This window comes from Pelobates fuscus, chromosome 1, assembly GCF_036172605.1.
Source record: "Pelobates fuscus isolate aPelFus1 chromosome 1, aPelFus1.pri, whole genome shotgun sequence".
NCBI lineage: Eukaryota > Metazoa > Chordata > Amphibia > Anura > Pelobatidae > Pelobates > Pelobates fuscus.
In genome coordinates this window covers 100,064,305-100,352,662 of record NC_086317.1, presented here as the reverse complement: position 1 = coordinate 100,352,662, position 288,358 = coordinate 100,064,305, and the positions used below count along the sequence as shown (strand labels likewise).

The 288,358-nt window shown below is 42.5% G+C and overlaps 1 protein-coding gene across 3 annotated transcripts; it reads left to right on the top strand.

Annotated features, from left to right (window-relative positions):
- The first annotated feature begins 121,603 nt into the window (after positions 1-121,603).
- Positions 121,604-254,190, top strand: BCOR (BCL6 corepressor). 3 transcript variants are annotated; one of them, XM_063450108.1, is made up of 15 exons: positions 121,604-122,028; positions 227,189-227,319; positions 228,428-228,503; positions 229,988-232,762; positions 234,240-234,293; positions 235,187-235,361; positions 237,522-237,791; positions 239,067-239,363; positions 239,594-239,916; positions 241,500-241,721; positions 244,745-244,911; positions 245,628-245,773; positions 248,713-248,790; positions 250,094-250,244; positions 252,984-254,190. In XM_063450108.1, exons 2-15 carry the CDS (start codon positions 227,234-227,236, stop codon positions 253,270-253,272), a joined length of 5,109 nt encoding a protein of 1,702 aa, XP_063306178.1. In that variant the 5' UTR covers positions 121,604-122,028; positions 227,189-227,233; the 3' UTR covers positions 253,273-254,190. The 3 variants fall into 3 exon arrangements, with proteins under 3 accessions (XP_063306178.1, XP_063306177.1, XP_063306179.1); XM_063450107.1 differs by lacking the exon at positions 121,604-122,028 and adding an exon at positions 207,341-207,652; XM_063450109.1 differs by lacking the exons at positions 121,604-122,028; positions 234,240-234,293 and adding an exon at positions 207,341-207,652.
- Positions 254,191-288,358: the final 34,168 nt, after the last annotated feature.

Below are 288,358 nucleotides of genomic sequence, written 5' to 3'. Positions count from 1 at the left end.
CACTGATCAACCCAACATTAAAAACACTAACAGATGAAGTGGATAATATTAATTACCTTGTTACAAAGGAATCTGTAAAGGGGTGGGATTCATAGGGCAGCAAGTGAACAGTCAGTTCTTGAATTTCTTGTGTTGGAAGCAGTAAAAACGGGCATGCGAAAAGATCTGAGTAACTTTGACAAGGGCCAAATAGTGATGGATAGACGACTGAGTCGGAGCATCTCCAAAAAAGAAAACTAGAGCGGTTAGGAAGAAATGAAGAACAGATCCTGAGAGAGGGAGAGAAAAGAGAGCGATTGAGGAAAGTGCCTCTTTAAAAGATCTGCTGCTCATACCTGGGTGTCAAATACCCAAGGATAGAGAACTTGTGGAGTACATGCCTTGATGCATCAGAGATGTTTTGGCAGCATGAGGGGGACTTACATGATATTGGGCAGGTGGTTTTAAAGTTGTGGCTAATCAATGTACATGCTGCCTTGTTAGTTAGGCAGTAAGGGGTCAAGTTTTGAGCAGAAATGGTGTCACATGCCTGATATAGCTTCTGAGGAACCTGCCCTTGCTATTGACTGCACATCTTAAGAGGATAAGTAAGTGGTGCAAAATCAGGGTATAAATAGAGGTGCTTTCACCATTGACCACTGGAAGAGTAGGGAAGCTTGCAGAGGAGTCCTATAATCATGGACTGCTCACCTGTGGATTGCAGCTGAAGAAGCGTGGTTTAGAACGTGATTGGAGATGGCTCCTCATTTGCCTGCATTGGATTCGCCTTGCACTGTAGTGGAGACGTGTGAGCTCAGTGCAGTTAAAGAGCAATATCCCGTGCCAATTATGGCAGAGCTATATTTTAGCATAGTCTAATTAATTTAGATAATGTAAATGGCGATTTAAGGGTTGTCGCTGTTGTCACAAAGAACAGTGTTGTGTTGAGCCAGAAAAAGGGTATATGCTGGGTAATCAATGAAACACAATGTAAATGGCCTTACACTTCAACGAGTGCTGGCTACATTGACCGCATTTGGCTTTTTCACCAAATTGAGTCCATTCAAACAAAATCAGGTGTTTAGTGAATAACCCTGTAAATGTTTTATCCTATAACTGGAACAAAATAATTGTAAAAATATATATCATTATGTAATATGTTTGCTACTCTGTTGTGAGGGACCAACCCACAAACATCTCAATATAAGTGGCCTGGGGAGCAAATGTTTCCCTTGCAACATGTCCATACACAGTGAGGGTAGGTATCCTCTCTTAGGGTAGGATAGGTATGTACGTAAGTGTCAGCAAAATGGGTGATTTAAGACCCATTCATTATTTAAAGGGTCACTAGGGTCACCAGAAAAACTACAGCTTAATGTAGTTGTTCTGGTAATTATAATCATTGTATGCAGGCATTTTCATGCAAACACTTCCTTTTCAGATAAAAGGCAGTGTTTACATTGCCCCTAGGGACACCTCCAACTGTCCACTCCTCAGATGGCCTCTGGAGGTGCTTCCTGGGGCAGTGCTGCACAGAAGGCAGCAATGCTGTTCAGCGTCTCCACGCTCTCCATTTTCCTCATAGAGATGCATTGATTCACTGCATCTCTATGAGGAGGTGCTGATTGACCAACACGGCATTTGGATCCACCCCTTTGCCCTTGGGAAAGCATTGCATTGGCTAAAAATCGGCAATTCTAATGATGTCACCAAGGGGGTGGGGCCAGCGCGCAGCACTAGAAATAAGGTGAGTTTTACTAACTTTTAAGGGGCCTAAAGGGGGGCAAGCAACCTAAATGGTCGGTTTAACACTATAGGGTCAGGAATACATGTTTGTGTTCCTGACCCTACAGTGTTCCTTTAAGGAAGTACACAGACAAGGAGACAGGAACAATGGTTGAAATGGCTTCTTTTTAGTGTCTATGTTCCAAGCTATAATGGTGTTGGTTAATGTAGTTTTAAGGAAAGAAATAGAGGTAGATTCGGTGGTCCATTTCCATATAAATCTTTTCATCATTTCTGTTCATCTCCTCTTGATTTAGTTAAAAAAAAATGGTTCCTTCGTTTAGACTAATCCATAATTTGTTGCTCCCTTGTAAAAAAAAAATCATTAAATTATGAATTTGACAAACATGGCTGCTCTGTTTCATATGTTTTTTTTCAAAGATGCTTTACAGTATGTTTGTTTCAATGGTAAGGGGGCATTATTATCAGAAGTCCAATTTTGAGGGACATTTTGGCTTCTTTTTGTGCATCTTGATGGGTTTAACTTGTTGGTTTCTATTTTCAGAGAAGTTATTATTTTAATAAATCTTTACCCATCGGTTGCTCACTTTCCTGTTATCATTTCTTGAGTGGTTAGTGAAGCAAGAGTCTGGTTTTAATCATCTTATTAAGATTGTTTTCTTTTCTGTTTGTTATCCTTGGTTATGGGTTTAAATACAATAGGTTAGTAATGATGTATTGTTGGCTAGCTAAATGGGGAGGAATTCCTCTTGTTAAGGACATTATTGGGATCCCTTGCACTGAACTGCAATTTTTTGGAATAACTATTGACAGAGTTACTATGGAGTGTCATCTGCCAAATAATAAGATACATAAAACTAGGCTGTTGTCAGCTAGAGATCTGAGTGCTGAAAGTCTTACAGAGAAACAATTCCAGTCCATGCTAGGTTTGTATTGCAAGTAGAGTAATGCCTACGGGATATTTTTTCTAGATGAATCGCTTTGACTTGTGGTTCCAAAAAGCACCTAATTTTCATGTTAAGGTCTTAGGAAATATATTTTTTTTTTTTTTGGGGGGGGGGGGGGGGAGGGGAGAGGGGGGGAGTTGGGACTTTTTCTTGGAAGGTTATAATGAACTTTCATGAAACTATTTGTTGTTTGAGTTTAATGATTGCGTGTCGTTCTTTACGGATGTGGCTGGTTCCACAGGTGTTGGTGTATATTGGCAAGGTAAGTGGGGAGCAGAGAAGTGGCCTTCACTATAGTCATAGAGGGAGTTGACATGGAATTGAACTCTTTTAGAGTTCTTTGTGATAGTTGTAGCTATTTTGATTTGGGGTTCTCATTTGTCTGCTAGGGTAATATCTTTTTCTGCAATGTTTGTTAGTATTTAATTAAAGGATACTAAATGTTATCTTGTAATTATGCTGTTCAGGGTGCTATTTCTACTTTGCTTAAAATTTATTATTTGGATTATTAATTGCAGATGCTATGTCCTGGTTGCAGTTCAACAAGTTTCGCTCTCTGGCGCTAAAGGCTGACGAAGAAGATGTGACGTTTTCGTTTTACCTTCAGGAATTCATTTGGGAAGATGCAGTCAGTTTCGTGAAGAGGCTTTAGCTCTGGCTACATGGTTGAGCTTTGCTACAAACTCTTACAATGAATGGTTTGTTGATATGAACGCACAGCTGGTGAGTCCTTTTGACTGCAACCTGGAGGCAGCAATTTGTTTCATTTTGAGTCTCATGCAGAAATGTGTCACGAAGACAGCTCTTTCAAAAAGGCTTGCTGGGAACACTTACTTTCTTGAACTTGCTCATAAGCCGTTAATTGTAAAGGACTTTGTAGTGCAGCAACTTTTGAGGTGTTATCAAAAAAAGGTTAGAGTTCCAGATAGTAGGAGACTGATAACATGATTTGCAATGTAGGATGTGCTGCCTTTTAGATAACGTTTGCTATTCGGATTTCAAAATAGTTTTGTTTAAAGCGGCTTTTTGTTTGGCTTTTATCTCTGAGCAACTTTAAAAGTTTAGGGCTACAGGTTAGGGATGTGATTTTCAAATGTAATGATGTTGATTTGTTTTCTTGAGACAATCCAAGACTATGGTACCTGGTCAGTGGTGGAACTAATGTAGGGAAGGCTCTGGTGCAAGAAAGTGGCCAGAAAAACTACAGCTTAATGTAGTTGTTCTGGTAATTATAATCATTGTATGCAGGCATTTTCATGCAAACACTGCCTTTTCAGATAAAAGGCAGTGTTTACATTACCCCTAGGGGCACCTCCAACTGTCCACTCCTCAGATGGCCACTGGAGGTTTATTCCTATCTGTAGAACAATTCCGACAATGCTATGCCAGCTGGGGATCTACCATTTGTCCATCCTTGCATGGTTGTATTTGTGAGCTGTGTTTGTGCGTTTGAATTTACGCATTTTTTGTACAGCGTATGTGTGTGCATGTAGGGGTGTACTGGTTTTTCTGTGTTGTTGCCATTGGAATGTAGTGGTGTACTTGTGTTTGCGTTTGAATGTAGGGGTATGATTGTATGTAGTGTTGGCTTTAAATGTAGGTGTGGTTTGTGTGTAGTGTTGGTGTTTGAATGAAGGGTGTTTGTATTTAATTTTAGTGTTTCTATTACAGGGGTTTGTTTGTATGTAATGTCTGCATTTGAGTGTAGGAATGTGTTTGCATGTAGCGTTGGCATTTAAATGTGGGGAACATTTGTGTGTAGTATTGGTGTTTGAAGGAATAGGTATGTTTGTAAATCATTTTGGAATTTGCAGGGGTATGTTTGTATGTAATGTTTCCTGTTTGATCGCAGGGGTGTGTTTTGTTTGCATGTTATCTTGGTGTTTGATTGCTGGGATGTGTGCATATACACATATACACTGTGTCAGTGCTTCCATTTTGGCTACTTTTGCCTGAAATTTGAAATTCATTTTGAATTCACTATGAATTCTCACTTTAGGGAATAAACATGTCTGTCTTCTATGGAGCCCAAGAGGAGATATTAAAAATATATATTTTTAGATTGAGCGCATGCTGTACTGTCTTGTGCACTGTTTAGTAGATCGTGCCCATGAGATAGTTAATCCATGCGCACTGTTTAAGCATTTCATGCACACAATATAGTTACTAAGGCATAACATCTACAAAATCTTGCGCTCTATATAACTATGCTGGGCAGCAGAGTCAGCGCATCCGTAAGCACCTATCTCACTCCCTGCTGCAGTGACCTGCTCCAGTGCATGGCTCGTCTCCAGCATGGCGGAGGCGTCCCCCCATAACGTCTTGCATTTGTTATGCTCTTCTCTCTGTCTTTTCTCTGAAATAATATTTATTAACCTGCTTGTGTCTAAACTCAGTAACACTGTAACACAGTTACAAAGGAAAAATACCATGGCACCTTACAAGATACTGTTTGCAAAAGTTTAAAGGGGATCTGTAATTTAATATGGAATGCCAAGGCCATCGATAATATTTACAGAAATGTAATCTATACAATAAGAATACATTGGCAGCAAATGTATAGACGCAAAAATATACATCATGAAAAGTTTGCAAGATATGAAATGCATGGTATTTGAGCAGATGCATGCATACCCTCTTGCCCACAACTGCTGAGAGTGGAATCTCACGTTGACACATGTTTATAACTCCCAACATTTAAAATGGACAAAGAGGGACACTTTACATTTTCTGGTGTGATTGGGGGTGTGGCCAGGGGCGAGGCTGTTTTGAGGAATTTTATTGACTTACTAATAACAAATTTATGCAAATAAAGTGTAATTGAAAATTATTTAGAACCAGAGTAATTATCTGATTTACACAGACTGATCTCTAAACACATTTATTACAGTTTCGTTTAGTTTAAGGACACATTACTGTATTAGCGCTGTGGAGCTCTGTTATACACTAAGACACATTAGGATAGAAAATAGGGACAGAATGATTTGTGTCCATAACAGAGACTGTCCCACCTAAATAGGGACACTTGGGAGGTATGCGTGGTTGATCACTGTGAGCTGCCTTAACCACTGGAAGCAAATGTGCTTTTTTTTGTTTTGTTTCTTTATGTTTGTTTTTATTATTTAACTCTTATTATTTACATTTGTTTTTATTATTTTATTATTTACCTCTGCCTGGGTGAGGTCTTTCAATATAGAGTAATGGGAATAAGCAGAGATCCCTGGGGATAATTGTGTAAACATAAATATTGCTTTCTTCCTACAATTACTATTGCTGTGTGACTTTACATTGGAGGACATCATACTACATTTGGCATTGTTAATTTGGGGCATGGGTATGTTTCTCATTGTGTAATAATATACACACAGAGACACAATACACATGTCATATATTTCCACATTTAGGGCCGCCATCAGGTGGGGACAGACCATACACATGTATGAGCAAATTCTAAATAAATTTATAGCAAATATCACTATAAATGCATACAATGCCCCGTGTCCTTAGTCCTTTGCAGGTTTTAGCAATGCTCGGTTCTTTTTCTGTTTGCGAGCTCTGGTTGTCAGACTGTTGTCGCGGGTTATCATGGCAACACTCTGATACTGTCAGGATCGGGACAGGGATCCAACACGCAGAGTACAAACAGTAGCCAGATACGTATACCGGACCTTAGAATGGCCGGACTTACGTAAGTAGTACAGTATAGAATGGTCAAAGACAAGCCGAGGTCGAGGGTAACAGAAGACAGGTAAGCGAGAGACAAGCCGAATCAAGGGTAACAGAGATAAGCAGAGTAAGGTAAACAAGCCGGGTCAAAACCAAAAGGGATAATAGAATACACAAGCACTGAGTGACTCGAACAAGCTAGAACCACGACAGGGCAATGAGCTAATGAAAGAAGCTCTGTTAAATACCCTGTTCAGAGCAGTAACCACGCCTCCAAGGCGTCCTGATTGGTCCTGCAGCCATTGACTGACAGGTTGTTCCGGGGGAGTGTCCTGATGACTACTTCCTGCCTAGATGCTGTAAAAGGCAGTCACTCCCTCGCGGCCGGCCTAGCATGACCGGATAGACCGCGGGGAAGGGAGCCATCAGACCGTCTGGATGGAGGAACAGCTAAGTCTCTACCTCTTTCGGAGGTAGAGACCACAGGTACCCTGACAGTACCCCCCCTCTCAGATATGCCCACCGGGCGGAATGAACCGGGACGAGATGGGAAGCGAGAGTGATACGCCCTGCGGAGACGGGGAGCATGAACATCCTCCTGAGGTACCCAACTCCTCTCCTCAGGACCATATCCCTTCCAATCAACCAGATATTGTACTCTCCCCCGGGAGATTCGAGAATCAATAATAGAGTTAACCTCATACTCCTCCTGACCCTCCACCTGAACGGGGCGAGGAGGGGCTATTGTGGAGGAAAATCTGTTACATATGAGTGGTTTCAGCAATGAAACGTGAAACGAGTTCGGGATGCGTAAGGTATTAGGAAGAGCTAAACGATACGCAACTGGATTGATACGGGTCAGCACCCTGTAGGGTCCAATGTAACGAGGAGCGAACTTCATGGAGGGCACTTTTAAACGGATGTTCCTCGTGCTCAGCCATACCCTATCAACTGGAACAAAGACCGGAGCCGCCCTTCTACGTTTATCAGCGTGTTTCTTGACCAACATAGAGTTGTGCACAAGGATTTGTCGAGTTTGATCCCACAACTTCCTCAAATTGGCAACATGAACATCAACCGACGGCACCCCCTGGGAAGGGGAATCCGAAGGAAGAATAGACGGATGAAAACCATAATTCATGAAGAAGGGGCTTGAATGAGTAGAATCGCAAACGAGATTGTTGTGTGCAAACTCCGCCCAAGGAATCAAACCGACCCAATCATCCTGGTGTTCAGAAACAAAGCATCGTAAATATTGTTCAATTTTCTGGTTGGTACGTTCAGCAGCTCCGTTAGACTGAGGATGATAGGCAGAAGAAAAGTTTAATTTAATACCAAGTTGAGAGCAGAAGGACCTCCAAAAGCGGGAAACAAATTGGGAGCCTCTGTCCGATACAATTTGAGAGGGTATCCCATGTAGGCGAAAAATCTCCTTAGCGAATATCTCTGCCAATTCGGGAGAAGACGGGAGTTTAGGCAGGGGAATGAAGTGTGCCATCTTAGTAAACCTGTCAACCACGGTGAGGATAACAGTCTGTCTTTTAGAGATAGGTAGATCGACAATAAAGTCCATGGCCAAACAGGACCATGGTTTTTCTGGAACCTCCAAGGGTTGCAGGAATCCACATGGAAGCGTATGGGGTTGTTTGGTTTTAGTACAAACTTCACATGCAGCGATGAACTCCTCAATATCCCTCCGTAAAGCAGGCCACCAGAAGTCCTTAGACATCAACGCGTAAGTTTTGCGAATACCAGGATGTCCTGCCATCTTGCTATTATGTAAACACTGTAAAAGTTCCAGTTGAAGAGCAGGAGGAACGAAATGACGGCCCGCAGGAGTCTGTTTAGGTGCTAGATGTTGCAACTTAATGATCTCGGCCAGTAATGGAGAATGAATCCTGAGATTCGTATTAGCAATGATATTGCATTTCGGAACTATAGAAGAAAGAACTGGTTCAGGTACAGTAGAAGGTTCATATTGGCGAGATAATGCATCGGCTTTAGAGTTTTTAGAACCAGGTCTGTAAGTCAGTACATAATTGAAGTGAGTCAGGAATAAGGACCAACGAGCTTGTCTAGAGGATAAGCGCTTAGCCTCCCCAATATAGGACAAGTTTTTGTGGTCCGTCAAAATCGTAATAGGGTGTAGGGTCCCCTCCAACAAATGTCTCCACTCCTTTAAGGCTTTAATGACTGCTAACAGTTCCCTTTCCCCAATGTCATATCTGCTCTCAGGCCCAGAAAATTTCTTAGAGAAGAAACCACAAGGGTGTAACGGTTTATCCACCCCTAACCTTTGAGACAGAACAGCCCCAACTGCTGTCTCAGAGGCATCGACCTCGAGCAAGAAAGGCAGAGTCGTATCAGGATGGACTAGAATGGGAGCCGAGGCAAAAAGTTCCTTGAGAGTCTTGAAAGCACCCAGAGCTTCCTTAGACCAGAACTTAGTACCAGCCCCATGTTTGGTCATATTGGTAATAGGCGCAATGATAGAGGAGTATCCTTTAATGAAGCGCCTATAGTAGTTGGAAAAACCAATAAACCTTTGGATAGCCTTGAGTCCTTTGGGCAAGGGCCAGTCTAAAATAGATTGAAGTTTTACAGGATCCATTTTAAAACCCTCCCCAGAAATCACGTATCCAAGAAAGTCTACCTGAGACTGATCAAAACTGCACTTCTCCAATTTGCAATATAGACCATGTTGCAGCAGCTTGTGTAATACCTTTCTGACCTGTCTATGGTGAGTCTCAATCTCCTTAGAGTGTATTAGTATGTCGTCCAGGTAAACAATAACACAATCATGCTGAAACTCCCTAAGTACCTCATTAATCAAATCTTGAAATACTGCAGGAGCATTGCATAGTCCAAATGGCATAACAGTGTATTCGTAATGGCCATACCGGGTATTGAATGCCGTCATCCACTCATGACCTTGCTGGATTCTCACCAAATTGTAAGCCCCTCTGAGATCTAACTTGGTGAAGATTTTGGAGCCCTTAAGACGATCAAATAACTCGGTAATCAGTGGGATAGGATAGGCATTTCTGACAGTTATTTTATTCAAGCCTCGGTAATCGATACAAGGTCTCAGCGTGCCATCCTTCTTCTTAATGAAAAAGAACCCAGCCCCGGCCGGAGAAGAAGACCTCCTGATGAATCCCTTTTCTAAATTCTCCCGAATATACTCCTCTAGAACCGAGTTTTCCTGAACAGACAAAGGATATACATGGCCCCTCGGAGGCATAGTGCTGGGTAGAAGCTTAATCTTACAGTCAAATGACCTGTGTGGAGGCAAAGAATCGGCATTCTTCTTGTCAAACACTGCCCTTAAGTCTAGGTAAAGGTCTGGTATTTGTCTTTCTGTGGACTGAGTAGGATTCTCCGGTATGCAGGGCCGGCCTTAGGGGTGTGCGAGCTGTGCGGCCGCACAGGGCGCCATGGACCAGGGGGCGCCCTGTGGCTGACACAGCTCGCACTGTCTCCTAGTGACAGCCTGTGAAGGAGAGCTCAGAGCTCTCCCCTAATACAGGCTGCGCTGTGTTGCGTGGCCGCGCTCCGCCCCCCTGCCTCTTAAGGCTGCCCTCACTGATAGTCTCCAGACTCCCCACTCGGATCTCAGTGAGAGAAAGGGGGCGGGGTTAAACGCCGATCGGAGGCGGAGCTACATGAGAAGCGGGGCGGAGCTACAGGCAGGCGAACCCTCTGGTAAGTTAGGGGAAGCAGGAAGGAGTTCCTGTTCCCCCATCTACCACCACACTGCTCCCTGCTCCCCCATCCACCCTAACCGTGCCCCCTGCTCCCCCCTACCCTAACTGTGCCCCCTGGTCCCCACCTACTCTAACTGTGCCCCCTGCTCCCCCCTACCCTAACTGTGCCCCCTGCTCCCCACCTACTCTAACTGTGCCCCCTGCTCCCCACCTACCCTAACTGTGCCCCCTGCCCACCACCTACCCTAACTGTGCCCCCTGCTCCCCACCTACTCTAACTGTGCCCCCTGCTCCCTCCTACCCTAACTGTGCCCCCTGCTCCCCACCTACCCTAACTGTGCCCCCTGCCCACCACCTACCCTAACTGTGCCCCCTGCTCCCCACCTACTCAAACTGTGCCCCCTGCTCCCCCCTACCCTAACTTTGCCCCCTGATCCCCACCTACTCTAACTGTGCCCCCTGCTCGCCACCTACTCTAACTGTGCCCCCTGCTCCCCCTACCCTAACAGAGCTCCCTGCTCCCCCCTACCCTAACTGTGCCCCCTGCTCCCCACCTACTCTAACTGTGCCCCCTGCTCCCCCTACCCTAACTGTGCCCCCTGCTCCCCACCTACTCTAACTGTGCCCCCTGCTCCCTCCTACCCTAACTGTGCCCCCTGCCCCCACCTACTCTAACTGTGCCCCCTGCTCCCCACCTACCCTAACTGTGCCCCCTGCCCACCACCTACCCTAACTGTGCCTCCTGCTCCCCACCTACCCTAACTGTGCCCCCTGCTTCCCCACCTACCCTAACTGTGCCCATTGCTCCCCCACCTATCCACTGTGCCCTAGCTACCATAACTGTGCCCCTTGCTCTCCCACCTACCTACTGTGCCCCTTGCTTCCCCACCTACCCACTGTGCCCCTTGCTTCCCAGCTACCACCATTGTGCCCTCTCTCCCCAGCTACCACCACTGTGCCCCCTCTACCCCAGCTACCACCGCTGTGCCCCCTCGCCCCCAGCAAGCTTATCTGTGCACTGCGCCCCAGCTACCCACTGTGCCCCCCTGCTTCCCCACCTAGCCTAACTATGCTCCTGCTCCCCCAGCTACCCACTGTGCCCCTGCTGCCCACCTAGCCTAACTGTGCCCCCATGCTCCCCCACCTACCCACTATGCCCCACCTACCCACTGTGCCCCTCACTCGCCCACCTACTCACTGTGCCCCTTGCTCCCCCACCTACCCGCTGTGCCCCTTGCTCCTCAGCTACCACCACTGTGCTCCAGCTACCACCACTGTGCCCCCACTCTCCCAGCTACCACCGCTGTGCCTTCTCACCCCCAGCTAGCTTAACTGTGCCCCTGCTCCCCCAGCTACCCACTGTGCCCCCTGCTTCCCCACCTAGCCTAACTGTGCCCCTGCTCCCCAGCTACCCACAGTGCCCCTGCTCCCCACCTAGCCTAACTGGGCCCCCTGCCCCCCACCTAGCCTATCTGTGCCCCTGCTCCCTACCTACCCACTGTGCCCCCTGCTCCGCCAGCTACCCACTGTGCCCCCTGCTTCCCCACCTAGCCTAACTGTGCCCCTGCTCCCCCCGCTCCACACAGTGCCCCTCCTCCTCACCTAGCCTAACTGTGCCCCCTGCCCCCCCACCTAGCCTATCAGTGCCCCTTGCTCCCCCAGCTACCACCACTGTGCCCCCTCTCCCCCAGCTACTACCACTGTGCCCTTTCTCCCCCAGCTACTACCACTGTGCCCCCTCTCCCCCAGCTACCCTCTGTGCCCCTGCTCCTCCACCTTCCCACTGTGCCTCCCCCCCAGTTACCCACTGTGACCCTGCTCTCCAACCTACAACTACACTACCCCTGCTCCCCCAGTTACCCACTGTGCCCCTGCTCTCCTACCTATCACTACAATACCCCTTCTCCCCCATTGTGCCCCATGTTCCCCCACCCACCACTACTTTACCTCTGCTCCCCCACCTACCAATACATTACCCTTGCTCCCACAGCTACCACCACTTTGCCACCTGGTCCCCCACCTACCACCATTGTGCCCCCTGATCCCCCACCTACCACGACTGTGCCCCCTGATCCCCTACCTACCACTACACTGCCCCTGCTCCCCCAGCTACCACTACACTACACACCTATTGACACACACAGTACATGGATAAAGGGGTATGATGGGGGGGGGGGGGCGCTGTGAAGATTTTTTGCACAGGGCGCCTTAGGGCCTAGGGCCGGCCCTGCCGGTATGTTAATATTAGCTAATGGAGAAACCTTGCACAAACACCGATCCTGGCAGCCCTGGCCCCACGAGAGTATCTCTCCTAACTCCCAATCGATAATAGGGTTATGTTTTTTCAACCATGGGTACCCCAGAACTATGGGAACGGAAGGAGACGAAATGAGCAGAAGAGATAAATTCTCCACGTGTAGGATACCCACATTTAAATTAATGGGTATGGTCTCACAAAAGATAACAGGGTCTAGTAGTGGTCTACCATCTATGGCCTCAACGGCCAAAGGTGTCTCCCTTAGCTGGGATGGAAAATTGTTCTTACTAGCAAAGGCTTGGTCGATAAAATTCTCAGCAGCACCGGAATCTATCAATGCCATAGCCCTTACTACTTCCTTCCCCCAAGTTAAGGAAACTGGTAGCAGAAGCCTGTGATCTTTATAATCAGGAGTAGAGGACAAAATAGAAACACCCAAGGCCTGTCCTCTAGAGAGACTTAGGTGCGAGCGTTTCCCGGGCGGTTAGAACAGTTCGAGAGTAAATGACCCTTGGCTCCACAATACATACACAAACCCTCTCTTCTCCTGTGCTGTCTTTCCTCCTCAGAGAGGCGGGTATACCCTATCTGCATAGGTTCAGTAAGCAAAGATATCGTGGAGTCAGGACTTGGAACAGCGGGAGCTAACCTAAAAGAAGGTCTCTGGTTCCTCTCTCGAGTGTCCTGTCTCTCTCTTAGACGTTCATCTATACGAGAGATGAACGAAATTAAATCCTCTAAATTCTCAGGGAGTTCTCTGGTAGCAACCTCATCAAGGATTACATCAGATAGGCCATTCAAAAATACATCCATATACGCCTGCTCATTCCACTTGATTTCTGCCGCCAGAGACCTGAACTCTAGTGCATAATCCACCAGTGTCTGGTTCTCCTGTCTCAGGCGCAACAGTAATCTGGCTGCATTAACCTTTCTACCTGGAGGGTCAAATGTTCTTCTAAAAGCAGCTACAAATGCGTTATAGTTATAAACTAATGGATTATCGTTCTCCCATAGTGGGTTGGCCCATCTCAGAGCTTTCTCAATGAGTAGGGTGATAATAAATCCTACTTTTGCCCTATCTGTAGGATAAGAGCGAGGTTGCAATTCAAAGTGGATACTAATTTGGTTTAAAAAACCACAACACTTCTCAGGAGCCCCACCATAGCGTACTGGGGGGGTAATGTGAGAAGAAGCATCCACTGTGGCTACCTCTAGACCTGAACCGACAGGAGAAACAGGGGTATTACCTCTCTCCTCTGGTGGGTTATTGGCACAAGCTAATAGAGCCTGTAGCGCAAGCGCCATCTGATCCATTCTGTGATCCATGGCTTCAAACCTAGGATCAGGAGCAGCCAGCTGACTGTTTGTACTTGCAGGATCCATTGGCCCTGTCGTAATGTCAGGATCGGGACAGGGATCCAACACGCAGAGTACAAACAGTAGCCAGATACGTATACCGGACCTTAGAATGGCCGGACTAACGTAAGTAGTACAGTATAGAATGGTCAAAGACAAGCCGAGGTCGAGGGTAACAGAAGACAGGTAAGCGAGAGACAAGCCGAATCAAGGGTAACAGAGATAAGCAGAGTAAGGTAAACAAGCCGGGTCAAAACCAAAAGGGATAATAGAATACACAAGCACTGAGTGACTAGAACAAGCTAGAACCACGACAGGGCAATGAGCTAATGAAAGAAGCTCTGTTAAATACCCTGTTCAGAGCAGTAACCACGCCTCCAAGGCGTCCTGATTGGTCCTGCAGCCATTGACTGACAGGTTGTTCCGGGGGAGTGTCCTGATGACTACTTCCTGCCTAGATGCTGTAAAAGGCAGTCACTCCCTCGCGGCCGGCCTAGCATGACCGGATAGACCGCGGGGAAGGGAGCCATCAGACCGTCTGGATGGAGGAACAGCTAAGTCTCTACCTCTTTCGGAGGTAGAGACCACAGGTACCCTGACAGATACTACACAATGCTGGGGCTCGCAAGAAGAACCTGCACCGGCGGAGGTGCAAGCAGGAGTCACCAAGTACCACTGGACCACCAGGGAATGTTTCTCCCTCCATATCCAGAGGTAAGAAGGAGGGGGGAATAAGCTTACATAAAGCTAAAAAAATATATTTTTTAAAATTTATAATAATAATACAGAAAAATAAACAAAATAACCCGAGGGCCAATCCAACACGTCATGCTGCTTACACCACAAGATGAGAACCGTGGGAATCATGAACAGTAGGTGAGCGGGGCCCCTCTGGACACAGCACTGCCACAGCCACCTGTATCCCGCACTCACCTAGACTGAAGGCCTTCAATGGTAATCCTCCAAAGCATCGTCCACGTAGAGGGAAGACTATCCGCCACAGGCAACAACAAACCATCACAGTCTCCTGTCACCTCCATTGTGGGAAGGACTTGGACTCTCAGAGACACCGAGTCCGTGGTACCAAGATTCCGGCCTCCATGCAGACCTGGGCTTGGAAGGTAGCCCTGCCTCACTCCCTCCGAGTTGGTACCTGTGGTGCATACTGCCTACCAATTATAAGCCTACCTGTGGCAGGCATAAGCTGAATCTTGACACTACAACCCCGATCCTGTGACCACACAGTGGTAGTATACTCACTCGCACAGTCAGTATATGTACACAATAGTGTTATCTGTTCTTTATCATTATACTTTATGTGTTAACCCTTTATTGGTTCACACCTATTGTAAAAAAAATGCCTTTCTGCATTGTCTATTATTTAGAGCTATTGTTTTGGTTAAACACTAGTTTAGACAACCTCCTTTAATAGAATCTGGTCTGTCTAGAGGAGCCTCGCCAGCCTGACAACTTTAATTAATATGTGCATTATCTAGCCTGTATTATGCAAGTCCTCTTATCTAATTTTTACTTCACTCACCCAAGACAGATACCTAGCCTGTTTTCTCTGTATTTTAAAAGTGAAGCATTGGTTAGCTTGTTAATTTTAGTTATGAAAAAAAAGTGCAATTGTCTTGTGCCATGGCAATGTATTTTGCTGTTAATCAATGGAAAACTGGTCAACGCTGTTGCGCCGTCAATAGCCTGTTTGTTCTTCTTTGCACAATAAAAATAAAGAATAGAAAAAAAATTTAAATAAATAAAATAAACAAAATAATATAAAATTGCCCCCCTTTAAACCCCCATATTAACACTATCCCACACCACAAATGCACACACACTGCATCCACTACAAACATGCACATACTCTGCATCTACTGTAGATACACACTTCCTACGTTTTACACACACACACTGCACCCTCTATACACACGCTGTATCCCTTTTACACACACAAACACACAATGCCTCCTTCATATACACACTGCATCCATTTTATACACTTCCTCCCTCCACTATACAGACACACACTACAAACACAGTGGAATCCCTATACACATACACTACATTCCCTAAACACACATATTACATTACCTATAAACACAGGCTCTAAGTGCTTGTACGATGTTGGTGGAAAGGAGGGGAGGCTGTGGGTGGACTCAGGGCAGGTCCCAAACATTGGGATAGCAGCCCTGTCCACATTCCAACTTCCCAATGTCAGAAGGTATTATTTTGTCTAATTTGCAATGTATTGGCAACATCTAATGGATTACACTATTTTGGTTGAACAAGGGCTATAGTGTTTCTTCCGGTATTGCACACAATTGTTTTCCTCCTTTAATGTCTATTAGAACAGATATTTCATTCCCATTCTGTACTTGCTTTTATCATTTTGTGTTTTTTGTATACTTTAACAGTATTTATTCAAGAGGATTTTCCAGGTTTTATCACAGTAGAACACACAGAATACTTCATATATCGCAACAAACGCTGTGTAATTTGTTGTCGATATATAAATAAATGTTAATAACAATATTGTCGTATGCAGCTATATAGTGGCTTGTGCTGCCGCCACTTATTGCGTTTGTTGTTTTAATAAAACTATATTTGTGGCTGCGGCCCGCTTTGTGTTAAATCTTCTGTTTAAGTCTTGAAATCCGTCTGCTGAGCATTTGCCTTCATTACTTAGCCGAGCTAGGCCTTCATTTTGACAAATCTTTCAATAACGGCTTTGATAAAAGCAGAAACCTCACATGTTTGGTGATCTGAAAGATACAGTGGGTTGTGAAGTAGGAATGAAAACAAGTGGGGGAAGGTGTCCTTAATATCTCGAAACACGTTTGCAGGGAGCAGAAAGTGCTCTCTGGTGCCTAATTCAATACCCATCACAGATAGAGCTGCAGGAAATTGGAGCTGACACCCATTCTGTTCTGTGTTACCGCGCAGAACACAGCTATTGTGGTTTCTGAACTCTCGTGGTAATTAAAGCTATAAATGTATTTCTCGTTTTGCATTGAATGTGCTTCTTACCTCAATAGGAGTAGGACAATTTTCTCTGCACTCATCCGAAAAGCACTGGAATCTTTTTAATCAAGATTAGCAGAAACACTATCCCAAAAAGGGCCACATATATTCATGTACAGAAAATCATCAGAGTTCACGTGAATGCATAGGTTCCAACATTTGTGTCCGGTGAATCGGATGTCAGGTGAGGTCAGCCTGGTGTGAATGCCCGATAGGCTGTGTGCAAATCAAACAGGCTGGCCCACTGATTGTGGACTGTGCAAGGAGAATGATTTCAGTGCTCTCTACAAGGTTTGGCGCACTGAGTGTAGTGCAAGCTCGTCTAATGATGTGCTCACGCTATGCTTTTTCTGGACAGTTCCCTGCTGTCCCCAAAAGTAAAAGGAAAGGGAAACAGGTAGCAAACCTAGGATGGTGATAAAGAAACATAAACTGGGGCTGTCCGATCAAAACCTGGATGATTAGGAGGCCTGTGAATAGTTGAAATCAAAGTTAATTTAAAGGAACACTATAACGTCAGAAACACAAACATGCATTCCTGACGATATAGTGTTAAACCCTTTATTCAGTCCCCGTCAGAGCAGAGCAGTGTTTAAACAAACCTTTTTTCCCACTCCGCACCAGCCTCAACGTGGCTGACCCCATCTCACTCCACCTCCCTAGGTGATGTCATCAAACTTGATGATCTCAGCCAATCCAATGTTGTCGTATAGGAAAGCATTGGGAGGCTATTGCATACCAAAACAAATCAGTGCATCTCTATGGGGAACATTGAGGGCCTCTACGCAGCACTGACACAGGAACAGGGGCAATTGTCCCCCAGGCCGCCCTAAGTAATTAGAAAAATGGCCACTGCAGGGCCAGTCCTGGGCGCCAGGAGGAGGGGGTGCCGCGCGGAGCAGGCTGATAGCCTGTCACAAGGAGCCCAGCAGGTGGCCAGCTGGCCACTTACGGTGCCCCAGTAGCAAGGCAGAGTAGGCACCTGCTTGTCCCAGATGGCAGGTGCCTACTCTGCAGCAATATACCGGCCGGGTGAGGAAGGAGGCATGCAGCAGCGAGGGAGCTCTGCTGATGATCTTCCTGCTCCCTCGCGCGCCCTCTCTGTTGATGTCGGGAGACGGAATATGACGTCATTCCGGCCCCGCATCACTAAACTGCGCGAGGGAGCAGAGAGGAGCAGGAATATCACGGAGGAAGTCACTGGACCCCGGGGAAAGGACCCAGAGCACTCCTAAAGGTAGGAGCAACAAGAAATAAAATAAATTTGTGTGTGTGTGTCTGAAAGTAAGTGTGTGTGTGTGTGTGTCTGTAAGTGTGTGTGTCAGGAAGTGTAAGTGTGTGTGTCTGGAAGTGTGTGCGTGTGTCTGGAAGTGTGCGTGTGTCTGGTAGTGTGCGTGTGTCTGGAAGTGTGTGTGTGTCTGGAAGTGTGCGTGTGTGTGTGTGTGTGTAAGTGTGTGTGTGTGTGTCTGGAAGTGTGTGTGTCAGGAAGTGTAAGTGTGTGTGTGTGTGTGTGTCTGGAAGTGTGCGTGTGTGTGTGTGTGTGTGTCTGGAAGTATGTGTGTGTGTGTCTGGAAGTGTGTGTGTGTGTCTGGAAGTGTGTGTGCGTGTGTGTGTGTGTGTCTGGAAGTGTGTGTGTGTGTAAGTGTGTGTGTGTGTGTGTGTCTGGAAGTGTGTGTGTGTGTAAGTGTGTGTGTGTGTGTGTGTGTCTGGAAGTGTGTGTGTGTGTGTGTGTGGCTGGAAGTGTGTGTGTGTCTGGAAGTGGTCGTGTGTGTGCGTGTGTGTGTGTCTGGAAGTGTGTGTGTGTCTGGAAGTGGTCGTGTGTGTGCGTGTGTGTGTGTCTGGAAGTGTGTGTGTGTGTGTGTGTGTAAGTGTGTGTGTGTGTGTGTGTGTGTAAGTGTGTGTGTGTGTGTGTGTCTGGAAGTGTGTGTGTCAGGAAGTGTAAGTGTGTGTGTGTGTCTGGAAGTGTGTGCGTGTGTCTGGAAGTGTGTGCGTGTGTCTGGAAGTGTGTGTGTGTGTGTGTGTGTGTCTGGAAGTGTGTGTGTCAGGAAGTGTAAGTATGTGTGTGTGTGTGTCTGGAAGTGTGCGTGTGTGTGTGTCTGGAAATGTGTGTGTGTGTGTCTGGAAGTGTGTGTGTGTGTGTGTGTGTCTGGAAGTGTGTGTGTGTGTCTGGAAGTGTGTGTGTGTGTGTCTGGAAGTGTGTGTGTGTGTGTGTGTGTGTCTGGAAGTGTGTGTGTCAGGAAGTGTAAGTATGTGTGTGTGTGTGTCTGGAAGTGTGCGTGTGTGTGTGTCTGGAAATGTGTGTGTGTGTGTCTGGAAGTGTGTGTGTGTGTGTGTCTGGAAGTGTGTGTGTGTGTCTGGAAGTGTGTGTGTGTCTGGAAGTGTGTGTGTATGTCTGGAAGTGTGTGTGTGTGTGTGTGTGTGTGTCTGGAAGTGTTTGTGTATGTCTGTCAGGGACGTCTTTCCGCATGGGGCCCTACCGCGCTGCCCAGCATGCCCGGCCGACCGGAGATCCTTTGATCTCCCCTGCCAGCCAATGGAGAGGTGGCCTTGTTTTCTGGCCTTGTGCCGATGAGGGAGATCTCAATTCAATCGGGGAGAGAGGAAGCTGCCTAGGACCCAGGGCTGCAGGAGAGGCCGACCTGTAAGGCAGATCGTTCCTCCCGCAAGCAGGCTGTGTGGAGCGTTGCAGCGCATTACCATTGCAATGCTCCACACAGCATTCTGCGCGCAGTAGGACAGGAGATAGCCTGCAGTCGGTGTGTGACTGCATTCGGCAGTCTGTGTGTATGTATTGAATGTATGCATTGCATTTGTTGGAGGTACTTCTAAATATAATCTTCGTTGTATCTATAATTTACATTTTTATTCCTGTAAGTTGTGTAGGCAGGGCCCCAGTGCACTGCTTTGCCCGGGGACCCATAATGTTGTTAAGATGGCACTGGTGTCTGTCAGTTTGTGTGTGTGTGTGTGTGTGTCAGCAAGTGTGTCTGTCAAGTAAGTGTCTGTCAGTGAATGTGTGTGTGTGTCTGCCTGTCAGTGTGTGTGTGTATGTGTCTGCCTGTCAGTGAGTGTTTGTCAGGGTTTGTGTGTGTATGTTATTGAGAGTGAGGGCCAGTGTGTCTGTCAGCAGGGCCAGCCTTTGAGGTATGCAAGCTGTGGGGTCATGTAGGGCGCAATAACAACAGAGGCGCCCGGCGGCCAACACAGCTCACAAGTTTTGGACACCAGCATATTTAATTTAAACGATTCCCTGGTGGTCCATTGGTGCGCACCAGCAGTAGGTGCAGTCAGATCATATCCCTTGTGGTTCCGGTGCTCAGTTAGTGAGTCAGGGCACAGGCTCAGAGATTCTCAGCCTGCGCTCTAACAACATTGAAAATCGGAGCCGCAAAGGAGTGGGTATGGCAAAGAGCTACTAATTAGCATAATATCAATATCCGTTATAAAACCAGGAAAAGGTGGCCATGGATGGTGAGCTAATTCAGGGGTGCAATGGGCCACTTGACTGGATTTGCCCCCCAGGCCTGAGGCTGCCAGCCCTCCCCTGCACAGGAAGCACCTCTAGTGGCCGTCTGAAAAACTGTCACTAGAATTGTCACCATAAAGGCAGTGTTTACATTAAAAGCTGCAGCTACATTAAGCTGTATTTGTTCTGCCGACTATTGTGCCCCTTTAAAATTTTAGGCCACACTAGCCAAACTTTAAACATGACTGACTTGGAGACGTTTTCCATTTTGGCTATTAGAGGGTACTGTTATCTAGACAAATATCAGCTGGGCCTTTACATTTCTTTTTGGGGATTTTAGAAATATAAGCAGGGTTAGTAACTAAAGTGTGAATTTGAGAAAAACAACTCCAAGTTTGCGCCGCTAATAGATCGAGGCTGCGGGGTGGACAATTCTTCATTATGTAGGGCACCCACCCGCCGCTAATGGGTGGAGGCATTGGCGGGGGCACTATAGATTCCCTCCATTATCACTAAGGGCCTTCACCCGCCGCTAATGGTTGGGGGCTGAGGGGCACACTAGGACTCCCATTTAATAGACCCCACTCACAGGCCAGAGGTGGGAGCTGGAGGGGGATACTATGTCCCCTCTTGTTAAGTATTTTAATAGGTGACCCACTGTGGCCAGGTCCCCCTTTATTGCACACAGGGAGGTCTTTCTAAACAACAGAGATCAGCTACCAGCTGATCACTGTTTAGTAGGTATGCCTCTTTTTGCAGCACAGCAAGTAGCGGCAGGAGGGGGATTTGACCTCCCTTTTTCTTACTAATAATGTGTCTTTTTTTACTTAGTATTTGTAAAGTTGGCTGAAAGACCAATTTTGGACTCACAGGTGCTGCAAACTGTTACGGCATACGTTAGCAGGTTAAAATACAGCAATTAATTTGTTTATTTTGAACGCCTTTGGTGCATTCTTTCATGTTGCATTATGGGGCTGGTACTATAGACGCTGACACAATACATTTTAAGGCCGGTATAAAGAGAACTCCAGGGCTGCTTATTACGAAGAGGAGGCATGCCTATCACATCTTTGGTGAAGTAGACTTTTTAGGAACCAAAAATATGATTTGCACATTTTCTTTTAATTTTTTATTTTTCTGAATGGACCCAGCACTGTCTGTGTGCTTCTCTCTCTTCCCTCTCCGAAGAAGCCTTTGAGATGGCCAGTCGTAGGATTCTTGGATGTGCTTTGATCTCCATGTATTTTGTGATATTTCTTGTGCTAATCTCCATAAAATGTACTACTTCAAAGGAAACGCATAATCCTGTAATGTTGTTGGAATTGTATGGTTTATGTAATAATATGGATGTGTTTTCTCAAAACAATGTCTTTCCTTATATCTTGTAAAATTACAACTAACAGAATTAGATTCTTCATATGTCATCATCTAAAACTGGAAACCACAACAGCCAACAATGGACATTCGTCGCAAACATGCAGGATCTACGACAGGCTCAAGTAGTATCTAAAGAAAAGAAGGGGAGCGGTCAAGGATAGGGGTTTAGTGTAACACCCTCGTCCCGTACCTAACCCACAAAAAAAGGTCACCTAGACTAGAAAAGTAGGGGATAACCCTAGGGAATACAATAAATAGTAGAGAACCAAAGATGTCACTGGAATAGAAAGTGACCACAAGGTTAAATTTCCAATCCACTCCAATAAGATCCTAAAGGAGAAAATAATAATAAATAACAAAAAAAAACTTTATTAGCAACCCTAAAAAGTACTAGGACAAATTAAACAGTGTAGCCTGAGAGGAGGGGGAAAAGTTGTATACGTAGAAGAAAAACGAACTCTAGAAAATAAGTGTCAAACATGCTACTCTAGAGACAACTTCCCAATTAAATGTAATTTCTTGAAATGCTAATTTGATTGCTCAATAAATCCTGATTGGTCAAATAATACTGTTGGCTACTGACATAGAATAGTACCAGCCAACTGGACTCAGAACCTATGATTTACCTGTGCACGGCAAATAAATGTGATTAATCCGAATCAATTTATCTCTAAAAAAAAAAGAGTGTTTTAGGCTGCTTGGGATTCATCCATATGACGTTTCAGTTTGGAAGAATTTCGGCAATGCACATTTTTTAGGAAAAACAATTCAGACTAGCCAAAACTACATGAAATCTGGCTATTCAGTGTACGGCAAAATATATATAATATATGTGTTAAATATATATTTATATTTTGATATATTATATATTTATTTAATATATAAATATACAGTTGTAATCAAAATTATTAAACCCCCATTGAAAATCAGGTTTATTTAATATTTGCATTGCCTGGAGAAGTCATTGTAAGTTGCATTTTCAGTTGAATTTGGGGAAGACACTAAAATAGCATTCCATGTGTTGAGTTATTTCAATTGCTTTTGTTTGATTTGTTTATTGCAAACAGCTGAAAGTCTGTAAATTTTGACAATAAACCTAATTTTCTATAGGGATTGAATAATTTTGTTTACCACGGTATAATTTTTTTATTTTTCTTTACTGCTCCTCCTTTTTTCCCTCTACTGGTCTCGTTTTACATGATCTTTAAATAAATCAACATTTAGTGGCTGTCCCCTAATGATTAATCATCTTTTTCCCCCATAAACTTTTTTTGCGCCCTGGGCGGAACTCCAAATCATGAAACAAAGAAAACTGTCCGTTTTACTTGTTTCGGGAATCATACGTATGCTGTTACCATGATCGTACAAGTGTAGTAATTATCTATAATGATTTATAGATTTAAAACAAAAATCCTCTGTGACACTTAAGGGCCAACATATGGTTACTACGTTTAGTGCCCCCTTGTTTACTAAAGAGCCGTGGCTCCAATAATTTTTTTATGGATCCCACTCCCTCTATGCCAAGCAGGGAGGGACCATATGTTTATAAAGGTATTCAAAAAATTATAAATTTGCTAGCAATTCACATCTGTAGTGTACATACCGCAGTCGCCGGTGTCGCAGCTGCGACCGGGCCCGTTACTCCGGGGAGCGCAGCCGCCCTGCGGACCCCTGCAACGGGGCCGCACGTTTAAGGGGCCCATTGGGGGGCACATGCTGTTAGGGCCACCTGATAGAGATGAATTTCCAGGGGGCCCCGGTCAGCGCTGAGGTGCTTTAACAGCGCCACCGTGCCCCCTGTGATGACATCAGAGCTGGGAGGAAGTGACTGCCCGTCACTCCTCCCAGCTATCAGAGAGAGCCCGCCCGGGAGGAAGAAGAGGGAGTCAGAGTGGGAACTCCCACCAGCCACCAGCCTGAGCCACCACTGGACCCCAGGGAAAGGAAACAGGAGGGTGACAAACATTTTGTATATGTGTGTTTGTGTTTGTATGTATGTGTTTGAGTGTCTGTCTGTGTGTGTGTGTGTGTGTGTGTATGTGTCTGTATGTATGTGTCTATGTATGTGTGTGTATGTGTCTGTCTGTGTGTATGTATGTGTCTGTGTGTATGTGTGTGTGTGTCTCTATGTATGTATGTATGTGTCTGTGTGTATGTATATGTCTCTGTGTGTATGTGTGTCTGTTTGTATGTGTCTGTGTGTGTGTCTGTCAGGAGAAGGGCCCATGGATCAGTTTCGCACCGGGACCCCATGGATTGTGTGTACGCCACTGATTGATATATTATATGTTAACACAAAGTTGTGTGTGCCATGACAGGTATATTGTTTTTTTAAAAATGCACATCTGCCATTTTGTTTTGTGGTTGGCAGGTATCTAAGTAATGTTTTTATATTAGTTAGCCTAAGAGTTATACCCTATTGTTTTGCCATGTGTTAATGTATAAACATTCTAATCTAAAACTAATTATAATCAATTTGAAAGTAAGACAATGTGATCGATACTGTGTCTGACTAGGAAAATCTGCTGCCAAAATCCTTTATGAGCCTATCCAAATGAACACGTGTTTCGTTTAGATCAGATAGGAGTATTTACCAAAGGCTGCAAGCTTTACCCAGTGGCTATTTTTTAATGGGTCAGACATTTCTTTGCTACAAAACATTTCCTGTCTTTTCAAACAGAGCTGGAACAGGAAAGTTTGTGCGGGAGCAATGCTTAATAAAGGGACACTATAGGCACTTCATCTCATATAGCTTCAACTCACATTGTGACCACTGTTCTGAAAGTCACATTTCCCTATTATCCTGCTTTAAGTTAAAAGGGATAAATGTAACGTGTTTCTGTGCCAAGGCTCAAGGGAGATTTCTGTTTGGAAGAAAGATTATTCTGGCCAAAGTATCAAAGCAACGTTTTCATTAATAAAGGGAAATCATTGTACTTTTAAAATGCTGGAGATGGCTTTATACACAATCGCTGGACCCTCCATAACTGGCATGGCGGTGTTTAAATTAAGCAATGACATCTTTGGAAAATGTAAATGAAACATGGCCATTTCAACAGCAATTGATAATAATTAGAAGGAAAGTAGAAATCAACCGGAATTGTTAGCACCTTAGGTATACAGGGTGAAGGCTCTGGGTTCAATGTTAATTAAAGCACTTAAACAAGAGAAGTCGATTTAATTTTACAAAACCAAAGGAATATATTCATATATCCTAATTTTAGTGATGAACTTTGCCTTCACAAGTTTCTACAGATATCTTAAAGGGACACTATAGTCACCAGAACAACTACAGCTTATTGAATTTGTTCTGGTTAGTAGAATCACTACCTATTTGCTGTAAACACTGTCTTTTCAGAGAAATGCAGTGTTTACATTACAGCCTAGTGATAACTTCACTGGCCACTCCTCAGATGGCTGTTAGAGATTCTTCCTGGGTCATGGCTTCCTAAAATGCATCCAAACATTCAGTGTCTCCTCCCTCTGCATGCAGACACTGAACTTTCCTCATAGAGATTCATTGATTCAATTTATCTCTATGAGGAGATGCTGATTGGCCAGGGCTGTGTTTGAACCATGCTGGATCTGCCCCTGATCTGCCTCTTTGTCAGTCTCAGCCAATCCTATGGGAAAGCACTGTGATTGGATCAGGCCACCACTTCTGATGATGTCAGCAGACTGCTTGTTTTTCTGAGGAAAACAGCATGCAGATTTACAGCTTCAAGCTTGAATACAGTAAGATTTGTACTATATTTATGGAGGCATGAGGGGACCAGGGGGGCTAGATGGTGGTTTTAACCCTATAGGGTCAGGAATACATGTTTGTGTTCCTGACCCTATAGTGATCCTTTAATAAACCATAAACCAATATGGCATTATGTTATCCATTAGTACACGCCTCACTATCTTTTACATTATATAATTTATTTTATAGGGTCTGTCCCAGTAATTTAATAATAATAATTTTATGTTCTTATAATTCTCTTCAACATCCTGGCACCCTGTCCAATGCAGGCTTGTCTCTTTTTTAAGTAGTATATCCAGGGCTGGATTTACATGTCAGGCGCCTGTAGGTCTTGAGATCTTGAGAAGCATATAGGGGTCGAAGCGTCGATCAGGACTGTGTGTATCGTTTGCCAATATACAATAAATTCTACTATGTTTATTTACTTAAATTCCCTGGAGTGCACCTTTCATTTTGGATTATATATATATATATATATATACACACACAAACACATTCTACATATATATATTTAACTATTAATTTTACATAATTATTTGATTTTATTAATCCAGAGAATTTAATTGGCAAGCCCTATATTTAACCGTGTAACTTTTCAAAACACCATAAAACCTTTACATGGTGGGGAGTATTGTTATACTCGGGAGACTTCGCTGAACACAAATATGAGTACTGTTGTGCTCGTGAGACATTACTCTACACAAATATGAGTGTTTTAGAACAGTAAAATTTATTTTTATTTGTGAAAAATGCAAAAAATAAATATAAATTAATTTTGGCCAGGGTTTGTTACTAAGTGGCTACTAAAAAAGACTGGACTTAACCCATTTTGTCTACTTTTACAAATGGTATGCCATGATGGGGTTAATTTTCATTTCTGGGCTGCCATACGGTCTCAAATTCCATGTGCAAACATGGAAAAGCCCTACATTTGACCCCTGTACGTTTCCAATAACCCATAAAACCTGTACATTGGGGGTACTGTTGTACTCGTGAGACATTTCTGAGTACAAATATGTGTATTTTATTTCAGTAAAATCCAACGGTTTAATGACATTCACAGTTAAAATGTCATGCAGAACTTGACAAATAACATTTCTTAATTTCTCATACTTTTTTCATTTTATTCATATTAAATTATGTTTTATATATAAATATTTAAAAAGAAATGAAAGCCCTGTTTCTCCTGAATAAAATTATATATAATTCAGAGTGAGTGAGCTGATTGTGGTATTGTGTAGTCGAGTTGTATTTGTGGTGTAATGTAATGCATATGTGTGCATACAGGCTATAGGGTGTGTGTGTGTGTGTGTATAGCTGATGTAGTGTTTGTAGGGGTTGTAGAGAGTGTGTGTTTAGGGAATGTAGTATGTGTTTGCTTACAAGGAATCTAGTGTGTGTATAGGGGATCCAGAGTGTGTATGTTAGGAATGTAGTGTGTGTGCACAGAAGTCTAGTGTGTGTTTGAAGGACCCAGAATGTGTATAGGAGATCTAGTGAGTGTGTGTATATAGCGGACTCTGAGTGTATATAGGGATCTAGTGTGTGTATATGTGTAGATGATGGTCCAGAGTTGGGTAAGAGATCTAGTGTGTGTCTGGAATGTAATGTATTTAGGGGTGCAGTATGTGTGTGAGGGTTGCTGTAGTATATATATATATGTTTGGAAGTATTGTGTGTGTGGTGCAGTGTGTTGGAGGGTTCTGTGTGTATGTGTGAGGGGTGCAGTGGGTGTGTGTGAGGGGTGTAATGTGTATGTTAGGGGTGCAGTATGTGTGTGAGGGGTAAAGTGTGCGTGTGATGGATGCTGTTAGTGTGAGGGGTGAAGTGTGTGTGAGGTTGCTGTGTGTGAGAGTGCTGTGTGTGAGGGTGATGTGTGTGAGAGTGCTGTGTGTGAGGGTGATGTGTGTGTGTGTATATGTTAGGAGGGATTGTGTGTTGGGGGGGTAAAAAAAACAAATCAGACATTATATCCCCCCCCTTTCTTACCTTTAACCTGGGAGGGGGGGACCGTCACTCTCACACCATCCTTGGTGGTGCTAGTGGTGAGTGAACTCTAGCCTGCGAGGCTAGAAATCACTCTCGCGAGATCAGGGGTGTTGCCCCAGATCTCGCGAGAAGAACCCGATGGAGCTGCAAGATAGAGCTCCGCCGGGTCCTCCTCTACCTCCCCAGCCGCATTTTCTTCCCCGCTGTCATGGAAAACAGCGGGGCTGGCGCTCGGACAGTGTCGGCCCTGCATGGACTGGCTGGGGAGATCCTGTGACCTCATCTGCCAGCCTCGGCCCATGGACATCGCGGCCAACCGGGCATTTGTCTCTGTATCCAGCGCTGCAAGCTTGTCCTTCAAAACAACTACAGCACCTTATACACACAATGCATCCCCCATATTTTTTTCCACTTTGGGTGTTAGTGGGGGCCTCAGTTTGGCCTCACAAAGTCTAAAGCCACCACTGCTTGGGATGTAATAATCACCGGTGCCTTGCTCAAGCTGGTTATTTGTAAAGACAGGTTATTTGATTTCTTACGAAACCCACACACATGCACACAGACTGGAGGGGTCTGCACATGGCAGTATTGCAAGGTTAGTAATTTAGGGCTACATTGAGGTTTAGAGTTAAGGTACACATTACAGCACCATGACTTATGAAATATAGGGTTAAAATCCCCAGTGCTGTAATGCACTCTTAGCAATAAAAATTTACTTTTATCCTGACTTTCTTTGTAACTCGCCTTGTAGGACCTCACTGAGCAGCTCACTGCAGTCCATGGTTATGTTTGTTCCCAAGAGATTAAATAACCAGTATCTATGGGTAACCAACTTAAGCATGACCCTGTGACATGTCAGGAGGTAGAGTATCAGATATAACCAAAGAAGCATGTGTAACATGCGAAATGTCTTCTTTCTGACCGCAAGCATTACTTTCACAGCTATAAAAAAAAAAAAAAAAAAAAATTCTTTGTGTCGTATTGTTTTTCCTACATTTGGCATGGCTGTTTTGGCTGATTAAAGAACAAAATACTGCAAAGCTCGAGAAATCCCAGTGTAATATCGTAAGCCCTTGTACTGCTCATTACTCCCTGCCTGAAAACGCTTGCGTTATTCAGACGGTACTTTCCTCTGGCTCTCATGGGTGTTATAAAGTGCACTCTGTCTGTGCAGATTCTCCGCTGTCCTTATATCTCTTCTATACTGCTTGTAAAAGATGATGGTAACTCTTACCTGGGGAGGTTTGATGATTTGAAACAGTGCCTACGGCACCATAAAAAAAGTGCGGATTCTTTGAGAGTTTTGTGTGTGTGTTTGTACATGCACGGTGGCACGTAAAGCTGTGAATAAAAGACTGACTATGCCAAGCACCTTTTACCCTTTGAGTGATAATGACATTCTGGGCGACCCCTAGAACATTTACTACATGCGCTCCATCTTAACACATCAAAAGAGAAAAGAGCTATCGTCCTCCAGCTGATTGCTATGTATAATCCCACCGTTAACCATTTATTTATTTATTTTATATACATTCATGAATATGATAATATTGTAAAGTGCTACGGAATATGCTGGCGCTATATAAATACAAGTAATAATAATAATAAAGAAGAATGAATTGTTAACTAAAGTAATAAAATAACCTTAATGTAGGTAGGGCAAATATAGAAATGCATGGTTGGAATATCATTTTGTAATAAAGATGACTTTAGACACAAAGTCGCTGGACTCTATAACTGGCATGGTGGTATTTAAATTAAACAATGACCTCTTTGGAAAATGTAGATTAAACATGACCATTTCAACAGCTATTGATAATAATTAAAAAAAAACAACCACAGGTACAATGTTGGGACAACTACATGTACAATGTTGGGACAACTACAAGTACAATGTTGTACCTGTAAATTAAATGGTATTTTAACATCTTAAGGTATTTAGAACATCCCGGGATGTTCTAGAAATATTGGTCTTTTAAGTCACATAGTTATGCATTAAATACCCTCCAGTCTTGATGACAGAAGGATTAAATTCCTGATCGAACTGGGGAGATGCAGTGTCCATCGATACCTAGAGCCCGACTCTGCCAGCAGGATACAGATTTAGCGACCTCAAGATGACCAACTGCATATGACAAGAACTCAGTGAATGTGTCCCACTGACACAGTTAGTGCTGTATGCAGGACTGGCTGCAGAGATACCCTGGTGATGTCATTTTCTGCTAATCGAAGATCCATGAGTTCTGAAAAGACACCAAACTGAATCTCAATGTATTTAGAAAATGTGAAATGTATTTATAATATAGTTTAAACCTGTTTTGTGTTTGGTAATGTACAAAAATAGGATATTTAATTCTGAAAACGTTGGATTCGCAAAATTAATGCACTCCTTGTAATGTGGGACCTGTCATACAAAAAATAAAAATCTTAGTAGATGAATTATTTCCAAAATCAAGACAATGTTATACAAATGTAAATGATAACAAAAAATATTTTTAAAATTATTTTCTAATTTTTGTACATTTGTATAATACAAAAAGCTTAAATAGATAGATAGATATATCATATCATAGAAGTCATATCTGTCCTATAAACAAAAAAAGGATATACAATATGGGTGGTTGCATGTACCAAAATTATATGTTTTGTGTTAGTTACAAAGTTAAACAATTGTCTTCAGAAGGGGTTGATCAAAAAATTAGCTAGTATTATACTTCTTAGTTAGTTTGTAAATTCCCACAGGTATAGGACCCTCAACACCCCCTGTAATTTTGTTTGTTAAATTTAGTATTTAGACATGTGCACCGGTAAGAGTACCTGTAACCAAAGGTTATAGCAAAAACTATAACAATGCTGCAATATGAAAAAGTAGCTATTTAGATCTAAATAGCTACTTTTTACACATACTCTTACCGTAGCTCTAACACTTGTATATAGGATACATTTATATCCAGTTTTAAATGACAGTGAGCAGCCAGTAAAACTAAGTAAAAATCAGTATGGGGGTCACTATGACCCCCATATTGATAAAATGGAGGTAAAGTCCTCCTGCATGCCCCTACTTGCGGCATGCTGTGAGTAAGGGCATGTCACCTAAACAGCGAGCAGCCAGTGGCAGCTCGCTGTCATTTAAAACTACTAGTGACTGGCCGGCTATTGCTGCCCAGTCACTAGTGCAATAAGAGAGGACCTGGCACAGGCGGGTGGGGATCCTAATTAATTAAAGGGGGGCCTAATGTCCCCTCTGGTCCCCACCTATGAGCGGCGGGTGGGGACCCTAACTAAAAAAATAATGGGGGGACCTAATGTCCCCCTCAGGTCCCCACAGAAGCCCCTAGTCACTCCCCCCCAAATAAAAACACCCTACCTACCCCCCTTACCATAATAATAGTAAGGGGGGGGGGGCAATAAACTAACCCTGTAAAATAAAATGTCATACTTACCGTTAGATGTTTTTCTTCTTTTCTTTTTTTTCTTCAGCCCCAAAAAAGGCCAAATAAAAATCCATAATTCGCGTCGCAACTGACGGTAAAAAAAGAACCCATCTTCACCCATGGAGGGCGCAGAATGAGCTCCGCAGGCAATTAGGCTCAGAGCGCTCTGATTGGTTGGTTTAAGCAAGTAGGGGCATGTGGGAGGATTTAACCTACCTTTTATCAATATAGGGGTCATAGCGACCCCCATACTGATTTATATTTAGTTTGAAATGACAGCAAGAAGCCACTGACTGCTCACTGTTTAGGCGATATGTCCCTATTCGCAACATGCTGCGAGTGACAGCATGCGGAAGGATTTAACCTCCCTATTATTAATATGGGGGTCATAGTGACCCCATAGGGTTTAATGCAGGGGGGGGTAGGAATAATTATTTATTACATGGAGGGAGCTGGTAGCGCTGTCGGCTCCCTCCTTGCTTTTTTTGCGCATGCGCAGTGCTGTTTTCATCCAAATGGATGAAAACAAATAATTTTTTTAGGAATTTTGTTCGAAAACGAATGGTTTGCGGACGAAATTCGGGATTGACGAAATTTCAGGATTGACGAATTACATTTTTATTTACTACGAAATCATTTGTCCAAAATGCAAATTTTACTGGTGCACATGTCTAAATACTAAATTTAAGAAACAAAAATACAGGGGGGGTTGAGGGCCCTTTACCTGTGGGAATTTACAAACTAGATAAGAAGTATAATACTAGCTAATTTGTTGATCAACTCCTTGGTTTTTTTGGTAACGCATGAGCAGTGTTATTTCTCCATGCTGTGGGGATTATTTCCCCTGCAGTACAGAGTCTATTAAACAAACTAAACAAAACAAAAAGGTAATACATTCGGAATTTGCCCTTTCGTTTAGTTTACATTTCATTTGTATGGTTTTCGTTTACGTTTTAGTAAATGAATACGAAAAAACACAAATTTTCGGACGAAGTTGTATTCGTACGAAAACAAATGCACATGTCTATTAGTATTGTCTCAGATGTTTTGTTCCAATTGTACCCATGTACAGTGCTGCTGAACGTGTTGCTACTTTATAAATAAAGTATGATCATAAAAAGATTATCTGTTTTAAATTCAAGAGGTCTAATGCATAGTGTTTTGACACGGAACCTACTTTTAATTTACAAGTAGTGATGGTGAGGGTGTAAGTGGAGATGCTTGTCTATATCCAGAGGGCCACAGTGTATGCTACTCTATAGTAAATTAACCACCCTCGTCTTAATACGGTTAGTGTTATTACCTGTACCTTATTATTTCTAGTTTGCCTGTAATAATAAACACATAATTGAAACGTTAAAAATTGTGCAGCTTTACGTCATTTACATTTTTTGTATCCCTACACAGCAATCTATACATGAAATTCCAGCCTTGGTGAAGCCAGAATAATTGCCTAACATGCTATATGCATGTAAATGGTATTCCAGGAGACCCGAGCTATCCATTCCAGACTAAGGCAGCCCAAACACTGCAACACAACAGATCCATGGATGTTATATATCAGGCTTCCCCAAACTCTGGCCCTCCAGATGTTGCTGAACTACAACTCCCATGATTCTCAGCCTATCTAGTTCATTCATAGAATTATGGGAGTTGTAGTTCAGCAACATCTGGAGGGCCGGAGTTTGGGAAGCCTGTTATATATGCTGCTGTCCTTGCAGTAATTGTGTACTATGTCTGTATGAGCTGTCTGAATAATTTGCATATTGGGTATAATGCTCTATGCTTTTTATTGTCTGTGTTCTTGTGTCTCCTCCAAACTTGTTAAGAGTGATCCCCAACAGTTCTCTAACCCTGTAAAACAAAAGTCTATGGGCTTCAGTATAACTCCAATATTGAGCAGAAAATAGAGCCTCTCATCACATGGCAATGTGATATAAATATATAATGGTGCTTTTATTCAGCCATTAAACAAGCTGAATAAAACACATTTACATGTTCTAGTAATATTACTTGAGCAGCAGACCCGTTTGTTGGGTGTGGCTGCTAGAATTTCAGCTGACATTAAAACCGGTGAAAGTTCAATAAAAATGTCGGACAAATCCAGTTGACTGGATTTAGCAGATAGAATGCCATTGAGTCCAATATTTGCAAATCCTGCTTTAATTCATCATAATCAAGAGTTTTGTGTAGAGAGAATCAGTCCACGTAACTACTAAATAGGCTGCACCTGATCAATGCTCTGTGTTGTTGTTTCTGACTAAGAATATTCAGTATTCTATTCAATTTATTAAAACTTTAGCCAGGCTTTTTTTCATTCAGTTTGTTCATACTGAGTGCTAGCAAAAACCAGAAGACCCAAGAGAGGCAGCTTGTTGATGTGTTTCCCAATCAGGGACGACACGTGTGATCACCGTGGTATATCAGTGAGTATAAAGAGAAATTATGCAAAGTTTAATGTTATTAGTGCTCTGGGTATTAGTAGTGGAGATACTATATATCTATATATTATAACGTAGCTATAGTATTAGAGATCTACTGTGAGGTTTTACTGCAGTATATAAATATACTATATATATCTATATATTATAACGAAGCAATATATATTATACCATAGTTATAGTATTAAAGATCTACTGTGAGGTTTTACTGCAGTATATAAATATACTATATATATTTATATATATCTATATATTATAACAAGCTATATATATATATGTTATAACATAGCTATATAGTATTAGAGATATACTGTGAGGTTTTACTGCAGTATATAAATATACTATATATTTATTATAACAAGCTATATATATATTATACCATAGCTATAGTATTAGAGATATACTGTGAGGTTTTACTGCAGTATATAAATATACTATATATTTATTATAACAAGCTATATATATATATATATGTTATAACATAGCTATATAGTATTAGAGATATACTGTGAGGTTTTACTGCAGTATATAAATATACTATATATATCTGATACCGGAGAAACTGACGGAAGCCAAGCACAGAGAGATGGACACAGGTTTCTTCAGGAAGGAAGAGATTCTTTATTCGATTCACCGACCGGGACTCAGAGGGACTAATGTCACCAAAAAACAGCAAAGTCTGAGTCCTGATCATACAGTGTAGGTCCCTTATATAGGCATGTAGCTCCTCCCATAACCAGTTCAACCTACACATACTCTTATCTAATCAACCGAATAGAGACTAAAATCCTGTTTGACCACATGGCTTGCCCAGCACAATGGAGGAGGGGAAATACTCGTATATCCTGTATTCCTACTTATGCTCCTTACACTACTGATTGTATCTTAGCTACGTGTAACTGACTTAACTGGTACATCAACATATGCAAATGCACATACCATGTGGCAATCTTGTCCTAGTAAATTTATTTTTACTGAGATTCCACCACATATCTATATAATTTAACAAGCTATATATATATTATAATGAGCTATAAAAATGTTATAACATATCTGTATGTATATTATATTATAGATATATGTAATAACGTTATTACATTGCTGCCTACTCAGACGGCCACTAGAGAGTCCTGTGTCAGTGCTCTGCATGGAGGCGCTGAATGTTACCCATACAGAACATGCACAATATACTCCCAATGCTTTCCTATGGGAAAGCATTGGCTTAGCTGAGATCATAAAGAGGCAGGACGAGCAACAGCAAAATCAGCACGGGGTGGGGGAAAAAAGGGAGTAAAAACAGCAATCATGTGATCAGAGGGGGTACCTAAACCCCCAGGTACCTAAACAGACACACACTCTCAGACAGACATACACATGCACACACTGACACACTCATATATAAACACACATATATACACACACACACAGGCATACACATACAGACACACACACTTACACTTTCTCTAACCTTCACAAATCTATATATTTTTTATTTTAATCCATCTAGGGAGAGCTGAGTGAACTTTCCCTGGGGTCCAGTGGGGCTGCTATTCCTGTATGTGAGGGAGCAGTGTGCCCTCGCACTGTCTGGAGGGATGCCGGGGTCAGAATTACATCATATTCCGGCTCCCGGCATCATTACACAGCGCGAGGGAGCAGAGAGGAGCTGCAGGAAGATCACTGCTGCCTCGCACGCTGCCCCTGCCTGCCACCTCCATTCTTCCATTCTCGCCTCCACGATCCCTGAGCCACCCCCATTCTTTCCAGGGCGGTCGGCTACATGCTCCCTGAGCCGGCTGCTGCCACGCTCCCGCAGGCGGGTACTTTAGGTAAAAGGCTGACAAATCCCAGGCGCCAGGACAAAATTTCTAGTCGCCATGGTGACCTGGTGACCAGGATTATTCGAGCCCTGACTTGATGGGACATAAGTTTTCCCTATTATCAGGAAATACCACACATTACCAAACCTCGAAACATTTGCAATGGAAAGGGGGGACATTTTAATTTTAATGGTGTGCATGGGGTGTGGCATGGAGCAGAGCTGTTTTGAGAAATTTTAGGTGACTTACTATAACAATTTATATAATTTAAATGTAATTTAGAACACGAACAATGTATCTTATTTACAGAGTGATTTGTAAACATTATTGCTGTTATATATAGCTGTGCTATACACTGAGACACACTAACAATATGGAGCTCCTAGCAAAGAGAAACATTAGGATAGAAAAGAGAGACAGAGGGATTTGAGCCCTAAATAGGGACACTTGGGAGGTATGCATTACTCCCAGGTCCCTCTATAAAATTTGTTTATGAACACTCAAGGTAAAATAATAAATGTATTAATAATGTGGGAGTTGTTAGGATTTTGCATAAAACTATACATTCTGACGGTAATTCCTACAGAATTCAGTTTCTTCTTTAGCTTTCATTTCCAATAGTAAACAATCTGCTGAAGGTAGTTGTAAATACTATGGTATTCACTCAGCGTACGATAATGTATGTGCTTGCAATGACTTCATCGCGTTCTGTATGACATCACAAGTGTCACTTCTACATAAGTATGTCAAGGTGAGTAATAATATTAATGAAAATTTTAGAGGATTTTATTTTTTTAGTTTACTATGAATATATTAAAATTTTCTATGAATATTTCCTATAATGCATTATCTGCTTAAGGTATTAAAAAAAGGGGGGGGGGAGGAGAGGGTCAGCTCCAGCACTGGTATTCTCTTTAATCGTAGCTCAGCAGGTTCCCTTTTCCCGAGAATGATAGATGATATATTTTCTTAGAGTATACTGTCTGATGGTCCCTTGGTGATTTAATTTATCTTCTAAATATGTTAGAAGTTTTAGTTACTGAAAGATGAGTTTGGGAAAATCTAGCTGGTGTATTGTGACTTTATTGTGAAACTCGTTCACAATGCTCCATTTAGTGAGTGTTTAGTAAATAAAATACGTCATACATGGACAGTGCAATCAAATGGACAGCCTTAAAGGAACACTCTAATTAAATATATAATTATAAAGAGGGCTGCTTTAGCTAAACATGCATACTTATAAGGGTGCTGCTGGGGCCAATTCGCACAACATACAAAATCCAGCTCAACAACTCATTCACTAAACAGCAATTTCAATTCTCACAGAATATAATGGTTTTATTATTCATTCCAGAGCCCTATTTAACCTGCAGAGAGTCCCAGGAGGAAGCATTTCCCAAGCAAGTGTATTAATCTCGTAAGAGCAGACATTGGGCTGTGAGAGTAAGACCTGCCATGAATGGGGAACATTGGCGTTGTGGTAAGCTTATGCAATGTAGGATCATATACTGTAACTAAAACCCCATTGTTTTTTGCCTAGGTGAGGTGTTTATTTTTATTTTTATTTATTTTTTATTAAATGGTACAGAAAGTAGAAATAGAATAGCATTTAAACAACACATTAAGGTAAGTACATACATCCTTCAGGCTGCTACCCCCCCTCGAAGCGTACACATCAGGGGTTATGTGGCTGGGTATTTACGTGCGTTGGTGGTTGGACTTCAGTTTGCATGACCCCTAGTTGTCTAATTCGCTAAGGTTTACTGCGCCTCCTTTGGAGGGTCTAGGGGGTATGGAGGTATTACAGTTCTATATTTCACCCACTGTGTCTCTGTCCTACATCCCAGGGCTCCCCCTGCCTTTTCCCTGTGTTTGTTTGTAGCGTGCGTCAGGTGTCCCGGTGTAGTCCGGGTCATGTGGGTAGCCCATCTTCTTTTGTATTAACTCGTCTGTTCTCTCTACCTATTGTCTGTCCCATGTCACATGCCCATAAGGGGTGTTATGAGACTGTCCAACCCGTTCGTGCCTGGTATGTTTGCCTCCAGTTTACGCACCCTGAGATAGAGTCCCCACTATGTGTCCGAGGCGTACCTTGCCCCCTGTGCTTTAGGCGCCTGAAGGAGGAGTGAGATGCCGTGCTGGTACCGTTGGTCGGATTATCACTATCAGAGTGTCAGCCATGGATTGAGTTATCGAAAAGGCAGATGTACCCTAATAGGTAGGGTCGATAGGTAAGTTCCGCTATACGTACGTGAAGGAAGAGATAGAGGGGAGAGGGAGAGGCACAGTGAAATAGAGGGAAAGGAAGGGGTTGAGGAACAGGCTGGGATGGAACGCCCGGTCCCGCGGGCCGTCCTCGCCCATCACGCCGCGAGCAAGCCCAGGTCCTCCACTCCTCCTCTTACCCGGCGGGTTGGTTTCCAGACTCGTCCTGGTTGCACAGGTAGTACGTCCACGTCCTCCAGATCTCTTCGTGTTTCTCTAGTCTTCCACTTACCGCCGCTATTTCGGCTTCCACTTGTCTGATGTCTTCCACTCTCTGGAGCCAGGCTTGGAATGTTGGTGGCTGTTTCTGTCGCCACAATGCTGGGATCAGCGATTTTGCTGCCGTTAGGAGGTGTCGGGACACCGTTTTCTTATACCTCGATATGGGTAGGTCTGTTTTGTTGAGCATCTGCCGGGTCAAAGGCAACCCCCTCCTCCGCCACCTTCTGCATTGCCTTGTGTATTTGTTCCCAGTATGGTTTTATGAGTGGGCATGCCCAAAAAATGTGAAGGAGAGTGCCCACCTCCGTCTCGCATCTGAAGCAGTGTTCAGGGGTCTCCGGTTGATATTTATGGATCTTCTGTGGTGTGTCGTACCACTGAGTAAGTATTTTGTAGTTAATTTCCTGATATTTGGCATATCGTGAGCTGAGGGCCGTGCACAAGGCCATCTTGTCCCATTCGGGTGGAGTATATGGGGTGTGTAATGCCTCTTCCCAATGCGCCTGGTACTTCATAGGAGGGGCTGCATCCGCCTGCTGCAGGAGTGTGTAGAGGACTGATATACTACGATGGAGGCCTTCCCCTTTCGAGCAAATGTCCTTGAAAGAGAGCAGAGGTCTTGTAAGCTGTAGTTGGTGGGCAACCGACTCTCGAAAGTGGTTCAGCTGGTGGTACCGGAATTGCTCTATTATAGTTGGTTTGCGGTCTTGTAAGAACTCCCGCAGGGGTATCAGAGTTTGGCCCCTACACAGCTCCGAGAGACGTATGTGTTGTCCCCTCCCCAGGAACTCCAGGGCCCTCACATCTTGTCCAACTGGAAACGCCGGGTTGCCTGTGACTGGGTACATCGGACCGGTCAGCGTTGTTAGGGAGAGCCGAAAGCGTGTCCGGTACCAAACCTTCAGAGTCGCCCCAATAAAGGGTTGTTCGCGTGTCAATTTTTTGGCCGTGTCTTCCGGCAGCCACACCTCTTCTGGGATATCTCCCTTCGAAGCATCTCTCTCCAGCGTTGTCCAGATCCTCTGTGAGTCAGTTTCATGCCAGGCTACTATTCTCGCCAAGTGTGTGGCTTTGTAATAACCGACAATGTCTGGTAGACTAAGTCCCCCTATCTCCTTTGGCCTCATCAGGTGTCCTAGTCACGTGGTCTGCGCCCCTTCCATATGAATTTTGTCAGAGCCAAATTAAGGGATCAGAAAAAGGTGTGTGGGAGGTCGATCGGGATGGTCTGGAAAAGGTATAGGATTCGAGGGAGAACATTCATCTTGATGGAATTGATGCGTCCCGTCCTCAGTTGGTACAGCTGGTGTAAGTTCTTAGGGACTGTCAGAACTGTGACATTAAGCACCTCTGACTTGTCCAGATTGAGTTGGAAATTGCTAATGTTTCTGTAAGTTTTGAATTCGGCTATAATGTTCGGGAGGGAGATTCGCGGTTGCTCTATGTAGAACAAAAGGTCGTCTGCGTAGGCCGAGACCTTATGCTCCACCCCCGCGAATCGGATTCCCTGGATCGAAGGGTTGGATCGAAGTGCACATAGAAAAGGCTCCAGCTTGAGGACAAATAGTATGGGGGAGAGTGGGCATCCCTGCCGCTTCCCATTCGTAATTCGTACTGGTGTGGAGAGGCCCCCGTTCACACGCACTCTAGCCGTTGGTTCAGAGTAAAGAGCCCGGATCCACTTGCAGAAGGGTTCCCCAAAGCCCATCTTCTGCAGTGTGCTAAACATGTATCGCCAGTCCACCCGGTCAAACGTCTTTTCTGCGTCTGTTGAGAGTATGACCCGGGGACGGCGTGAAGTGGTAGCTAAGTGCATACGGTTGAGGAGCCTAATGGAGTTGTCCTTCGCTTCCCTTCCTGGTATGAACCCACTTTGATCTGGATTTATCAGAGATGGAAGGATTGTCTTCAAACGGGTCGTTAGTATCTTGGCTAGCAGTTTGCAGTCAGAGTTGAGTAAAGAAATCGGTCGATAGCTGGTGCATTGTTCAAGATCTTTGCCTTCTATGGGTAGAATGGTGATATGAGCCATGAGCGATTCCTTTCCAAGTCTGCCATCTTGTAAGAGCGAGTTTAATGAGGCAGTCAGCGGTGGTAGGAGGACGTCTCCAAATTTCTTGTAGTATTGCAGCGGGAGGCCATCCGGGCGTCCTTCCCGTTTTGGAGGACTTAATTGCCCCCTGGAGCTCTTCTATGGTGATTTCCTGATCTAGAGTGGATGGCACGTCCCGTGAGATTGTCTTGTGCACATGGGTCGAGAGGTACGCCTCCATCTCCTCTAGCTGTCTGGCTGAGAGTGCCGTTCCGCAACTTCGGAGATATTATAAAGCTTTGTGTAGTAGGTGTGGAATAGTTCTGCCATTTCCGACGGATGTTCGGAGTGACGAGTGGGCCCTACGTGGAGTCTATGTATGTGGAACCTCTCTTGGCGTTTTTTGAGCATTTTCGCCAGAAGGCGCCCACACTTATTGGAATGTTCGTAAAAGAACCGCCTGGATTTTTGTAGCATGGAGAAGTGTTGTTGAGTGATGAGTGTCGCCAGGTCCTTCCTAAGCGCAAGGAGCTCGCGTAGGTCTAAGTCGCTAAGGGTTAGTTTGTGACGTAGTTCCACGGTCGCAATCCCGTCCAGGATGCTCCGTATTTGTTCCGCCCCGACTTTCTTCTTGTGCGCCCCTATGGAGATGAGAACCCCTCGGATCACACTCTTGTGGGCCTCCCATATAATAGTCTGGCCAGTGTCTGGATGGGTGTTTTCCTTGAACTAGTTAGTCAAGGTTTCTCGAACCGTGGTAGGTGAGGTGTTTTTAAATAAAACTATTACATTGTGTGAGACTTGAAATTGCTGTTAAGTGAATGAGCAAGTGCGATGGATCTTGTATGTTTAATATATTTTATAAATATACACACTGAACAAAATTATAAACGCCACACTTTTGTTTTTGCCCCCATTTTTCATAAGCTTAACTCAAAGATCTAAGACTTTCTCTATGTACACAAAGGCCTATTTATCTCAAATATTGTTCACAAATCTGTCTAAATCTGTGTTAGTGAGCACTTCTCGTTTGCCGATATAATCCATCCACCTCACAGGTGTGGCATATCAAGATGCTGATTAGACAGCATGATTATTGCACAGGTGCAAGACTTCCCAATGCAACTCAATGAGAAGTCTTTGCAAGGCAAATGCTCTGAGCAATTCCTGCCGCTTGAGTTTAGCTCCACTGAGCTAACCAAACCAGGAAGTAACAAGAGCTGGTGTATGTTTGAAAGCAAATTGGGTGAAACAATTTTAATTTATAAAAGTATTAATTTCTACTGAAATCTGCACTTTTTGCAAAATGAAAAAAAAGAGGACACAAATTTCACACCTAAAGCATTTCATCAAGCTTAAGTGCTTTAGAGGTATTCATTTAATACATAAGAGGATTGGGCCTCAAATTATAAGAAGGCGATGACGTTGTTATGGGGATTGAGCCAGCGCAGAGTGTTGCTTTAACACCCACATATCTATGCATTGGACTATGAAAATAATGCCTGAGTGCTCATGTAGTATTTCTGTGCCTGAAGTATCATAGAGTAAAAATGTCTCATCATGGGCATGGAAGTGCTTTACAGGTAAGTGCTTTTTAGACTTTCTCCACTGCACTACTAAACCCAGTAAGTACTTTAGTAAGTGCTCACTGGAATGAGAAGTGCAAGCTCCGTTTTAATATATCTGCACACAGGGTCTCCAAATATGTTTTTAGATTTTCAGAGTCACATAGTCTGTTTTTCATGTTCATTTTCTACTCTAAAAATGTGTTATTTTGCTTGGTATTGTTATGTTATAGTTGAAATTTCTGGTTGAAGAATGAACTCCAGACTATTTACAGCTGGGTAAATTAGGATAATCTCTTCAGTGCTGCCATTAGAACCATTTGGTTGGACATAGACTTCATGATGTATTATTGAATTTTAATGTTTTAAGACCCATCAAGATCCACACATTTGTGAAATTCAGATAAATGGAAACGAACTATAGTTGACGAAAAGCTACTTCAGAAATCAGTGGGAAAACAATGCCTATTCCAAAAAAACAATAGGATTCATGTCCTCCTTATAATAATTGCCATGCGATTTATTGGGATAGCTGACTATCGTTAGAAATGGAGCCGAAAATCTGTGTGGTAGTTTCTCTGAATGTAAAACAATACAGGGCTCGGGACAGGGACAGTGCACCCAGACCTCTTCAATGAGATAAAGTGGTCTGGGTGCCCTTAGTGTCCCTTTAAGTTGTGAGATTGCTGTACTTTGTAAGGAACAAACTCCTTGGCTACAAAGTCTGTGCGTCACTTTATTGACAGATGGGCTGGACGTGGATTTATGGACTAGACAACAGGGTCTTTCACTTAGGCCAGATAGGAAGCAGGTTAATAGCATAAAAATGACCACGCACTCAGTATTCCTTGCCACATGGAACATTTCAGCTCACACTGAGATTTTCTGGTGTGAGATTATTTGAATGCTAGTGGTTTCAGAACTTAGTTCCTTCAGATCGCATGGCAAATGTCCGCTCAGTGACTGGATGAGTCTTCAACAGGGAGTAGACAAATGACATGATCAGTATTGACATTAGCAGCATCAAACCAGATAGAAAGTAGATTAATGGCATGAAAGAAATGGACAGGACCTGCACGCCAAGAGAGGGATAGGACTCTAGCACATAGGCTAAGTATCATTTGCTTCCGCTGCACAGCTTCTCTGATCGTCCTCGAAGATTAATTACTAGTGAAGCAGAGTTTGCTTTACGCAGTATTTTGTAACCAAATAAAAGCTCATAAATAAATGCCCCTGTTAAATATGTTGGCATTCTTAGCAGTTGTTTGACCTTCTAAGATCTGGACATCATGTGTATATAGATGAGAAAAAAATAGAAAATCTTTGGAATGCCCAGAAACATTTGCCCAAAATGACACTCTGTGATATTACTCCAGAAAAGATTTCACAAAGGCCTGTTCTTATATTAACACTGGCAAAGTCATTATGTTCGCAAGCATGTGAAATGGGAAGATATACATTTGAACCAAAACTGCTGTTCTAAATCTTGAAGGAACTGGCTTCATATTGTTGTCAATTATGGGATTTTGTTACCACTCATTGATCTGAGGACGTTTCACTTTCTCGTCACATATTAGCCCTTAAAGTGAAATATTCCACTAAAAGAAGACCTAGCCACTGACTATTTTTGTCCGTGAGATGGAGATGGCTGGAGGCTATAGATCCAGACAGATTTTGCTTCCATTTTGTGGAGACACAGCCAGCGTAACATGCAGTCAAAACATAATCATGCTTGACAAAGGCTCCACTGGGAGTCGAAACGTTGCACTGTTCCACGTGTTCTAATAAAGGTGCCTGAAGACATTGGAGTGCCTGGACCCTTTTTCTAATACTGGTATTTATAATCTTCTGGGCTCATGCTGGCCCTTGGTTCAACTAAGCACTCTGTCTTTAGGGAATTGAGTGCGGTTCCTTTTCCATTTTTGCAATGCAGTCAAACGATATCATTAGACAAAGTACGGACTTTGTAATGGGATTTTTATGGTAAAATCCTCCGCATGACAAATCCTGGCAAAAGGTGTTAGTTGTGGGAATAAGGCATTATCTCTGGATATAATATCTATGAGATTCCTGTAATCTCATGGGATCCTCCATCGACATTAGTTCCAATGCACTAAAGCACTACATATTGCAGAAGGAATATTATTGCGGAAGAAATATTATATTAACATTACGGAGAGTGTCTGAAAACCTGGAAACTAATTTGGTCTAAAACCACTCTGTTCCCACAATCCATTAGAAGCTAAATAATCTGCAAACATATCTCCAGATGGTATTCAAATGATACTACAACCGGAAGCCAGTACAAGTACTTGAACCAATATCCCATAAACTTCTGCTGAACATAGGATATATTGTGCATACTTACCTCTTACACTGAATATGGGAATCCAATAATCAGCTGGGAACATTTTAATAACTGGGCAAAGATTATTGCAGTACCATCAAATGCTGGTGATTTACATGACTGCTCACCCAGACATTCCCCCAAATAGCGACAAGACGCCTGGGTACTGGATAAGGGCAACGGCCACAGCTTTATTTAAATCAAATAATGAGCCAGCATTCCTTACACCTGGTAGCTGTTGGGGTGATTGCCCAACAGACAGATAACCCATATGTTCTCCAGACTACTACAGAACCTGCGTTTCACCATCGGCCCTAGTAGGCTGCGACTCCCTAAGCCGACTCGACACTTCTATCACTTGCGCTGGCAAAAGGGAAAACCGCACGCTGTGACAAAATGAAGAACAGAAAACAACTACAAAACACCATAACAATGACCACCAAAACCAAAGGAGGGAGGATTTTCAGGAAATTCAAGAACCGAAAATGTGAGGGTTAACTTTATTTTGTATTACTTTTATTGAGTTCATGTTGCATGTATTCAATTTAGTCTGGAGTGTCTCTGTATATGTAATTACCATTCTATAAATAAAGAAAATCTCTTTCTTTCTTATATTTATTTATATGTATGGCTATTGGCTAATTATTGTTATTACTTCTACTATAGTATTAAAAAGTATTATTAAATTAATAATAATTCATTAAAAAAACAAACCAAAAAAAAAACAGTGTCAGTAGAAAGCCAAGGTAACTAAAGTCTCTCTCCCTCTCCAGTCTCCACTCCCCAATAAATTAAAAATAATTCAAAAATATAACTGGCCGTGTTCAGTGTGCGCCTGGGCGGAGTGCGCTGCCGTGCACACAGAATTCCATTTGTCCAAAATATAAATGCCGAAACAAACCTAATGGGTGAATTTTGTTCGAAAATAATTACATTATTAAAAATTTGGTTTGGACGAAACTAAATGTATTTATTTTTGGACGATTTCATTCAGATGAAACAAAAAGTTTGTGGGTGCCGAAGTCTATTCTTTGTTGCTGCTTTGATACATCAAATCCTAAGGGGCCATCTGTCTTCCTACACCTCCTGATATCAGCATTCTGCTAAGACACTTCACCTGTTTAATGCACACGCAGTCTCTGATTTTATTTATAGCATGCTAAGAGGTATTCTGCAACTGGAAGCAGTCTGACATCTTTTTTTGCAGGCCCTACAACACTCGTGGGGTTAATGAGGAATTTTCTGCCTTTTGTTTAAGCACAGCTTCTCTAATCTAATTTTAATAGCATTTCCCCAGTGAAAGCTAATTTCTAATGGAGACCGAGAGATAGAGAGAATAAGTACGAGTACCTTCTAAAACCGATCTGCATCGGGGTAAGCAAAATATGCAGCTATTGCATAAAGAAACAGCCCCTTATGGCTCAGGGGAAACAGAAAACACGATAAAACTGACACTGTCCTCTATCAGCTTCTACATTTGGCAACAATGCCATCAATCCAGTCTGATTTTCTTTCTGCAAAGAGAATAGAGCTTATGCTGATTAGACGCACCCAATAACACTGTAACATTGTACCCAGCCATACCCAGCCTGAGTATGCCAGAGGGGTGAGCAATGCCCTCATGTGCTTAACCATTTCACTGCCAAGTTAATTACAAATAAATTACCCTCCAAATCCTATTTTTCCATTCTGGAAAGTAATATGCACGTTTATTTTTTGTAAATATATTACTTTACAGACCCACCATTCGTTCTGATTGGACCTGTCATCCAGGTGATGTATGTAACGGGGCATCTCATTCCAATTTTTTGAGGCCTCATATATCTGAACTACGTGAGAGCCTGCTCACCCTCCTGGACCCATTTCCTGTCCTCTTGCGGGGGTTAAAACGGCAGCAAATGCTATTTTTTACACAAAAAACTGTTGAATCACAGCTGACTAAAGAAATTTTGTTGTGTGGGTCATTGGGCAATATTGTCTTCCATTCATACCGATTGCTAAGCTCCATCTTCTGAGACCACACACGTATGTTTAAGTAGCTATATGCATGCATATACATAATTAGACACCACTTACATAAACACATACAATTAGCCACAAATACATAAATAGCCATTTATACACATCTAATATGCCACTCATTGTAATGCTCTAATCCCTCTCACCTCTTTTATACTTTCCCTAATGTAGGGGGACCAGTAGAGATGTTGCTCTGCACAGTGAAGTATTTTCTCCTCTTCCTTAGTACATTTCCCATTAAGAGGTAGCGGTACCCAGGATGTGACCTCAAATCTTAATGTTTGGGAAGCTGACAGTAATGGATCTCACCACAAAGTCTACTTCTTAATCTGTTGGCAACAAATACCATTTTACCTGCCATTATTGAGTCCTGGGTGGAATAGATTGGACAGCAGTGTCCAATTTGGGTCACAGTGATTTTTTTTTTTCTTTTTTCATTTTGAGTTACCTTTGAAGAATTTGATGCATCTGCTCTCCTTTAGTAATCACCAAATATTATCATGAGTTTTCTGTACCAGCCCTATTGGTGGCCATCTTACCTGTTTGCATATTACGCCTACATGGTTCTATTTAAATACACCTTCACATCCAACTTGGGTTTGCTTGAACATCTCTTAACCTAGTTGGTAAGATAGGATTTGTCTTCTCATTTAATGACCTCACAATTAACACAAAATTACCTAATAATAATAAATGCATTGTGAGATTCACGTTTGCTCTATAACTTTTTTTAAAAATTCTTTATTTTATTAGTGCATGTTATTACATATAAGCTTGCGACGCCACAACAGCATTGACAAGCGCAATACAAGATCACAGGTTAATACAGTGTCATGGCAAGTTAAGAACTGCACATTTTTATGGGTTTAATAAACAGGCTGGATCACTGGGTCATGAGTATCACAAAGGCAACAAAGCATAAGAAAAAACACGAGTAACTAAGAAAAAGAGCAAAAAACATGAGGTATCAAACAGTTCTGTTCACCCAATGCCTCGGATGGGCCATGGTAGAAAGTTCATCCCCACATCAGGATCTAGGGTCTGTAGTGGGGAGAGTGCCGCTACTTCCAGGGACTGCTCACCCAATGCCTAATGTTGGTATCTGGTCTGCCCCGGGGAGCAGAAGTGTAACTGTGAGCCCCCCACCCCGAGTCCCAAGGCAGTCCGAGGTGCTTACGTTCCGTGTTATGGCTCGGTGGGCAGGCTTGATTCAATGTTGGGGCTGAGTGTGGAAATTTGTACGTGCCTGAGTATGGGACTTCCGAGGTGCCTGTAGAGGTCTCCGGGCTCCCAGCTTAGGGAGGCAGTAGCGGGTGTGAGGTGCTTTGGGTTGTGAGTGGTCAAGCTTGAGGTGGGCTTTCTTCCCCTTGCACGTCTTACCCGCAGGAGGTTTTCACGTCTTCCCTCTATTGCTGTCCCTTGGGTATGCAATGTTATGAGGCAAGCTCCGTTGCTTGTCTTTGCTTTGCGGCTTCTCCGTCCCCTGCCGGGGCTGTTGTGCCCTCTTACCCTTGCCGAGTTGGTGGTCTGGCTCAGCTGCCCGTTCCTTTTGTGGTTCAGGTAGTGCAGGGACGCTGGTTCGGCCCTGAATGCGAGCCCAGAATTCCTGGCATATACTCTCAAAACGGGCATTGAAGCGTGCCTGCCAGCACTGGCTCTCTGTTTCAGGAGGCCGGCGGTGGGAGACTGGCCGCATCCCACACTCACCGGGCTATCAGGCTTGGTAGGCCACGCTGTCAGGTGTTGCTTGTACTCAGTTGAGCCTTTATATTCAAGTGCGCTGGCGGTGCTCCCTCTCTCGGTGCCTGCTTGCTGTACGTTTAGGGCCTTGCTCTCCGTAGTGTCGGAGTGTAGTGTAGCAATAGCCTATATTTAGCTTGATTTAGGCAGGAGCCGATATGAAATGCGTCCGGCCATCTTGGCTGTCAGGCCCCGCCCCTGCTCTATTACTTTGTACAGATCGAGGAGATTGGGGGGAATAGGAGGATTGCAGGTTATAAGATAGTTAACGTAAAGCTGACAATCCATTGAGCAAATGCTTCTACCTCTATAACATGATCCTGTCATCCATGTTTTCTGCTACATTCACTACATCCACCTCTTTCTCTGTCCCAGGCTGCATACAAAAACCAAGCTTTTGCATTAAAGTAAGTAGGGAAGGTGAATGGACAAGTGAGTGCCGAGACAACAGCATTTCAGAGATTGATATTAGTGAAAGAGAGGGGTTGATAGCTGTGTGTCAAAGAGTACTATTAGTACAAAGAGTACTATTTATGCTCTGTACCCCAAAAAGCATTATCTTAAAAAAGAAAATACACGTGGTCAACCAGTAACCAATCAGCTGTTAACTTCCATGCATCATCTCTGTGTGCAAATGTCATGCTAATAGTTTTTTGGCAGTAATGCCCCTACACAACACCAATATGCCACTCCAGATGTGAGGTACATTAATAACAACCCGTGAAGCAATCATACCCCTTCATTTACTAACTTCTTATGGACAAATTTGGGCAGTATAAGATTTCATTTGGTGTTCCTGTGTAGCAGGATACCATATAAATTAAATAAACCTGCAGGACTTTAGTCCCAAATTAGGACTGTTTGACTAGACTCAGGACAATAGGGTGGTATGGCTATTTCAACCTGTCTATACAATTCTATTTTTTAGACACATCATAATAACCGGCACCAGGTATATGAGGCTCTTAATTAAGCACTAAATTTATATCACAGTGTTGCGATTACACCAGCAACTTGTGCAATGGTGCATAGTTGCGAAATTTGAGTTTATGTAAGTAATATAAGGGTTCCCAAAATGTAGATTGCTAGATGTATTAGAACCAGAACCTCCATGGTGATTTGCCATTGTAAAGGCTAGGAACATATTATGGTAGTTGTAGTTCTACAGGATCCACAAAATCTATGTTTTGGATATAATGCATTAACTTGGCCGCAAACCTACCATGGAAGTACATTTTGCTTAATTTTACATGATCGTTTCTTTACAAACATGTTGACTTCTCCTAATAATTTCCTAATTTTATTGCTGAAAATGTGTTCCTAAAATTGATCCCTTTATAACCATTCAAATATCTTCCCACTTCTGATGTCCAGCTCTCGTCTACTTTTTCCATTTTCCTGCATTTTACTTGATCTCTTGTTAAATACGGACAATCCATCTGCTTTGGCATCTTTTTTTGTTTTCAAGAAAAGAAGTTTCCAGATAATGGTTTGGCTATAACATTTGTTTTAGATACCAATTGATATACATACCATCTAGCCTTAGGGTTCTATCTCTCTTATCTAAACATAATTGGCATAACTTTTTGTCTTGTGTCAGCCAACCATATTGAGATAAAGTTCATAGAATACATATTTACGAAACTACCACCACTGTTGCAATAAACAACACATTATTTTAATAACATGGTTATAGCATTATTGTTTTATTTTCAATCTCATTTATATCTGATCTCAACTGAAGTGGTATCAGTACTGGAACTGAAACGTCCAGGTCTGTGATTGCGTTCAGGTTAGCGCAGAGAACTGTAGGGAAACATTGTAGGTGAAGAAAGTGCACACACAAAGGAAGGATTTAATTTTTTGGTGCACCCAATAAACTATAACACACAGGTGCCTAACACACAGACCTTATAGCCCAAAGCCCATAGTGACTGATGTATCCACACATAACAACCATGGATCTCTAAAATTACTTGAAAACAAACTTAAATATTTTTATAATTAGGCTATTGACATTTTGTAATGCCTGCTGGTCAGAGGCATAACTAGAAACCACAGGGCCCTGGTGCGAAAATTGGGCCTGGGCCTCCTCCCTGTGTCTCATTCACCCCCGGCCCCTCCATGTGTCTCATGCCCCACAAGCCCCTCCATGTGTCACACCCACCCCTATATATGTCTTATTCCCTCCCCTTAGCCCCTCTATGTTTCTCACTCCCTCCCCTTTGCCCCTCTATGTGTCTCATTCTTCCCCCTCCATGTGTCTCTCTCAGTGAGTCATGCTACCACGTAGTTACACCACTCTAGCTGGTAACAAAGGTATATATGATGGCATTGATCCATCTCATATATTAATAAATGTTATTCTCTTATTGTTTTTTTACTTTCACTCTGAGCTTTCTATAAATCAGATAATGTGTACCTGTTATGGCGCACTCAAGTACAGATATAAGTGGTCATGGTAGTTGCACAGATCCTGATCCTGACACTTGGGCCCAATCCCGTTTGAATCTCTTGTCACCTGTCCTGCCAGTGACAATTAAAACGGTTGCACTTTTTTTATTTACACATAAAACCGAACACATTCCAAATAATTAATTTTACTCGCTTGTTTCGTGTTTATTATCTGGATGGTTGGACCGATAAAGTCTTCTGCTGCCTGGCTAAACCTATCAAGTAGTTTTCATAAGGCTCTGTAAGCGCGTGTTTTGATGTGTGGTCTTTTAATTTAAATAATAGCCTAGTCTATTCCCTAGGGCAAATCTCCTGTTACCCTCCCTTGGCCTCCATGTGTTAGGAATGAGACGCCTTCTCCAGTTGCAGTATAATTATTGTAAGAGCCCTGGATGTTATCCAATGCCAGTTGAAGCTCATGCAGGTCATTGTGTGATTCTAGTCAAGGAGCGCGAGGCAGTCTGCCTGTCTATCTCGGCGGTACGGACTCTAACCTGTCTGCCCTTTCTTGTTCGTACCTTCACTTATCCTAGTCCGAAGTCTTCCTGAGATCTGGATAACTGCTAAAGTGCAGAAAACGAACGAAAGCATCTGTCTGTATTGCAGCAAATCAGTCCAATATGTTTTTCCACCCTGCACTCTGCTGTGATTCCTCATGTGGGAAAATGTAATCCCTTCATTTTTCGATGGTTCTGTAGAGCGCAGCATTGTAGTCTATTTTGGCAGAGAAGGGGAAAGACTATTAGGCTCTGACAGGCCTTGATAGAAATCTAATGAGCTGCTGGGCTGAGGATAGATTCGATCTGTCATTCCAGCTGCTGTGGATTGGAACTCCCAGGAGGCTTGGCCAAACAAGTAATATGCAGGCGCTGGAAAAACAAAGGTTGTCTATGCATTCCTGGTAAAAAATCACTAATTAATCACTAATGTTTATTCATAAAGAACAAATGTATATTGCAGTGGAATACATAGCTCCAAGGGTTAATCTGTAGGGACCCTGAAAAATCAATGTAATGGTGGAATTTTCAGAGACCCTGCATTACATGTAGACTACATGTAGTTACTGCTGGATTAAACGTTCCAGGGGAGCAGTTGTCCCTGCACCTGCAAATTTATACTCCCATAAAACCTCCTGGTTATTAGATAAACCTCATATACCTCCCCCCCTCCCCCCCCCCCCACCCCCTCCTCCATCTCTACATGTTTGTGTTACTATCTAGCTGTATCTTTCTATCTCTCGGCTTATCCATCTTTGTCTATTTATATGTGTATCTGTCTGTCTATCCCTATCAGTATATTGATTTATCTACCTAGGGATTCTCAAGTGTGGCCATCATCTTGATCAGATTTGGCAACAAAGTAAATGTGTTTAAAAAAACATTGCTTTTGATTAATTGAGCTTGAGTACAATATCCTTTAAGTAGGTCACCAGAACACCTATCTAACGTCTATCTGTCTGTCTGTCTGACTGTCTGTCCTGTCATCACTTGCCTAATAGAAGTTATAGTTCAGGTGTTATCTTTTTACAATTAACACTGACATTTGAACAAGAACTATCATATACCCATGGTCTGGACATAAAGCACTTGTGGCCTGCGATTTATGGGATACATTCAGTACAGCTTTAAAATATTAGCATAATGAGTGACGGAGTTGCTTTCTGCTCTGGGTACAGCTCACTGCAGAGTCTGCAAATCTAGTAGAAAAATGCAGCAAATGCAAGAAATTCAAATGAGACTTTATTCGTGCAATGTTTGGATATTTGAATGCATTATCTGTATAAAACATTAAGCAATGAATGGTTAAACTCAAGCCTGGAGTTTCCCTTTTAACCCATGCACTGGTACTTGAGTCGATACATCTGACTTCTTTTTTTGCATCATTCACTTCAAACTTCTGCTTTTTCCTGTGTTTCACAAGGATCTTGTTTCTAGACTTTTTTCTCACTACACCTTATCTCCTCACAACATTACAGCATAATTTGGTTTTCATTAACAAATTTGCTAATTATTTAGAAAAACAACAAAACATGTACCCTTCCATTAATATTCCATTTTGCATTCTATTTACTCAATGACAGTGTCAAGCTAAGCCTCGTCTTATGCTCGTTATTGTTTTATAGCAATTAATTTCTTACCCACAAACTTGCAAAATTTAGCATCCGCAAATTCCCCCCCATCCAGGAGATAAACCCCAGGGTCTATCAAGTACTGCCGAATTTGTTGGCACCATATGAGTGAATTATGTTAATTTTATCAGTGTCTGTCTGTCTGCAAGACTTAATTCAATCCAATTTCCATTTGTAAAGTGACGCTGTTATTGTTGTATTTATAAAGAAGAACGATCATACCAATACTGATAATCAGTTTCTGTAATGGGCTTTTTGTGTGTCTACAATGTCAATATTCGGAAAATGTAAGTGCTTCACACCATCATTTTCCCTTTTCACACTTCCTCGCACACTTCGCACACCGTGGTGAGAATGTATTAATCCATTCTCTGCCAGTGAAAGCGTGTACAAGGCTTGTGCAACTGGAGACCTCAGGGCTAGATCTGTTCTCTTAAGGGATTAAATCCTTCTCACAGTATTGTCTGTGAGGCAAAGCAGGCGGGAGAGAATCAGCCAAGTTAGAGAGGTATTCCCCGTGGCGACCTCTGAGTGCTGAATGGGCATCGAATCCCAAACTGTGCCGTAGACAGAAAAATAGACATATTTTGGTAATGTGTAAAGAACTTACTGACGTTTCTTATAAACACTATGGGGCTCCATGCTTCACAAGTAAGGAAGTCCTGATTTGTCAAAATAAACCTACTGGGGGACGTATAAAGATAATCACTAGAATAATAAATTAATTTATCTTATGGTGTGGGTTTTTTTCTGTTTGTTTTGTGATGTCAAATTGAACAACTCAAGCAGGATCCGTTTTATTTTATTATTTGTGGGGGGGGGGATAATTTAAGGACAACGTGATGATAATTATTACAACATTTGTTCATTTGCAGCTGAAGCCAGAAAACACGATAGTTATATGAATCAGCAATAGCAATATTTGTGATAAATCATATATGGTCACATTTTCAAATATATAATCAACACTTTTTCTGCAAATTACTTTTTATTTGTCAAATCATATACCGTTTAGAAAAAGAAAACTAATTTTAGTAGCCATTTATAGCTAACTAGGATGAATAGGAAAAGGTATACAGGGTTTATACTATTAATATAGATATCTAATTTAGATAATATTCTATAAACACTTATATTCATATTATTTATTTGTAACTATCGTGTGTGTGTGTGTGTGTGTATATACGGTATACACACACACTAAACAGCCACAACATTAAACTACCTGCCTAATATTGTATAGGTCCCCCATATACCCTGTGATATATGGCACCACCAAGACATTGGAAGCAGATCCTTTAAGTCCTGCAAGTTGCAAGGTTGGGCCTCCACTATATTAAGATAGCTTAGGAGTGTCTGTTTAAGGATTCCAAACTAAAGTGGAATGGCGCAGGGCTGTATAGAGCAAAGATGCCTTATACAATGAGCAGTTGGTGTTGTAAGACTCTGTGAGTTGCTGTTTATATTTTACCTTTTTCTTTGATGTTTTATCAGGGCAGTATGTATATTTTGATATTCATTACAAATACGTATAATGTGCAAGTCTGGTGTTAGCGTGAATGGGTACCAACTATATCCTCAATACCGTGTAAAAAGGACTGAGACTTTTTTATTGAATTAGTATGGGTTAATGGACACTTATTGTGTTTTGTCCAAAAAATAAAACCATTTTTGAACCATTAGGATACACAGTGTAAGTGCTGTCGTATTCCAGACTTCTATCACTTAAGAGGTTAACTGAAAATAGTTTGTTAACCCCTTAAGGACCAAACTTCTGGAATAAAAGGGAATCATGACGTGTCACACATGTCATGTGTCCTTAAGGGGTTAAAGATAATAATAACAAACATACCAGAAATGTGTTTAAATAACAACCATGTGATGCTGTTAAGCCACTATTTTTCGGGAATCTCTGCATGCTGGCATTCCGAGTGTCCAGGATGTACTAACTGTTGTACACACAGCCATTTACAAGCAAGACTCATGGAGGAAAACATGTTTCTAAATTCCTTCAACTCCATCAACACCCAGATGGTCTGTGATACCAGAATGATGTGTATGCAGGTGCCCTGTGCTCTAACCTGTGGTTTTAGAGTTACACATCTCATACATGGGAATCAGTATGATTAGTGGCTACTTACCCCTACTAGCCACTTTCAAGGAAATGTCGTTATAATCAGGGCCAGACTGACCCACCTGGACACCAGGAAATTTAACGGTGGGCCGCACAGCACTCTCACAGCTTCAATACGAGTATGATGGAAAACAGAGACAGAGAGGGAGCAACCGCAGCCGGTTTCATTTACATTGGGCCGCAGCCACATTGAGGTGAGTGAGCACGTCACATGGCCCTTTAAATTGATTTAAATACCACGACAGAGAATTCATATTCAGCCACGTTAATTTTGAAGATATCATTGTCTGGAATGAAGCCCATGGAATAAGCAAAGCTAGGTGGAATGGGCCTTGACAGAGCTAGGAGGCAGGCCTATGGAGGAGTGTTACTTGATTGGTCAATTGAAATAAGGGGAGTGGCTTAGTCATATAAATATTCGCCATTTTAAAATTGGGTTCCATTTTAATTTGAAATCTTTACCTGTTGTTAGCTGTTGCTGGCTTCTGGTTGGGATTTCTTCTTTTTTGTCTTTCAGATGGATTCCGTGGCTGAGAGTGATATGGCAGCGATCCTCGAGGGCGTGAAGGCGGCGGTCCGGCAGCATGGCACAGCTTGGATGGAGCAGCAGCTGGGGGCAGCACTGAGCATGGCGGGTCCGTCGGCGGCGCCGGCGCGGAGGACTTCGCGCCGGACCAGGCCTCCACAGCGATTGAGCCCTGAGGCCGGTGCTGGCGCGGTTAGGAGTCGCAGCCCGTCAGCAGGCGGAACAAGGACCGGCAATAGGAGATGTGGCGGCCGGGCTAGGATCCGCGGAGGTAGCGGCCCGGAGGCGACCGCGCAGCAAGGCCGGCAAGCAGCATCTGAGGTGTGCGGTCAGGACAAGATGGCGCCGAGGAACTCGGAGGCAGCGGGCTCGTTACCAGCAGCGGGTCCCGTTGGGAGCAGGGAGCAGCCCGCAGGACAGAGTAAACGCGGTGAGTCGCCCCCTGGGTCAGTTAGGGCAAAAAGGGGTAAAAAACAGGGGTTGTCAAATGAGGCCCTCTTAACCCGTTCAGGTTCAGCGGATGATGGGGCAGCCAGTAAGGGCTTGGACAGCAGGGGACAGTCAGCACCTACCACACATTCCAGGGCGGGTAGGGCGGCACCCAGAGCACGCAGCGGGTTGCAGCAAGCGAGGGCTAGGCCGCAAGCACCCCTTCCATCAGCGCAGCGGCCGCAGGTGACAGGGTCGCAGCAGGCAGTGGCATGGCCCCCTCCAGAACTGGCACTGAGATGGGGCGCTGTAGGCCGGCAGATCAGCGGGCGGGCAGGGAAGGCCGCGCTCAGGATAGGTCGGACAGCCCCGTTAGTTGGCGCAGGGACAGGGGGGGTGATAGGGGACCCCGTCATCACTCCAGGAGTAACCGGCGGAGCAGACAGCGCAGCAGCAGCGGGGAGTCGTCGGTTGGGCGTTACCGCGGCTCACCCGTTCGGGGTCCAGTCTCGCGGGGGAGTGCATCCAGGTCGGCGAGCAGGGGCTCTCCTGACAGGCGAGACAGAAGTTCGTCCGGGGACAGGTGTGGCAGAAAGGGCCGGCAGGCCAGGAGTAGCAGTACGCATAGAAGCGCAAGGGTTGAGGTTAGGGAGGATTTGGGTTCTGAAGACGGCCTCCCCAGTTGTGCTTCTTTCATCCACAGGTCATTGGATGTCGAGTCAGCGGGCCGTAGGAGGCCTAGGGACGGCGGAGAATTCGCAGCAGCATCGCCAGGCCCATCGCATGGCGGAGTTCGGGATGCAGCCCCAGGATCAGCAACACCTCGGGGTTTGGTCGGTGGAGATTTATTAGAGGGCTTAAAATCGTTCCTTACATCTTGGAGTTCAGGGCTGGATAAGGGGGCTTCTTTTAGCAGGGCTTGGTTGCCAGGATCGTCGGGTTTGGGGTCGGGGGTGCTTCCGGTCCCCGAGCGGGCAGGGAGCGGGGCAGGTGAGTTGGCAGCAGCGTTAGGGGTGTCAGTAGCCTCAGAAGTGGCTGTGGAGAGGGACACGCTAGTGGGGGAGATTCCGGATGCAGCACGGCAGAATGTACACGTGTCGTTTGCGGGTCCGCTAGGGTGTCACCTTAAGATGGAAGTTAAAGAAAGGTTGTGGAAGGGTGAATTTGTGGAGATCTTCTCCCTTCTCCCTTTAGATGAGTACCTGGATTTGAAGGAGGAGGATAAAAAGGACGCTAAGAAAGAGGAGGAGGAAAAGCGGCGTCGGTATAGGAAAATCCCGAAAACTTTTGGGAATTGGTTGCGAGCATTTTGCATACTGGCGAGTGTGCTGGGGGAAAAGGCCCCTGAAAAATGTTCCCAGCTGTTTTGTTACTTAGACGGGGTGTGGGAGTCTTACCGCACGTATGGGGGGCTAGCCTGGTGGCGGTACGATGAACAATTTCGCCAGAGGCTATCAGCTAATCCAGGGATGAGGTGGGATCAGATGGACCTACCGTTATGGATGAAGCTGATGATGTCCCAAAAGGCGGCCCCCTTTCAAGGGGGGGCTGGCGCCGGTGCCTCTTCCACCGCGTCGGCTGCGCAAAGGAAGGGTTTTTGCTGGCTCTATAACGAGGGCCAATGTAAGTGGGGTGCCTCATGCCGCTTTAAGCATGAATGCTCCGGTTGTGGAGGGGGGCACGGTTACAACAGGTGTTTCAAGCGGGGTAAGTCCGCAGCACCTAGCTCGGCCGGAGGGGCTTCCGCACCATCCGCTGCCGCTGGGTCGGTCACCAGTGAAGGTAGACGCGATGCTCCCGTGGCTAAACAGCTACGGTAAACGAGAGGATGCCTGTTTGTTGTTTGAGGGATTTACGAAGGGTTTTATCATTCCCTTCCGGGAGCGGGTTGTGGCACCTCGTTTCCGTAATCTGCGCTCCGTTGGCGAACATCATGATGTAGTGTGTGAGAAATTGCTTCATGAGGTTCGCCTGGGCCGGATGGCGGGACCGTATAAAGAGCCTCCGCTGCCCGATCTCAGGGTTTCCCCTCTAGGCTTAGTGCCAAAGAAGGAGGCGGGAAAATTTCGCCTCATCCACCACTTGTCATACCCGAAAGGGTCATCGGTCAATGATGACATTGACGGGGCACTCTGTTCTGTTTCCTACGCATCATTCGACCAGGCGGTCGAGCTGGTAAGGGAGGCAGGACGCGGAGCGTTGTTGGCTAAGGCGGACATAGAAGCGGCTTTCCGCCTTTTGCCCATTCACCCAATGTGTCACCACTTATTGGGTTGTTTTATCGATGACAGCTATTTTGTGGATCTGTGTCTACCCATGGGTTGCTCCATTTCATGTGCGTACTTTGAGAAGTTTAGTACGTTCGTGGAATGGGTAGTGAGGAAGGAGGCGGGCACCAAGTTTGTGGTCCATTATTTGGATGACTTCTTGTGTGTGGGGCCGGCCGGGTCCGACGCTTGCCGTTTCAGGTTGCGGTGTCTTGAATGGGTTAGCCAGGTTTTTGGGATACCTCTGGCTCGCGACAAGACCGTGGGGCCTGTTACTTGCCTTCGTTTCCTAGGACTTGAGATTGACACGGTCGCCGGTGAATGTAGGTTGCCAGCGGATAAGTTGGAGTCCCTGCGCGACGCTATTTCAGAGTTGCGGGGGGCAAGGAAGGCGACCCTGCGGGATATACAATCGCTGTTGGGACGGTTGAATTTCGCTTGTCGCATTATTCCGGTGGGTAGGGTGTTTAACCGGTTCCTAGCCAAAGCCACGGCGGGAGTGCGGTCACCTCATCATTTTATTAGAGTCACCGCTCCGATCAAGGAGGACTTGGGGGTATGGGAGACCTTCCTGAAGGATTTTAATGGGAAGGTCTTTTTCAGGGAAAAGTGTATTGAATCGCCCGAGTTGGAATTCTTTACCGATGCATCTGGGAGTGTAGGTTTCGGGGCCTACTTCGCGGGTCAGTGGTGTGCGGAAAGATGGCCTGAAAGGTGGGCAGTCAGCCCGCTGATTCGGAACTTGGCTTTTCTCGAGCTGTTCCCATTGGTGGTGGCACTCTCTTTGTGGGGCCAGGTTTTACGCAATAGGAGAGTGGTTTTCTTTACTGACAACATGGCTGTTGTGGAGGCGGTGAACAATCTGTCAGCGTCCTCGGTCCCAGTGGTCCGCTTGCTTCGCCGGTTTGTTTTGTACTGCATGCAGTTAAACATTGTTTTTCGTGCACGTCATGTCCCAGGTTTCTTAAACGTAATTGCGGATGCTCTTTCTCGCTTTCAGTGGGAAAAGTTTCGGGCGGAGGCTCCGACCGCGCAAAAGGAGGGTCTGCCATGTCCGGATCTGATGTGGCGGCTCGGGACATCTTGCTTGGAAGACTGATCAGGGATTCGTTGGCTCCGGGCACGTGGGCAGCGTATAGTAAAGTGTGGGAAAGGTGGGACGAAGCAGTAGGCTGTACAGGGGACATGGTATCGGCAAAGGTACGTCTCGAGACTCTATTATGGTTGCTTTGCCGGCTGTTCGCAGGGGGTGCTTCCCCGGCAGTGGTTGGTCGAAACTTGGCAGCCCTAGCGTTTCTCTTCAAGCTCCGTGGGTGGGAGGATTTGACGAAGTCGTTTATTGTGCGGCAGGCAGTTAAAGGTTATCGCAAGGGGAAGTCTGTCCCTGACAGTAGGAGGCCGGTGTCTTTCACGGTGCTTCTGCAGCTCCTGGGGGTCTTGCCAAGTTTGTGTTTTTCGCTGTTTGAGGTCTTGCTATTTAAGGTGGCTTTTGTATGGGCCTTTTTCGGGGCATTTCGGGTGAGCGAGATTGTAAGTGGGAGTAAGCTTAGGCAAGGGAGTCTTCAGTTCGAGGACGTGGACTTGAGGGTAGCAGAAGTAGCTATTCGGCTACGGCGCTCGAAGACTGATGTCTTTGGGAGAGGTCGGACGATTAAGCTGTCTGCTATACCTCAGGTGGAGGCTTGCCCGGTGGGCTGTGCTCAGCGATATGTGGAAGTCCGCCCTGAAGGGAGGGGTTCCTTTTTTCGCCATGCTGACGGCTCGGCGTTGTCGAGGTTCCAATTCACCAGGGTGTTTAAGTTGGGTTTGGAGCGCTTGGGCATGGATCCCTCGCAATTTGGCACCCACTCGTTCAGGATCGGGGCTGCCACTGAGGCGGCGAGATTAGGCTTGGGGGACGAGTTGGTTAAGAAAATTGGGAGATGGGAATCGCTTAGATTCCGTTCATATGTACGACCTGACCTGTTATTATAAATCAAGTTGATGTTTTGGCGGTACAATTCAGGTTGGCCGTGGTTATAAGTTATTTATTTTCTTTTCAGGTGGAGTCGCATGGATAGTAGGCCACTCATATGTCTACTGGGCTGAACGGAGGGCTGCAGTTCGGAGACAAGGCACGCAGCTCGGCTTTCCGTTGGATGTGTTACGTGTATTGTGGTTTGGTTTTCGGGGTTATGGTTGGAGAGATACGTGTTTGGATTTATTTCGGAGGATAGGGCAGGGGGAAGTCCCCGATTTCATATTGTTCCACACGGGGGGGAATGATTTTGGGTTGGTCCCGCAAAGGGAATTAGTTCGTGGGATTAAAAGGGACTTGGATAAGTTGAGGTCTTTGATCCCCGGGGTGGTTATTGTTTGGTCGGAAACGGTACCGCGTTTCCATTGGCGTCATGTGAGGGATTTCGCAGCGATGGCAAGATATAGACGGAAGTTCAATAAGTTGTTGGCGATTTTTATTAAGAGATCTGGGGGGGTAGTTGTGCGGCACAGGGAGCTGGAGGATATGTTACCGGGATACTTCCGGCGTGATGGGGTGCATTTGTCTGAGGTGGGTTTGGATTTCCTTAATTTGGGCTTTCAGGATGGTTTGCGGCAGGCTTTGTTTATTCGGGGTGGGGGCGCCCAGGAGGCTTGAGGGGTCAAGCTCTGTGCTGTGGCGGGGGATGGTTTAGTTTAATTGGGGGTAGGTCGGTTTTTGGTAAGTGGGATAGGTCAAGAGGAATACTTACCTTTAGATTTGGTGGTAGGTTCGAGCTCGGCGGTAGCTACGAACCTGGGGGTGTAGGGGTGTCTCGGTATGCCCCTACACTGGAAATGGATGCCCTTGGTGGCTGGGACAATGGTGTAGGGGTGTCTTGGTATGCCCCTACAGTGGAAAGGGATGCCCTTGGTGGCTATGTGATGGTGTAGGGGTGTCTTGGTATGCCCCTACTGTGAAATGGGATGCCCTTGGTGGCTATGATAATAGTGTAGGGGTGTCTCGGTATGCCCCTACAATTGGAAATGGTTGCCCTGGGTGGCTGTGTTAATTGTTTATGTTATTTATGATATGTTACATTGTTATATGGTATTATGTAAATATGTTTGAGGTCATTGTCTGGGTATTTAGTTATGTTAATTGGGGGAATGTCTTTTCAAATGTTGGTGACAATGACCTCTTAAATTTTATATTTTAATTTTATATATTTATGTAATTAATAAAGCCGTGGAATATTTTTGCCAAATAATCCTTGTGTCTGTGTTTATTGGAGGTTAATTGGTTATAACTGGAATAGGCCAAAGAGACGACAATGCGCATGTCATGAAGCCCATGGAATAAGCAAAGCTAGGTGGAATGGGCCTTGACAGAGCTAGGAGGCAGGCCTATGGAGGAGTGTTACTTGATTGGTCAATTGAAATAAGGGGAGTGGCTTAGTCATATAAATATTCGCCATTTTAAAATTGGGTTCCATTTTAATTTGAAATCTTTACCTGTTGTTAGCTGTCCCGCCCACCCTCCCTAATTTAGTGGGTTAATGGTTAAGATTTATGACTCTCCCGTTTTGTCACGGCGGCGGGGGATGGTTTAGTTTAATTGGGGGTAGGTCGGTTTTTGGTAAGTGGGATAGGTCAAGAGGAATACTTACCTTTAGATTTGGTGGTAGGTTCGAGCTCGGCGGTAGCTACGAACCTGGGGGTGTAGGGGTGTCTCGGTATGCCCCTACACTGGAAATGGATGCCCTTGGTGGCTGGGACAATGGTGTAGGGGTGTCTTGGTATGCCCCTACAGTGGAAAGGGATGCCCTTGGTGGCTATGTGATGGTGTAGGGGTGTCTTGGTATGCCCCTACTGTGAAATGGGATGCCCTTGGTGGCTATGATAATAGTGTAGGGGTGTCTCGGTATGCCCCTACAATTGGAAATGGTTGCCCTGGGTGGCTGTGTTAATTGTTTATGTTATTTATGATATGTTACATTGTTATATGGTATTATGTAAATATGTTTGAGGTCATTGTCTGGGTATTTAGTTATGTTAATTGGGGGAATGTCTTTTCAAATGTTGGTGACAATGACCTCTTAAATTTTATATTTTAATTTTATATATTTATGTAATTAATAAAGCCGTGGAATATTTTTGCCAAATAATCCTTGTGTCTGTGTTTATTGGAGGTTAATTGGTTATAACTGGAATAGGCCAAAGAGACGACAATGCGCATGTCAAGATCCTGGTGAGGTTCGCTGCTTGCCCTCTGCTCCTGGGTCGTTGCTGGGCTATACCATTTACCCAGCACCAATGTGTAAAGGAGTGTTTTCTTTCACATTGGAGTAATAGTTTTCAATTTGACATTATCTCTATATCTGCACACTATGTTGGCACAATGCATTATTGGGCTGGAATATAATTTTTTTCCAGGGCTGCTTTTAGTTCCCAGTCCGGCCCTGGTTTTAGTTAACTTTCAGGAATACAACTTGGAAGAGGGTAACGCGCCATGCTGTCAGTAATGCTTTCTTTCTCTCATGTCAGATGATGCACTGCACACCTGCAACCTTGACAATTCAAATGGTCGCTGTATCAGAAGAATGGAATGGAGATGAAGGGGGTACTGTGCCAGAGAGACCCATTTTGGAGTACTTTGCATGTTAGTGCTATTTCTTCAATCATTGTAACTGCACATGCTATGCCCAGGTTATGCTTATCACACGGCCAGTGATATTGTCTCTTGTTATCTGATTAATGCATGACTGAAAGCGATAGTGTGTAACCCAAACACATCCCCCTGCCGTAATAACCCAAAGCTGAACCATACAGCTCAGAATACAATAATTGTTATAACAATGAGGATCCCTCCATGGAGGCATGGTTCTTGCAGGTACTAATGGCACCATTTACACCAGCTCACAGAATCAATGTGTCGAATCACTGGCAGGGAGCAGGTATAATGAGGCTCACATACGGATAGATGTGACTGAATAAACATTTGGACCCTGACTTAAAGAGTCAGTGCGTTTACGCTGTTGTCCCCACCTCTCTTCTTGCCTCCCCCCGTCCTGCCCTGTCCTACCATTATAATGATAACTGATGCAGGAGGCCTATGAAGAAATGGCTGCCGCTATGATGCCATTCTAAGCACCATTTTAGTTACCCGTGCCTCTCAGTATATATTAGCAGGGCCCAATCCATGCCCCATTAACACTGTACAAGCAAAGCTTTGTGTTTTACGGTCACACTGGGACGACGCCTGGTTTTTGCCATGCTAAGTAACATATAATTGCCTGTGTTCCCACATAATATTCTGAGTTTCCACCACCTACTATGCTCTATCACAGTGTTTAGCTAGTAAAACCATTCTCTGTGCAAATCGAAAGCTATGTGATTATTTCCTGACAGGCCTCTTCTTTGTTCTTACTGGGATTGCTCGTTTGTTAAGAAGCACCGTGTCTAACCCTTGCTGAAAATAATGTGCGCTGTGAGCCAGCTGCTATCAGACATCAGTAAGGCCTAGGCACACTAATGCAGCAAAATCCTGTCTTGTGACACATAGAAGCAGGGAATGTATTCAACGATGATTTACGTGTATGTTTTACCAGACACATGCCTACCTAGTGTCATGCTGCTAGGATGGACATGATGTCACACTTACATCCCACCAAGTGTATGCCTAGCTTGTCCATTGCTGAGTCAAGGCCAGACACTGCTGTAGAGTAACAATTTACAGACTAATTATTAGCCATCAGTACTCATCCTGCCTTTGGATGTGGCCATGTCCAGTCCATTTTGGTTATTTTTCACCACCAGAAAAATATATTGTGTCCTTTTATGTGCTCTGAGGCTGGAGTTTACTCAAACATTATCTATTACACGAGAGAGCCTATTATGTCAGTATTAAAGGGACACTATAGGCAGCATAACAACTTTATCTTAATGAAGCAGTTTTGGTGTATAGATCATGCCCCTGCAGCCTCACTGCTCAATTCTCTGCCATTTAGGGGTAAAATCACTTTGTTTATGCAGCCCTAGTCACACCTAACTGCGTGTGACCTACACAGGCTTCCTAGACACTTCATGTAAAGAGAGCTAGAATGTTGAAACTTCCTTTATTGCACAGTTTTTAATTTATAATTTTGTATCTCCTGCTCTGTTAATAGCCTTCTAGACCCTGCAGGAGCCACCTGTGTGCATGATTAAAGGAACACTATAGTCCCCATGTAGTTGTTCTGGTGAGCACAGTCAGTCCCTGCAGGCATTTTAATGTAAACACTGCCCTTTCTGAGAAAAGGCAGTGTTTACATTACTGCCCAGGGACACCTCCAGTGGCAGCCACTCAAACTGTCACCAGAGCTGCTTCCTGGTTCAGTGCAGCACACTGTGCAGCACTGAGTTTTAGAGTCTCCAAACTCAGCACGGAGGCACTGAACTTTCCCCATAGAGCTCTTCTGAAGACAAGCATTACTTTTATCCCCTGTATGGCAGATGACTTGCTGAACAGCCATGATGGAAAGGAATTTGGCCTCTTGAAAACTATTATTAATATTTATAAATCACCAACATAATCCACAGCAGGTTATTTATTACTTCCCCTTTAAAGAAAAATAAAAAAATCCCAGGTGAAAAATTTCTGCCTCGAAGGTGAATAAATATTCTTTAATAGCAAAACCACATTAAATCCCTTTGTTTGTTTATTCTTGTACCGAACATACCTTTCACATTTTCCATAATATTATAACCCCTTTCTGTCCTCTAATTCTCCTAGATTACAAGCAGGATTCTTGATGCCTCTCAAACCAGTCATTTGTGACTCTGTATGTAACCCCATTATACCACGTTGAAGAACATGTTGACACCAAATAAATGATGAGTATATACCTGTCACTAGCATGATGGCTCCCTAACTGTCATACCAAACCTAATCCCTGCATCTGTCACTCCCCTGATTGTATCTAAGTGCTTGTCCTTGAATGTATCTGTGATCCAGGAGATATCTTTCTGTCCGTGTCTGTGTATGTGTGCTGCATATTGTCTCTTGTCAGTATTGTGATTTTAACACACTTGACATTGACATTCTCTATGGGAAACTACAACAGAGATACATATACTGTTTATTTTGTGATGCAGTCTCTCATCTCTTGGAATGAAAGTGTGAAGGCCACAGTGTATTCTATAAACGCCATAATGTAGCGAATTGGAAATCTAATTGCAAAAATCAGCGTTTAGTCAATAAACCCCATTGTGTATTTGTCTTTTAATGCATATTTTAAATGGCTTCTTGCCAACACGATATGGCAATGGGGGATGGTGGCTAAGCATTTAAAATGAAGGCTCTGTGTAAACAGAGGAAATAAAATGCTGTTTTGGTAGCCCTGTAATGGTGCTAAGTCCAGCCTAGCATCACTTTGGGTCCTTTCATACCAGACCTGTTTTAAATGTCACTGTAAGGAGGTACATATGGTAGCTTAATTGGACATTGTATTTTTACTTCCATTATTCTCACCCAAGCAGAAAGCAATACTACTTACAGTTCAAAGTAGCTAGGAGTTAAACCATGGTTCTAAGGACAATGTTCACGTCATCCCATACACTCCGGTAACCCATACTTTAAAGACAAGCATTTTAAGCATAGGTGTGCAAATATGTATTTGCTCATATTTGACATATAGCATTGGAGCTTCCAGTATTATTTTCAAATGGGCATGATTGCTAAGATGCAAATTTATATATTTAAAGTGACAATATAGGCACCCAGACCACTTCAGCTCATTGAAGTGGTCAGGGTACTATGCCCCTTTTGCTCAGTTTACATTGCAGCTCTACATCTGCCCTCAGGGGCTGTCTACCAGACAGAGCCACAGGGCTTCCTGAATTGAAACAGACCTTTGGTCCGGTATCTAACGCAGGATGGCCTCACGCTCTGCATGAGGACCTCCAGCGTCTGATTTTTCCCCCATAGTAAAGCATTGATTCAATGCTTTCCTGTGGGAAGGTCTAATGTGCACGCGGCATTCGCATTAGACCCCACTCATGGCGGGACAAAAGAGGGGGTGGACCCAGCCCTGAGGGACATCGGCGGTGGGAAAAGGTAAGTACTACATTATCCCTTCAACCCCTTCCCGACCAATGAAGTACCAGGTACGTCCACCTAAAAATGGTCAGTAACAACCGCTGTTACCTAGTACCCCACTGTCCAATCCGGCCCTCCTGGGCAATGTGAACGCGGGCCAGATAGACCACCAACCGCGCGGCCTTCACCTGAACGTCCGAGATCAGTATCCTCCCCCCCCCCCCCGACTCACCTAGTTAGCTCTGACCAACTCCCCGATCCGCAAAGCGCCGAAAAAGGCTCGGAGTCCATTTTTAAGCCCGAGGAAACTTATACTTGCGGTCAGGCCCTCTGTTTTTTCTGCTGCCAGTGGCACTCCAAACGTGCTAGCCACCCACTCAATTGTCCTCAGTAAGTAGCGGCAAGTTGGGGAATCCGCCGGGCCCACACACAGGAAATTGTCAAGGTAGTGCACCACCGCCCAACTCCTGGAGTCCTACTTCACCACCCATTCCAGAAAGGAGCTGAACTTCTGCACTGCCGCCCGACCCTCCTATTCCCTTTTTAAAACACTGGTGGAGTCCATGCCCACCCCCACAGCCGGAGCACTCATGATTGTATTTGCAAGTCACCACCCATTTGCACTGGCCCTCATTGAAGAGCCAGCAGAAACCCTTCCTGTGGGAAGTCGACGCAAGTGACCGGCCCCCTGCGCCGGCCACCTGCTGAAAGACAGTATGAGCTTTATCCACAATGGCAAGTCCATTTGGCCCCACTGCATGCCAGAATTAGTTGCAAGTCGCTGGCGGAATTGCTAGTCGTATTTCCACCATGCCATGCCCCTGTACGTCCTATACGCATCCCAGATCCCATCCAGGTAGCAAAATAAAGAAGAGCAAATCCCCGGGGACCATTAGCCATTAACGCTAGCGAGTATACAAAATGCCCGCAGCCAATTCCCGAAGTACTTTGGTATCTTGCGATACCTTTTCTTCTTCTCCTCCTCCTACTTCTTAAAGGAATGCCGCCTGCCACCTCCGCCCGCTCACCCACAGCGTCGACCTGTGCCGCCACTCTGTCACCCTCAGCTAGCGTCCCTACTGAGCCCTGAACCACCGATCCAGCACCCTTGCGCCGCATCTGACTTATGAGTACCCCTTTTCCCCAGGAGTCAATAAGATGTTTCAGAGAGGACAGTAAGCCATGGGAATGAGCAGTGGTAGACTCACCGACGAGCCCTTCATCTGCAAATGTCCAGGGGCTAGTCCTTGAGGACCCACAGAATCGGATGGAGGAACGATCACACGCTTCACTCCAACCGGGAGAAAGCTCTGATGCTGGAAACCTCCTCAGGGGGGACTCACTGGATGACGTGGAACAAGAAAAAGAATTCCTCGGCAGATTGCACTGTTCCGTACTTACCCTCCCTGTACCCCCCAGGGATTGATCCTCCGCCGACTTCACAGCCGTCCCTCAGAATGCCGGCCAGCACGCGCATTAGACCTCCCCATAGGAAAGCATTAAATAATGCTTTCAATGCTTTCCTATGGGGATTTCGGCGACGCTGAAGGTCCTCACATAGCGTGAGGACGTCCAGCATCGTATAACACACTGGTCTGGTAGACAGCCACTAGAGGAGGACTTAACCCTTCAATGTAAATATTGCAGTTTATGAAAACTGCAATAATTACACTTGCAGGGTTAAGGGTAGTGGGAGTTGGCACCCAGACCACTCCAATGGGCAGAAGTGGTCTGGGTGCCTGGAGTTTCCTTTTAAGTATGAAAACAGGGGAACAAAACTTGTGTGGACTGGCTGACAATTAAATTAGGTAAGGTAAAGCTGACTTTGCGCACTATGCAAATACTCTTGCTGCTTCGGTCTCTCTAACACTGTGGCATGTTCCCTTTCTTCTACACTCACTACATACACATTTTTTGTTGTCCCAGACTGTATACCAGGATCTTCTGCCTGCTAGTAAGAAGGTAAGGAGAGTAATGGACAAGTGAGTGTTAGGAGACCGTCCTTAGAAAGCACGGAGCAAGGGCATCATTCATTAGATGTATTTATGCAAATCTTCGGATGCTGTCTGCATAGTATGCCCTTAGTTGACCAGCTTGCATGGTTGGCAAGAAGCCTAACATGCATTCACACCAGACTGGCCTTCCAGTTGTTTGGGCAGACCTACCCCCTTTTTGGGCATCTTTGCCCCTTTGGGGCTGTTCTGGTTTTATGATTAGCGTCAGTGGCCCACCAGTTCACCCCACCCATTGACATTCTGCTTCACCAGACACTGCTGTTTGGGGGTATGGATTTACTTGAAAGATGAAAGTTAGAGATAAGCCCAGGGTATGTGTTTCTAATAGCTATATCCTGTGAGTTTCCCTCCAGTATTACCTACACCAGATACAACCAGATAGACGCTTGGCAGGTATGACTGTTTTAGTGTTTTCTGTTGATAAGATTCTTGTGGGGAAACCAACCTCACCACTGGGCATTGGAGAAGCCTGTTTGCCTGCCTCCTGCCTGCTGACTATGGCCCCTGAGAGATGTGACCCTTTAAATACAGTATTTGGGCATATTGTATTTTATTATGCTGCTGCTGGCCATTTAAGAAAAATCTGGGGGCATACTGTGACTTTTGGGAACAATGCCCCTTTAAGACTATGGCCCTTGGAAGATATTGCCTGTTAAAGACTATTTTAGCAGATTGGATTTTAAAAGACTTGCTGCCCCTTTAAATTGTATTGGAGCAGTGCTGCAGCTTTAAATTGACACTTCGGATGCAGCCAAAGTGCCGAAGTAGTCGAAGTGGCCGCCATTCGACAAACGAACACGTGGCGGTGGCCATCTTTGTTCATTCGAACCAGGTCAGCGGTATGTGTAGCCAAATCCATGGATCTGAAATCGGCTACGCATTTCAACGAACACCGCTGACGCTTACCTTCTCCTACACTCCATTTTCAGCTGCAGAGAAAGTCCCGTTCGGCAGTTTGAACTCACTGCTATACTAAGCTAAATGCACGAATGGCCCCGTTCGTGCATTCGAATGGGACTTAGTCATTTTTCTGTGTAAAATAGACCGACCGCACAGCCCAAAAGGACTCCCAGCTAACTTTTTAGCTACTGGATGGATTTGTCTGATTTTTGAGTATGTTTATATTTCAAGTACGCTGATTAATAATATGTAATTTTGGATTTATGTTTTTAAAGTTATAGTACATATATAAAAACTGTATTTTTCCTGCTTGTGATAATTATGTTAACCCATTGTGTACCATAATTAGATCACAGGCAGAGGGGAGGATTTTGTGTGTAATTGCTGGGAGTGTTTTCTGTAATGTACGTGTGTTATTGGTTGCTCTGTAAAACCCTGTGGGCAGTACTAAGTTTGTGGATTGGGAATAAAAGAGGCTGTATGTGCCAGTACAGTCAGTTCTGCTTGACCTCAAAATGAAGTGTCGTCTCGTTATTGGGGGAATTGGATTGTATGCTGATTGCCAGGAGAGTAAGCTGATTGCATGCTTTCCTGTTCAGCTGTTTACAGCATTCATATGCTTGAGAGCATTCGTATGCTGCTCCGGTTCGGTGGTTGTGGTGTCTGCTGCAGTGCTTGGAGTCCTCAGGAAGCGCTAGGAGCATCCTTCAACGGAGGCACCCAGTCGGGGTGCCATTACAACTCTGTAATTAGGCCCATCATAATTGTCAGCACCAGGCCCACTGGGCTCTTAATGTGGCCCTGAAAAAATGCACCAGTGTATTAAGAGATGAGTAACAGTACTAAGAATGTTAGGAAAGTGTTGTCATTTTGGAAAGAGTTTATATTCTTATGTTCACAACCGCTGTCAAGTGCCAAACTACACATTTCAAACCCTTACTGTCCAAAGATTTAGGGAATAAGCCCAGTTCTCCCTTAGGAATTGATGAAATGGCTAAAATTTACTGATTTGTTTTAGCCTTTGTTCTCGTTTGGTAAGCTCTCAAGGAAGTGAATTTTATGTTGCATATTTTTAATGAATCATCTATTTAGCAAGAGAGAACTTTGCAGAGTAATTAATACATGGAATGCATATAGGAATCCATAAGATACAGAGATAACACGCTGTAGATGAAGATGACTTGCCCTCTTCTTGGGACAATGTGCATGTTGACCAAAAGCTGCAGTTTGAGACGCACTGTTTACTTACAGAAGAACAAATGGCACAAACAGACACATTGGGAGGACACTCCATACCGGGACATTGCTCCTTTTTGGGGGAAGCGGTGAACACAAGTTCTATTTTGGTGAAAAAAAGTGAACAGCTTGTGAAAAGCTAATGCAGGCACAGAAGTTTATTTCATGTTGCAACTGAACTTCAAACCAAAGCTAAGTGTCTATTCCAGTGTAACAATGTGTGTATTTGTCTATATTTGTCTCTAAGTAAACACTGTTATAAAATCACTCTGTGTGTGCTTATACTCCGTTAGTACTCTATGTGATCGTCTGAACGTACCTTTTAAAATACTGAAACGCATTGTGAGAGCATTGTGAAAGTCAATGTAACCACTCTCACATACTTAGTTATTTTGAACAAGTTTTTGATATGAAATATTTTTCATATTAAAATGTAATAATTTTATATTCATATTTTTTAACATTTCATATAATAGATATAATGCATTAAACAATGCATATAAATTATAATTATAAACTTCAATAAATTGACAGTATATATATATAAATAATTGAGTACATTTCCCTTTTGTATATTATATAAAAACAATATGTAATGATGAGCGGGTGGGAGCTTTACTCCTAAATAAATACAGAATGTCTAAAAGCCCGAGGCTGGCCATGCTAAAACATTTATTTCAGCACCATATGAAGCTACATTTTTGGGACTTGGCGGAATATATGCTGGTACTATTTTTGTTCTTTTTTTGTTGGTGTGGTGCCAGAGGCCCTTAAAGCCTTTTCTCTAAACTTCCATTCTCCTGGTTGCTGACTACATTCCCTTAGCAGTAACACCTGCTCCCTACGTCAGCAGTTACTTTCAACTTGTCAATGATGCCAGGGCCCAGTTACGTTGCAGTATCTGAATATACAGCCTGGCATTTTTTCCTGCTTCCCTGGCCTCTTCAAATGTTTCCTGTTTAAAGAGATTATGTCATGTATAATATAACAAAGCCGTAATAAAAAACAATTGTAACCTATGTATTATGTTAGTCAAACTGCAGAAAAATACATTTATGAATATTTATCATTTATTTAATTTACATATTCCTGCCACATGCAGTTCTAGCCACGCTGGTTAGCTGCATACTTCCTGCATTGTTTATTTGCACATTTGTTATCTGTGCGTATGCGAATACCTTGATATGTTTGGAGATTGCATGCAGAACACACGAGTCTCGGTGAATTGGCGAATCTCAGTAGTGCAGGTTTAGAATGCATGATGATGACTACTGTCGTCCAATGCATGTAAAAGGGGAACTGTTACTCTATACCAATAAAGATGCTCCATTTGCTTTTAAATTTGTATTCAGAATTGGACAATGACGATGTTATCACTCAGTTTAGATAAGACAAAGCCAAGGCAAACAGAGAAGAGAAATATAAACATTGTATGCTTTCCCTGTGCTGACTGTCAGACTCAAAGGACAAAGATTATAAAACAATGACTGTCAGGGCGCTAAGATGGAGGTGTCCAGTTGCAGGATAAAGGAGGTTAGATATCTGCATTTAATTTTGTGGGGGTTTTGTACACCTCACCAATACATATTTGTTAAATACAGTGATAAGTAAACATGATATTAAAAGTCATGGAAAGTGACAATTTCCCTTAAATGATGTGGCTTAGCATAGTTACATTAACGTCGACATTTCACAGGGGTTCAAAAATGTCAAAGCCTCAAGCAATGAAAACATCAGTGAGCATCAATCTGAATGAACTGACAGGTCATGAAACAAATCACCAGAATAAGTGGTTGGCTTGACACCAGGCTGGTACACAACACATGGGTATGCTCACACTGAGAATCATAAACAGCCTCAAGAACCCATATCTGCCAAAAAGAAAGAAATAATCAAAAGAAAAATCGCAAACCAAGAAATAAAAAGATTTAGTAAGACACAGAATCATGAAAATAGAGGGAAATAGGGGACCTTTAAAAAAAAGGGGTGACACCAAACCAGGTCATCGCATTATGGTAAGCATAAACACACACAACATATTTTCAACAATGGCCTCAATTTAACTCAATTCATCTTCAGAAGTCAATATTAAAGTTCAAGATTTTTTTGTAGTTAAATCATTTGGAAAAGTTATATCGAGGACAATGTTGGTTGATGTTGATGTTGGTTGATAGCTACTATGAAGGGATTCTACGCTCCCCTATCATGCAAGTAAGGGAAAACTGAGATCATTCAAATCAGAAGGTGGAGTGCGAGTTGACCCAGAGGTTATCATATGGAGTTTTTTAATTGTATGAACCACCTCTCAAAAGTTGACTTTAAATTCCTTATTATTGCATCATTCATGGAAAAAGAAGCACAAAAAAAAGAAAAGATCTGAATAGAAAATGAATTAGAAGGTTTCTCAATGGCCTACAAGATTTAGGTAGGAAGCAAAGAGATTCATTTCTTTAGACTGTTTGATGGAGGACACTCTGCTCGTTGATGTACCAAGTAAAAATTTAGACATTTCAGTGAAATAATGAGGGCAAGTCCTTGTCGACAATCAGAAAAAACAAAACAAAAAAAAAACCTCAAGTGCATTTCTAAAACCTTGCATTTAGATTGCTGGCCTCTTTCAAGGACTTTTTGACGCTTTGCCAAATACTGATCCATATTAGAGACCCCTGGGGATTCACCAGATTTCAAGCCAAAAACCATTAAAAAATCAGAAGAATGTAAAGAATTGAAATGATTCATGTTGAAAAGTGTTGTGGGAGAATATAGCCCATTGTAACAATCCAGGCCAATTATCCTGGTGAGCAGAATTCAAACACTGAAGATTAGATTCCAAGAATCAATTTACTCTCTAAGTGGAGACATTCAACTGGGCATGATAAGAAAAGAAATAAATATGAATCATGATAGGCAAAAACTTGGGTAAAGGAAGCAGGATGTGTCTTTTTTTCACATTCTCGATTTGATTTTCAAATAGAAGAAAGTAACAGAGCATATCATAACTTGAAAAGTGAAGTAGAACAAAAATAAATGAGAAATTACAATACGTAGTAATTATCTGAGAATGGTAAATGAGAAATTAAAATAAATAGTAAAAATATGAGAATAAATTAGAAATTACAATTCATACCGTATTTACGTGAATCTAATGCACACCTTTATTGGCAAAAAAAAGTCTCCAAAATTTGAATGCACATTTATTTCAATGACACATTTGATTCAAGTACGAACGGTGCATTAGATACAACTGTCACGGAAGTCGTACCCCAACACGCAGAAAAGAGGACTTCCACAAAAGGTGGATCCGAAAGACGTATTACCAAGCCTTAGACTTAAAGGACCACTCTAGGCACCCAGACCACTTCAGCTTAATGTAGTGGTCTGGGTGCCAGGTCCCTCTAGGATTAACCCTTTTTTTTTATAAACATAGCAGTTTCAGAGAAAATGCTATGTTTATAAATGGGTTAATCCAGCCTCCAAATCCTCTAGTGGCTGTCTCACTGACAGCCGCTAGAGGCGCTTGCGTGATTCTCACTGTGAAAATCACAGTGAGAGCACGCAAGCGTCCATAGGAAAGCATTATAAATGCTTTCCTATGAGACCGGCTGAATGAGCGCGCAGCTCTTGCCGCGCATGCGCATTCAGCCGAAAGGGAGGATTGGAGGCGGAGAGCTCCCTGCCCGGCGCTGGAATAAAGGTAAGTTTTAACCTCTTCCTCACCATCCACCCCGGCGGGAGGGGGTCCCTGAGGGTGGGGGCACCCTCAGGGCACTATAGTGCCAGGAAAACGAGTATGTTTTCCTGGCACTATAGTGGTCCTTTAATGTATTAATACAACAAGAAACAGGGTTATGATAAATCTAGGACAGGAATAACAGAAATACTCAGGGTCAAGACAAAGCTGGGTCAGGATACCAGAAATCAGGAGTCAAATACAAAGCCGGGGTCAGGAGGATACCAAAAATCAGGAGTACAATACGAAGCCGAGGTCAAACACAGGAAATCACTAGGAGCACTAAACGAGGATCTAAACAGAAATAACGATAAGGCAAAGAATATGGGCCAAAGCAAGCCTTAAATAGTCTTACCTGTGTACTGATAGTCCACTTCATCATTGCGACTCAAAATAGATTAGGATCGCAATGATGATGTGGTCACTTTAACAATAAGCGTGACATCACGCCTACAGTCTATATAAGGGATTCCTGCCACACAGACGCGTGGATCGGCTGGACCGCGCGGCAGGTGGAGGTGAGTGCAGGCAGGGGGAGGGCTGTGTGGCTCGAGCGAGGTGAGTACCCTTCCCTATGTCGTGCGGTCGCGTGAAGCGGTTGGACTGTGCGGCAGGAGGAGGGATGCGCAGCCGGAGGTAAGTACATGCCACAACAACAAGTATACAATGCAATTTCACTAGGGTGAAATTTGTATTCCCATCACTGCGGCAGGGATGCCAGACTTGGTTTCTGTGTACAGTAAAGCTGTATCTCGTGTCTTTGTTGAAATGTGAATGCAAATTTTGCAAGGGCGAATTTTGCCAAGGGGAATTCACATCATTTGCCCCTTGTATCTAATGCACTGTTCGTACTCAAATCTAATGCGACATCTATGTTGTATAGTAGTATCTTCTTGTACAAATGTGCATTACATTCGCCAGCAAAAAATTGGGGGGGGCTTTCAGGATTCAAAATTCCTATGCACATTATATTTGATGGCGCAATAGATTCAAATAAATACAGTAGTTAGCAACATTGCTTAGTTATGTTAATGCAATGATGGTGTGTACCAAGAAAGCATTTCATAGACCTTAACTCCACCATAAACCTGTAATATTGTAATATTGACACAAGGCAGGAAGGCAGGAAGGATCCGTGGAATAAAGGGGTTTATGCAAGATCTTCACCTCATTATTATCGTTTTGAACCGTTTCTATTTGTAATGTGCCGTTTTGTTGAACACATATGTACTGGATTCACAGATTCTTGTTCTTAGTTGACAGTTGTGGAGACTGTGAGATCCATCAGCTTCTACGTATCTGCTGTGTTTTTACATAGGCTTATCTGCACCATACTGTTTGTATATTTGTATCAGGTCAGCTTCAGTTTGTCTATTCTCCTCTGATTTTTTTTATAGTGACGAGGTGTTTCCAGAACTGCCTCTCTGTGGATATGTCTTTGGCTCATTTAAAGACTTTACTATGGACAGCTCAGAGTAGTTAGTTAATAGAGCTGTGTTGTATAACAATGTGTATTCAGTTTACGCTCCAAACAGTGAAAGACCCAAGAAAAAAAAATATACACATTCGGCAGCTTCACCAATATTTATAGCAATAAACAATGATTTTCAGGCAAGGTACATTCACAGCAAGGTGCAAGAATCCAAATCCTCAGGTGGTTCAGCATATAGTTCATTCTCTCCAATGATAAAACATATAAATCCGATAATTTATAACAAGCCCTTTATCAAACAAAGTCATATCAAAATAATAGGAAAAACAGCTTCCGAAAATCACAAAATGCAGGACAGACCTCATACCAAAGCCAAATGTATATCTCGGCTCCCCAGGACCCCTACCTCAAGGAAAACGTGATAGACATTCAGCTATGGGGTGTGGTCTGTACCTCCTCAGACAATAGGCGAGGTGATGTATTTTTGCTATACCGGCCTATTTTGTGATATTTGGGAAAGTTTGTTTTTAGTTCTGTAATACTTTGTTAATGCGAAGCTGTACAAGAATCCAGACAGAATGGTAATTAGGGGAATATTGCATTTAGAATTTGTGGCGGTATCAGTTGGTTAATCCAGTCTACATGTGTTTGCAGTCAGGACGAATAATGGGCATCTGAGATCTGTACTGATTCCACAGCAGCAATGTTTGAGTACGTATTCTTCATAAATAATGCCCCGTGTTGCCACATCAGCTTGCAATTTTAGGAGTGTCTGTAGGAGGAGTAAGGTTCATATTATAACTTGATGTATCAATATTAAGCCGCTCTGTTCGTCAGGTTTTACCTTTTAATAATAAGAGGAAGCTTTGCCAGGACTGAGCTGGTGTAATCATCCTTGGCTAACAATCGGCATCAATTTGCTAGCAAGCTCCTGCACTCCATAAAGAGCAAGATAAAATGGTTATTTGCAATCATTCCATGCTTCTTTTTATTGGAGACAGTGCTGTAAAGAAGAGATACAATTTTACCCGTTTACTGCAAGATAGATAGATAGCCACAACAGATGAACGAGATAGATAGACAGACTTTAGCCATTCCTTTCCAGGACCATACTCACCAGAGACAAATGGTGTACGGATGTCTGTGTGTAGTGTCAGGATATGTGGATTCAGAGTATATTTAAATACATGTTTTTGTTTTTTTAAATATGGTAGATTTTTATATGTGTTTTTGTGTAGCATGACAGTATGTATAAGGGGGTATGTGTGAATTGTTGCAATGTGTTTGTATGAGGTATGCAGGCCTCCAAGTTTTGCCTCTTGAATTACAAACCCGGTGCTAAAAACTGCAAGCCACCTAAACCCCTTAAGGACCAAACTTCTGGAATAAAAGGGAATCATGACATGTCACACATGTCATGGGTCCTTAAGGGGTTAAAGGAACACAATACAAGTGTGTATTTCTGACACTATAGGTTTAAAATAGCCGTTAAGGTCTCCGGCCCCCCCTTACCCACCATGTTAGAAAGGGGATTTACTTAAAGTTTTTACAGCACCGCCTGGGTATCCTCATGGCTGGCCCAGCCCCCACTCCGTTTCCTCGGTTGAGATCATAAAACTAGATGATCTCAGCCAACCCAATGCTTTTCTATAGGAAAGCACTGGAAAGCTATATTGCACATGCGTGGAAAAACGCCACCCTGTCCCAATCAGCATCTCCTCATAGAGATGCACTGAATCAATGCTTCTCAATGAGGAGCGTTCACAATGGGCAGCACTGACCCAGAAAGCACCTCTGGTGTCTGAGTGACTGTCACTAGATGTGTTCCTTTGCAGTGTTTACATTTAAAAGCCTAGAGGGACAGGCAGTATACACCAGAACAACTACATTATGCTGTAGTGACTCTGGTGACTATAGTGTCCCTGTAACTGCTTGTGTTTTTTTTTCTCTCGTTTTCAAGTATGTTCTGGGTCCACAAAACATTGCATCATTACAGTAGGGTACAATACAAAACAAAAACAATAATAATACACAACACATATACAAAATTTAACATAGAACAGGTAAGATATCTATAATCAGCCATGACAGGTGCATTCTGTTTTGAGATATGTAGAGAGGGATCTCGTAAAGGATTTTGGGCTTGGGGAAGATTTGAGAGTGTGTGGGAGGTCGTTCCATAATTGCGGTGCTCTGAAGGAAAAGGAGGATCGAGCCGCTTTCTTTTTGTATTGAGGTAGACAAAGTAGAGTACTGGTACTGGATCGGAGGTTATAGGAGGTGGGAACAGCCAGGGAGAGCATTCTGATCAGGTAGGGTGGGAGCTTCCCAGAAATGCTCTTAAACACAAGGCTGGAAAGATAAAGGGTGCGTCTGGATTCCAGAAAAGGTAAGAAAAGGGAGTAAAGCTACTGACAAGAATGGATCCTGACTGATTTATCACATTGTTCCAAATGCCATATTTAGCTCTAAGAGTGTTATATTTAGCAGAATAGGCTAATATCCGCTCCATGTCTGAGCACATTGTTTTCCAGTAGGCTGGAGATCCTTAGCAGGCAACGTCCTGATTGATTTTACAATTCTATCATGCCATTTTCCCCCATCCCTCACTTCTCTCTCTTTTAATTACCTTCTCTGACTTTTTTTTATTCTATAGCCAGTATACCCCTTCCAATGTAATGAATGTAGCACTTGCAAGAAGCAGGGACATCCACAAGTAATATATGTATTTTTCATTTGTTTCAAAGTTCTTCCTTTGTAATTTTTTTTCCCAATAACAAAATTGTATTTTCCAGTCTGCTGTCTTTGCTTCTCTTTCTTATGGTTTGAGCCTAAGCAGAATATGCCTGTCTTTTAACCTTCCTCCCACACACAGAAACAAGCCCGCACTCTGAGAAATGTATTTGTGGACAGTTTCTGGGAAGACAGTAGCAGAGGGAAATAAGACAAGCAGAGGATTGAGACTTCTGCTTCTTCATGGAAATCATGTCACAGGGAAAGTTCACCACCCTCATTTATCCAAAACAGGATAAATCAGCAAACGCAAGCTACTGCCTGATCCACCAGATTGTGTCTGTGTGCGTTCACTGAAAAACCCTTGTGGTGAGAATCTTTATCCTTCTGCCAGTTTCTGTAACCTCTTTATTTCCAAGAGCAGACGTGACGTCAAAGGAATCTGCTTATCAAAGTCGTCCGGCTGCCAGGCTGCGCTCAAACAAGAACACATTACAGCAGCAAACAGGAATCGGGAAAATATATAAGATCTATTTTTAAATATATTTCCCCTTTTTCATGTTTTTCTAGATATCGACAGTGTTGTAAGTAGAATACACGTGACAGACTGGAAATGACAGACACAAGCTGTCAGCACGAGATACAATCTGTGTCTCGCTTATCTCAAGCTGACTACCGGTGTTTAATTTAGAATGTGTATGGCCAGATCTATATACAGGTGGATTGATGTTAATCTCATATATAAACAAGCCCAAATAGTTTGTTTTTTTGTTTGGTAGACTATTCGCAAGATTAGACACCGTTTGTCTTTTTTGTCACAATTGTCTACAATAGATTCCATTATACCTTGTAACTTTTCACTTTCCAATATAAGGCACTATATAAAAAATATACAGGTACCTCCCGTTTTTGAATCTACATATAATAGGCTCTTCTCTCAGTCCAGGAATGGATGGCTAGTAATTGCTGCTGTAGGAGGTGTTGTGGGTACCAGGAGGACTTAATAAAATAAAAGAGGTAGGCCAACTGTTATATCTATTGTATTTGTGTACCAACTACTGGATCTAATTCCATTGCAAGGTTAATATAAATATATAAAAACTTCCAATAATCAAATGACTAATATGGTAATGCTCTAAATTAGTAAATGGAATTCCGACAAGGAATTAAAAATTTTGGGATCAAATTAATTCCTACATAAAAAAACCTTATTGGGGGGGGGGGGGGGGGGGGGGGGGGGCATATACAACAACTACTTATATCTCTTCTATGTGCCCATTTTCAAAGGGAAGGTCATGTTTGTCTACTACTTAGCAGTATAGGCAAATCACCACCAAATACTATTTACTCATGACTTCTCTATATCTGCTCCATCTCTGGGCAAATTGCTTTCCAGCAGGCTGGAGATGCTCTGCATTATTAGTGCCAAAATGCTATAAAATGCATAAAAGCCGTGTTGATACCTGGAATGTCTCTTTAATTACCATATACCAGGAGTTTCTTACAATAAATAGCCCAGGATACTCAATGGAGTTTCTGAACTTCATGTGTTGGAAGCAGGAAAAGATTGCAACCAAAGAGATCTAAGTAACTTTGACAAGGGCCACATAGTGATGTCTGGAAGACTGGGTACAGCATCTCCCAAATGGCAAGTCTTGTAGGGTGTTCCCAGTATCCAGTGGTTAGTACCTACCTAAAGTGGTGCAAGGAAGGACAATCGGTGAACCAGCGTCAGGGTCATGTGTGCACAAGGCTCATTGATGCATGTAGGAAGCAAAGGCTAGCTCATGGGATCCAATCACACATGACAGCTATGCTTTGCTGTGTCTGCAATGTTCTACTGAGAAACCGTGGGTACTGGAATTCATGTGGATGTTACTTTTACACGTACCACCTATCTAGAGATTGTTGCAGACCTCCATGGCAATGACGTTCCCTGATCGCAGTGGCCTCTTCCAGCAGGATAATGCACCCTGCCACACTGCATAAATTGTTCAGGAGTGGTTTGAGGAACATGACAAAGTTGCCTTGACCTCCAAATTCCTCCAATGTCAATGTGATTTAACATCTCTGGTAGATACTGGAATAACAAATCAGATCCATGGATGCCCCACCTTGCAATATGCAGGGCTTAAAGGTCTACTGCACAGCTTGCCCCCCAAGGCAGACAACACACAGAGCATAGCGCAGATACGACAGGACAGATACCAAAGGACACATTCAGAGGTCATGGAGACCATGCCTCAATGCATCAGAGCTGTTAGGGCAGCATGAGGGGAACCTACACAATATTAGGCAGGTAGTTTTAATTTTGTGGCTGATCAATGTATGTACACAGACAGACTTATTCATACATACATACATGCAGAGAGACAGACATAGATACATACATAGACAGACAGACAGACATAGATACATACATAGAGACTCATACACACACACATTCATGCACACAACCACGCATTTGTGTACACATATAGACTCTTATATGCAAACAATCTAACACGCACTAATACATCTATATACACACACTTATTTTTTATATTATTATTGTTTTTATGAGCTCCACACAACCTCCCTTGTATTACCTTTTAATGGAGCTGGAGTCGATCCTCACCCTTTAGTGGTTTCAGAGCTATTCGCAGCTCAGTACTGATGTCGAGGCTGAAGACATGACACATCCCAGTTCCCAGCACCACTAATGGGTACACAAGGGATCTGGGAAATTAGCGCAGAGAGAGCCAAGACAACCATAGAGCAGGCACCTGCCGCACTGTACCTCCACCAGCAATGCTCTGTGCACCCCATTACCGTCTCTCACCTTGAGCACATCCACCATGCCCCCCAGTAAGTATTTTACTGGCTGCAGATGCTTTTTTTTCCTGTGATTTTTTAAAACTGTTTCTGCCCGGATGGCTGTCACCCTTGAGGACTGGAGTTGCTCAGATTCAAACTTACAAATGTGAATAATTGCCATAATATCCATATATCCATGATATACAGTGAGCATTTAACATCTTCTAACCAACTGATAGTTTGAAGAATAAGTAACCTTTCGACTTCCTTTGAAAACACAGGAGATAAAATATTATAGATAAAATGATTTTGTCATTAGGCCAAGTCACCTAGCAAACTTTAACAGATTTTAAAACTCATATTTAATATGGTGCAAAAAATGTTTCTCTGGGGGGCGGAGCCAGCGCCCAAACGAGCCGGACGTGTTTCAGAGCAGCTCCGCAAACGGGCCCGAGAACGGAGGCATACAAGCCGACACTGCCCTCAGAAAACGCCCAAGCAAGCTCCTGCCCGATCCCCAAAGACATGGGGAAGAAAAATAAGAAGCTGCGACCGGACCCGGGCTCGGGTTCCCAGGATATCGGCGCCTATATGCGCGCAGCCACGCGACCTGCACCAGCCAAGATGGCGCCCGCAGCAGCATACGGAACACTGTCCTCGGAGGAAGACAGCAGCTCAGCCGATATTTCACCTCAACCGAGGCAGAGATCGGGACCACCAACGACCACAGCACAGGGGGACTCAGCACCAGCAACAAGGGCAGATATTAAAGCCCTAGTGACAGAGATCCAGGCCATGTTTACAGCAGACCTAGCCCCAATACGGGACGCAGTGTCCTCTCTCACTACACGCGTACACAAAATGGAAGACGGCATGGCAGGATATGAACTGGCACAGTCGGCCACAGAAGCAGCCATGGGAGCGCTGCAGAAACAGTGTGCTGAACAGCAAGCTCAATTAGCCAACCTGGAAGATAAAGCCAGGGCACGCAACCTGAGGATCAGGGGAGTGCCAGAAACAGTCTTGGGAGCAGAACTCCCTCATTACTGCAGGAGGCTCTTTGCCACTCTCCTCGTGCCCAAACAGGCCAAACAGATGGCAGTGGATACCTGCTTCAGAATCAACAAGGCGACCAATGCAGCCCAAGAGGTACCCAGGGATGTCCTACTAAAACTAGTGCGGGACTCTGACCGTGGAGTTATAATGGGGGCGGTCAGAGACACCCCGCTGGTGTCCTTTGAAGGAGCACAACTAGCATTTTTTCGGGACTTCTCCAGACATACCTTATCCTGGCGGAAATCCCTCAAGCCTATAACCCAGCTTCTCCAAGACAACTCCATTGTATACAAGTGGGGCCCCCGCCGTCTGCTTGCCGAAAAAGCGGGGAAGACACACACCATATCACACCCTGGTGAAGCGCCATCTTTCCTAAAAGCTTTAGGCCTACCAGTGGCACAGACAAGGGCAGCGGAACACCCAACCTGGAACGTAGCAAACGTTACCCCATTTGTACCCAGAGAGGGAGCACCTGCGGCGGCAGAACCACCACCCTGAACTTTGGGACTATACTCACATGTCTGCCACCAAAACCGTTAATTGTTACCTTTCTTCACTGTTTGTTATATACCATACCTCTGTAGTAATACTGCTGGCTCCGTAAGCTTAAGACACAGCGCTAATGTAGAGTAACCATGTTTCCCCCCCCCCCCCCCAACAGCACAGGGTCCACAAGCGACACCAACGCACAACACTGCAGACCTCTGAATACACTGCCCACGACTCCAGCCACCTAGACCAGCACCAACATTCAAACATGTAGTACAGCCGTGGGAAGCTACAGGCCTTCCTAAACCTTAAAATAAACGCCTTATTAAAGATTACATACCAGGGCGCACCGCGACATAGCCACAGGGCGCAAAAAGCCTTTTACCAGCACCCCCCCACACTACAAGCTGTAGGTCCACTTACCGATGAGCCTGGGTGCACTAGTATCCAACTAATAAAAATTGAGTAGGTCCGGCTATGTGATGTATATGTAACCGCAATGTCTAAATCTTTTACCTGCTACTTACAAAATATGTTGTATTACATGCCGTTACTCGCAAAAATAAAGAATTCAAAAAAAAATAAAAAATTTTCTCTGTGAGGTGGAAAAATAAGTTTAAAAAAAGTGATTAAATAAATTAAATGAAAATGCTGTGTGTTTGTGCATGCTTGGCTATAAAAATATATATTATAAGTTATGTTGAGAGAATATAATAAACTCCCCACCAATTGAGTCAAATTCATAAATGACTATTTAGGATCACAGTCAAATCACAAACCAGATGATGGGAAAGGTCTGGTTATGGAAAAATCAATTCTCCCAGAATGCCTTGCTAGATATACAAATGAGTACAGACAAATTATGTTTCAGTCTTTATTCCACACGTCTGCATCCTTAGCAATGGAGCAATGTATAAAAGAAAACACATAATCTCTATCTCTAGAGGGAGCAGACGCCAATTCACCTTGCTCCGTACTAATCTCCCTCTAAAGCTCGTTTTTTGGGAGCCATATTTAGCAATCTGGAGCTAAACGCTCGACTCTACACCCACGAACCAAACCACAACGACATATGCCATTTCTACACACTCCTAAGTCGAAGCGGCAGAAACACAGATCTGGGGCCTATCATCCACCTGTGGGCCTCGATTTGGCGACCTTGCTCGACGGCTTGATTCCTGCAGGAGATCCTGTGTCGGGGTCTGCACCCAGCACATCTCGCCCTATGCTCCAACCTGATATGGGAGGGAATAACCAGCATCCCACACCTGAATTACCATCAAGGTTTGAAGGATATTGGGGCCCTACTACAATGGCAGCCTCGGCCCCAAATGGCAGTGCCTGAAGGCCATGCAGCCGCGGAGGCCCAGCTGGATTACTTGCAAACCAGCTCAACACGGCGGTTGCCGAGGCTGGAGCAAACAGAACCAGACACCCAAAGAGGGTCAGACCCTGTTACCAAGCAAAATTTCCATAGCCTTGTAGCCGAAATCAAGAATCTCCTGGCTGGTGATTTGGCGATTATTAAAGCCGACATGCAAGCAATCACCGACAGAATGAAGACCTCCAAGGAGGACATTGCTGGCCTCAAACAAAGACTGTCCACAATACAGGACTCTGTGCAGCAACTGTAGGCCGCCCAAGTTGCCCTAACTATTCACTATACGGCACTGGACGACAGGTTCCACCGTAATCATCCCATGATAACGGGGCATACCTGCTGCAGTCACACCTGAGGAACTTCCGCACTATGTCCGGCGCCTTGTGGCCCCAGTGTTGCCACCAAACCAGGCAAAGAAGTTTTCTCTGGATGGGACCTACCGCCTTCCGGGTTCTGGTGGGTTTCCCACGTCTCGAGATGTTATTGTCTGCTGTTCACTGGCTCATGATAAGATAAACCTGCTGATGGCTCTGAGTGGCAAGACGCCATTTCTATTCGAAGGCTCCCATCTTACATTCTATCAGGATTTATCCCGGTCCACCCTGCAGTGGCAACGATCTTTACACCCCATCACCAGCCAACTGAGAGCTGCTGGATTGGAATACCGATGGATGTCACCAAGGTACCTTGTGGTAACACACAAAGGGAAAGCACCCAAAAATCAGGGCAATTTAGGCACCGGGGACCCGTTGTTTCTACTTACGCCTCTGCTTCTGACCTTGGCGGGCTGCATGGCAGTCATGTACGGGACCCAGATAACACTGTCCCTCTTCACCCTGCGCCTAAACCAACCCCTATACTAGGGACTTGAGTTCAACAGGGACAGTAATGCCTTAATGTGGTTTGAAAACTTCTTGTTTTGCTTGAATATTATTGTTATATTTTGCTTTATTGTCACCCAATTGTCCCTAAGCTGAATACATAGCATCTCCTCCTAAGAGTGGCTCCTTAACAACTGGAGAGCTGTTATTTTGACCTACATAGTGGATGTTTTGCTCCTTACTCTGGGTCTCTAGCTCCGCAGCACCCACGGTTAGGGGTGCACTAGCTGACGGCCTGATATTTGACCTACTAGTAACCCCAATTGTAAATCTTAACTGAAGTAATGGGTTTTAGAACCTAGTCGCTCTGTATACTCTACAGGCTGCTCATTCCTCGCTTTAAAACCTTCCTACATAAAATTTGCCAATGCTTGTCTACCATATCCCTGTAAATGGTACTCTAAACTGTGATGTGTAATTTCAAACTCTGCATTTCAATTCATGTTTTATGAATGTACTCTAACCAAGCATTGATATGAGAAGAAAATGATAATAAAAACAGATTGTCAAAAAAATAATCTCTATCTCTACATCTGTAGTAAAATACTGGGTTCCCGGCTGGTCCATTGTTATTGGTATTTTAGGGCCAGTTTTGATTTTGTTCAGGGTATCGATGAAGGGTAAATTACACTTACTTTTACCACTTCCGCCATGTCTAATGCATGAACTAACTTTTCCCCAACTATGAACCTATGCTTGCCGTCCAAGGTTGGATGGATAATGCAGACGTAATCTTCCAAATTATCTGAGCTGCAGTAGAGGGGCAGGCTTTGGGTTCTGGGGAGAGTGCTGTTTTGTCAAATCTCCCCAAAAGGACCCAGAGCACCATAGCCACTACAATTACCCCTAGTGTTTATGCTGCTTAGAATGCACATTTTACCTGTGAGTGCACTGTCAATGTGGCTAGCACAATGTACATATTATATATTCTCTATAATGTGACACCATCAGGTTTGTCGTGACAGGTGTACCATAATGGATGGATACTTACGTTACATACGTAACATACAAATGATTTAAAAAAAAAAAAACCACAAACACACACTACAGGATATCACTAATTTTATTCCAGCCCTGCAGTATGTTTTCCAGAACCTCTCCCGCCAGGGACATCTGTTAACGTTGTTTTGAGCGCATTACAGGCTTTTCCGATGCACAGCTCTCACTCTCCCCCGTACATGAAGAAATCTGCATAGCCTACTTTTAACTCACTAATGGAAACAAACGCCCTCTGCCCACCTGGGACACACAAACAAGCAACAAATATTTTACTTGTGCAGCCAGATGGATTAACTAGGGAGTTGGATTTGGGGGCTATTTAAAACTGGTTTCCAGCTATTGAAAAAAATAAATTAAAAAATTGAAAAGTCGTCCATGGTATGATGCCAAAACTCCTTGGTCTTATAACATCCCTCGGGGTATATACAGCCCTCAAACTGGAAAAACAATCTCATAAAAATGTTACATTACTTACTAATTACGATATGTGCAACTAAAATGTAATATAGAACACAGATTTACACAGATAAAAACAAAACTTTCTTGCACCCGGGTCCTCTCCTCATTAGTTCCCCTACTACACTCAGATACAGCAACAAAAATGTGCCCCTCAAAAAAGCGACATAAGGATAGAAAAGAGGGACAGGGGGATTTGGTCCAAAATAGGGACATTTGGGGGGTATGCTCAAGAGGGTGGCAAGGGTGACTGACAGACTGACCCCCACCCTCCCCCTCTCCCCAATCCCCCCCAAGGCAGACAACACACATAGCATCTTCAAATGTGCCCATGATTTTGAACTGTTGGGGAGATCTCAAAATGTGGGTCAGGACCATGGGACCTATTTTTGATGGAACAGTGCCCAAAACTGCAGGACTATCTCGTCAAATTCAGGACTGTCGGCACCTATGCAAGATGTGGTGTTATAAATCAGAAAACTGTAAATATGTTTTGTTGAATGTAAACTATTACATGCCATAATGTGGACAATAAGAAAATACAAATAATGTACTTAGTATTAACATGCCTACTTACTAATCTTTATAAAAAAAAAAAAACAGACTGCTATGGAATCTCAATGCAATTGATTATTATAAGATAAAGCAGGAGTTACCTTTTCTTATATGCAAGATGTTTTTTTTGGCAAAATGTAGGTGGGCTTTTCGCATCCACATTTTGCCATTCTCCACCATCTGTTGCTCTCAATAGCTGACGGCGGGAGCAGGCATCTTATTACATAAGTGCATGATCATTTGTGCATGTCAACTTTAATTTTTTTCACTAAACCAACTATTGTGGAGAATTGACAATTTGCAAATTGTAGGTCAAAATAGCCAAACCTAGAAAATTCTCCAAATCAGACATTTTTCTATATCTGCTAATAATCCCTAAATTTACGATTTCATTATCACTTGTCTATAGTTTACAGTTTAAGGAACAAATATAACAGCCTGTTGATTACCGTGTATCTCTCTGCATTACTAGAAACTCTAAATTCAAAAATAGTGGAAAAAGGCACAGGATACCTGTGTTGAAATATACAGTGATACCTAATTACGTTCTGGGAAGCCTGCCAAAATTAATGTTGATGCAATTTGTAATCATACTGTTTTTACATTATTCTGGGCAAAGTTCCAAAATAAAGAATCCCATTCACAGGAATGTGTCCTCTCCAGATATTAACAGGGCTTAATTCCTCTAAGAATTTACAAAGTGCTATTGTAAGCGCCATAAAAAGATTTATCACAGATTGTGCACCCAAAGGTCCCTTGGTAGATTTATTGCAAAATGTGTCAATATAATACTAAAAACTGTTAATACATTGTTCAAATAAACAGAATAATTGGAGGGACCTTACATATATTCATTTCATAGTCACCCTCTGCTTAGATTGGGTGAGTTTATTGGTTTAGTACGGCAGCCTTTCCATGTATACAACCCATTATTTTACTTTAAGTTGTTCAACCTGTGGTTGCAGGTAAAATGGACAGAATTGTGGGAGCGGTGCTCAAAATGTACACTTAAGAGTAAAAATGTAGCCTTAGTAATTCGAAATTCACACCACTGAGTGTGACACGGATAATTCACGCTTGCAGTAGCAGGAACATTTAATGCTTGGATAGTGGTGTAGGACTTGATATTTTAAGCCCCATAACCTATTGTTACCTCTTGAACACCTCCATGGTTTATTTGATTCAAAATATACACCAATTATTATCTCACAATTGTCCCAAGTCTGGAGAGGAATTCCAAATTTGGAAACCCTCTGAATGTCTCCTACTAAAGTCTGATTTCCCTCGAACCAAATGGGGTTAAATCATGCATATAGGTAAATTCGGCCTTGTGAAATCTGGACATTGTTTATGCTATTTAACCATGTCTAGGATTTGCAATTGAGGCCCCGAACGGGTGTTAATTTGGAATGCTTCAAATCCCAGCCCGGATTTTAAAAAAAAAAAAAAAAAAAATCTGAACTATTTGCGCACTGTCTATGTGAGTGTTAATTATGTGTGCTTGCTAGCCAGCTGCCACATTAAAAAAATAAAATAAATATATATATAGGAAGAAAAAACCAAATAGGTTATGGTGGGGAAAAAATTGTGATTGAAAACCCCTTCCACCTGAAGTCTGTAGATAGTTAATACAATGTTAAACAAAAATCTGCACACCAGTCAAGCCATAAGACTTAAAACAAGATATAAAGCAAGTTTTATGGCTTGACTAGTGTGCATATTTTTGTTTAACATTGTATTAACTATATATATATATATACACACACACACACACATATATATATATTATACACACACTTGCACCAGGGCCCCCTCCTCCTTAGCGACATAAGGATAGAAAAGAGGGACAGGGGGATTTGGCCCAAAATAGGGAAATATGCTCAAGAGGGTGGCATATATACCAAATAAGTTGTGATGGGGAAAAAGTGTGGATGAAAACCCCTTTCACCTGAAATAAGAGGATAGTTAATGCAATGTCTTCCTGAGTTGTGTTTTAAAGCTGTTGTATGCAGCAGACACATACTCCAAGGAATCCATGTATAAAGTGGAATAATGAGGCAAAAATGTGGTTCTTTGTTAAGCTCATTTGCATATGCCTACCCAGAATCCATTGCAGTTGTGAGCGCACTGTTAAAGTGAAATTTCTGTGGTAAAAGCAAGTCTTATGGCTTTCCTGGTGTGTGTATGTGTTTAACATTGCATTAACTATATATGTAACAGTCTGTTACAGCCCGAGGGAATGCAGTGCTGGGTTTTGTCTGTGGAGAGATGCTGGGGCTGGAGGGAGCACTCACAGGCTCCTTGGCACAGGCACTGCCTCCCGCACATAAGCTCCAACTATGGCACTGTATCAAGGGAAATGTGTTTGTTTTTTTAATAATCCCTGGTGGAAAATAATGAATCCTCCACCAGGGATTATTTAAAAAAAACACAAAAAAAAAAACACGTTGTCATCGGGGCGGGGCTTAACATGCGGCAGGGGCGGGGTCAAACTGCGGCGAGTGCGGGGTTAAATGTGCCCCCCTACTTTTGTCCCTGGCCCATCATGTGCCCCCCGTAAAAATGAATCCTAGAGACGCCACTGTTTAAAGGTCCATATGCCACATGGCAAGTGGGGGCATATCTCCTAAAAAATGAACGCTAGCAAGTGGGCAGTTGACCCCCATAGAATTTGTATATATTTATTTTAATGTGGTGGCTGATTATGAAACCCTGGCTACCGCCACATAATTAACTCTTGCGTTGCCGTTTTTTTTTTATAAACTCTTTACCCACTTAAATTTATCATTCACTTGTATGAAAGCAAGTGAATGAGAAACTGTGAAAGTGTATCCTACCGGATGCATTCGGTGCCTATTTCTATTAAAACCAGTGCTTTGTGAATCTTTCTAATACTATACGTTATACAGGATTCGAATGCTAAAGCACCAGTTTTAATTTGAACACTGAATGCATCCAGGCAATTGCTGCAGATTCGCGCAGGCCAACCGAATTCCGAGCACGTTCGACTTTATTAAATAAGGGCATTGCCAGTGTAGTAGGGATTCAGGCAAAATCCGGTGTTTAGTGAATAACCCGTCTTGTTATCCTAGTATCCTAGTTATTTCTCTGGTGTCCGACAAAAATGCAGTGAAGCATGTGTTGTGCGGGAAGGCACATGAGAACATCTGCAGCATATATACATGTCCCTAATTGGCTGCAATTTGCATGATGATAAATTTTTAACGACATCCACAAGTCATTAGCTTCACTGTCATGCCTCCCACAATGCAAGGTCCTAGATTTTGCTATAGACACGCCATATTTAGTCCTGAATTCATATGGAAGATGCTGTAGGGAGTTATGGCAGATGTTACATGTTACCCAGTGCAGCCCTGCACTATGCATGTTCTATAAATGTCCATGATTACAGGGTGATATATTGATACCGGAGAAACTGACGGAAGCCAAGCACAGAGAGATGGACACAGGTTTCTTCAGGAAGGAAGAGATTCTTTATTGGATCACCGATCGGGACTCAGAGGGACTAGCGTCACCAAAATACAGCAAAGTCTGAGTACTGAATACATAGAGTACATTCCTTATATAGCACTGTAGCTCCTCCCACAATTAACTACACCCACACATACCCTTAACCTATTTAATAAATAGAGTCTAAACTCATCCATCCAGTCTAACCACGTGGCTCATCTGATACAAAGGAGAGGGACGCGTAATTCCAGTTCTTACATTCCTGCACCTGGTCAGTACAGTGATGACAGTATCTTAGCTACGTGTAATTAACTAGATACTACAAACACATATACATACATATGCCTTGTGGCAATCTTAGCCTGCTAAACTTGTATTTTACTGGAATTACATCACATTCCCCCCTTTGATGCCTCTGATATTTCACAATTACTTGAGGCATCACTTAACCTTGGTTTGCATATACCTCAGGTTACCATGAACCAGACCAGACTTATCTTATGATGTGAATCTTCAACATTCATCTTCTTGCATTGGTTCTCCCTGATCTAGAGCCTTATACTTATATATCGCCATTATCTGTGCAGCAGCCTTCCTCTCTGCTATACTTCCTATCAGGCTTTGCACAGACCTAACTACTAAGGGTATAAGGCACGGTAGGAGTAGACACAACAGTAAAATCAGTAGGACTCCACCTACCACTGCCTTAAGCCCTCCAAACCACTCATACCAGCTACCAAACCAACTACTTGGATTGTACCCTTTCCATACCTGAGTAGGCACATGCGCTAGTTTAACCATATGGCTAGTAAGCTCAGCTATTGCTTGCCCTTCGTCATCTATTTGAAGACAGCAATTACTTAGGTTAAACTTCCCACATACACCTCCCTCTACTGCCAAAAGGTAATCCAAGGCTAATCTATTTTGGTAGACTGCTGTCCTCATCCTGGTGTTATGCTTCGCTAGAAGATTGAGCGCTTGTGATGTCTCATTTATGATAATCTCAACCACCGCCTGTAATCTTATAATACGGTTGAGCATATAAATAGGGGTTCTATAACCAAAGGTACCATCCTCAGCCCACGTGGCTGGCCCATAATAATCTATAATACGCTGGGGAGGCCATTCATTATCTTCCCAGGCGCCTATCTCTATGGGTCCCCTTTTCTTCCTATGATTCACATCATACACTTTAACACCTAAAGTCTCACCTGTTTCAATCGGTAACAAGAAGAAGGATGGTTTGAGCATACCCAACACACATGCCCCTTCCCAGTCCTGTGGCAACTCCGAATAGGCTTTCTTACCACAGATCCAGTACAAATTTGCTGGGGCTCTCCAGGTAGATGTGATGGATAGATCAAACCACACATCCTTTAAATTGGCATATCTAGCAAACGGGTTAGATGGTTCTGAGACATTTGAAGCCGACCACCAAGTTGTATTCTTTGTATCATCATCATAAGCTTTTTGCCCTAGACAAGTTAATTCTCCTACAGAAGTATTATACATCATTCCTTTCCTTGCTATGCAAACATAACCTATGATGGAGGTCTTTAATCTCCACTCAGATTTACCTCTAACACTCATATGATAATCGGCTTGTGTAGATATTAATTGTTGAACTGCCTCAGAACCGGACATTACCTCCTTTGCTTCCTAAGGCCATTGGTCTCCCATGTTAGTACCTCCACACACATAGCAGTTGGTAACATTAAGACTACCGGCAATACTTTCAGCTAGATCAATGAACAGGTTTTTAGCATTATGGGGGATCTTATTATCTATACTCATCTCTTCGTAAAAGGAATGGTATACTTGATGAGTCTGGGAGGATACCGTATCAGTCTCTATTCCTATAAACAATAATGTCCCAGGATCTAAACCCGTCCCGTATATTTGAAACCCAAATAAATTTCCATACTTATCTAAGAACTTGTCGGGGTTATTAATGAGTATATGGACTGGGTTGCATTCCATAGACTTACAGTATGGATTGGTAGGCAACTTAGTCACTATCATGTCTTTATCTACTGTCTGTCCCCAAGTCGCCCACCCCACACAAGACCAATATGGACAAAAGTTATAGTCTTTATTTGGGCATCTAGGACTCACATATTTATTTTTGCTACTGGGACAAATGTATTTATCGTTAGACCCATACGTCCTCTCCCATCTAAGATCCCCACATACATTCCACGGCTTTCTACCACTCGATATCGCTTTACACGCATCAAATAGCAGAACACCCGAAGAATGTACGGATTCTAACACCGTTTTATTAATTAGGGTCCCCTGAGGATCTCCATTCCTGAGAGTCAACCAGATTGTACGAGGTTGATACTCCGGACTGAAGCACTTAGGTTCTCCTACTCCTAAATGGCACACACTATAATCTATATTTAAGTATCTACATCTCGATACATCTCCTTTACACTCGTATTGTGAATGCCAAATTAGGGTTTGGGAAATATGGTTACCTGTTCTCGTAGTCTTAATGCATACCTCACAGCTAGGAGTGTCGGTACCTCTACCTTCCTGAATATAAAAACACATGTAAATAAACACAATCAAAAGCACATCTTTCGCCGTCATCCTCAGTCTTCGTCCGTGCGATGGAACCTCAGCTTCCAGGATGTGAGGGCTGCAGGGAATGGAGTTCTGCTCGTCTTCACAGGTGTCCCTTCGAGACTTTCCTGGCTTATACACTATGTGATGGTAAGCGGACAGGCTTTATTATGGCCTTCTCACTCACACCTGTAACAATAAAATTTGTAATCCACAATAATTCCTCGTTACTCCGACTGAGTAGTACGTTTTAACCGGATCTTGCAGGGATTCTCTGGATCTGCTGTAACTTGCCAAGAATCGACTGCTGCTGGTTTAACCCTGGAGTGATGTATCCACGGAGTCACTTCTGCTACTTTTATTGCTGTAGGGGTAGACAAAAGAACAACATAAGGACCTCTCCACTTGGGCCCTAACGGTACATTATTCCACTCTTTAATCCACACTTGATCTCCTGGATGATAACTATGAACAGGGGGATAAATATTCACCGGTAATCTATCTTGTACCCATTTCTGTACCTCCTCCATAGTCTTACCCAACTCTACAACCTGTTGCCGGGTAATTCCTTCTCCCAACTGACTCAAGTCCCCCCTTAAGTTACCAAGTACGGGAGGTGGTCGCCCATACATGATTTCAAAAGGAGAGAGGCCCATCCTTCTGGTAGGGGTACTGCGGATTCGCAATAAAGCTATAGGTAAGAGAACGTTCCACTTAAGTTGGGTTTCCTGACACATTTTAGCCAACTGGTTCTTTATAGTTCTATTCATTCTCTCTACCTTACCAGAACTCTGGGGTCTATATGCAGTATGAAGCCTCCACTTTATACCAAGCATATGAGTCAGTTGTTGTAGGCACTGGTGAACAAAAGCTGGACCATTGTCCGATCCTATAGAACAGGGTAGTCCATATCGGGGTATTATTTCTCGTAGCAGGAATCTCACAACTTCTCCTGCTTTCTCTGTACGAGTAGGACATGCTTCTACCCAGCCTGAATAGGTGCACACAATTACCAGCAGGTAACGATGTCCACCCGACTTAGGCATCACTGTAAAGTCTATTTGTAGATCGGACATGGGGAGTCCCCCCATAAACTGGACTCCTGGTGGCTTTACTGGTCCTTGTCTTGCATTATTTTTAGCACACGTTACACATCTACGTACAATGGCCTGAGTCAAGTTGGACAATCTTGGTATGTAGAAATGTTTTCTAAGAGATTCTTCAGTACTGTCTCTCCCAGAATGTGTCCCGTTATGATAGTTCTGGACAATTTCTACCGCTAGCGATGCTGGTATAACTATTCTTCCATCTTCTAGCTGATACCACTTGTTCTCCAGATACTTTCCCGGTTCAGTCTTTAACCACTCCTCTTCTTGAGCTGTATAAACTGGAGTCCATTGGGACAGTGGAGTTGGTATAAGAGCAGCTATATGCCCCACATACTCCTGTCTTCCTGATTCAGCAGCACGCTTAGCTGCACTATCTGCCATCCGATTTCCCTTGGTTACATCACCATCACCTCTCAGATGTGCTCGACAATGAATAATACCGACTTCTTTCGGCTCCCACACTGCTTCCAATAGTTGTAGGATTTCAGCTGCGTACTTGATTTCTTTGCCCTCTGAATTCAGTAGTCCTCTTTCTTTATACAAAGCTCCGTGGGCATGAGTGGTTAAAAACGCATACTTAGAGTCCGTATAGATATTCACTCTTAAACCTTCAGCCAATTGTAACGCTCGTGTTAGTGCTATTAATTCTGCCTTTTGTGCTGATGTTCCTTTCGCCAGTGGCCGAGCTTCTATCACCTTGTCTATGGTTGTTACTGCATATCCTGCATAGCGGATCCCTTCTTTCACATAACTACTGCCGTCGGTGTAATATTGAACATCGGGGTTCTGGATGGGAAAATCACGAAGATCTGGTCTACTTGAGAATACTTCATCCATTACTTCCAAACAATCATGTTGACTTTCAGTAGGTTGTGGCAAAAGGGTAGCTGGATTTAAGGTGTTTACAGTCTCTAAATGCACTCTTGGGTTTTCACACAACATTGCTTGATACTTGGTCATACGGCTATTACTAAACCAATGATTTCCTTTGTAATCCAACAACGTCTGTACTGCATGTGGGACTCGTACATAAAGTTCTTGACCCAGAGTGAGTTTATCGGCTTCAGCTACTAGCAGGGCGGCTGCAGCTACGGCTCTTAGACAAGGTGGAAGTCCGCTGGCCACTGCATCCAATTGTTTAGACATGTAGGCAACAGGTCTTTGCCATGATCCCAAGTACTGTGTCAATACTCCCACAGCCATTCTTAATGGTCGTGTGTGATCAGGTAGACCTAATGCTGGGGCACTCATCAAAGCCTTCTTCACATCTTCAAATGCCGTTTGCTGTTCTTGGGTCCATAAGAAGGGGTCGTGCTCTGTACCTTTGATAGCTGCGTACAGAGGTTTTGCTAGTATCGCATAACTGGGAATCCATATCCTACAGAAGCCTGCTGCCCCCAAGAATTCTCGCACTTGTCTTCTATTCTTGGGTATTGGTATTTGGCAGACAGCTTCTTTTCTCTCTGGCCCCATAATTCTTTGACCTTCAGAGATATGGAATCCTAGATACTTGACAGTTGGCAAACACAACTGAGCCTTCTTTCTAGACACCTTGTATCCTGCCTTCCAGAGAATGTGTAGTAGATCGTGCGTTGCTTGCTGACAGATTTCTTTTGTAACTGCTGCTATCAACAAGTCATCTACATATTGTAACAATACACACTCTCCTGGGATGGACTCGAAATCCAATAGATCTTGACTTAGGGCTGAACCAAATAGGGTAGGTGAATTTTTAAACCCTTGGGGCAGTCTTGTCCAAGTCATTTGGCGTTTTGAGCCCGTTACAGCGTTCTCCCACTGGAAAGCGAAAATACATTGACTTTCTGCGGCAATTCGGAGGCAAAAGAAGGCATCTTTGAGATCTAAGACTGTGAAGTAAGTAGCCCCGCCCGGAATTAAAGCAAGCAGGTTATATGGATTGGGTACAACTGGATGTATGCTAACAACCGCATCATTGACTGCTCTTAAGTCCTGCACAGGTCGATACTCATCTGTGCCGGGCTTTTGAACAGGCAGCAATGGGGTGTTCCAGGGGGAAGTACAGAATTTTAGGATACCATACCGTATGAACTTATCCAGATAGGATTGGATGTTCTTCTTAGCCTTCTGCGGAATGTGATATTGTCTTAGGCTCACTGGATAAACCCCATGTTTCAGTTCAATTTTTATTGGTGGAATATTGCGGGCCAGTCCTGGTGGGTTGTTCTCTGCCCAAACTCCTGGTATGTTAAACAATGTCTCATCACTCCTAGGGTTTTGGCTAGTCAACACTGTATAAAGTCGCCACTCTTCTTCCTTTGGTACGGATAAAGTCATAATACCTGAAGGTCCATTAAACTTTAAAGATGTTGTTCCATCTGGTAGGAACGTAATCTGCGCTTGTAATTTGGATAGCATATCACGTCCCAGCAATTGGACTGGACATTCAGGCATATAAAGGAATTGGTGTTTTACTACGTGGCCTCCCAATGTACAGAGTCGACTTTTAAGAACCGGTCTTTCAGCACTTCTTCCAGTTGCTCCTATCACAGTAATAGTCCTTCCAGATGGAGGAGCAACTAGATTAGTCACCACTGAATGTTCAGCACCAGTGTCGATCATGAACGCACTCCTTTTCCCCCCTATTGATACATCGACCATAGGCTCCGCTCGACCAAGGGGGATGGAGCCCGGTCGGTATCAATAGTCCTCCATGACCGTGTCAGCCAATCCTACGAAGTCCCTACCTTCTCTATCGCGGGACCTTTGTGCTGCTGGAATATACCTATCTTCCCTAACACTTCCTCTGTTCCCATTACTCCCTCTATAACCATTACTCCCTCCGGGGCCTCCTCTACCTCTCGCTCTACCTCTAAAGTTTCCGTAGCCTGCCCTGGGTTGGTCTCTCTCGTACTGCTCTCTTTGTGGACATTCGTTCCTCCAATGCCCTTCTTCCTTGCAATACGCACACTGATCCCTACTCAAAGGCTCCCTACTCCATCTATTATTGCCTCTATCTGGGCCCCGTTTATCTACGCCTGCGATCGCTACCGCTAGCATATCAGCCTTTTTACGCATCTTGCGCTCCTCCTCTTTCTTGCTTTCTGTTTCCCTATTCATATAGACCTTATTAGCTACCTCCATTAGTTGGGAGATTGACATACCTGCAAACCCTTCTAGCTTTTGTAGCTTGCGCTTAATATCTCCGTAAGCTTGGCTGACAAAGGCGGAGTTCACCATTCGGGAATTGTCTGCGTCTTCCGGATTAAAGGGGGTGTACAAGCGGTACGCCTCCAATAATCGGTCATAAAAGACACTGGGCGCTTCATCGCTTTTCTGGATCACCTCAACTGTCTTCGACATGTTAATGGCTTTCTTTCCTCCGGCTTTCATGCCAGCAATTATAGCGTCTCTATAGGCTCTGAGTTGAACCATATCAGCACCATTTACGTTCCAATCGGGATCAGTGTTGGGATAATGTGTTGCGGCCCATGCTGCTGGATTAGCTTGGTTCAAAGCACGGGCTCTATCTTCTAATGCTTTAATGGCTGCTTGATTTATTCTTGTCCTTTCCTCATTGTTAAATAAAGTCATTAGTAACTGCTGGCAATCAGCCCATGTCGGATTATGCGTCTGTACTATTGAGGTGAACAGATCAGTCATGGCTTGTGGTTTCTCAGTATACGAGGAATTATGGGTCTTCCAGTTTAAAAGGTCGGTAGTGGTGAAAGGGACATATACGAAGACAGGGTCAGCGTGTGCCATTTGACCTGCGGCATCGATATAAGCTGACCCGGGATTTAAGCGAAGAGGCATCTGATAGTGCTTTAATTGTTGGGCACCAGTCAACTGTCGGGTTTGGATGGGGCTACGTAGGGAAGCGTCAGTCATGGGTTCCGGTCGGGGAGAGATAGGGTATGGGGATGTGGGAGGTTGGTTTTGGGAAAAGGTAGTGAATAGAACACTTCGGGCCGAGCTAGATGAAGCTTGACCGGAAGTCTGAAGTGGCGCCAAATCAGGATATTCGTTTCTAATGGGGGTGGGTTCTGGTTCCGGAAGGGGAGATTTAGTACGAGGGGGGGTGGATCCTGCACTAGAGGAGGAAGCGGAAGTGGATGGGGGTAGTGAGGGAAGGGTTACAGGACTTCCTGCGTTTGCGTCACTTCTTCTTAACGGAAAGTAAGGGGGCGGCAAAGGGATCTCGGACTCAAGGGGCGTGTCCAAAATGGGCCTAACACCAGCCCTAGTGGACGAACAAGTCCTAGCTACCATGAGGCGACACTGTTCCTCGTGGCATGTCCGGAGCCATTTTGGCGAGTCATTTACGGCCTGTCTCCAACAATCAATATAAGGAAACTGGCCGTAAAGTTCAGGCCTACCTGATACAGCCACGTGTAAGCGCTGTACCAGAGTTGGATCCAAACTGCCACGTGGCGGCCATGCCGCAACCAAAGTAGGCCACTCCCTAGTGCACAAAGTGACCAAACGTACAGGGGACATCTTAACCCCAAAATCACAAACTTTGAATCCCTTTTTAAAATTCTTAACCATACATCCTAAGGGATCCGGAATCGTTGACTGCGACGCACCCATATTTAACAGTGGAACGTCGTCGACAACGATTACTATACACGCGTACTATTCAACAGTCACACCCGTTTCCTCTGGCAACAGCACCACGTGGTACGGTTACCAAGTGAAACGTACACAATAACAATAAACACTCAGGGAATTCCCGTACACACACAGCTGCTACACCAGTCACTATATAATCAATATTATGCCCTTTGGCGTAACTACACAGTCACCCACGCTATAATTCTCTATATACGAATTACCCGTCTATAACACACCCAGTAACATCGTCTTTTACAAATAGCGGTTACAGTACGGTTAGCATAGGTCAAAGCACAAGTTAAGGTCACAATACAATTATTAGTGGTTATGGTGTTAAAACATGCAATGGACGACAATGATTAGTACTTATTATACAATGTCAGTAAATATACAGGGTTATGGTACCGTGCACTATAATACAGCAACACACTATTAACACTCTCGCTAGACGGCTGAGCTCGCGCTATCTAACAAGATATACACTTTACTAAACAATCGTTAACACATTTACAATTCCCAACTAAACTATTGGCCAGTACCTTGAATGGACTACCTAAAACTATATACACCCGTTTTGGTTAGCCACACTGCCCAATCACCACATATACATAGCGAGCTAGAGATCCGAATTTACACAGGCGCCTCTTAGTCGCACTATACAACGAGCTAGAGATCCGAATTTACACAGGCGCCTCTTAGTCGTACTATCAAAAGTCTAGTGGGTTCCAAATTTACACGCCTTCCCACTTAGCCCAGATAGGATGAGAACTAGCGAACCGAATTTACACAGGCGCCGCTTAGTCTCCCGGTCCCTCCGACCTAGCGAACGTAATATACACCCTAGAACGCTAGTCTAGACAAGACACCGGTGTCCGGCTAGGGCTATCTTACACCAGGACCCCGCCTGACTAACCAAATCAAACGGTCTGACTAAAGAGCGTTCGATCGAGCGGTGCGCCTTCGCTCCTTCCCTCCGACAGAGGGGGCAGATACAGATTCAAAAACCCCTTTGGGCCTACCGCACAATCGGTATACCCCTAGCGGGTCCTGCCGTCTAAAACAGCAGTTATCTTACCTCCTCGTTCCTGAACCTGAGTTCACACTCATCGACGGGGACACCCCAGCACTTCTCACGTAGAGGCCGATGATCTCCTGGACAACAGACCAGTGGCGCCGAGACGAAGGGAGGTCCACGCAGAAGTTCAGGGGTGCAGCCGTAGAGAACGTGGGCAAAGATAGACCGTCTCACGCCTCTGCCTCTCAGCTACCGTTGAACGATGAGCTTCCCGGCCAATGCACCAAATGATACCGGAGAAACTGACGGAAGCCAAGCACAGAGAGATGGACACAGGTTTCTTCAGGAAGGAAGAGATTCTTTATTGGATCACCGATCGGGACTCAGAGGGACTAGCGTCACCAAAATACAGCAAAGTCTGAGTACTGAATACATAGAGTACATTCCTTATATAGCACTGTAGCTCCTCCCACAATTAACTACACCCACACATACCCTTAACCTATTTAATAAATAGAGTCTAAACTCATCCATCCAGTCTAACCACGTGGCTCATCTGATACAAAGGAGAGGGACGCGTAATTCCAGTTCTTACATTCCTGCACCTGGTCAGTACAGTGATGACAGTATCTTAGCTACGTGTAATTAACTAGATACTACAAACACATATACATACATATGCCTTGTGGCAATCTTAGCCTGCTAAACTTGTATTTTACTGGAATTACATCACAATATCACCTCTCTCTGTCTTCAGCATGGCCAGTTGCTCAGTACAGGGAATCAGGTGTAAACAAACTTGTCCTAATTGTGATCTTATTTCCCTCTTTGTGTCAGAAGACCGAGTGCCTGCTTTGCAAACAATGCGGAGTACAAACATTAAGAGAATGGATCAAATAGTCTATCCTGCTACCGGACATTGGTTTCTTGCTAGCAGGTGAATTGTTGGGGATGTACAGCATGCGACAATCAAGATGATGCTAGTCTTTGACTCCTACAACTCTCAGGCAGCCAATAATGCTTTTAATTGGTGAAAGTTGACAGTTGGAGAGTTAAAAAAATGAGCAGGCCTCAAGCTGTAGTGTGAATGGTTCTCAGCGTGTGTGCTTACTGCTTTTTCAGGCTCCTTGTATTCTGTGCACACAGAGTGTACAGCACGCACAGGCCTGACCTCTAGGTCAACGCCCGAGGGCAGCAAGATGTGGGAGGCAGGGATGGCAGGCTCTGCAGGCAATCCTATTATGTTTGTGCGCTTGCAGCTTCTCATCCTGATGATCCATCACATCAGCGCAGTGCTAGAAACGAAACCACATGGAGCAGACCAAACTCTCTGGGAGAGAAAGGATTTCATCCAGCTGCGTCCTAGCACACACATTAAAAATCACACAAGCAGCGGTTGCCAGGTTTACTTTGTAGCAGAATATCCTCTAAAGCTAAGGATCCATCAATACGTTTATTCACTAAATTACAACGTGGTCAGACTGACGTGGAATGTGATCATTCAAACCTGGGAATTCTCACCGTGGACATTATAAAATCATGGCTTAGATCAGGGGTTCTCAACCCAGTCCTCAGGACCCCCTACCAGTCCAGGATTTGGGGATTACCAGGGTATGGCTAAGGTGTTTAGAAAAAGGGAGAAAAAAAAACACCTTAGACTCTAAGGTGTTTTTTTTGTGTTTTTTTTCTAAACACCTTAGACACACCCAGGTAATCCCTAAACCCTGGACTGGTAGGGGGTCCTTGGGGACAAGGTTGAGAACCCCTGGCTTAGATGGTCAACTCAACCAAACAGGCCCCGTGAAAGCTGGTAGCTAACCAGATTCGAAGTATTAATGAATCTGCTTAGAATTTCTGGATTTGGGATGGATTGTTTCCAGTGAGTTCCAACCAGTTCAGCTGTGGAGCTGAATCCCACACTAAGTCATTGATTATGTCACTCAGAAGATGGGAACATTTATTGCAACCAGTGAGGAGCCAAAAAGGAGGGATTAGATCCGATTTGGAGTCAGTTTGTTCAGACACATGCCTAACTGCCACAGAAATGTTACTCCACAACTCAGTACTGACTCCTTGACAATACTGTCAGGGTAATTCACTAAACAGCTTGGCAAAATTTAATTTAGCAGACACGCATAGAATGATTTTAAGCTGGTTCTACAAGCTTCAAAATACTTGTGTTTTTTTTAACTAAACAGTTTTTTGGCCTACAATTTGAAATTTACTTTAAATTCCTCACAATTCAAAGACCTGCAGAGTTCTCTGGTAATCTCTCTGACAGAGCGCCTAAATTAATAATAAAAGGATGTACCTACCAAGTGAGGCCAAATGATGGTTTTATATGTTGTTTATATCGTATGGTTTCATGGATGTTATTTTAGAGAAGCAAATAGTATTTAGGGGACATCCTATCTTCTGTAGGTGTATGTTTACCTTAAAAATGAATGGCCATTGTGAATTTTTTTTATGCTGGTACGTGTTCAATACACATTTAGCCCGCAGGCCTACTAGTTAGCCGCCACTGAGGTAAATGGTTTGCCTGCTGAGTATGATAACTACATGTTTCTTCGATTGACTTCTAACTTCAGCAGAGAAGATAATGCTTCCCAATTCAAAATGTTTGGGGTATGAGGAACCAAACCACCATCTCTACACATAAAGCTGCCAAGATGACTATGTTCATTGATTAACTGATAAATTGATTAAGATGACACTTGCTCAAGTGCTTATCAATTCCTGCACTGACTATTGTAAGTCACTGTTCATCACCTTATAAATACTGTATTACTCCATTTCAATCAGCAATGAATGCGGCTGGTAGGCTTAATTAACGACTCACCACTATTCTCACATCACCCCTTTGTCAGTCCTTACATTGGGTTCCTGTCAGAATTCAATTCAAGCTACTGACACTAACATACAATTCCAATCCTCTTGATGCTTCTTCTGCAATGAACAAATACACCCCTTGTTTTTAAATTCACTCTGTGAATGACCACATTTGCTCTCAATCTATTCTCATACTGTCCTCATCTACAGTTTTTCTCAAGGGCCATACCATTCCTAAGGAATTACCAACCTTGTCCTCTTAGACTTTACACTAGCTTCAACTCTTTAAGAAGTCTCTGTTTGCACCTTCCTTGTGGAGGACATTCCCTTGTGTCACAAAAAGTGGGACACCAGGGAAGTAAGTTGGGCTAGCGGGACAGGACCCTAAAATTGTCTAAAAAGAGTCATATTTATTTGATTGAGTTTCTCAGTTATGAAGAGCAATGTAGGCTTAGTTAAGGAAGGAACGGATAAGCATTACTTTATTTTAAAAATGTGCAGTTAATCGTTACTTAATTTTAGTTCAAACCGTGCAGCATCATGTCTGAATGTATCTATGCACATATCTTATCTCTCTGCTTTGAGATCTCACTCATCTGCGGATATTTGATGTAATATTGTCTAATATCCTAATAGATGTAGATATCTGTGGGACCGATCTGTGCATGTACACTGCTATTTCTAACTGTAACCCTGCACAACGAAAATAAAAATTAAAAAGAAAAAATAATAATTCACTTGGAAATATGTGCATATTTTACTTATATAGTTTGTATTTATATTATCCCCATTCTGTGTGTCCTAGATAACTCCCTGGGAAAGTTCAGAGGTTTGGACTTAGCACTTTGATGCATTACAGCAGCATAGCTTCGGTAAGGGAAAAAGTAATTTAGACATAAAAAAGGGTAAAATGCATTTGGATCTATTAGGATAGAAGGTCTTACATTCTGAGATAGATCTCCTTAAAAGCTGCCAGCGTGGGTACAGGAGGACGGTCTATGAAAGACTGTAATCTGCACACAATAGTCCTAAACCTCAGACTTTGATGTAGCAGAGTCTGGTTTAAATCACTGTGAAGCTAAGATATTCACACAGGCACCAAAACTGCCAGTGAGCTTGTCAAGACTAATATTCATTGTGCAATGTGCAAGAGTCTTGTTTTTGGTAGTGATTTTTTTTTGGGGGGTGGGGGCACAGTTTGATTGTTTTGATACCCCCACTAGGTACCATAATAATGCTGGGATAAACAGCTTTGTAATGATGTGCTCACCAATATATAAGGGTGTTGACATCTTTTTTAACTTGCTTGTATTATTTTTTAATAAACCTGACAAATTTCTGTGAAACTGAATACTGCACTTTTTCCCCGCATTTACATTTTTGATTTATTTTAATTTTTTGTGGATACTGAAGCAAATAATGTCTTGGCCAGCACTGCATGTTATGTTTAATGCATGTCAAATTTGAATTGTTTTTATTTATTTTTTTTAGCAATATTTATATTTAATTTAATTTAGTCAGGAATAATAAAGCAGTTTGTGATCTTGTTCACTAATGGAGTGGCCTAGGGATAATGGTTTGATAGATCTAGACCCCTTCCTGATACATTTCAATGAACTCAAGAAGGGGGTCTGTGTGCTCATTCTCCTCCCTGACCACTGCTTTAGGAAATTATCTCAACTGACACTTGTCACACTGATACCACCCAGACAGCTGAGTTCACTTATTAACATTTCAATAGACCTCACTAAATTCAGTCACCTAACCTATAGGTGGAATTACTGTCTCTCATTGTGCATATAGGGCTTTCGTGGACAGTGAATGATGTATCCTTAAGGGCCATTGTCATGCCAAATAGAATGTTGTGTTATATTTTGCTTCTACTTTTACCCAATATATTATACAAAGACATAAATAGTGATTAAAGGGCAACTGTCACCTCAACATTGTTTTTATTTTTTAATATAATGATCATTGTATCAAGTTTTGAAAGAAAGTAGATTATTTGTTAAATATTTAATACGTATATAAAAAAAAAAAACATGAGAAAAACTCATCCCTACCGCTAGTATATGACAATATCCTCAGCCATATACAAACAACTTAAGTCATACAGTGTTTGTAAACCAAATGTTATACTCTATGGCAGGCATAGGCAACCGTTGGCACTCCGGATGTTGTGGACTACATCCCCCATAATGCTCTTACACTCATATAGCTGGCAAAGCATCATGGGAGGTGTAGTCAAAAACATCTGGAGTGCCGAAGGTTGCCTATGCCTGCTCTATGGTCTTCGCTGCAGTGACATCATCAGATTGACCGACTGTCAAATTCAAACACTGGGTGACCCAAGGTGTATGTATATCCTGTCATATACTAATGGTTTTCTTATTTTTATGTATACTTCCTTTTACAAAGAAGCTATTTCTTGATAAACCTTGATAAATGGGTTATATTATTTAAAAAAAAAATAATAATGTTGAGGAGACAGTTGTCCTTTAAATACATACTGGTACACATACAGTTCAGAGAAGCATATTAAATAAAACTACACCAATGTTTTGCCCATTTGGGCAGTGGAGTGTTCTTTAACCTCTATAGACACCTTTTCTTTTCTCATCTCCCACTTTTATTAGCCCTGTAGAATATAAATTTAAATATTCTGTTTTTCATCCACCAAATTATATAATTACATATGTTCACTAAACGACAAGTACAATTTATGTCAATTCCTCTGTTCTGACAACTTGCATCTGTCTTCTGTCATATCCTCCACCTCTGACTCACATATACAGGATTTCTCTAGGGTTGCCCCATTGTTATGGAACGCAATGCTGCAATGCTTTCTATGGGAATTGTGAGATTTAGGCCATAACAGTCACGCTGGTAAATAAGTGTGATGTACAATTTTTTTTCAATTGCAATTTGGCTTTAATGGCTTCTAATTGAATTCTCTTGTCATTTCTCCTTAGTTCTCTCGATTGATTAAATTCTCTACCTATAGCAATCTACAGATGTCTCACTTCACAGAACCTGTCCATAAACTATGAATAATCAAAATTAATTAAAGGGGAAAAAAAAATAACCTTAATTTCAGTGCATTTCTTTATTGTCTGGAAAATGAATACCTGGAAATGTCTTAAATCCCCAGAGTAGTAGTAACACAAATGCCTTGCAATATTTTGGCAAAATAACTGGACTAGAAACTCATTTCCAACTCAGCAAGGCTACAGATCCTCCTTCCACAGTTAAAATAGTTTTATTACTGAAATTTTCAAAAGTGACAAAGAGGGTCATTCTTTTAAAGGAACACTATAGCGTTAGGAATACAAATATGTATTCCTAACGCTATAGAGCCCTAGTCACCTAAATGGCCATTTATTTGCTTACTTAATCCAGCGCCGGGCTCCCTCGGCACTGGTGACCTCTCCTCCATCGATGTCAGCTCCCGAGTGGAGCCCAATGCGTGGGCATTCAAACCCGCCCCTGGGTAAGCATTACTTAGTGCTTTCCTACTGGGATCTTTTTCGACGCTGGAGGTCCGTGAGGATGTAAGTCCATAAGTGCGATTTAGTCAGTGTAAATCGCGGAAGCTCCTCTAGTGGCTGTCAGTGAGACAGCCACTAGAGGCTGGATTAACCCTGGATAGACCCTGCAGTGTAAACATACATCAAACATGTTTTCAGCTGCAGGGTTCAAACTAGGGGGACCTGGCACCCAGACCACTTCATTGAGCTGAAATGGTCTGGGTGCCTATAGTGATCCTAAAAAACAATGATCAAAACCGTGTGTTACAATGTCACTTTTCAGTATCAATACAAATTCCAAGAATAAAGGTGCTGGTTGGCAAATAGTAGAATTCAATGCCTCTCCTAAAGAAGTATTGCAAGTGCAATAGTGATGGCTACACATGCGCTCCGTGTCCGAATGCTTCTCTATACTGACTTCCCACCTGGCATGGAGGAGCTGTGGTACGATGCTGGATTAGAGGCAAGTACTCTCTTTACCTTTAGTCTCAGTTCATTTTTGTATGTCAATTACTTGTCGAATATCGCCATTCAAAACCTGTAAAGCAGAATATGTTACCTAATCATTTTTTTAATTTAGTTTTCAAATTACTATTTTGGTGAATAAAACCAAACTGAAAACGTTAGTTAACCTGAGGCCTGTCTCCAGTTAAGCTAATTTGGCTTAAAATCTAAAATTCACTATAAATCCCAACAATTCACTTTTTATGGGACAGATGTTTTATCTGGTTTGGTTTAAACAGTTTTTATTGTTTTCTTCAATCATCCATGTTTTCATTTGTTTAGTAACACCCCCTGCTTTACTGGATGTGGGTTTGTTTATATTCGGCTCTGGACAAGGGTCTGTCCACAGGCACTTCAACAGATTAAAATCCTTGTGCAGTTGCTCTCAGGCCAAATCATTTGCATAGTCTGGTTTTACACAAAACCACCTCTAATTTCCTGCACATTCACAGCTGCCTGTTATTGACTATAAAGAAACATTCTAGTGGCATAATTGTGACTTCAAAGTAGTAAGACACCATTTAATGAGAAATGTGAGGTGAGAATTTGAGCTGCATTCGAAAGAAATGGAAAAAGCTCCTACACATACAGAAAGACTTACAGTTTTAGATTTTTAGAATTGGGAAATAATCTAGGAAAGAAAGAACATCTAAAGGAAATGTATTTGTGTAAACTGACAAAGAGACCTTTGGTAATATTAAGTCTTGTTGTGTCTATGATGAGGAGCATATCTATAAAATTACTAGTTTGCAGTACCGGTTTGTTCCAAAATCTATGAGCAACAGAACCTGACATTTCTAGTTAAAAACTAATAAATAGATCTCCTAAAAGGCTGACTGGATTATTTGCTCGTAGAAACCACGTCTGACACCCACATCCTTCTCACAAGGACCTAAATACAGAGAACTCTCTGTGTTCGTGTAGTGTTTGGATGTATGACCGATCCATTTATCGGGTAGTTGGGTAAAGTAATGAATTTAAGGACATATTTCCAGAATAATAAAAGCTTGGCAATTAAAGAGACACTAGCTAGCACAGCAACAACCTATTCTTCAAATCTATGCTTTGATACAAGAAGATTCCTTGACTGGCTTTTCTTCATACCAGTATATAACAGCAACAATTTAGTAAAAAAAAAGCAACCAGCACTGCAGATATAATGACTCCCTCCATTAGGTCTGTTGTATCATATATCTGTTAAATGGACATTCCTAGCATCATAAGCACTACCGCCTGCTGTTCTGCAATGCTGTGTTGACTGCCTTGGCACCCTCCAGATGTAAATAGTCAAACTGTTTAAGAATGGTTTGATGACTTACCTGGGATCCGGCCAGTGGCCCTCTCCTATGGATCAGGAATATAGAAATTAGATTTTTTTTCGGGGGGGGGGGGGAGAAATTTGTATATTTTGAAAAAAAATAATAAAAGTTTATCCAAAGATATTAAATCATTTGAAAATCTTATCCAAAAATATATTTAAAAATTTGCCATATTCCTGATGTCTCCTAGATTGGAAGTTCTTTTGAGCAGGGCCCTTCACCTCTTGCGTGTGTCAGTGTTACTTTGTCAATTATTTGCTGCAGTGTATTCCCACTGTATAATTGCTGTGGAATACGCTGGTGCTATAAATGCTAATATGTGTTATTATGTGTCCAAATCCTAGATGTCATAAGAACCTACGTTTTCTTTGTCAACCACAAGTTGATGCATTACCCTCTCTACACAGCAGAGGGCTCCACTCAATGGTTGGAACATGTTTGCGTAAGGCATAGCATCACTTTACCTGTGATTGATTTTCTTTAAAATTCTTGGAAACGTAAACCTATTTTTGCTTTACAGTATAGGCTCCTCAATATAATTGTTTAATGTTTATATGACATAGGAGTTCCTTTAAGCATGAGTGTCACTGCTATCCACATCCAGAGGTCATATTCCCCATTTACCCAAATATATGGACTTTTACGTTGCCAGGAATAAAGTACTCTTCCCATAGTCTATATTCATGTTTAATTTATTTAATCTGTTTTCTTAATTTTTGTATTCTAAACTAATTCAATAATGAGTGAACGAACCACTATATGTACTTTGTGTTCTTTGCATTACGTAAGGGCAACTTTATTGACTAAACATCTAACGTTCTGCATCACACCACTGAATATATAAGCAAATGTTTAAGGACCACTATAGTCACCCAGACCACTTCAGCTCAATTAAGTGGTCTGGGTGCCAGGTTCCTCAGGTTTTAACCCTGCAGCTGTAAACATAGCAGATTCAAAGAAAATGCTATGTTTACATTGCAGGGTTAATGCAGCCTCTAGTGGCTGTCTTCCTGACAGCTGCTAGAGGTGCTTCCGTCATGCTCAATGCGAAAATCGCATTGAGCATGCAGAACGTCCATAGGAAAGCAATAAGTAATACTTTACTATGGGTGGCTTGAATGCGCGCATGCGCATTTGGCTCCACTCAGGAGCTGATGTCAGAGGGGGAGGAGAGGACACCAGCGCCGAGGGAGCCCGGCGCTGGATTAAGGTAAGTGGCTGAAGCGGGAGGGGGGCCCGGAAGGTGGGGGGGACTTAAGGACTATATAGTGCCAGGAAAACAAGTTTGTTTTCCTGGCACTATAGTGGTCTTTAATTCTACAGATGCAATGAGATGAGGTCCCTGCTAATGTCGGTTATAATAAAGACACTGCATACCTTCATACTATATCTAAAAATGTTTATTGCACTGTCAACATTTTAATCCAAATGGATCTTTGTCAAGCATGAATGGATACTTGCTAAAGGTCATGTTTTATTAGAAGAAATTTTTTGTTAAAGTTATTTCCCCCAACATTTGATTGAATTAGTGTATAACTGTCTGGAATCTCTATACTGAAAACAAACAGGCAAATGCTAATGGTGGCTGCACTAGAGACCCAATTAGAGACAGATTACCCATGCAGTGAATTTAAGAATTTTCTAATGATTGACAGAGGAGATCTTAACTGGCTAAATGAAAGGGAGTGAGAGCAAACAGCTTTCAACAGCTCTCCCTATCTATCCAAAGCATAGCGCAAATTCTGCTAGCGCATGACTTTGGCTGATTATCTAAGAGCCATGCATGCATGGAAAGCAACAACATTCTTCTATGCCTTCTAATGGCAGATTATTTTTTTTAAATTGTAAAGACATTTAATAAAAAGATGATCTGATTCTAGAAAATTTTAGTTGTTGAATTGCTGGTTTTGTTTATAATTCCTTTGTCAGTTCTTCACAATTTGTGGTTGAGGGAATGAGCCCTTAAATAGTCCATTCAGTGGGTTTACCAGGCTTGTAACATAATCCAGGAGATGACTAGAGTTTACGCAAAAACTAGAAAAAGCTAAATTTAGGTTTCCTGGTTAAATTATGTGATTATTATCGCAGCTTTCCCTCGGCATCTCCACCAGATGTTATAGATCCAGCAGAATATTCTGTCCATCACTTCCCTTTTCTGCCAATACGTCTGCGAAAATAAATTATTTACAGTTTTCTACTGGACGTGCTGCTCTGCACTGTATTAAGTACTGAGAAGTCCTGACAATTTCTCCCTCCGTTTCCTTGGATCAATGTTGCGGAGGATGTCAATTTGTGACACGCTTGTTCATAACCCCTAATTCCGTGGCCGAGTAATCTTGGGCGGTGGAGGGGGATATGTTAACCCATCGAGCCTGAGCACAAGCGTTGGCACACACTGTCATATAATAAAAACTCTCCAGATGAATAACGCGTGTGGTTTATTTTTTGCACACTATACGTACACATCGGTAATTTTCATTTTATTCTGCCACTGTCCCAGGAGAAAAGGGGTAATTTATAAAAAGAAGTGGAATAGTCAGTCTTTGGTTCCAGATAAACACAATCCAGAAAGACTTAGGACATTTGGCAGATTTAAATACATAACATTAACTTCTTAACAGAAATTCTGTTATAATGCTGATATACAAGTTACACAGGAATTCCGAACAATCTTACTCTCTAGCAGCTCGCTCAGCCTATCACTTGTTTGCACAAGTTCATTCTGTAGCTGTCCCTGCAAGGACTATCCTTCCTGCATATGGAATTAATGATGTATGTTTTTGTCCAGAAAGCAAACAAACCCCATAGTAGCAGCCCCCACTCAAACAAATCGGTTTCATTCCCAGCTGTGTCTGTTTTGTGTGCTGTTCTCGGATATTTATTACATTTCCAGAAAATTACATTTAACAAATTACTATAAAGAAATACCAGGTGTGAGGCCACCTAATGTACGGTTACTTAGGCCTCGAAGAAAGAACAAAAGACCGGAACTTCTACTTGAGACACGAGTGCTTTATGTAAAAAAACAAAACTGTTTCTGATAGATATGCGACCACTGGTACCGCAGCGGAATGCCCCATGGCTAACCTCCGGGCAATAGAATTTGAATGACCGCTCACAGGAAGTTGTCACTGCTCACACTGTCAGGCATAGAGATTACCACAGAACCAAAAAGCTTATTTATTAAATAGTGAGGTGACAAATAGTGTTGCCGATTTAGGCTAAAATAATCAAGTTGAATAAACTGAGTAGAGTTGGGAAAGTTAAATGCTTTTCCAAAATCTGCTATTTTGACCCAAATTTTGCAAGTAAAAAAACGTTACAAGTAACCATTTAGTAAAAAAATAAATACTCCCCCCCCCCCCCCAAATAAATTAAACAAAAAAAAAATTACAAAACACAGGGCTTTTATAGAGACTTTCGACACTTGTGTCCTAACAATCCTCAAACCATGTTTGATTTGGCTGCACCTGTATATTAATTCTATGACAGGTGGCCACCTGGGTATCATGAGATTTATAGTTCAAAATCACATGGGATATCAAAGGTTGTTTAACTTTATTACTTTCCAGACAAAAAAAAACCGTGCAGCTGTCAGCATTGCCAGAATACATGACACACATGATAAATAAATTCAGAATATTGATCAGATTTCATTATCTAATCACAGTTTTGTTTTATAATATCAAATTGTTATAGCTTAGGGCGTTTGGTTTTCAGTTATTGTTGGTGTGCATAAATCCCATATATAGACAGTGAACAATATTTTCGAATACTACACGCTTAATTAAAAACGGTTAGAGCTGGTTGGTGTTCCTTTCGTTTTTCGTACAGCACCATACATACATACTATATACATCTGCTGCTCTTAAAGGGACTGTCGGGGCTAAAGATCACCCTCCCTCTTTTTTATATTTATTAGTAACATATTTTCTAGAACAATACCTTTTTTCCATATCTTTTCAAACAAGCAGCCCCTTGGCTGCTAGTTCATAATTTCCCTCTCAAATCTCAACTATGTTTCAATTTTGAAGCTTGTTGAGAGCTGATTAATGTGAAGTAATGCTTCTCTGTGAGAATCATCGCTTCACACTATGAGCAGCTGTGCAAGGAGATGGTCATTGTTCCCTGCACTTTCGCTGCCTCTCCACATACTGTTGTCTTTGTGCCATTCAGGTGGGTGGGAGACGATAGATTAGGGCATTATTAGGGCAGTGCTAACCAGTCTGTACTCACACCAGCAAATTATAAATGGCAAATGAAGAGTACACTTGGTATTATTTGTAGCACCGACTGTAAACAGAGATGCAAGTCATAATTATGAAAGGGACACATATCAACCTAATGCAAATCTGTATCTTATTCATATTTTATGACAGCGCTTATGATTGTGATTGGTTCAATTCCTAAAAATCTCAACAACAAACTAAACAACACAGAATTGAACAGAAAGAAATGACTTTTAGGCTACCGGTAAATCAAGATGAGTTTATGCTGTGTTTGTGTTTAATTTATCCTCTCTCTCTTAAGTGATATTCTGGGGGAGATGGAATTGCTGTCTCCCCATCAGCTTGTTCTGAAATATTAGTTTGGGTATGAATTAATAGCGGCAGCTGCAGATAGCATATGTTGCCAGTAGATGTAACTCCCACTAATCTTGGCAGGCTGCTCTGGTGCTACACTTTTGTTGGCTGCCTGGAAGTAGAATCCCATTTAACTCTGGGCAGGCCAGGGCATGTACATCTATATGTTCTGAAATTAGGGGCCCTCGCACTACAGTTCCAATGTACTTTATCCAATGTGCATTATGGGATTTGAATACATGATTTACCTGTTGTAATAAAGGGCTGAATATATACATATATAATACAGAATATAAATAGTTATCACAGACATGCAAGGTACATATATCAGGCCAGAATGCAAAGTACCTATATTACACCAGATTACAGGGGGGAAAAACTAAACATGTATGCACGAAATTAAAAGGCCAATCTCTGACAGCTTTAACGATTGAAAAATACTTGCAGAAGCCTCCTAAGAACACCCAGCTATCTCTGCCCGAAGCAACAGCACTGAAAGAGAATATCTAAATTAAAAAAACAAACAAAAAAATCACTGTATACTTATAAAGTTAAGCAAACAATCGCTATTAAACTGATTAATTACCTTTACATCTGAGTATGGCTCAGCTTGAAACAGAGATTACTCAGAATTGCATAAAGGGTGAAATATTAACTGTGAAATTACGTGGCAGTAGATTAAAGATACAAGTGTACTGGGAAGCCAATATTTAATTTCATCATAGCTGTCACACATTCCCAGTACACCCCACTGACTTTCTACTAAGCTGTGAGCCACCATGTGCTGTCCTTCCAGGCCAACGTTCTAAACCGTAATGACATTAAACCCCATCAACCAATAGGAAGCTAGGTGTGATTAAAATGCACCGCTGAGGGATATTTTCAACACGCTGATATGACACAATTGTAATGTGACATGCCACATGCTAGTGGTGAGTCATGATTACTTTTCTTTGTAGCTGGGAGGTTTTTCACGGATTGTAAATATGACACAATAGTCATTTGGCATGTTTTGCTTTCTAAATCTTTTTTTTATTTTTAGTCTCTTTATATCCCTTTGGTTTTATTTGTTTGAATGCCACCTTAGTTTTCTTTGTTAAACATGAAAAACGTAGGGACTACTTTTTCTTATGGAAGCATGATCTTTGGCGATATTTGGCAACAGGTGGAGTTATTTTTTTTAAATAAAGTATATGTAAAAATTGAAAAAAAAAAATAAAATTAATCCCTAATATAATATATGACAGGATCCTTTACCCATGTGCATACACCTTGGATCGGCCAGTGTTTGAAAACCGACTGTTTGTCTCTATCTATAATGTTCCCTGTTTCTGCTTTTTTTTTTTTTTTACATACCCTTAATACTTGATTAAATAATTATATTAAAAAAAATGTAGGTGACAGTTGCCCTTTAAGCAAAATTCAGTCTCAGTGAATAAGTTGATTTACCCACAATCCATCAGTCAAAAGAATCCAACTTTATGCAAAGTGAAGACATCATGGAAAGAAGAAAAACAAAATGGCAGCGCCCAGGTATTAAAATCCAAGGAACATAAGGAATGGAAAACAAGAAGAAAAAAAAAAATTACACCAAAGTGCTGCTTTGATGGATCTCTTGTAAATGAGTTGCTGGTACTTTTTAGGGTAAGTGTGAGTACTAATTATTAAGGTATTTGCTATTACTGTGCTTTATTGTATTCACACCTTATCGCTGTATTTATTAAAGCTGCGTGGTGTAATAAGCACGCAGTGTAGGTCTGTGATAGCCAATTTATTTATTATTTATTTCTAAAATATTTTACCAGGAAAGATACATTGCGATTTCTCTCGTTTTCAAGTATGTCCTGGGTCAATTCTGATCACTGACACGCTCAGACAGTAGGAAGGCTGGGGATGATGGGAGTGCAAAGCTTAGCCATCACAACAGTGCATTGTCTTAACTAATTGATCTGCTTTGAAGTTTGCATAGTTGTCTTTTAGCAGCTCCCACGCAGAGAAAGCGAGCCTTCATCAAGCAGCGTTTCTTGGTTTCATGTTTCACGCCGTACACACGTTTCACTTCTGCTTTGAGAGGGTAAACGATTTGGGGGAAACCTGGTGAGAACTGCAGCGCTAGATGAGAGCAGATTGCTAGTAACGGATTTCTAGTTGTCTTTAAACCACATCCGGTTGTTAGATTTTCTAGAACATATCAAAGATTCTAGAGCATATCGGAAGATTCTGCAGCAAATTTTTCTTTTGCTGAACATGGTTTTCTGCTATAGTTTTTATCAAATATGTTTTTGCCGTATTTGTTTTCCTTTCAATGTATTCCAGCTGAAACCATATAGAGAAGTCATTTTGAAATTAGTGGATATATTGCATTCTGTGCACTACTAAACTTATTATGTATATTTTTTTTAATAGTGACCATGTTCATTTAGAATGCATACTTCAATTCCACAAATTAAAAATCATAAACACGCACAGTATAAAAAGTGGACTTCATTACAAGAGGAGGCAGAGATGAGATACATTTTGTTTAGGACAAGGTCCCCTTGATCTAATAAATATGACTAAACGTAACAGATTTGGGACATTCTCCATAGGTGTACAAAGTCAGCACTAGACAGTCTTCCTGATTAAGCAAGGAGTAAAACCATGATAGGCTAAGTTCAGGGTTACTCAAAAAAGTCAATTTGTTAAAAATTAAACCCAAATGGAAAAACTATGGCAAAATAGGCTGTTTTGGATAAATTCTCCAATTTATTTATAGTCACTACTAGTGATGTCGCGAACATGAAATTTCCGGTTCGCGAACCGCGAACACGAACTTCAGAAAATGTTCGCGAATCGGCGAACCGTGCGAACCGCCATAGACCTCAATAGGCAGGCGAATTTTAAAACCCACAGGGACTCTTTCTGGCCACAATAGTGGTTGAAGGGGGGGACCTACTCTCCTCCCCCCCCTGGCCGGCGGGTGGGGGCCATAAAGATAATGAGGGGGGGGGGGGACCTACTGTCCTCCCCCCCCCGGCCCCCACCCCTGTGCGGCGGGTGGGGGCCCTAAAAATAACAATAAGGGGGGGACCTACTGTACCCCCCAGCCCCCAACCCTGAGCGGCGGGTGGGGGCCCTAAAATTAACAATAAGGGGGTCCTACTGTCCCCCCGCAGCCCCCACCCCTGAGCGGCGGGTGGGGGCCCTAATATTAACAATAGGGGGGGACCTACTGTCCCCCCTACCCCCGGCCCCCACCCCTGTGCGGCGGGTGGGGGCCCTAAAAATAACAATAAGGGGGGGACCTACTGTACCCCCCAGCCCCCACCCCTGAGCGGCGGGTGGGGGCCCTAAAATTAACAATAAGGGGGTCCTACTGTCCCCCCGCAGCCCCCACCCCTGAGCGGCGGGTGGGGGCCCTAATATTAACAATAGGGGGGGACCTACTGTCCCCCCCTACCCCCGAGCAGTGGGTGGGGGCCCTAAAATTAACAATTCCTTTGAGCAACACTAGGAATAGTCAATCACTGGGTGTTAGATGTTTGTTGACATGCAACTCTCATGACCTATTGCCAATGACTTGTCTGTTGAACAGTAGGCTGGTTGTCATGGGTGCAGTAAGGAAACATCTGTAGAGCTAGGCTTTGACAGGCTTGTCAGAGTCTTGTAGGATATATAGAGCACAAACATGATCAGTGAGTTCTAAAACAGTAAGAAAAGTTATACCTTGTGTGTCAGCAGCAATAGACTACCATTTTCACCAAATCTAAATGTATTTTTAAATTAACTGAAGTACAAGCACTTTGACAAAAATCCCTAGTACATTTACAAAGAGCATTGTCTGCTAAATGTAAGAAAGGAAATTGTCTGCTAAACACCTAGGCCCCGGAAAGCTATAGTATGGCTTGTCTGTTAAACATGTGGGTCTAGAAATGCAAAATGTGCTATTTTCTGAAAATTACCCATCAGGTGATTAAACACGTGTTTAACTGCCAGTTCCGTTTATTGTATTTTAATAAAAGTCTATATGTACCAAGTTTTATTATAGACAAAGGTAGGTTACAGGATTCAGTGAATAAAAGCACATTCTTGCACTTACACTTGACATTGTTTTGTCTCTATTGGACACGCTCCCCACCCCCATCTCCTGTTTACCACTCTCAAGCTTGTTAAACACTCCTTCCCAAAGCCATAAAAACATTATTGAGGAAATCTAGGTCCGTGTCCAATTCATTACCCCAGTGCCAGAGATCATTCAAGGGACTGCGCACCAAGCAAGTTTAAGGGGAGGGTCTGCCAAACAAAAACTGATGACTACCTCCAGAATAGGCGAAATGTGCTTTTGTATTTTTTAATATAAGAGGTTCAACTGACCTCATGTCATATAAATAACTATAAACCAAAGAAAAAGAAAAATCACACAGTTAATTACAAAAAATTAATTACAATATCATTACAGTTTGTTACACTTCTACTGCCATTTAAGGAACACTCCAAATATTTGTTTACCATCTCTTTAATATATTATGGAGATGCTCGAGTCACCCCCCCGCCCCAACCCCCCCACCCACCCTATTAAAAAAAAAAAAATCTGGGTTAAATGTTAAAATGTAGTTGAATTGCTCCCGGCTCTCCTCTCAACACCCAACATCACAGGCTCCGTTGCGCATTCCAATCATATGTTGATTGAACCATTCTTACTGTAGAGGGAATGGACAGAGAGTTCTGCACAGATATAAAAAATACAAAATCAATCTTGAAAATGGAGGTAAGCGGTAGGAACTGTGTGGAGGGAAGATAAACAGAGAAAACTTTCACTTCCAGGTGCGCTGCCTAGTGGGGTGAATCTAAAAATGACTATTCTTTTGCAAATAGTTCCGGACTGCCTAAGTCACTCGTGTAGGCCCTAACTAGCCCCCAAAACCCAGGTCCAAATATCTCTAGATATGCAGCATTCCTAGCATAATACAGCACATAGAGACTCCTACCACCATGACCTAGTCTAAAAGCAGGCCTTAGGTTTGATGACCATAAAATACGTTACTGGGAGCATACTCTAGGTTCATGGAGTTCTTTTGACGATGATCCCTTGTACTCTGTACCCAAACCAGCCCCAAGGAGATCTTGCCAAGTCTGCAGAGATGACATCCTGCAAATTAGGTTGTTTTTGCTGCCAAACTGAGCGTGCACTTTACCAGTTATTGCCAACCCAGCGCTCAAGCCACACCAACAATGCAGAATTTAGACATCTCTATTAGATGGAGGATACTGGCTAAACCTAGACAAGGAGTAGGCAACCTTCCGCACTCCATTCTGTTGTGGACTCCATCTCCTATAATGTTCTTACAGCCATAATGCTGGCAAACATCAGGAGTGCATGTCTGTCCAGATCTAGACCATTGGTACGCCTTTAGGACTGGGATAGGAACCACTGCATTATACTATATTTCTGAGATTAACAAGTGCTAGAGGTTGAAGATTAGAATTACTTTGCAGTACTAATATATAATTGATTGTGGTGTATAAATAATGAAAATCCCCAGATTTCAGTACAATCTGACCCTTGTCTGTACAACCAGTCTTGCAATCTTATCCCCTCAATTTTCCTCAAATAATTCCCTATCAGTATTTAAAAGAATTGTAGCGTCCATGTGGTCGAATGTGTATAGTCTCCTGCACTGACAAGCTGTACACATAAAACGTCTGAAGCAGAGTAAGCTAATCTCAGAGGGAGACGTGCAGAGCAGCGATAATTGGATACTGTGTATGAATGACTGAGTCACGGCATCATTATCCACCTTCAGGACTTTTAACTTTAGCAATTTATGGCCAGCTATGCAGTCATAGACAGTCAACCTATGGTATCAAAAGCATGGCTTTCTCATGAGAAACAGGGCGGCTAACAAAGTATTTCCTAATGTGAGAATTATTATTTCAAAGTGAATTTCAAATTTAAGGTCAAAATAGACTACTATGGTCCATTAATATTGGAATTCTCACTTTTGTAAATAGCCATCTATTTGTGTCAAATGCCAGTCCTCTTTCCAAATTGCTCAGTGTGTGACCACATTCCTATTTTAATTTGTGAGGTTGACAAAAAGTTGATTTCTTAAGGCTGTAGTTAATAAGATATGGATGACAAAATACAATCTTTAATTTTTTTTCTGTACGGTTCTGAAGTATTCCTTTGCAGGTCCGTCTGATTATGAGGCAATGTGGTCACTACAATTGCTCAGTGGGATATAGTTTTAATTGTCCTAAAACAAGTTTGTCACAGAAATTCTAAAACTGTCAGGGTTAGAGCTCCAGAGGGTTTAGTTTTACACCCCTGAGCAAGCTGACGAAGCTGGGGGAGTCAATAGTTGGCAGATTCTGATGCAAGATAGACATATAGAGTTATTCACTAAAATGAGAATTCTCATGAATTTAAAAAGAATTTTAGATTTAAGGTGAACCTAGGTAGTGAACTGGAAGCATAACTGAATTGAAGATTTTTTTTTCAGTACGACTCTTACTCTTAAATTTGAAATTTGCGTTGAATTTAAAGCAAAGTAACCCTTGTCACTATGTACCTAATCACTGTATGGTCTGAAATTAAGGGGGCTTGCTCAGCATTATGAAAGTTGTAATTCACCGCAGTTAAAATAACGGGTTTTCTTTTCCCTGTTCTTAATGTGGGGCTATGCACTTTCAGCAATCAATGCTAATATGTGTTCGTTTGCAATCTAGCGTTAAAATCCCTGCTTGCCATGAGTAAAAGGTAGTTCGTAGTCCAATGCCCTGATGAAGAAATATAAGAAAAGTAAAAAAGTAAAAGGCTTTCATTTGCAAATACAATGCTTACATTTAAGGGCCTTGGAGATTGCCTTTATCAAAAAGAGATTTTTCTATTGCATACAAAAATATCCACTGTGTTCTGATCTAGATACAATGGTGGGTATTTACCAAAGTGTTCTGAAAATGTCAGTTAAATTTCGATCATTATTTTGATTGTAGATTGTATTATTAAAATTATGTACAATAAATGTTTCGGTTTTCTTCATATATTCCACTAGTTTTCACAGAAATTTCCACAAAAAAATAACTAAAGTTGTGCATATTCAAGAAGGGCAGTTAGGGTGCAACTCCCTACTTCCCCTCTCCACCCTCCCCCCATCCCCCTGAATATTAGGCACAAACATGTTGGTGACACTTTGATAAATCTCCCCCTCTGAATAAAAGTTCAGGTGTCAGATTTGCAGTAAACCAGCACCACAGAGCAAGGCTTTGCGTATACGACGACTGCTGACAAAGTTAAAATTTAAACTGAAAGGCCTGCTCCTGTAGACACCAGAGGAAATCCCCAAAAAGGGTTGCAATAATGCAAGGGAACTGCAGTGCAATTCAGCCTTTTACAAGAAAAACTTCCACAGTACTGTCTGTACATGGGCAGCCCTTTGCTGACAAGCCTGTGTAACATCACAGAGCACATGTGTGCTGAGCAGACATGCCCAAACTCGCATCTACATCAATGTCTTCAGCAGGTCCAAGTATTTCCACCATCAGATTACCAATTACAGATTATATATTTTAGATATGATTTAGAATAATTTGTTTAGAGCTCCCTCGCCGCGTCTGATCTCAGCACAGCCGCACACAGCACCGGGGGCCGAGATGGTGGCCCGGCAGGAGGGAGAGCTTCCCTCCTGCCGGTCACTGAAATCTTGCGCCCCCAGAGCCCGTGCGCCCTAAGGCGGCCGCCTGTGCCGCCTTATGGACGCGCCGGCCCTGCTTGCAGAGTTGTATTTGTGAGCAGTGTTTGAATATAAGCATGTTTTGAATGGAGCATGTGTGTGTGAATATTGGGATGTATTTGGTGTGTTTTTATTTTAATGCAGTTTATTTGTATGCAGTATTGCCATTTGAAAGCAGTGGTATACTTGTGTGTAGTGCATTTAAATGCTTGTGTGTATTTGGAGTGCTGATGTTTGAGTGCAAGGGTGCGTTTGTATGTAGTATTTCCGTTTGAATGCTGGGATGTACACACAGATAGTTACATACACACAGATACAAGGCATAAGTTACATATACATATTTGTAGCCAGTCTCCTGTTTCCATACCTTTTGGGGGCATGTGGGTGGCTTCCTTGGGGTCTGCTATCTGAGGCTGATAGGAGTCTGTGTCTCCTCCTCTCCCTACCATGCAGCGGTTTGGTAAGCTGGAAGGAAGTGACCTATTTGCACTGTCTCCCATCACCACTGCCAAACAGACGATCTGACAGGGGCTTGGTTGTGCTGCTAAAAGGCTGTGGCACTTGTCCAGGTCCCAAAATTTCAGACATGCCAATCAGGTGTCCCTAAGTGCTGATTGCCCTCCCTGCACTACTCTTAGTTTTGCTACTGTACAGAGGCACATTTGGAATCTTTTACAAACCAAATGACAGAAATATGAAAAACACTCGAACATTAATAAAAATGAATTAAATGTGAACAACCTAGACTTTATATTAATCATAGAGGCCAGTAAAGATTTTAAATTGTTAGTGTTATTATGCATTACCAATCTCCCACATTCTCATAATATGGTCACAAAGACCCTTTGGTCCTCCTCTCTCCCCCTTCAAAAATTCATGTTACCTTTTTTTTTTTTTTTTTTTTAAAGGGACACTATAGTCACCCAGACCACTTCAGCTCAATGAAGTGGTATGGGTGCCAGGTCCTCTAGGGTTAACCCTGCCTGCTGTAAACATAGCAGTTTACATTTGGGGTTAAGCCAGCCTGAGGCGCATCTGCAATGATTGAGGCATATTATGCCTCAATCACGCAGAGCGTCCATAGGAAAGCATTGAAAAATGCTTTCCTACGGACACTTTGAATGCGCGCGCATTCGGCTCCTGTGACGTCGGACGAGGATGCGGACGTTGGCGGGGGAGGAGAGGTAAGGGAGCCGGGCGCTGGAATTAGGTGAGCTACTGAAGGGGTTTTAACCCCTTCAGCGCCACGGGAAGGGACCCGACCCGATTTGTTTTCCTGACACTATAGTGTCCCTTTAAAGTTACTTAACTGGGTCATGTCCGCCCTAACGATTCGCATTTCACACCTTGGAACTGTGTAATCTTTATATATTTTTCTTTAGCCAGTTTTAAATCAGTGTCTTACTAGTGAGATTTATTCACCTCACATGCCTTTTAATGTACCCATGTAATATACTACTTATGTTACCTTGTTAATGGGCTTTTGGACTGACAAACTATTTTAGATAAACAATTTTTAAAATGCCATTGCCCCCCTTTGGATGGTCACTACTATATAGATGGGGGAATTATTGTCCACTCAGACCCCACCCATGGGTGACAGCAGGGGCTACTATAAAGATAATGGGTTTAAAAAGGCAGTGTCTTCCCGTGGGCATCAGGTGACCTAGTATGAATATAATGGGGGTGTAATGTACTTATTTTTCTGGAATTACAGAATTTCGACTAGATTTGTTTTAGTAAATCTGAGAATTGCCATTCTGGTCATTTTGACTGAATGTTTACCATCTGAACAAGAATCAATACTTCGTAAATAAACCCCCAGTGTGTGCAACGCAAAGTAAAGTTAAATGCAGTAATTGGTGCCGCCACCTGGGCCGCAGAGCTGGCACTCACTCTGTGTATTGAGCCCATCGCTGAAGTGTGACACCGAATCTTTACTGAGCCTGAGGATTATGATCAGAGATCAGTGTGTACCCGGCCGGAGACACGTGTTACTGACTGATCATCCCTTTCCTCGTGGAAGCGGACTCGCGTGGAGCGGAGACAGAGACGGCCACACGCACTGCGAGCACCAGGCCGGCTGGAGAGGGGGGAGAGAGCCGGAGAGAGCGCTGCTACACGTGCAGAGAGAGCCCGACTGACAGCCAGCGAGCTGGGAGACAGGGCCCGGACACAGAGAGAGAGGCTCACCCTGTCTGCACCAAGCTCTGCCAGCCAGGGGAGGAGGAGAGGGTGTGAGAGTGAGACCCACACCACGAGAAGGGCTGGTTTTGTTGCTTCCTTCGCTGACAATAACAGGAACAAGCCTGTACTGGGGACGAGAGCCAAGCAGGACCAGGCTCAGACTGCTGGAAGAGAACCAGAATCAGGAGTGGGCTAAGACAGCTGGAGAAAGAACCAGGACCGGGCTGAGACAGCTGAGGGAGAACTAGAACCAAAAGTGGACTGAGACAGCCGCGGGAGCACCAGGACTGGGCTGAGACAGCTGGGGAAGAACCAGAACCAAAAGTGGACTGAGATAGCTTGGGGAGAACCAGGACTGGGCTGAGACAGCTGGGGAAAAAACAGAACCAAAAGTGGACTGAGACAGCTTGGGGAGAACCAGGACTGGGCTGAGACAGCTGAGGAAAAACCAGAACCAAAAGTGGACTGAGACAGCTTGGGGAGAACCAGGACTGGGCTGAGACAGTTCTAGACATAGGTCAGTGAGGTTCAGTACCAGTTAGGGGTGCTATCTGCTGCTAGTCCAGTTTAGAGGTTACATTGTGTTGGGGGAGGGCAAACTGGGGGAGACACATCATGGCGCTATCACAATAATCTTCCCGGGGGAGACTGCCTTTCCGGCCACCTGCAGCCCCACTCCCCAGGAAGGGAGCCCTCTGTGACTCGGGGAGGAAGACCCCTCACCGCCAAGGGGATCTGTCAGCAACAAACTCACATCTCTTCCTGGTTTTTGGTCACCCCCTGGAAACTTACAGACTGGTCCCTGGAGGAGCCGAACCCCCTCAACAAGCAGGTCAGATGTCCCTTTATAAATATGCGGTCTGTCTGTGGCCACTGCCCCTAATAAAACCCTATTAACCTCCTCCCTTCCCATCATTTCAATCAAAACGTAAGAGTTGGGGACCTTCCCTTTCAAGCATTATGAATTACCGGAAAGTTTGTTTTGAACTATGTCCAGTCTTTTGATCAGCTCTATCTCTACAAACAGTTAATTGGTGCTGACATTTTCATTCATGCCATATTATCAGTACACGCAGTGTATGTTAGAATACATGCCATATTATCAGTACACGCAGTGTATGTTAGAATACATGCCATATTATCAGTACATACAGTGTGTGTTAGAGTACATGCCATATTATCAGTACATGCAGTGTACGTAGTACATGCCGTATTATCAGTACATGTAGTACATGCCATATTATCTGTACATCTAGTACATGCCATATTATCAGTATATGCAGTGTGCGTAGTACATGCCATATTATCAGTACATGCAGTGTGTGTTAGAGTACATGCCATATTATCAGTACATGCAGTGTACGTAGTACATGCCGTATTATCAGTACATGCAGTGTGTGTTAGAGTACATGTCATATTATCAGTACATGCAGTGTACGTAGTACATGCCATATTATCAGTACATGTAGTACATGCCATATTATCTGTACATCTAGTACATGCCATATTATCTGTACATCTAGTACATGCCATATTATCAGTACATGCAGTGTGCGTAGTACATGCCATATTATCAGTACATGCAGTGTGTGTTAGAGTACATGCCATATTATCAGTACATGCAGTGTGTGTTAGAGTACATGTCATATTATCAGTACATGCAGTGTACGTAGTACATGCCATATTATCAGTACATGTAGTACATGCCGTATTATCAGTACATGCAGTGTATGTTGGAGTACATGTCATATTATCAGTACATGCATTGTACGTAGTACATGCCATATTATCTGTACATCTAGTACATGCCATATTATCTGTACATCTAGTACATGCCATATTATCAGTACATGCAGTGTGTGTTAGAGTACATGCCATATTATCAGTACATGTAGTACATGCCATATTATCAGTACATGCAGTGTGTGTTAGAGTACATGCCATATTATCAGTGCACGCAGTGTATGTTAGAATACATGCCATATTATCAGTACATGCAGTGTGTGTTAGAGTACATGCCATATTATCAGTACATGCAGTGTACGTAGTACATGCCATATTATCAGTACATGTCATATTATCAGTACATGTCATATTATCAGTACATGCAGTGTGTGTTAGAGTACATGCCATATTATCAGTACATGCAGTGTACGTAGTACATGCCATATTATCAGTACATGTCATATTATCAGTACATGCAGTGTGTGTTCGAGTACACACGCCGTGTCGTGTCTGACTTGCTCTGCTCGCTGTGTTGGTTACAATGTTACACAATGCGAAGCGGGAAAGGTTAGCGGCATGCCGGAAACCCCCCACTAACTCGATCCCAAAATGCAGCGTACTTGTCATATTGCATGTTATTTAATGCCCGGCCTGTGCCTGTCTATGTGTATAACTGATATGTATAAACATTCCACAATCTGATACGGTCGGGTTTATCATTTACTCCTGCTGTAAAAGGGTGCAGAGCCTGGAAATGCTGGGAGGGTTGCTAGATCCTCTTATCGTTCTTTCGCTGGCTTGATAAGGAAATAAAAGCTCCCATTTATCAGCAGAGAATGGCAGGCTGGGGGAGGGGAAGGGTGATCGCTCTTGACTTTGCAGACGTTCTAATCGGAACGCTGTCTGTAGCGACCTGTTTCCAGTGACCTGGGTTAACTGTTCAGTTGCCGGAGAGGATGGAGGTGCAGAGCGATGGAGGTGCAGAGTTGGGTCTGATTACAGCGCTGGTTTGTTGTATTGTGAGTGCAGCGCAGGCCAGATTGTATTCTAGATTAATGTAAACTGCATTCAATAGTCTCCTGCTGCGTGATGTAAGTATTCTGCTGCTGTGGCAGTGAAGGAGTTAATGTTACCCAGCTGGGGCATTACTCTCCCGTTAATGGCTGTGTGATTGGCCTGGTAACATTAATGTTGCTATACCGAGGATTGATGTGTTTGTGGCTCAGCTAATAACAGCCACAAGACGTGTCCCAAGCAGGGGATTAGTTATAATGTATCCAAGGCCGCGGAGATTCGGCTGATTTAAAGGGAAAACTCGTGCATTACCAGGGTACTTGCATTGTGTTATAATGGGCTAATTGACGTTTAACAAGTTGGTAAGGAATGCTACATGCGTGTTCTTAGCTGTCATACCATGTCATGCAATGCTTTGCGGAGACTCTGACTGGGGCATAACAACTTCCAGATTAATAAAAGTGTCACAGAGGATTGCTAATTGTATACAGAGTGCTATTGACTTGTCTTATCTTGCTGAAGGTGGCCGCATTGCACTGCAGTTAACCCCTTCCCATCCAGACATACTCTGAAGCGTTCTAATTAAACAGATATAAGCCTGGGATACCCAATTAAAGAATAATCTTCCCCCGCCTGCGGTTGGACTGCAATTCCTTTAATGCTAGCATAATCACTAAGGATTATAGGAATTGTAGTCTATAGCATCCAAATGATCCTTATGCCTTCCTGCGTGGTGAGATTGGCACCAGTGCTGCCACTTCCAGGTGGAACCTGGCCTTATTGGTATCGATGTTTGTCTCGATGACATCCATAACCAAAGACTCCACCATTCTATTTATTTTGTATTTAGTCAGTATATGGCTAACCATATTGAATGGAATAATCACCAAAGCTGCTGTGAACGTAAGTCTAAAATCAGGAAATAAGAATTAACTTTACTGTTATCAGAATGACACCAAACACTACTTTAACCCTTTCTTGGGTCTTTAAATAGCAATACTGTCAGAATAACGTTTGCATAATCATGGTCCCCATGGGGTTGAATGCTAAATGATTCGTTTGGGGACATGCACGGTATCCACCCTGCCCCTCATGACAGGTTACCCAAGTCACTTTATTCCCTGACTGTTTAATTAGAATACAGTTCTAATCCATATCAATCATTTAATGGTTTAATAGGGTTAATGATTGACTGCAGGGGGTTAATAACATGCAGCTCTCTCTCCTTGGTGGTGGGAAGTCCCTATCTGGCGGGGTATAGGGAGGGCAATGTGCCAGTGTGGGCAATATAGAGGAGCTGGGTCCATGGGATGCTGTCACCATCAGGTGACTGAGAGTTAATTAGGAAGTATTCTCTGGATCAATGGCTTGCACGGCCCATTAGCTATTCTGCTCCTAATTGCAGGATCGCGCTGCTATCTGCACACCGTATCCCTGCAATCAGCCATCTCTCAACAGCAGCTGGGGATTAGCAGAGCAGCCAGGCCTGGGGAAGATTAGCTGGGACTTAACCTGTGCGCTGCCGGGTGGGAAACCAGGGGATGGAGAGCTGTGCTAAATATACCAGGGAATCCCTTGTTAACCCGTGGTACAGGGGTGCTATGGATGACAAAAGCATATTCTTGGTGCAATGCAATCATTTAAAACGTCCATTTAAAAAAACCTTTCCATTTGAGTGTCAGATTGGTTAATAATACTTTGCAACGTACGATATTTATCGGGTATTTGATTCAGTCAAGGAAGGTAGGGGGTTAATGGCATCGTTCTGATGATTGGAAGATGCCGAGCATTTCACATTGTAATGTTAGCCAAGTCCTGGCAGGAGCACCGTAACACGTGTATTATTTATGGAGTCTTTACTTGCGTTCTACTAGCGAGTCTTGCCTGCCATAGAACATTATGTGAACGCGTACTTTGAATGTTAGCTCTTGGGTCAAGCCTTCCCGTTTTAGCTATCTAGATGTGGTGTGTACTGTGATCTTATCTCCCTGATCGAATGATAGATGCCTGGGTGGATACATTTAAGGAAACACATGGACTTATTATACAGTACTTATAAAGTGAAAAGGGCAGGCATGTTACAGTTGTGCACTGTAACTCTCATCACTCACATTTTCAGTCTTTTACGTATTTTTTCTCTTTTTTTTTTTTATTGGATTTATTTCAACCATGACGTTCAAAGACTCTGTCAAAACAAAGTAAGTCTAAAGTTCAGATTGTCAGGCTAGGCTGTTTTTTTTCCCAAACCCCAGCTGAGAGTTAGTCCGTGTCATGCTATGAATACCTTGTCTTGCTAATACCAGGCTCAGCGCACAGACCGTAAGGACTGGAGACAGACTGTGCTCACAGATTGCCTCCTGAACTCCTGTCTAGTGTCTATAACGAGAAGATCTGTCTGTCTATCTCTAATTATTATTGTATATTGTATTATTTTCAGGTTATTGTATTATTTTCAGGTGTCTCTGCAATGGGGCCTACAGTTCCTGATTTCTACCTGGGCAATATAAATGAAATTTCAAATTGTCTCTTTTCTCTAGTATTTCTAAATGATTCCTCTCTTGCAACTGTCATTAGTCTAATACTATCCTTACCTTTTGTGTCACTTTACTTCACTCCCTCTAGCATGTAAGGTCATTGAGCAGGGCCCTCAACCCCTCTGTTCCTGTGTGTCCAACTTGTCTGGTTACAACTACATGTCTGTTCGTCCACCCATTGTAAAGCGCTGCGGAATTTGTTGGCGCTATATAAATAATAACATAATAATAATAATAATAAGGTAGATTTATTATTTTAACTCTTATTGGCTGATTGTACTTTTTGTTGTGGTGTGCACAGTATTCCCTGTATTCCCTGTTTCCAGTACAGTATAACGAGCTGTGGGGAGCAGTGAGGCAATTCGCTCTCCACACATCCTGCTCTTTCTTGTTAAAAGATCGCTGCTTGGAAATTGCTGGGCTTTTTTTTTCTGGTTAATCTAATTTTCTACTCCTCCTTGCTACATACTGAAGCCAAGTATTTTAAATTCCTCTAGCGCAGTGATGGCCAACCTTGCGATTCCTGTGTATTTGCCTGGATGCCCAGACAGACTTTGGGCAGTTCCTAAATATCTAGTGTGACACGGTTAGTCCTCTATCCTTAGTGTGTGGCCCCTAATACGTCAAGGTCACTTCCGCACACCCATAGTGCACTCTTATAGAACCTGGCAGTCTGTACACCATACAGGGCCTAATTGCTGTATGGGGAAATAGTACTGCAGTGTAAGACATTACTGAGTGTCCCCTGGATGATTGATTATCGCTCAGTGAGTGGCTGTTTGCTGGTAAATATGGCGATGACATGTTTATGGGTTCCTTGATATATGTGGAACCAGATGATAGTAAGATGATCTCTATACAGTGGTGGCAGACAGCGGTTAAACATAAGTAACCTGGTACCCCAAGCTATTGCAATATACAATACTTAGAGACCGAAAATATCACTACTTATAAGTATTGTCTGGCTGGCTGCAATTAATTCTTTCCAATAGTAACCTGATTGATCTTCCAGTAGAAGAGAAAGGTGAGATTGGGGTAGCTTGGTCCCTAAGGGACTGTTTGCTGTACACACAGCTCTTGCTCCTGTGATTTTTTTTTTGATTTTTTTTTACTGCACTCAGTTCTCATCCTGGACGATACTGCTTGTTTTTAGAATGCTCCATTTATACGAATCCCTTTTCCGGTCTCCTTTTATGTAGCTGAGGTAAATAGGGGGTGTTAATTAACTTATAAGGGGGAGGGGGAGCGGTGGAAATTGATTTTGTCACTGAATGGCTGAATCATTTGCTGGTGGCACCTTGTGCTGAGCAGACACAAGATCGTTCCTCTAGTAGTTGTAAAAGTCCTATTGTGACTGAGTATTCTATTCTTTGATCTGTAACATTCCATCTCTAGTTTTGCGTAGGTAAAGAGTATACGTGACGCGTGTGTTTATATATTCTCCGCGTTACATTCACTTTAACCCTTAAAAGCGGGTTGACTGCGTCATTTTCATTATTGATCAGCATGCACGTTCCATCGATCTGTGCACCGATGCACCCTAAAGGAAAATGTTGACTATAACATCAGGTACAGAACTAGTATTGGTCATCAGTAAATTACCTATGAATATTATGAATATAATGTTTCACTAAATTCTGATCGGTGTTGATTAAAAATCCTATGGTTAAAAAAAACAATCCGCATACAGAGGATATAATCAATGATAATATTTTATTTCTGTAAATATTTCGTGTCTGAAACCTAAATTTAAGATAGGTAGCTATATCAGAGTCAGAGAGGTGGTTGCATGGTGCTCGGTAGGTTCTGGTGATTCCAGCAAGGCAGAGGTTAACGTGCAGGGGCCCTTCTAGGGGGTGCGGGATGGCCGGCTCGTGTTGCTGCCTTCCTCGCTCTATTGTCTGGTTCTATTGAGCAGATCGCTGGGGCTGGGAGCTTGCTGCTAGCACGCACACACAATGCACTGCTCACACAATACCTGCCTCTCCATGTGTGTTAACCACGTGTGTACCAGGCCATAAGCCTGCTGGGAAGTGACCTTTTAATAAAGGTCAAGGATGGGTAAGATGTTGTGTTGCAGCCCCACATTATCACACGGTGGGCATAATTCTTATAACACTAGCCCAGCTGTCGGTAAACATATTTCCTCTGGCAGTTATTTTATTACAACCTGCTCTGTATGGGTTATGGTTACATTTCACCAATCCTTGCCAGTATGCATGGCATCTGGCACTTCCCAGGGTTCTGGAGCCATATAGCTACACAATCCTTCATAACAGTCATAAAAGTCATAGAGAGGTATATCCACAAAGAGATGTGTATGTATACAGATAGAAATACCCAGATACATGTATACACAAAGCGACAGATACATGTATCCAAATAGATAGATGCATACAGATACACGCATATAGATACGCAATTAAAATGCCCAATTACACATTGGTACACGGAAATAAATATAGATTTGCAGATATTTAAAGAAAATGATTAACACTTTTAGTGTCAGGCATGTGTTAAACACGCATACATACGTAGGTACATACATACATAAAAACACAGATAAATACATGTATAAACCAATACACATATAGAGGCACAAGTGATACGCAAACCTAATCCTCACACATACATACTGTGTTCTCACCCCTGGTTAGTCAGTCTTTCTCTGTGTAATCTCTCTTTCGTTGTTGCTTCACACCTTTAAAACCCTTGCTAGTTATGAGAGCTGCTGGAAGTATTGCTTACTGCCTTCAGTGCTGTTCACGATCTCTGTGGTGGATCTGAGCTCCCCAGCCTTGTCTGTCACTTTTTGTAGGTTGGCTTAGCTTTCTTAGGTACCACATTAACAGTTGGTTAGTCCTCACCAGCATCCACTACTACAAATACTATCACGGTCAGCCATTGGCAAAGGAGCTAAAGAAAATCTAGATTGGACAGTCTTTTATGATAATCTGAACCCCACATTTAGGGAGCATACATTAAACCATGCAGTTTTCCACAGGCAAAAATATCCAAGTACAAGTGAAGTTACTGGCGTAATAAAATACGAGTGGCGGAAATCTAGCAAAAATAACCAAGCTATGACTATAGCCAAGTTTAAGTTTTTTTCCAATCTGATTTTAAATTCTGTACAATTTTTAAAGAGCGAATTACTGAACATCCTACTCTGTGGGCCCTGATGATCATGGCCTGAGGTCACAGTATTGTAGGCGATTCCTAGAATTGCTCTTCCTAAGGTTCTGGAAACCAAGCCTTGCTGCTTTCAGTAACATTAATTAATAAGCTTAAAACAGACAGGCACTGTGTGTTATATGCTCTCAGCTTTCTGTCTATCCATACAGGCTGAGTGAGTGATGTGTGACTGCAAATACCTTTTTATTTATTTATTTATTTATTGCTATTGTTTACAATTGAGAAGTTCATTTCAATGTGCGCTTATTTATTTTGTTTAATCTTTATACATGACCTCATTCACATTACCATAATGTCAGTATATTTTTAGTAACATGACATTGTTTTTTGTTTTAATTTAGGATTGCCATTTTTTCCCCCTTGGATTTATGTACAAGATAAATTAGTTTTTTTTTTTTTTTTACTAAATATGAGTTTTGTTCTGTCTCTGAAATTGTCCATTTAATCGACAAACACATTTAGTTTTAAAGTGGCATTGTCACCATTTGGGGGTCTTTTCATAATTTGAAGACACCTGACAGTGCCTGCTCTGCTGGCAGTGTGGTGACTGAGGGGTGCAGGGAAATTTTAGTTATGCTTGAATGGAAGCTGTCCCACGCGGATGCCGCCATCTTCTTCTTGTCGATCCTTGAGCTGATAAGAGTTGTGTGCTCGCACATGTGTGGAAGTACAACACCCAGGTCTATGGAGGATCCGACCAGACCGCGGAATCCTCCATAGATGGAGCCTATTTTTTGGGGGGATGTCTGAGGTCTTAAAAAAGACATTACAAAAGGTAGCTCTGCGCTTTGTAAAGCGTATGAAAAATACAAAGACAAAGTAATCCCTGCTTTGACTTGGTATATTTTTTGACTGGATTGGAATTTCAATGAAATTTCAACAGTCAGTGTGAGTATGTGAAGGGGGAGGGGGAAGGGGGGAGAGGGACATTAAAGTGTTTTTATGAAAATCAGTGTTTGTAGCTTGTCAGAGGATATCATAGGCCTTTCTGTGATGGGAGTAGTGAGACTCTTCCAAACAGTCACTAATTTCTCGGTAAATATGCGAAATCCTGACAGATTATTGAGTTTACAATATATTGATCAAGCAGGGTCCATACATACACACCATATGGGCCTGCCAGTAAAAGTTCTGTGTTCTTATGGAACATTGTACGAATGTCTTACAAGCATTTGAATTTCAATTTATACACCTCTGCTACTTCCGTAACCATGGGCCTATAGGATGGCTGAGCATCATTTCACCGTGTGCCTATAGGATGGCTGAGCATCATTTCACCGTGTGCCTATAGGATGGCTGAGCATCATTTATAGAGGTTTCTATAAACCTACTGTACCAAGGTTAATATCGGTAAGATATACAATGCAACCCTTTCCCCCATGTCTAGATTTAAGAGAAGATAATATTGAAGGTTATTCACTAAACTCTGAATTTGTACACATTAAAACTGGAAATACAAAGGCAAGAGGAGCTGATGGCTGATTCTCACACTGCCAGTCACAACTTGGCTAAACTTTATTTTTTGCCTTTCTGATTATTTTTTCAAAAAGAGTGTAGTGAAATAATGCGGGTAGTAGAGTAGATTCCTTGTCTTGGCTGCACAGGATATGCGCCAAAATACTGAACATGTTATTCACTAAAATCTGACTTGTTGAACCTATCTAGCAAAAAGTTATTTGTAGCCTCAGCTTGACTATTTTAGCCTTAATTGTGCCATTTTCTTTTCTATTTACTACAAATTGTAATCTTCCTGAACCCAGAAAGGAGAATAATCTGTACGTGAACTCTATGAATATAGATAGAAAGGAGAATGCTCTGAACTGGAGCTGTATGAGTCTAGATCAAGCAAGTCAAACTCAAAGGTTAGCACGGGCCAAATAAACAAGGTTTAAGTTTATGTGGGCTGCAAAGAAAACCCTTAAATTTTAATCGAAACGTAGGTTTGTTTTAAAAAGTACAGTATAAAAAAAAACAGCATCACCCACCCAGACTCCACTCACATTGCCGCTGCCGGAATACGACTTCGGAGTCCAGCCCCTGGTATACCCCCAATGGCGTTGTCCGCACCCTGTGACAAAACGGATCCTCCCGCTACTCCTTGAAACCCTATGAAGGTGGAGCACATTGACGTCATGTTGGAATGTGACGTGGCATTGTGTGCCTCCGTGCACCTCCAGGTCCACCACTGTCCAGCCGCAGCCATCGCAACACTGACCCACAAACACTCACTCTCTGACACACACACTCACTAACAGACAAACATTCACTCTGTCACACACACACACACATTCACTAACAGACACACACATTTACACATTCTTGCACACACTCACGTCATTTTATTTATTGTTCCCTGCCTTTGGGAGCTGGTGTGGGCCTCTCCCTGGGGTCCAGTGGGGATCATCTTTCTGCTGCTCTCCCTTCCTGCTCCTCACTGTTCCCTCACATGTGCAGTGTAGTGATGCCGGGTGCTGGAATGACAGCACTACACACGGCGCGCACGAGGGAGCAGTGAGGAGCAGGAAGACTGAGCTCCCTCGCTACCGCAAGAGACCTCTCCACCCAGCCAGGTAAATAGGAGCAGAGTAGGCACTTGCAATGTGGGGAGAGCAGGTGCCTACTCTGCCTTAGTAAGCATGGCAAACTTGCTGTTCGCCGGGCCGCTAGTTTGACATGCTTGGTCTAGATAGAAAGGAGAATGCTCTGAACTGGAGCTGTATGTATCTAGATAGAAAGGAGAATGCTCTGAACTGGAGCTGTATGTATCTAGAGAGAAAGGAGAATGCTCTGAACTGGAGCTGTATGTATCTAGATAGAAAGGAGAATGCTCTGAACTGGAGCTGTATGTATCTAGATAGAAAGGAGAATGCTCTGAACTGGAGCTGTATGTATCTAGATAGAAAGGAGAATGCTCTGAACTGGAGCTGTATGTATCTAGATAGAAAGGAGAATGCTCTGAACTGGAGCTGTATGTATCTAGATAGAAAGGAGAATGCTCTGAACTGGAGCTGTATGTATCTAGATAGAAAGGAGAATGCTCTGAACTGGAGCTGTATGTATCTAGATAGAAAGGAGAATGCTCTGAACTGGAGCTGTATGTATCTAGATAGAAAGGAGAATGCTCTGAGTAAGAACACATTTATGTGTCCCTTCACTAACTAGACCCTATACATCTACTGCTAGTATGTCAGTGTACCCATATGTACACTGTATATCTCACTCTTTCAGGCAGGTTTTATGACATGACTGCAGATTGTTTACCATGAGGTATCTTCATTTCTCTGTCTGTCCATGTGTCGTTCTGCGTCTGTCTATGCCCCATTGGTTATTTGAATAGCAGACCCAATCGCCCTTGGATCCAGAACTGGCATGTATCAACACTTCATATTGATACATCCCTCCTGCCCCCCCGACACACACTGCAGTAACCCCTTACTCAGTGTGACACCAACCTAAACCGCAGGGATGTACCACACTGACAAAGCCAGGCACACTGACAGCAGACAGGCCCTGCTAGGAAGCTCCCAGTGGCTTACAATCATAAACATTAACCCTATGTCTGCCACGGTGATGTGTTGGGCTTCGAGCCCCTCTGGCCAGGGAAAGATTAGACCCCCTCCCCTCCCCCACCAGCTAATGAGCTTTGGAGCCTTGTGGCCCGCCAGGAGAAGACCCTGACAGCATGAAATATAATTTGTGATGTGGAAGACAGTTTCCAGGATAATCTCATTACGCTGCACAGACTCCCGGTCTTATTCTGGAAGAGGCGGACAATGATCAATTTACATTGACCTAGGGCCGGCCGGAGCTTTTAGATGGTAATTGCCACATTGATTTGCATTGCAAAAGGAGGGGGGGTCCAGGGGGAGAGACCTGCTAAAAGCAGAGACGGAAACCAAACAAAATGGTTTGCTTTAGGTGTGAATCTATAAAGGATGGGGGCTTCTAACCCGAGCATCATTCACCAAGTTGAAGCCTGTCACCTTGCTTAGACCCCCCTCTCTGATTGTGCAGGGTTGTGGCACCAGCCAAGGGGGACAATGCAGCCAGGTAGTAATGCCTTTCAGTGGAGTAGGGCTTCTCTTTGCTGAAGGCTAGACGTGTCTTTAAGACATTGTAGCTCTGACACAAAGTAAATGTATCGGTTTGTAGCCTAACCGTCTAGTAGTGTGTCACTGCGAGCAGTCAATCCATTGTGGACTACATGTCTCACGATGCTCAGGCAGCCAAATGGCCACAAATTGCGTTTCCTGGTAACTGCTGTGGAATTCTCAGTTGTTTATTTAAGTAGGTAGGCACATCGTGGCTGGTTGAGCATTGTGGGAGTGTCAGAGGTTAGCCGTATTTAGTGATTTCCAGGATTCGGAGTGTGTAATGTCAAGGAATTTCCAGGATCTCACGGTGGATGGGTTGCTATATCACATCCATGGGCATTTTCACATTGATTTTTAACCAAAATTGTTATTTTTTATTTTTTTCTCGAACACCACCCTATCTGCCTCCATGTCCATTGCCCAGTATAAAGGGCCGGGATGAATTTCGATATCCGCAGACAGACGATTTATAATTGCGGACAAGGAGCCGTTTGATGCCTTTCAAAAAAATGGGTGTAATAGAAATATGGGCTCCCGGGGAGAGGGATACGCAATACAGTCATTTGTTGCAATCATATGATTTGCCCTGTCAGCAGGGGCGGGCAGCCGATAGCTGAGCGTGATGGGCGTTATCGCCCTGGGCCAGGTGTTGCCAGCCTATGTGGGTGGCTCTGGAAGATATATATGTGTTTTTGCCCTGATTGCTCGTTGGCATGATGGGTGCCTAGCGTGTGCCAGCTAGATGGATATTTAATGCCTGGCAGTGTGAACAGGCAACGAGCCCTGATATGTAGATTTTGCTCAATCAGCATGTGGGAGGCTGGGCGTGATGGGTGTGTGCTTTTTAATTTTTTTTGTTTTACTTTACAACAGCCTTATAACATAGGCTGCTGGCGCCGTCAGAGCTAGTTATCACCAACGTGTTAAATTTCACAGCCTTAATGGTGTGCGGACTGCGAGCTCCGTGTCTGAATTCAATATGTATCATCGGGAGCCTTTACCCTCATAGTGTCTGTGTTTCGTGCATTGCTTGGGGGCTGCTGGGGAGATTGTAAGACTCTATAGGGTGCATTGTATGCAGCTGCAGGGGGTAATACTTGGATCTGTAGGGGGCGCTGTTCAAGGTTGAATGGGGGAACTACGTGGGTCTGCAGGGTTAATAGTAAAATGCTATTTACATCCTGACTGTGATGCACTTCTTGCCAGATAAGATCTCGGCTGCGCCATAGCAATGTGTACCGCATTAGGGAACATACATTACTGCATGGGAAGATAATGTCAGGGTGATCCATTACTGGTATTAACGGTGCGGGCTGCCACACTTCCTCTGCTCTATTTCCTGTCACACAGTCTGTGATAATGGGGGTTACAATCCGATATAATCACCCACACCGCGGGACACAGCCCTGACTCGGGATTCTCGTGTTTATTCACCCAAATATCTCACTGACTATTATTTATTATTACTATCACCCTCTGTTAAAGTCATATAGCGCTGATAATCAGTGGAGATGCACCAATCAGTAGGAGTCCATTATTTTATTTTCTATAAAATTAACATCCAACTAAGGATAATTTGACACAGTTTACTGCCCTAGATACACGTCAATCCCAGAATAGTGATACCACAGAATGCATGTCTATAACACAGGCACACTGTATACTGTGTGTGTGTATATATATATTTTACTGTGTGTATATGTATATATATATATATATCTTACTGTGTGTATATATAATCTAGCCATAGTTATATAGTATATAATGGATTAATTCAGAACTATATATGTAATACACTATATATAAAATATAGCCAGTGGTCCCGGGGAGGCAGATTACTGGTGTAGTATAAGGGATCGAGGCAGACACTATATATGTAATATACTGTGGATATATAATATAGCCAGTGTTTCCCGTGAGGCAGATTCCTGGTGTAGTATAAGGGATCGAGGCAGACACTATATATTGTCCTATTTATTGTTACATCCCCCCTCTCAAAATATTGTAAAGCGCTACGGAATCTGTTGGCGCTATATAAATGGCAATAATAATAATAATACTATATATAATATAGCCAGTGACCCCGGGGAGGCAGATTACTGGTGTAGTATAAGGGATCGAGGCAGACACTATATATGTAATCTACTATATATAATATAGCCAGTGTCCCCGGGGAGGCAGATTACTGGTGTAGTATAAGGGGTTGAGGCAGACACTATATATGTAATATACTATAAATAATATAGCCAGTGTCCCTGGGGAGGCAGATTACTGGTGTAGTATAAGGGGTTGAGGCAGACACTATATATGTAATACACTATATATAATATAGCCAGTGTCCCCGGGGAGGCAGATTACTGGTGTAGTATAAGGGATCGAGGCAGACACTATACATGTAATACACTATATATAATATAGCCAGTGTCCCCGGGGAGGCAGATTACTGGTGTAGTATAAGGGATTGAGGCAGACACTATATATGTAATACACTATATATAATATAGCCAGTGTCCCCGGGGAGGCAGATTACTGGTGTAGTATTAGGGATCGAGGCAGACACTATACATGTAATACACTATATATAATATAGCCAGTGTCCCCGGGGAGGCAGATTACTGGTGTAGTATAAGGGGTTGATGCAGACACTATATATGTAATATACTATATATAATATAGCCAGTGTCCCCGGGGAGGCAGATTACTGGTGTAGTATAAGGGATCGAGGCAGACACTATATATGTAATATACTATATATAATATAGCCAGTGTCCCCGGGGAGGCAGATTACTGGTGTAGTATAAGGGGTTGAGGCAGACACTATATATGTAATATACTATATATATAATATAGCCAGTGTCCCCGGGGAGGCAGATTACTGGTGTAGTATAAGGGGTTGAGGCAGACACTATATATGTAATATACTATATATAATATAGCAAGTGTCCCCGGGGAGGCAGATTACTGGTGTAGTATTAGGGATCGAGGTAGACACTATATATGTAATATACTATATATAATATAGCCAGTGACCCCTGGGAGGCAGATTACTGGTGTAGTATAAGGAATCGAGGCAGACACTATACATGTAATACACTATATATAATATAGCCAGTGTCCCCGGGGAGGCAGATTACTGGTGTAGTATAAGGGATCGAGGCAGACACTATATATGTAATATACTATATATAATATAGCCAGTGTCCCCGGGGAGGCAGATTACTGGTGTAGTATAAGGGATCGAGGCAGACACTATATATGTAATATACTATATATAATATAGCCAGTGTCCCCGGGGAGGCAGATTACTGGTGTAGTATAAGGGGTTGAGGCAGACACTATATATGTAATATACTATATATAATATAGCAAGTGTCCCCGGGGAGGCAGATTACTGGTGTAGTATTAGGGATCGAGGCAGACACTATATATGTAATATACTATATATAATATAGCCAGTGACCCCTGGGAGGCAGATTACTGGTGTAGTATAAGGAATCGAGGCAGACACTATACATGTAATACACTATATATAATATAGCCAGTGTCCCCGGGGAGGCAGATTACTGGTGTAGTATAAGGGATCGAGGCAGACACTATATATGTAATATACTATATATAATATAGCCAGTGTCCCCGGGGAGGCAGATTACTGGTGTAGTATAAGGAATCGAGGCAGACACTATACATGTAATACACTATATATAATATAGCCAGTGTCCCCGGGGAGGCAGATTACTGGTGTAGTATAAGGGATCGAGGCAGACACTATATATGTAATATACTATATATAATATAGCCAGTGTCCCCGGGGAGGCAGATTACTGGTGTAGTATAAGGGGTTGAGGCAGGCAGTAAATTTGAGAGATCAGGTTTCCTGCTGAGCACCCTCAGGAGGAGAAGTCAGCGTTTGATTGAAGTTCCACTTGGTTGTGAGCTCCCAGGGGACTGCCGCCTTGAAACACTAGAGCTGCCTCCCTCCCTCCCTCCAGCTCTCCCGGCTCTCTCCCCTGAAAGCCTTTGTGCAGTACGAGGCACGGATCGCTGAGCCCTCACAAGAATGTGTTGCTGTCTCCGCTGACAGTGTTTTGTTAGCTTTCCCCAGGCAAAAGAGAATTATCGCTCCCCCTTCACCACCACAGCAGCAGCACAGCTAACCCTTCCACCGCCAGACACCCAGCCCTCCATCCCCAGCGCTCTGCTTCCTATTTATCCCCAGGATTATCCATGCCTTTTACGAAGAGACATAATAACAGGATTTGCACTATAGCCACTGTTTGCTCGGATTAACCAGGGCAGGGTGTGAGCCGCGATTTTAGTATTCTTACGGAATAAGAGTAACACGGTGATTGTTATTTCTAAAGAGCATTTCTGAGGCAAAGTTCTAACCGGGGAGCAGTCACCATGGAAACCAATGGAATGTTGCTGATTGCATCACATTTAGAACTTTGCCCCCAGAATTGCTCTTTATGCAGAATCCCCCGTGTCTTTTTTATTCAAAGTTGCCTTCGCCCTGATGTTAAAAAAATACGTCACAATGTCCAATATGACGTATTTTCTCCCCCCTGCATAGGGTTTTCATATTTAGATGAAATTGACATGATACATATTCGTGTTAATGCCAATAGCTGACAAGGTAGGTGTAAGAGATGAAGGCTGGTTTGGTACAAATCATAGAAAGACCCACTGAATCTTAATTTGGCTGTGTCCTCAGGTTTTTAAAGGGTTACCCCAAGCATTGTATTTAAAATGTATCTTTGTATTTACCTAACAATTCACACAACTACTCTGAGAAGCATTTCTATACACTACCAGGATTATTAAATTAGTAGATAGGAATTGCAAATTTAAGTCCAAACTAGCTGAAATGGAAACAAAGCAGAATTGGAGATGTTTTCCATTTTGGCTATTCAGGCCTACAATTTGCATTCTCTGCTAGAAAAAGGAAATGACAGTTGAGAGTTTTGTGACTATCCCTGAAGGAGTTTAATTACAAGGGAAAATAACTACACCAAAGAACACTATATAATAGTACAGATATAATGCCTTACATTGTAATAAATATTTACAACACACTCACACTTAAAAGCACTGCATAATAGTAGAGAGATGATGTCTAATATTGCATTAAATATTTTACACACACACGTCTGGTGCGGGTTCTGGGACCATAGGACACTGGACCACAATGTCTCCTTGATTGAATGACCCTCATTAAAATGAAGATCTGGTCATCACTGGCGGAGAGGACTGGCGCTGCAGTAAATGTCACGCTGATATGAGCAAGGCTCTGCTGGCAACATTTCCAGCTGCACTGGGCCTCTGAATCAATCAGCGAGGAGAATTATTTTCCCAGGCTCCAGGAGGGATAGAGCTGTAAATCGGAGCTGGTCCTACACAACAATTTTGAGACGCACTCGCTGCACTAGGCAAAGTCTGATTTTCGGCAATCATCCACCATCCTTTTTGCAAAAATTCATTATATTTGCCATGTGTATGCTTGAAAAAAGCGCATACATGTCACCGAATGTTCCAATTTTAACACATATTAAAATCAGTCTGGGAATCAGACCCCCTAATCAGCCAACCCAGCCTTTGGATTCGTCCAATCTAACATATCTATAAGTCTGTATCAGCATATACAGGTTAAAGTTAAAACATGGCGCATTATATAATTAAAGAATGAAAAAGAGAAATTAAGAATACAAACCGTTTATTTAGCAAATTAATTCCGAAATTCAAAATGTAGGCAAAAATCACCAAGCTGTGATTAGAACTCAGTTGGAGAATTTTTCTAGAACACCCATGCTGGCCTACAATTGTACATTGCAGAATAAAAAATTCAGAGTTTAGTGAGTAACCCTGAAAGTGAAACACACAGATCAATCATGACTAAGATCAGAATTGGATGCACAAAAGTGAAGTTGGCCTGTTCACTATCTGAAAGGTTGGCATTTCCTGTAAGAACCCCGTACCAGTTTGTCAGATGCATTGTATAAGAAATTCATATACATTGGTGTACCAGGGCTGGTCTAATACAGGGACAATAGGTTCTCCCTGTTCTGAATTTAGGTCCTTACCAGCACTTTAGTGTTGTCACCGTTTATGACCGAGTACTCCATAATATCTCACATATTCCTGTATTTTTGGGGAGGGGGGGGGGGGGGGGGGAGAAATCCTTTGGAACAGTCTCTAATGAAATGAGCACTTTCACAATTCATTAGAGTCTCGTCCATGTTCACCAGTCATTGACGAGTGAAAATTAATTGTTGGTGAGTGTGCCATAGACCCTCCAGGCCTGCAGTGGCGAGTAATTTTTAAAGGGACACTCCAGGCACCCAGACCACTTCTGCCCATTGGAGTGGTCTGGGTGCCAACTCCTATCACCCTTTACCCTGCAAGTGTAATTATTACAGTTTCTATAAACTGCAATTATTACCTTGCAGGGTTAAGTCCTCCTCTAGTGGCTGTCTATCAGACAGCCATTAGAGGGACTTCCGGGTTCTTAAAACCCGAAAAGTGTTTTTTCTACGATGCTGGATGTCCTCATGCTATGGATGAGGACCTCCAGCGTTGCCGGAATCCCCATAGGAAAGCATTGCGCATTAGGTCTCCCCTGCCAGCTGACGGCGGGGGATGAGCATGGGGGGAGCCCGACCCAGCGCTGAGGGACATGAGCGCTGGATTCAGGTAAACAACATGGGATGGTGGGTGGAAGGGAGAGGGGCACTGCAGGAAACTGCAGTGCTAGGAAAAAGGATATGTTTTCCTGGCACTGGAGAGTCCCTTTAAGCCTGGCTAGTATTGTAGGACTTTAAATTTTGGACCAGGGGAAATGTGCACCTACTGGAACAATATTTTAACTCCATATACAAAAACAATTATATACAACATATTCAGTAGTGTTGCACAATAGGTCAAATAAGAAAATTCTAATAAAACACATTTCACATACGGGAACAGTAGATGAAAAGGGCTATGCACAAATGAGCTTATAATCTTAACTGTGAATTGGGATTTTAAAATCGAACTGCAGAACACAGGCCACCGTAGGAGATCAATTCTCCAATTCAGTTTCAATTCCAAATCCTCTATTTTTGCTTCGTTTATGTAGTATTTTTTTAAATTTCGCTTATGTTCACTGTTTAATAAATAAAGCCGTTAGGTAGTCACTCCTAACATCTTTAATTATCACACAAAAAATGAAAATACAAATAAAATATTTAATAAGGTTGCAGCGTTTAAATGCCTTTAAAATTAAGAGATGATATTGATATCTATTATATGTATTTAACCCAATCGATTGTAAGCTCACTGGTATTAATGCTTAGAACTTTGTGTGACGCTCACAGCAGAGTCCTCCACTCTATTTTGGGCTATTATATTTTCCAATATATCTCTCTGCCTTTAACCCATTTTATGAGTACCGTAATTGCTCTGTTTTGCAAAGTGCTCTGGATAAGATTACTGAATTAGAACGGTCATGAAATAAATTATTCCTCTCTCATCCCCCAACTCCTAATCTGCTAATATCAATATATATTAATATCAATTCCTAGTCTGCTAATCTGCTGTAATTTACTTCACCCACGCCATGGCCTCTTCCAGCGATTTCTTCTATGGATCACCACCCCATCATTCATATCCATGCTATGGCCTTTGCTACTCTCTGGCAGCAGAGAAAGTGTTAAAATCTGCCTATACAAATCCATCCACTTGCTTCAGTGCTTCAGGTCCCATTGTAATTAAAATGAAGGCAAAGGGCAGACACTGAACACTTTGCAAAGTCTAGAAGCCCCAGAGCTTAGGCTGGATGGGATAAAACGCAGAGAACTGCTGATAAGACTATATCCCAGCTTGTCACTGCTATAATGGGAGTGTGTGCTGCATCTCAATCGCTTCCTATGTATCATGTCTGCTGCCACCTCGCCCCGTGACACCGTGATGGTGACATCCAGACAGTGTCACCGCGATCCTCTCCAGAGATGTGATGGATAGCCTCCTACTCTTTATTCACGCCGAGCGATGGAGGGAGAGAATCATAGCAGTAATGGGAGAGAAAAAACAAACCCTGTATGACAATAGCGCCCACAATGTGTTATAAATTTACTGCTTTATATGAGGCTTTTAGTCCTCAAGGATAGGTGCGTGGAAAGTGCAATAGCAATTTAAATGTATATATTTATTTGTGTGTGCATATGCGTGTATATATATATATATATATATATGTATTTGTACCTGGATACTTATTGGTTTGACTTGCGTCATAATTCTGTTGGTATACAGGGTATTCTCAGGGTATAAAATATTTTGTAATAATACATAGTATGCCTGACTGCCTGATCCGTGGAATGATACCAAGGTTATGTAGAGAGCGGAACCCCCTGTTCCAAAGTTCATTATTTTGGAAATGTAGCTTGAGCTGTTTATCTATTGCAGTGTTTATATAAATATATGTGCGTTCCTCAGTCTACATGTTAACTTGGTGATCTACAGGCAGTGACGTAATGATCCCACTAAGCATTAAATTAGATTAATTTAATAATGAAAGGGTTATTCAGGCATTTTGGTTTAGCGAGTCACGTTTTGTGCTGTGCGGAAGAGACGGAGCTGTAAAGGTTTTAACCCCTCGCTCTCCAAATAAGCTGTTCGGAGACCAAGCAGTTAATAGACATTTTGAGATCCCTCTACTGATGGGTCATGCTGAGGGATGGGAAGGCGCGGGAGGGGAGTGAGGAGGTATTTTCTTAAATCTAGAAAACCCGAATCTGGAATGGCTTTTAATTAAAATCCATTTACGCACTGATTAGCCATGTAATTTGCTCTAATACTGCCGATTATGGGAATGTTCAACCTGACACAGATTCATAAAAAAAACAAAAAAAAACCCATATCTGCAGGAGAAGTAGAGCTATCAAGTTCAAGGACGTGATGAAACTTGGGAGCTAGGCAACAGTTCCCCCAACGAGGGACCCGTCTGCTGGGAACAGTACAGCAACAGCCATTGTTTGTTCTAGTGATTGCTGTGAACTGCATTTCACACAATGCACAGCCAGCCAATAGCCATTGTGGTTTAGTCAGCACGAGACGGATTCAGAGTGAAATATGGGTCATTATTTTTTCATAGCAGCCCAGCTTGTTCCATTCTTCTATTCAGCTCATCATTATTTTATGGTCTTCGACCTGAAGTGGGATTTTAAGAAGGGGGGAAAGAACATGCTATTAAGGTTGCCAACTATTAATCATTGTGGGGGTTATTTACCGAACACTGAAATGTAGTGAATTGAAAATACAGTTGTAAAATTGAGACTGAAATAGGAAGTGGAGATTTTTATTTTAAAATAACATGTTTTAATTTAAATTTTACAGTTTATTCCAATTTGCTGTTGGTGAATAAACCCATTATTGATAACACACAATTAGCCTGGCAATGGGTTCTAACCATTGGGCCTTTACTAACAGCAATTTCTACACAATCCTTATTAGACATGGCCATGTTTACCTTCTGATCATATGTAGACGCGATAGCGAAAGAACGTTCACTCACGTGGAAGGTATTAAGACACTTCTCATTGTTTCTCAGATTTAGACTGTTTGAATTGCTCTGTGTCTTAGGAGTGTGCGATTTTTACCCATGGTGTGTCATGAGTCGAAGTTGTTGAAATCCTTCCACTGGCATTAGCATCACTGCTCTGCGAAGCTGGAAGTGATAAGGGGCAGAGTGAGATGGAAAACGCGTTCAGTGCCAGTGACTGACAGAGATGTCTATTGCACAGGGAAAATGGAACAGCTGGCCAGGCCCCAAACGATGTCAAGGGTCCAAAAGTGCCCTCTATAGCTAGCTATTGATCATCTAAAGAAGGGAGATAGGGATAAATAAGTGTTTTATTCCAAAAAGATATTCCGTGAACTACTGTACAATTTATGGATGCCACACACGGCTCACATTTAGGTGAAATGCACTTCTTACTGTGGGAGCAAAGAACAACCTTTTCTTAACTTAGTCATTTAAATGTACCTCTAAAAAAACAAAAATACCCTGATGAAGAATTGGTAGAGTGGGGATGTTTACAATATTTGACAGGGGCACAATGCGGGTAATGTAGATGATGAGGGCAGAGTTGGCATGGCCTAGAGATGCTGGCAGGTGGGCATACTCTGGTCTGTTATGAGCAAAGGCCACCAGCTGCAACTCGAGCACCGAGAGCAGACACAAGGCTGGCGCTGTTGCAGAGTTGGTCTCTCGCTGTGGCTTGTTAGCCTGGGTTTAACTGTGTGGTAAGGAGAGAATGTGAAGACTGTTTACAGCTAGTACAAATAATGTGACAGCTGTTAGATCGCGGGCAGCCCTCGTCACTCTCCTGTACTAGTACAAAGCTCTGATTATGGGGCAAACGCAAGCAGGAGTTAGAAGAGACTGGCAGGAGAAGTAGGCTGGCCTGATTGTGGAATCACGATGGATAAATGCAGTATTGTAGCCTATGCACACCATCAGGGAAGTAAATTGCCCAAAATATGACTAAAGCATTGCACTTGGGAGGACAGGTGCTTTGTAGGACAGTTGCAGAGTCATTTTTGTTCTGTTGTTTATTATTTCAGTTTTAGCAGGGTGCAACGTAGCAAAAACTGTCTGTGTGGCTACACAACACCAATCACTAATGTAGAGTGAGTGGTATAAAGCACCTAAAAGATTCTTAAAGATAATGCAGGATGTTGTAGTGTAGTTGAAGAAGTGGGACAATCACTATTCTTTATCCGTTTGATTGGAATCCTATGACGTCTAGATTGAAATAGCTCATAAATGGGTTTTCCTGGGTCTTTGTAAATGTGACAGAACATCAAATACTAGCTTTCCTGCTCACATTTATGTGGGTTCCCTTAGCAGTGGCCTGGTATTTTACACATCGCAAAATGTGAGCTCTGATCTAAAAGAGACAAATGAATAGCCACAGGCAGCATTTCAACCCATTGGATTTCCTCAGTGTGGCACTGTCTTTGGTTCTTAGCTCGGAATCTTTTAAATGTCATGAAGCCAAACATTTAATTGGAGTGAGAAAAAAGTAACACAGCATCTCTCTCCTGATTTCAAGTAAATTATATATATATATATATATATATATATATATATATATATATAGATATAAACACACATACATGAGTCTGGTGAGTGAGAACTGTGGTTGTTTTTCTGCTACATAGTGGCATTGTCTTGCGTGTTCATGCTGTAACGTGGTTATGTAATAAAGAAAGCAGAGATGTGATTGGCTCTTGGGATGAAAGGGTTGCCATATTTTGATGCTTTTGGCCTTTGAAGAAATGCTATTCATCTGATTTTACCAGGGAACTTTTTAATGTGCTGACCCCAAGATCTTTGAAAATATTAAACCCTGAAAGAGATCTCACTCAGACACGAAGTCTCGAATTGTTTATCAAGCTTGTTCTAACACTCAAGGAGTTTGGTGTATCTATAAAGCGTTAAACCTGTTTCAGATCATTTCCTGAACGGAATTGTAGGCAATGAACTATAAAGCCACTTTAAAAAAAATTAAATACAAAATATTTATTTTTTATAGGATCTATTCAGAAAAAGTAGAAAAAAGCGTAGGGTGTCAAACTCTGCCGTGACTGTCATAATCCTGCTGTTCTTTTAGGATTCCTCTGACTTACATGCAATCAATCAATTAACATTGTGTATAACTGATCAATGCGCTCTACGCGCTTGAGTCTGCAGCCCTAGCAGACTAGAGGTTGGCACCAGTGGCCTGTAATGTATCAGCATTAAATCTGACACTGGCCTAAAACCGACAAGGCTCAACAATGTCCTGTGCAGGCTTCCAGATCTGACCTTGTCTCTACGCATTGTGTTGCAGACCTCTTAGAGGAGTTACATACTGGTATGTTTCTTCAGGTGCCTTAACAATGACTCTCTGGATTCTATTGATAGAACGGTATGGTTCATAGGGCTCTGGTGAAGAGACACAGTAAGTAGCACAATGTAGAAACCACATTTTGGCAGTCTGTGGGCCTGCTTATTTCAAAAGTAAATAGGCAGGTACTCTGGATCTTGAATGCAGGTTACTCAGTGAAGCGTATATTCTAGAACAATTGTCTACTGCAAGAGAAGCGTCTAGGCAAGATAGCAGTTGTAGGCAAGCGTATAGAAGTGACGCAGAAAGCAACAATATATTCCTGCTGATTGTTCTAGTCTAAGAAATTTACCTTGGGAATGCTCAAAAAATAGGAAGACTATTGAAAAATTTAATTTTTTTATTTGCATTTATTGATAAACTACGCTAGTACTTCAGATCGTTAAATTCTGATTTACAAATTATAATTTATTTTTTAAAAGAATTATTTAAGCAATGGCACACGGAACAACATGCCCGTATTGAAGTATTATTGTTTCAGTATACAATAAAGCAGAGCTCCCTGTGTGTCATCTGTCATTTCAGACTGATGGGAGTTTTCTATCAGAATAAGGAGACTGGGCTGTGGAGTACGTCTATTTATAGCTAGTTCCCCCATCCCCTCCCCTGGAGAGAGATGTGTAACAGCTGAGCTGTCTGCACATAATATATTCGCGTGCCTGTGTGTACGCAAAGTGTAAGGAAACGTAGAGAAGGCCATTGCCTTTCAAACCATCAGCGAAAAGATCTGGAGACAGGCGCACCCATGCAAATGAGAAACAGGAGGTTGGATCCAGAGAGACAAATTTAACCCCTTAGCAGATCAGTAGGCCTGGTGCCTGTTTTTCAGTGATAAGCTCTGACGTGGCTTTGTAGGGTGCCAATGCACCTTATGCCTCCAAAAAAGTTAATTCATACTGTTCATTTTGGAAAATCAAGACTCCCCTATGTGTTTACACACTCAATGACACATTGTGCAGAGTGTTCACTCCTCATACACACTATTAACTACTAAATGCTGCATTACATGCTTGTATAGAATACTAATTACTGGGCTGGGTGGCAGACCTGGCCATAAAAAAACAAGCAAACAAAGAATGCTCTGAACGTCTTTTCAAGATCTATAATAGGCTATTCTGTTACTTTGCACAGTGGGGATCATCACTGGTCTCCACTAGGAGATTTGGGCCACAAGCTGCACAGCTCTCTCTGTGTTTTGCTGTGTCCCGCATTGTGGAATACAGCATTCTCTGGAAAGGAATTGGCAAGAACCTGTGCCACCTGTGCCTCCTATTTTGCATCCTTGTTATCTCTGTTTTGCCCCTTTTTATCCTGTTTATCTGTTTCTTCCTACACATGTGCGCTGAATATGCCCAAATGGCTACACTTGGAGGGTTGATTTCCCTGTGAACAAGTCCCACAATACCTTTTGTACGGAGACATTCTTTTCAAAATGCCTCGCTTTCACTCTTCTGCGTTCATCCAACAGCTACGGCAGAGTCTCTTAAAACGGCTACCTTTGAGTTAATCGCCGTCTTTGTCCCTCCTGCGAACAGACCTTGGAATAGCTAATCTGTGTGTGCTCCTGCGGGAAGCCTCTGGGTTATAACTTTCCTTCCTTGCCTTTCAGCTTTCTTTCCAACGTCGCTTCATTTCATATCTTCTGTGTGATTTTGGTTCACAGACGGCTGTCTTAAAGATCCTCAAATCGTAATTTTTTATTTAAAAAAAAAAAAAAAAAAAAAGAATTCCCATTATTTTTTCTTAATGGTAGTTTGTGTTTTGGTGATACGGTGCTAATGAAAAGAACAGCATTCTTGCCAGGTTCAATTGACCAAACCGAGGCAACCATGAATAATAATTATTAATGGTTAATAACAGCCAGTATTGGCTCTTGAACTGAAACCCGATATCTCTCCTTGGTAATTACTTAGGCAGCTCTGTTATTGCACAATGCTATGAAAGTATTATCGCACTATGAATATATTTTTTGGGCAAGAGTTCTACCACCGGTTAGTAGGCAATGACAGAATGAAGCATGGTGACTAGTTTTCATTTTACTATAAGGGTTAGATCTTTTCTTCAGTTGAGGCTATTATGACCAGTGTACCTTGGTTAATATTTTCAGAAATGTTGTTGTTGTTCTAGTGTCTTGAATGTATGGAGATGTTTTGGCTCAAATATATTCATATATTCACCATCAAGGTGTTTTTATTCTTTACTGTTTGTGGTTTACTTGAGTACTTTCACCAAAATATTTTGGCAAATATATGGCAATAACTTTTCTATACGTTGCTTGAGACTCCTTAGAGAAGGTAACTTAGAAAAGATAATTGAGATGCCTCCATTGTCGTTCGTGAAATGTATGTAAGTAGAGAACCTGAGGTGACAGAAATGGCAATATTCTGTCTCCCCAACTCCTCTTCTCAGATATCATTATTGGGAGAGAAACCAATATTCTTACCCTATAGTTCCTAGACACTGGACCTTTAGGTGTCATGAGTCATTATGTTTATAGTATCTATTTGAAGCAGCGTTTTGACCTGTGAGTGGTGGGTTCACTTCCAGTTGTAAGTGATTTTATGCTAAACACGCTTTCTAAAGTTGACATACAAGGTGTAGAGGTACCTTTAGCAATTTAGCAAATGATTGTAAAAAACGATTCTACACGTTCACACGCAGCACAGGTGTGGCTATTTTTGAACACTTGTTATGACAATAAGGGATTGATGCAATGACTCTCTTAACAGAGAGTGCTTTGTTTACCCAGTACGTGATGTCTATCTGAATCATGCAAAAAAATTCTTCTTTGATGTTCTTTTACATATACTGCTTTGAAGCAAGTTTAAAAGGTTAGCAAGATTTTATAATTTTTCTTTTCAATAAAGATTTAAGTGTCTGGTTGTGCATTTTTCTCCTCTTCCCCTGTCCCCCCTCACCCCCACACATACACACAACAATAGCTTGCAAAAACCTCTTAAAAACTTACGTGGAGACCTGCGCCAAGTTCTTTCTTATAATTTCCACTCCTCTTCCGGTTTGCTGTCCAATCAAATGCTGCTCATACAGAAACATTGTTGGAATTTGTGTACATGTGTGGGGTACCAATCAGCTTCTGAAAGAGAAGCATTGAATCCAATACTTCTCTATCAGAAGCATTGAATACTACATTGCGCATGCAGACATGCTCACAGCGCTGTCTGCAAGTGAAGAAGATTATAATGTCCATCCCCAGTGTGCAGACATAATTTTTGCACAGGACTCACATTAGGCAGTCCGGAGCACTGTTCCAGGTTGCCTAAGTCACGTCTGCTGGGGGTGAACCTAGACCCTGTCAAGAAAGGGCAGATTTTGCTGTATAGGCACTGTTTCAAAGAGAAATACTGCACCTAAAGATTGCTTAAAAAGCTCTAAAAGCAGAAGTGGTCATGGAGGTTGGAGAACCTTCTATAATGTCATGCATTTAATAGATGGTGAAATCCAACCTCCCTCCAAAAAAAGCAACCACCCCCCTTTTATATCCATCACTTAATACATAGGCTGCATTTAAATATAAGTATGTATTTCTACCTTTGGGTGATTATACCCTTTAAATTGCATGGCTACTTAGTAGCCTTCTGCGCACCACTTGTTTGTGGACAATATTTATCAACTCAAAACTAGGGCAATTTTGAAGCATGGTGCTACATTTCCAGCAAGCGGCAGAATTCTACACTGGTTTCCATGGTAACAGCCCCATATTTAGCACTTCCGGAGCTGCAATACTTTTGCCTTGATAAATAACATCCATAAAGATGAAAGGTCGAGCGAGAGGATTTAGATAGATTAGTGTGTTCTTCATGCGGTGAGTGAGATTGGTATGACTTCCAGGGAGAACTAGAAGTCTGATTGTCATTTCGTTGTGTCCTCATAAATATAAGAATGTGACATGCTTCAATAAGGCTTGGAGACCGCAATGTGCTAATGATTTGGCAATAAAAGGGAAAAGAGAGATGGCTGGAAGGGTGCATTCTTCAATGTGCGTGCTGTGTGTGTGCGAGGATATTCTGGGAGAATGGAAATCTAGAGGTAGAGGAAAGCTGATTCTTTTAGCAATAGGTGTTCGTCACTTCTTGTCCTGCTCGGAGGCACAGCTTGTTTGTACTGATTCCAGAGCCTTTCCATCTGTCTCATCAAAATCACTCAAGGCATTTTAACCTTGGCGGATACTCGCAGCACATAAATATGTGGCTGTCTTTCCTTTAGTGATGGTTACGTGATGGATTCAGTTAAATACCTACATGTAAAGTGACCAGGGCAGCTCATCCGTTATCCATAAAAAAAAAAAAAAAAAAAAAAATTTCCACAACTTTAAAGAATCACTTTTTCTGATATCTGTAAATATTGCCAAAAAATATCTATCTCCCCTGCTAGCACTATTTCAAGGTGGGTTGAGTGTGAACTGCTTATTATTCGTATTAGAAAAGGTTAAAGGGACATTCTAGCATTAGGAATAAAAAGATGTATTCCTAACGCTATAGTCTCCCTGTCACTAGTTTGATTAAATAAGGGAAGGGAATAAGGGAAGGACCACTAAGGGGTTTGGGGGGGGGAGGAGGGGGAGGGGGGGGAGGAGGACCACTGAGGAGGGGAAGGACCACTAAGGAGTTTGGGAGAGGGGGGGTGGGGATGGAGGACCACTAGGGGGGGGAGTAAGGAACACTATGGGGGGAAGAAGGTAAGGACCACTAGGGGGGGGGGGGGAAGGAATTCTAAGGGGTTTGGGAGAGGGGGGGAGATGGAGGACCACTAAGGAGGTGGGGGGAGAGGATGACCACTAAGGGGGGGTGGGGGGGGGGGGGGTTGAGAAGACCACCAAGGGGGGACTGCAGAGGGATAGGGGGCCAAGGGAGAGTACTAAGGGACAGAAGGGGAGATCACTATAAAAAAAATATAAAGAGCTGCTCCCCTCCCAGCCCCTATCCTACCCCAATAAAACCCGCTCTTTTACACTACACACATATACAATGCATCCCTACTCACACACAGACACACCGAAACACACAATGCATCCCTTACGCGCGCACACACACAGAAACAAAAAATCTCTTACACACACTCAATGCACCCCTTACAGACACACACTGCATTAAATTACATACACCTTCCATACCTTACACTAGGGATCGACCGATATTGATTTTTTAGAGCCGATACCGATACCGATAATCTTTGAACTTTCAGGCCGATAGCCGATAACTTGCCGATATTCTGTACATTTACCATTTTGAAAAAATAAACTATTTCTAACGGTAAATGCACAAAATATACATGCCACATGTAGTGGATGAAGTGTATTTAGACAGCGGAGCTGTGTGTGTAGTGTATGCAGTGTGTATTTGTGTAGTGTGTATATATAGTGTATGCAGAGTGTATAGTGAATGCAGTGAGTGTTTGTGTAGTGTGTATATATAGTGAATGCAGTGTGTGTGTGTAGTGTGTGTATAGTAAATGCAGAGTGTGTGTTTGTATAGTAAATGCAGAGTGTGTGTTTGTGTAGTGTGTGTATATAATGCAGTGTGTGTGTTTGTGTAGTGTGTGTATATAATGCAGTGTGTGTGTTTGTGTAGTGTATGTATATAATGCAGTGTTTGTGTAGTGTGTGTATATAATGCAGTGTGTGTATATAATGCAGTGTGTGTGTTTGTGTAGTGTGTGTATATAATGCAGTGTGTGTGTAGTGCAGTGTGTGTGTGTGTGTATGTAGTGCAGTGTGTGTATGTATTGCAGTGTGTGTGTGTATGTAATGCAGTGTGTGTGTGTGTGTGTGTATGTAATGCAGTGTGTGTGTGTGTGTGTGTGTGTGTATGTAATGCAGTGTGTGTGTAATGCAGTGTGTGTGTGTTTGTGTAGTGATGTAATTTGTGTAAAATGGGGGGGGGATTTTTTTATGTTAATTATTTTAAAAAAAAATTATATTTAATTTTTTTTTTTTTCTTTCTTTTGGTCCTCCCTCCCTGCTTCTTACCAGGGAAGGGGGATATAGTATTCCCTGGTGGTCCGGTGGTTTAAGTACTGGAGGGGCCGGCAGCAAGCGCTGACTTACCTTGCCAGCAGCTCCTGCAGCTCCCCAGTGTAAATCTCGCGGCCCTTAGTGCCGCGCGGAGCGTTGCCATGGTAACCCATGGCAATGCTCTGCGGCCGCGGGTCTCGCGAGATTTACACTGGGGAGCTGCAGGAGCTGCTGGCAAGGTAAGTCAGCGCTTGCTGCCGGCCCCTCCAGGACCGCCAGGCTTGCAATGAGCCTGGCGGTCCTAGGAGGTATTATCGGCAATATCGGTAGCTATATTGGCCGATACCGATATTGCCGAAAATACCGAATATCGGCCGATAATATCGGTAAAACCGATAATCGGTCGATCCCTACCTTACACACACACACCCAGAAACATACAATGCATTCCTTACACACACACACACTACATCCCCTATACACACACACACTACTTCCCTTAAACAAATTGGTATCCCTATACACTACATTACATCCTCTACAATAACACATAACACATCCCCTACACACATACACTCCACTCCCTGTGAGAGAACTCATGGGTGGGCCATTTAGGTGGATTTATGGGTGGACCTTGTAGGCATACTCCCGGTCAGGACCTGGGGGGCCCACACCTTGAGCTGTGTAGAAATTGAGCTGCTTCCTGTTTGTTAAATGTTGTGAGCACTGTAACAAACAGTCTTGAGAGAGCCTCTTCTACACCAGATCTGTGGAGCCAGACTGCAGCCTGAGCCCATCATCATCCTCTTGTCCTCATCAGGTGGTAAGTAGGCAATCCAATATATCACTAGTGGCACCAATCTCTAATTTACCTCATGTGATCTTCCTGCAGCTCCTCTCTGCTCCCCCTTGTACTGTCTGCAGTGATGCCGGGGCCAAAATGACGTCATATTCCGGCTCCCGGCATCATTACACAGCGCGAGGGAGCAGAGAGGAGCTGCAGGAATATCACTGCTGCCTCGCACGCTGCCCCTGCCTGCCACCTCCATTCTTCCATTCTCGCCTACATGATCCTTGAACCGGCCGCCTCCATACAGCCCAGGGCGGTCGGCTACATGCTCCCTGAGCCGGCTGCTTCCATGCTCCCGCAGGCGGGTACTTTAGGTAAAAGGCTGAAAAATCCCAGGCGCAAGGACAAAATTTCTAGTCGCCATGGTGACCTGGCACCCGGGATTTGTGGAGCCCTGCCTTAATGTAAAAGAAATTCATAGTTAATATTTGATTTTCTTTGCCTATATATAGGTGTTGGTCACTTATTATAAGAACATATTTCCCAATGTTAGGTGAAGCAGATAAAATATATCTTTTAAAAAATATACTGCAGCATTGTGTGAATGTAATCAAACTGTTTGCTAATGGTGGACGACACTCCCTGCCTCCTCACATCAGGACGCTCTCTTCACTGAGCTAGACCCGGAGGTAGAAAGCTTAGCTCATTAGCAGAGAGCGTTCAGTGGACACTCAGTCAGTGAGCTGGATCTGCCCTGCGCGGCTTAGCTTTGGATTGCTGGCCGGAGCACTTAGCAGGAGATTCTGGCTCTCAGATTTGTAAGGGAAGGGGCAGAGAACAGCCCTCGGTAGACTTTAGGGAGCAGTTTGACTTCTTATATTGGGGCTGCCAGGCAATTCTGGTAGAATTCTGGTGTGCGTTTTAGTGGTTATGGTGCATCAACTGTTTTTTCAACAACAAAAAAGCAGTCCCAACTTCACCCATTTAGAGGAAGGCTTTTCTGTGCTAAACCCTGCAATGGAGGGTCATCTCATTGGCTGATCAGTTGATTGCTCTCAGCAATGAGCTAAACTTTGCACTGCAGGGCTCGCTCAGAGTTAAGAACTTCCACGATCAGTGGAGATGGTCACTGGTGCCCAGCTGACACCAGATAAATTGTCAAACCATTAGCAAATGGTTTGACTACTTAAGTTGGAGAAAAGAAGTCTGGTGCCAGGGCACTCCTGGCGCCCTGTTAACCATAACCACTTCAGTGTGCTGTAGTAGTTATGGTACTTGGAAAGTTCCCTTACTAACAGGCCTTAATTTTTTGGCCAATGTCTAGTGAGAGAGTAATGTTAATGTAATATTTTACCTGAGGATTATACTGCTCCTGAGAACCAGTGATTTATGGGCCAATTTATTAGTAAGTGTTTGCCTGTCTCTCATTACTTTAGAGCTTTTTACTAAATCTCAAGAACCCCAGGAACCCGTCACATCTAGGTTTTTAAATGTATTCTTGATTCATTGCTTTACCTAAAATGTAATTTCTTTCCCTCTGTCTTTCTCTGTTTAGTTTGCGTGTCTGCGTATGACTTAAGACCACTCAGTGAAAAAGTATGTTACTTAAAAATCGCTGGCAGTGCCAGACTCTAGCTGCCCTCAGGCAAGACATTTTCATCCTTCTGTGCCCTGATTCTGATGGTAATCCAATTGTTCTTAATTCCCTATATTTGTTTTATATCACTGTGCACAGCTCAGAGAAGGCATTTGCAGTAAGACACAAAGAGACTTTTTACACCATTAGAGTCTCTATCACAACAGACACATCGGCAATGTATAGTTATCTTAGATAATATACAATCCATGGCTAGGTGTTCTCTTCTGGGAGGGGAGAGAGCCTTCTCTTTTGAGAGTCCGGACGCACAGTAACCACAAAATTAACACTGCCAAAGCAGGACAAAGTGGCTGCCTGATTGACTACCCTCGCGTTTGTTTATATGACACTAAGGCCACATTAATAAATAGTGTAGATCAAAGATGTTAACCGTGCAGATGCCAAACACTAAAACATTTAATTTTTGTAGCTCCATTCTAGGCCAACGAGTATAAAAACACGGATTCTCAGAGAGTTCTCAACTTTGAAAAGCTGCAATGATCTGAATACAGTCCTGCTGGACATCGTTTTCACAAGCGACTTTGGCTAAAGGCAAGATCTAAGCTAGGAGAGATAATGTGCTAAACACAAGCACATAAAACAAGCATACGGTAGGTAGTCTGAAGGACGGCGTTTAATGGAAATGCATAGTTATGCGCAAAGGGATGAATATACAGTGCTGTCACTGGCAGTTTATAAGGGTAAAATATTAAGCTACTTCCCCTTTAAATTCAGACTGTTTATCCCTCATTTATATGATAATTCTTCACTACTTCCTCTGGCATGCTTCAGACACATACAGCTGCTGATTTATTTATTTTTTTGGACGTAACTCCATCCGAGATCCATTGATTACCATCAGTCTGTCACCTGCAGATTTATGCAGCGAGTATGTTTTGACGTCAGGTCTGCAGAACCAGTTGATCCAGTGTCCTTTTTTTTTTTTTTTCTTTTTTAAAAGGTATTGAAAATCTACCTCTACCGTTCACTGGAAATGTCAATATTTTCCCTTCCATCGTTCCCTCTGTTGGGGTTTACAAGAAGCCTTTTGCCTAATGTGTAGCGACACGTAATCTGCAGGTAACTGCGGAGGTCGCAGTATTCACATGGTTGTTGGATGTTAAAAAAAAAAAAAAAAAAAGCAGGGGTAATAAAGTGCCATGTTTAGTGGGGTGCAAACTTGTGACGTTTGCAAAAATATGTATATTTAATTCACGGCTTGTTTTCTCTGCATGGCTGTTCTGTATGAAGCTGCAGAGGTTAAATTTGATGCAATTAGAGAACTATGGACCTCCAGCAGTTGTCTCATTTAAATACTGTAAGGAAAGGAAGGAAAAAGATACTGTAGGTCAATGAAGGCCAATGTGATTTTTCCACCTGTTGTAGAACTACTCTTGATTCTTTGCTAACCCCTGGTCTGGGCGACATCTGTATTGCTTTACTCAACCGTGATCTTATAGTTCCATATAATATTTTAATATCTCCAGAAGGAGTCATGGCCATGCTGTTAAAACATTGTGTTCAAAGCATTAGAGATAGCTAATTCAAGTTCAAATATAAAACCTATTAACAAATGTATATCTTTTGAGGATTGTAACCCCCCTACCGGCTCCCCCCTCCAGCGACCATGAGAAGGTCACTTTAAATCTTTGATGTGCGTTGACTTTGGGATGTAAACTTGCCACAGTTCCAGCATTCCATCTTAGTAATTTGTTGCATCTTGGAAAAAAAGACGCCCGTAGTAAGGGGATATTCTTGTAAGGATGCTGTTTAACTATTTCACTCTGTAAATAAATAACCATATGCTCTACATGAACCAATACATCCATCAGGCTAAACCAGGCGGTCTATTTGCTGTCTGTCTGACTGCCTATAAGCAGAATTTACTGTGGGAAAACTTTCATGGTGGACATTTTAATAAATGCGTTATTCTATGTACAATATTTCATACAACTTTACGGTTTCAGATCACTTTGACTCTTGTCCTGCCTCCTTGCTACTGCTCAACGCCTCAGGAAATTAGAATATTCCGCACATGACCCAATAAGCCGTTTTGCCATAGAGATTGCTGGGAAGCCCTGTAGCAGAATAATGCAATTTATTTTCGCTCCTTTAAGTTTTAAACCCTCGTGAAAGCAGACAGGGTTATTTACTAAAGTGAGAATTCAAAGTGAATTTTAAATTTAAGGCCAGAGTAGCTGATTGAAAGCATACCTACCTTTCTTACTATTTTCACCTTAAATTTGACGATTCTCTTTCCCTATAAATGCGCCTTCTTCGCAGGCCTAGACCATGCTTTCTGTTCTTTGTTCAGGACAAACTACGTAACTGAATATAGAAACGTTGAATCTATTCTGTCTTTTTATCATTGTCTGGGCCATATGGAATTGTGGGCCCATTTACTGCATCTTTTTGGTTTGCGAAACAAACAGGTTTGCCCCTGTCTGTCAGCGCGAGCGCCGGATATACAACGTATCCTGGTTTGCTTGCTTTGTAATCACTCCAGCGCACTCTGTGTCTCGGCAATGAGGTCTAGGTTGATTCACCTGTGTTGCCTAGGTGATGCAGCAGTATCTTGTGTAATCAATTTGTCTAGCACAGTTTCTATCTATGAATCCCCCAAGGTGGGCTCCAGGTGCTACTTAGTTATTCTAGTCAATTTCGACTTCAAACAACAGACCACCTTTAAAAAAACAAACAAACATAAGGTAGCACTTCAGCCTAACCAGGACTGTCTACATAATGACAGATCTCGCATTGTAACCAGCTATAAGAATTCTAAGAGTGCTTTGAGGAACATTTACTGTCGGTTTCTAATGCAGCGCTGACTGTATCACTAAAGCAGACGCTTTACAATCAAGGTCAATGGAACATTTCATTTAGAGTGTTTTCCTGTTAAAATAAATGCATTTAGAACTAGTACAGTAAGCCCACAGTCTGAAACTAGATGGAGTACACTTTAGTCTGTCCAAGGACACCAAATCTTTCTTTATATAAGAAGGCACTTGGGGGAGGGTGGGGGGCTGACACAGTCCACTTCGGATAAGCATCATTAATCCAAGCTTGCTGCCATTAGGCAGTGTTTCTTGAAGCCAACTTCACTGCATTAACCCTTTTTAAATCCTCGAAAATATAAAGTATACTCGTTTTTCCTTCCCACTGACAAGTTCACAGCATAGTATAATTAGTGGAATCGCCAGATGGCTCCAGTTATAATGCAAGGGCTTAGACAATCCCGGTTTTAGATTTCGGCTCCTAAATCTCATCCTTTGGGAAAGACGAAGTGCTGGTACCAAGCTGAACGCAGACCAGAGAGGCCACCTGGGCTTAGATCGTTGCAGGCAGCAGTGTAAGCAGACCTGCCGTATCAGGTTTTCTTCCACTTGCATTACAGACACAAAGCCCACTACTTGCTGGTTCTATCTGTGTTGTCCTATTTTGCACACATGATCTATGTATGGTTTGTTAACGTTTCCAGTAGGGACAGAGAAACCGTAGTACACGATAAACTAATAAAACTTCATTTATTTGTATCCAGAGTGGTCAGTACACGTAATTCAATTTTTACATCCATAAATAGTCTACGAGGAAGCTCTGCTTCAGAGGGCAACTTTGCTGTTCGTACTTTTAAACACGGAGGATGAGATGTAGCCTGATTGTTAAGAAAGGTAAGAATTCTATAGGTTCTATAAATGGACATTGATGATCCTCATTCAAAAGACTACGAAGCATTTGTCAAAATATGGGAGCTATTTGCGTGGAGCTAGACTATACGGTCATCTGAGTCGTGCACTGATTGATCTACTGACTTCAGATCACCAAGGACAGGCTGTCAGTCTAGGTTTTTTATGTCTCATATCAACCTATTTCCTTCAGGAAGAAAAAAATGCAGTAAGCTGAAGAAAACATAGATGTCAAGGTGCAAGGACTTACATGAATCACATCTGGGAGCCTCGTGCCAAATCGTGGCGTTTTTATGATACACGAGGAAGAAACAGACCCACCTCGACTGCTTCCATTTAATACTTTAGGGGTGTAATCTGAGCAGTGTCATGTGACTGTGAAAGAGTTAGCTTTGTGGAACTGAAATCAAAGGTAATCTTTACTTACAGAACCATGAAATGCTATAGTCTCTCTCTCTCTCACTCATAAATGTCGGATTAAAACCGGACTATAGGCCTTTTGGGTATTCAAAAATATACTTGGACCAGCTTGCAAGGCTTCTGCATTTGATGGCACCTAAATATCTTGGCAGACTAAGCTGCAAAATGTAATGTTATATCTACGGAAATTGGTCCAGCTAAATTTTGAAATGTCCAAATGCCTGCCGAGTTCTACAGAGGCACTTAAAGGACCACTCTAGGCACCCAGACCACTTCAGCTTAATGAAGTGGTCTGGGTGCCAGGTCCAGCTAGGGTTAACCCATTTTTTTTTTTATAAACATAGCAGTTTCAGAGAAACTGCTATGTTTATAAATTGGTTAAGCCTTCCCCCTAATCCTCTAGTGGCTGTCTCATTGACAGCCGCTAGAGGCGCTTGCGTGATTCTCACTGTGAAAATCACAGTGAGAGCACGCAAACGTCCATAGGAAAGCATTGTAAATGCTTTCCTATGCGACCAGCTGAATGCGCGTGCAGCTCTTGCCGCGCGTGCGCATTCAGCCGACGGGGCGGAGAGGAGGAGGAGAGCTCCCCGCCCAGCGCTGGAAAAATGTAAGTTTTACCCCTTTTCCCCTTTCCAGAGCCGGGCGGGAGGGGGACCCTGAGGGTGGGGGCACCCTCAGGGCACTCTAGTGCCAGGAAAACGAGTATGTTTTCCTGGCACTAGAGTGGTCCTTTAATAGTGAATAAGATTAGGAAAGAGAATATATCGACACAATGAAACCTGCAAGTATTCAAAATGTATCCAAAATATAAATTGCAAGTTCTAAACTGGCATTTAGGGGTGTTATTGGCAAGTCATTTTAAAAGGAAGGTAAAGAAAACAAGCTTCTCCAAAGAACGTGGTGGCTCTATTTAATGATCTCTGCCAAATATAGTACTATATTACTAAGATGGTCTCTGACACAGACATTGCTGAGGTTACTCATAAACTGGGGAGTGTAAAGAAGTGACAAGGGACTTGCAAATTCTAAGCCAAAATTGCAGTGCTACAAAGCGGATGAAATTGTCGCAGCTGTATTATTTTTGCCTAATAATTGCAATCCTCTTGTCAGTTCTCCCGAATTCCCAGTTGAATGGCTAACCGCATGTATTATACAGCATTGTATTGGTTCTCCGGTTTAAATTGGCTGTAGAAGTGGCATTGAATGTAGATAAACATTTGACCTGGTGTATTCGAGGATGAATTCCATTAAAAGTCTCTTAACCGTTTTTTCCTCGATACAACAATCTTTTATAGGGCAAAACATGTTACCCTCTCACCCCCCAAAAAAATATATGTAAAAAGGTAATTCTTTAAAGCCAGATATATGTCCACCTGGTCTGCAATTAAGAACTGTTTTACAGAAAGAGTCATTCAAGAACAGACTCCTGCTGAAGATGATCGTCTAATACCGTAAAAAGGATTTGGGATACACATTGGCCTTGTGGCCACAACGATACATATGAATGCAAGTTAGCCTCATACTCTGCAGTCTTCTTAAGCATCCTTGGTTAACTCTTGTGTAGTCAGGGTGCCACTGTGCAAAATGTAATTGTAATCATTCTCATTAGTAGTCTTTCTAAACTTATGGAAGTGGGGGGAGGGGGTTAACATTATGCTCTCCTGTACCTGCTGGCATCTCCTGATTCTGTGTAAGTCTTTCTTATCCCTCTGTTGTTTCCTTGGCATATGTCCCTGGTTTTAAAACTCATGCTTGTATGTCAAGGGTTAATAGACCTTTTCCTCATATGTGATTAATGTTGCTTTAGTATCATGTTCATATGTAATCTGTATTGATTTTGGTTTGTGTGCTGTAAACTCATTTGAGCAGAGCCCTCCTTGCCTAGTGTTTTATAGCCACCTGTATTTGTCATCTTTATGTATATTACTAATATAAAACTATAATGCACACATATGCGTACAGCTCTATAGGCATGATTTACTAAAGACGTCCACAAACATGCAGTCATAGGACTGCCTTGCAGCAGAATATCCCTGCAAATGTTTTATTCCATAGATTTTCAAGTATGTTACTTACTAAGTTGATTTGTAGTGTGAGGTTTCGGGGGGTTAGCTCCTTAGATAGAACATAGTGAATTAAAAAGAGACCCATTAGTGATAAAAAAAAAAAAAAAAGCCAAACAACATCCACATTCACCTGCCACAGACAGTTGTCTTACTGATTAACATTAGGGTGTTAGCAGAGGCCCCACAGAGACTTCCTGTGGTTCTCAGACAGGCTGATATTCATGTACCATTTATATTGCCTTAGGGTCTCCAGGTGTCTATACGTTAAAATGGTAAGGCCAGAATTTTGAAAGGGGAGGGAGGAAATGACTGTCTATACTTTGGGCCACCTATGTAGAGACACCTGCCAAGGTGGCCAGTATGATAACTTTAAGTCACAACTCCACCGATTTCCATTAATGAGGACAATTTGGCCAGCAGGGCACAGATTTCAGGAACACGCCAACTAAAGCTGGGCTGGTGTCCACTGTGGCACTTGCCCTATTGGATATGTATCTTAATTCGTATCTTCATAAAACATAATACCTCTGATTTAAAAAAAATTAAAATTAAAAATAAATTTTGCACAAAACACTTACATAACCCTTCGACAAAGTTGATGCCACCTCGGCAGGAAACGTTATAAGCACAGCAGTGTCCGTTGTGTTGCCTGGTCCACCATATGTCCCTGGGTACACATCACTTGTACATGTAGTTGAGAAATAGATAAAAAGTTCTATCTTTTGGCATTCATATGTTGCCGGGCGAATGTCGTTTAACTAAGCCCTCCTTTTTTTTTTTTTTTTTTAATTGATTTGTTTTTTCCCCCACAGCATAAGAATTCTTCATATTCCCAGGCAGCACGCTTCGTGTACTGCTTAGTGGATGGAGCGTGTTAAAGCCAGTGCTTATCTGTTGTCGGAATACATAGGAACTGAGGAAAAACTGGGACATTATCCTGCACAGAAAACTGATGAGACAGGCCAAACAAAAACACATGGGAAACGTCATCTAGTAACTTTGCATAAATCAATTTGCAAGCAGGGGCTGTGTACTTCTGTAGCACTGGCCTTCAGATGTTGTTGGAGTCCACCCCTGTCACCCTAAACCTAGCCAAGAATGATGGGATTCATGCAACTTTAATAGTAGGAGGCCTATTCCTGCAACCTACACTATAGCAATCTACAGCTAGGGGACTATGTACCCTGGGGTGTTGGGTGGGTGGTAATATTGATGATAGTCGCGCTGTGTCAGCTTGCCTTAGGGGGTTTAAACCATTTAATTAACAGATCCAGGTATGGTCTCTGGCTGATCTCCCATTGTACAACACTGTGGGCTATGTTGGCACTGCATTCAAATCTAAAACCCCAGTGTCTGCCTTGGAACGGGTTAAGCCAGCTACGATAGCTGGAATATAGTGGAGCAAGTTTTAATATGTGGCAGTGCGCTGCTGGCCGGCCATTTGATGTATAATGAGATGTGCTTTTCCCTGGGGGGATCTCTGTCCTAGTGATTTGAGGCGGAGGGTGGGGGGGTGGAATAAAAGGGCTTTGGGGGAGGGACATCTAATCAATCAGACGCTCTTGAGGTTGCTTCTTGCTAAACGAGGGAAACGCAGCTTCTGTCAGGCACAATCGTGCAAGATCAAAAGGCTGGCGATGAATAGCTGTCTGTGTATCCCCCTCAGTTACTGTATCTCTGCACATCTTCCTAATAAACAGCCCCTGCCGCACCCCAGCCCCCCCCCCCCCCTGTACCCTAGTGATGGGGCTGGGTTAACACTCTACTTGCCAGAACATGGAAAGAACACAGAATTCCAAACATGGATTGGCTGGAAATTCACATCGCTCTAATGTTTGTTTTTCATTGCGAACCGTCTCCTTGTGCCGTGGTACTGAGCGGCATAATCCAGTCTTTCTTTCCAAGGGCATGAAATTTGTAATGATCGAAATTTGCACATTTTACTAACTGTCCTATAAATGACCATAGTTGTAAGTTTCCGTGGATGGGGTTTAAATACCTTTTGTTTATTCGATGCTCACTAATAATTTATAGCTTGCGGTGTCAAATGGAGATTAAAATTTAAAAATAAGATGATAAATATTTTGTCACTTTGTGTTTACTCTTCTCTTTAAGGTACCATGTAGCCCTGGAGCAACTATGCACACAATCTCCTATCACACACAGTCAGCATATACATTAGGGACTATTTACTAAGCACCCATTACAGAGTTGCCAAAGTTGTAGTTATGGCCTAAAGCAGGCATAGGCAACCTTCGGCACTACAGATGTTTTGGACTACACCTCCCATGATGCTTTGCCAGCATTATGGGGGATGTAGTCCACAACATCTGGAAAGCCAAAGGTTGCCTATCCCTGGCCTAAAGGTAGACACCTAACTGTTGTAGAATATTAGGCACCACACATTTTTTCTGGACTCTGCGTGGCAAAGGGCCCGAAAAAATGTCCTATTAGCTGAAGTTTGAAAATAGCTAGGGATCTACTTTAGCCACTATTGATGTACTATGACAGTGATGGCTAACCTTGACACCATAAATTGTTTCTGGACTACATTTAGACTCTAAAAGCTAGCTGAGCATCATGGGAAATGTAGTGCAGAAACCATTTATTCTAAAAAAAAAAAAAAAGGGATTGTTTAACCCATGTCGGTTGACTGACCATTAAAGGACCATTATAGGCACCCAGACCACTTCAGCTCAATGAAGTGGTCTAGGTGCCAGGTCCATCTAGGGTTAATCCTGCAACTGTAAACCTAGCAGTTTCAGAGAAACTGCTATGTTTACAATAGGGTTAATCCAGCCTCTAGTGGCTGTCTCATTGACAGCCGCTAGAGGTGCTTCTCACTGTGATTTTCACAGTGAGAAGACGCTGCTGTCCACAGGAAAGCATTGAGAAATGCTTTCCTATGGACTAATTGAATGCACGCGTGGCTCTTGCCGCGCATGCGCATTTGGCGGAAGAGGGAGGAGAGTCCCCTGTGCTAGAGAAAGGTAAGTGTTTAACCCATTAACCCCTCTTGAGCCCGGCAGGAGTGGGACCCTGACGGTGGGGGGGACCTATTAACACTATAATGCCAGGAAAACAAGTTTGTTTTCCTGGCACTATAGTGGTCCTTTAAGGAAAATTTAGTTCACAATCATCTGGGTGAAATATCATGAGAGGGGTTTATTTAGCAAATACCTGACTGCAAGAATGTGCATCTTTAAAGCTGTATTACAGTGGATCTGTCATTTCTCAGTTTTCCATAAAGATATATTCTTTATGAAATCCAGATGAAGACTGCATTTGAACTTTAATGAAATTCCAACACATTCTAAAGATACCACAAGACAAAGTAGTGACTCCGCTGTCAACTTTTGTCCAATGCAAGCAGCCGGCACAAATTCAGGCACTGTCTATGGAGATCGTGGGTTCCTCCATAGACTACAGTGTTGTACTCTTGCACATACACAAGTGCCAGGAGCAGAAGAGGACAGCAGGATGAAGATGGCAGCTGCGAGGGAGAGCCAGAGGTAAGTAAAATGTAACCACTGTACTCCTGCAACCAGTGTACTCGGGACCAAATTTTGTTCTTTTAGTTTCTTGGGGCTGTGTAAAATATGCAAAGACTCTGAAAGTGACATACCTGCCTTAATCCTGCTCTGCGCACATTAAGGTTTTATTGAGGCGCCCCGTCTCTCTGGCACCGCAAAGGTTACTATCTGACTTTCTATATTAGTCTTTCCGTTTAGGAGTGATTTTCTCCATGTGTGGAAAAATTGAAGAATTGCTATAAAATTGTCACCGTCTGTAGCGTCCTTTGTCTCAAAACGTCATGGATTGAATGTGGCTATTGTTAGGACCCTGATTAGTTCATTGTTTGCTTGTGACATTTAATGGATTTAGTGGGCACAATATATCACAATTAAGTAGAGCTTCTTCAGGAACATGAATAGTGTGGGCCAGACGTATGCCAGTGCAGCATTGCAAAATCTTTCCCCGAACTGCCTTGAAATAAATTAAAACATTTGCGCTTGATCGCTGTTCCTCTTCTCTCTCCGGATTTTTCACGGTTCAGATTATTCACACCTTGTTAGAGAAAGAAACAAGCAGATTTCAAATGGTACAAATCTCTTTTTTGGCACTGAAATGATTAACCTCTATTGAGAGTAGGAAGGAAAATTGTGAAGAATATTTTTTGTCAGCAAAGTGTCATTAAATATCACGATACCTTTTTGTATATTTTGCTGTAAATGCCCCGATTATAATAATCTCCACACTCCATCTCCTAACTCATTTTATTTGGAATTAACCTGTACAGTGCGAGGCACAGAGAACTATAATCATGCTATGGGTCAGTGCTCAGGAATGGCTTAGCATGTAAGCTACGGTTCAAGTGAAGTTCAAGGGTTATGTGCAATTTTGTTTTTGACATTCTTATGGGAAAATGCACTGGACACTAGTGATAAAAAGTTTAAACAAATATATAGTAGCTTATGAACTGGATTCACCAAGTTACTAAGTGCTCTGTTAGTCGCGTTGTGCTTCTACGGAGCCCTTGCCTTGGCTGGCCTTGTTTTCTAGCCAATCTTTTTCCTATCATTTTCCTGTAGTCAATCCATCAACTGTCTGTGTTCTTTAAACCAGCCTTGCGTGTGCGTACCCTCTAACCTAATCCTTGCTTGTCTGTGTCCTCTAACCAAGTCCTCTCTTAACCTGATGCCCTGTATCACCTGAGGAATGTTTAGCTTTTTTATCATGGTAAATATGAGCTCTAATTTCCAATGCACCTGGTTTAAAATCTTTACAATATAGCAAATTCCGAAAAAAAATAATAATTTTTCTTTCATTGTAAATAAGCGTTAGCCTGCATATAATTCTATTGCTGTAAGGTGAGCTTTAGAAACAACAAAACATTGGTTTTTCAGATCACATTTTCTATTTAAGAGCATGTTTTTTATTTAGTTTGGTGCTGCCTGTATTAGACATTTTGCACTGGTACTAATCGTGGAAATCAATGCATTTTATCAAAGAAACCCGATTCTGCATTTCCTTGTATACACTGCATTTGTTTTTTGTAATCGCCACATGCAGTAAACGCCCCTTGTTCTAGTTCCAATTAACCCTTTTGTGACCTTTATTTTGTAGAGCCCTTCCTTTTGGTTTGTGGCAACAGTGATGCATTTCAAGCCTCACTTTGTGTAATATGGCTGCAGGGGATGTAGGTTTAATGTTTTATTAATCGGGTTTTAAAGCACAGATGCATTCTGTGGGAAGGGGGTTAAACGATATCTCGGAAGTGAGCAAAGGAACCAGAGTAACTCATTTGACCCCCTTCCCACGGAAATGCACAGCCAGGTTCTCCTCTATAAAATATTAAGCAGTCTACTGTCATCGCAGCTATTTCACATTGCAAGGAAAGCTGCGTTGACATTTGCTGGGTCTATGGATTGTTCGTGGTTTTGGAAGGTGACTCCGCTCTTAGTCCTGATATTTAATTGGTCTATGGCAGCGTGTGCTGCAAAGAATAAGCCGAGCGAGCGTGCAGGGATATAGGATCAGCCTAGACAGAGCGAGGGGAAATGTGCAAGCAAAATGCAAATAGATACCAGTAGAGGAGCAACGTGCTCTGTTACAGGTTAAAACAGGCACAATGTTCATTAAGATATGTCTAATGTTTTACCTAATACATCAGTGGTGTTCCGTGTTACAATGTGTAACCAGGTAGAGGCTAACTTGTAGAACGAGTCTCAGTTAAAGAATAAGACTTGGGAAGAGGTAGAAAATGGCAAGTTGTAGGCTAAGATATAGATTGAGGATATCATGGCAAGTTGTAGGCTAGGATATAGATAAGGGCTTGACTTCAAAATGACATCAAGATGATTCTTCACTTAAGTGAATTGAATTCCAGGGTAAGACAGGGAACCTTTTTAAACCCCACGGTAGAAGGCTTGGAAAATTGCCATTTTTGGTACTTTTCAGTGGCCACTATGTTCTGGGCTGAACTTCCCTGCCGCTGTCTGACTTTCCACAAGATAAACCACTTGTGGAAAATGTCAGTTCATTAACAGCTCACTAAGGAATTAGTTTGAGAAGGTACCCAACTTGGCCATGAACCTTTGAACACAACCAGTTGATTTAAAACTTACTGCAGTTGTCATCTGGGGCAAATTTCATCCTTAATGAATACTATTTACTGGTGACATTCAAAGTCAAAGTCCCAGAAGATAACAGAGATAACTAATCAGGGTTTAGTGTGTGGCTGCAGATCTAACTTTGGTAGGTCAACCTAGTAATTTCACATCTGAATAGATCTACACGGAACCACATATAAATGACCGATTGTCACTATCCACACAAAATAGCATGTACAGAGCCCAAGTACAGTTATATATTCTTGCTTTAGATTACTGCGTTCCTGGACTGACCCTTTTCTATCCTGTTTCAATCCGTGCATTCACGTGGAAAAAGTCAGTTGTTGGCCACCTGCTTGCACAGCCAAAGCACTTGTCGCGTTACAGAATAATATGGGTACGGAGATAAGCTGCAAGGTTCTATCTCTGCAATACCGCACAGCACACCCACTGAGAGACAAGTTACAGAATAGGCTTGGCATAGTGCAGGGTTTCAGGTTAAGGCAAGGTAGAAGGTACAGTTACATGACGAGGCCGGGGCAGTGTGGGATTACAGGTTGAGGCTGGCAGAATACAGGGTTACAGGATTGTGTATATGTGTGGTTTGCTAGCCTTCTCGGTTTCCTAACACATCTGAAAGGAAATACCTCTCTGTTGGACATAACCTTCAGCCCCTTTCTGATTTTGCAAAGTTGGTGTCCCAGACATTGCAAAACAACTGACAAACAAATTGGAGGAACCATTTTAAAATGTGTGTCTGATTAAGCAACTGCTATCGAGCAATGGCCACTTTGTACATTACACAAAAGCCCATAATAAAATTACATAAAAGTATTATGCTAAGCCTTCTGCATTCATCTCCGTATATCATTATTACAGAATCTATGATAAAGGAATTGTAGACAACCACAACATAGAAGGTGGTTTGGGCTTGCTGAGAATGCTGGGAATTGCAGTTCACATCTTGTGCGCCAAGGTGAGCCCTCCCTGGCACAGGCCTTCATTGAGGGCATTGTTTGAAGGATTATTTTTCAAGCTAGCTTTACGCTGTTGAATTTGACAAATGCAAACATGGAAAACATTAATCCTCAAATCCGTCATTTTGATTAAAACTTTCTCTGTGTCACCTAGTTGTTACTGTTTTGTGCATCCTATGCATATTAAGATTTACGTAGTATGTGAAATGCTGCATACATGGGAGGCGATGATCAAACAATAATGACTAGTAGAAAAAAAATCTAACACAAAATTCACGTATCAAAAGCAAAAATCTTCACAAGCATACACACACTAATAGACTCTCCCTCCCCCTGTATAAGCCTGGGAGGGGAGAGCCTGAAAGCTTGGGGTAATTTCACCCTCAGTCATATAATTTGTGCACATAATGCTGCAGTAAGGATAGAAAAACCTCCCCATTAAAGTGCGCTGTTTTTTCTCGCTCTTTAATTCAGTGCGTGTGTAGGTTTTCCTTTTAACTTCAAGTTTCCTGTCGGCTGAAATGAGAAGAGAGAGAGGAAGGACTGTGTGGGGGGAGGGAGGCGGGTGGAAAAAAAACTGGGTTTGAATTCAAGGCTGACGCTCTGCGAGCAGACAAGTGCCGGGAAAGCGCCGCTTCTCTGTCTCGCTGAAGTACAATACCCACTCTCCCGTTTGCACCCTTGATTTGAAGCGCACGTCAGCCTTATTAGTAAACAGAAATGCCGTCTGCTCCTCTCAGCTCTTACATACATTAGTCACACACGTTTATCCCCCCTCCCTCTTCTCTTCCTTGAGAACACACGTACTCTGCAGCTTCCTTCCACGTTTTCCACATGTTCTGGTTTTCGCTTACAAAAAAATACACACGCAGACACGGTTCGCTGGCTGACTTCTGTCTCACCGCAATGGGGAATCGGGGTTAAAAGATCCGCTGAGAAGATCAGAGTTTGAATTACTAATCAATAGCCAGCTTTATAGAAAATATTAACTCCTCTGCTCTTTTCTGTCGTCATCCCTAAATTAATAGTTGGAAAAAAATAGGGTTTAAAATAGCTAGTGACCACATTTTGTATGGTTTTGAGCGGTTAGGGGGAAACATTTGAAAAATATGTACTACATGGCTGAATTTCCATGGTTTCCGTAAATAACTGGTGTTTTAGGGTGGCAGTTCCCAAAAATAGTGATTGTTCTTGTTTTATTAGTCAGTCGACAGGCATGGGCCATGTATTATCATAGTCACTTTAAGAGCAACAATAGTACAAGTCTGTCACAATAAAGAGAAATCTGCCTAACCCTAACAGTGTCCTGAGTTGATCAATAAATATGGATATATTGGGATTGCTCGTAAATAGGGTAACCTATAAAATTGGCTCTGTTGCTATGACAGAGTCCAGCTTTAATCTGCAATTAATTTTATTTATGCATATTGCTTGCCAGATGGCCGGCAAATGTATAGGTTTTGCTGATATACTAAAAATATAAACTTGATGTATTTGTGGCTGCCTCCCCCCCACCCATTAGTCCCAGAATGCTTTGCTTTTGGGACAGATCAAAGAAGATGCAAGGTGGGTTGGTATTTGCACATACCTGTTCACACAGTGCTGGAACCAGATACTGGGTGACAATGATGTCATGGCACTGTAAAAAAAATAATTTAAACATTGTAGAAGCTGGACACGTAGAAAATGTATAGATTTGTCACAGGCCCTTTAAATGCAACTTAAACATCCAACTTCACATTAGAGCAGTTTGTTTACAAGTCTTGATTCACAGGGTGACACTCAAACAGGATTCAGTTAAAGATAAGAATTTGCAATCATTTTTATATTGTTTACTTTACACCAGTGTGCCTGTGAAAGTGTAAGATTTTGACGTGCGTTCCTTGTAATTGTCTCCTTTGGCTAAGTCTTAAATTGGTCTGCTTTCTGGCATTCATTAACAAGAATGTGTTTTCAACTGTTTGATAAAATCACACAAGCGTTGTTTTACTTGAAGAGAGATAAGACTGGCAGTACACCATTTTGGTCAAAATTTTTCAAATATCTTGTTATCGAAATTTGCTCAATATGGTGTTTGGCAAAATTTCAGATTGTACTTGATCAGCGGTACCAGGTTTATTACATTATTATAAGCTAGTTTAAAAAAAACAAACAAAAGGGAATTGGATGTAAAGGCCGTGCTACCGTTTTTCCTTTTTACGTACCGTAAAGATATACGTAGTTAATAGATTAAACAATTCAAAAATACTTTGCCAGGTTTCGAAGGCTTCAGGGGTGAGCTCTGCTAATTCAGTCATCCTGCTTACTTGACATTCTATGGCAGTGACTAATTTCTGGGAGTTGTAGTTCACTTGTCAGGTTTTCTACCAGAGAAATCTTGCAGCTGTCCTCACCCCCACCCAAAAAAACTAATTAAAAAATAATAATTTCCTGTACAACCTGAGGAAATCACATACAACTGTAATTAGAGCAAAAAGGAAAGGTTTGCAGGTTTGGAGGACGGGGCAGAAAGTGTTAGCTTATATTGCAAAACTCTTCTTTAAAACAAAATAAGTCTGATTAATAAACACCCAGCATAACGATGACCGATCCAATAACCTGCACCATATGTGGGGATGCCTGGAGTGTCCCTTTACGCTGGGCTCTGCTTGTAAAACTGGACCAGTCACAGCTGCAAACCTCCTAATCCATTGGTTGTGCGCATGTACAGATATATTTCAATGCTGTTTCTGGTGGGTGTGAAACTCAAGGACTGGAACTGGGTATTGATGACTTTTTCTGAATTGGCACACCTGGCCTGGTGTAACTTGCATTCTGTCAAAAGGGTCTTAGCAAAGTATTTTGTGAATTAACCTTTAATAGTCCTGAATGAATGACGAAACGCCAGCCAGCTTCATGTGTATGCAGATCTAGATTGATTCCCAAATATAAATGCATGTATTAGAGATGAATAAAAAATATATGGTATTTTGTCTTTAACATAAACCTATATATAACATTCCCCATTCCTTGTTCAATTACAACCCTGCAGACGTGGCTTTTAAAACATCATGTTATTGCATTTGTCTGTCCAATTGTTATAGTGTTTTAAGTGTTATTAGTCATTTCATGGCTATGAAATTTCTCAGTACAGTGTAAGAGATTGCTTGTTTTATCATTATATTCATGGCTTCACTACTTTTATCAAGCTTTTTTTCTGCTGCTTTTGCAACAACGTTTTTACCCTGACACTACTCTCTTCTTGTGTCACATGACTAGAGCTTAAAATGAATCTGGCCTGCAGAAAATGGAATAGGAAAAAACTTCTGAGATCTGAGCTATGTTTCAAATTATATCTGCAAAAGAACCTTGAAGAAGTGCATATTGTTTTAAACAAGCAAAATGAAAAATTGAGACTAAAAAGCCAAACTCTGTCTATAGCGAGGTATTGAAACCTTCATTTTGACATTTGGATTTTAATTTCCTACAATTCATTTGTATTTCCTTTGTCATTGCAGTTTTTTGTTTTTTTTATATGTTTTTGTGTCTGCTATAATGCAATCACTTTAGAGATTCTAAACCAGTTACACTCACAACAAGGAAACGTGTAGACAGCAAAGACCCATTTTATGTCCGTGTCTGGTATTGTTTGCTTAATATAATAGTAATGGTCTTTATATTTCCAATGAAACTGAACATTTAAAGAATCACATTTTATATATAAACTCTGGGGCAGAGTTTTCGAAATGGATTGTCCCATTGACTGCCAGAGCGATTGTGTCACTTTGGATTTTGTCTTTTTATTAAGATGTTTTTGGTGTATTCTCCACCGCTCTCCACTTGAGAATGCCATATCATAACGAGTCAATAGGCAGCCACCTCAACAATTTAAATCTTATTATAAATAACACCACTACTGCCGCTAATGATATGATTTGGCAACCTGCATGATTCACTCCCATAAACCAATGTTGTATTCTGCTAGACCAAACCAAGCAATGGATATCCTTATCTTTACAAGTCCTGTTGCTGTCTATATACTATGTTCACATCTGCTCCAGCGCAGGTAGAGTTAACCCTACTTAATGCAACTCTTCAGAGACTTTGCTCCAGGCCTGAATTGCTTGCATAATTACCTGAAATGCACATTACTGCCAGACATGCCCCCACTGCATATAATTCTTCTCCTAGCTGTCTCCAGCTGCCGAAACCCCCCCCCCCCCCCATCTCTCTCAGACACACACGCACACACACACTCTCTTTAAAATGGCGCAGTAGACAAGGGACTGGGGAAATTTACAAGCATTAATCTGTCAATAAATGTGGTGTGGGAAGCCCCCGTCGAAGAAAAAAAAAAAAGTTTGAATGTGAATTTGGCTTGTTCTGTATTTGTAATGGCTGTCATTGTCCCACTGGAGGAAACGAGACCTCGCTGCTTGGAATATACAGTAATCTGCAGCTATAAGACATCGCTGGCTGGGCTGCAGGATTACAGCTCACTTCCAATCACTCTGCAATGTATTAGGGAAGGAGCTCCAGTAATGCTCAGTGGGAGACACTAGCTCACAGAATTTATTAAATCTGCTCTTTGGGCGTAAGGGCTGCTCATGCTGCAGATTTAAAAAAATATATATATATATATATATATTTTATAGTGGATGGATAAAAATTAAATTTTTTTAATGGGATGAGGGTTATGTGAATACTTTGTCAGCCTATCTATCTACATTTAATTTTTAAATGTGCCGTATTTGTGAGGAATTTTTAGCAATAAACAGACAAATTTTGGGTTTCAAAATTTAAAATTCTTTGTCATTTTTCTACCATTTCCAGTTTAGCTAATAATTCCCTAATTATTATTATTATTAAAAAAAAAAAAACAAAAAAAAAACATGATGGCAGATTTGCTAATTTTATTAAAGACACGGAGGCTCATATTATGCATAACTCTTTCTTTATTTCCTCAGCAGCAAAGATAGAGGAATATAAATATTGTCAAAAAATGAAAGAAAAACTGTATAGGCATAACGGGTAGCCAATCACATGGTAGAGGAAGTGGCTATATAAGTCCTGTGTCTCCCACAATCCCCCTCTTTCTTTGCTGCTTCCTCAGACAGATAAGTGCTTTTGCTTCTCTCTGACTAAGTTTTGATAATCGTTTACTTGTATTGATTTTTCGTTGTGTACTGTTTATAACTTGTACGGTTTTTTTACCTGTTACCGCTAGCGTTCCCCCTGGGACCCCTTAGTGCTCTTCTCCCTCCCGGGGAGTCCTGTAGCCTGCCCTTCCCTCCTCGTGCTTCCGCACGGTTCCCGGCTCTGTGCCTTGCCGCGACCGCTCTATTTTCGGCCGCGGCTGCGCACGCATTCTTCCCCGCTCGCGGGCGGGCTCGGCGGGTCGGGTGCACGAGCCCCTTCCCCCGCCGAGTGCCCGGTCGCGTGCGCCTTCCCTCACGTGCGGCGGCCATCTTGGGCGGACCTCGATCCTTCCCCTGTGCTGCCGTGCGGTCACCTTTGCTTTGCCGGGTCCCCTGGGAACGCTAGACGGTCTGTGTGTATCGCTTTCTGTGGGTTACTCAACCCTTTGCTATCCTTTATTCACCTTAGTGTCATTTAGCGGTTTATTTTCTTTAGCTGCCCACTACAGATTTACATCATGCAGGATGGGGAGGATGGGCCTACAGGTCCCCCTGGGGATTTTCACTCAGACAGTGCTGAGGGTGCTATGGCCTCCCAAGAGTTTCAGGCCATGCTGGAAGCCACTATGGCCTCCTCCATTCAGAAGGCTATTGCCTCGGCCATGGGGGCTGTTACTACCTCCTTTTCGCAATCCATGCACTCCCTAGTTTTGCCTGCTCTGGCCTCCCCCGCCCCTACGGGTGTGGGGTCCCCCTCCCCTGCTCAGACTGTGCCTGGAGCCCGTAAGGCAAAGGCCAAGTCCAAACATGTCGGCTCCCACTCCTCGATGCAGGTTCTACCTGCCATGACTGACACGCTTGAGGCGGTCACAGATGGCGCGCACCTCACGCGCAAAAGAGCCCCTGGCCGGGCTAAAAAGGCTAGATTATGGAAACGGGCTAGAGCCCTTGATGATGGGTCGGATACCGACCGGAGTGTGGAGGAGGAATCCGACTATATGGAGTATGACTCCTTTGATGATGATGAGGTATCTGGGGAGGATTTGCCCCTTACGGGCGTTAACCCATCAGAATCCTCCGCCAAGGCCCGGGGTCCAGTATTAGGCCCCTCTGGGGATGACAAAACGATCCTTGATCCTCAGGGTAATCCCCTGTTCGACCCAGACGACCTGCGTCACCCCCGGTCCGCTGAATGGGTTCCCCCGGATCATATTGCCCAATATGTGGCCAAACGTATCCGCACACCCCTTTCCAGAGAAGGCCGCAATAAGCTACGGGCCGAATGCCCACGCCCTTCTCTCCCGGGCGCTGCGGGCAAAACCCCAGATATTGACCCACAGATTTCCCAGTTCCTGGGTAAGTCGGGCTGGAAGCCCAAAAAGGGTCTTGACAATTCCCTGAAGGGATGCCAGGACAAGATCCTGGATACACTGGGACCCCTCTCGAAGCTCTATGAGCTTCTAGATGCTGCTAAAGCTGGGGATTCAGTTTTGGACGTAGACGTGGCCATAGGTTGGGTCCAACGGGCCATATGCTTGCTGGGGAACGCCAATACGGCGATGTCTGCGGAAAGGCGCAAGGCGATACTATTAAAACTAGACCCTAAGCTGGCCACTATGACTGTGGCGGAACCTGACCCGACAGAAGAGGGTTTACTGTTTGGTACCTCCTTCGTGAAAGACATGGGCTCGTATGTCAAGACCTTCACGGCAATTGACAAGGCGCAGGCGAGCATGAAACGCGTGTTCGCGCCTAAGGTTTTCGGAGGGGCCGGGCGTAGCAGGAACCGTCCACCCGGCCGGGGTTTCCGAGGCGCATTCCGCGCCACCAGAGGTTCCTTTTTTCCCTCCCGGGGATTCCAAGACCAAAGAACCCCTCCCTTCTTCCCAGCCAGAGGTCGAGCTTGGGGCTCCAGATACCCCCGCAGTGGTACCACCAGCAGACGTCCTTACGGTGAGTACCCTTTCTTTCCCTCCCGTTCAGGTAGCAGGGAGGCTGGCCTTATTTTACCGAGAGTGGGTGAAGCTCACCTCGGATGCTTGGGTTCTGCAGTGTGTAAAGGGGTATCGCCTAGATTTTGTTTCAGTGCCTGTCCAGTTTTATTCCCCCAGAGAACTGTCCCTTCCACGGGAACAAGACGAGATGATCTCCGCGGAGGTCGGAGAGATGCTCTCCAAGGGCGCTATAGAGGAACTGCCGTTCGCCGCCAAGGGCTTTACGAGCAATCTGTTCCTGGTGCCCAAGAAAGGAGGCGGAGTTCGCCCTGTAATAAATCTTCATCCCCTCAACGCCTTCCTGCGTTACCAGCACTTCCAGATGGAAGGTATACACTGCCTCAGGGACCTTCTGCGCCAGTCGGACTGGCTAGCCAAACTAGACCTGAAGGACGCTTACTTCACGGTCCCCATTGCTCTAGAATTCAGAGATTATCTCCATTTCACATGGCACGGGCGGCGTTGGCGTTTCACCTGCCTGCCTTTCGGTCTCTCTTCGGCCCCCTGGTGCTTCACCAAGCTTCTGAAGCCTGTGGTGGCGTTCCTCCGTACCCGAGGGGTTCGCCTCATTGTTTACCTGGACGACATTCTGATTTTGTCCCAATCGAAGGAGGATCTCCTTCTACACCTGGAATGGACTACCGCCCTGCTACAGAAGTTGGGTTTTCTGATCAACTGGGACAAATCGGTCCTGGATCCCGCCCAGTCCATAGAGTTCCTGGGGTTCAGAGTGGACTCCGTCCAACAGTTCCTGTTTCTACCGAGTTCCAAGGTGAAGGCCATTCAGAAGGAGATTCGAAGAGCTCTGCGTGTCGCAGACCTGTCCATCAGACAGCTGGCGAGAATAATTGGCCTTCTCGCGGCCTCTATTCAGGCGATCTTCCCGGGCCCACTACACTACCGGGCCCTCCAGCGACTCAAAGGGTCACACCTTCGGTCAGGTCACTCCTACGAGTCTCGGATACGCTTGGACGCAGAGTCCAGAGACGAGCTGGTGTGGTGGTTAGCACACATGGAGGCGTGGAATGGGAGAGCCATCTTCGGCTCCATCCCGGACGTGGTGATCGAATCAGATGCCAGCTTGCACGGCTGGGGTGCTCGTTGTGGCGACGTTTCCACAGGAGGCAGATGGTCCGACGTCGAGAAATCGTTGCACATCAACTGCCTGGAACTCCTGGCTGGGGCTTTCGCGATCCGCAGCCTTACCCCAGGACGGGCGAATTGCTGCGTTCTCCTCAAGATGGACAACGTATCAGCGGTCCGCTACATAAACCACCTGGGGGGTACGAAGTCCAAGATGTTGGCAATTCTGGCGAAAGATTTCTGACAATTCTGCCTCTTCAACAACGTTTCGGTAACAGCGGAACACATTCCGGGGCTAGACAATTCGGGAGCGGATTGGAATTCCAGACACTTAAGAGACTCTGGAGATTGGCGTCTACACACTTCGGTGTTCCAGAGCCTGGACATGTTGTGGGGAAAGTTCCAGATGGATCTGTTCGCATCTCGACTGAACACTCAACTGCCGAAGTTCTTCAGCTGGAGGCCGGATCCGGCAGCGGTGGCGACCGATGCCTTCCTTCAAGAATGGCCGCGGGGTCTGCTATACGCATTCCCTCCATTCAACATGATAGCGCGCACGATCTCGAAACTGGTTCGCCACGACTGTCGTGTAGCGCTAATCACCCCGCTTTGGAGATCTCGACCATGGTTTCCCCGCTTGATGGAGTTGTCGATCGATTATCCTCGGTTGATTCCAATCTTCCAGTACCTCCTTCTAGACCCGGATGGGAACCCACACGGGCTAGTATTACAACACCAGCTACCCCTGATAGCGTGGTTCCTTTCAGGGGACCTTGGATTGTCCCAGACGTTCCGCAGACAACTCTCCTACTCCTCGATAATGCCTGGGCCCCAGGCACACGAACTGCCTATCGAACTTCATGGAGATCGTGGTCTGGTTGGTGCATGGAACGGGCAGTGGATCCCGTATCTGCCCCTTTGCCTTTGATCCTGGAATTCCTCACGTCCCTGTTTGACTCAGGCAAGGCGTACCGCACGATTAACCTCTCCCGCTCGGCTATCTCGGCCGGACACAGGGGTTTGGATGGTTCCCCTGTCGGCAGGCATCCTTTTGTATGTCGTCTTCTCAAGGGTATCCGCCTTGCTCGTCCTCCTCAGCCTCGCTTCTCTGCCTTTTGGGACGTTAACATGATGTTGCAGTTCCTCTCCTCATGGTACCCTAATCAGGAGCTGACTTTGAAACGACTGTCATCCAAGTTGGTGATGTTACTCTGTTTGATCTCTTGCAAGAGGGTCTCTGACGTCAGGGCCATGGATTGGGACGCCATTGCATTCACCCCAGAAGGTGTTACTTTTGATATATCCAGGAGGACTAAATCTGCATCCAAGTCTTTTTCGTATCCCAGGTTCCCTGGCTGTCCGGCGCTCTGTCCGGTGGATTGCCTCAGAGTTTATCTGGATGTCACGAGTTCCCTTCGCTCTGCCGATCTACACGATTTGTTCATATCTTTCAAGTCGCCTCATCGACCGGTTTCTACACCTACCCTGGCACGTTGGATACGTGAACTATTATCCTCTGCGGGTATAGACACCTCTGTGTTTACGCCCCATTCTGTACGAGGAGCGATGGCTTCTAAAGCCTCCTCAGTCGGGTGTCGTCTGGAGGATATCATGCGGGCGGCAGATTGGTCCAGAGAATCGACTTTTAGAGACTTCTATTTCAGACCTATTGAACACATCGCATCTCGAGTAGTTGCACAGCTTTGAACTTGCATAATATGAGCCTCCGTGTCTTTAATAAAATTCCCAGATTTTACTAGTAACATGACGTAAAGTCATGATTTTATTAAAGACACGGAGGCGAGTATTATTCCCTCCCGCCCTCCCGGTGTGGAATGGGGATACGAGATGCTTGAGACTCTACGGGTTTTTACTGTTCAATTAGGTATGTATTGATTATATATGTTTATTTATATGATTGGATGGTTTGGTACGTCTTATTATGTTTACTAATTATTTATCTTTTGTATTTCAGAATCCAGTTTATTGTTTGTGACTCCTTATGATGCTGTTTGGTAAGTCTACAGTTTTTTGAGTCTGGAAATTACCATATTTCTCTGTCTTTTTTAGCTTGATGTTGTCGCATTGTTCCTGTTTCCTGTGCTGATCAAGTAGGACATCGTTCTTCTTACCTGGTCTTCGGTTTTCGCAAGAAAGAGGGGGATTGTGGGAGACACAGGACTTATATAGCCACTTCCTCTACCATGTGATTGGCTACCCGTTATGCCTATACAGTTTTTCTTTCATTTTTTGACAATATTTATATTCCTCTATCTTTGCTGCTGAGGAAATAAAGAAAGAGTTATGCATAATACTCGCCTCCGTGTCTTTAATAAAATCATGACTTTACGTCATGTTACTAGTAAAATCTGGGAATTTATACTCACAAAATGTCAACTTGATGATCGAAAATCTCTTTCTGTAGAATGGGAGGTTTTCCCCAAACATTCTATATATGCCTAATACAGGGTGGTCAAAATTCAGAATAGGGTTTAAAGAGTCAATAACTAACTTTTTTTTATTCAAGAAACAATTTCAATTATATTCCATACAATGAATGCTTAACGTATGGAGATTTGTTTGCCTAGGTACAGAAGATGACCTCTTTTAAATGAGCTCTATTTGCAGCCTCACAAAGTCGGGCTCTTTCGATTTCTTTGTTCCCAACATTTGTTAATATTTGAGGCTCTAGCGCTGGAATTTCACCCGATAGCTTCCTGTGAGGTCACCCTGCACCAGACGGTGCATTTGGTAGATCGCAATTGGCGCTAGTGAATTATCAGTGGATTTTCTGTACCCCAGAAATTAGAGTTTTGCTTATTGATGAAGCCATTTAAAGAAAATGGTGAGGTGATGAATATATTCATTATATTCATTGCTTTCTCTTTGGCTAATGTATTGTTCCCTGGTGATATTACCCATGATGAATCTCCCAATACTTTGTTATAATTTATACCTGCAGCAAAAAAATGGAACTACTAACAAATAAATAGTTTACCTTTTAAATCCTACTCTGAATTTCGGACCACCCTGTATTTGCTAGCTGGTTGCCAACACTCTTTGAGTTTAATAGTTGACCTTTGGGCCATGATGGATAAATACACATCCAATGGCTCAAAAGGTTACTCCAACTAAGAATATTTGGTTAAAATAAGAGGCAAAGTTCTCCCCTCAGCCTGATCCTTCTCTCGTGACATTACTCCTCCTTACTAGAAGGGGACGGTTGTCAGGAGGGGAACAGCCAGGCTTAGGGGAGAACTTGGAGGAAAGTGAGGGTGGCCGTGCTATCATTGGATACCTGTCACCTGCCTGCTGACATCAGACGTCCAATACGTACAAAATTAACATTAGCCACTCAGAACTCTCAGCTCTGGGCTGCCTAAAGACAATGCTGGACGTGGAGCTACACCTTGAGCAGCAGAGGTGTTATACTGTTTATGTGCATAATTTCAAAGCAAAATGCCACACATACAGACTCCAGCCACCATGGCTTCTTCAAATCACTACAGTGGTCATGGTGCTTGGAGTAACTTTTTAAAGAGAGCAAGTACATCATGTATGGTGCTCATCGTATTGGTCAGGGCTCGACAAATCCCAGGGGCCAGGGATTTGTAAGCCTGTTCAGGTCCTGAGGCGAAATGCTGCCTAAGAGCGAATTCGGGCAGCTGGGTCATAGAGGGCTGAAGCAGGCAGGCGGGAGGCTAAGGTGGCGAGGGAGGGAGCTGTCATATCCGTGTTCTGCTCTCTCGCACGCCCTGCAGTGATACCGAGAGCTGGAATATGATGTGAATCCGGCCCCGGTATCACTAAACAGTTCTCTAGGGAGCAGAGCAGGGACATCATCAGAGCAGCCCCACACTGAACCCCAGGGAAAGCCAATCCACTCCAGCTCTCTCAAAGGTAGGGAGGCTGGGTGGACAAATTTAAACAAAACCCCACGTTGCGCCAATCAACATCTCCTCATAGAGATGCATTGAGTCAATGCATCTCCATATGGAGCATTAAAGGGACACTCCAGGCACCCAGACCACTTCTGCCCATTGGAGTGGTCTGGGTGCCAACTCCCACTACTCTTAACCCTGCAAGTGTAATTATTGCAGTTTTTTATAAACTGCAATAATTACCTTGCAGGGTTAACTCCACCTCTAGTGGCTGTCTACAAGACAGCCACTAGAGGTCACTTCCTGCTCTATAGCACAGGAAACCTGTGCTAGAGCGTCGCTGGACGTCCTCACGCTTAGTGAGGACCTCCAGCGTCGCTCAAATCCCCACAGGAAAGTATTGAAATTAGTTTTCAATGCTTTCCTATGGGGAGCGCTAATGCGCATGCGCGGCATTGCCGCGCATGCACATTAGGTCTCCTCGGCAGTGGGCGGGATCAGTCTCGCCCACCGGCCGACGCAATGGAGAGGAGGAGACAGCGGCGAGGGACATCGCCGCTGCCTCAGGTAAGTGACTGAAGGGGTTTTCACCCCTTGAGTACCTGTGGATTGGTGGGTGGGAGGGTGGGAGGGAGAGGGACCCTCCAGTGCCAGGAAAACGGATCGTTTTCCTGGCACTGGAGATTCCCTTTAAGTGTCTCCATTCAACATTGACCCAGGAAGCACCTCTAGAGGCCGCCCGAGTGACTGTCACTAGAGGTGTTACTAGGCAGCAATATAAACACTGCCTTTTATCTGAAAAGGGGGTGTTTACATTGATATGCATGCGGGGACAGACTATAGACTTCAGAACAACTACCTTAAGCTGTAGTGGTTCTGGTGACTATAGTGTATTTTTAAAAAAAATTGTTTTTTTGACGTTGAAAAACCTGGCTCCTAACTTTTTTAGCTGGCTCCTAGATTTTAACCAAATTTGTCAAGTCCTGGTATAAGTGACTGAGAGCTGTGGTTCATAAGACATGTTGCAACTGATGAACGCTCTGTGCTTCTAAGAATCCTCTGTGGGGGTTCTGTATAGAGAGCAATTATGGGAAAAAGTTATGAATTTGGTTCAGTTAGCAGGAATATATCACTGGTTTCCATAGCAATAGCTTCGTTTTAGAACTTTTCCCCAGAATTGCCGTTTAGAAAAAAAAAAAGTGTGTGTGATTGCCTCCCCCTGATTTCTGCTCATGTAAATGGTGCTCTGCCATTTTAGCCAACAAAGAGAGAGCGCTAAAATAACAACGATTGACAGGGGGTTTTAGAGACAAGAAAGGCACACCAGATTATGTTTTGGAAAAGACTGCGGACATATTTGATGTTGCTTTGGCATAATGATGAGAGGAAATAATTAAAGTGGAGCAATCAACTTTGAAGCCAATGGATTGATCCTGCTGATTGCTCCAGATTTAAAACTTTGCCACAGAAAAATTAATAATATTTACTCATAGCCTCCTGTGAAGTACAGGAGATGCACAGTGGGTTAATGAGCGTGTGGAATCGCTTTATAGATGGGCTGTCTCACAGCACGGAGCTGTTTACCTCTCATTTCGGCACGTCGTATGCTCTCAATGAGATGCTTCTCGCTGTCTGCCTCCTCGCACGGCTCGCTAGAGTCATGCATAATAGGAATCCCCATGCGAGGTTACTGCTAGGATCATGTGCTTGGGGATTAACAGCATCCTGTCCAATGCCCTCCATCCAGATCTGCTATTTATAGAGGTCTAGGAGACTGCAGTGAAATCTAGAATCAGCGAATCATAGAATCATAGACGTGCACAAATTTTCAATGTGGGGCCAAAATGTATGCACGCTTTTCCCAGTTAGGTGCTTACCAGCAGTTTGCGTCACTATCTGGAGAAAATAAAGACCAAGAAAATTGCTGACATTTGGCTATCACAACAGAATTTTTTTTTTTTTTAATGTTTTTAAATTGTATTTTTAAGTGAAAAAAAAAAGCTAGGTACAGTGATTTTTTAATTCATTTAATTAGTTATTTTAATACAAATAAATGCCTGACTCTGTTATGATCGAGTTTTCAACAAATCTTATAACAAAAAAATAAATAAAATCCCAGGATTCAGAATGTAATGATATGTTGCACATACCAAGAATTATGCCGTGAGTGTGGTAGGAAGAGCTCTATAAACGCTGCATGTGAAGTAATCCTGCATGTAAACCCTATAAAGGCATCTACGTTCATAAGTTTATTGAAATGGGCTCTTATGTGGCATCCAAACAGCTTTACTCTCTTCAGGGTTATTAACTAATGTGAGAATTCAAAGTGAATTTCAAATTTAAGGTCACAATAGCTTTACTGGGAAAAATCTAAGTCAGCTCTGCTTTCAGTTCGGCTACTCGGGCCTTAAATTTGAAATTCACTTTGAATTCTCACTTTCGTAAATAACCCTGTCTAGGCACTAGGTTAGATACAGACTACTGAAACACTTGCGTTTTGCAGTGGGAGCTGTGGTGTGCTTTAGAATCATTCAAGAATGAAGCCGTGACTGAAATAAAGTTATCTTTTTTTAAAGCTTTAATAAACTATTCATGTTCCTCGCCACAGGAGATAGCACTCTACCCTTCATTAAATTATGCAGCATTTTAATTGCGTGTTTTTAATGTCGGCCACTCTATATTTCTCTCACTATGCCTGCTGAGCTGGTATTTAAAAAAAGATATATTTCTATAGTGCCCACATGTTCGTGGCACGGTACAATGTTCCGGCTGTATTGGTTGCAGCCACCCCAGTACACGGGAACTCTCAATCACCCTCCCTTGGGCTCTACTGCATGAGATCGCTGCTTGCTCATTCCGCGCACAGCAGCCTCACTGCTTGTATACGGCACTCGTGATGGGATCTCAGTTCTTTCCCGCACGCAGCTCGGAAGCCATCCAGGCTTTTAACAATGTGCATTCCCCCGGCTGGGAACAGCTTTGCAACAACAAGCTACGTAAACCGCCTCTTGCAGGACAGATGGCAGACTATTTCCGTTCAATCATAGCCTGTTACGCTGCATCTACTTTGCTAGCATGCTGAATATTCCTCACGGTCGTTCATCTATCCTACAGCCCTATCACTGCTAGAGAGGCCTGCCATGCATTATTGGACAATGCCTTGCTGGCCTCTCTGATAAACCTATATTAACCCTAGTTATACCAGATTAGCCCTCTTTACGCACAGATTGCAGGAGACAAAACCGATCATTTAATTTGTTTTACATACACACCAAGTGCAGGGTAAATGTACCCGCTCATACACTATAGATTTTATTATAAAATATATTGGTACAAATTGTATAATATTTTTGAAAGGAAACTATACCATTTGTATATGATGATTTATTGGCACACAGTGTATGTACAGATAGACGTGTATATTAACCAATGGTGTTCTATGACATACGTAAACGTCAGTGCAAATGTCCATTGATAGTCACAATCTGGTGTGATATTGTAAAGGGGATAAAGCACACACACACATGTGACCTCGCTCTATATCCCTATGGAGTATTGCGAAATCATGCATTAGCTTTTTGTTGGACTAACAGAATCTTGAAACGACAAACTCTCAGGAGATCCACCCTTTTATCAGTTCTAAAACAACACAAACTGGGAGAGACGACGTTCACAGAGCCGCCACGTTTATCCGTAACCTGAGCTGCAGTCTTACATGCTTAGAGTGGCCCTTTAAATATTCTTATCAAGACTGAGAGAAAGCTACAGTTCGCGGAAAAGACAGCCGTTGAAGGAGGATAAATAAATGACACAATAGCTATGCATGTGTGTGCGCGGCTGAAAGATGTAAAACGAACTTCCTCTCTTATAGAGAAAATTCTTATCTCAAACATATTGCACATCAAAGTCCTACAAAGATGCTCAAGGGTCCCCCCCCACCCCCCCACCCTCTCAAATATATTCATATATAAAGATGGGCCTTTAATAGGGTCAATACGGTATATATTTGTATTGTCACGCTTCAAGTCATTATAATTGCTTTGCAATTCATTGCACACTTCGCTGACAACCAAATAGTTAAGATTGCCGTTCGAATTAAGCCTTGCAGAGCAGCCGTGTAAGTTATGGAGGTATATACAGCTGCTACGTGATGCGGGAGATCTTAGAACAGGAAGCACTGGCGATTAGAAAGCTCGGCCTGACAAATAGGAGAATTGATTCTGAAGCCAAACCATGGATAATAGAACAGGGATGCAATTAAAGCGACAGCAAAGCTTTTGCAACAAGTAAACCTTAATTGGCTATGTTCTATATTAATTATATTCTAATTTTCTTGCAATTATGAGAAATATGCAAGGAAAAAAATTTACTCAAAAAAGTGTAATATAATTTGTTTGGTTTTTAGAAGGCAACTTTTCTTGTGTGTTTTCACCACCCTGGTTAGTCTATTTGCAGAAGATGTCTAAGCTATTAAGAGAGAGTGTCATTTAAAGTGACATTAAACATGTGTTCTAACTCTTGTTTCATCCATAGTGTAAGTCAAAACACTTTATCTCCTGAGCTTACTATAACTGACAGGAGATTCACTGTTTAAAATCTGATTACTGCAACCGGACAAGGGGCTTCTCTCCGCATCCGAGCTGCAGTCAATGTTGGTAATGTTTCAAGACCCCTCTGTTCCATATGAAAGATGGTTTCTCACTAACAATAGCTATAAATGTGGATCTTTAATTCATTAAAGTGAGACTGGTCCTATGCTTCTTAAAACACATACTAAACCTATATTCTGTTTCAATGCATATTCCATTTCTGGCTATCTACACCTTTTGTGTCATTTTTCAGTGTTTCCAGACCACATTTGTTCTTATTTGCTTTTGATGTGGGTGAATTGCTCGTGTTTTTGGGTCCAACAAAACCGTAACTGCTACAGCTCAATGCGATTTATAATAGTCATCAGACATTGTCTTCTGTTTTTTGGGAGGTTAGGAAACCTCTGCTATTACTTGCCTACCACCGATGAGAAATGGGGAATTAGCCCAGTCCCAGTACTCTCTCTGCCTAGCATTTAGGAAGGTTTATATGAGTATCAGAGTAGCTTTGGTAGGTGTTGGCACAGCTGAGAGACCTTTTGTTTTGTTACACCTCTCTAAAATTGACATAAACCAAATGAAGGCGCCCAAAAACGCTTTGCACCATAACTGCTACAATAATGTGGTGCCCCTTTGATTCAAAGCTCCTGATTTTAGGAACCATATGTACTTGTGTGAGGGCTTTTGTTGCTCTGCTATGTGGTGTGATTAAACGTGTTCCTGGTTTTGTAAAACTGACAGCTTCTGCCTGAGTGACATTCATTTATCCTACCATTGTTGTAATAAGTTGCCACATTCCACCTCTAGACAAAGGATTCATCCAGAGGCCTACAGAGATGTTGACAGAGCAAACTAGTCTAACCCTTTCCATATCTGAGATTGCTTTTGGAGCGACCTCAGACTGGCATGTTTACTGCAGTATTTCGTTAATTCCAAAATATCTGCATAATTTGGCTCTGGGGAGTACTCTTCCAAAACCAGCCCAGGCGACCCCAAATTTGTGTTTATTATCATCCTTAGGAGAATTGCTAAACAGATCCTATAGTGCAAAACACCACAATCCTTGTAGAAATCATATATAGGCAGTAAATTATGCATACAATATGAGAGCATTCTACCTGTGTCTGACTACAACTCATGATGCTTAGCCATCCACAAGTATGGCAGTGCATATTGTGAATAAAAATGACTTATGCCATCTGGTATTATGCCATACCTATAATAGGTATTTTTTCTTCAAATAATGTTCACAGGGTAAAAATGACATTAAGGTTCGTTGTTAAATTGGAAATTGGCAAGGGAATTGAAAATTTTACGCCAAACTAACCAGGATGGAAAAATAGCTGACTTGGAGATTATTTATGTATTTTTTTTTTTAAATTCAGCTATAATGGCCTAACATTTTCAGTTCCCTGGTTCATTTTCCACAATGCCACGTTTATTGAATGAACCATTTTTTTTCCCCCTTCACATTTTGGGTACTTTATGGAGACAGCCAGTTTCTGCTTTTCTCAAATTAACATCATGCGTCGCTAAATTGGTTCATCAGAAAATCTGTCACTTCTGCAGTAAACAAGTGTTACACAGACCTGCCTCAGACACAGAGCAAATATAAGTGATTTCTGCACTTGCACAGTTTTGCAGTTTAATTTCTGCAAACAAGAAAATACGCCCACGTAACACAGAGGAATCATAATAAAATCCTTTAGTAATTATTTTACACTATAGTCAGCGAGGCTAATGTTTGGCACTCCTGCTGCTGTATTCTATGTTTAACATGATGAGCATTGCTCAGCTGACTGGCTGAGCATTGTAGGATGTAAAGCCCAAAACAGCTGGGCTGACAAAGGTTAGGCATCATTAAATTATAGCTTTACAATCTGTCAGCCATTTTGTTCACAGTGTGGGTGAGTTTATTCCCTGAGCCCATTAACGTGGTGCAGTTTGTCACCTATACATTCTCTATTAAATTTCCTGGCTTGTCATAATGTACTGTGGCCTCTCGTGTAGGTAATCTAATAGTTTCAATATTAGTCCCTGGATAATTCCCCTCTCCTGAAAGCACACGCAGTCAGCTGTGTGTGAACAAGATGTAAAATGTCCGGTGAAAGGATGTCTCTCGACTCTGTAAAGTCTTATTTTATATGATATGGAAGTGATCAGGATGCAGTTTAATTTCAAATGCTAAAAGTACCTCTAGTGAACACAGGCATCGGAAAGTATGTTAAGTCAATAGTCTGACGAATGTTTATTTTAAGTTTGATGATGCTAGATGCAGTTTTTGCAAAAAGTACACCAAAAACTCCCAACAGTTTCTTAACTTTGCCTTTTTGTCATCCATTTCACAGAGCAAGACTATTTATTAACAAGAATTGTTGGTATTCAGGGTCCATCTTCCATGTTGGTTTGTTGTCCTGGAGTGCAGGGCTGGATACATCTGTCAGTAGAGGTAGTCTGTTATAAAGCGGCCAAAAAGCACTATATGGAGAGGCTAAATTTACTCACTGTATGGCGAGCTTGAGTTTACTCACTGTATGGCGAGGCTGGTTTCGCTCACTGTGTGGCGAGGCTCAGTTTGCTCACTGTATGACGAGACTAAGTTAATTCACTGTATGGCGAGGCCGAGTCGCTCACTGTATGGCGAGGCTGATTTAGCTCACTGTATGACAAGGCTGATTTCGTTCATTGTATGGGGTGGCTGAGTTCGCTCACTGTATGGCGAGGCTGAGTTTGTTCACTGTATGGCGAGACTGAGTTCATTCACTGTATGGCTCACTGTATGGCGAGGCTGAGCTCTCTTACTATATGGTGAAGCTGAGTTTGTTCATTGTATGGCGAAGCCGAGTCGCTCACTGTATGGCGAGGCCGAGTCGCTCACTGTATGGCGAGGCCGAGTCGCTCACTGTATGGCGAGGCCGAGTCGCTCACTGTATGGCGAGGCCGAGTCGCTCACTGTATGGCGAGGCCGAGTCGCTCACTGTATGGCGAGGCCGAGTCGCTCACTGTATGGCGAGGCCGAGTCGCTCACTGTATGGCGAGGCCGAGTCGCTCACTGTATGGCGAGGCTGAGTCGCTCACTGTATGGCGAGGCCGAGTCGCTCACTGTATGGCGAGGCTGATTTAGCTCACTGTATGACAAGGCTGATAGCGTTCATTGTATGGGGTGGCTGAGTTTGCTCTCTGTATGGCGCGACTGGGTTCGCTCGCTGTATGGCGAGGCTGTGTTCGTTCGCTGTATGGCAAGGCTGTGTTCGCTCGCTGTATGGCGAGGCTGAGTTCGTTCGCTGTATGGCGAGGCTGAGTTCGCTCGCTGTATGGCGAGGCTGAGTTCGCTCGCTGTATGGCGAGGCTGAGTTTGTTCGCTGTATGGCGGGGCTGAGTTCGCTCGCTTTATGGTGAGGCTGGGTCCGCTCGCTGTATGGCGAGGCTGTGTTCGCTCGCTGTATGGCGAGGCTGGGTTCGCTCGCTGTATGGCGAGGCTGTGTTCACTCGCTGTATGGCGAGGCTGAGTTAGCTCGCTGTATGGCGAGGCTGGGTTAGCTCGCTGTATGGCGGGGCTGGGTTAGCTCGTTGTGTGGCGTGGCTGGGTTCGCTCGCTGTGTGGCGAGGCTGGGTTCGCTCGCTGTGTGGCGAGGCTGGGTTCGTTCGCTGTGTGGAGGGGCTGAGTTCGCTTGCTGTATGGCGAAGCTGAGTTCGCTCACTATATGGCGAGGCTGGGTTCGCTTGCTGTATGGCGAAGTTGGGTTCGCTCGCTGAATGGCGAGGCTGAGTTTGTTCGCTGTATGGCGAAGCTGAGTTCGCTCGCTGTATGGCGAAGCTGAGTTCGCTCGCTGTATGGCGAAGCTGAGTTCGCTCGCTGTATGGCGAGGCTGAGTTCGCTCGCTGTATGGCGAGGCTGAGTTCGCTCGCTGTATGGCGAGGCTGAGTTCGCTCGCTGTATGGCGAGGCTGAGTTCGCTCGCTGTATGGCGAGGCTGAGTTCGCTCGCTGTATGGCGAGGCTGGGTTCGTTCGCTGTATGGTTGGGCTGAGTTCGCTTGCTGTATGGCGAGGCTATGTTTGTTCATTGTATGGCGAGGCCGAGTTTGCTCGCTGTATGGCAGATACAAGCTGCACCTGACCCCGTATCGTGCTGCGATCTTCCTGCCTCGCACACCCAGGCCCTGCTTGCTGTGTATGTGTCAGTTCCCGGCCTTGTTACAGGCGCAGCCAGCCCTCAGAGTCCCACGATTGATTGACCTGATAAGAGCGGGGAGGCGGGGCTGGGCTGCAGCTGCTGGAGCCTGTTTTTACTGCTTTAACCCTTTCATAGCTCCTTCGAGAGAGAAAGCAGACACACTTAACTTTTTGCATTGTAAGGCACTGAGAGCACTTCTGGCTCTAAAATGTACAGTCCTTCTGGTGATTTTTCAGACTGTGTCTTTACATCTCAGATAATACTATTTAATGCTGCTGAGGTCTTCTCAGTGTATTAGCTAGACACGGAAAGAGGTGTGTGTGTGTGGTATTTTAATCTTCTGAATAAATATGCAGGAGGAAATGATATCCTTAATTTCTTTTCAGGATAATCATCACCGTTGCTACTAATTTGCCAGGGCGGCAGTGAGTAATCTGTGGACCATTCAGTTTTTGTGGACTACATTACAGCAATTGGAGCACTTCACATAGCGGCATATTCACTTATAAGTGATGTCTCTGTGTGGCTTTTGTGGAGTCACAGCACAGTGCTATTTAGCAGTCTGTCTGCCATGGTATGTGAATTGGAATTTGGCAGCTAGTAATCCCTATTTTTTTCTTTCTTTGTTATGTTCAATCCAAATAAAAATAGCAAATTAATATTTTTTTATTTTTTTTTTATATGTCAACAAAAAGAAGTGGCATAGTGTTGCCTGTGTAAAACACAGTAAGACAGAGTGGCAGAAATATCTATATGTTTATAACTTTTTTATTTCTCTTCTTAAACGTTACTGGAAAAACACTAATTATAATGACATCCATTTTAGATTTTGGTGCATCTGTGTCACGCTATGCATATGTACAGACAGTGATTGTGTTGCAATCACATTGGTTTAGACAAAGCAAGACTTTTCTAGATCTACAACCCCCCTGTATGGTTTTCATGAGTTTCCTCTTCTTTAACAGAGACATTTTAGTGTGCTTCTAGCATGCATTATTTTAGGCCCGAGGCTGTATTCTGTTTGGGTTATGGTGAGATATGTTTATAAGAGACGTGCGTAGATCCTTCACCATGACCACATTCGCATGTTAACGGCCCTTGCTGCTGAGCAAATGTTGAAGGGCTCCTGGTCATCACAGGGTTGAATACCACCAAAACCACTCTGCTGCTCTGGAACATTGCATTGGGCAAAATAATCCTTTTTTGAATGCAAAATGGAATGTGCAGAGGCATTGTTTTACCACTCAAACGGTCTATGGTCATCCTGTGCTCAATCACACCGTCGTAAATAAATTTGTTTCTCCCACTTATTGCACATTGAGTAGCCGACTCAACTATTAATTATTAGCACACATTTGCGTTATCATTTTTTTGCACTCTGTGTATATGTATTTTTCCTTCAGACATGAGAAAGGGGTGTTTGTGAAACTTGTACATACTGTAATTTCTCAGATCACCATTACATCAGATTCTTTAAGACTGCCCCAAACCATATTCCTAATTGTAAGCGACTTTCTGATTTTCTGGTTAATGCTTCTGAGAGCAAGCAAAACCTCAACATTGAATGATTTAAGGTTAAATAAAATGTCACGGTAGTTGTGGCTAAAGGCCACAGTTTTTTGTTTGGTTTTCTCTCTCTCATCAATAGATTCAATGAGTCTGTTAGACAGGACAATGAAAAAAAAAAGTGTGGTCTTTTATTCTGGTTACACGATTACGGATGTTTACAAGAAATTAATGACTGTAAAAAGGCCATGATCAGAAATGTAAGTTTCTGTAGGGCTTTTATCTATATGCTTCCTGTAACAAAACAAAACAATTTACGACTTTAAAAGAATAGAATAAAAAAAAAAAAAAACACTACACCCTAAATGATTTAATGCTCAATTCACAGGAGTTAACAGCAGAATTTTTCCCAGATGCAAAAAAAATGGAGGCAAATGCAGTAAAAAGATCTGTGCTCATTTTTATTAAAGGAATAAAATATTTACACTGCTTTCAACGGCAGTCATTGCCGCTGGATGCAGTGGTGTGTGCTGCTAATCTCTGCTTCTTGGGAGGTGCGGGCTGTTGAATTGGTTTAGTCTGGGGTTTTGAAGCCGTTCTCTGTGTTCATCAGAATTCCACGCTTACTGTCAGTCTCGGCATTGATAACGCATGCTGAGGCGGTTGTTGCTACACAATGTTGAGGCCCTTCACTTCAGGCTGTAAACATTGCTAGTCGAAATCCCAGCTTCTGGTCAGAGGTGGGATTATAGTTGCAATTAGTTGGTTCAGGACTGCTTGTATTTCCTCTCTGGCATAATGTGCAAAGAGTAATTTAATACAAGCATCAGAGCATGTGATATTCAGTAAGCCGCTACACACGTCGTCATTTTTTTTCCCTTCCTGTTAATCATATAAAAGCAGCAAATACCTATAAACCTTTTTTTTTTTTTTTTTTTTTAAAGAAGAAATCAGGCAGCCCTGTCCTACAAAATAGCAATTCTCAATCCGATCTCTAGCAGATGCAGACAATAGACACTTGTGCAGTTGTTTATACTTGGTTTCTTAACCTGTGGTAGCTGAACCCCATGGGGTATTTTTGACGGGTCTATAGGGCACATCAATAACTGTTTCATTTCAGATGTTAATAGTATTTCCTCAGCAGCCTTTGTTGTCAGGAGTGCTTGTTGAATGAAAGGTTCGGAAGCACTACATTTAAATTATTATAGCACCTTTGGTAAGCAAGGTGAGCAAAGTAATAGTTCAAGGTCATATACCAGTGTTTTCACTGTTGCAATTAGGTTTAGGGGAGTACCTGTCTGAAAGTGATGGGAGTTACCATTTTCCGTGTCTACAAGAGTTAAGAGCTTCACCAATTTACCTTACAAGACTACAAGAACTTGAAATTATGTTAAAGGAACACACCAAACACGATAACCACTACAACACATCAATTTGGTTATGGTGAGAACAGAGAACTGCAAACTCTCTGTGCGTTCTAAGCACGGTAACAGTGCAGGCATTGCTTGAGAGATCAGCTAACGTTCTTTGCCAATTAGCTAGCCCGTCACTGCAGGGTTTAGCTCAGGAAAGCTTTTGGAGGCTCCTAGGCTTCCGGCTCTTTGTTTGTTGTAGTTGAGGCAGGGTTTTGTGCTCACCAGACCCCGGGTAAGAAGTCAAACTGTTCTAAATTAGTTTTATTACTAACAATAGAAGGGCATTCCTGGCTCCTTCACCACTATAGCACCCTGCGGTTGTTATGGTGTTTTGTAATGTTCTTTTAAGTGCCTGGAGCGACTCTTTAATAACGGATCGTCATGTGTATAGGAGATGTCATTAGTAAGGTGATCATTAGTAAGTCTCTTGTCCTCTATGTAATGGTGTAGGGTAATATGAGGACGACTTTAGAAATAAACGCTCTTTAAATCTAATATTTAAATTAGTTCCTCCGCCTTTGCAGGCCTACCGGAGGATCTACATTATAGCCATAAACACAGTAAATTCTTAACAAGCCTGAATAACAAGATTCTGTCTCATATGTTGAGCAAGTTTGCTATTAGTTAAAAAGCTGCTTACTGTAAAGAACTACTTCATTTATTTACCAAATAAAGAAATGCTTGTAAAATGCCAAATCTTCTCTTCAGTTTAGCTCATTGTAATTATTTCCCCCCTCCTCTCTCTCTCTATGTATCTATGAAGGGTTAAATGCGTGACATAAGCAATGCATTGTAATCAAATTTTAAAGGAACCATACATGGGAGTAATTGCATCGTAAATGGATATATATGGCTTCTGTAAAGCACATTTTTATTAAAGCAGCAAAATCACCTTAGGTGCAAGACAACCGTAATGTTTTAGGCAGCAGGTCACAAAAGGGTCTGAAGTAAGTTTCCATGTGGTGGTAGTTTTTCTTTTGGGGGGAGCAGGGGTTAAAGAGGTATGTTTTAAAAAAAAAAAAATGCATATTTTTGGTCAGCATTGAGTTAAACAGAACCATGTATTCCTTAGCACATATAGCATTTTCATACAGATGGACAGAAACATTCACGTGGTGCCAAAGGGTGGTGTTTATTAAAGCATCCATCTCAAATTTGTGTTTCTCAAAAAGATAATCTGATTACTTTAGGACTACTTTGTTTTATGCACAAGTCAGATTTTGGCAACATGTGACAATGAGCAGAGCATCCAAAGCTGCATCCTGCTCCTTCCCGTCCATCTTTGCTCACTGACAGAAAATTGTTCATGTGGCGTAAAATTGTACATATGTAGGAAGGTCTGTGGCGGATCCTGCCATATCTTCCTTAGAGTCTATTTTGTAGTCTTGCGCATACACAAGAGTACACAAGTGATGCGTATCCTGGCATACCACGCTGAAGTAAAGAAACCGATGAAGAAGAGCATGGTAGTGGTGGCGGCAAGGAGGAGGAATTTCAGGTTAAGGTCTCTTTAAGGTTCTGTATTAACACGAGAAGTTATGCGTGTTCCGGAAAACACTGTGAATTCAGTAGTGGTACTCTCATCATTTTAATGTGGTGAAAGGGTTAAACGGGAACCAAACACTGCTTATAAAAAAAAAAAAAAAATTGCTATGGTAACTATGTTTATTAACCCATGCAATTCCAGTAGACTTAAATAAATTGTTGTGCAGGGCTTTGCTCCCACAGTATATAAAAGATTTAGGAAAAATAAAATAAGTATGTTTTCTCTTTTTTTTTATTGTTATTGTTATTACGTTTGCTCCAGTTGCGCAGCTGGCCGGGGCTGATAACTAGTCCGTGTACGAGGAGGGTATTGATGCTACAAATAACTGGCTTCCTGTGAGTCAGCCCAGAGCTGTACTCTCAATGGGCTTTGGCTCTGATAGGCCCTGAAGCATGCAGACAGGATCCTGCGCTGCGCTCAGCAGCGATCTGTCACCTCTCGCTTGCAGGCCGAGCTGAGCCAAAGGGAACCTTGAAACCTCCTCTTGCAAACAGGCAGCGGAATAAAGCAGGTCAACAGCCGCCTGCACAGACGTTTCTAAAAACAGCCCAACCCCTCTCCCCCCCAACAAGTGCTGCTCTAGATGTCAATATCCATGCGAGCAATTCGAGGTCATTCAAGGAACAAATCCGCCACAAGTCTCTCGAATTACTTTCCACTTTAGCCCCCCCAAAAAGACAAAACAAGTTTCCAGTAAATGCTGTTATTGTAAAGATGAAATCACATTGATGTTTGCCAGTGTAATACAACGTTAAGACATACGCATCATAAACCAAATACTATACAGTATATAATGGCATGCTATATGTCATGGATCTCTTGCTTGCTTTATTTCTTGACCGTGTTTTACCAATTAGACCACACTGAGATTTCTCTAACAGATATTTTTGTTTTGTTTGTTTTCTTTTTAGTTGAATTGTGGTGTAAAATCAAACATCAAACATCAGGCATAGAGCGTGTGTGTGTGTGTATGTGTGGCGAGGCAGGGGGGGGTAGCTGTTTGTGTGCATGCGTGTGTCTGGTAAGAGAGTGCTGTAAAGGGCAATTCTGGAATAACAAGCATCCCCCCTGGTTTCCATGGTGATTGCTCTACTTTTAGAACTTTCACTAGGGGTGTCACACTGATAAGGAATTTCACGAAACCAGGAATTGAGGCAAAAACACAGAAATTGCCCACTTTGCCCAACGAAGGGTCTTAATTTGAACACTCTCCTGGAAAAGCGGAGACCCACATTTTTGTCTTTTGTTGTGCATCTTTCTTATTGGTATATAATGCCTTTCACTTATGTTGATATAGTAGAAGAGACATCTATGAAAGAGTTAAATGTGTGTTCGTTTAATCCATGAACATTTCTTTATGGATAAGTTTTAGTTATCATTTCTGTGCAGTGGGAATTCAGCTACAGGGGACGACGTTACCAGACTGAGTGCTTTCACTTGCTTGGCAAGAACTCTATAACTTGTACTGTATGAAGCGTGCTAGTTCATCACTGCCAAGCAACAGCAATGATTGAAGCCAGATCTTCTTTCAACCATAAGTCATGGGGCTATGCTATATTTTATGGCTGTGGGCCCCTGTGCCCTGCAGCTTTGGCAGAGAATCTACCAGGGCATAAGGCTTTGCCTCTGTAGCAGTTACCACAAGCCAATTATGCATTTGTTTGCATACACCCATAGCACGATTACTATAGAATGTCAACATTTTTATAGGACGATGGATCTGAAACAGCGGTTATTTAACAAAGATTTTTGTGTACATCAGTACATCTGAAAAATGACCACAGTGGAGATGAAAGGACATGTATTAAAAATGTTTCAAATAACTGCAAAACTACAAGGTTGTCTTAATCTAGAGCAGGTCTTTTTTTTTATGTAGGCCAAAGACACAAGCTACCTTATATTATTTGTAAATGTCTACCCTAATATCTGTATTCTAATAGCTAATATTTCTATATTTTGTTTAAAGTATTTTTTTTTCTTTAATTGTCAAAAATCTACAATCATTAGCTAGTAATAGCATCTATTAAAATGCTTGTGAATTGGTTAAAAAAAAAAACAAAAAAAAACAGGCCTTGAAGTATGTCTCCCCACGTTTGATATCTTGGCCTCAATTATGCTATTCGTGTAATCAAATAGAGTGGATATAGTGAATATCTCCCTTATTTAAAATGGTCAGTGTTCGTTTTTTGGTTTACCCATTGCAGGGATTTGGATTGGATACCTAGTTGAGGAAATAACATGGGGTTAACTCTCCATATATTCTTTATACCACATGATTTCTCTCTGTCTTTCGATCATATATACCATGTGATGTTTATCTCGATCTAATCTATTTTATGTACCTCACAATATCTGCCTCGGTTCTATATAGAACATAATATACCTCTAGCTAGCTATGTATCTTCAGTTTATTTATAAAGCGGCAATATATTCAGCAGTGCTGTAAAAATGAAGAGCTATATTTTTCAGCCTCAGTGCTTCATTAGTAAATCACTTGCAAATGCATTGTTATTAGTTTTTATTTTTTTTTGTTAATGCTGCGAGGGAGTGGGAGTAGGTTGAGTTGCTAGAGAGCTGAGATACGGATTCTGGGAGATGCAATGCGCACCCATCTGGAACCGAAACAGTTAAAGCATCTTTTAGCACATCAAAGCCCTTGCACCGTAACCGCTCAGCCATTCCGCGCATATGTAACACTAGACAGACGGGGATTTCACGTATTCTCATGGCAAGCTTAGATCGCATTTGCAGCTCTTCTCCCCAAGAGCTCAGTGTTGCTTTCTCACGGGGAAGCAGCATTTTGAACAAGAGGAATAAACAGGGTTTTGCGGAAGTTTGGGAGCTGGATCGCAGCCCCCGGCTGTCAGCTCAGTGCGAGGGGGTTAACGGGAGCGAAGCGCTTATGTACAGCACAGGGAGAGGTGTTGGAAGCTTAGCCGCCTGCAGCTCTAGCGAGGACTCTGAGGCCACAGACAGTGGAAACTGGCAACCCGCCAGCTAGTGAGGGAGGAGGGGGGCGAGGGAAGGCGCCGAGAGTGAGTGAGAGAGACGGCAGCACGCAAAGAGATGGGACCAAGCCCGGGGTTGGATTCACTAAACTGGAAAATGGAGGAAAGGTCACAAAGTAATCGACCATTTTAAGATCCAAATAGCCACGCTGGAAACACAGCCGATCTTTTGAATAAAATCAGCAATTCGTGTTTTCATTTCCAGTTTAGTGAATGGCTCTGATAAGGAACCCTATGGAATGAGGCATGATAAACAAAACAAAAAAAAAAACAAATCTTTGCCTATATGGAAATTTAATTTAAAAATTCACAGAGGTCGGAACCCAAAACACTAGCGTCAGCAGTCCAAAATGGGCAGTAAACCGATTAAGCCTCCAGGTTCTGATGGGAATTGTAGTGTAACGAACTTCAATCTGCGAGATAAGGTTGCCTAACCTATTTTTATTAATATTATCACTTGTGTAGCACCAACATATTCCGCAGCACTTTGCGATTAGAAAATTTGACAAGTAATTTACATATGGAATACAACAGGGACAAGAGGTGAATAAGGCCCTGCTCAAACAAGCTTACATTCTATGTGGAAGGAGGATACGGACAGATTTAGGGTTTTGTATAGATAACAGTGCACTCTCTAACACAAAGCGTGACCTGTTTGATCATACTTTTACCTTTTGTGTCTGTATGGCATGTGTAACTGCCTCAATGAGCTCTATACGCAAGAACAAAATTGGGCATATTTGTGACTTGTTCATCTCACACTTGTGACTTTTCATACAGTGTAGATAATAGAAAATACTGGATGACAGGGAGCTGTAATTCAAGCAAGCGATCTAAAAAATTGCATACCTTTGCGCCCATTTTTTTATGCGTAATATGCAACGAAATAAGTAATAATTTTATCACTTTGTTATATTGCCACAGCTGGAGCACAGAGCTCTATTGCTGGCGGGAATCTCTTTATACATATTGGCAGACATTGTGTTGCAATTGCACCACTTCTCCCTCACATCCACTTTTATATATAACTGTAGTCTCACAGAGGCAGGAACAAGGAACACGTGTTATATAGCTCGAGGGAAAGATTAATCTGTAAACGGTGGGGGTTATTTACAATGAACAATTCTAGGGCAAAGTTCTAAATGTGGAGCTATAACTATGGAAACCAGTGGAATATTCCTGCTGATTACTCCTATTTTAGCATTTTGCCCTAGAATTGCTCTTTATACAGATTGTGATGCAGTGGCAGAAGGTAATGTGAGTTGAAGTCCAATAACAGCCGGAGACGTCTGCTATGCAAGCTAGACTATGTAAATTCCAATTCAGACAAGTGTACGCAAAGAGATCAAGACAGACAACACACACCACAGAAGTTACAGGACTGATTCACTCGCAGTTAATGTGAACGAGTCAGACGCCTCTTTCCGTACTATGGAGTCAGACGCTGGCAGTGAAACTGCAGAGGGACAGTCCGAAATAGAAAAACATGCAAGCACAGGAAGAGAGCGTGAGTGACAGCTACAGAGAGAGTTTCAAAGAAAGGGGCACTCACAGATGCATATCAACAGATGCAGTGACAGTGAGCTGAACGAGACAGATACAAAATGCTGGCTAGCAGACAATGACAGACGCAAATGCAAAATAAGAGTGACAGGCACATAATTACAGAATTACTGAGCAGGGGCATATAGACTTGGATGGATGTGGGGGTGCATACTTAATATAGTGGCACACGTACAACCTCAGTCTCCCCAAGATTTTCATTGTGCACGTAGACTGCAATGGCCCAGGATGTGCGTGAAAGATCGCAAGCTTTCTGGTATAGGTCACTTTTCATTCCTTTTGTTGGTTTCCATCGGTTTTCTTTTTTTTTTTTTTTTGTGTTGGTTACGCTATATACGTGACATGACGTGATGTTAGAGCTTCGTAAATAGTAATAATGAAATCACTTTTGCAGATCCATAAGACGAATTGTCAACGGGATTGCAAAATGTAGGCAATGGTTTGGTGTTTAGTGAACAAACCATATGTTTTGTAGTTCTGTCTTTTAGTGAAGTTGAAGTTAGGAATTCTGTCCCAGCATATACTGAAATACTTTGGTCTAGATCAGCAGTTCGTAATATTTTTTTAAAAACAACCCAAATTACTTCAGTGGTCTTAGTTTGCAACTCATTTTTAAATTAAAATATTGAAAACCACCTAATTCTTAAACTGTTTTTAGTTCTATAATTACACAAAGCACCTTCCTTGCATTTTGACAATAACCAATATATTGTGCAGAGTTACCTGGAGTCTTAGTATGTTTGTTTATGCATTCCTACTATTTGAAGACATAGAAACATAGAATGTGGATGCAGATAAGAACCATTTGGCCCATCTAGTCTGCCCAATTTACAAAATACTTTCATTATTCCATGGCCTTATCTTATAGTTAGGATAGCCTTATGCCTATCCCACGCATGCTTAAAGGGACACTATAGTAACCTTAACAACATTAGCTTAATGAAGCAGTTTTGGTGTATAGAACATGCCCCATGAAGCCTCACTGCTCAATCCCCTGCCATTTAGGAGTTAAATCCCCTTGTTTATGAACCCTAGTCACACCTCCCTGCATGTGACTTGCACAGCCTTCCATAACCACTTCCTGTAAAGAGAGCCATATTTAGGCTCTTTATTGCAAGTTCTGTTTAATTAAGATTTTCTTATCCCCTGCTATGTTAATAGCTTGCTAGACCCTGCAAGAGCATCCTGTATGTGATTAATGGTCAATTTAGAGATTGAGATACAATTATTTAAGATAAATTACATCTGTTTGAAAGTGAAACCAGTTTTTTTTTTCATGCAGGCTCTGTCAATCATGGCGGGGGGGGGGGGGGGGGGGGCTAGGGCAGCATAAACAGAAACAAAGTGATTTAACTCCTAAATGACAGTGAATTGAGCAGTGAAATTGCAGGGGAATGATCTATACACTAAAACTGCTTTATTTAGCTAAAGTAATTTAGGTGACTATAGTGTTCCTTTAAGCTCCTTTACTGTGTTAACCTCTACCACTTTAGCTGGAAGGTTATTCCATGCATCCACTACCCTCTCAGTAAAGTTATACTTCCTGATATTATTTTTTAAACCTTTGCCCCTCTAATTTAAGACTGTCATCTTGTTGTGGTAGTTTTTCTTCTTTTAAATATAGTCTCCTCCTTTACTGCGTTGATTCCCTTTATGTATGTAAATGTTTCTATCATATCCCCCCGTCTCGTCTTTCCTCCAAGCTATACATGTTAAGTTCCTTTAACCTTTCCTTGTAAGTTTTATCCTGCAATCCATTAGCCAGTTTAGTAGCCCTTCTCAGAATTCTCTCTAAAGTATCAATATCCTTCTGGAGATACGTCTCCAGTACTGTGTACAATACTACAAGTGAGGTCTCGCCAGTGTTCTGTAAAATGGCATGAGCACTTCCCTCTTTCTACTGCTAATACCTCTCCCTATACAACCAAGCATTCTGCAAGCATTTCCTACTGCTCTTTTACATTATCTGCCTACCTTTAAGTCATCAGAAATAATCACCCCTAAATCCCTTTCCTCAGATGTTAGCAGGGCCGGCCTTAGGCAATTAGGCGTCCTGTGCGAAAAGTCTTCACAGCGCCCCACCAAGTTGCCTGAATACTGTAACACACACAGGCACCAGGGACGTGTGTATCGCAAGGCAAACAAGGCATCTGCCTTGGGCAGCACTTTGCAGGGGGCGGCAAAAAAAGCCACGCCCAGGCAGATCGCTTGCTTGCCTCGCGTCCTGCAGGGCACAAGAGCTGGCCGGCTGGCCACCTTTAAGCCCCCTGAGGCTGGCAGCGGGCAGCAAAGGAGCATACTCACCTGAGCTCTTCCTGCTCAGCTCCCTCCGCGCTGCTTAATGAAGCCGGGAGCTGGAATATGACGTCAGTCCGGCTCCCGGCATCACTAAGCGCCGCCTACTCAGCTTGTGCGTCCCCTGCCTGCCCGCCCAGCAGCTACACTGGACTGCAGGTAAGAAATCCACTCCAGAGTGTTAGTGGAAATGTGTGCGTGTGTATGTCTAAGTGAATGTGTGTGTGTGTATGTGAGTGAATGTGTGTGTTTGTCTGTGTGTGTCTGTGTTTATGTGTGTGTCTGTGAGTGAATGTGTGTGTTGGTCAGTGAGTGTGTATGTGTCGGTCAGTGGGGGCGTGCATCTTTCAGTGAGTGCGTGCGTCTGTCAGTGAGAGTGTGCATCTGTCAGTGTGTGTCCAAGTAATAGTGTGTGTGTGTCATTGTTTGTCAGTGTATATGAGAGTGTGTGTCTGTCAGTGAGTGTACGTCTGTCAGTGAGTGAGCATCTGTCAGTCAAAGTGCGGCCTTGACAGATGCTCACTCACTGGGTTACAGGCATGTGTACACACACACACAGTTAAAGGCAGTCACACATACAGGCACAGGCACACACAATGGCACAGCTACAGCGACACACAATTAGAGTCACACACAGACAGTCACACATACACACAGTCACACACACATACAGACATATACAGGCAGGCAGACAGTCACACACAGGCAGTCACACACAGGCAGGCAGTCACAGGCAGGCAGGCAGACAGTCACACACACAAACAGGCAAACAGTCACACACACACTTACCTCTTTCCAGTGGATGCAGTTGGCTGATGGGGAAGCAGGGACTTCTTCCCTCTTCCTGTGCAGCAGGGGCTTTGGGAGGTATTAGTCCCGCCTCTGCCTTGCGATAAGACCCGCCCCCACCATGCGGTAAGCCCCTCCCCTCTGTCACGATTATTTTTTATTTATTTTTTTAAATAGACCCGGGTGGAGAATAATTATTCCTCCACCCGGGTACCTGTTTTAGCTCCCCTGACACCGGCCATGTGCGAGCTGTGTCGGCCACAGGGCGCCCCCTGTTCCATGGCGCCCTGTGCGGCCGAACAGCTCGCACACCCCTAAGGCCGGCCCTGGATGTTAAGGTAAGGACTCTATCAAATATTCTGTACTCTGCCTTTGGGTTTTTACATCCAAGATCTTGCACTTATCTACATTAAATGTCAGTTGCTACAACTCTTAACCATTTTCCTAGTTTACCTAAATCATTTGCCATTTGGCTTATCCCTCCTGGAACATCAACCATGTTACACATCTTAGTATCATCAGCAAAAAGACATACCTTACCTTCAAGACCTTCTGCAATATCACTAATAAAAATATTAAAGAGAATGGGTCCAAGTACAGATCCCTGAGGTATCCCACTGGTAACAAGCCCATGCTTCCAATATACTCCATTGACTACAACCCTCTGTTGCCTGTCATTCAGCCACTGCCTTACCCATTCAACAATATTGGAATCCAAACTCAAAGATTGCAGTTTATTGATAAGCCTTCTATGTGCAACAGTGTCAAAAGCCTTACTGAAATCTAGGTAAGCAATGTCTACTGCACCACCCTGATCTATTATTTTAGTTACCCAATCAAAAAAAAAAATCAATAAGATTTGTTTGGCATACTCTCCGCTTTTTAGCTACCACAGCCCTCTCATACAGGGCGAGGTGCATAAAGCACAAGGTACAGATATACCTGCAGTCCACCCGCGAGAGAGCAAGTTACGCTATGCATACGATATTGCATGTTGGCATTGTACCTGGTTTTAAGTTCAAACAAAAACTTGTAAAAATGTGCACTTCTGTAAAGCCAATAACAGGGGATTCCCTGTATAATTATGTTATATGCAAAACATGTGCTTTGGTTTTGTCAGCTTGTGATCATGTATTGCACAACAAAAATAAAGAATTTAAAAAAAATTAGTTTGGCATGATCTCCCTGAAGTATACCCATTAACATGGTTTACATTACTTTCCCCACTACTGAAGTAAGGCTTACTGGCCTATAGTTGCCCGACTCCTCCCTACTCCCTTTTTTGTGAATTGGCACAACATTCGAAACCTTCCAATCTTCTGGGACTACTCCTGTTATCAATGATTGGTTAAATAAATCTGTTAATGGTTTTGCTAGTACACCACTAAGCTCTTTTAATAGCTTTGGGTGTATTCCATCAGGTCCCATTTACTTATTTGTCTTTACTTTTGACAGTTAAAATAGAACCTCTTCCTCTGTAAACTCACATGTAACAAATGACTCATTTATCCTTTTTCCTAACTGAGGCCTTTCATTTTCATCTGTAAATACTGAACAAAAATATTCATTGAGGCAGTCAGCTAGACCTTTATCCTCTTCTACATATCTTCCTTCTTTTGTTTTTAATCTAACTTATCCTTGTTTTACTTTCCTTTTCTCATTTATGTATCAAAAAAATGTTTTGTCCCTTTTTTTACTGACTGTGCTATTTTCTCTTCTGTGTGTGATTTGGAAGCTCTTATAACTTGCTCAGCCTCTTTCTGCCTAATCTTATAGATCATTCTGTCTTCCTCACTCTGGGATCTTTTAAAATTACTAAATGCTACCTTTTAGTTTTTTTACTATTTTGGCCATATTTGCCGAGTACCACGGTGGTTTCTTGAATTTATTTTCTTTTACTGACAAGCCTAATGCAATTTTCTGTTGCCTTTAGCAGTGCAACTTTTAAATAAACCCATTTCTTTTGGACTCCATTTAAATTGATCCAGTCTGATAATGACTTCTTTACACATATTCTAATTTTAAAAAAGTCTGTTTTTCTAAAGTCTAAAACTTTTTTGTTTTTGTGTGGTGTGACTCAGTCACTGTTCTTATATTAAACCACACTGACTGATGATCACTGGACCCTAAACTTTAACCTACAGTAATATCTAATACCAAATCTCCATTTGTTAACACTAAATCTAGTATGGCCTCTTTACGAGTTGGCTCCTCAACGATTTGTTTTAGAGACAATCCCAGTAGGGAGTTTAGAATATGTGTGCTCCTTGCACAAGGAGCTATTTTGGTTTTCCTTGGTTTACCCATGATGATAACTTCCCCCTTCATTATCATTTTAGCTATTTCCTCAACTAGTAGATTATGTAACTCTTCTATTTGTCCTGGGGGCCTATAAATCACACCCAGGGGCGTATTAGCCGCGAGGCAAACAAGGCATTTGCCTTGGGCGGCATTTTCCAGGGGGCGGCAAAAAAAGCCGCCCCAAATGCCCAAGGCAAATGTCTTGTTAGCCTTGCGGCTAACAGACATGCCGGCGGGCTGCTGGGCGATCGGGCGGCACTGCCTGGCGGGCGGCCGGCCGGCGAGGGAGCACTTCCCCTGAGCTGTCTGCTCAGCTCCCTCGCCAGCCGCAGAGTGAGGCTGGGAGGCGGAGCCGGAATATGACGTCATATTCCGGCTCCTGAGGCTGGCGAGGGAGCTGAGCAGACAGCTCAGGGGAAGTGCTCCCTCGCCGGCCAGCCGCCCGCCCGCCAGGCAGTGCCGCCCGATCACCCAGCAGCCACTGGACCACCAGGGAGGAAGAGACACCCCCCCTCCCCAGCATTCCCAAAGGTATGGAGGCTGGGGGGGGGGGGGTTAAAATTAAAAAAAAAAAAGTGTTAAAAATTAATTTAAAAAAAAAGTGTTAGAAATAAATTTAAAAAAAAGTGTTAAAAAAAAATTAAAAAAAATGTGTTAAAAAAAATAAAAATGTGTTAAAAATAAATTTAAAAAAAAAGGGTTAATGTGGGTGGGTGAGTGTGTGTCTGTCTGTTAGTGTGTGTGTGTCTGTGTCTGTTAGTGTGTGTCTGTTAGTGTGTGTGTGTGTGTCTGTTAGTGTGTGTGTCTGTTAGTGTGTGTTTGCCTGTGAGTGTGTGTGTGTTTCTGTTAGCGAGTGTGTGTGTGTGTGTGTGTGTGTGTGTATTTAGAATGCGGGGCGGTGGGAAAGGTTGGGTGGGGGTGGCGCGGGTGGAGGGGGGGCGCCTGAGTTTTGTCCTGCCTAGGGCAGCACAAAACCAGGATACACCACTGATCACACCTACACAAGTTACTGTGTGATTACCAAATTCTAACGTAACCCAAACAGACTCTATGTTCGCCTCGCTAGATTTTATGCTATCCTTCACATTCAGGGCTACCCTCCCCCTTTCTTGCCCTCCCTGTCTCCTCTATATAAAGAGTACCCTGGTATTGCTATGTCCCACTCATTTTTCTCATTATACCAGGTCTCAGTAACAGCGACTAAATCTACATTATCAGTTGCCATTATTGCCACAAGTTCATGGATCTTATTCCCTAAACTGCGAGCATTTGTAGACATGACTCTAAGCTTATCATTTTTAACACACTTGCTACAGGCACCTTCAGTCCTTCTTTTGGGGGGCAATTGGATTGATGTTTTATCACCCTTTTGCTCCCCCCTCTAGTTTAAATACATCCTAGAAAAACCTCTGAACTGCTTACTGAGAACATTTGTTCGCTTTTTAGAAAGCTGTAAACCATCTTTTTTGTACAGCTTATTTTCCTTCCAAACAGGGCTACCATGAGAAATGAAGCCAAATCCTTGCTCCCGACACCATTCACCAAGCCACAAGTTAAAATACGCATCCGCCTGTCATTCTGAGTGTGGAACAGTGTGGAAGCAACCTGCCGTAGATGGACAAGTACATCCAATTCCCCTTCCTGCTTTGCTCGCTTAACAATATTACAAATACGTCTCCTGTCTCTGTGAGCACTAGCTCCGGGAAGACATCTCACAAGACCACCATTGTCCATCTCCACACCTCTTATGATAGAATCCCCCAAAAACAACTGCTTTCTATTAGGCCTCACCATAGTCTCCAAGCCTGTCTCCATAATACACTCAGTGCCTGAGCCTACTGAAATTTTGAGCCTTGACCTCCCCCTCATCCCCCCATTTTCTTTATGTATCGTTTCAGACAGGCAAATAGCAAGGTGGTTCACTCCACTGGAACAGGTGGAAAATGTGTGTCTCTAAAATTAAAGGGCCTCCAGTGTAAATCTTAGAATGTAAATGCTGTTCACTGCACATAAATGTGTGTGCTAATTACACTATTATTTATAACTGTGAACTGGTTTTTTTTTTTTTAAATGACTAATTTAAAACAATATAGCCGTTTGAAAATTTTATAGCTAGAGAGTATTTGATAGAATTTAAGTACTTTTCTAAATCAAATATTTTAAATTATAAAAGTCCGCTGTCAAGTTACACTGTTACATTTATTCTCTCTCTCACACACACTAAAATGTCATGAGGCAGCAGCCATTTTGTTTTAGGCCTAGTATAAAGTGTCAGTTTAATAAAATTGCTTGTGAAGTACAGTATCAATGGGGCATTAATAAACTGCTTGAATCCCTGTTTATGCATTACTTTACAAGAAACTTGCATCACTAGAAAAATAAATAACTGGTTTATTTCGAGCTTGTTAATTGCATTCATGCCACCTCAGCCTTACACTGGTAGCAAGAGCAATGTGGCTGCCCCCAGCATCCTTTGCCGTTTGTGCTGCTACAGCTCTTTCAATTTCATTGACTTGATTTCCTGAGATTCCTTTTCACTGGTATGGTTTTCAGTTACTAAACAAAACCAAATTACATTTTTTTTTCTTCTCAAAAAAATTTAAATTTTACAAGACTACGCATACCACAGACCTTTGCTTGGTATACACGGACATTAAAAAAAACATTTACAGACAGAAGATAATTTTTAAGGATATTTTCTTGTTAGAGTGATTGCTATGGCAATGCATTCCGTTGTAAATAATGTGGCAGTGAAGAGGTTAATCTGAGGTCACTTTATGCAGCATAATAAGGTGATCAGGATGGAAATCTTTTTAAAGATGTGGTGTTCAGAGGTTGTTAAAACGTGTCCTAAAATCAATGGTTTATTTTCCACTATATTTCAACTTTTATATATATATATTAAACAAACCAGTAAGATCTGTACGGTAATATCAGAAACATATATACAAATATATTTCCTGGAATCAGACCATATGTTTGAAATAATAGAAAGAAAAAAAAACACCTAGATCTGGAAAAAGTGATATGTGCTGATCTAGTTCTCACTTGTCACGGGTCACTCTCAGATTGTCAGAATTTGGTGGAAAACAAAACACAAAGCAGCCACATAGAGGAAGAGAAACAGACTGGCTGAGTTCAACTATCAGGGGGCAGGTGACAAGTGACAACAGAGAGGCACTAAACCCACGAATGGAAAGAAATCTCACAGCCTGCTAAAAAGTGAATGCCATTCACACAGACCACCATGGAGCGGCTGAATGTTAGGAAATGGAGTGGTGATTGACAACCCAGATTCCCAAGAGGTTCTGCAGAAGTTCCTCAAGCCACTCAGGTGTGACATGTGACATTGGCTTAATATCTTGGTCATCATCAGTATAATCAATCATCATTCCTCTCAGAGAGATAGCTGCTAGCGTACCCCTCCTCCGAAAGACAGGCACATGAAAGAAGTCGGTTGAGAGCTGAAAGCAAGCTGCGATCGAGAGAGAGATAGTCTCAGGCGGCGTGTATAGACAGAGATAGACACCAACAAACAGGAAAGAGACATACAACGTCACTTAACCCTTTAAATGCACTTTCCATGACATTGTTCGGAGGCTAGAAAGTGGAGCACCTCAAAACGATATGATAAAATGGCTATAAAAAACCCCAGTACTTATATATTGTGGGCAATTGTGTGGCAAATTACTAAGATGTGGAGCAATCACCATGGAAACCAATGGAATGTTCCTGCTGAATGCTTCACTATTAGCACTTTGCAACCCAATTGTTATCCATCCAACACCTTCCCTGTGGGAGATCTTTATAAAGCGAACTACAGACAGACAGGAATAAGAGGCTAGCTGGAGGTGGCTGTACTGCCACTTTAATTAGGGACGCTTCTAAACAATGCATTATCCAGAGTAGCAATGACTTTGCTGCAACCCTGCGGGGTGCATTCTTTATAAATATGAGGGCTCTCCGCCCAGAAAGGTTTGAAGGGATTGGGGTGGATTAGGGCTATTGACTCCTTGTGGGATAGAAAAACCCGTATAGAACACAGTGTTTCACAATGTTATAGTGCTATTCGCGCAGAAGCCAAGAGATTCTACAGCAGTAGTTGGAAGCGTTCACCAGCCCTTATTCCGTGTAAGTACCATTGTGACTAGTGACCAGATAATGTAGTATTTTACCCCAAGCTAAGCAGATTTTTTTTATCTGATGAAGTTAGGGGCAGCGGGGATCCTATGCAGGCTATTGTCACTCCTGCTGGCTTGGATAGCCCTATGGCTGAGCTTCATAGGAGTAGTAGTGTGCAGTCCCACAGATGGACTTTCGCCCTGGCTGGCAGATAACGCAGGGAGTTGTGCAGTGCGGCTTCCACCGATTGCTAAGCTTTGCCACTCCAGCCTTTTAGGACTACATTTCCCGTCATGCACAGGCAGTCAGCATTAAGGAAAGCGTGGTGAACAGTAGTTGTGCGAGCCAAAGGTCGTACCATCGTGGGTACAAAGTGCCCTGTCGGACTTCCCCCTAAGCCCAGCTCGGCAGCGCTAACACGGGGGTGGGAGGAGGAAGGAGTGGTGGAAGGGGGGTGGATCGGCTCCTGCTGTCACCTCCTACCGCTCATCTTTCTTCTTTCCTGGGGGCTTCGCTGATTGACCTCCCTAACCCACCCCCTTCCAGCAGCGCCTCCTCCCAGGCAGGGGAGGGCCCCGATCATCCCCAGCAGCTCCCAGTGCGAACATAGAGCATCCTACTGCAAATACCCAGCACAAACTTTCCTGCGATCGTTGGCTGTCTGAGAAAGGGAGCACCAGCCACCACCTGGATCTATATACACAGAGAGCCCCTAATACAGCCAGTCTATATATTTATATATAATATACACACCCTGTCTATACCGGGATCGCTCGGGGACAGCCACAAAGCGAGGATTTATCAATAACATTGGCGATAATGCTGCGATCTGGTTGCTTTTTTCTTACTGGGATTTGCAAAGAGGATCGGAGAGGATCCAACGCCGTGTAAAGCCGGGATAGGAGAGAGATCAGCCCCGGGTAGGAGGTAAGATGTTGTCTGATTGCCCCAGCCGGGGTCCGTGGTTTGTGTTGCCTTGTAGCGCTGCACGCCGATGCAGCGTTGTTTGCCTGGGGCAGGCGCTTTGTGCTATACGATGATATAATGTATCCGTTTTATCCATTCATTCCGTGTGTTCCAGGCTAGTTCTGCCGTTCGAACGCAGCGATCTCTGGTAACCTATTCCGTTTATTTGACTGTATACGTTAATCCAAAATGCTGCAACCGATAATTGATGTTTTAATTTTGCCTAACACTCTTTTAAAAATGATTTGTTTTGTTAGTTTTTTGGTGTGTGTTTTATATTTTAGAATTGCCACCTAAAGGGTTTATACTCTTAGTCCATTTGGGGTTTTGGTAGCGAAGGTTGAATGGAGACTTTGTGAGTAGATCGATTTAGCGCAGTTGCGAAGTGTTTTTTTTTTGTTGTTGTTGTTGTTTTTTTTGTTTTTGGTGTATTTTAATTGTATTGAAAGAGTTATTGTCCCGATATCCTGCGATCGCAGTGTGATAGTCCAGTAGACATTTACAATGCCTGCAATTTAATATATATTTTGTGTATATATATCTCGCTGTACAATGACGGTCAAGATATTTGGGTTTAAAGGCTTAGTCTAACGTGACAGGTTTATCATAAATATAAAGTAGGTATCCCCGATCCTTCTTAGTCTGAGTGCTATTGCCATTCCCTAACCACAAATCATTATAATCCCCTTTTATGAAGCCCTGTGCGATCATGGGGCTCCGCGATCTGCCCCGGAGAAGGGCTTTAAATCCTGTGAGGGGATATAGTGCCTTGCCAGGGCACAGACAGGGGGTGAGGTGGGTGTCAGATCCTTTCACAGCTCACTCAATTATCTCCTTCCCACTCTTATCTCGCACTTCACGATTGGGAAACCATTTGCCACATCACACTCCGTGTGTTCTGCATAGCGAGCCTGCAGATCGCTGCCCTTAAATGCCTCGCTCGCACAGCGTCTGCTTCATTAACCTGTTCGGGTCCTGCGCTATCCGCATGGATCACCACTCCCATCACACACTCCGCACACCACTTAAAGCAGATTATTTTTTTATACAGCAGCTGAGTGTGATGAAACCTTCTGTACGAGTGATATTAACAGTTTGGAATATAATGTGGCTGCCTTCATGTGATGAGAGCTATTCCCCTCAACAGCTGCCTATTGTCTGTTAGACTGCAGTTTTTCCAAATGAAATCACCTGTGCCTCCATGCAGCCCAAACTTAAAGGGAAAAAAATATGTACTTTTACGTGTGTAATTTCCAATTGATGTGTGATGAGAGAACAGTGAAGGTGTTTTTGGTGCCCATAGTGTTGGCAGTATGCCAGCCCCTGTGGGTGCCAGCAGCCCAGCGTGCTGTGTGTCTGTCTGTTAATGCTGGCTGATGTGGAGGTCGCAGCGTGCGATTGATCAGCACGCTGTGGGTTGGGGTGGGGGTTGAGTGTGACTGTAGACACCAGGGGAAAGTCCCGTGATGGCGTATCCGCTGTGATCCAGCGAGATACCGAGCAATGAGACAGACACACAAACTTCTCTTAAAGGCAAAGCTTGCTTGGTGATCGTGCATGTTAGAAGAAGCATGCATTAAACAATAATACTGAAAAGTGTTTTTTTTTTATTTTTATTTCATTGTCTGTGTGATATTTATGTCGATGTTTAATTATGTTTTTGTATTTAAATGGAATTTGCCAGTTTGTTGTGTTGATTGTAGACTTGACGCTACAGCTATTGTGATCACGTTTTCCACGATGCTCAGCCAACAGCAGGCTGCCTGCCTGATCGTGTTTGCGATGGTAGTTCACCATAGCCGAAATGCGATCGTGTTGTGTATATCGATGTTGTATTGTATGTGCTGTACAGCTGTGACTCTTAGTTACACGGAGTATGAATTGGCATCGTATGCCATCCATTGTACAAGAGGTGCTGCTGGTCATTCTGTCAGGGATTCTAAAAGCCACTTAGAGATGTGAACTATTATAAAACGTGTTCAACGTGCGATGTTTGATGTTTCGCTTTAGGGTATAATAAATACGTGCTGTTGCGCTAGCAATGTCACATTGGCGATATTGATCAGCATGCGAATCCCAAGGACACGTCTGGACTCCCCTGTATCTCACATGGTGTGTGTAGGGGGTTTATTCTGCAAATATTATCTGGAGGTCACCTCACAGGGCTGGCATCATTCGTGTCAAAGGGTCACAATAGATACCAGGACAGGCTTTTACGTATGTGGCTTGGGGGATTGTAATGAGGGCCATGGGAATTTATCTGTGGATACACACACACACTGATGGGAGTTGTATTCGATGTTCGCTGAATGCCGCTTCTTCAGTAGAGGAGACGTGCGGGAGATCGCGGCACACAGCGCAGAGCTCACTGCCGAGGTTGACAGCGCCTTTTCTCCTTGCTCTTAGGCAGGTCTGCGAGCATACCATCGGACTGTGCTCATAGCAGGTAAAGAGTTAATGATAGCACATGCGGTGGCAGGTGTTAGAACGTGGCTATCTGTTAAATAAACCGCTGCGAGGCTGCGCCAGGTTTCGTCGAACGAGACAAATGCCATTATTTTTAATCGGATAACTCGCGCATATCATCGGGGATCTTTGGTTGTTGCTTTATTTAGGTTTAGGTGATTCAGTTTGTTACAATAATACTACTACTACTAATAATAATAATAAACGTTCTGGGGCAGCGTTCTAAGAGTGGAGCAACATTCCATTGGGTTCCATTGTTATCATTTTACATACCCCGCATGTATAATACGCGTGTGTGGTATATGGGTAGTTCTCACCAACATTTATTGAGGGGAAAATGTTTAATATGACATCTGACACCCTACTTTGTCTAGTCTTTGTCTGGCTGAGTGTGATCAGGGTTGTAGTCCGGTTGAATCTGCGTTTAATCATTGTAGAGCGTGGAGTTAGTCAGGTAAGGGGTTAAAGCTCTCAGCTTGCTGAATGCACGCTTTATTCTCCCAGGCAGGCAGGGGGAGGAGGATGTGTCAGGGATTAGAAGGAGTTAAGTCTCGCTCTCTTGCGATCAAATAAGGACTCCTGGCAGCCGCTTGTTTGTTCAGCCGCCTCTCTCACTCACTCACTGCTGATCTCTTCCTAGCCGGGCTACAGACAGCGCTCGGGGCACTGGGAGGTTACTGGGGGTGTTTGCTCCGCTGCCCCTTGGACCTCAGCTACTCCTCCCCCCGGGCTTTAATTAACCACTTCCACGCCGATCTCTAATCACGTCTTTATAAATGTATTTGTAACTCCCGTTTGCAGTGAGACCCACCTGGTGCTATGTTGTTCCATTCCTATTGTGTTCACTGTTGTATAAAGACCCTCTTGTACTATTTGCACTTTTGAACTTTTGTTTGGAAGTCCTGAGCCACTAATCCATTTAACTCAAACCCCCGGTCAGATGTGTATACTTTGTTCGTGTTGAATGACTTTAATAAAATGTACTAATAATTAACTTGTAAGTGAAGTTGGCATAACAAATCATGCTTGGGTTTCTCTCTCCTCTCTCGGTCCCTCCATTCTCCCCCTCTCCCTTTATGTTTCCCCACTATTAACGTAACCTAATAAAATCTGAACGGCAGCAAGTCTGGACTCCAAGTGCATCACAGCGATCTATCTAACCCAGAGACCACATCCGACTAAAGAATGCTGGGTTTCGTTTGCGGAACAGATCATTTTTTTTTTAGGTTTGCATTTCTTTCGCTGAAACCATACATTTTATATAATACCTCTTTCTTTACGACAGTCTGCTAATAACACAAACGTTTATTTTATAGCGCTAACAGTCGCAGCAGCGCAGGGATATAGATTGCAAACTCAATGGAGTAATACACGGGGCCCAGTTGGTAGTGTAATGCAGGATAAATGTTCTGTTTTGCATTATTAGTGCCATTGCACTGTGTTATCCCCTGGTATACAGGATAAATGTTCTGTTTTGCATTATTAGTGCCATTGCACTATTATCCCCTGGTGTACAGGATAAATGTTCTGTTTTGCATTATTAGAGCCATTGCACTGTGTTATCCCCTGGCATACAGGATAAATGTTCTGTTTTGCATCATTAGAGCCATTGCACTGTGTTATCCCCTGGTATACAGGATAAATGTTCTGTTTTGCATTATTAGAGCCATTTCATGGTTACCCCCGGAGTACAGGATAAATATTCTGTTTTGTCCTGCCGGGTAGCTGTCACAGTGCACAGAGTAATATGTGAACAATTAGTCAGGACGGGCGCTCTAAATAGCAATGCACGGTGCACAGCTAGGGGGCGCTAGAACTAGTCGACAGCCCGTCACGGCGTCCTGCAAACTTAACCCTTGGTGCACCGGAATAGGGCTTCGCGAAACAGCAATTAACATTGAAAGCTTTCGCTGTGATCCAGGCATTCCAGCACTGACCCCAGCTGGGATCTCCATTGCTTCCTTACCCCCAGCCATCAGCGTCTATTCGATTGCTGTAACTATTTCATGGGGTATTAAAGAAACGAAACTACAGGATCGAAAGGTGAGAACTGGCTACACATTATAGTGCTGTGGGGGGATGGGCGTATTTTCAAAAAATAATAATCTGCGGAAATGTCAGTTTTATTGTATTGGTAGCAGAATTGGTTGCAAAGGCTAAATGTGTGAAACCGGCTGTGGTTTTACATAAAATCTTAGTGATGTTGAGAAATGTAGCGCTTTGCTATAAAATGATACGTATTGCTAAGTTGATACACGTGTCTCCGCTGCTGAATAAAGAGCTATTCTGATTAGAACCGCTAGTACGGAATGTTGAGCAGTTAGTGGGAACGTTCCATCGGTCACCATGGTGACTGCACCACTCTCAGAACTTTCCTGTAGAATCGCCCCTTACGCTGTATGCCACCCGTTCGCTGTTGCTTAGAGTGAAAACTAAAGGATCACCATAGATCTATAAAGATTATAATGTGCGGAGCTCTGCCATTGTGCGCAGGAAGCCACCTTGTAATGAACAAACACGATCTGTTAGTTAGGGATTCACAGTAATTAGCAATGGCGGGAGACTGCCATACAAAGCCTCACTGACAGAACGGTCTGTCTGTTAGCAGTGTATAATGTCGGTCAGCCACCACACCTCACTGCCAATCTGAGCTCACCGGGCATGTTACCACCACACCTCACTGCCAATCTGAGCTCACCGGGCATGTTACCACCACACCTCACTGCCAATCTGAACTCACTGGGCATTATACCACCACACCTCACTGCCAATCTGAGCTCACTGAGCATGTTACCACCACACCTCACTGCCAATCTGAGCTCACCGGGCATGTTACCACCACACCTCACTGCCAATCTGAGCTCACTGGGCATTATACCACCACACCTCACTGCCAATCTGGGCTCACTGGGCATTATACCACCACACCTCACTGCCAATCTGGGCTCACTGGGCATTATACCACCACACCTCACTGCCAATCTGAGCTCACTGGGCATTATACCACAACACCTCACTGCCAATCTGAACTCACTGGGCATTATACCACCACACCTCACTGCCAATCTGAACTCACTGGGCATTATACCACCACACCTCACTGCCAATCTGAACTCACTGGGCATTATACCACCACACCTCACTGCCAATCTGAGCTCACTGGGCATTATACCACCACACCTCACTGCCAATCTGAGCTCACTGGGCATTATACCACCACACCTCACTGCCAATCTGAGCTCACTGAGCATGTTACCACCACACCTCACTGCCAATCTGAGCTCACCGGGCATGTTACCACCACACCTCACTGCCAATCTGAGCTCACTGGGCATTATACCACCACACCCTACTGCCAATCTGGGCTCACTGGACATGATACCACAACACTGCACTGTAGGCGTGCATGTTCATGTATGCTTTGTGTAGATGTTTGTTTGTGTATCTGTAAAAGATCCTTATCCCCCCCCCCCCCTTTTTTATTTTTGGCCAGTACAGTAAGGGTCACTATGGGCCCAATCCTGTGACACCTGCGTCTCGTTAATAGTTTTAATAGCGCTTGGAGGAGATTTGCAAAAAAATCGGCGTTTTCTCTGCATTGGTCTGATTTATAAGCTGCTACATGAGAAAATTAATGTCAGAATCGGCAGTAAATTGAGTCTGACAGACTTATTTTGCATGACTGTTCCTGCTGAGATTGCTGGCTGCGGCCCATATTCACTAAGCGACGCTCTGCCCCTCCACCCTGGTACCTCCAAGGGCGCCCAGCGGGTCATTATGTGGTGAGCCTGGCTGACTGTGTCAGTGTTGGCTTGCCTTAGCGGTTTAAAATTCCTATAAAGCACAGCCAGCCATGGGCTATCGCGGTGTTACTGTGTGTAAAGCGTCCTTGCGTGCAGTTCGGCAGATAGAGTTAATGTTTTCCTCCCTGTATCAGCCTCGGGGAATCTAGGGATGGGCAGCTGCTTCCGTAGACAAATGTGAAATTATTCCAGATTACTGTGTCTCGGCAGAGTTCATTCAGCGCGGAGACTGGGATCCTGGGCAGACAAAGCCCCTCACTGACTGTGCCTGGGGTCACGGGCGTTTAACCAGAGGTTTAAAGGAACCTAGAGATGGGGTTCCAGGATGTTCCTGTAGATGTTTTTGAAACGGGTTCACTTTATGGGTCCATATAAAAGGGACTCCTGGCTCTTCCTAGAAACTCTTTGAAGTGTGCTCACCCTATGGGACTCCAAGTATTTCCTGCAGGTGTCATGAAGCGGATTCAGCTTATGGGTCCCTATAGAAGGGGCTCTAGGTTTGGTTCACCCTATGAGTCTCTAGATCGGTCCCCAGTATTTTCCTGTAGGTGTCTTGAAGGAGGTTCACCTCATGGGTCCCTATAGAAGGGACTCATCGCTTTTCCTAAACGATCATTGGATTCGCTGTTTTAGAGGGGGAGGAAAGCAGAGATTGAACCATCAGCAGGCAGTGTAGATCCCCCTCGGTGAAATCAGACAACCTGCTTAGGGGGAACGCAGAGATAAAGCACAGGGCTGTCTGGTGAGCGATCCAAGCCCTGCAGGGACAGCTGGAAGCGATCTGCGTGATTAATACGAATAATAAAAGGCTTGCGCTCACAGCCCCTGCTCCAGGAAATAAAAGCCTATATTTAATATGTGTGGGACTAATGACGAGCAGGCTCTCCGGCTGGGTTGGAGGCTGGCACGTTGCATGCTCTGCAGGAACATGTTGCGATCGGACAACTTGGGCGCATTTTTGGCAGTTTGTTTTAACTCCTTGAGGGCGAATCACCTACCAGCCGTGTCCTGATATAAAGGGATTAGCCCAGCTCTTGATCCTTTCGGTGTTTAAAACGGAGATTTCTCGGGGATGTCTTCGTGTAGCTGGAATGGTGGACTACGCTAAAAGCGGAGCAGTCACCTTGGAAACAGCAGTTTCTACACTTCTTAAACTTCTGCCTAGGCTTCCTTCCTTAAATCACGTAGAATGTGTGTGCAATTGCCCTCAATAAATACTCTTACTTGACCTGTGGATCCGTCCACTTGTGGTGGACACAAATCTTAATAAATATATATAGATATATATATATATATATACATATATATATATATATATATATATATATATATATATATATATATATATATATAATCTATTACACCGTGTAGCATAATCCTGGATGTTTATAGGAATGATGCTAAATTATCTTTACTTGAAATAATTTTTATTTTGGAAAATATGAAATTTAACTAGAACTCCGTGCGTGTTGTTCCTAGCTTCAGACGTGTTATGGTGACGATGTGTTTCTACTAGAGAATATATCAGTTTGTGCGCAGAACGTTTAGATGATTGGCAGGACAGATGTAATTGACATCTGGGCGCACAGATGACCCGCTGCCTGTGCTTTTGTAAATCTGCCGCTGGCTCTGTACAGTGATTTATTTTTTTTTCCTCTTTGACTCGTGTAGCGTCAGACTGCAAACGACTTTATTCATAATGAGCAAAATCCGTTTTAAACGTGGAGCAATCACTATGGTAACCAGTGGAACGTTGCCCTTGATTGCTCCGCGATTAGAACTTTGCCAGCCTCGATTATTTCCACATATCAAGCTTCTGATTGTGCGATCATACATCGTTTTACATCGTTTTTTGTTGTTGTTGTGCCTCTCCGATCTGGGTTCTGATTAGTGAAATCTGACATTCACAGAGGGAGGGAATTATCTACAGCTGTCTTTGGGCAGCAACAGCCATCATCTTGGGGGAGAACAATCTGCTGACCACCCCTGCTGTAGTCTACAGTCAGGGAGTGGGATCAAATGGTACGCCGTATTCATCAAAGCTTTGGCTCGCTAAGCTCTCTGTTGCATTCCAAGCAGTAATCGCAGCAGCCGAAATGCTGATGAAAGAGACTGATCAGCGGAGCCGCAGAATTTCTCCAGACACCAGGGGGGCTGACTCTGGAGGGGTGGAGTGGCATATTGTGTGTCTGGGGGTTGTGGGGGGGTAGATGGGGGCAATGTGTGTGTGGATGGGCTGTAGATGGGGCAGTGTGTGTGTGGATGAGCTGTAGATGGGGGGATGGGGGGGGGGGGTGTGTGTGTGTGTGTGTGTGTGTGTGTGTGTCAATGTTCAGCACCTGGCCTGCACTAACATTACTGGCAATGGAGAATCATTTTGTAGAGAGCTTCCTCTGGGATATTAACCTTCGGAGTATTTGGGAATATGTGCAGACCTGCAGGCAAAAAGGGTTAATTCCGCTGCAATTGATAGTCGAGTACTGTTTGACTTCCCAATAAGGCATAGTTTATCTACAACAGGGGAGCACAGTAGCCAATATATGGCATCTATTAGACCTGTTTTCTGGTGCTCATTTTCTATGTGTGCCTTCTACATAATGCATCAGGGGTTCCCAAAGAAAGGGTAGGTCACATCTTTAGTAGAACATCTTACTCCCACCTTTTGAGTGTTGTAGTTATGCAACAGCTTCTAACTTTTGGCCACCCATACATAGACTTCTACAACTTTTGCATAGTTCCTATTTATCCCCTTTTTGCACAACAGTAATTAATTTAAGATGGAGAGCAGACGTGGTGATTTATACATGATCAGTGAAGTGTGCTGCATTAAAACCACATTTTCAAAACTGAGGCCAAAATAGCTGAGATTTAAATCACTCTCCAACTGTGCTGTATCCACAGTCTTGCTTTTTTGGCCTACATTTTGCAGGTTCTGGGCCCCCAAAGCAGTAGGTTTCTTAGATATTGCACAACAGTGTTTAATTCATTCAAATATTTTTATTTTTTTTACTGAATAAATGCCTCTATTTTCACAGCACAGTTTAGTGAATAAACCTTCAATTGTGTCTGGGTTCTGTAGTGTGACATGAGTTTGTGACAGTTGAGTAAATTCTTAGGAGATTAGGTCTGTTCCATTGAGAACTTGGGATGTAATGATACATGGAAAAACTGAACCTGCCAGTGCACATCGAGCGTGGCTGCGCTTGGCTTTAACTCTCCTTCTTAAAAACAAATGAGAAATGCAGTCATTGTCTGGAGAGGCAGCTGTTTCAATGTGTTGACCGTTCCCTACACAAATAAAAAATGCTTGCAATGTGTATGTCCAATGTCCCTGACCCAATTTCTGTTGTAGTTTAAATTGTAACATGCAGTTGGTCAACTGGACTTGTAATAGTGACTCTTTTTCTTACCAAGTACGTACTACTAACCGGTTTTTTTCCAGCCAATTACCTCTAGTATTAATCTTTTATTTGAACAAGAACCCATTATATCAACATTTCCTATCAGATCCCATTAACCTCTGACATTTAATTGGTGCTAAAATAACAGCTGGTCTCATTAGATCTACCTCGGGGGTACACATAACACAGGTTGCAATACTGTGCTTCATACCATAAAGGGACAGTAATGATTGCAGTGGATGTGACATTAAAACCTATCCAGAATGTGTAATTTGACCACAATCGAATCTTTTCCATTTAAAAGTCATTTTGTCTGAAAATGCACGTGTCTGATCCAGGCAGTTCTAACAATGCAGTCTCTGCGAAGCACTATGGAAATAACTCGACAATTGTATATACATTGTGGTTTTGTTAAATTGTGAATTTTTGGAACTCCAAAGGAAATTCCACATTTTACAACACAGTAGCTTAATTAAACTAAAAAAAAAAAATTCAAATCACGTGTTTCTGTGCAGATATTTTAGCCTATGCTTTGAAATTCACTTAGATTTTCCGGACAATTGTAATTTAGTGAATTACCTTGATACTGACAAAAAATGACACGTTACTTGATTGTTGATTCTGCCTACTATTGTTGTCATAATGGACGGTTTGTGAGCAGGGGGTTGTGGAGAGAAATGTTTGTAATGTTCTAGATTAAAACTAAATGCAGAAGGTTTATATTATGTTTGCTAGCGATCTGGCCATTGATTAATGTATTGATGAGACGATATCTGTACACTGTTAGCAAAAATGCTGAATATTCTATTTATTTATGTTTAGAGCAGACTGTCATAGGTTTAACTGTATTGGACACATCGTCTGCACTAAGCACGATCTTTTCTAAACCATTGTGACTCCTCAGTAACCTAGAAAAGGGGATGGCGCCCTCATAACATTGGGTGGCCATAAATGGTATTGCATTCAAGCTCTCTGCAGGCTTACACTAATTATGGGCCATTATCTGGCATTTTGCATTAATGGGCTCTTAATAATAAATAAGCATGACTTCCCTTATTGTCTTATAAGGTATTTTAAAACCATATTGGCTAAATCAGTGGTGGGGGCCCTATAATGGTCTTACAGCCATAATGCTCGCAAAGCATCGAGGGAAATGTAGTCCAAAACATCTCATGGGCCGAAGGTTCCCCATCCCTCGGTCTAAATGGTATGGATGATCGCTGATTAGTTATTTCGGCCAACGCTTTTTGTTTTCACTCTAGTCCACAACTATAGAAAAATGGACGGGCAGCTAAACTTTTTAGCTTAAAACTCCGTTTGTCTCTTTGTAGTCTGGATCTCAAATTGTTAATTCAGACTTATTAACGATACACATTTTATTCTGTTTTACAGCTAATATTTCAGGGCAACACAATATTAATTAATGGGTTCACTGACAATGCATTTTGTTGGCCAGAATAACCTTTGTTTGCAAATTCACCAAATAAACACTTTCCCAGCTTGCCAATCTGTGAGCATTTATACGTTTTAAAGGGTCATGCACCAAATTGAAATTAAAATCGCTGACCTGAAACCCTATCCTTTTTAGTTTAGCTATTGTGCCAGCCATTTGAAATTTCCTTTTGGAATTTCCAACAATTCCAATTTTAGTGAATAACCATAGTTTCTTCTCGCAAACCTCAACCTGGAAACTTTGTATCTCTTTACATGAGCACAGGTAATGTTTTATTATGGCCCAATCATACAGTAGGATATTGAGATGGCTTGCTGTATTTTAATAACCCATTTCTGTGCCTTTAAAACTGCTTGCTAGATAGCAGTTGGCTTATTTGTGTTTTGCTGTGTGTCTGGCACTCGGGGTAGAGAAAAGCGATCCTCTGCCTATTGAAGAAAGTCACTGTGGAAGGCTGTCTGCATTTTTGTATCTCCATTGGAGGCTGTAAAATAATAATAGGAGCCTGTTTAATTCTCCGATCGCGTCTCGCCACAGCAGGGGGAAGACAGGAGCGCTGCACATCACCATGTGTACCCCCTGCTGGCCCTAGCTATGGGGAGAGGAGTCTGGCTGATTAAACAGCAGTTACTGCTTTTTAAGGATTTCGGTCTTCCTTTTAAAATAAATAAATATATATATATTGCAGTATTGAGGGTTTTGTGCACCTCTTACACGTGTATGAGGCTCTCAGGTTCCCCACTAAAGTGAGTCTTACTGGGAATATAGACCAAAATAGCCAAATTAAAAGCATTGCTGGCTGAATTCATCTTTTTTGAGCCTGTGTGCTAATGTATACCACGGTGTGTGTATTTTATTGTATTTATTGTAATGCCCTTAAGGGATCGGTTTCTAGTACTGTATCCACGTATTTAATGGTCGCTTGAATCATTGGGATTTATTCACTAAACTAGGACGCGTTGAGTAGAGAAATTGCAAATGTTAGGTAAAAAAAAAAAAAGCTGGAAATAGGCAAGATAAAAAAACAAACAAAAACTCTGACATTTTCCATTAATTTTGCTAATTATCCGCAACGTATGCTTTAGTGAATAAACCTCAGTGTGTTATTTATGCGTAATGTTTGCAAATGTTGTTGTTTTTTGCTTCATATTACAATATATTGGCCTAAATCTAGAGATGAGTTTTGTGTAACAGTAAACAGTCTCCAAAGAAGTATTCCTGAAAGTATTTGCATGGCTGTATACGGGAACAAATTGGTTTTGTTTGCCTTTGCCTCTGAGATTATTTTTTTTTTCTCTCATTCAGCGCTACGCCGTTAGAGAATGAATCAATGTAGCCAAATGCTGATAATTACCGAATGGAGATAAAATGAGAGCTTTTCCTGTATGTAGTACAGCTGCAGTTTCTTTCCATTTGAGTCATTGTAGTTTTCCATCGGTAGGGATTGGCTGAGATGCCTGAGCCATTTCCTGGTTGAAGTGGAGGTCAATGGAGGAAGAGTGGAGTTCGGTGATATGCTGCGACCATTTTATGAGAGTTTTTTGGCATTTTATAAAATCATCCCTGGATTTTCCTATAAGGTACACTTGTCAATTTAAAGGAACTGTCTGGCGACCATAACAACTTCATCGAAATTAAGTTGTTATGGTGCCCAGAAGTCCCTAGCACTTTCTTATCTGAAGGGGTTAAACCTTTCACGAACGTTTTAACCCCAGAGGTTGCTCTTCAGCGTCGAATCTCCCTTTCCCCAACGGCATCGTTCGGTACAGTGTTCCTGAAAATATATCCCAGAGCAGTTCTTTAAAAATACATCTAACCTTGTGAACATCCATTTTTTGCTTTGATCCCTAAGACCCTCTCCCAGCATTCGATAGAGCTGCCCATTTCTAAATGATTGGGGCACTCCTGGTATGTATATCGAATGTTGTTGCTTGTGGTTGTGTTGCCTGAATTTGTAATGATTTCCAGCGCAAGGTCAGTTTAATAAGCCAAGCACTTTAATATGCTCTCTGTATTGTGCTAGATCGGCCGAGGGCAGTGTGCCAGGCGCTGTGTCCGGGACAGTGTGCCGTGCCCTAGGACAGCCTGCTCTGTAACATATATATAAATAGGGCAGCTTATTACCCACTCCTACCTGCCATGGCCATATGAGAAATAATACCAGGGGCACCATCTTTCCCAGAGCACAGTTGGGGGTAGCATAATGAGCAGCAGGTATCATTTATCAAGGGCTTCCAAGCGCCTCCAGCTGGACGGCGTCTGTTAATAAAGAGTGATTCTGGGGCAAAGTTCTAAACCTAGAGCAATGACGAGCAACGTTCCATTTGTTTCCATGGTTACTGCTCCACTTTTGGAACGTTGCCCCAGAAATACTCTTAATAAATAACTTCCGATGCTTCTTTCTGTCCTTTTCAGTTAGTGGAATTAAATTTTAAGTGTACACAGAGGTCATCCTGAGAAATGTACGTGGTTCTGTTCCGTATTTCTCTGATTGGGGAATTGAAGCCCTCTCTTGCTGAGATTGGGTTTAAAGGGAGATCCGGTTGTTCCTATGGATCTAGGCTAATAGGGAGCCAGCTGCCTTAAACCAGCGGAACAATAACCCTGCTCTTTATATGAGCCACGTCCAAGCAACGTGTGTTAAATCGCGCTGTAAGTTTAGTTACTGTGCGAGGCTGGAAAGGAATGACGCGAGATCGTGAGTCTGAAAACCCCTTAAGTCCCCCCAGCCCGCTGCTCCCTCCTCTCAGCCCCTCACCCCCTCCTTCTCCTCCTCCTCACTCCCTCCTCTCACTTATTAACCCGGCATTTAGCAGCAGGACGCGAGTGGAGTCGCAGTCACCAGAAAACGAATCTTCCCTCCAGAGCAATTAAAAAAACCCAGCCTTGGAATAAATCACGCAGCCGCGATAATCCTGTTAATAAAACGCAGCTTGTTCCCTGACACTTTCCTCCTGCGACAAACTGCAAGAGTAACCCCTGGGCTGCCAGCCCTGTATGGCCCAGCTAACCCAGTGTGTTCAGTCCATATAGGTCCTGTATGGCCCAGCTAACCCAGTGCGATCGGTCTATATAGGCCCTGTATGGCCCAGCTAACCCAGTGCGATCGGTCTATATAGGCCCTGTATGGCCCAGCTAACCCAGTGTGTTCAGTCCATATAGGCCCTGTATGGCCCAGCTAACCCAGTGTGTTCAGTCCATATAGGTCCTGTATGGCCCAGCTAACCCAGTGCGATCGGTCTATATAGGCCCTGTATGGCCCAGCTAACCCAGTGCGATCGGTCTATATAGGCCCTGTATGGCCCAGCTAACCCAGTGTGTTCAGTCCATATAGGCCCTGTATGGCCCAGCTAACCCAGTGTGTTCAGTCCATATAGGCCCTGTATGGCCCAGCTAACCCAGTGTGACCAGTCCATATAGGTCCTGTATGGCCCAGCTAACCCAGTGTGTTCAGTCCATATAGGCCCTGTATGGCCCAGCTAACCCAGTGTGTTCAGTCCATATAGGTCCTGTATGGCCCAGCTAACCCAGTGTGTTCAGTTTGTATTGACCACAGGCTGCCAGCTCTGTATGGGCCAGGTAGCTCAATGTGATCAGTCTTTATTTAGACCTGTAACCCCTGGGCTTTGAGTAGGGTGTCAGGTACCCGAAGATTTGCTGGGCACACATGAATTACCAGATTGGTTGGAGATTTATTTGTTTCCTAAATGAGCAATTTTGGTTTAAATTAGTTCTGGTAATTGAAGTTACTGAATTCAACGGTAGCAGATTCGCCGACTGTGCAGCTCCTGCACTTTGCTGTGAAATTGTGTCCCACCAGTGGGTGCTGATGGCAGTTCTTATAATCACTGACTGTCCCCCTTATGTCTTGATGTGCTGATCATCCATTGTCCTGTGTAAGTTCCTCAGATGAGTAATTTAAGTTACAATTTGTTCACTGCTTTGATTTATTGTATGGTTTTATCATTTCTATAGTTCTTGTAAAACAAATCCACAGCTTTAAATAGTCCCAGGAATAATGAAATGCCCCAGGGAACAGATCTTTATCTTGGCAGGGGATTGTTTACATCTAAACAGCCTAAACCTACACGTGTTTTGTATTTCGTTAGAATAATGTCAAATAGCAACCAGGGAAGAAGAGCTGTATCTATAGTCTTCCATAAAAAATGTTTTAAAAAGTCAGACAGTAGCAGAATATTTTATTTACATTTTTTATAGGAGCCCTATAATTTTATTTTTTTTAATTATTCAACCCTTCCATGTCAAGTGGTATTGGTGTTATTTTATGGCTTTTAGGACTTCAGTCATTAATGGGTTAAGATTACTTTACAAATTTGGCTAAATTTAAAGGTCCTAAAATTTTAGTCAGGTACTGGCAGTTTTTTTTGTTTTTTTTTAAATATAGGGCATTGAATGTGAAGCACAGAACTCCTTGATAAATGTTCATTGATTTACATACACTGCTGGAAAATGTAATACCTGGAAGCCATCTTTTGCAACATGGGATTGTTATTTACACATGCAGAAATTCAGTGATGAGCACACTGTTACATTTTGTGGTACTTGTATGTAGTGATTAGCGAGCAGTTCTGAGTTAGGCAGGCCCATTGCCTCAGTTTCCATATTGTTTGCTCTGCATTTAACACCTTGCCCCAAATTTGTTCTAATACATAAATCAAACCTAGAGGAAGCCCTAGCTGTGTATTTTAGACTGTGCTGGAATAAACAAATAATACGAGTTGGGTTCAGTGTCACCCTGGGTTTGTGTATATGTGCCATTTTCTTATTTTCCTGATGATTTTAGCATAGATTACATTTTATATATATATATATATATATATATATATTAATCAGAAGAAAGATAGTGACCTGACAGGGCAGAAAAAGAAGAACATGTACACTTCCTTTTCTAAGCCCAATGTTTTTGTTAAGATTAGCGTATGCTCTTGCAGCTTGCTAAGCATTTTAAAAGCCATCGTGAATGGCATATTAATTCCGCCGACCAATTTTCTCAAGCGATGGCTGATTCGTTTGTTTTTATTAGGTGACAGACTTTGCACACTGCAGTGCTGGGAACAACACGTGGAAGGTGTTAATCTTTGCATTTAGTGAGGCCGCCACAATGGTGCATTCCTGTGGTGAACTCAACAATGCAAATATTCTGAAATTAGAACACTGCACCACAACATTGCTTAAATATTTACCGTGTTGGCTCCTTCTCACTTCACTACTGCCCATAAAGTTCACTGGGCCTGAAACTAACACCAGATGAGTAAAGGGATCATGCACACATCTGTACATTGAATACTGTGTGTGTGTGTATCAATGCATAAGGATACATACACAATGTGTTGCAACATTTTTACAATGAGGAGACAAAAGGATGAATACAAAGTATATGTTATAAATATTGTTATAATCATAGTAAAATAGTGATCTACTAAACATGGGCTGACCAAAATTGGTGTACATTGTTACATTTTTAAAAAGATATTTAATGGTCTTGAGTATCCTTTAAAGACCTTTGTCTATATAATCTGGTTTGGTCAGAATAAACATGGAAAGTTGCTTTGGTGATATGTAATCCAGACAATCTGGGTTCTTTCATCTTGGCTGAGATAATTGAATGAGATTTTTGTTTTCAGTCACTAGAAAGCTTCCCAATGGCTGCAGGGGGATATGTTAAACATGCTGTAATAGCTGGAGAGCGAAGTATGGAATCCCCTGCTTAAAGAGGCCAGTGATTAACCTCCACCAGGCACAGTCCTTTCCAATATGTTCTGCAGCAGCTGAGATGGTCACATGGCAGCCTTTATTAACACAATGAGTGGGAGCCTTGTCTGGGCAGTCAAGTTTACAGGCTACTGACTGCCTCATATCTGGGTCAGCAAGATTTATTTACTCGACATTCAGAATGTGCCAGGCTGTCCTTGGCTGGGGGTGTCTGTAGGGCAGGGAGAGGTTAGAAGGAGGAGACAGATCTCAGACAGGAAATAAAAGCTTCATTTGCAGCTGGGCTTTTCAGAGTCTGTCACCTTTCACCTGCCTGGTGCTGCGAACACCCAGCCTAGATCCGTGTGATTTATCTCATACACCATCCAACCCACAGCCAACTAGCATAACACACGCTGTGCAAATACAGCCCATGCATTGTGTAAAAGCAGGGCTTGCTAGACAGATCGCAATCTGTACCTCCATCATGTTTTCCTGTCTGGGGAAAGATTTCTTTCTACATTCTATCTTCAGTTTCACTGATAAGATACATAAATTGAGTAGGTGCAGTCCAGTATACGTGTCTGTGCATACTCTGTAATGTATATCAAATCAACCACCATACAGATGACTAAACAGAATAGAAGTTTTGAAAAGAGTCATTAGACTTATTTCTTGAATAAAGTGATGAAGAGAAAAAAAAAAGTGGAATCTGCGGGCAGCGTTCTAAGTGTGGAGCAATCAGTTAGAACATCCAGTTGGTTTCCATGGTGACTGCTCCACTTTTAGAACTTTGCTTGTAAATTGTATTATTGGTGTGTAATATACTTGTATTTGTTTATGCACAGCGATTCGTGTTGTATAATAAATATATACCATTAATTATGTTATAGATAATGTTTTACCGTGTAAGTCAATCTCTGCTGACTAATGTATGCACGGTGTGTGGTTATGTGACGCGTATATATTGTGTATAGCATGGCACGCGATGTATACATTGTGTATATGCTGAGGATTCTATGTATTTTTCCGATCGCTGAATGAAGCTGTTCTTGCTATAAAGGGCAATCCCTGGGGTAGAAATCTGGTTGGGTGTATGTGTGTTCTTTATCTGTAAGTCTTGCTTGTTTGGGGACTAAACACACACACTGCCCCCATTCCGTGCCTGGCACATATAATGGATGAGATATTATACAATATACACTGTCTGCATCCCTTATGCAGAGATCGCGTTCCAATCTGCGGGGCCAGAGTCACCGAGACAGCTGTAACACGTCAATCTGTCACCACCGTACCCACTGTGTGCCAGCCTGTGATATAAAGGGCGAGCACCTTGTAATCCAATAAAGATATTCCCCCGGGATATAACAGTACTGTGTATACTGATCGCTTCATGCTGTATATTGACATAGTTGCACTGTGTATACTGATACCCAGCTGTACAGTGCATATACTGATAGCTGCGTTCTGTATTCTCACATAGCTGTATAGTGTTTTAGTATACAATGCACCATTGGAGCGGTTTATCAGATCCAGCCACAGATTGTGCCTTTCAGTCCCAGCTGACAGTGTTAATCTTGATGTGTGTGTCTGTCTCTGTATTACCACTAACAGCCAGACGGGAACCGCTTTACAGGATCGCGATTTATCCGTGTGGGTTTAAAGGGACAGTCCTTACATCAGTACGGCATTCATGGCGATATATGTACATACAGTGAGAGTCCTGTCTGATTATGTACACAAATAATATATAGCCGTGTTTTATAGGCTGTCTATTGTGACAGACGGGGTGCGGTGTGTGATATATATATTCTATCTAATATATATATATATATATATATATATATATATATATATATATATATATATATTTTACTGGGGCTGTAATACGGCGTGTAGTGACTGGCAGATCACGGTGTATGGAGGTATCTGCGATCCAGTTCTTTGCTTATTGTTAGATTACTACACACAGTTCCCCGAGGCAGCCCCTGATCCCATGGTCGGTCCTGCGAGGCTGTGCCAGACCGCAACTCCGCGTGTCGGATAAATTCGGCAGTTATAGCTCCACCTAGTGAATGTGTAGGTAACTAAATTGCCATTTCTAGCTCTGCCTGGTGTGGAAAAGGTTTATTCAGAATTCATGGCTATTCCCGGTTTGTGACGGGTTAATTCAGCACGTGTGTCGCTGGCAGTGTGTAATGGGGTTAATTCGGTAAAATGCCTGTCTGCGATCGGATCTCCGATCTATGACAGTGTCTGGACCCGTGATGATTGATGCACATTCCCTGCCGACAGGTATCGCTGTAATATCGGGTTATATGCAGTATTCGGTTGTTTACAGTCAGAGGGCTGTGAGACAGCCAGCGATCTCTTATAACATCACTAAATGTCTCCAGCACCGGCAGGGTTAATGGGTTTAGCTACCACGTTGTATTTGCTTTGACCTTTAAATGACCTTAATTTGCATTAAACCCTCATGTGTATTTTCTATTACTGGGAATCTCCCCCATCATTTAGCACAGACTGATCTCAACCCAGCATGTATTATTAATTACTCCTGGGAGGGGGAGAGAGAGAGACTGGCTGCATTAACCCTGTCCCCCTGCTATCTTTGTTTACACTGCTCTAACTCCAGCCCCCACACCCTCTTGTTTTTGCACAGGGGACACATTTGAAGACAAGGAAGATCGCTGTGTAAGGAGGTGACATGCTTTCTGCTACCCCACTGTATGGGAATGTGCACAGCTGGATGAACAATGAGAGGGTTCGCATGTGTGGCATCAGTGAAGACAGGTAATGGGCCTAATTAATATAAATGACAGCATCTGTTCAACCTTCTCCATCAATCAGCTAACAGGAGCCCCACACATGGAATCATACCTTCACAACATTCCAATATAGAAGGTTTTCATTATTTCTATGCCACACAAGGGCCCAGCACACTACCAAGAAATAATTTCTCATCTCAAAGTTTGACTGGCCAGTCTAAATAACTTTACACTGCACTCAGTTTTTGACAGTCATCCTGAAACACAAGGTAGTGTAAGTGCTACCCATTTGGCCATTCAGTAGTAAAGATGCATCACTAGATTTGAAACCATTTATTTGTAAAAAAAAAAAAAAAAATAAAAAAAGCCAACAACAAAAAATAACTATAGTGCATATGGAGCATTAATATGTAAGGGGGTTATTTTGTATTAGTTTCCATCTATTGTGTGATTAGAATTGTTTCCCCTTCTGTATTAGACCATGAAATGCTTCACACTGGCGCAACAAAGATGTTTTTTTTATTTTTTAATTCTTTAATTTCTATCAAATTGCATATACCATGCATCCTTTACAGCAGTGTCAATTCCTTTAAAATTCTGTTATTTGATACATCAAGCTTCCTCCTCTCCTAAGGCACACTTTTTTATTTTTTTTATTTTGATATGGTAAGTAAATCACAAAAATCCATAATTTAATACATAGCTACTCTTTGAGCTATTTGGAAGTTACAAAGTCCCAGTTTGCAAAAGGAGAAAAACGAATTGAGATTCTTGTGGCATCATTATGCCTTGTTAGAATTGATTGGGCATTGTCAAAACGATTTTCAGTAGAGAACGATATTGGTAAGTGCATACACATTGTATATGTTTGTTCTTACTGGACTTACCAAAAAGACCCAATTCCTGTGCAGGAAATTTGACTTAATTTAGATAGCACGTCCAAGATTTCTTTTAACGCTTAAACCGCAAACCTCTCGGGTCTGTGCCTGTTTATGCAGGCATTTTATTTTAAAATCTTTTAGTTTTTCAGGTAGTATTAATGTCACATTTTGTTGTGAATGCCTGCATTACCTAGGAAATGAGCTTTTACTGGGTATTTTGTTGACTCCCTGGAATTTCTCTTCCCTTACCAGGAAAATTCTAATTAATGATGGCGACCTTCAGAAAGCGAGACTGGAGTTGAGAGAAGATCACCTTGCGCACAGTCTGGTAAGATCTACAGCTTCAGCAGTGGATGTGTCTTCTGCATGTCAGAACTGTTTAACCAAGTGCTTTTATCCCCTTTCTTTCTCATCATAAAGCTTTGGGTCTGTATTTATATGGAAGGAAGTGAAATAAATTACCACTTGTATGTAATAATTGACAGTTAATCCAGATTTTACAAGTGGGACTATTGAGTCGGATCATACATTTTACACCTCCCTCAAACTGTAAAGATTGTATATAGAGAGAAAAAGATGGATAGATCTAGATCGAAAAATTGGGTTTGTATAGAGAGAGCAAGGTGGATATGTTTGTATCCTTTTTCCTTTATTTTTTTCTTTTTCTTTTAACTTCCACCTTCCTATCTATTTTTGCCATACCATAAGTAGGCATACTCACATGTTCTTTCTTGTTCCTTTTTATTTCTAACTCAAAATTACAGATATAATAATGGGTTAGTGCTTTTTAAAGGTGCTTTTTTCATTCATTTTCCACCTAATGTAGATTATGGAATAGCAGAGCTTTTTGCTACAAAGTACAAATGCCAGAGAGGGTTATTTAATTATTGGCTTCCACCATAGAGCACTCTGTCCTTTTAAAACTAGTTAAAGATTTGTGTGAACATGTCATTATTAGCCATATATTTTAATTGAGGCTGTCTAGCTGCAAATGCAGTTTATTCCCGAAGTTGTTGTTTACTCTCCATGTGAAGCATGAATAATAGCAAAAAAACATTTTGTATTTAAACTGAGTTTTGTTATCTGTTGATGGGTGACCTACAAGGTACTGAGTGATAGGCAGCTTTATTTCTGTCAAAGCTTGGCAATGTATTATAGGAGTTGAAGTCCAGCAGGTGGAATTCTAATTTTGTATGCATTTGGTTGAGGCTGGTGTTGCTGCTGGATTCAGCCAAATGGGTGGGGGGGGTTTCAGCTTCAATAATTTCCATGACTGGCCCAGCGCCCATTACTGATGGGAAAGATTGTGCTGGCCCTTGCGATCTAGCACCTCTGAGTGCTGGATACAGAATAAGAAACTTAACAGAGAAGAGAGATACCCGGGGAAGCGGAAAACATATTTTTATGCAGGGAGGTAAAAGCCTTTGAACTGGCCCTGCGTATAGTTTTTAACCCGCCTCCCCCTGCAGCTATTGAGAAACAGAGCATACAAGAGTTTTCATTTACTGTAGCTGATATCCTGGATTCTACGAACAAACATTTTTGTCCTGAGTAGCTAGCTATCTTTGAACCAGCAAGACCAGATATCTTCAAGCTCTTACTGTGAGCATATATTGAGACAAGTGACTTGCGTTATGAAAGTCATCTTTCAGTGCAAAAGGTTTTTTTGTTTGTTTGTTTTTTTATTGTATAACTTTGTGTTTCAGTAAGACAAGACAGCCTGTTCAGTCTACCATAAGTGAATTTAGTGTGGGTTTAGTTTTGTTTTATTTCTTGCCATATTATTTACTTTCCTGTTTTGTTTTTACAAAGGTGGACGCAGCTGCAGTGCATCGCATTGACAGCTTGGCTGCTCTTTCTATGGACCGAGCAGGACTTATGCAGGATGGACTGAGAGTTCCAGCTGGCATGGTCTATTCCAGTTTATGTGGCCTGGGCACAGAGAAGATTCGGGAACAGTCAAGTGCTATACCTGGACTTGGCTATGCTCCTGACAGGAACTCTGATATGCAGTTCAAACCAAATGCTGCTGAAACTATGGATAACTCCCAGATGTCTGGCAAGCAGACCAATGGATTTAATTCCTTGTTCAAAGCTCCACCAGGACTACAAAAGACATCTGTCCCTACAAGTGAAGCACTAGTTTTGGACAGGACAACCAGTGACAAGCAAAATCCACTAAGTGTTAACGGTGCTAATTATTTAAGAATACCATGGGTGCATCACTACATGGATAGCACTTCCCCAGCCATGTATCCTTTCATCGATTCACCAAATAAGTATTCTTTGAACATGTATAAGGCATTTCTACCTCAGCAATCTGCATACAGTTTACCCCAACACTTGGCCTATTCGCCCATGTGTCCAAATGGTGAACGTTTTGTATACCTCCCACAAACCCACTATGTTTCCCCTCACATTCCATCAACTCTCCCACCACCCATGAGGATTCCTGCACCCTCTGCAGCCACCGCAATTCCTACTTCGGTTCACTGTCTAGAAAAAACGATGCCGTGGAAAATGGCAGTAAATCCTGTTACCGCTGTTGATTCTCATACATATAACCACCATCACAACAGTAAACAGCCTAGAGGGCCGTGTACAAAATCCATTCCCAGCAGTATGTCTCCAGAAGCCAGTCTGCTGATGGCACAGTCTCAGAGGCCATCTCCAAGGCTACACCACCCTGTCCATCAAGTTGAGAATGGCTATCCAGATTATCAAGGATCCTTCGTCAAGATTTCCACACCGCCCACATCTGTTTCTTACTCTAAACCTCACACAAACATGAGCAGTGACTTCACATCGCTGAGGCTTTCCAACACAAAGGTTCATAAGAATCATGAAATGGAAACTAATCAAACTCAAGGTCCCTCAAAAAAGAGTAATCGAGAGAGAAAAGAAAGCAAGTCCCCTGGCTTGGTAGAAAAACAAACTCCTCACAAAGAGGAAAGGGAAAAGCCCCTAGACTTATCATCCAAACTTGGTGACGGAGAACTGCCTAAGGTGGATGGTTTAGACAATATGTCCGCAATGTTGCTCCAGGCTCGGTCTGTTGGCAATCTTGGACTTTCAAACCGAGATATTCAGAAAGATTCTATTTCACCGTCTGGCAATGGCAGTGCCATGTTCAGACCTGAAATTATAAGCACTGTATCTTCATCCTGGGTAATTCCAGCTATGAGCAATAATGACGAGAATAGTAGTATCATGATGCCACTTAAAAATAAAGCCTTGGAAAAGGTAATTCCACAACAGAGGAGCTCCTCATGTCCTCGCATGGGAAGCTCAAGCTCAGATGCAGTAGTCACTAGCACTTCAGGAAGTTTCTCTAATGTTGGGCGTCCAGCATCTGCTTCTCCAGCTCCAAATGCAAATGGTGAAATCCAGAAATCCCCGGACAGTAATAAATCGGCTATGCAGCAATCAGCCCCACCCGTGAGTACTCCTACTAAGAGTAGCAAGGTAGCTATATCCTCACTTCCAGAATCCACTATAAAAATGAGTGAAAGCAGTCTGCCTCCTGCACCTGTGTATTTACCTCAGTCTGACACATTTTGCACAACTCCTTTGGCATACTCAAGCAGTTTCATCCCATACCAGGTTCCCGAAAGCCTAGCGTTACCGCATTTACACATGCACAGCAAAACTCCTGTCTATCCACACCCGGTCTTATTGCCCAATAGCAGTCTTTTTCCTGGACCTATGGCTCCCAAACCTGGGATCCCTTATAGTATACCGCCAAACAGGGATTACATGACCTATCAAGACACCATGGCCATGGTCCATCCAATATTGTTGCCTCCTTCAAGTTTAGAAATGAGTAAAGATGAGAAAGGGGAGAGAAGGCCTAGATCAAATGAAAGAGCTAGGTATGAAGATTCTATTGGCCGAAGCAGACTGTTGGACATTTCTAATTCAACACCAAAGATGAATTTTGACGTTACTGCAGAGAAAGCATTGAAGACCCACCAGAACTCTGCATCGACAAACAAACATTCTTCAAAAGCTGACAAACTGTGCTCTAATGTGGACAGGGATTCAAAATGTGACACTATTATGGTAATTAAAGGTTTTGTTCCTGACAAACACATGATGAATGAACTTGCTGTACAGAAACCAGAGCAGGTATCACAACACAGGGAGGAGGCTACACGAAATAACGACTTCCATGAACCCTTTCAAGGGTCCAGACTCTCTCAGAATTCACCTGTTTTCCCCTTCCGTCAGGAGAATATTTCAGGAACCCAAAACACAGATTGCTCTGCATCTGAGCCGTGCCCTCGTTTTTTGGCTCCCAGTCAGAACAATGATGTTCCAGCTGGCTTTTTTAACATACCAAAGGAAAAGTCACCATCTTTTCATATGACAAATGGTCATGCAGATTCCGATATGGGTGAGCATCTTGCCAGAGATAATCCTGAGGAATTTGAGACTATTAATGGCAAACTTGTTAAAACAAAGTCATCCAACATAACCAAGAGGATAGCGAATTCTGCTGGCTACGTTGGTGATCGCTTAAAATGTGTGACCACAGAATTGTATGCGGACTCTAGTCAGCTGAGCCGGGAGCAGAGGGCTTTACAGGTGCGTTGTTTAGAAATCTTTATGAAGTCAGTGTTTAAAATAATTTCAAACCTGTATTGAATGGTAAAAAGTAAATGCACTGTTTCGTTGCATCAGTAGAATAAAGTAGTGATGAGAGAATGGTATGTAAAATGCACAAAACTCACAAGGTTAATTACTAAAGTGAGAATTACCAGACTTTAAAGTGGATTTAAAAATTTAAGACCAAAATAGCCACACTGGGAACTTTCTCCAAGTCCGCTATGATTTTTTTTTTTTTGTTCGACTGTCTTGGCCTTACATTTAAAATGCACTTTTAATTCCTGACAATTCTCTCTTTAGTAACTCACCCTGTTAATAAATGTCACTGATCTTGGTTGAAACAAATGCTTGTATTAATGTTTTGCAAACACTTACACTGTTGGCAGTTCCAGAAATTCTGGCCATTGCATTCTAGGTTCTAGATGTAACCCTGCAAGTGAACCTGTGCTCACTGTGAGCGCACACACACACGTCTATAGTCTCTAGATACAATTCCTGTATCTGTACAAACCGCATATAGAGAAGACATACCTAGCACTCTTATTAACACAAGGTGAGATGAACAGCAATTACCAATGAAAATTGAATTAGTCGAGAAATCTCGCCATTTCTTATACACGGAACTATTGTTAAAAATGTGGCTTCGCATATACTGCATTTTCAAATCGGCTCTCAGGATTTCTCTGTTTGTCCCTGAATAGACCTAAAGGCCTTGCTTAAATAATTGACCATAAAGCAAGGCTGTCCAATTCCAGTCCTCGAGAGATTCAGACATACCAGGTTTTCAGAGTAATACTGAACATATTGCTTAGGGACATAAAGTTAATTACATGTTAATTAGAGCAATCCTAAAACTCTGGCAGGTTAATGGCCCTTCGAGGAATGAGCTGGAAAGCCCTGCAAATATCCATTGGAATCATAGCGCTACTTAACCATGCAGACTCTGTTTAAATCACGCTAGTTGACAATTATACCGTATTTGCAATGGTTAGGCAAATTCTGTCCTATACAGTATAAAGATGATCTTTCTCTTCTAGATTCTCTAGTAGTGTTCAGTATAATTCACCACCACACATATTTTTTTTTTTTTTTGGTCTGGAAATTAAATTGAGCCTCAGGAATATATTTACAAAATTCTAGTTTCATATATTACCAATTACTAGCCATATAGTACATCCACACCATGGGAATGTTCAATTGGATGGGGAGCTTTTGATTGTACTTCATGATAACTGAATTCTGTTAATTTGCTTTAAGGTAATATTTATGCATGTATATATTAAGTTTGACAAATAAGCCTTGCAGTCTTGTTATGTACAGTGTTTTTCTAGAAAAAAAATGTCACCTAAGTAGACCATCACTGTTAATTTAAAACAAAAGAAAGAAACTGTGTTTGCTGAATTAAAAATGGACAATTATTCAGATGATCAATTAAGTGCCCATTTTAATTACTTAGATGGAAGGCTTACAAGAGGACAGTATATTAAGTCCACCTGCTGCTTACTGTGAGGTCAGTTCTTAACATTTTTATTACTAGATTCTTATGCACTTTTTAGTTTCTATTTAATTTAAGATTATCAAAATGGGCCATCATTATTGTTTTGTTTTGTATGTTTTTTATTTTATTTATTTTTTATTTAGAATGCTTAATTATGTGATGTCTGCATGTAACAATGCATATGAGTATTTTTGCATTTAATTTGCAAGTTTTAACAATGCTGGATGGAATTTGTTGATTTATATGGGAGTAAATTCAAGCCCATTTTTGTTTTAAATGTTTGTTTTTTTTTGTTTCATTCATATCAGGCGTTTCACTAACTGTTCTTTTATAGGTTTTATTTTTTTTAACTAAACATTAGTGCTTTACATATTAGCATGCATGTACATTCTGGTAAAGAGCTGTATTACTGCATAAATGATGTAAAGTCCTGATGTCATTCTGCTAGTCACATTTGTGCACCAATGGGCCAGACATGAGCATCTTTACTTCTTGGCTAATGCATAGGCATTTCACTGAGTCTCTTTATTGAAGTTCATTTCTCATGACCACAGCCAAGTGGCTAATGGTCATGGGGGTTTTGTGCCAACAGTCAGGGATACTGATTGTTTCTAAGCATTTCAGATTCTCATGTCCTCAGCTGTTGGTCTGCAACTCCCATCACTTTTGATGTAGGTAGATTGGAGTTACAGTCAGGAAACAGCTGGGGCTCCCTGTGGCGAGCCCTTCTTTTAAGCCTTAAGACTGTTATATTTTCTCATGCAAACTTGTGTTTTTGGAGTTGTAAAAAACCTATTTTTTTAATTTTATATATATTAATTTTATTTTGTATTTATTTTTTAAATGAATAGACAGTAGGAAATTACATTTTTTTGCATATATGTTAATATCCCTTCTCTCTTTAGCGTGCCATGATGCGCTTCTCCGAGCTGGAAATGAAAGAACGAGACGACCATCCTGCTTCTGAACACACGGATAATACGAACTATAATCACATGGAGTGGGTTAAAATGAAGACCACTACAGAAAACAAGCCCGTAGCCATGTCTTTGGGATGTCCAATCATCAGCCAGCCAGAAGGTGAGAGCAGAGAAATGAGATGGTTCACTATGTATTCAGCGGTTTGGACTGCCCAAGTTTTTATTTTAGTTGGACATGCTCAGCATGAGCCTGCATCCCGCTTTCAGATTTATTTAGCTTGCCATTACCCAGATCCAGGTAATATAAAGCTACTGGAGTGGTACAGTTAGACACCTTTCTATAGGTGAAATGTCACATGGACTTGTGGTTTACCTTGAAAACTGGGTATTGTTCACTAAAGCTCTCTATGATCCAAACGTGTTTGCTCATTCCTGCTGTCTTACTGGGTTTCCCCATTGTTAGAAGCCGTTTTTTCCCCTTTGATAAAGATCTGTAAGTGTTTATGACAATCTCAATGCAGTGGTCTGGATGCCATGTCCCTGTAGTTTTAACCATGCAAATGAAAACATCGCTCTTATTCAGGAACGGCAATGTTTACATTGCAGGGTTAACATTCCTCTAGTGGCTGCCACTCCATCTCATACTGAGGTGGAGTGACAGGATGGAGCACAGCCCAACGAGGGCTGACAGTCCTTACAAACCCTCTCAGTTCGGGGACACTGAAATCGGTAGTTAAAAAGCTATAGTTTTGGGAAAACATGTTTGTATTCCTAAATCTATTGTGTTCCTTTTAAGTGAAAGGCGAAACCTTGTGTTATTTTATAAATATGACCTTGGTTATTGTTACTTCAATTTGTAGGTGAATCGTGCAGTGTTTAACACACCATACCATATTAGAGACCCAAGGCACCTTATCAAATAAATGGAATATGAAAAAATTGGCGTTGAGACTTGCATAACTGGATTTTGGGAGAATAGGAGAATTTGCTCATCTGAATACGTCCTGATTTGTTATCATGGATTAAATGTTATTCTATTGAATTTTAAGCCTTTTTGGGAAGCTAAGAATCTATCATCGTAACTTCCAGTTGTAATAATTTAAGTTTTGGCAACAGTTTTTCGTTTATCGAGTTCTCTTTTTGCCCGTGGTTGCTAGTGACGTAACCATGCTTACCTCTTGATTATATCCGTGCATTTTCACTATCGCACTTTCACAGACGCTGTCCTTCATCTCAGCACTGTGTCCTTTTATTTTGACATTACGCCGCGCCAAAATCTCACCATCAAAAATAAAAATTCGCTCACAGTCCTTAAGTGGCTTTACATGCTTTCATCCTGTTTGGGAATTGGGGGGCCTTTTGATAGAAGCAGCGAAGCCTTTCTGGTTGCCTTGGAAACTTGTAAATGTTGCCATGGCTCTGCTTCTGTGGAAATGTTTGGTTTAGGGGCTTTTTTTTTTTTTTTTTTAGTACTAGTGAGAGATTATGTGATGCATGTACTGTTTAAATCATATGATTGTTTGGAGATCAAATGATCGAATGATCTAAGCAACTGGCGTGTAAGCATCACAGCTGTGCTTGTCACGTGATATCATTTATGCGGGTAGATGATAAAGGATAGATAGTGGAAATCCTCAGGCCCCTTTTTGAGGCTTCCCTGTTGTAGATGAGTTTGAACGTTATTTTTTGTGTGTGTGTGTTTTTTTGTGTTTTTTTGCTTCATTGCCCAGACAGAGTAGAGTGTAGTAGTACACACACTGCATTACAGCTCTGCTATTCATTGGACCGGTTATTAACCCTATTTGTGGCCATTGCGTGTTAGTTCTCATGATATAACCCTTTATTACAGCTCAATCATTGTCCTGATCACTCCTATAAACTACGAGTATTGACTTGACATCTGGTGGGATGATGGATAAATTAAAATATAGGTCTAGTCTGGCTGCCGTGATTTCAAATTCAGAGAAGCAATATGCAATTTTTATTGATATCAGAAGAAAACAGACATGCCCAAACTACTGTCTATAACCAATGGATTTGAGCCCTGTGAACAGTCTAATTTCCAATTGTTACATGACTCGCAAATAAGTATCTTAATGTAATTTATATAAGTTTTGATGGTTCTTTCATGTGAGTTAAACATTTTCTTGTTCATTTAAATAAGTCTCTTTTAGATATGCTTTCTCAATCGTAGCCTTTTTCCAACAATGATCACAAGAAATGGACCAGGCTTTCTATTCACAATAAATATGATACAGTCATTAGTTAATTTAAAGTGGAAATGATCATGTTATAACTTTTTTCCCATTTTGTTCACCAGTTGATTTGAGGAATAAGGAAGTAGCGTTGGCATCGACCTTGAAGTGCCCAGAAAAGGAAGAGGTTTCTGAGGACAATCGACTGGAGAGGACGGCTTCATATGAAGCTGCCAAGCAGAAACCAGAGATTGTGACAGACAGCTGCAGCGAGGGGCAGTTTGTGGGGCTGAAGAGGAAGCTACCCTGCAAGTCCCAAGCAGAGGAAACCCAGCGCAGTTCCACCTGTGAAGAACCATCTCTGGAAGAGGCAAAGACGAAAAGAAGAAAGATTGGTAAGCAGACCTATCCGTGTGTAGAGAAGAATGAATATCGGTTTTAGGTTTTAAAGGTTTCACATATGTACTGTGGCCGAACTTGCAACATTTCTGGGGAAATGTTTTACTGTGGAGCTACCGCCATGGAAAACAATGACATGTTCTTGCCTGTTGATGTACTATTAGCACTTTGCTGCAGATGTGCTCCATTTATGCTCTAATATATATATAGATATTGCCCCTTGCTTTTAACATCTCTGACATAAATTTACTTTGGGTAACACAATCCAATTTTTACAATAAATGCGACATCTAGCTTTTTTCTTATTTATATGTGCTTTATTGATCTAAAATCCTTTCATCTGTGTGTTTGTGTGTATGTATGTATGTATGCATAATGTGTGCTTGTATATAAATTTAGCAGGCAGTTGCACTGGAAGTACTGAGCAAGTTTTTTACATGACATTAAGTGGTGGCGTTAGAAATAAAACAAAAGGTGTATAGACCTATATCAGACAGGACAAGATGAATGGGATGATACTTGGCATGTTTAATTCACATAGAAACCTGTGTCAACATCCCTCCTCCACGGTAACCGCACCACCGGTCGATATGGGGTGTCCGAATCACAAGGCAGGGGTTAATATGAGAAAAATAAACCACTAAATAGGGCAGGAGTATGGTGAAGCAGAGGAACGTGAAGACATGCGTCGGTGGACGGACAGAACACCCGCTAAGAGAGATGGTGTAGGAAACAAAATAGTCTGGTAGGAAAGATGAGTTGATCAGACACGTTGGAATGTTTGTACCTGGGCAATATAGCATAATAAACCGAAGTGTGGAACAGGGTTAATGATCTTTAGCACAATTGTACTTTCAGCAGTTGTCTCTTTTGCTTAGAACATTTCTGATCATGCACTTGACTGGGCCTTCCTGATTGGCTGCTTAAAATTGAGTCATATTGATCATGGCAAAAACTGAGGATATTCTGGCAATGTCTGTTTCTGTGACAAATGCTCCTATTTTAAGTGCTTTGATCCTGAAATGCAAATCTAAATTAAATATCAAAATCATGGCTTCTTCCCCTGGACCAACTAACATATATAGCCCATGCTAATGTAAACCTACTTCAGGAAATCTTCATAAAAGTGCATTCATTATTTTTTTTTCTCCCCTTTTGTTTCTAAATCAGCATGATTTTTTTTTACATTTATTTTTTTCTCACCCATGTGAATCATTGATTAATTTTTTTTTGTGTGGTTTTTTTTTTTTCTTTTTTTTTTTTCTCGCCAGATGATTGGTCTGACAAAGATGTGACTGAGATTTCCATAAAGGGACTTCAGGAGCCTCAGTGTAATGAAGTCACCAACCTGAAGGTGTGCATCGAATTAACAGGACTCCATCCCAAAAAACAACGCCACCTGCAGCACTTAAGGGAGCTGGGTCAGCAATGCAGAAAGGAGACTCCAGAGACCACAGAGACTGAAATAAAGCTAAAAAGCTTAGAGGAACAGCAGCCAATCAGGGCAAAATCTGAAGGCAAATACCCAAGCTTCGCAGAGGGCGTTAAAAATAGCTGTCCTGAAGAAGGTATGTTGCTGCCTGCAGGGATCTGTCTGATCTAATATATATTTATTTATGCTTTTGGAAGTGAGATAATTGCTGATTAATTATTAATGTGATGGGAATAGCAAAGTTGGCCAAGGCTTGTTGAATTCATATTCATTTCTGGGTTGTTTTTTCCAGCTGTGCAGCATTTAACTTTTTTTTTTTCCTCTCTGCTCTTCTTTTTTTTTTTTTTTTTCTTGCCTCTCATTCAGACATCTCTACAACTCTGCACGCAAAAGGTTTTTCATCCAGCTGCCCAGGCAGCAAACGACATAGCCTGCCAAGCTCCACCACAGCCCCCAGGTTAGCTGCCAAGCAGCAGAAGATCAGAGAGGGCCGCAAGGCGTACGTGCAATGCGCACATGAAGAGGGGGGTCTTCAAGTCACTGCACTGCCGGAGGATTACAACGACCACGAGAAACCCTCTGGAAAGCGGCAGTGCAAAACAAAGCACATGACTCCACAGGAGAGGAGGAAGAAACGATTGTCGCCCACCGGGGATGACTGCATGGATGTGGGAAGCATAGACGAGAAGGTGATTATTTTAGTGGGGTTGAGCTTTTATAATCTAGTGGATACAAATGTTTTTGTACACACGTCCCACCAGGCCTGTATTTAGTTAAGAAGTCCTGCAATGCCCTTTAGTGCATACGCATTCCTTAAAATATGCTGAATGTATACACAACAGAGGACTTCAAAGGAGTAAAACAGACCTCAGGCTGCAAATTGTTGGTAAACATGTTGCTTGCACAGAATCTTCAATGGGGTTTAACCCTTTTGGTGACTAGGAAGTTGGAAGGACGAAGTATGGACTGTATGGAGATAATGAAACATAATTATACAGGGTTGTTTTGAGCCAAAATTGTGGCCCTGCTAACTGCCTTTTCATTAAGTTAATTCTTAGTGGGATTTGCAGATAGAATAGAGATTATCTGCCTGCAGGGATAGCTTTTGTCCCCTTTGTATAATCTGCTTTGATGCTGGTTCTGTTTGCTATACAATAAAGTGCTCTCAAACTGCCTTCTTAAATGTTTGAGTTTGACTAGCGTTTTGTGAATCTCCCTGCTTTAACACAGGTGGGTCACTGGCACAATTGTTATGAGACTTCACATCCTGATGATTCTGCCTTAGTGCGTTATAGTGTATAAATGCAAGAACAAATCTTATCTTTTTTGGGGGGGTTTAGTTTCTGCAAGTTGTAACATTTTAGTTCATGTGCAGAAACCATGGAATAACTTACACCTCAATAGTCATCCCAATTTGGTATATAAAAAAAAAAAATCACTTTGCGAAAGATGAGGACTGAACAATGTTGTATTGTTTTTCCAAGTTAAGTGTAGTGCTTGGTTTTTGTATTTCGCACACTCGCTACCTCTTTCGTTTTAGTTTTGGATAATCGTTTTGTACTTTTGAATCGTTTTGTAGAGCTTTTGACCTGGGTTACGTGACTTGCAGTTGTATGATCCCTTGTATTTGACCACCATTTTTTTGCATCGTTTTTTTCATTTAAATCAATTATATGCCTTAACTATTTTACAGCTAGACACTTTATTCACTAAACTTCAAATTGTAGCAAATGAGTCAAAATAGCAAATTTAAGGCTAAAATATCCAAAAGCACGGTCTATAGCTAAATTTTTCCAAACTGACTGTTTTGGCCTAAATTATGCCCTTTTGGATTTTCATTTTCCTATAATTGGTAGTATTGTGACTAACGTTCACAGTTCTTTCTAAGATGTGCAGTTTGGCTCCATATTTATCAATAAAGAGTGCTTTGTTATATTTCCACTACTGGAAAGCTCACTTTAACCCTTTTGCAAATGCTTGCGCTGTAGAGAAAGCCAATGTTTTTTCCTGGCATCGAAGAGTTAAGTGTGGCCTGCCAGAGGTGCTATTGTACACCACCTGTGCTTGATATAGAATAAAAGCACAGAGATGAAGGCGCGTGCATGATACCTTTTGTGTAGACCAGCATGTGGCTGGGATCAGAGGCTTTAGAACCACATGTGGCTCTTCATCGTTGCCAAATGAAGAACCCTGTGAGGTTTGAAAGCGCCGCACGGAAAAGCACATGCTTTGTATGTTCCGCTTCAGTTTAAATCATCCTTGTGATTGACAGGCCAGCATGAGGAGCCTCAGAAAATCCATTGAGCTGACGCCTGATGACTGCCCAATCAAAACACCGCTGCAGACGTCTCTCTTCGCACAGGCCTCCCTACTAGCCAGCTCACTGCAGGAGACCACGCCAAGCCGTCCTATGCCACCGGAAGCACGCCGTCTCATTGTCAACAAAAACGCCGGAGAGACTCTTTTACAGAGAGCGGCTCGCCTTGGATACGAGGTTAGATTCTCAGAATTTTTGTGGATTGTTTAAAATATAGCAGAAAACAAACTTCTCATAGATAATGCATGGCTTTTCCGTTTATACATTTTCTATCAAGCTGCTACTAGGGTTTAGCAGCCTGCTTAGCTGTTGTGGATTCCAGCTCTCTTGATGTTTAGCCTGCTAATAGTTATTGGTGTTAGAATTAGATCATCTATTGTGCTTTATTTTTCACCGATAGATGGTTTCCTATACCTGTCACAAGCTCCCTCCATGTTGGCCTATTACAGATTTGTTTAAACATTCGCACCCACACTTCAAATGTACACCCCTCCTCCCCCTTCAAGCTGATCTAGTGTGTTTTAAAAATGGTTCTTAGTTCTAATATTCAGGACTTTTGTCTTTGGGTAGTGCTTCACCGCAAGCCCTTGCTGATTTTTTTTTTTTGTATCCTGGCAGTAGAATAATTGAATTATAAATAGTCCGTTGTATTGTTTGTAAATTTCTCTGTTGCCCTCTTGAAACTGTAATTGGGAAATTTATTTTGTGGTTTTCCTTTTCTGAGAAATATTGGTGTAGAAAATTGTCTGTTAGCATTACTAAGAATACCTGAAGTGGGGGTTTCCAGTTTGCTTTCACTCCGATACATCTGCTGTGTTTGTGTTTTGGTTTTTTTTTTGTTTGTTTTTTTATTGCTGCATTAGCCTCATCCATATTTTAAACGGGCATTCAAATCACTTGTCATCAGATCAGATTTGCTACAGTCTTACCGTCCCTTTTTAACATAATTTGATCTTTTGACAATTTCAAAACTTCCAGAAATTATGGAAACGGTATGTTTCGCAACTTTTTGTCTATCACTTCTGTGCTTTATAAATGCCTTTTTAGAAAAATGAATGAGTTCCCCGTTATTCAAAAGCACATACAATTGTTTTTTACGGAGGATACCTCAACTATTGGGTGAGCTTTAAAGGTTTGAGAGCCTTGATAAACTGTAACGGAATTATTTAGAGAAATAAATCCCCCCTGCCTTTCCCTCTGTGCATCACTAGGACACCCTGCTGATTTGTAATGCTGCGTAGCGTACCATGCCAACGGGAATGAATTGCAGGGTAACTGATGTGCGCTTGCTTGGCATCTTCTGTGCCAGGAGGCCGATCTTTGTCCCTCTATCATCCCATTACCCTGCACCTGATCGTGACATGTGACATAAGGGTATCTTTTTAATTCTATCCCCTTGGCTGGGACAAGCGTTTCATTAGCTTGCCGCTTCTCACTTTTGTCTAATATGCGCAGAGCGACTAAACGACAGGCTTCATGCGGTATCCTAGCTACCAGCTCTCAGGTCAGGTGCGCCCAGAGCACAGATTAGCGTGCGTTCCTCGTTTGCTTTGAATCCGAATGTTTAAAGGCTCTGGAGCTATTCCTCACCCCCTCCTTTCCTCCTGACTAATAATAAACCTCGGTGCCAGGCAGTGAATCACCGTGCAGAGCGTCTCTGAGCATTCTCCTTAACCTTTATAGATCAGCAGAGCAGGTTTCCTGGATTTGAGTGTTTCTCAGAAATGGCAATACGTTCTGCGTGCAGCCTGAATATCCGTTTGCCTTGCATGCAAATCATCCAGCCCGCCTGCAGCTGCTTCTCACTGTCTGTGCTGCGAGCCACTCTCCATAACTTGGCTGAAAGCAATTCATGTCTATCTACAAACACACAAGCAAAAGCCCACTCTGTATTTAGACAGCTAGGAAGAATAAAAAAAGGATAAATGGAGGTGGCGATAGACCAGTATATTTTCACAGTGCTAGCAAAAGAGGGACTTTCTATTGCTCAGATTGCTCTGGGGTGGGGGGTGGGAAAAATATGAATGCACACCGTCAGAGCAGAACATTATTCATGGTTTTAAAGTGAAAATATTCAAGATAGATATGCACGACATGTTCTAATAGCAGATTTGTGAGGCGCTGTTGTCGTTTAGACATATCACTAATCTCATTTGCAAACTGAGGTCTTGGGAAAAGCCAGGAAAACCAACGTCAGGAGATTAGTCTTGATTCTGGTGTGTATCAGGCATGGTAGATCACCAGATATTGTTTAACCACATCTCCCACGATGCTTTGCCAGCCTTAAAGGAGTCATGTCACCATATGCGTTGAAGCTCTGATCTAAGGTTTTAAAAGGCTGATTTGTTGTGACAAAATTGCTGCATTATTGTCTTTAAGGGGTTAAGCATCTCTTTGCATTCCCCTGTTTTTTGGTATTCTCTCCTACTGGTTCCCCCCTCCCCGTGTCTGAGAAATCAAGGACGATGCCTCTTTAGCACCAATGAGTCGACAAGGAATAATGGCATAACCTTTTCATATTGATACAAATTACAGTAATTGTCTGCTTCCTTTCATAATGTGCCACAACACAGTGGAGACTCTGGCTGGCATGTGGGTCTGCATTATCCCGACTGCATTAACATCATGGGAACCCTGTGCCCTTTATGCCTTAATATTTTCAATGAATGCTAGTGGCTTTATGTGCAATCATTTTATATATACAGATTTTTTATGCCAAGCAATTTCTACACCCAGCCAATTACTATATTCTTGAAAGAAGAGGTGGCTCAAAACATTACTGTACATCTCTCACAGTGATCTAGGGAGAGTTGTAGGAGACAAACCTGTGCCGTCTCTGCTGTAAATTGTAGATTTCGTGGGCAGATCTCCTATATGAATTACGTTACATTTAAACACATTCTCGGATATTTATTAAGAGTTTGTATGCACGTGTGTGTGTGTGTGTGTGTGTGTGTATGTTATTTATTTTTTGCAAGTATGTTTTATATAAAGATATATATTTTTTAATGAGTCACATAATAGCTACTTTACATTAATGCATTAATGTGATCACACACTCCATCATACATTTTTAAGCCGTTTCCATGCCCATATATTTGATCCCAGGCATAGCTTTATGACTGTTTGTTTGCAGTATTGCTCCAGGCATTCAAGGCTCCGATTTAACCGTTACTTTTTTGCTCTCTCTTGTCATTCAGGAAGTAGTCCTCTACTGCCTGGAAAGCAAGTCATGTGATATAAACCACCGGGATAATGCGGGATATTGTGCACTTCATGAAGCCTGTGCAAGAGGCTGGCTGAGCATTGTCCGTCACCTCTTAGAACATGGAGCAGATGTAAACTGCAGCGCACAAGATGGAACCAGGTTAGTAGAGCATCTTCCTATCTTGAGTACCAAACATCTACTTTCCAGGTTGGCCGTGGGTACCCTGTAAACCGCAGGGGAAATGAGGCTGTATTGAAGCATGCTGGTATTCACCACCTGGGCAATCTAATGCATTAATCATAGCTTATACATTGAAACTGAATGGAAATTATTACTGAATGAAGAGGAAAAAATTCCTATTCTGTCTCCAGAGATATTTTTTTTTTTTGTAATTTAAATGCAAAACCACATGCAATTGGCTACCTTGTTTTCTACAAGCTAAATTAAAAAAAATGGATTTTGTGCGTCAATTCGTAAATTCTGTTTTTCAGCTTTAATGCTTATTCTGTCAAGATTTGATGCAGTCTAGATTCCAATTCATCACCAATTTCTAGTTGGTATATAACATTCCTGCAGTATTCCGTGTTTTGAGAATTTGCTGTTAGTAAATGTTATGTGCCAGTGAGCTTATCCATTGTTTGGTTTGCACATCCTTTTAACTGCATTAATTTAAATCAACACACCCTAGTGTTGTGATATCTGCAATTCACATCATTATATGAAACATTTCTCTGGAGATATTGTACAGGCAATCTGGAAAAAAAAAAGCCAATTGCATCTTTCTACATTAAATATTTGACTATTATTAATATGCTGAAAGTAAAATTAACCGTGTATCGTGATTTAGACTTTTGACTCGATGTCTTGTCCCTCAGACCAATCCATGATGCTGTGGAGAATGACCATTTAGAAATTGTCCGTTTGTTGTTGTCCTATGGAGCCGATCCCACGCTGGCCACATACTCTGGTCGAACGATTGCAAAAATGACGCACAGTGAGGCGATGGAAACCTTTCTTACCGGTGAGTTTTTTTTTTTTCTTCTTTTTGTGTGCTTGTCAGTCTCTGTTAATTCTACAGTCCTCTGTAACCACTGAAAAATACCAGCTGGAGAGAGAGAGACTGAGGCAGCTAATTATCAACGTACAGTATAATTAGTGCATTCAGGCAATTTACCTTTGTGACGGTTTGACTATTGAGTCTAAAATGCGAAGGACATTAAGAGTTCTCTTCTTTGGAAACTCTCAATTAGTCTCTCCAATAGCTGAAACTGTGCAAATGTGTTGTGATTGGACACTTCAATGCAGGCTATCCTGGTAATGGCTTATTTGGAGGTCTGATGTGTATAGGAAAACATGAATATTCAGGTTCTTATGTTCATTAATTTTATTTATTTTTTCATTTTCCTCAAAGCGTGGGTTTTAGCAGTAATGATGATTGGTAACTAAGTAGTCACATTTATGATGTCAGGTGCAACTGATGATGGTCTAGGTGGAAACCAAATTGGATATTAAAAATAATATCATAGGGGTTTTATTTTGATTGCGTGACAGTAACATGCACAGCTTCTCTTAGTAGGCATGTTGGTAGCCGTTTCTCGGAATGCAGAGTCCGTTATCAACACGATAGTGTATTATTTACTTTATTTTAATTAATGAATACTTTAACATGACAGGCCTAGAAAGTACCACATGCCAGTAGGTACACAGTGCATGACATATATATCGAATTATTGAGCATCATGGTATTTGTAGCTCCTCTTCAGCTTATTTTCTATCTGTTGATAAGCAAAGGCTTTATAATGAAGTTGCATGTTTAATGAGAGTGTTGCAATTTAGAGGGGAAAAACTAATTTTAGTAGTTAGAAAATTTGCCAGATATGAGCAGCAGATTGAACAGTGATAGATTTTAAACTGGTTACTGCTAATGATTGTACCTTTTTATTTTTTCACTTCAGCCTGGTTACGTGTGGTCAAATTAAAGGGACACTGTAGCCACCCAGTCCACTTCAGCTATTTGAAGAGACCTGGGTACAGTGTCCCTATAGCCCTTAGTCCTGCAATGTAAAACATTGCAGTTTTAGAGAAACTGCAATGTTTGCATTGCAGTACTAAGACATCTTATTTTGGTTGTCTACCAGACAGCCCCTCGAGGCGCTTCCGGGATCTTACCGGACCTTAGGTCGCCTGACTGACCCTGGACATCCTCACGGTCTGCATGAGGGCATCCAGCGTCCGTGAAAAGCATTGATTCAATGCTTTCCCCCCTTATTCCAGGTTTGTATTCGTAATACTATAGTATCACTCTAATCACTTCTTAAATAGAGGTTAGGAATGGATTGGTTTTAGGACTTGGTCAGGGTTAGTTTGTGGGCTTAGCAATTCAGATTAGTGAATATAGTCATGTTTAACTAAGGGAGCAGTTGTTGACTAGAGGTCCTAAAACAGAGCGTCGTTTTATAGGCCTTAGGACTCAAAACAAAATATCCAGGCTCCTAAAGCAGTCCACCTACTCTGTATCGTTCATACCAGCTCCCCCGTAGTCCTCTTCAATCTTTCTGTGTGATTCCATTCAGTACGAACACCCTAGCGGAATCCAATGAAATTCACCAAGGTGCAAACAGTTGTTGAATCTAAACTTGATTGGTTGATGCCAAGTTTTTCAATCACTGCGTCAGGAGTGTATGTTCTTGTCAGATAATGTAAAAAGACTGCGGTATACACAGATCTCTGAGGCAGTGTGTGGCATTATTGTAATCTGTGCATACAGTATATTTTTTGGAATTTTTTTTGTCTTTGTGCGTCATCTGATGTGATTAGTTTAGAGCATTTTCAGTAGCTTGCCTCAGCGCATTGGGAATGAATCTTTATTAGGTTTGCGGTGCTTTTCTCCTATTTGGAAAGACTTGCAATATTCAGTCATATCAAGGGCATTTTCCGATCATAAGACAGCAGGAGACGTTCGCTGGCAGACTAGCTGTGTTAGATGTGACTTTTTTTTTTTTTTTTTCCTACCGTGCTAAGACAGCTAAATTAGGCAGCAAGAGTATGTGATCTTAGCTGTCGCATAATGAGAAATCCTGGTGACTGGATGGAAGCCTGATTTAACCCGCAGGTCTAATGGCTCATATGATATCGGGGGCTGCCCCTCCTGTCACATCTTTGTTGTTTATACTGTGTAATGCGATAGATGCTGATTATAAAGCCCTTCTATTTGACATCGTAAATGCCACCAAGAACCAAAACAAATTCTTGTGTATCCATACCAGATTACTACAGCAATTATTAGCAGTGCAGGCTATTTATACCTCGCAACAAAGCCTGCTTTTGCATCCTTTTATTTCTTCTTTTACGATTAAACAAGAACAAAATGCAGTTTTAGATTTTGCAAGCCGGCAATCAGAAATGAGCACAGCCGTGTCTCATGCTCGCAACCTTGGGGCTGCGAATGGCATGAACACTGCTTAACCCCTTAAGGACCAAACTTCTGGAATAAAAGGGAATCATGACGTGTCACACACGTCATGTGTCCTTAAGGGGTTAAACACACCACAATATTATTTGTCCGGTCAAAGGAAGTATATATGGCTCCAATTTACATTAGCGATGTAAGCAAGAGGCTTAAAGTTGTAATTTTATTTTGTTGGGTTTTTTAAATTGACTTTTGAATACTTATATTGATAACGTTTAGGTATGTGCAGCCGCCCATCCCAATACACTTTGTTTCTACATATAAGAAACAATTGATTGGGACATCTTTTAACCACAAATAGTCAGTTTAATAAGGGTTGTGAACTAAACAAAACATAAAGGTAAATTAATTACAGCATGTCTGCAAACAATGCATGGAGAGGTGTGCTAACAGTAACTATTGTTATTATTAAGAGTGTCATCTTCTGTTGCCTTCTTTTTCGTTCTAATAAGTATTTTTTTATTTTTTTTGTTCTTTCATTTCCACCACAGAGTATTTAACTGACCTGCAGGGGCGAAGCTGGGACGATCCTGGATTGTGCTGGGAGTTCCATGGAAGCTCTGTCTGTGGTAAGAACACGTTTAATGTCTATTAACATGAGAAAGGGGGAATTAAGAATGCCATTGTGCTCGAAAGATGTAGATTTGTTTGAATCAATCTACAAATGCACTTGGCTGCAATTTGTTTCAGTAAATATTATAGGGCATTTCTGTAGGGTTGCTCTGTTTTCTGATGGTATCCTTATTCTTACACACATCTTCATAGAGATGGCATGTTCAGGCACCTGCTTGTTTCTTTATCTTCACCAACAGCGTATAGATGTCCCATTGACTTGAAACCTTAATAGAGAGGTCCGCATACCTCCTAACCAAATTTGCTTGTTCGTTTTAATTATTTGGCAGATGGGAATTCATTTTAATGCTGACACTTGTTTTAAATATAAAACACTTTAAAAATAAATGTTTTATTGAGCACATGCCTTATGTGCCATTCGCCACAAAGGAACACGTATTTTTTTTTTTTTTTTTACAAGGTATGCTGTTCAGTCTAACATACATCGGCCTATTTTAAATCCTTACATAAAGCCACATGGGACAATGAGCAAAGATAAACTCCTAATAACACATGTGGAATTGGCCCCGGTTTATTCACTTAATTTACTTGAAATCGTTTTTAAGCATGTGCTATACATCCAATTTACACTAGTAACAACCTATCAACTATAAGGGAAGGATGTGATTAGGGTATTCATCTTGTGTCTGGGCAGGCCTTGGGGATAAGACCTAAAATGAATGTTTCGATTCCTTAGCTGTTGCAGGTATAGCTAGAAGGGGATTAAAAAAACATTATTTTAATGGCTGCATTTAGCCTATTGCAGCCCTGAGTCTGTATTTCTGCACATCTTGAGGGCTTGGGGACATTTTGGGTTTTTAGCCTACCTGCCTGCCACATTAGTGCACATGTAATGTACATATCAAATATGTATTGCAAAATGTACATCTGTCCAGGAGGCTGAATAATTCTGTGCATTCATGTCTGGATTGATCACCGCCATTTAGAGACTCCCCTGCTCTAATGCCGGGAATTCCTTAAACTCTCCTCTCCCATAGTCCATTGAGCATTAGACTTGGTCAAGCATGGCTCACAATACGCAGCAAAAGACCCTCTGGGGGAATGTCAAAAACATCAGGACTAGGACAAGTTATCAAAGTTGCCGATTAGAATCTTGCATTGGCGTTAGCTTTTCTAATGAGAATGCGGATAAATGGAGTTCTCAACTACTGCTTTTTATTTAACTGACAACCAACTAGTATTGTTTGTGGGCAATCATATGCCAATTATTTACTTATTAACCCTATTCAATGCCAACAGATTCTAAGGAGGAAAGTGGATTTGACATCCTGGCAAACCCACCTGGCCCAGGAGATGATGATGATGATGGCTATGTGGATGTATTTGAGTTTGAATTCTCAGACAAACCTTTCTTGCCATGCTACAATATTCAGGTCTCGCTGTCCCAGGGGTAAGTGGTCAAAGTCTCTTATTTCTAAACTGTAAAGGGCAGCAGCTCAATGTATGCTTTGCTGATGTGCACAGTACCATGTCAAATACTAGTGCCAAGAGTGATGGGGAAGGTTTAGCATGGAGCACTAATGTGTACATTAATAACTAGTATTTTGGCAAAACCACATATACAATCTTCAGGACATACAGGGTGGGCATATTAATAGGCTGATCAGCCGATTGTCTCACATCAGCCATCAGTCAAGTTGCACAGCAGAAAATGTCAGTTGATAGTCTGATATTGCATACAGCAAGAGAACATGTAAAAAGCAAGGTGTAATAGTCTCTTTCCAAAAAAAATATATATATTTGAGAGGAGGATAAACATAGCACCATATTTCTGCATATTTAATTATTCTAAAACCATGATCAAGGCTTATTAAGAGGCGTTGAAGATTTTTTACTTCACCTAATACAGTAGGATATGCATGTTCCATCCATTATTCCTTAACTGAAATATTGTGATGGCATACATAAATGCAATACTATTTCCCAGGAAGAATATAGCCCAGTTTAATGCTGATAATTAGCCCCCATAATCTTCTCCGTCACGTTCAATAAGTTCATTGTGTAAGACATGAGCATATGCTGCTAAACATATAATGGTATATAGAATGGCGTTGTTAAAACGCATTGTCCGTGTATGTTCCCACATGTATGCCCCGTACACCATGAATTGTTGTCATTGTTAATTTCACACTGCGTGGTGACCTTTTTTGACCCTTCTGCTGCTCCTTGTTCTCGAACCTCCCTGTATTATTGGGATCAGGAGTGGCTATATTGAATTGCGATGGGCCAGTACTCTTTAGGTGAAGAAAATCAATATTGTGGTTTGCACAATATTAAAGAAACATTTAGTATTAGAAAAAAATATGTAAATATTTGGGTACTGCTCCCTTTTTTTCTTTTTCAATTGTTTTAGTAAGCCCAGTCAATATCAAGCTTTTTCGATTTTTTTTTTTTTTTTTTTTATTGTGTAGTTTAGTCTCTCATACTCGTTCTTGTTGTCATCGAGCGCAAGCAGTAAGGATTAGCTAAAGCTTCTCCGTAACATTAATTTAGAAAGATGCCGTACTTGTCCTGCGACTCAAAATCACATCATTGTTTTTTTTTTATTTGAAAGGGAAAAAAATTGCAGAAAGATATAAAAAAAATAAATAAATAAAAAGTCAAAATAAATAGCAGAGCTATCACTATGGCAACCTGCCACGGGATTCCCACTGCACATCAGAGGATTGTCCGTACTGTATCCCATCACTTGCAATGAAAGCAGCAAATAATAGGGCAGACTGCCACTGTGATAAGCTCTATTCCCAATGCAGGACTGTGCTAGCTTGTGCTGACCAGACAGCTTCTTGTCACTTGCTAACAAAATGCCCTCTTGAAAGATGGAGCTTGTCTGTCCCTCCCCCCATTCCCACACACATTCACACTGAGTAAAAAAAAAAAGTGGACATACTGGAGAATTCGAATTGCCTTCTATAAATTAATTTAGCTATAAAAGTGCATTTTTGTGAGATTGGAATACTAATTGCGTGTTTGAGGTGTATGAGAGTGTGCCACAGATTGAGTAGACTTTTTTTAAAATGCATTTGTTTTTATATTTGCACGTCCTGTCATGTATCAGAACTAAAATAGCAACAGTTCTATTAAAACCCTATAAAGCTCCTATTTATGCCTGCGTAGACAAACTGATTTCTAAGGCTAACCTGGGCACACATTCATTGGCAAGACTATGGCATAAAGCAGCCATATTTTCCAGTTCAAATATCCTATATTTAGTCTAGAAAGTAGCATTGATAGTGGTGGTGTGGGCATTAATTTCTCGTTAGAAACTATATCCAATTTGAACAGACACAGTTGCACTCTTTTGAATTATATTTGGATAGTTGGCAAAATAAGGTTTGGGTCAGGCATCTGTTCTGAGAACATTACTGTTTAATTTATAAACCCGCATTTAGCCAATATCCAATATCTACCAGTGGATCGAAAGTGTGAAGTGAAGTGTGAAGCTTTTATTTTTTTATTTTGTGCACACAGGTTCAGTTATCACTAAAGGGGGCTTTGTTTTTTTCCAAAATCTCCATCATGATAGTATTCCTTGTATAGTCTAAATTGGATGTGCCTTCCTGCCTTTGTGGAGTGCTGACCATTAATCCTAGGCTTCCACAAGGCATTCTCTTATCTCACATGAGAAAAATCCCTGAGCTGGGTAGCATGCATTGTTTTCTAGGATGACAAAGTATGCATTATGGGTATACACTGGTTTGCTTGCCAAGCCCCTCTGCATGCAGTTGATGCAAAACAGTCCAAACATATAGATAGATATTTATTTATAAAATATTTTATTAGGAAGGATACATTGAGATTTCAAGTATGTCTTGGGTCCGCAAAACATTGCATCGTTACAATAGGATACAATAAAATACAAAAACCATATCAATAAACACGTATACAAACTTTAACATAGAACAGATAAGACCTATGTAATCACCCGTGACAGGTGCATTCTGTTTTGAGATATGTATAGAGGAATCTGGTAGATGAGACGTTTGCTGGTGTTTACAGTTGTATTTTGGCCATATGATTTGTAACTTTTAGAATCCAGCCCGTGCACAGGGAATTAAATGTTTTATGTGAAATAACTTTTAGATGAATTCCAAATCGTAATCCAGATATATTTCAATTTGTTATACAGGCCTAGGAACTGGTTTCTTCTTTCTGATGTGACGAAACGACTGAAAATGTCCTCACAGCAGTTCAGTTGCGAACACCCTCACCTTGAAATTGTCAGTGTTGCCGAAGCAGAATTCTACAAGCAAGTATCATTAAGCCAGCTCTTTTCATCTCCTGATAACCTGGCAGGATTCAGTCCCGACAGTAAAGAAGTCTTAGAACTGGTGGAGTGTACTAGTGAACTGCAAACATTACTTGGTTCTTCCCTTGAATGGCTGGAACCTGAAGACCGTTCTTGCACCAGCTGTTAGAACCAGAATTCCTTAAAGTGTAATACATTATTTTGATCCTTAATTTGTAAATAATTTAAAGAACACTATATAAATAAAGTTCCAGTGTAAATACAAATTCTTTATCCTTGTAATTAAAAAATAGTTTTTTGTTTTGTTTTTTTTTTGTTTTTGTTGTTCCGCAAACAGAATTTTATATGGACTTTATAATTTTTGAAATTTTCAGTGCACATTTTCTTTGGTGAAATTTTGTTTTTACCTTAACACGCTTTTTTTTTTTTTTTATATATATAAATATATAAATATACTTTGACTTTTTACAAAGCACTGAATGCACGAGAGATACTTTATAATTTTTATTGTATTCAGTCGTGTGGAACAATGAAAGGCACTTCAAGACTTTTTTTTATGTTTACAAAATTACCTGTTTAAGGTAAAATAAATATTGGATATAATCCAGAATTTTGTAATATAAATGGAATACATATATATATATATATGCATTCGTAATATAAATGGAATATATATATTCCATAGAATGTGTTTGAGATTTTGTATTATAATTTAAGAGTTTTGAGAAAAAAATAATTTAGTTTTCACACAAAAATTGTGTGTGTATAGTACATGTGTGCGGGCGTATATATCATTATATATACACACACTCACACCTCCTATACATTTATAAATATATACATAAGTTCAAACATTATATGCTCTAATTTAAAAATAAAGACTTTGAACTATTTTTTTCCTTGTAACATATTAAGATTGTAAAAATAAAGTGTTGAACTGTATATAGAAAAAAATAATTTCCTGAGATGTGTGTGCAATGTTTTGAGATCTGTGTTTAAACTTTGTAAGTAAACCACCTGCCTTTGTATTTATATTTTACAGGACTTTTTTTCTTAAAAAGGCAATAAAACCGTTCGATAAATGGAATTTATTTGGTTTGTGTTTTGTTTTGTGTTTGGTCTCCTCAAGTACCCCTTGCTATGCCGTCCTACAAAAGGAGGTCTTGAACGCTGTTAGGTAGGCATAGCACAACCTAAATATCTAACCATCCCCCCGGCCGCCTGGATACTTGCCCTACACGAAAACCGGGATTGGGGGACAATTTTCCATGTTTATGCTATCAGTCGAAACATACCCATTCTATGTATGTATACATATGCTCCTTTTAAAATACAAGGGTCCCTGTTGTATCACTGTAACCTACAGTTCAGTCCCAAAAAGTACAGCTGTATATTGTGTTTAAAAAATTGCAAATTTTAACATTCTGTAAAGTAGTTTTTTTGTATTCAATTTCTGACCCAGTACATTACCAACATTGCCCATTCCATTAAACTGCATGAACATTTAGGTTCCTCGCATTCTGGTCTATGGACCTGTTTAACTATATATACATTAGGTATGTGATGGCCACTGGCAAACACATGAAATTCCTCTACATATCTGTCTGTCTATCGACACACTGTAGGGTAGGGGTTTAGTATGCACAACCTCATGAGCAGAGTTTTATGTGACTTGTAGTTTGGATAACATATCATTTCAGAAGCATGAAGGGGATAACTGAACTGTAACTCTCATCCTTTGCGGTGCTTCCTGATAACACTTGTGTCTCTGGGCTACACCTGTGTTACTGGACTAGGTAACAGGGATAGAAAGGGAGCTGTCTACTATACAGAAGGGCGGACGAATTCAAGCAACACGATCTACTTTTTTGGTAGATATGTCAACATGATCTACCACTGTATCAGTACTGCACGTGGGGAACGAAGGCCAGCCCGTCTGGTCCGATCACATAGAATAACTAATGATGTCCATGATCGAAGGGTGTCAGACACTGCATCGCAGTCTGCTGTATATAGGCCTGTGCCGCTGCAGACTGGTCATATTTCCCAAGATGATCCCTGTCCACCACTGAACGTGCCTTCAATGGGGATGTGAGCCTCAGAACTGGACCACGGAGCAAAAGCAGAAGGTCGCCTGGTCTGATTTCTATAGATGAGGTGAATGGCCAGGTGCGTGTGCGTTGTTTACCTGGAGGTGAAATTGCGCTAGGATGCAATATTGGAAGAGGGCAGGCTCAAGGAATTGGTATTATGTTCTTGGCAATGTTCTGCTTGGGGCCTGGATCCATGTGGTACCTAGAGCTGGTTTCAGACCACCTACACCCCTACATGGCAATGGTGTTCCCAGATGGCAGTAACATTTTCGGATTATGCACTCTGCCACACTGCAAAAATAGTTCAGGAATGTTTCTAGGAATATGACAAAATTCATGGCCTTGCCTTGGCCTCCAAAATCTCGATATCTCAATTTGATCCATGGAGACCCCACCATGCAACTTGCAGGACTTAAAGGATCTGCTGCTGCTCATGTCTTGGTACCAGATACAACAGGAAGCGTTCAGAGGTTTTGTGGAGTCTATACCTCAATGCATCAGAACTCTTCTAGCACACACAATGGTGTTCCCTGATGGTAGTGGCCCTTTTTCACCCTGCCACAAATAACCCACCACGTTACAAAAATTATACAGGAATGGTTTGAGGAGCATGACTAAGAGTTCAAGATGTTGCCTTGGCCTCCAAATTCCACTGATCTCAATCTGATTTAGCATCTGTGGGATGTGCTGGAACAACAAATCCGATCCATGGAGGCCCCACCTTGCCACTTGCAGGACTTAAAGGATCTGCTGCTTGTGTCTTGGTGCCAGATACTACAGGACTCATTCAGAGGTCTTGTGGAGTCTAGGCCTCAAAGCATCAGCGCTGTTTTAGCAGCACGAACAGAACAAACGGTATTAGGCGGGTGGTTTTAATGTTGTGTATGATCATACCCAAACTCTTCCAAATACAAGCATTTATGCATGCATACATATTATCTTGCCCAATTTCTCCTATACAGACATTTACTCCCCACATACTCCCGTTTGCATGGGAGATTGATGGTATGACTGCTTGTGTGACGTTACAGGAAATCATGTGCGCCCTGCCACAAATACAGACAGGATTTCATGGCAACATTCATCCATGCATACATGCTTACATTTAGACAATAGGTAATTTCTGCATTTTCTACGAGCAATGTGCATATGTCTGCAAGTGTGTCTATGCAATGGTAGAATCCATGTGGAAGCATTGTACTTTAGGGCCATGCATGTGAGTGTGGCAATGTTTTCAATGTTAATGTGAGCGTGGCATTATATGTGTCGGTGTGTGGCTAATTGTTCGTGTTAAATGCATATTTGTTTTGTTCGTGTCTATTTCCTACTTCCAACTGTCTCTCCTATACCCTTGACTTTTAAAAACGCTCCTAAATTTATATATTTCTCTGCAACCTCTAAAGTTCTAATATTGTGGTTTCTTGGACAAAGCTCTAAGACTCTATTATATATCTAATTAGAGAGGGCATATCCTAACAATTATCCTACATTCCAGCTAACCTTATGTGTCAACTTTAATAAGAGCTTGCGGCCTGACACATGCTTTCCACACGGAAGGCCACATGTGTTCTAGGGAATTATTAAAAGTGCAGGGAACTGTCATAATTAAATGTGTTGAAAAATATGTACATCTTCTAGGCAACTAATGCATTGACGGTTATAGGCAAAGATACAGAACGACATCTCCTGTGATCCTTATAGCTGTTCTCTGTGATTTTGATATTAAATAATTTTACAAATTCTAGAATGCATTTTTTGGCTGTAGTTTTTCCATATCTAATCATGGTTGTCGTGCAAGATCCAAAACAGTTGAGAAGTATGCTATATTGCATCCCTGGCACTTATAATGTATTCAAATCCTTTTTGGGACAAATAGGAGCCATACACATCAATCAAATAATAATTATTCATGATGGCCATCAGAACCAATAGACTCTTAGGGACACCATAATAGATTGAAGATAACATATATTACATAGTTACATAGCTGAAAAGAGACTTGCGTCCATCAAGTTCAGCCTTCCTCACATTTGTTTTTTGCTGTTGATCCAAAAGAAGGCAAAAAAACCCAGTTTGAAGCTCAATTTTGCAACAAGCTAGGAAAAAAAATCATTCTTGACCCCAGAATGGCAGTCAGATTTATCCTTGGATCAAGCAGTTATTACCCTACACTGAAAGATTATATCCTTGAATATTCTGTTTTTGCAAGTATGCATCTAGTAGCTGTTTGAACATCTATATGGACTCTGATAAAACCACTTCTTCAGGCAGAGAATTCCACATCTTGATTGTTCTTACAGTAAAAAAACCTTTCCTTTGCCTTTGACAAAATCATTTTTCTTCCAGTCTAAACGCATGTCCTCGTGTCCTATGTAAAGTCCGGTTTGTGAATAGATTTCCACACAATGGTTTGTATTGGCCCCGAATATATTTGTAATATGTTATCATATCCCCTCTCAGGCGATGTTTTTCTAAACTAAATAGGTTTAAATTTGTTAACCTTTCTTCATAGCTGATATGTTCCATTCCTTTTATTAATTTTGAAGACCACCTCTGCACTTTTTCTAGTGCCATAATATCCTTCTTTAGAACAGGTGCCCAAAATTGCACAGGATATTCAACATGTGGTCTTACCAGTGATTTATAAAGAGGCAAAATGATATTCTCGTCCCGAGAATGAATGCCCTTTTCATGCATGACAATACCTTACTTGCCTTGGCCACTGCTGATTGACATTGCACATTGTTGCTCAGTTTGTTGTCTATAACAATTCCCAAGTCCTTTTCGTGTGTTGTTATCCCTAATTTGCTTCCATTAAGGGTATACGTTGCTTGTGTATTCTTTACGCCGAAGTGCATAACTTTGCATTTTTCAACATTAAATTTAGTCTGCCATTTGAGTGCCCAGTCCACCAGTCTATCTAAATCCCTTGCAGCAAAGTAATATCTTGCTCACATTGTATTATTTTACATAGTTTTGTGTCATCTGCAAACACTGAAACATGACTTTCAATGCGGTCTTCAAGATCATTTATAAACATATTAAATAGAAGGGGTCTCAGAACAGACCCCTGAGGGACACCACTTGCCACCTCTGTCCAGCTTGAAAATTTACCATTAATGACAACTCTTTGTACTCTGTTTTAAGCCAATGTTCTACCCAAGAACAAGCATTGAGTTTGAACACTAATCTATTGGGCTCGAGTCCTGCAGGAACGCGTGGGAACGGCGTTCCTGCACTTTTCCCACAGCAGGAACGCCGTTCCCATTACTAGTCCTGCAGGACCCAGGGCTGGCACAAGCGGCTGCGAGAGCAGGGGGGAGCACAAATCCGAATCCCCTGCCTCTGACTGGGGACTCGGGTTTCTAAACTCACCTCTCCCCCTGCAGTCAGTGGAGTCGTCCAGCCTCTCCTGATGATGTCAGTAGGAGGGGGCGTGACTTTCTCTGCTCTAATCACAGGACCGCTGGGGAGCAGAGGAAGTCACGCCCCCTCCTCCTGACATCATCAGGAGAGGCCGGCTTACTCCACTGACTGCAGGCTGCAGGTTCCAGATCCTGTCCCACCCCTCCTGGCCCAAGGTAAGCCTCAGGGAGGGGGGAAGGCACTTTAGGTTTTTTTTTGTGTGTTTTTTTTATCCCTTTCCTCAGTCCCTGTCCCCCTAGTTAAGGCCCTGTCCCCCTAGTTAAGGCCCTGTCCCCCTATTTAAGGCCCTGTCCCCCCTCCTCAGTCCCTGTCCCCCTAGTTAAGGCCCTGTCCCCCCTCCTCAGTCCCTGTCCCCCTATTTAAGGCCCTGTCCCCCCTCCTCAGTTCCTGCCCCCCCCTCAGTCCCTGTCCCCCTATTTAAGGCCCTGTCCCCCCTCCTCAGTCCCTGTCCCCCTATTTAAGGCCCTGTCCCCCCTCCTCAGTCCCTGTCTCCCTCCTTAGTCCTTTTCCCCAGCCCATGCCCCCCTCCTCAAGCCCTATCCCCTTACTCAGTCCCTGTCCCCCTCCCCAGTCCCTGTCCCCCTATTTAAGGCCCTGTCCCCCCCTCCTCAGTCCCTGTCTCCCTCCTTAGTCCTTTTCCCCAGTCCATGCCCCCCTCCTCAAGCCCTATCCCCTTACTCAGTCCCTGTCCCCCTCCCCAGTCCCTGTCCCCCTATTTAAGGCCCTGTCCCCCCTCCTCAGTCCCTGTCCCCCTATTTAAGGCCCTGTACCCCCTCCTCAGTTCCTGCCCCCCTCCTCAGTTCCTGCCCCCTCCTCAGTCCCTGTCCCCCTATTTAAGGCCCTGTCCCCCTCCTCAGTCCCTGTCCCCCTATTTAAGGCCCTGTCCCCCTATTTAAGGCCCTGTCCCCCTCCTCAGTTCCTGCCCCCCTACTCAGTCCCTGTCCCCCTATTTAAGGCCCTGTCCCCCTCCTCAGTTCCTGCCCCCTCCTCAGTCCCTGTCCCCCTATTTAAGGCGCTGTCCCCCCTCCTCAGTTCCTGACCCCCTCCTCAGTCCCTGCCCTTCTATTTAAGGCCCTGTCCCCCCTCCTCAGTCCCTGTCCCCCTATTTAAGGCCCTGTCCCCCCTCCTCAGTTCCTGTCCCCCTATTTGAGGCCCTGTCCCCCCTCCTCAGTCCCTGTCATCTCCTTAGTCCTTTTCCCCAGTCCATGCCCCCCTCCTCAAGCCCTATCCCCTTACTCAGTCCCTGTCCCCCTCCTCAGTCCCTGCCCCCATCCTCAGGCCTGTCCCTTTCCTGAGGCCCTGTTCCCCTTCCTCAGTTCCTGCCCCCCTTCCTCAGTTCCTGCCCCCCTTCCTCAGTTCCTGCCCCCCTTCCTCAGGTCCTGTCTCCCTCCTCAGGTCCTGTCTCCCTCCTCAGGCCCCGTCCCCCTTCCTCAGGCCCCGTCCCCCTTCCTCAGGCCCCGTCCCCCTTCCTCAGGCCCCGTCCCCCTTCCTCAGGCCCCGTCCCCCTTCCTCAGGCCCTGTCCCCCTTCCTCAGGCCCTGTCCCCCTTCCTGAGTGCCTGTCCCCCTTCCTGAGTCCCCGTCCCCCTTCCTGAGTCCCTGTCCCCCTTCCAGAGTCCCTGTCCCCCTTCCTGAGTCCCTGTCCCTTTCCTGAGTCCCTGTCCCTTTCCTGAGTCCCTGTCCCTTTCCTCAGTCCCTGTCCCCCTCCTCAGTCCCTGTCTCCCTCAGTCCCTGTCCCCCTCCTAAGTCCCTTTCCCGAGTCCCTGTCCCCCTATTTAAGGCCCTGTCCCGTTACTCAGTCCCTGTCTCCCTCCTCAGTCCCTGTCCCTTTCCTCAGCCCCTGCCCCCTCCTCAAGCCCTGTCCCCTTACTCAGTCCCTGTCTCCCTCCTCAGTCCCTGCCCCCCTCCTCAAGCCCTGTCTCCCTCCTCAGTCCCTGCCCCCCTCCTCAAGCCCTGTCTCCCTCCTCAGTCCTTGCCCCCCTCCTCAAGCCCTGTCTCCCTCCTCAAGTCCTTGTCCCCCTCCTCAGTCCCTGTCCCTTTCCTCAGTCCCTGTCCCCCTCCTCAAGCCCTGTCCCCTTACTCAGTCCCTGTCTCCCTCCTCAGTCCCTGTCCCTTTCCTCAGTCTCTGTCCCCCTCCTCAAGCCCTGTCCCCTTACTCAGTCCCTGTCTCCCTCCTCAGTCCCTGTCTTCTTACTCAGGCCCTGTCCCCCTCCTCAGCCCCTGCTCCCTTCATCAGCCTCTGTCCCCCCTCCTCAGCCTCTGTCCCCCTCCTCAGCCTCTGTCCCCCTCCTCAGCCCATGGCCCCTTCCTCAGCCCATGCCCCCCTCCTCCTAAGCTCCTGTCCCTCTTCCTCAGCCCTGCCACCTCAGTCCTCAACCCATGTCCCCCCCCTCCTCCTAAGCTCCTGTCCCTTTTCCACAGCACTGTCACCTTACTTAGCCCCTGTCCCCCTCCTCAGCCCCTGTCCACCTTACTCAGCCCCTGTCCACCTTACTCAGCCCCTGTCCACCTTACTCAGCCCAGTGCTCTTACTCAGCCCCTGCATACGAGCATCAGCCCCTGTCCCCCTCCTCAGTCCCTGCCCCTCTTCTTCAACCCTGCCCCTCTTCCTCAGCCCCTGCCCCTCTTCCTCAGCCCCTGTCCCTCTTCCTCAGCCCCTGTCCCTCTTCCTCAGCCCCTGTCCCTCTTCCTCAGCCCCTGTCCCTCTTCCTCAGCCCCTGTCCCTCTTCCTCAGCCCCTGTCCCTTTCCTCAGCCCCGGTCCCCCTCCTCAGCCCCTCAGTTCCTGTCCCTTTCCTCAGCCCCTCAGTTCCTGTCCCTTTCCTCAGCCCCTGTCCCTCTTCCTCAGCCCCTGTCCCTCTTCCTCAGCCCCTGTCCCTCTTCCTCAGCCCCTGTCCCTTTCCTCAGCCCCGGTCCCCCTCCTCAGCCCCTCAGTTCCTGTCCCTTTCCTCAGCCCCTCAGTTCCTGTCCCTTTCCTCAGCCCCTCAGTTCCTGTCCCTTTCCTCAGCCCCTATCCCTTACCTCAGCCCATGTCCCCTTCCTCAGCCCATGCCCCCCCCCCCACCCTCCTAAGCTCCTGCCCCTCTTCCTCAGCTCCTGTCCCCCTCTCCTCAGCCCCGTGCCCTTACTCAGCCCCTGCATACAAGCGTATAATTTTGGGGGGGGGGAGGGGGCGGGGAGTGGATCTGGGGTGAGTTCCTGCACTTTTTTACCCAGGACTTGACCCCTGTGTGGAACTGTATCAAATGCCTTGGCAAAATCCAAATAGATCACATCCACTGCAACACCCTGATCTATACTTCTACTTACTTCTTCGTAGAATGCCATCAAGTTAGTTTGACATAACCTGTGCTTCATAAAACCGTGCTGATTTTTGCTGATAATCATGTTCTTCTCAAGGGATTCTTGAATATTATCCCTTAATAACCTTTCAAATATTTTCCCAGCCACAGAAGTTAAGCTCACAGGTCTATAATTTCCAGGCAAGGTTTTTGAATATAGGAACCACATCTGCCTTCCTCCAATCCTCCGGAACACTTCCTGAAAGAAAAGAATCTTGAAAGATTAAACCCCCGTTTCAGTTTTTAGTGTACCTACACTTTCATTTTTGGGTTTTTTAGAATTTATATTGGACAGGTAAATAACTTATTTGTTAGTTAAAATTTTTGGTTCTAGGTACATATTACACCTCAATAATAGTATATGGAAAAGAGCTACTTGGCTTAATAGCACAGCTTCCCAAGGTCCCTTCCCTGATGGTGACCTCATATACACAAGATATATACAGAAAATGGGATACAGCTGGATATCTATATTAACAAATAATAGTGCAACACTGTTGGAGGAGGTTTGCAGTGCCCCCACTCTATATGGAACTCACAAACTTCAGATGAAAAAACACATTGAAGTTGCCATCTCCCCCAGGGTAGGTCTGGTTACTCAGTCAGAATGATGCATTTTGGATCCAAATCAGATAGGTAGGTATAAAATAATTTATTACAAACAAACTTGAATAAAATAAATATGTAAAAGTTGGTGGTATATCACCAGTCCTATGCGTTTTCATTTCCACCTTTTGTACAATTACAGTTATAAAAACATCTAACGATAAAATGTCCTGATGTTGGTGGTATATCACCAGTTCTACGCGTTTTGTTTCTATGGAAACTTCCTCAGGGACCACCTTTTGTACAATTAAAGTTATAAAAACATCTAACAATACAGTGTCCTGAGGACATTTTATTGTTAGATGTTTTTATAATTGTTTTTATAGCTGCTACTGGAACTGTAACTCTACCTCCTGCAGCCTCATTGGGGTGTTACTGGCTAATGTCAATCCTGTGCTACATTCATTGGCGGAGTGCGGTTAGCTGATGCTTTCATCCAATGAATGGCAATGATTGCAACTCTGCAGAACTATGATATGAAGATCAATAGCAGACCACCAAGGAGCCTCGGAGCACAGCGGAAACCCCAGTACGTAGACAAACTATTGTTAAATTGTTTGTTCCACTACCAGGGAACCAGACTAGGATACTCTTGGCTTCATAACCACTACAGCCAGTTGCAGTGGTTATGGTGGTTGAAGTGACCTTCAATGCCCACTCCAGGGGCGTATTAGCTGCGAGGCAAACAAGGCATTTGCCTTGGGCGGCATTTTCCAGGGGGCGGCAAAAAAAGCCGCCCCCAAGCGCCCAGGGCAAATGCCTTGTTAGCCTTGCGGCTAACTGACATGCCGTCTGGGCGGGCGGGCGGTCTGCTGGGCAGTGCTGGCGGGCGGGCGGCCGGCGAGGGAGCACTTCCTCTGAGCTCTCTGCTCAGCTCCCTCGCGCGCCGCCCGCAGAGTGAGGCTGGGAGCCGGAATATGACGTCATATTCCGGCTCCGCCTCCCAGCCTCATTATGCGGCGCGCGAGGGAGCTGAGCAGAGAGCTCAGAGGAAGTGCTCCCTCGCTGGCCGCCCGCCCGCCAGCACTGCCCAGCAGCCACTGGACCACCAGGGAGAAATAGGACCCCCCCCCAGGATTCCCAAAGGTAAGGAGGCTGGGGGGGGTAAATTTAAAAAAAAAAAAGTGTTAAATATGTGAGTATGTCTGTTAGTGTGTGTGTGTATGTCTGTTAGTGTATGTCTGTTAGTGTGTGTGTGTGTATGTCTGTTAGTGTGTCTGTGTATGTCTGTTAGTGTGTGTGTGTGTATGTATGTCTGTTAGTGTGTATGTCTGTTAGTGCGTGTGTGTGTGTGTGTCTGTTAGTGCGTGTGTGTGTGTCTGTTAGTGTGAGTGTGTGTGTATCTGCTAGTGAGTGTGTGTCTGTTAGTGAGTGTGAGTGTGTCTGTAAGTGTGTGTGTGTTTCTGTTAGCTAGTGTATGCGTATCTGTAAGTGAATGTGTGTGTGTGTATTTAGAAGGCGGGCGGGGGAAGGGTGGGGGTGGTGTGGGAAGGGTTGGATGGGGGTGGCGCGGGAGGGGGGCGCCTGAGTTTTGTCCTGCCTAGGGCAGCACAAAACCAGGATACACCACTGGCCCACTCTGCAGCATTTTCCATGCATCTGATCTAATCACCAGTTTTTTTATTATTCAGTAAATCTCTACTCTCTTATGGAATTCTAAAGGATTCATAAGACAGGTGAGTACCTGAAATATATCTCCAATGGATCCCATTTATGCACTCACAACCTGCCATTTTCATTTGTTGAAATCAATAAATAATAGATGGTACAGGTGGTTTCACTGAATAAAATGTTGGTTAATGATTTATGTCATGCATGAGTGATTTTCAATGTGATTGATTTCGATAACCAGAGATCTGCTCGAGCTGAATGTAATTTAGGGATTTTTTTCTGTGTTAATTTACAATGAGCTTTAAGATGCACCACCTGTCCATGAGCACGGAGTGTATTTTAACCGTACCGCCAGTTTCTGAAACCCTCACACTGTAGAAGAAATCATAAATACATAAACAAGCATCAAACCTGCAGGGTCCAAAAACGAAATGCAATAATAACCAGACATTCACAGATTTTCATTACTACAGGGAGAATTCAAAGGGAATTTTAAATTTAAGGCCAGAGTAGCTGAACTGAGAGAATCGTTGGCCTAGGGGTATTATCCAGTTTGGCTATTTTCACCTTGAATTTTCACTTTAATGAATAACTTGAGAAAGACTTGTGTCTTCAGAAATGCCAAGTTCTTTTCATTACTTGAACGTACACAGGGGCCTCTGGAAGTCTGACTTTGCTGTAGAAGGTCACTTCCTCCTTCATAGCACAGGAAACCTGTGCAAGACGTCGCTGGACGTCCTGTGTGAGGACCTCCAGCGTCGCTCATTTCCCCATAGGAAAGCATTGAAATTATTATACGGATCGTTTTCCTGGCACTGGAGTTTCCCTTTAACGGAGGTACAGTCCCAGCTCAACACAATGGCAGACTCTATGAAAACGCTACAAACTCAGCAACAATCTATGACACTCAAGCTTTCCAATGTGGAAGATCACCAGAGGCATACCTACATCAAAATCAGGGGCATCCCCGCAACGATTACGGCGGAGGAATTACCCCATTACATCAGGAGAATGCTGGCCACAATCCTGTCACACACAGTGGCCAAGAAGATGGCAATAGACAGCGTATACCGCCTCCCGAACCCTCCTCATATCCGGACCAACACGGGGAGAGACGTCATCCTCCGCTGCATTTCCCTACCTGACAAGATGCAAATATTGTCAGCGCTGAATGGCAAAACACTGTTCACCTTAGAAAACTCGACCCTGGCCTTCTTCCAAGATTTGACAAGGTCCACACTATTGCCGCCTCAGGAATGCAGAGGGCAAGATGGGACCCGGCCTCCATAACACCATTCGTCCCTATAACAGCGAACCAGCAGGAGACGGCCAACCCGGAATGAAAAACACAGATGGGACTTTTACTACCGCACCTCATCAAACGTCCTTATTTGTTTAACTCTACACGCAACATACACTTAACTACCTGGGCTCCATAAGGTCCAGGCTTCACACAAACATGCCGACTAGACGGTGGAAAGCAACCCCCCCCCCCCGCTACCCCCTTGGTCAGAGGCCATAAATCCGCATACGTAGGTTAACACAATATACATACTGGGCTCGTGAGCCCAATCCTCGCCCACCATGCAAATGCCCTCCTAGCTCGATGTAAGCACGATACAACCTTGCCTCCACTAATACCACACACCCGGGAGAGAGCCGATCAGGTGAACTAACTAAAGTACTCCTCTGGCACTTCGACCCTAACTGTACAGTCCACTCCCGGGCGGCACTTATGCTTAAACACTCTCACTATCAGGTATCTGTCTAAGAATTTAAATGCCAATACTACTCACCTACCGCACCTAGACAGACTGACACCACACAACACGGTACAGTAGTAGACCTGACACCACTTGTTAAATACTTAAAAAATGTGCTCCTTTTGTCATGCTACATGCTTGTGTATCCATTGTTCTTGCTATGGCTGTTGTGGCTAAGCAAGCTGCTTTGTAAAGAACTGCACACAAAAATAAAGAATTACAAAAAAAAAAAGTGGTTGTCCACAGACATTTCTATCCCTGGTACCTTATACCTGAAGTATGTCTTTGGATGAACCAATACTTACTTTTATGCTTTCTAATTTTATAGTAATTGTTAAATAAATTCTGAATTATAGCTAACTGAATGTGAATAGCAAACATTAGTCTAAAACAGAAGATTTGGAACAATTCTCAAAATCAGCTATAGTCACAGCTTTGGCCTAAATTTTGCTGTTTGTATTTCAATTCATTGCAATTCAGACTTCAGTAAATAACCCTGCATGTTCTAAGTTATAGATTTTTCCATTGTTCATACTTTGTAATTTGTAGGAAATTTGAAATGTGTTTTTCTCTGTTGTTGGATATGAACCGTATATAGATTGTTTATAGCTCTAGGCACATATTTATCTTTTTCCCTTTTTACACCCCTGATAATAACATACTAGAATGTTTTTCCTATTGGAGTGAATGACTTTGACTTTATGTGAGATGTTGGGTTTATTAATTAACTGTGAATGGTTTATGGCATTTTTGTAGGCAAAACCAATAATATAACCTGTATCTAATTGCAATTCCCCGTTTTTCCAATATCCCAAGTTAACAAAGTGTCAGAGGCTGATCTACAGTCAGTGGCATCTTTTAGGGTTTTTCACTAAACACCGGATTTTGTCCAAATGGACAAAATCCAGTAAAAACAACTGAATTCTGACAACATTGGCAATTCTCAGAATTCGGTCGGCACGAACAACTTTGTAACATTGGTTCGGATTAGTTCGTAAAATCACTAACAGCTGCATCCAAACTAATTTGCAGTGCTGGAATCTGAGAGTTATGAACAACCGCATGGAGGCTGATGATAAACTGAAAGCATCCGGCAAGATGCCTGTTTGCAAATTATCATTTACTTGCATTTTGCAAGTAAATTGATGATTTGAAGAATTATTTGTCCACTGTCACTAGTTGAAACCATTGGCACTGCCAGGGTAAATTATGTGGCAGCTGGCCAGAGGTTGTTAGCCAGCCACCACATAAAAAATGTATAAATAAATAATTAAATAAATGAAAATCCTATGGAGGTCAATTAAACCACCATATTACTGTAATTGAGGCAATGTACATCCATATACCCCCACCTGCCACCGGGCAAGTGGGAGCATATTTACTAAACATTTAAAACTAGCGACTGGATAGCCATTGCTGCCCAGTCACTAGAAATAGCCCCTTCCAATTGCAGTCAGATACAGCATTAGTTTTGACTCTGGAGTGTCTTTGGTAAGCAGTGTCACTTTTTGAATGGTATTTGGCTGGGAATGCCAAGGGAGTGCTACATGGGTAGTTATGGCACAACTCCACTTTTTAAAACTTTAGGCTTGCCTGCATGGCAAAATTATCCCTACTTTGTCTATTTAGCCAAGACAGTCAAACATGTACAGGATCAGGATTATTCAGAACTATTGTACTAAATAAATAAAGTATATTCCGTTGGGCTATATCAATAAAATATCAAATATTTATAAAAATAGAAATATATACAGATAAGATGAATTTACATTAATATTCAAATCCCAAACCACAAACATTACAAAAGGTAATGGGGTCAAGCTTGTAAGGGGTTTTAGACCAATGGCAATTTTGCCGTATATCAGATGACACAGTGAAGACCATTAGAAACATAAAATTGATGGATTTGTCAATGAACCCAAGACTTTTTGGAGTTTGGACTAGAAGTAACAACTGTGCAGCTTGGATCTCTAGCAAATGGTAAACTTGCAAAATGCAAATGAATTTTGCCATCCCTCCTGTGATTATTACCTTAAGATCGTGAGCTCATGTATTATCATGCTAAGCACTTTGTATAAAAGTATTGTATTTGCTAGATTGTACTTTCATGGGTAAGTTTGTATGTTCTTTTTGTATGGGTACATGCTCATAATTTCTCTGTATTCCCTCTATTGTACAGCGCTGCAGAATATGTTGGTGCTATATAAATAATAAATCATAATAACCACATGGATCAGACAGTATGTCCCTCTGTTCTCCCACACTATGAGTGCTTACAGCTTCACTCCAGCTCGATCTTCTAAACAAACTCTCCTACTATCACCACTAGTTAATGAGTTTGCAACATTTAAATATTTGGGGCTAATAAGGGGTGCCACAGACACAACGTGGCTGCTAGCTGCAAGCTCTTCCCAAAGTGGCACATGTCAGCCTGGCATACCTTCATGTCCCGGGCAGACCCATCAGAACACCCCAACGAGCAATGTATGAGTATAATGCCCTAAGTTCATCTCATGCAGGGTATACAAACAAACAAAGGAAAGGTCTGACCATATAGCTGAGAGTTGTCAAAATTATTTCGATAAAGAACAGCGGACGTTCCGTAGCCTTAACCCTTTGTTAACATTGAAGTAACTTTAGAATGGTAAAGTCATCTTTGTTTCTTATATTTGGTGTGAAGCATCCTCCACAATTCATGGAATCACATAAATCTGCCATTAGAATCTAAAAGATTTATAATATTATGCTTGGTCTCTTTCGCTCTGGGATGAATGGCTTTTGTTGGCTTTATTCAATATCCACTTATCATTTGGTGTAACAGGATCTGCAATATTTTTATGTCTTCTGAATTTTTTTTTTGACATTGCAGACAGCAACACAAGCCACAAAGCTTCTTGGGACCTTTACTTCAAAAACTTCCCCCATAAGAATTAGAAAGACTGTGTTTACCTGATTTAGTGTGGACCATTTTCCCAGAGTTCATGTGAGTTATTGAGACAGGTTGACATTCTAAGAAGCTCAAGACAGTTAGCATTTGTTTTTTTATGAGAAAATAATAAAGTATTAATAATCATGAGTATTCTATTTTTTTTAATGTAAGAAATGTAGAATCTGCTAACAATGTGAGAAACAATTCAAATGTGTTTCAGAAATGAATATAATGAGATGTAAGTTTAGGGGTCACACTAAGGGCCATAAACAGTTCAGTGTCAGGAATCCCCTGGTTATCCCATTATTATGAGTCAAATGATTGTCAGTGGGTAAAGGGGAACTATAGTGTCAGGAACACAAACATGTATTCCTGACACTATAGTTATAATATCACTATTTAGGCCCTCAGCCCCCCCCTGCCAGGAAAGTAAAAGGGTTACATGGCTCCTTGCGTCTGGCGTCTGCGCATGGCTCCTTGCATCTGGCCCCGCCCCTGATCCGCCTCCTTGGCTGACATAATCAGAATTGATGATCTCAGCCAACCGCAATGTGTTCCCATAGGAAAGCATTGATTGGCTGAGATTATCAATTCTGATTATGTCAGCCAAGGAGGCGGGGCAAGGTCGGGGACCAAATGCTGCCACCCCTGGCCAATCAGCATCTCCTCAGCTTCTCTGTGGGGAAAGTTCAGTGTCTCTATACAGAGCTTTCTGCAGCACTGCCCCAGGAAGCACCTCTAGTGGCAGTCTAAGTGACTGCCACTGGAGATGTCCCTAGGAATCAATGTAAAAATGGCCTTTTCTCTGAAAAGGCATTGTTTATAGTAAAAAGCATTCAGGGAGTGACTATACTCACCTGAGCAACTACATTAAGCTGCAGTTGTTCTGATGATTATAGTGTCCCTTTAAACAAAAACCTGAGTCCATGAGTCCCCTGGCAGCATTTCATCTGTGAAAAGTCCATATATTATTAGACCATATATTACATTGCAGCACCTTTGGAGAATTATAGACACCTCGCACAACAAAATAAAAACAAACAAAATTGCAGATGCACCTATGCCACGTTCGTAGGCTTATTATCATCTCGCAAATTCAAATATTTGCCAGATATACACCCATGGTATCATTTGTTCTGAAGCCATTTCTGTAGATCCTTACACTGTCGATCCTTACGCTGGATTCCCGTATCCTATAGGTGTCAATTCAAAATGCCAATCCTTACATATAAAGCCAGACACACAAAAAAATAATAATAATATAAGTGGAGCTCTAGTATACCTGGGTAATGGTATTAAAGGTGGTTACAAATGGTGAAACAGTTTACACAAATCTGTGGAAATTATAAAATACGGCCATAGTGCAGATGGTATAAACAATAGTAGTAAAGTATGGATGAAAAATGTCCAACTCACAAAGAAAGAGCCAATAGGTCACCTGGCTCTAGTGTATAGCGCCTTTGGGTCCTTAAGGGAGATCCACAGCCCTCTTCTGTGTCTTTAAAACCCCAATAGAGGTCAGCAGGGAAAGGAAGGGAAACTTTGAGGGTCTTGGTAAATAAGTACATTTATTCATGTAAATAAAATAAAACAAAATCTGATCAGGTGATCAATATACTTAAGAAACAATGCAGTGTTCAGTCCAAAACGTGTTTCGCCATAAGCTGGCTTCCTCAGTTGGTGAATGCTGTGTACCTGAGAGGTCTGTCTTTTATACCGTCTTAATTGCAAAATCGCCGGCATCTGTGTACACGAAAGTATTCTCTGTGGAACGTATGTTCCATCTTCTGGTCTGATATTCTAATGTGTAAACATCTAATCGATCAGCCAATATATAGCATAATAACTTAATAGAGTATTGTTAAAAATACATAATCTTAAATATCCCTATTTTTTATGGAAATTAATATTTTATATGTAGGTTTCAATTTATTTTTATGCCCTTCTCATAGATCTTATAATGAAATGTTTAGAGCTTAACCCCAAAACTAATTCTAACACTAAATCTAAGAAGGTAAGCCTAACCCTAAACTGCACTCTCCTTGCTATGACTGACTGGCAGGAGCATGTATGGAGACCTCACCAGGGTCTGAAGATTTCCATCTCTTTGAAGAAATCCTTTTTGGCATCATTAATCTTCATTGTAAATTCACCCCTTATCTTAACCCCAACACAGACACTAACTCGAACACTAAACTTAACACACTCACCCAAAAATTTACCTTAAAACAATCCCTAAAACTAACCCAAAAAAGGAGACATGGTCTTTGCCTTTCCGTATGCTGGAGGTCTCCCTCTCTTTGAGCAAATCCCCAGTGTCATTATAAATCATAATCCTAAATACACTAAGCTTACCTCTACTCTAAACGTATAATAAACTCTAACAGTAATATTGACCTTTGCCCAAGCTCTTTCTGCTGTAATTGGCTGCAGGGACATGAAGGAAAACCCAAGATGTTTAAAGGAAGACTCCAAGCACCATAACCAATAATGTTCATGTAACGGACCGACTGGGTACACGACTGGGTACCTCCGTTAAAGGATGCTCCTAGCTTTTCCTGAGGACTCCAAGCACTCTGGCAGACACTACAATCACCGAACCGGAGAAGCATATGAGTACTTTTAAGAATATGAATGTTGTATACAGCCGAATAGGAAAAAAATGCGAATAGGTTTGCACTCCTAGCAGTCAAACTGGAACAGCATACAATAAATCCTCCCCCAATAATGAGACGACACTTCACTTTGAGGGTTAAGCAGGAACTAACTGTAATGGCCACACACTGGCTTTTATGCAAGTCCCCATGCAAGGGGACATCCCACATGGTGGGACACAGTACAACCAATCATTTACAGGAGAACCGTAAAACACACACAGCACAAACATAAATCCCTCCCCTCTGCCTGTGATATAATTACTGAACACAATGGGTTAATGTAATTTATCACAGGCAGGAAAAATACACTTTTTATACATACACTGTAACTTTAAAAATATGCATCATATTTACATAAGACATACATATTCAGAATCAGCATACTTTAAATATAAACATAATCAAAATTCAGCCAATTCCATCCAGGGGTTAAAAAGTAAGGGAAAGTTAGCATTTAGTAATTATAAAAAAACCCAGAGTGAGGAAGACAGAACGACCTATAAGATTAGGCAGAAAGAGGCTAAGCAAGTTATAAGAGCTTCCAAATCACACACAGAAGAGAAAATAGCACAGTCAGTAAAAAAGGGGGACAAAACTTTTTTTAGATACATAAATGAGAAAAGAAAAGTAAAACAAGGATTAGCTAGATTAAAAACAAAAGAAGGAAGGTATGTAGATGAGGATAAAGGTCTAGCTGACTGCCTCAATGAATATTTTTGTTCGGTATTTACAGCTGAAAATGAAGGAAATGGACCTCTGTTAAAAAAAAGGATAAATGAGTCATTTATTACACGTGAGTTTACAGAGGAAGAGGTTCTATTTCAACTGTCAAAAGTAAAGACAAATAAGTCAATGGGACCTGATGGAATACACCCAAAGCTATTAAAACAGCTTAGTGGTGTACTAGCAAATCCATTAACAGATTTATTTAACCAATCATTGTTAACAGGAGTAGTCCCAGAAGATTGGAAGTTAGCGAATGTTGTGCCCATTCACAAGAAAGGTAATAGGGAGGAGTCGGGCAACTATAGGCCAGTAAGCCTTACTTCAGTAGTGGGGAAAGTGATGGAAACCATGTTAAAGGATAGGATTGTTGAACATCTAAAAACACATGGATTTCAAGATCAGAGACAACATGGGTTTACTTCAGGGAGATCATGCCAAACTAATCTTATTGATTTTTTTGATTGGGTAACTAAAATTATAGATCAGGGTGGTGCAGTAGACATTGCTTACCTAGATTTCAGTAAGGCTTTTGACACTGTTGCACATAGAAGGCTTATCAATAAACTGCAATCTTTGAGTTTGGATTCCAATATTGTTGAATGGGTAAGGCAGTGGCTGAGTGACAGGCAACAGAGGGTTGTAGTCAATGGAGTATATTCGAAGCTTGGGCTTGTCACCAGTGGGGTACCTCAGGGATCTGTACTTGGACCCATTCTCTTTAATATTTTTATTAGTGATATTGCAGAAGGTCTTGATGGTAAGGTGTGTCTTTTTGCGGATGATACTAAGATATGTAACAGGGTTGATGTTCCAGGAGGGATAAGCCAAATGGCAAATGATTTAGGTAAACTAGGAAAATGGTCAGAGTTGTGGCAACTGACATTTAATGTGGATAAGTGCAAGATAATGCATCTTGGACGTAAAAACCCAAGGGCAGAATACAGAATATTTGATAGAGTCCTAACCTCAACATCTGAGGAAAGGGATTTAGGGGTGATTATTTCTGAGGACTTAAAGGTAGGCAGACAATGTAATAGAGCAGCAGGAAATGCTAGCAGAATGCTTGGTTGTATAGGGAGAGGTATTAGCAGTAGAAAGAGGGAAGTGCTCATGCCATTGTACAGAACACTGGTGAGACCTCACTTGGAGTACTGTACACAGTACTGGAGACCCTATCTTCAGAAGGATATTGATACCTTAGAGAGAGTTCAAAGAAGGGCTACTAAACTGGTTCATGGATTGCAGGATAAAACTTACCAGGAAAGGTTAAAGGATCTTAACATGTATAGCTTGGAGGAAAGACGAGACGGGGGGATATGATAGAAACATTTAAATACATAAAGGGAATCAACACAGTAAAGGAGGAGACTATATTTAAAAGAAGAAAAACTACCACAACAAGAGGACATAGTCTTAAATTAGAGGGACAAAGGTTTAAAAATAATATCAGGAAGTATTACTTTACTGAGAGGGTAGTGGATGCATGGAATAGCCTTCCAGCTGAAGTGGTAGAGGTTAACACAGTAAAGGAGTTTAAGCATGCGTGGGATAGGCATAAGGCTATCCTAACTATAAGATAAGGCCAGGGACTAATGAAAGTATTTAGAAAACTGGGCAGACTAGATGGGCCGAATGGTTCTTATCTGCCGTCACATTCTATGTTTCTATAAAGTCCTATTTGACCAAATGAAGCATGGCTTTTCTGCCCAAAACCAGTTCCACAGAGTCTTCTATCCTGGAGATAATTGGGAAGTAATCCAATTATCTCAAAGGACAGAGGCAAAACTCCTTCAGCCACATGGCAGACAAAGGACAATAAAAGACATAAAAATACATACTGTTACATCTATCACATAGAACATACACATTCTACCTATCCCCAGATAGCTTAGATCTTAGCGCACATTATGACCGGATGGTGCTCAGATCACATACATACAGTTCAATCGCCATGGAGCCAGAGTCTTTCATACAGTCTTTCAGTATATGGCTGGGCTCCATGGCATAGCTATCTGGGGTAGCATGACTTTAACAGTCCGCAGAAAGGCACAAATAAACCTTTCTGCAGGTAAAATACAAGTTTAAAATGCAGGACCATAGTCTAAAGGGAGCAGGCGAGCAACCAGGCCTCTCCAGTGGACAGTGGCGTGATTGGTTCCGCCACAGTTCACAGTTGTGGTTATGGTGCCAGGAATGCCCTGGGAACCTTCCTCCCCTCGTCATGAGAGGTCATTTTTTGTTGTTGGTTTCTCTACTTTGTGTAGACTAATTTATAGCTTGAGTGATTATGTAGTTTAGTATGAGTTTAGTTAGAGAGTAATTTAGTGAGACTTTGTGGGTGCAGTGTAGTGTGAATGTGTGGAGCGCCATTAAGTGTAAGTTTGTGGGGTAATTTAGTTATGTGGGTATAATTTAGAGTAAGTTTAAGTGAGGATAATTTAGTAAGAGTGTGTGGGTAGAATTTAGTGTGAGTGTGAGGGGGTAATTGTGCGGGTATGAATATCAGTTTGGTGAAACATGCAATTTAGTGCGAGTGTTTGTCAAGTTAGATATTTATGTGTGGTGTGTTAATTGAGAAAGAGAATTTATAGTTAATGGTCGCTGACTTAATTGTGTTAGAAAGTATTCATGCACACATACATTTGCCCACGTGCATGTATAATATATATATATATATATATATTTAAAAGTACTAAACCCTAGATGGCTGACACATCCACCTTACTAGTAGAAAAACAAATGAAAACAGTTATCTAAATAACAGGTTCATGAATTCAATAAATGGCACAAAGCAAAGGGTTCGGATCACAAATAAATCCTTAATTTACTTGTTATTGCGAAAGAAAAAAATGTACCAAGACTGCTTAAGGAGAAATATTATTCAAACACACAGCACTGCGAGCTCCCTAGCTTAATAAATTGAATATATTTCAGTTAGTACTGGAGCTGATTGACTCATACTTGAACCCAAAGACATGGAACAGAAACACTGGAAGCATTCTACCTTTTTCTATGACGAGTCTTATCCACAGAAGACACTAAACAATAGGTGACTTTAGGCACACCAAAGTCACCTGAACAACTTTAGCTTACTGAAGCAGTTTTGGTGTATGGAACATGCCCCTGCAGCCTCACTGCTCAATCCAAAAGCCATTTAGGAGTTAAATCCCTTTGTTTATGAACCCTAGTCACACCTCCCTGCATGTGACTTCCACAGCCTTCCATAAACACTTCCTGTAAAGAGAGCCCTATTTAGGCTTTCTTTATTGCAAGTTCTGTTTAATTAAGATTTTCTTATCCCCTGCTATGCTAATAGCTTGCTAGACCCTACAAGAGCCTCCTGTATGTGATTAAAGTTCAATTTAGAGATTGAGATACAATTATTTAAGGTAAATCACATCTGTTTGAAAGTGAAACCAGTTTTTTTTTCCATGCAGGCTCTGTCAATCATAGCCAGGGGAGGTGTGGCTAGGGCTGCATAAACAGAAACAAAGTGATATAACTCCTAAATGACAGTGAATTGAGCAGTGAAATTGCAGGGGAATGATCTATACACTAAAACTGCTTTATTTAGCTAAAGTAATTTAGGTGACTATAGTGTTCCTTTAATTAAAAAAAATGCTTTTTAAAAATCCTTAGTGCAAGTTAAGTAGAATATGTAGGAGAAGCTACTATTGTGATCAAGTGCACCAGAAATACTTTAGTCCACTATATGAGCGAACATTTTTTTCAAGCAGTTTGACACAAAATGTCCCTTAGACATGCCAAGACCAACCCCTCACTTATCCCTTACTTACTGCATTGCTAATGTGGGATTTAAACATTAATTTATTTATTCTAGAGCTCTCCAATTTCATTACACCTTTCCAGTGTACTGTTACCATTGTCCAAAACAGCAAAGAAAGAAAACCATTATTTAAAATAAACCAATGAAAGATGTTGTTTAACATCAATGAGTAACCTGTAATCTTAACACAAGCAGGCCTCCCAGTCAACAGTTTTGCTATATATTTTTTTTTTTGCTATCTTTTATATTCTATTGCAAAATGATTTATTAATATATATATATATATATAAAGAAGTAATGTAAAATAAATATAAAAATTGAAAGAAAAAAAAAGAATGCAGAAAAGTGATAAAATAGAAAAATATCTACAAACATGCACACACATACTTATTTATGGGCATATATATTATAACACATCCCCCCCAAAAATAAGAGTATGAAAAAATGATAATAACAAAAAAAAAGAATGACAAAATATTACTCATCTAAGATACACCACAAATCAATGCCAATGTTTAAACCATATGGTTAATTTATCTTCCCCTCCAGTGACTATGGACCTGTTCAAATCCTATAAATATGAAATCTTTGTAGCGGAATGGATTCCCTAAATACACTTTTTTCATGTCTGTTTGGCTGTACTTACACCCCATGTTCGTTTACAGAACCAACTCTGTGTGGTCCCCTTGTTCGCACCTTCTAATCACCGACCACCCCTGGCTGTTAACCACAAATTGATCATTAGTACAAGTGTTTTCCCTGTGTGGTTACGGTTCGTATAACAGAACACACATGTTCCAAGAATTGGCGACCATTTTGTCTCCCGAACGCAGGCAGCGGTACATGGTCGTATACGTCATGGAACTATATCTCAGATACGCGACCCCGAGAACACCCAAGGAACTTATACCGCTGCCCATCAAACTTCCCAAACAGTTATGAAAACGGCGTTTGGGAGGCATGAACTACCGAACAGGGGGAGCGTTTGCTCCCTAAGATCCAGGAGGAGCATTCGTTGGTGTTCGTGCGAGAACCCCCGAAACATCACCGGTTGCTGCCTTGTTTTCTATGGAACTGTTTTGGGGCATCACCACGTGGCCGGCCGGCCGGTCAAAACTTCATTAGAATGGCGTTCCAGAACCAGTGAAGGGTTCTGAGACCCAGACTAAATGGGCCGAATGGTTCTTATCTGCCGTCACATTCTATGTTTCTATGTTTCTGAGCGTTATTTTGACAAAGTGGGCGCTCAGATTCAAGCTATTCAGGGATATGACTTTCGTGGGGTTCCAAATGTTATGAAAATTTATTTTTATGAGAAATTGTAATACGTTTATGTTTTCCTGTATCTGAGAGATAATTGAGTTATAGTTTTCTCACTCAATTATCTCTCAGAAACAGAGGCTCCTGGGAGGAAAACCCTTGAAATGTTGATGTGGAGACCCCATGCTAGGGGTCAGTGCATAAAAGCCATGTGTGGCCAAAATAAACTCAGTTGACTCCCAGAACTGTGTGTCGTCTAGTTGCTGAGGGGATAGGGCCTTGGATTACTACATTGCTTATTTCAGCTACGAGGAAGGAATAGCGGAGATACCTATGTGTGGTATTGGAGCTCCGCTACAATCTTCTTCTTTATATTAATTGTCTACAATTATTACAATAGAGAGGAACTGAATGCTTATCACATTGTTTTCTCATATTGTTTTGGTGTTCCAATATCCGTTCATTTCCTGCAAGTTCTCACTATATATTGTTTCCCACAGGGGCACTGGAATAGATAAATTATAAACTTGGAGTTACAATTAATATGAGATTTTATGTAATAAATGATAATGAAATTGAGCTATAATTCTATTAATTCTATTAAATGTAGGTATTATGGATTTTGCCCTCCATATCCCTAAACATCTTTTGATTACTTGTTGCAGAAATCTTATACTCTACATTTTTAATTTTATTACAGCCTTATTTCCTTTTTCCTTAAATTCAAGTAATTCTCTATCCATATTTTCCTGATTCTCTAATTTAGCAATTACTTACTCGATCAGTATTCAATTTTCCCTCCCATATCCCACTATTATATTCATGAATTTCTTAGAGCAATTATCTGAGACCTGGTCTCATTGTTTTAAAAACACCTCATTATCAATAGTAAAGGCAGGAATTTTTTTTCAATCTGGTATTTAGGCCCTGCTTTAACTAACCCTCAAGGTAGGACATTTCCCACCATTTATATCCTTTTTGTTATTAGCCTTTCCAATTTAATAAAATGTTTTTCAATGGAGCTCTGCTGAAACTCACACTTAGTTGAATGCCCTTTCTTACACCGTGTTACATCTGTCAGATGATCAGAACGACTTAGCGTAATTCAGCTGTAACACAATAAAATGGCATGGCTTGCTGAGTCTGGAGTCGTGCTAAACTTCATGTCCCAAACGCAGGTGTTTATGGGATACAATCAGTACTCCCTATTCTGGCTAATGCTTGTTAGAGGCATATTAAAACCTTAGTATTTTGCAGCAGTTGTAAAGACTTCAAAAATATCTTTATTTTGATGTTTTTAATTTGTATTTTCCGTATATTAATGCACTTGTTTTGTACTTAATTAATTGTTAGTTTTGGACTTAAAGGGATACTATAGTGTAACGATTACAAATCTAACCTCCCCTACCTAGCCAACCCCCCCTCCAACCTCCAGCATTGAAAAGGTTAAAAGAAAAAAAATCTGTACTAACCCGATCTCCCTTGGCACTGGGTCGGCACTCCACCTACTTCGACGTTACGCATTGCTGCAATGCTTTACTATGGGGATTTAACGGACGCTTGATGTTTTCATGCAAAGCGTCAAATGACCAAAGGACGCCTACCAAGCAGGAAGTGCCTCTACTGGCTGTCTGATTGACAGCCATTAGAGGCAGTCTTCGTCCTACAATGTGATTATTGCAGTTTTTTAAGGACTAAGTGAGTCAGGGACACTGCACCCAGACCACTTCAATTAACTGAAGTGGTCTGGATGACTATTGTGTCCCTTTAAGGACACAAGCAATTTTGGCATTGTTGCTGTGTGTGGGTTCAACTATAATTTCCATCTTTGTCATTTATTGCACTAACACATATTGTATACCAGTTTTAAAGGACGAAAAGAATTTAAGTTGATGTAACATATATGTGTATAAATTTATTATAAAAAAAAAATATATTTTTTTAAATTTAAAAAAGACAAACTTTTTTGGCAAACATAATCTATACATAATTAGTATAGCTTGAGAAAAGTACTCTAAGTTTTTCAGGGTTAAAGTTTATTTTTACAGGTCAACAAACACAAGGAGTAAAATACAGTTTTAATTTGTAAAGATTTTAGGATTTGGTATATTTTCCTTTAAGAGCCATACAGCAAATAAAATTGAAACACAATAATATAAAGTTATATAAAATAGACATCACAGGCTCTTTACCTAATAGATTTTGACACCTACATAGCCATCTTTGCTAAATAATGTAGTTAACAAAGATTTTTTTAAATGTAAAAATGATGTATGCTAATACAGTACAAATTATTAAACTATGTTCAGCTAGAACTTCGTAGTATGACAATACTCCGAATGCATGCCTTTGCCATTATCCCAAGAAGTTACAGTGCCATATAAGAGATCTAACCATTTTTTTTACCATTGCAAGTTTGATAGATAGATTTGATGGGTCTATGTCTCACTTTGGGGCATTGTAAAAGGTTGACTGCTCAAATTACCCCTCAAAGGCCTACAATTTGTGAAAGGAGACACTCCATATTGTGTACATTGTGCCTTAATATGCTGCCATTTGTTCAGCAGCTTATGTCAAAGTTTGTAGTAAAAACTTTTATTTTGCATTTTTTACATACAGGCATTTTTGGTGGGCATTTTGTAAATCTAACATGTACTACTGTAATTGAACCTAACTCGTGTACAACAATATCCCCAATGTATGACACTATCCTGTGAAGTTACGATGCCATATAGCACATCTGATCATTTCAGATTTTACAGTTTGAAATTTGATAGATTTGTTTGGTCTATATCTTATTTTGAAGCACTGTAGCAGTTTGTTGAAATTACGCAATAAATGCATACCATTTGCAAAAAAATAGACACCGAGGGTATGTAATATGGTATATTTTGAAGCTTATTTTTTATATTTATTTATGTATTTAAGCCTTTTATCACCAATTTCTTTGAAAGTCAATGGTATTATTTTAGGTTCACTTTTTTGTACATGCACATTGCAATTTAGTGGTTTATTTTTTAAACTTGATGTGTGCTTCTGTAATAAAAATCACTAAATTGTGCTCAACTATATCTCATGAGTACCATTTGCATCCATTATAAAAAAAAAATCTGACAGTACAGGGCTGAATTAAGAACCTGTCCAGCATCATTTTTTGTATGTTTCTTTTGAATGAGAAAGTGAAGATGGGCCTTTGGTGCATTTTGGGGCATTTCACTAACTCTCACATTAAAATTACTTTATAAATTCACACCATTTGGAAATGTAGACACACTATGGACTCTCACATGATATATTTTGAGCTTTATTGAGGTACCACTGTAATAAGAGTCCCTAAACTGTGCTCAGCAACATCTCCCGAGTACAATACCCCTTATGTATAATTTTGCAAAGTATAAATCCTAAACTTACTCCTAATTGCTTGTCCTAATCCTAACCCTAGCTCTTGCCATAGTGTTAAAAGGATTCCCTCTGCTGATGTCAGCATTAGGATTCCCATGTTGATTTCAGCAGAGAGATTTTAATGCTTTATATAGCAGAGGGATTCCCTTCCTCATATTAATCCCAACCCCATTCCTAACCCTTAACGATAATGCTAGCTCTAATTGTAACCTTGATCCTAATCCTAGCAGAGGGAATCCCTTGCTCTTATCACAGAGGGCCTCCCTTGTTGACAATAGCAGAGGAAATCCTTTACATTACAGGGTACTTTCTGGGCACTGTACATTAGCCGCATCAGAGGGATTATTTTCCTCTCTGCTGCTAAATCATATTGTGACAATATGCTTTGAATCCCCCCACAGCTCACAGTGACCAGCACTGGGCACACTGCATAGCCCACCTTTGATCATCCTCTGCAGTGATCATGTCGCAGAGGGCTTTCAGGGAGACCCATCGTAACCAGCATTTATCCCCTATTGGACCTGGTGATGTAAGAATTTACAACACCGGGACCACTGCTGAACCCATATGTTCAGCCACAGAAATGTAAAGGGCTGTATGCAGTGTTTAAAGTGCTCATCGGTCAGTGTGAGTCCACTAATTTGGGCCCCAGCTGAGATAGGGAAACCCATATATTGACTGATACCTGAGGATCCCCAGTTACCAGCAAGGAAATGGTCCCTGCTGGTAAAATAGTACTTAGGAAGGGTTAATGGTTCTCTTTAGTTTCACACATTTACAAGAAAAATAGCACATGCCTACACCCAACTAATGCATCTTCATACCCCTCCTAGGAGTGTATAGGTATAACCTTTTCCTTTCTGTGCAACAGAGCCCAGGGATACAAATACAAAGCAGTTACAGATATTTAGCAAACAGTTCTGAAAAGTGTTGGATAAATTCCATCATTATTTTGATTGTATTTATTGAAGTGATGCTCCCTTCATAGTAAATTTTACAAGTTTTCTCATACATTTCCATTTCAGAAGGCCACCAAATATGTAGTGGCTGAAAAATTCCACCACTTCTGTGTATTAATATTCACAAGTTTGTTTAGTCGGCAAAAAATTCAAACATATTAAAAATGACAGGGTACAAAAAGGAAACAGATGAACAAAATCGCACAGATTTAATAAATTGCACCACAGAATTTACTGAAAATGATACGTTAAAGTGTTTGCGAGACTTTGATAAATCTCCCCTATTGTTTCACCTCCCTTTCAGAACTAACAGCAAGTCAGGACTCTCACAATAACCTCGTCCTTTGCCTAACACTGGCCATGATAGTGTTAAAGTAACTGGTTCCGTCTTAAAACCATTTACTGAAATATGCCTTAAGTAGCCATCGTAAAGCTCTCTCAGAGATAATAAACAGTCATGTAGGTATCACTTGTTAAAAGCTTTTTCCAAAATCGATTCAAATAACCATTTTTTTCTCTCTGTCCTTTTTGTGGCTGCAAATGTCATTGTCCGGGTTACTTAACTCCTTCCATGCCATTCATGAATGTGATACCATATATATGCTTAACTATTCCTGTGTGTGAGGCAGGATGGGATGACTATTTTAGGATATGTCAGATTGCTGCCATCAGTCTGTACATATGGTAAGCATCCAATTCATCTATTAATATAGAAACTGTGTATACGTACTGGAAGAATACAGGGTACGATTTTGTAATGTCACGGATACATTCCCATGTCCTGAGAGTCATGCATGCTACAAGGTTTCCAGGATAGAGCAGAAATAGAAATGAGGGTGGGTTGGTCAATGGGGGGGAAGGGGCACAGGGAGAAAAGTCAATGTACAGAAAATAATGGACTCAGACTCTCATCTCTGTATCACTAATGCCTTGTTTCCACTGAGCGGATCGGTTTGGGTCGGTACAGTTTGGAAGGTTTAGAATGGACCAGCCCATTCTGGTGATCGTTTCCACTGCAAGTCAGACCTTCAGGGCCATGCGGGTTTAGAAAAAATGCTCTTCCTGTCAACCAATCAATGGATTGTATAGTAGCTCCGCCCTAACCGAACCGTTCCATTTTCTATGGCCCTACATCAGAAGCAGGACCCTGAATGGATCGGTACGGTTCGCTTATATGGACCACTTTCATAATGGAAACACCCAAAATAGCGAACCGTACCGTACTGAACCAAACCGATCCGCTCAGTGGGAATGAGGCATAAGTGAGCATTATGAAGTAGAATTGTTACCCCAGTCCAAGCGGTGTCTGAGCTGGAGAGACCTACAAAACGATAAAGAATCAGACACCAACTAATGGTTTGCATTTTTGACACTGCATATGGCATGTAGAACTGTCAAACACGCAACTTTTTTGCTTAAGCAAATGTAAAAAACATAAAATTCATATCTTGTAATACCTTTTATATTGGACTAACATAATTTTTTTTATTCTTTATTTTTGAAAGTGCAGTGTTAAATACATAGGTCAGTAATGACAAATGATATTACATGTAGTAGATAAATGGTAACATTATGGTAACAGATTCAAGATGCGCTGCAATTTTATTTTTGTGTAAAGGAAATCAAGAGTAAACAGAGACAGGCATAGCAAAATAAACTGACAGGCTATACATGCAGCCTAAAACACTTTCGCTTTGAGATAATATTGCTGGGTTATAGGAAGTACAAGTAATAGGTTATAGGCTAGGTGTCACATTTAAACTACTTGCAACTTGTAGCTAGATTAACAATGAGCATACTATGCAGTACAACGAGATATGGTACCACTGTATCCCCGCCCTCTGTATACGGTTGCCCAGCTTGGGATTTCTTTCGATGGCACAGAGAAATGTGGTTGCAATAGATGCTATTTACTAAGCATATGGTGAGAGGTGATTGCAAGGGGCTATGAGATGACATTATTAGCCAAGTAGCAGGCTGCAGGGCATAGTTCTTAAGACCTGCCTGATAAGTTTATCTTCAGCCGATGCCGGTACTCGGAGGTCGGTGGGGGCAATTATGGAGTGTTGCAACACAGGTGTGTAGAGAGGCTCCGCTTCTGCTCCAGGCTGCGGTGAGAGCCCGCAACGTAGTTTAATGGGGTTGGGCACTCACAGTGGAGTCCTTCTCAGGATGGGTATAGCCGCGGCGTTGGGGCCTCGGTCTCTGTGGGCGATGCCGTGGAAGTGCGTCCCTTGGTGCTTTCGATCTGGGTGGTCCTTTGTAGATTGGTGCTTGTGTATGGTGTTTTGATGTGCCCAGATGGAGCCTGTTCCCTTCCTGTTCTTCTCCATTTCGCACAGTTGCCTCGCTTCAGGTTGTCTCAGCCGGAAGGTGAGCCTCTAGACGGGCCCAGAAGCGATCAAATGCTGCATCGATTCGTAGCTTGCGGTCATCAATAGTCGGCAGGTAAGCGGGTGCCTGCTGCTGGAGCTCATGCCCAGTGAGCCTGCTACCCATTTTGAGAGCTTGTGTAGCGGTTGGGGCCTGCGTTGAGCGAGCTATTTGATTTCCAGCAGGGTACGAGGAGCAGGTCAGTGGGGACCGGGATAACCCCCTGCCGGTCCGGGGGGGGGGGGTAGCGTTAGGTGGGGACCCGATCGTCCTTTGAACCGGGAGAGCGACCGTCTCCCCACGGTTCCAGCACGAGTAGGCCGCAATCCTCAGGTCGGGGAAGCCAGTTAAGGAGGTGCACATGACGGGTACCCCCGGATGCAGCATCGACAGTGAACAAGAGGGTTGCTGGCAGCAGGTAATATGAGTGGGTGAACTGGAATTAGTCCCCCAAATTCGGGACCAGACGTGGGAGCTCTTGCTGAGCACGTCCTATGCATATGGCAGTCAAGCTCCGCCCCCAGAATTTCTTAATTACAAGCTTTCGGGAGAACCTCCTTTTCTCAAGTCTAAAGCATTTAAAGCACTTAAGAAAGGGAGGTTCTCCCGAAAGCTTGTCATTAAAAAATTCTGTTAGTCCAATAAAAAAGGTATTACAAGATCCGAATTGTATCTGTTTTTTACATCTACATCACTGGACTAATACATCTCTACCTGAACACTGCTTAAGCAAATAAACAAATGAATAGATAAATAGACTGGCTTTATGATCGAATACTGTAATATCTGTAATCCACTGTGGAAGGAGTTTCACAGACCACATGCTCTCCATATACACGGATTAAAACTCTCTTCATTCATATCCAGAGCTGTAAGAGCATGGTGAGAGTTCCAGTCCCTTTTACCATTATTTTTCTAAATCCAAGCTCCTTGCAGGTGTTGTCTGACTCCTTATTCATGTATTTTTATGTATCTGCTTTTTTTTATGTTTTTTCCACCAAAACAGATAATTCTGTTTCCTGACTATGATAAAGCCTGGACCTTGTTAACCTTTTCAGCCACGTTGCTGTGGCCGAGCTATTCCTTATTGATAAAGATCTCTCCTCTTTCTCCAGAGAGCCTAGGACTCTGCTTGGATTCCTATATCTGCATAAGATCATACACCTAAAGCATTGAATTTCAAAGAAGCTGTGAGGTTTCAGTGGTAGACAGCTTAGTGGCCAATAGTAAGGCACATGATTCAGAAAAGTGATGTCATCTTATTCTGTTTATGATTTATACTTGCGTGCATTTAAAACATTTAACATCATTTTTTTTGTCAATTAAAAGCCACGTTTTTCTAGAGCAGCGTACAGAATGTGGACTGTGCAAGTCTCACAATATTTAAAATAAGTTTAAATCCTCACAATAAAGCACTAAACAATGAAAGGAGTTTAAAGAATATTACTCATTTCACTAAATATTTGCAGAAGAATATTGCCTTTTCGATGCTTGATATTTGCACGGTTTATTTTTTTGGTGTTGTAATTTGAGGGATTTATATTTAATTTGTTTCTATTTGCATTGTATTTCAAATTGAATTCTATTCACTCATTCATACAAGCCACTTACCTAAACCGTTAATCATTTTGTTTATCCCTCACAGAATATCAATAGCACTGCTTATAATTCAGTGTTTGGTAGTTAAAAGTGCATTTTTATTTCTAATGATTTGCTGTACGTTTTTGAAGGTTTTGGTCAGGGTTGTTCGAACACAAGTTCCTTCACGTGTGCTATAGTTTAAAGCAGCGGTTCCCAAACTGTGTGCACACAGGGGCGCTGCAAAATATTTCCCTGGTGATCATAGCACCGGGAGCTATCCATACCTCACTCTCCTGTACTGGCTGTGCAGGACCGGAGGGGAGATCGGAGATCTCCCTCACCGGCCCAATATCACTGTAATGCTGGCAGCCGACAGGGGAGAGAGGGAGAGAAGGAGAGAGGACCCAGGGTTCTCCTCTCACAAGCTCGGAGCGTTGCGCCTCAGTTACCATGGCAATGCTCCGAATCTCGCGAGAGAGAACTTTAGCCTCAGGAACTGCTAGAGTTCACTCTCACCACTGGGACCACCAGGACTTCTTCACTGGACCACCAGGGATTAGTACTGTCCCCCCTCCCAGGCACAGGTAAGAAGGGAGGGGAGATATGAAAATTATTATTGTTTTTTTTTTAATTAAAAAAAGTTTATATTTATACATTTTTCCCATATACACACACTGCCTCTCCATATACACACACAGCCCCCCCATACACACACTGCCCCTCATACACACACACTGACCCTCCATACAAACACATTGACCCTTCAGACACACACACTGTCCCCCATACACATACACAGCCCCATACACAAACTGACTCTTCACACACACACAGTGTACCCCTCACATACACACATTGTACCCGTCACACACACTGTACCTCTCACACACACTGCCCCCATACACACACACTGCCTCCACATACACAAACTGACTACACACACACACACACAGTGTACCCCTCACATAAACATACTGTACCCCTCACACACACTGTACCCCTCACACACACTGCCACCCATACACACACACTGTAACCTTTACACACACTGTGCCACTCACACAAACTGTACCTCTCACACACACATTGCCTCCAATATACACACACTCCCCCCACATAAACACATTGACTCCACACACACACACACACACAGTGTACCACTCACATACACACACTGTACCCTTCACACACACTGTACCCCTCACACACACTGCCACCCATACTCACACACTGTAACCTTTACACACACTGTACCACTCACACAAGCTGTACCCCTCACGCACACACAATATTCCTCACACACACTCTGAACCCTTGAAACAAACACACAAAGTGCATCCCCCCACACTCACACACTACACACTACATCCTTCACAAACACAATGCACCCTTGTACACACACTGCACCTCTCACACAAACACACACACACACACTTAACCCCACTTAACCCCACACACATTGCACCCCTCACACACACACACACACACATACTTTGCATCCTCCACACACATATAACTACTGCACCTATCTCCTACTACAGCCCCTATCCTGGCAGACCCCAGGTAAGTTGTCAAACTCTTTATAAACAGTTTGAGTACTTACCCTAGGAAGGCACCACAGCACTCCTGACACCATAATGACTACATAGTACTGTAGTGTTTATTGTGCCTGGATTGTTTCTTTAAATATTCTACCAGTGCCCCTCCCTAGATTAGGTTCTTGATTTGCCCTTGACAGGGAATATTTCTGCTGAACAGGGGCCCAGTATATGCAGCAGCGCTGTACATTTATACAACCTAGATTTTTTTTTTACTTAGGGCGCGTGGAAAGCCTGTGTATGGTACCCCCACCCAGTCCCTTAACAGGTCTCGAGCAGCCTTCTCCAGGATTATCAGCCCTTGGTGGCAGCGTCTCTTGTGGTACCTTTCCCTTTCCTGGGAGGGTCGTCAGGCCAAAGTGCAGAAGAGTGTTCCCGGGTCATCAGCAGAGGTATGGGTGAGTTTTCTGCATCTTCTAGGATCACTAGAATTCCCCCCGCTTCCCAGCGTTATTTGATGGCGTGGTAACAAAGACTCTTTGCAACTGAAACCAATTTTCTCTTTTCTGTGAGAACGATGAATGGACGGTCACTGTACAGCGTTGCAGAATGCCCCTTACGTTGTACTGTGCCCATTTCTCTGGAGCGATTCATTATGGCAGATCTCGCCGTTATGTCTCTAGTAACCGCTATTATGTCTCTAACTGCTCCCGCAGTAGTGGTAGCATGCTTGCCAATGCAGAACGCTGCTGTGATACATGGCTGATCAGCAGTCTCTTTGAGACCCACACACTGTAAAAATGTGATGCGATCAGCCTCTGCACAAACTGAAGCAATTCCTCCCCTTCCACCTCTTTGTGTTTTCCCCTTTTGCGCACATTTCGGCGTCTGTGCCGGGTCTCCATTAGGATCACCACCTGGTTCAATTGTTGGACTTGTCCCTTGAGGTCTTCTAGTTGACTCTTAATCTGGAGTTGGGTGTCTCTTGAGGATTCCCCTCTTCTCCACTGCCTATACGTGTTTCTGGACTTCTCCTATCTTGGCCTGAGTCTTCTGGAGGTCAGCCATCCACACCTGCCTCAGGTTAACTAGTCTGATGTCTCCTTTTATGGAAGGAGATGAGTCATCCTCCGACTCTGAGGAATGATAAGCACTACCCGGATCAGGTGAGTGACTAGGCTCCTCTACCTCCGATATCTGTAAGCTG

Bases quoted from the DNA above. Each gene is read 5' to 3' on its own strand.
- BCOR (XM_063450108.1), top strand. From the start codon at position 227,234: ATGCTTTCTGCTACCCCACTGTATGGGAATGTGCACAGCTGGATGAAC. The intron at 241,722-244,744 runs GTTAGATTCTCA...CTTGTCATTCAG, and splicing joins CGGCTCGCCTTGGATACGAG to GAAGTAGTCCTCTACTGCCT. The intron at 245,774-248,712 runs GTGAGTTTTTTT...TTTCCACCACAG, and splicing joins GATGGAAACCTTTCTTACCG to AGTATTTAACTGACCTGCAG.